Raw genomic sequence first — 288,358 nt, forward strand, 5'->3', positions numbered from 1 at the left:
CAGACAGTGCCAGTTTTGAATACAAAAAAAAAAACAGTCAGGGTCTGTTCAGATAACAGCTCTGACCTTTAGATTGTGCCAAGACCAGTCCTATGCCACTCCCCCCAAAACTTCAAACCTTATCTAGAAGCTCTTTACGATAATCCAGGTGTTCTCAATACTGCAGTATCTTCAGGTACCTTGCAATAAAACAGTCAATTCCCTTGTTGACAGATGCACACTTACCTGGGAGAAAATACCAGGTGGGAAAGAAACGTTAAGTTTTGCCTTCAGTTCCTGGAAGAGACCATCACTGGCAACCAGCACCCCCTGCAACAGGAGTAACGAGTCAGAAGGAAGAGACAGAGTGCCTTCACAGGCATCAAACCACACCCAGCATCTTATCTACTACTTCAGAGTGCTTTTACTTACTTTTCAGTGTCTTTACGAGTGAGGTTGATTGTTCATCATACTCAGAGAAAGCTGAATTTCTACAGCACTAACTAAACAACATCATACAACCTCTTAATTTTAATCCACTTTGCTTAGCAGACATTTATTTCTGTTCTTGTGAAGAAAAAAAAAAGATCCAGGCACTGTCTCTTAGAGCTATTTTAACACATTTAAATTTCTTTCCTATGCATTGAGCTGTTACATGATTCATCTCAATATTAAACAATACAGAACAGGTATCTGGCACTGAGCTGCAAGCAGAGTTCATCTATTCATTGTTGCATTTGCCACTCACAAATAACAACTTCTTGTCAAGTATTTCACTTGCACATACTGTAAGAATTTGTGATGAGGTAAAGTCAGCCTTAATATTTAACTGAACAAGCTGATGTCCACACAGAATGAAGCATTGCATAAAACCATACAACAGATTCTTCCATCTCAGAGCACAGCAGCAGTTATTTATTACCTGCTGAAATGTAAGTGGGGGCTCTTTCACTGTCAGAGGGCGAAGGCGCCCATTTCTTTCCAGGAAACAGCTACTGCCCATAATCATGATGAAGGAACCCCAGCATTTAGGCTGAAATACAACAGAAAATTTGTTTTACGGGATCACATACATCTTTAGCAACTTTCAATGATCAAAATAAGTCTCCTTGATATGCATTCTCTTCCTTCTAGCCCCTCTAACAGAACTCCCAGACATGTCTACACAAATCACAGGTTAATGTTTGATCTGTCATCTTGAGAAACAGCCACTGTGCCTCACCTGTAGAGACGAGGCTTTTTTCCACCCCTTTTAATTCTAAGGAATATGAACAGAAACAACAGACCTGCTGCTGGTGTAACCATTACAGCTCCACTGAAAAGATGACACTAGCACAACTTAATAGAGAAAGTTTCTCCTGAACAGCTGAGCAGTAAGAACATATCGTTCAACATATATATGGCAAATTTTCCTCATCATTCCATCATTGCTATGGCACGCTGCTAAATTCACTGAAACTACAAGAGCTGCATACAAGCAGGATTTGTCATAGTTTCATCAGTAAAGCTCCAGCTGAGTCAATGGATCACTCACAACTCGACACGTTCTGTGAGAGCACAGAAATGCTACCTGAGGAAAACGTTTGCAGACTTATTTCCACCACGTCCCCAAACCAATCCTGCAGTGCACAAAAGCTTCACAGAGGTCTGAACTACTCAGAGGATTCTGGCAGTAAATCCTTTCATTAGATAAGCAACTGGACAAAGCAGGTAAGGTACAAAACCACTGAACAGGCCGTATAAGTAGTTCTAACATGGACTCACATTTCTGTACAGTGACAGATTGCTGTAAAGGAGTTTGAATGCCTGCTTGATCAGAACACCATCTTTCATTGGAGACCCTGCGAGAAGAAAAAAATTAAGACGCATCTTTTATTCCTTGAGTAACCACAGAGTATGAACAGACTCAAAATACTGCTGAAGACATACTTCTACAGAAACCTAAAGGAAAAACAAGCATCTACAGCTATTTTACTATATTTTACAGTAGTTTTTCTGTTCAGAACCTCCATCAACTGTGAAATGCTATTCTGGAAAGCTGTAAAAAGAACTTGAGTACAGTTTAGACAAAACCATCACAGCAGGTGACCCCTAACAAAGTCTTATTATGCAAATCGGACTACAGTATCCCATGCTTCTAAGAACTCTAATAACTGAACATCTCCAAAATCAACCTTTCACTTCAGAGTACATTTGACAAGTAGATCCTGAGGTCGGTGGCCCTGCCTGTGGCAGGGAGTTTGGAACTTGTTGATCCCTTCCAACCCAAGCCATTCTGTGATTCAATATACAGGTATATACAATACAATATATATTCAGAGACCCCTTCCATCTGAAAGCTTTCACTCTCGAGATACAACACATCACAGTGCTGAGCTATGCGCTGCCATTTGTAATGCTATGATATAATAGAGAGCTTTTTGTTTTCTTTTAATGGGCTGTTCTCAGCAAAATAACTTCACAACTGACAAAAGGCAACGTTCCCTGTGCACTGTGCTACACACGCTCAAATATAAAGACACTCTACCTGCTTAATGACCTGCACTGTGCTTTAGTCCAGACAACTTACATTTGGATTCAGAGCCTCCCCCACACATTTCTGAATTTAAAGAGCTGCAATTAAATAAGATCCTAAACATATAAGAGGAAAAAAAAATATAATAATAATAATAATAAAAAAATCACTTGCCAACTGTAACCCAGGGCCCAGGGTCCTGAATATCCTTCCCAGCAGGGACACTGCCTGTTCTGAATATCTTCAGGTAGACCTCAAACTGAAGAGGAGTTAGTCGGCACGCAGTGCAGCACGCAAGGCTATTGATGGGAAACAACAGTGAATGTGTAGCATCAATGAAGTCTCCAGTTTTACACAAATAGAATGGGATTTTATCTCGAAGGTCTCTTAGCCTGGAAAGAAGAAATAAATGAGCACCTGATTTTTGTTCATTCAGAAGCTTTACAACATGTATGCATACACCCAGTTAAGTCTGACAGCTAAAAAGTTACATCCAATAAGGCAGAACCGAGCTGCAGCGCTGTATTACTTTCACTTGGCAAACAGCTTTCAAAATCCTACTGCCTTTCATTCTGTTTTACTAGATGTAGAAAAAGAGACTGGGACACAATTTGAGGGCAATGAAACAAACAAAAGCCATTTACCCTTTGGTGTCACTGCATTTCACAGCTCTCAGGTAGCGAACAACTTCTTTATAGCTGGGGAAAGTGGAAGAGAAAAGAAGTGTTAAGCTGTACACAACAGGTCAATGACTACTCAGTTACTCAGTTACTACAGTTAATGAAGCAAAACAGCAGTTCTTCTCACATAAAAGCACTGTGAAACAGGACAGCACAACTGGCAGAAAGAGACTGCTGAAAGCTTCAAAAGCCACTTCTGAATACAGCAGATATCTAAATTAATCCACAGATTATCTCTGTGCACTAGGAACAAATAAAAGCAGGCTAAGAAAAGACAAGTCTATAAGAGGACTAAAGATCGCTTACTTTTTTATTTTTAAAACTGTCCTCCAAATTGTCAGTGTTTGATGAACTGATTTTGTTTTTAAACATCAAATTCCAAAAGCCACTGAGATTACCGAAACAAAACAATCACCTGATTCTGATTCTAACAGCTTCAAAAAGCACTGGCCTTGCTAATAAGTAATGGCAACGAACAGCTTCAAATATACCCTCTTTTGTATATTTCCCCATAATGCAAAATTCTTACAGAGGTTAGGAAAGCACTGCATGGCAATTAGTAACATGAACAAATACAAAAGTTGGGTTTTGAAAGTGGAAAAAACAAAGCAAGCCCAAACTGATCGTACTTCGTATTTTCGACTAGTTTCTCCACTCGAGCCTCTATGACAGGAAGCACTTCCCACAGAAACGTCTTCCTTCCCTTCTGTGTCCTTTGCCCTGTGGTGTTCTGTCCTTTCAAAACCGTGGTCAGTAACACATGATCCCATGGCACGACATTCAAGCTGGAAGCACAAGAATGAGGAAATGCTGAGGACTCTGGTGGTATGCACAATGTGTTTCAATGAAGTGACACTAAGACTTATTCATAAAACATTCTGAAGTTCACAGTTCAATTTCAGGGGAAGAAAATAGAAGGATTTATACAAACAAGAGCTTAGTCATAACATCAGTTTCTCACTGTGCTAAGGGTGAGATACAAAGCAGAGAACACTGAAGCCTTCCAGTGAACACCTTCAGCAAAATCAGTGAAAGAACCATTTCCTAAGTCAGTTTATAAATTAGCCAAAGGCATAAAACCAGACTCCATAAACAAAGAACATACCTATTTGAGAAGGCAAAACAGTGACATGGAAGCGAGATGGACTGAAAAAAATTAACAAATTTCTCATATAAACTTTTTGGGAAGTCACACAACACCAGCATCTTCTGAAGTCGTGTTGTGATCCTGTGTTTTAAAAAGAAAAGCAAAAGCAAACATAAAAATCTGCTACCTTTAAGTGAAATAACACTCAGATTTTTGAGAAAATCCTGTGCAAAACTGCTCTGCAGAGATTACATACAGATTTCTTTGGTTAAGCTTCAGAGAGTCTGGGTTTATCTTCAAGTTCGTGCTTTAATATTTGTAGCCAATACAGGTATTGACTCTATGTAATTATTTTCATATTTCATTGTCAGTGAAACTGAGCATTCTGTGGTCTCAGGTTTTAAAGAAGATCCCCTCCAAGTATGTGAGAAGCACTGAAGCAACACACTGTGAGCTCAGTAAGGAAGCTGCCTGACCCAAGTCAGCGAAACCATTTTTGTCTTAACTGAAAACTGGAGAGAATACACTAAGGTAAAGAAGAGCTCAATTATTTTGAAAGTGGGGGGGAAGGCAAAAAAATAAATAAGAAATATCCATTACTGTTCTTTTAAAGTAAAAAAATTAATAAATTCAAGAATAGTCGTATAAAATGAAAACTGATACAGGATTTAGGTTATACCTGTCACAGAGGTGAGAACATTAATTGTTTTTGAGTGCTCCTAAAAAAAAAAATTAATTCTTAATTCATTAACCTTCTGTTGCAAGCAAATTTCAGGTTAAAGGTGAAAAGCTAAAACGAGAAATGAAGTAAGCCAAGTGAGCTGGATGTCCTCATTCATTATCCTCTAGGGGAACTTCACTATGTTACATCCCTGACTGCTCCATCCCAGAGGAGGACTGCAAGGCTGCTGTTTTGACTCTGAACAGGTGCTATTTATTGTTAGGCTTACTAACCACAAGTAGCTACCCAACACCATCTTCTGGTCTGGCCTAAAAGAGCACTCCTGGACTCAAAGTACTTCATCATCTTGGCTTTGAGATTTCCCCCCCCATTGTGGGAAGGCTGACTGCTTATGTGGCTGTCAAACAAGGCAGACGTGGCTCTTGTCCTTCACAAAAAGGGAGAAATTCACAACTGAGCTGCTAAACAATCTATTTGTACTATAGCAAACAGCTACAGAATACAATAGTTTGCTGAGGTCTCTGCTCACCAAGCTGACTGGTACACGCTGATGTTTGTAACCCTGTCCATCCTTACCCACCTGCAGCCTACACATGCAGGCAGCTGGCTCTCCCTGCTCTGCTCAAACAGAGCCTAATAGAACACAGCAAGGTCCTGCTGCCTGATGCTACAGAATGAACGGAGTAAATACACTTATTTTAGAGCTCTGCAAGTTCATTTTTGTTTCTTTTAAGAGCTAAAACATTCATTTTTCCTTTATGCCTTTGAATAGAAGCCCTTTTAAGTGTGCTTCAAGTGTAGTCACAAAGTTTGCATCCAGCAACCATCTCTTACCATTATGTAATAAGTCAAGTCTTACCTTTGCAACAAACAAGGGACAGCAAGCTTTAGTGAAGCAGTATGACCAAGGTTCTGCCAGCTTCTGTGGGGGGACAGGAGAAAGAAAAGCAGTTTTATTTCCTTTTGAGAAGAAAATAAAGACTAAGCACTAATTGTGGAACTGGATACTCACATAGCAGGGTCTTTATGAAGGGTTATCTCTCTAGCTGCTCCCAGAAGCATGACAGCAGCAGCTTTAGGACTCTCTCTTTCAGCCTGATTTAAAAATCTTGTTACCAGTGCATAAACTCCAGAATACCTGAGAAAGTTAAGTAGTCCATGAGATAAAGCATCTGCAGTGACATACTCCATGAACAAATGGCAATGATGACCATTCTAGTTTGAAAGCAAACTGATTCACCTTTCCCTGAAAAGAATCTGTGAAACAGGAACATGGCATTTGCACAGGCATTACTTTCAGAATTTTAAGAGCACACACCATCAAGTAAAAGCCAAACTCAATTCTGACAAATCAGTAAAAACACAGGGGTTTGTTTTATGCTTTTCCAAGCTGCTGTAACCAGGAATGCTACCATCTTAGCACAGCACAACAGGTATCTTTTAAGATGTATTTAGGACGATTCTTAAAATACATCCAAGTTAAATTCAGTTCAATTGCTCACTGATCAATTAAGACCCCTCCATTACGCTGCTGTTTCAGGTGCCACGAAACTGCTTATGTTACTTAAGGAAAGAAAACCTGCAGTGACCAACATGCACTGCTAATTCTGTCATCACTTACTTGTATACAATCTCTGTGCTGCGTGATCTGCAGACACCACACTGGCCAGGAGGCAGCTTTGAGACACAAAAGCATTCTTGCTCTGTGGGAGCTGTTCTCACTCCAATTAAATACTTATTATATTCCACAGACAGCTCCTGGATAAAGCTTATTAGAAGGTTTCCTAAGAGGACAGAGAGGTGGAGATGTGAAACTTTCAGTGCAAAAAATTATTTCAAAACCAAAATACAGACATTCATAGGTAAAATATTTGATAAATCACTTGCACCCAATCTTAAGAGCCAGGCATAATTTGCTGCTTCTTCCAAGGGGAAGAAAGCAGGACACAAGTGTGGAACTGCAGATCTGTCTGCTCTGAGTACAGCCCAGACAGAGGACAGCAGAACTGAGCTGCTACCTAAATAACTCACCAAAGCTTTACAAGGACAGTTGTGGTCCAGACAAGCTGTCCTTGTAGATTACAAGTAGAGCCACAGACCGGGTAGCCACAGTGAGCCAAAGGTCTGCCAGGACAGAATGAGAACCCTTGCTTACCGCCATGCCGAAGGTCTGCATCTATGTCTGCGAGCTCCAAATTGAACATGACAAGAACGCCAGCCAAGGCAAAATCACGCCGTTCTTTCCAGAATTTGCTTTTGTTATGGGCATTGCAGTGACAGAGGGAAGAAGTTGTCCAATTCTGGCACTGTTTCATAACAAGGGAAAGACAGAGAAAAGCATTTTATTGTCCCCAGAGTTCAGCAAATCAAAAGTTAGTTCCTCTCTACAAGTGAAGGACTGGAATTCATTTTATGCCTTGCTTCTGTGGTTTTATCTGGCTTTGTAATTTGACAGGTGAGGCAAGAGGACAACGTGGCAATGCCCTTCTACCATAACTTAAAAAGAACAATAATAATAAAAATAAAAGACTTCCTCCTCCCCTCCCCAGTAATTTACTCTAATTCCTGAATTCTTATGGAGACACTTAGGTTGACGTCTTCCTCACAGAATACACTATGAGTAATCAAAGCACTGTTTCTGAACGTTCACCCCAACTTTACTCACAGTTCAAAGTTTTCAGAATTCTAAAAAACAACAACTAAAAAAACCTACAAAAAAAAACCCTCCAATCAAACAACGAAGCAAACAATCTTCCCCTCCTCTCAAAGCAAAACCAAAACCCACCAACCAACACATCCCTCCCCACACCTCATCCCTCCCCTACTTAGGGTTAGGAAAATCTAGAAATTCAATATTTGCCTAGAGCAGTGAGAAACAACCTGATTTAGTAATTACATTCCATGAAGTCCCAGGCAAACCTGATGAACATGTGTTTATATCAAGTGAATATCCTACAATACTGTACTACTGGAAATAAACCTAGATGGTGACCATACTTAACGCTGTGAAGCTGATGGATAGAAACATTTAGAGTAGGCACTATTCAAATAATCAAACTCTACATAGCATTTATTGTTTCAGTGTGCATAAGAGCGATTTCTTTTATAAACTGTTAGAGAATTCAGTTTACTCAAATTTGAGCATTTCTTGATTACAGCTCATCCTTACCTCAGAAGCCAGCTTATCACAAATGTAGCAGTAGCACTGACTACAAAAATCAGCATTTTTTCCAAGGGGTGAGCACGTTTCACATTCCATTCGTCTACAGAATTGAAAAACAGAGCATTATTTACAAAGCAGTTTGTGCACTTACCCAACTCTACTTACACTTTCAGCTGTTAAGAGTTTTAACAAGCCTGCATGACTATATGTGGGAAAGGAAACCTCCATATTAGCCTCCACATCATTGAACGTACTCAAATGAGTGTGATGTACAGTCATATCTTGCATGGGGCATCACATTTGCTTGTTTACAGAAAGTAACCACTAGTTCACACTCCTCATCCACAATCTCTTCACATTTCTTCTCTTCCAGGGCAGTCTTCACTGTATAGAAGAGAAAACAGTCTGACTCAGTATGCAAAGCCTACAACGTCATTACAAAAATCAACCAGCTACTGATACTTATTCTTTAAAACACTTTAAGGCACAAGCTTTCTCATCATTTCATCTGGTGCAAATAAGAAAGATACACTGGCTTGGAACAAAAGATTCCTACACAGTCAAAAGGCGTGTAATAACAAAAAAGGGATCTGGTCACCACTGAAAATGGCTCAGAGAAGTTACTGATATTTTAAAACTACCCAGTAGTACTCTTTAAAACAACCTATGATGGCAAAGACAACAGCAGTTTGTTTGGTTTTTATTTATTTTTGAACTACTTTGATTTCCTCGCAGCCCAAAGCCGCATTTCAAAGGCGTCAGATCTCATATTTTACTTCAGGTTGTTTCAAAAGTTAATTTGCAGCACCTCACAGCTGAGAAGAGCACAGTACTCACCCAAGGGGTCCACTATGAGAACTGAGTTCCCATGTGTGCTGTCGTCTTCATCGTCGCTGATCAGGATCACATCTCGCTCTTTCTCTTCTTCAGAGGGCCCCATAGTCACTGAGCTCCAAAGGAAAGGCCCAGTTCAGCAGAAAACTGCTCAGAGAAAGCAGGAAAGGTAGAAAAGGCCTCTTCCAAAGCCAAGCTCTGCGTACATCACACTATGAATAGCAACGTTCAACACTTCAGTGGAATCAGAAGCTCAAACAACGTTCCACTTTCCATCCACATTTGAGAGAACGCTAAAATAATAACGAAGAGGTGGGAAGAGAATTGAAAAGGAGAAAAAACAAACAAACAAACAAAAAAAAACAAGAAGAAAAGGGTGAGACCTGGCATTCGTCTGCTGGGCCCACCGTATTGAACTGCGGTTATTTCTCCTCGCAGACCCGCAGTAGCACCGCAGCCCCCCCTCCTCTCCCCGCCCCAAACGCTCCCGACCCCCCCCAGCCCCCCAGCCCTCCCTCAACCGCCGCCCCCCAGCTGTACGCTGCGCTCCAAGAGGAGCCCCGCGCCCCCTCATCCCGCTGCCCCTCACCGCCCCGATTCTCGCCCGTTCCCCACGAGGCCCGAGGACCCCCGGCTCACCCTCAGCGCGCAGATCCGTCCTGCCCGCCGCCCCAGCCCGCCACTCTTTGAACGAACAATCACTTCCGAAGCGGCCACCCCCGGAAGGGGTTCGGGCAGCGACGCTACGCGCTCTATTTCCGCCCTGGCAGAGAGCTGGATGGTCGCTGGGGGCCGCCATCTTTGATGAGGGCAGAATGGGGCGGGGCTGTAGGGAACCGCCATCTTTGGTGAAGGCAGGGCGAAGTGGTGTCATAAGGGGGGGCCGCCATCTTTGATAAGGGCAGGACGGGGGGGGTTCTATGCCTACTGGGTTTACGGCTCCTCCTGCTCGTGTAGATAAATGATAGAATCACTGAGGTTGTAAAGATGTGTGAGATCCCCAAGTTCAACCCATCCCACCGTGCCCGCTGACCACATCCCTCATTGCAACACCTCCACAGTTCTTAACACCTCCAGGGATGTTGACTCCCACCTCTCCCTGGACAGCAGTGGCAGTGCCCGACTGCTCTTTCAGAGAATAAATGTTTCCTATTATCCAATGTGAAATGCTTCACCCTTTGCATAAAGGAAGGGAAATTGGCATCAGAGCATGGTGTGCTCCTGCCGGTTCTCTTGGTGTGCTGCAGAAGGGGGTGGGGAGGTCTTGGTGGTCCTTTGGGGACGTGTCCCTCTACTCCCTGTGACCGTGTTTGGGCACGGGTTTTCTGAGGACAACTCTTTTCCGCCTCATTTCCACTGCTTGGTTACTGTTTTGGACTCACACTGCTATTTCAAGGATGTTGCTCTTATTATAGAAGCCTTGTGGTCAGGAAGGATATTTATCATATATAAGCAATACATCTGGAAGTTATAAGCAGAACTATAACTTTGGGCAAGCTCCTTAATTAGGCACAATGGCAAATATTCAAGGATACTGCTCTTACTGTAGCATAGATAAGCAGTACATCTGGAAGTTATAAGCAGAACTGCAACTCTGAGCAAAAATGGCAAACAGTTCTGAGACATCACAGGCGATGATCTGCAATGCAATCCCAGCAATGTGACCCTAAACGCTTCCATTGCAGCCAGGCCCAGCCACTGTGGCCATCACCCAGATGGCAGCTTCTCACAGAGAAAGGGTTTTACTGCATTTGGTTGTCCCTAATCACCAGACTGATCACAACAGGCTTTTCCTAACCCAACCCATCAGGCGATCAGTGAAGAGAGCCCACATCCAGCAGATGTTCAGGATTTCCCAGTAACACTAGATGGTACCAGAGCTCCACACTGAGGCTCGGGCGCGCTTCACCCATTTGGACTGAAAATACTCCAAAAATGGAAATTCTGAAACATGGAAAGCTGAAGATGTAAAGCTGTAATATATTCATAAGCTGTTGGCAAAACAGTCGCCTCTTCTGTGGGAAAGAGTAGACAGGGGAATTATGAGTAAAATAAGGATGCTTTTCTGGTTTTCAGGACAAGTGTAAGACAGTAATTTTGGTTAAAACTTATCAGCAAGGTCAAGGTATTACAGAAGCTGGTAGGAAAGCATTTGAAGGCTAACACTCAAGGAATGGGCATCTTTCATTACTAGTAGCTATTTCACAGTTTGAGGATTATCTAGCAAGTGTTTTAGTTCGAGCAGAAACTGCCACTAAGTCATAAAAATGTGATGTAAATACATTTCTTGTATTGGTAATAATAAAAACTACTGAAACAACACTTGGAATATTGCACTTTTTGTGCAATTGGCTGCACACGCTTTTTGCTACGTGCTGCCTGAAAAATTTGTGTGTTAAAAAAATCCCTTCCTGAGAATGAATATTTATTCTATGAATAATCTTTAATGTCTTCGTAGCTTTCAACACATTTGGGCAAAATGTTTCAAGTTTCTGTACTTACAATGAAAAATTTAAACTTGACACCTAAATAGGTGGCGTGATTTCGGCTGCGTGGAGCACCTTCTGTGGAGACATCATTTCCTTCACGCAGTTGCCTCTGCAGCATGACAGCGTTTTAACAGCCCAGAGCAACTCAACACAGCCATTTAGGTGATGAAATGAAGTATTGAGATAGCAGGGAGAAATAATAAAGGCAGAACTGGCATCCGGCCAGAATAATTTCTTGAAAACTCTACTCTCATGCAGAAGCCTTGTGGGATGATGTGATGGCCAAATATGGTCAGGACTTAGTGCTGCATTTCATCCAAAACACAGCAAAGCTGGTGTTTCCCCTCCTTCCAGATGAAGAGTTAGCATTGTCGGCTTATTTTTAGTGGTGTGGATGTAAAGTATGCTGGTTAAATTTCATATGGCCTGAGCTCAGTCTGCTCTACCATGCCAGGTTTCATGCCCAGAACTAGCAAAGCTCAAGGTCTGACACCACAGGCTCCTTCTTCATAGTCTTCATCCTGTAAGTCAGTGTTAGGAGCCTTGTTCTGCTGCTTGCTGGGGCTTGTGTTTGTCAGGTGCCTGGAATGGGAATAAGGAAGATGAAGGTCTATTTGGGGATATCTGGTAGCCTCAAAATGAAACAGTAATTAGCAGCAGGCCAGGAGGTATGTAATGTGCAATACACATTAATGAGCACATTAAAAATGAATGTGTAACGTTGTGTAGTGGTAAAGTGGACAAGGAGCAGTCTGGAGCAGATTGGGGCATTAACTGAAGATGCAGAAGACTTCAGCTCTGTTGAATGAATTGCAGGGTCCAGAGAAATGGGTTTCCACCACCAGCTCCTGAAGCAGAAGTGCAATTTTTCTCTGACCACAACACTAGAGCTGTAGAGCAAACAGACCATTAAAATGTCCATTAAAATATATATATATATATATATACATATATATATATTCATGTCCTATATATATTTACCACTGCTTCATTCTGTTGAAAGTCAAAGGCCCGCTTCTGTTTGATGAAAGGCTTGGGATAGATCAATTGACTGGAAAAGGCTTAGAGGATTTAAATCTACAATTCCACGTGGACAGGTGCTAATCCACCAGTCTGCTGAGCCTGAGCAAGGTGCTGCAGAGCTGTCCAGGCACTCTGACTCCAGCCTGTTCTTGTTTGGCCCAGAAAAGGTTGCTCAGTGCTGGAACTGTAAAAGAGATTCTCCTAACCGAGCTGCTGGGAAAAGACTTGTGCTTATTTCTAGCTAGCTTTGGCATCTCTGCAGAGTTGTTGCCTCTGTTACAGGCAAGCTTTCCACGGTGACTTTAGTCTTTGAAGTGCTTCCTAGTGCACTGCAATGAGCTGATGAAGTGTTGTCCGCCGTGTGCAAGCAGCTCCGCTCAGGTTTCATAAAGAAGCAAGGTTTGCGTGGTTATAATGTGTGTGTGAGTGAATGAGGGGCCCAGAAGTCATTGAGATGGGAAGAAACTGTCCTTGTTCTCCAAAAGCCAGGGTCTCGCTGTGAATGAGGAAAGGAACAGTAGCAGAGCAAGGAAAAAATGCGTTAGCAGCTCTGTGCCTCTATTCCTCTGTTGGAAACAGAAAAAGCTTTTCCTTGAACCTTGGTTTTGTGAGGAGATGAGATTTATGTGGTGACAGATGATATAGGAGTGCAGCCATTACTGAACTCTGATGGCAATTTCAACCAAGTGGACGGGAGGTAGAAGTCCCAAAAGCAACAAGTCCCTAAAAGTGATAAGAGGTGTGCATGTGAGAGAGGAACATTCTGTGTATGTCTTTCCTGAACAGCCATGATCCAAAATCTTCAGCTCCAGGAAGAGACGGGACAAAGTTTGTCCATCCTTGGTAGCATTCATGATTATGAGCCACCAGAGACTTCATGCAGGAGAAACAAGCTGAAGCTGAGAAGTGGATTTGGCGATGGCCGCTGAGGATTTGCTATGAGTGAGGTGTTCATCAGGCTGCTGTGGTACCTACAAAGTGGGACAGCCCTAGTAAAACTTGGTTTACAAATCCATCAGCCATGAGGCACGAGCCCATTGGAAACCGGGCACCCTTTCTTCCAACACTCACAGGATGATGAGGCTTTGTAATACTTACAGAACCAAAGACTCACAAGAATGGCTTAGGTCAGAAGGGACCTTAAAGATCATCTAGTTCCAACTCCTGTGCACCAAGAAAACATTTTGTTTAGCTCTTTTGCCTCCTGATTTCTTTCCATGAGACCAAGTAAAAGAGAAAAGAGATGCTGTAATAGAGACCGCTCTCAGGGTTGGGCCCCGTAAATCCAGTCTGTTGGCTTTTCAGGGGGACACTGGGACAGGAGCATGGCAAGGATGCTCCCACGCTGACTCTGACGGCCGTGAGCCAGCCCACACCGGGGTGGGAGACAGCAGAGGAGATGCTCCCTGCTGCGGCATGGCGGCAGTCAGCGGCTCGCGATTTAAGAAACAGATGAATATGAACCGCGTTGGAATGCCTTCAAAAATCTGCTAGCACTCTCCTCCCTGCAGAAAGCCGAGTAAATCCCTTTCGCATTTCAGGCTCCTAGCGAGACCCTGAAATATTATCAGTGCTCTTTGACACTCTACCTGCCCCTCATCCCACCTGGCTTTCTACAAAACACATTTCCTCTGCTCTCAGGAAGAAAAAAAGTCAGGTTCATTCAAACTCTGACACTTCACTAACGCCGGGGTGATCGAGTGTCCTCCATTTTACTTTTGGTATTTTAATAGGGTTTCCTTTTAGACCCTTAATGAGTTTTTATTCCCCTTTGTGTATCAGGCGCTTCAGCCTGACCGACAGTTTTACTCACCCCATGTGCAGTAATCTGAACAGCCAGGACAACCTCTTATTCCTGTGGCAAGGCTTCCTCTGCCAACATTCCTTGTTCCTCGCAGCCAGGAGGATATTTTGACCCTTTCCTCGCCACCATCCCATCCATCTCCCAGCCCCGAGAGAGGACCTTCCTGGGATGCAGCAACAGGAACATGCCCAGTGCACAAGTGCGTGCAGCTCTAATCAAGGAAGGGAAAAAATAAATGAGATACACATAATAAATAAGTAAAAGATGTGAATAAATTATTAAGATTGTTTATTATTAATAAATTTTAACAAAACAAAAGCTCAGATAGGCTGGCAGCCATGCTGGGTATGTTGCAGCTTGTGCAATACACATTAATGAGCAAGGTCCAGCTGCAACAGCCCCATTTATATCTGACACATCTCAGAGCTCAGCACAGTGTGAGAACAGAACGGGGATAAAGACATGAGCCCGAGCTGCACGGGAACAAGGCTGTCCCCACTGGAGCTGGCTTTTTTGCTGTCCTTTATCCATGGGCTCGAGGGATGCCACAGTGAGGGCTGCAGGACCCCTGCTGGGATGGGTGCTGAAGATGTGTCCCCTGGGTGCCAACCTCTGAACAGTTTTTTTGCTCGGTTCTGCATTTGGGGACAATCTCAGTGCCCTCTCCCATCTGCAAGGTAAGTGGAGTGGTTTTAGGCATTTTGTGTGCTTCATTACACAGGTCCAGGAGAGTCATATAGTTTAAAAACATATGCCATTAAAGGTTACATATTAAGCATGGCCTTGGTTTTTTGATGTTGCAGAAGGCTTAGCCTCATCTGCTTAGAATTAGGAGGTTATTATTCTGCGGAAGCTAATCCAAATTGCCTGTTATCCATAGGCAGAAAATTAAAGGAATATTTAAGCCCATTCCGCAGATTACAAACTTGGTGGCATAGCTCTGCAACCAGTAGTATTAGTATCTTGCATTTGATAGCTGCCAATAACTTAAGTCAACTGTTTAACATCTGGCATTACTATATAATGTCTGGCTTAAGCTGTAACCTTTTTTTTTTTTTTTCCCCCCTGCTTTTAGAAAAGGTTTTTCTGCTTTGAGAGTCTTTTGATTACTAAAGCCCTTCCTAGGACAGATTTATCCCGTGATTTAACATTTTGTGATGGAATCTCATTTTGAATCCGTTGAGTAATTGGCAGTGACTTCGGTATTAAACTGATTCATGATGTACATCCAGGCCCTGAAATAATTCACCGTTACTGTCTTTATAATCGAAGCTCCTTTTGGCCCATTAAAAACTATTGGAAACAGCCTCCTGATCTGCTTTGATTAAAAGTAAAGCGCAGAGGATTGGTAACGATTACGGATGGCCTGCCTTCCCCGCGGGCTCCTCGCGATCCTCCTGATTCCCGCACAGTGCACATCTTAAATAACAAACAACGAGTCTGCGGGGCAGGAGGCAAACCTGGAGGGCCTCAGCGCAGGTGGTAAATGGGAAACCAGCACTAGCAGCCCTGGCACCCCATGAGCAGAGCCCTGGGATGAGCCGCTGGGAGGGCTCGGCATCCAACCCCGAGCTGTCCGCTTCACACCTCACTCTTCCCCCGGCCCTTGGCAGGGGCTATGATATAACAGGTTTTGCATAGCTGCTAGACATCTTCCTAATAGTATCCCCTGTGAATTCTAAATTTCAGTCACAGCCTCTAAATTTTCATTAAGAGCAGTCACACAGAGAGAATGATGGATTAGATTTTATTGTTGGAAAATCTCCAGATAAAATTAAAGTGCTTCTTTCTTTTCTGAAACCTTTACCTTCCCCCTGTGGTGCCCTATAAATAAGGTATCAAATAATGTTTGTCCTTTTGAATTCTGCCATCTTACATGTTTCACGCTCGCTCCTGACCGCTTTCCTTCAGCGCCGTCACTTGGCAGCTGCAGCCCATGGACACGCTGCCTCGTGGACCTCGCTGTGTAACAAAGCAGCCTGGCATTGTGCTCCAGTAGCATTTCAGGGGCAGAAGGGTTCTCCCAGCCTGAAAGGTTCTGCCTGGCCTTGCTGAGAAGAGGAAGGGTTTCCAAGAGGAACAAAGTCTTGGTGAGACACAACTGCCCTATGGGATAGTGCCAGAGCAAAGACCCCCCGGCTGACTGTCACTGTCTCTGTAACTGTTTCCCTTCTTAAAAAAATCCTCAGAACTCTTCTTGTGCTGGTGGAAAAACCATACCTCAGCCAGGAACCAAACAGAACAGGATCTGAGTCTCATCCTCTCTGTTGCATTGTAATGTCAGCCCAAAGGAAGCAGTGCTGCCTTGGCCACTTGCAGCAAAGGAAAGAATCGTCGCGGAGTTTATTGGCTGCTTTTATTGGTTTGTCTGTGCCACGTTTTGCAGGCAGCTGTGCCAAGAGAACGCTGGGGCTTGCCAGAGACGAGGCCTCAGCAAGGTAGAGGTAAGCCCAAGAGAAGAGTGAAAGGCTGAAAGGAGGAACCTTGTAAATTTGGTACCAGCGAGGATGGAGGGGGGCCAGAGCTGACCAAAATCTGCCATGAAATGAACGAGATTGCAGCCTTCCCTGTGCAGGAGTCACAACACCCACAGCTGGGAGAGCAGCCAGTGTTATTTTTGGGCAAGCTTTATCCGAGCAGAATCCAAGCAGAGTCCCAGTGAAGAGGAAGCAAGGGGGAGAGGTGAAGGCTTCTTTTTAGTTTGGAGAATGTGGAAGTGAGAAGCCATGGAAGCGCGATGCAAAGAGCTGGAGCAGCTCCTGTGGGCCTGAATACCTGTGGGGCATATGGATGAAGCAGATTCCCCACCTGGCTGTGGGACAGCAAGGCCAGCATTCTGCAAATTCTGCTCAGCAGGGCTGGGGGCAGGATTTGGCTGCTTCCCATAAGGTCCTCCAGGAGGCGGGGAGCAAGGGGCATAGGCTAGTGCAGGACCTTTAACTCCATTTCCATTTGGGAAGGAGGTGTTGACATTTTAAATGCCGTGAATGATAGATAATTGGCAGTGTCTTGGATTCATGAAGTCACTGCAAAGCCAAAAAAAACCCTGCTGCTCTAGCCTGTCCCTATCCCATGCCCAAACGATAGGGTGGTGGAGCAGCTGCAGTCCCACATGTTGGGCACAAAACCCCCCCTCTGCCTCCCTGGGCTGCAGTGTTCTGGGTGAGAGCTTTGCACTGTGGGGCTGAGCTCCTCACCTGTGCCAAGCACGCAGAGCCCAGCAAGGATGAGGCAGGAGCAGTTCCCAAATGCAGCGCTGAGCTTTTAGGGCTGCCCCATGCCGTTGCTCAGTGCTGTGAAGGCAGGAAGTGGTCCTGCCACAAGAGATTCACACCCTGTGGATTATGGAGCAATCTGTAAGTTGTTTTGCCAATAGATCCTAATTTTCTCTCTCTCAGGCTAATCTGAATCTGGGTTTCACTTAGATAAGCCTCAGGACGTGACACTGAAAGAAACAGCTCAAAGAAAGCATGGCCTTATCTCCACCCTGCATTCATTAGAATACATCTTTTCCAAAGGTACTTTACATAAATACGTTAAGGACAAACCTTGGCTCACCTATAGGGACTCCATGTTATCAGTCAAGTCAGCAGGAGGCTTTTAGCTGGCCAAGAAGAGCACTGCTGCTGCCCTTAGGAGAATGCACTGAGAGCCAGAATCCTGGGATTCTATTCCAGCAGTACTCCACCACACCAGCCGTCCTGACATTTTCCTGTTCTCCAAACCCAAGTGATTAATGCTGAGTAACCGCAGGGGGATTTCTCAAGCTGCTGTGAAAGACCTGCTGCTTACTGACATGTGGAAGTTCACCTTGGAGAACACCAAGTGAACGCCGTGGTGAGCGTCGTGCTCTAAGGGCGTATTTCAATTCGAATAGAAACTAAATGCTTCACAGCAATAGGGACATTATCTTCAGGAAAACCATCAAACTGAAGTTATGCCCAGGTAATTAGCTGGAGCTGTTGCATTACTGTTTGAATATGGAGATTGGCATGAACCTAGTCCAAAGACCGCCATGTATTGATATATCAAGAAGAAATATCTTTCCTCTGGAATTCCTGATGGACTTTTGGAAAAAAAAAAAAAAAGCAACACAACTCTTTAAGAAAAACCATCCCAAAAATGCACTTCCAATTTTTTTTCCTTCATCCAAAATAAGGTTCTGATTTTTACCAACAACAATAATGCTAAAAAAGACCTGGATTACCTCGAAAGCTATTTCGCTTTCACTCCATTCCTTTTGCCCCTCCACAGGGAAATCCTCAGTGCACTGCTTCCAAACATTAATGAACACCAGTCCTGTCTCTGTACCTTTCAGGCCCCGATTCACGATGATCATCCATAAATATTACTTTAAAAACTTTCCCGAGGAGTTCCCAGGGGCTGTGAGAGCAGCCCATGTCAGGAAATGTCAGATATTTCTCCCTCTCCTCCCTGAGATGCTGGTAGCATGGTTGGAAAAGAACAGATGCGTTAAATGCCGGGAGATTTACAGCCCCCCCACCACACGGGAACCATAAAACGACAATTTGTTCAATTTCAAAAGCAGACCTCTGCCCGTTGCAGGACCTTTCATCACTGTTTATAAAGCTAGGCTTAAAAAGCCCAGGGTCTTTTATGATAAAACGAACCCAAGATTCGTTTTTCAAGCATTGCAGCGCTGGCAGGATGGAGACGTGCAGCTGCAGGAGCATCCTGCCCTGGGCTGGCTCCTCCCTCCCTTGGGCATGGAGTTGTGACTCCCTTGGGCAGATTTTGGGTAGCGGGGCCAAGAGAGGTCAGAAAGCCTGGTGGGGCAGGCTGAACACACACCAAGGTTGCTCCCAAATTCTGTGTGAGCCTTGGGTGACTGAGACTGTCGCACGACAGTTTGAGGAACTGCCCAAACACTTGTAGACTGGAAGAACAGTCCTTCCTCCTGCTCCTGACCCAGGTCCTCCACCACCTCTATGACCACCACCATGCAGCCAGGATGCCATGCAGCTTTCCTGAGCCCTGTACATCCCCGGTCACAAAGCAAAAGGAGATTTTAGTGGCTTACTCACCTAGGTTCCTCACCTTCCCAGAGCCCCGTGGGGTTTAGATTTGGCCCCAGACCAAGCCCTAGATCACCCCATGTCCATACCCGAGGCGTGTGGTCTCTGTAGCATTGATTTGGCTATGAATTTGGGGCTGAGAGTTCTGGCATCTCAGTCAGAACCCAAGCAAGGAGTGAAGCTGGGCTATCCATGTAATGGATGAACAAGAGCAGAGCTCTGCACTTATTGCTTGAGCAGTTTGAAGTGATTGTAATGCAGCCAGGTTTATTTCTAATATACAGTGGTGGGCTTATTAAACTTCCAAAAGAGCTCTTAAAGTTGTCCTCTGGGGTTGAATGGCTGAACACAGCTACCTGCTTCTCCCAGGCTGCCGTGGACCAGCCCTCCTTTCATGCACTTGGTCCTTCCGCTCAGAAAGAGAAGATTCCCCAAAAGCACAAAGGGTTAAACCTATGGCCTGCCTTGTCCAGTCCCCCTCCCTTCTCCTCCAGTTTGCAAATGGTAGAAAGGAAAGGATTAAGGAGGAGAGATTTATGGGGTAGCCCATCATGGAGCCTCAGTTCACACTTTGATGATGGGGGACAGCCCCTCTCCAACAAAGGGGCCGTAAAGCATGCCCACCAGTGAGCTATCTACTGGGGAGAGCCAAATCCCTCCTTGGATTATTAAGGGCTCTGTGAGTCCTTGGAAAGAAAGGCTGCACTTTTTTTTATTGCTGCATTATTAATAAAGAGCTGGTGAAATACTTACTGCTGCTCCGTAAATCTTCCCGGGGCAGCAGTAGGTTGCACAGACATTTGGGCTGGAAGGAAAGGGAGGGGCCACTGGGCTTGACCTACAGCCCCTATCCCAGCTGTGTCCAGTGCCTCAGGACAGCCCAGCTCCACTCCCAGCTGTGCACAAGGAACTGTCCTCAAGGTGTCTTCTCATCCCCGGGGTGCCAGCAAAGGTCTCCACCTCAAGCCTTGCTGGGCTACGGGGTGGCCCCGACCCAAGGGTTCTTGGAGCCAGTCTGGAGGGCTGGGAACAGCAGAGCAGCAGGGACCAGCACTGGGGATGCAAAGCTGGCTACCAAGCCCCAGTCAGTAACAAACACCCAGCTCAGAGCTGGACTGTTGTCTTGCCCTATGCAACTCATGCCCTCAGAATGCCACCAGATGTGGCAGCTCCTTAGGCTCAGTACAGCTCACCCAACAGGGAAGAATAGGATGGCTTTAAAAACAATTTTTCACCCTTATACATACGTGTGATATGTATGCAATTCGTATATATATAATATAAATATTATCTATATATACACACATAAACAATTATATATACAATTATATATTTATATCATATATTTTAGCAAGAGAGAGAGGAATTCATGGGCAAACACAAGCACCACCTTTACAGTGAGAGATGGCAAACACTGAGGTCAGCCTGGCACTACCCAGCAGCTGCTGCTCACTACGGGCTCAAAGCATAGAACCCTAGAATCCTAGAATCATTCAGGTTGCAAAAGACCACTAAGATCACCAAGCCCAAGCCCAAAGCATCCCCACCATGCCCATCAAACCACGTTGCTCAGTGTCACGTCACACCAGGGGGCTTAGACGTGGACCTCTCACTTCTGTACAGATGCTTTGCTCACATCGTGGGACTGACCCAGGCCAGCACCTAGGATCACTTACCCCTGCAATGAAATGCATTTCTGTCCTCTTCTGAAACAGCAATGGAATCTCTGCTTGCAGGAGGGTGACTGATGGAGCATGGCACATGGTGCTGCCCCCACGCCAGCACCTGCTTGGAATGAACACCCCCAAAAAGCTGCCAAAACCTGGAGTTCTGGCTGCCTTTGGGAAACAACAAAAATGAACAGAGACTCGTGACTACCACTGCCATCCAACACATGACAACAACAAAAAAAGTTTCCTTCCTAATTTCAGCTTCTGGTCGTAAAATTTTACTTTCATGTAACAGCATGAAATCTGCACAACAGGAGCAGGGGATTTTAATAAAAGGCAGAGTTGATGTAATACCCAAGCCAAGGTGTTTTTATAAGCCAGAAGAAGAGAGACAGAAACACAGAAGGAAAATAATTTTCTTGAATTCCTTCCAGAAAGGAATTTTATTTAGATTTGCTTTAACCATACTGAAATTCTCCTTTTTCTTATTGCGTAGGTTTGCTCCACTTAAAAGCTGTCCCTCTTAGCCTCTGCATTAATGCCAGCAAATCCCAGCCCCTCATTTCTCTTTGTACCTCAGCCCCAATTAGTTTAAAACGTTTGCAGACTGGGAGCCATTGCCAGTGCATGTGGGGCCATGGCTCTGAATTGCCCCAAATCCCAAACCAGTGTGATGCAAAGAGAGGTGCAAAGATGCAAAGCTGTAAGGAAAGATGCACCCAGCGAGCACAGGACAATGCTGCTGGAGGAGCAGGGAACATTCCACTGGATGTCCCAAAATATGAGGCTGGAGAAGAGAATAATGCCTGCTGAAGGGCCAGGAACAGCTCTCAGCTCGGTGAAAAATGATTTCCCAATGCCCCCTGCTCTGGGGATTTTATGAGGGAAGATGGATCTTCCTATCTGTTTTCCTTTCTTCTTCATTTTTCAACTCTTGACCTACACTGCGAACAGAAACCTCCCGAGTGCAAACCTTCAGCAGAGGAAATGCTTCCTCCAGTTCATTTGTCTTCAGTGCAGCTGAGATGCACGGGGCTGCAGCGATGCACTCCCAGCCCTGCATCATCCCACATCCTCCCTGTTTGGTTTGCAGCACCTCTAACTGGGATGGAAAACAAGAATCAGTGCAGACATCAGACATGGGTTTTAGGTGCCTTAAAACCCATGATTCCCAGTTCAAGGGAACATACTGCCACAAGATGCTTTGCTTCCAGCATCACTCATGGTCCCTGGAAACCAGCACAGCAACAAGAGTGATGGGGACAGCACAGTGTGGAGTGCAGCAGTTGGGGAGTTATCCCAAACTGGATGGTTGGGAACCATGGCTTCTGCAGGAGGAAATTTCTGCCTAGAATTATGTTTCAAGTGGAAATAAGTAACATGAGTGAATCTTGTATAATTCAGATCTATGGTAGGTTCTTTGTTGCATTTTAGGCAGCCCCAAATAGACATTGTCCTGGGTGTACAGAGCAAGGATGGGGCAGGAGGGAAGGGGAAAAAAAAAGGCATGTCCAGCCCCAGCCTTTCTCCTTTCTCCCTGTAGTTTCATCCTGTTTTTCAGCATGGCAGGGCTCAGGCACCGCTGGGTGGCACTTACACAGCATGAATTTCAAGCTGGATGCTTTGCTGTCCATGCAAAGCAAAACTGCTCGAGCTGTGGAAATGGCCACAGCAGCATCCCGGTTGCTGTCCCCCTTTCAGCAAGATATTTCCCTTCGGTTTACAGCAGCCCATGCTCCAGGGGATAAAACAACAACCACCACTGTTATTCTTTATGAAGGCAGCGAGAGGGCTGAATAAGACAGGCTGCATCCAAAGCACAATATGAGATGAAAAAGACATCCAAGCTCCATGGCGCTAGATAAAACAAAGCGCACACAAAAAAAGAATCAAATGCTGAAATATGTATTACTTGTGGGTATGAATAGAACTGTCTATGTTTGCCTTGGAGACAGGGGGAAGGAGGCCAAGCAGTTTCATCTCAGCAGGTATTGCTTTTCAGCACAGAGGCACTGAGTGCTGCAAAGCCCTCCCGCCAGCCCTGCAGCCCCATGTGCCGATGGGGAGAGGTCACGAGTCTGCGCCCACATGGAATATGAGGTGGGTCCTCACCATTCTGGGGCTGGGGGCTTTGGACCTCTGACAGCAATGGGATGACATAAGGTAAGATAGGGTGATTGGTCTTTGGGTGAGCTGGGAAGAGCAAGGAGCTGGAGAGCAGGTAGCTGTGTTAATGCTGGAGCACACAGCGTGCTCAGGAGGGGGCACATCCTTACAGAGGAACTGAGGTGCAAAGCTTTGCACCTTCGTAAATGAACAAACACCAAGAAGAGCTGGGTTTTCACTCGTGGCAAAAGTTGATGTGGAAATGATTAAAAACAAAAACAAAATAACAAACAACAGATATTTCAATGATGAAAATGGAAGAGGCTGGAAATCCAGTGACTCTCAGAAAATGTTCTTTTAAATCAGTTCAGCATCATTTGCAGCCACCTCCCTGGCTCCAGATATGAGCCATCTCCCAGCCTCAGCCACATGCAGAAATCTGGAGTCTGACAGTGATGGATCGTGGAAGCAGCTGATGAATGTTGCTGCCTGTGGGAGGAGTGGGAGATGCTTCCTCGCGAATCCCTTCCTCCTGAACCAGGCACAGGCCACTCCAGGGTCACCTGTCGAGTGGTTTGGGTCCCAACCTTGTGGCTGCTGACCAGTGCTGCAAAGCCAGGTGGTCTGAGGGATGTTCCTCCAGCACCACCACCGTGTGCCTCGTGCACTGGGACTGACAACGTGGCTTTAATGATATGGCCATAAATCATTCTGCCTATGGCAGCTGACATGAGCAGTGGTGCTGGGAATAGCATTGAATTTTCCAGGTGCAGAGAAACCTACAAGGCTGACCCCTTGTTGGCCAGATGCATAGCAGCTCCAGTGCCACCAGCCACATCTCTATCAGCCCACATCTTGTAGCACAGAGGTGGATGTCAATGAGACCCAATTGCAATAGTCACCACTGGATGAAACCCCCAGTCCATGGAAGTTCAGGGATCTCTGGTGCCACAGGAGATGCTCTGGGGGCTGCAGAACACCCAAGGAGAAGCAATTGGGCAGCAATATTATGCAGAAATGGGATACGTCTTGTGACAGATTGGTTGATCAAAATGCATCCTGTTCCCCAGCTCCAATAATTCGGGAAGCTCATTTGCAGCCCTGGGAACAACCAGATAGCAATTTACAGAGCCTGAACACACTTTTCTGCCTGCTGGCCTTCCCCAGCCTCAGGTATCCATCACTCTCTCACCTCTCTGCAAGCAATGCTGCAATAACAGACAGGGTCCTGCACCAGCGTGAGTACTAAGATGCACACAGAGATAGTGCTCCAGCAAGGAACCTGACTGGGATGGATTCTTCTTGCTCCCATGGAGGGGAAATTCACGTTTTGAGCTTGGAGGGCTCTGGGATAGGGAAGGAGCTCCTGCAGCAATGGGCTGGTGGCTGCAAGCCTATTAGAGCATCACCCATCCCTGCTGCCTGTAGCTCGCATTCAGCCTGCTTGCATTCACCTTTTCCACCACCTATTGCATCCAGCAGCAGCAAGACCTAGTAAAAAAAGGGGATAAAAACCAAAAAGACACATGTCAATGCCCCATCATCAGAGCACAAGGCCTGCTGGCTGCAGATCGAAGGCTTTTGATCTTCCCTGACCGTTCCTTTGTCTCTGCAATAGCAGTGACAGGAAAAGCAGCTGGGCAGTGCGGGACTTTGCCTGATAGAGGGGTTTCACCTGATGCTGGAAACAATGCCATCCATAGAAGCCCACATTGTTACCTTGACATTTGGAAGCAATTACCTGCATGTTATGTAAAACTTTTATTAAACGACTGGAGAAATTCGGTAATGTGTTAATCATCGGTTGAATGACATCTGCTTAATACCAGAGATTTTTGAACTGCGGGAGAAGGGTTCAGCAGTTCAGAATGATTACCAAAACATATTGCTCCTTTTTTCGTTCTCCTACGTGTTAATTTTTCAGATTTATTATCTTAGGCTCCCGCGTCTCGTATTTTCACTACATGTCAACATCTGTTATATCTCTGCGTTTCGCAGCTCTTTAGTCCTTGCCCCACGAAGCCTCAGGCACTGGGATGAGAGATGCAGCCAGCCCTAGCCCAGGGCTTATGTAATTTTCCAAACCAATCCTGAGGACAATTAACAGGGAAGTTTGGCTGGAGGAGGCAATTCTGGTGTCTAGAAAGGATTGGTAGACGGACTCCAACTCAAGGAAACCCTTGGGTTTAAAGAAACTGGCTGTCAGGATGAGTCTTGGGAACAGCAAACTGGTTCTTTGAGGAACGTGGTGGGTGGAAATGTGTCATGGAGAGATGCTCACACCTCTCCCACTCCTTTCCTTTCATCCAGCAGACCTGGAGTCACTGCGATTTCAAGGCACACAGCAAATCCCTCCAGGGACGCTCATCTTATGGAGATGCAGTCCAAGGGAAAAGGGGGGCTCTGTGTGAGCCAAGGGTCTGGTGCCGATGTGTCTGTGGAGATCTGGAGCCTACAGCCTGGGTCTGGCAGGGAATGGCTGCCCTGTGCGGATGGGAGACTGTCGCCACTGCCACTTCTGCTGTTGGTTCACCAAAGCCTCCATCCAGTCCTTGGCCTCCTCTGGGCTGTCCTTCTGCCATCACTCCCTACATGGGTGAGCTGTCCTGGCTTAACACCTCTCTAAGGCAATGCTTTACTTTCTGATGACTTTGCAGATTGTGCATTGTCCCAGTGGCACTCGGGTCCAGGCCAGATCCCAGCCAAATGCCTGCTGGCACTGGGATGGCAAGGGGCATTCCTTCTTCAAAGCTGTACATTCTGGCAGTGACACTGCTCCTTCTGGCTGTGATGTTCCTGCACACGTCCAGTGATGGAGGGTCTTGGATCCATCTGCAGTGCTGTTCCATGGCACATTGCATCTTTTCCTGGGTAAATGCCAGTGGCTGCACGAGGCAGTGCATTACCTCATAGCCTAAGGCAATGGGATGGAGACCAATGCCCAGCTTTGCTGGATGGGTGCAAGAACGGGCAGCTGCCCAAAAAACATCCAGATTGTTCGTAGGGAGAAATAGAGTGTCTCACTGGGTTTGTATTGGGCGTAGAAGATGTACTGGCCCTTCACTGTGACTTTTATCCCTTCTCTATGAAATATACGGACATGCTAAAGCACAGCAGCACCACAGGTGCTTGCTGTGGGATGTGGTTCAGCAGTGAGAGGAATCAAAGTGCAGCAACGACAAAGATGGATATCCATCTTTAAAGCTCTTGTAAGGAGAGTCCACTCTAATATGGTTTCATAGAATGCCTTTTTGCAGGTAATTTCCATGCTCTGTGCTGGGTCATGTTCCACAAGATATGTGCATTATATATGAGCAAAAAACTTTCAGCTATCAAGCCACGCTGCTAATTTAAGCTTTTTTTTTATTATTATTTTGTTCCCTCACCCATAATCTGCTCCTTCCCCAGTAAAAATTACGGATTCCATTTATCATTTTTTTCTGAGGGCTCCTACGCATCCCTGCGCCCTGTCTCCACGTAATGCTTCACGTAATGCAACCTTTCCCTCTGCCTTCCTGTGTAGTTTGGGTTATTTTTGTAACCTTATGTATTCTATTTGGATGGGTGGGAAATAATAAAAGGCACATCTTGAAAGGCCAGCCTGTAAAAGACCAGGACCTGAGTACCTGATGGAGCAGTAGGTGTCCCTTTCATTGCTGGGAGTTGGACCAGATGGCCTTTAAAGATCCCTTCCAACTCAAACCATTCTATGATTCTGTGGTTCCCAACTCCCTCCCAGTCCCTGGGAAGACAAAGCAGTTAAAAGAAGTCATAAAACTGCTGGGAGAGCTGTACATCCCCAGGGCCATAGCCCAGGATCCATCTTCAGACAGCAGAAAGGTGCTTTGGAGGGATGTGCAGCTATGAGCTAGGGATGCCATTCCTGCATGCTGCTATTTGTTGCATTTGTTGAAAAAAACAAAAATCCCACTTTTTTAATGTTTTAGAGGGCAGTAAACCAACTGCTCAGAAAGATTTCCCATGAACAGGAGAAGAAGTTTCCTCTAGAGCACTGTGTGCCCCCCAGCTCACAATTCAAGGTCTGACCTCACTTACAGGACCATGGCCCCTCTATCCTGCTGCATCTCCAGGAGGAAGGCACAGAATTCTTCCCAGCACACTCTTTCAAAGCCTGAGAAAGAGTACAAAGAAGGAAGATTAACACCTATGTGAAAACTCAGCCAATGGCAAGAGTTTCTGGGAGACTGCAGTTCAGCCTTTCTTTTTTAAGTCTAGCCCTCAAGGACGCTGCTCCTCACTTAGAAAGGGTTTTAGAGCTCTGAGCTCTGGCAGTAGTTCTCCTAATGCACAAATGTTTGACCTTGGATGACACCGACCTGCCAAAAAAGCATGAAAAAAAAAAGGTGTTGCTGATATTTATTTATTTTATGCTCTGATTCCTCATTCATCATCAGGTAAATTCGCTCTTGGCAGCACCGGCAACTTCCTTAAACGCAGCCAAGGTGACCACTAAAATTAGCATCAAATCCCAGCGACGCTTTACATCACGCTCACGTTATTTTTCACGGGGTGTTTTGCTCTTGTTGCGGCTCCGGGGGGACAGACCTTGATGGGGGCAGTGCCCCTATGGGGACTGAGTGACCGGCACAAGCAGCCCCCAGCATCCCCACAAAATTCCTGTTCCACTGGAGATGTTCTCTCGCCTCTTGCCAAGCTGCGTTATGAAAACGTCTGAAGAAACAGCATCGGCTCAGACCTCAGACAGTAAAACATGATTTTCTTTCTCTCTCATAAATTTTTGCTTAATGAAAAGTCCTTGAGGAGCTCATTTCTCTGTCGGGGCCAAGGAAAATAACCATGTGCGTGGCTGAGCAGCGCCAATAGCCATGAACGTGAGCAACGCTCTGCATGTCCTGGTGTTACTGAACATCTGCATCTGAACTCATCAGGGACCTCCAGAGAGGGGAGCAGAGGGATGCAGAGCACTTCACACTGGCTGTCTCTGATGGTGCTGTCCTTGGAGCACCCAATGCTCCATTGCCATGATTTTCCCATGGGCAGAAAGCACAGACTTCTCAGCAGACTATCATCTTATTTGGTTACGGCAGCAAGCAGCAGGGATATTTGGAGAATACGGCCCAGGTTGGGTGGTGCTGGATGGATGGACACATCCCTCTCAGTTTGAGCTAGAGAAGCCAGGCAGGTGATGCTATTCTGCAGTGTAATTAAATGTCATGGTCTAGGAGTAATCACAGCTCATTGAAACACAGTCCTGGTAATGGTGAGTGCTTTGCAGAGCTTTATGGCATGTGCAGTGCCCCAGAACCTGGCAGCACAGTGCCAGGAGGAGTGGTTTGGGATGTGCCCAACGGCTCTGTAGGCCTCTGTACACTCACAGCCTCACTGCTTTATCCTAGATTGCATATAAAGTGGAAATTGTTCATGCTAAGGGTGGTGAGGAACAACAGAGGGTGCCCAGACCAGTGGTGGTGCCTCATCCCTGCAGGCACCCACAGTCAGGCTGGACAGGGCTCTGAGCACTGATGGAGCTCTGGGTGTCCCTGCTCAGTGCAGGGAATGGGACCAGATGGCCTTTAGAGATCCCTTCCAACTCAATTCTATCATTCCTCATCCTCTGAGGAAGTTGCAAGCACAGATATACTTAAGCTGGGAAACAGAAGAGGGTCTCTAATCATCCCTTGCTGATTCCCCTGGCTACATCTTCCTGCTCAAGGATGTGGTGGGGGTGGGTTAATGGTTGGACTTGATGGTCTTAGTGGTATTTTCCAATCTGAATGATTCTATGATTCATTCTCCCTTGTCCTATCTCTGTCTGCCCATGTAAAAAGTTATTCTTCCTCCTCTTGTTTATAAGCTCCTGAAAGGCTGCAATCAGCTCTCCTTGGAGCCTTCCTTTCCCCAGCTGAATAACTCCAGCTCCCTCAGCCTTTGTAGCAGTGACCCTTATTTTTCCATTAAAAAAAAAAAACAAAAACAGACTAAAAAAACCCAAAACCAACCAAAAGAAAAAAAACAAAAACAAAAACCAAAAACAAGGAAAGAAACCAGAAACATAAAAAAAAACACCAACCCCAGCATTCAGCCAACAGATACAGCCGCACTAGAGGGCAGTGCTGCCCGCCGCAAGCAGCAGTGCAGGGCATCACTCTCCTTCTCAAGCAACAGGCAGAACTACATTGATCATAAAAATAATAGAAGTTCCTTTTGCTAAGCTGCAGCACGACTGCATAAGAAGTGCAACAGCCAAGCCTCTGTCTCAATATTGCAGTCCTGCCTGAGGCTCCTCATGCACAGACAGCTTCCCCCCCTCGCTGCACCACCCTGCAGAACCTCATGCTGGCTCTGCAGCTCCTGTCCCACTGCAGCACCCCAAAACATCCTGAGGATCTGCAGCATCTCCCATCCTGAAAGGTGAGGGCATCTCCCCTTCACGTAGCCTTGTGCTGGGTATGAACACAGCCAGGGCATTTCTTGGGCTGGTGATGCTCTGAGCTTTCCTGTGTACAGCAGGGCTGTGTCTCTCGCTCTGGGTTTCTCTGTTTCAGGTGTGACTTTTCTTCAGTTTCCTTTCACCAACAGATATCTATTAGGAGAAGAAGAGGGAGAATGTTTCACTTCCCTCCCTGAAACCATGACTTCCACCAGGACCTCTGTGACCCTGGTGAGGTCAACGAGGGGTGGGTGTTCATGGGCTCAGAGCACCTCTCCCACGTGGCTCACACCCACCCACCCACGGCAGTGACAGAGGGACAGACCTACTCTGATGTGCACTGTGCAGACACTGCACGTGACTGTGTGCCCCCTGGCAGCCAACTGCCCCATTGCAGATTTGGGACCCAGGACAAACAGCTCCATGATGTTTAACCCCTGCCCTCCTGCTGCACTGCACAGCCCCCACGAACAGATCCTATCTGCTGGAGATTTATTTCCAGTCTTCTTTTCAAGACATGATGTCAGGATTACAATAACCTGACTAAGGCAAACACTGGATGGAATTACTATTGTGTTTATCAATTTCCTACTTCTTTTCTTGTCCTGATTAATCATGGGACGGCGCGATGGAAAAGTCCCGTTAGAGCAACCTGTCCCCCAGCCAAGGCAGGGCTGATCTGTCCATCCACCACCATGTGTTTCATCCAGCCTATTTTTAAACAATCCCCAGCGACAGGACTTCTTGAATCACAGGAGCGAGAAATGGAAAAGACCTATTAGCTCATGCTGTCTGTCTCCTGGCCAGTCAGGCTGTTCCCTGCAGCCCCGTTTGCAGTGTTTCAGCTTCCACCTTTCCTCCCCTTGGGAGAGCACTCTGCTGGCAAGCAGCTCACACACTCAGGTTTGCTTGATGTCATGCTGGAAAGCACAGATCTCCAGCACTGGCCTCAGCTGATCAACTGCACTTTATTCCTGAGTAGGGTAAGAAAGTGTGTGTGCTGCAAATAAAAGTCAAATGCATTGTGCAACAACAGCAGAGTGATGCCACCCCACATCAATGCCCAGTGATGGGCAACACAGGGGCCTCATGGAGGAGCCCTGCTCAGTATGGAAAGGGATGGAAATGTGCAGCCCTGCTTGGGGCAGAGGGGTGCTTGCACAGAGCCTGCATCCCAACAGCCCAGCTTTATATGCACCCAACAGCTCAGCTCTGCAGTGCGATGGAACATCAGCCTCCTTCTCCATTCCTCACCCACCATGAGAATGGATTTTGTGCAAACAGATGACAAAAAATAATTTGGAAGCTTCTCAATTCCTTGCCTGCGCTGACTGCTGCCAGCACTGCTGCACCAACAGGACCTGGCATGGCTTGTGCCAGCTGCCAGGACCTGCCCTGCTCAACCCCCCCACTTCCTAGTGCTGCCTCCATTCTGAGGGGTTGCAAGCAAGACAGACAGCCCAGCCATAGGCAGGCTAAAGAGCCTGCTAATTGGTTTTTAAGCAGGAAGAGCACACACCTGCCTGCAAACTCCACCAGCTTGCCTGTGGTACACGTGTGTGCCCGCTGCATCCTCTGTGCCTGCACCGTTCATGTCTGCAAAGCCCCCTGCAAAACACTCAGACCCACAGTGCTGGGGGCTGACATGGATGCTAGGGGCTCACGTAGGTACTGGGGGCTGTGCCCTGCAGCCGTGGTTCTCGGAGCTGCCTTATCTGCTTTGAGTAATCAAAAATAATTGGTTGCTCTCCAGTGGACTGATCTAATAGCAGTACGAATAAAGTTATTTTGAACAGTTGTTCATGAGTTCATCTCCTGGAAAGCCTCAGCACCAGCTGTTGCTGTGCTTTTGATTAAAAAAATAATATGTATATTAAACTCAAACTGGGGATTATCAGAGCTAAGCACGTCTCAGCCCTCCCTCCTCCCAGTGTCAGGTGCCCAGCCAGGCTATAGACTGCTCTTTGTGTGCAGCTCCTTCACCCCTTTCTCTGTGAGCTGGCAGCGGTGCAGTGCAGATTTGGCTCCTTGCAGTGTGCTGGGCAAGGGATGCTGGCACAGCCCTGGGTTTGCCAGTGCCTGGGGCTGGCATTCATGCTGATGCAGAAGGTTTATCATGCAAATGGTCCCCGAGGCCTCCAGCCAAGTCCATTTGTTAATGGTCAAACTATGGGAAGCTGGTTAGGGAGAAGCAAATTGAATTAAGCACAACTGGGGAAAGGGGAGGGAGAGGGGGGGGGGCGGGGGGGTGAGGAGTGAGGTCTTTGTGGAGGTTGGAGGGTACGTGGGGACAGAAGGAGACCTGCACTGGGCACCCATGCAAGGAGGTGCAAAAGGGCTGCATGAAACAGGGCACATCTCTGGAGATAAACAGGGCATCCTCACGTCCTGGGTCACTCCATCCCTAAGGAGCCCCAGCAGCGAGACAGCAGCCTGGGCTGGGGCAGAACAAAGAGAGTAGACATGGGGGGAAGTTCTTGCTGAGATAATGAGAGAGAACCACAAAATCACAGAGCATCCCGAGTTGGAAGGGACTCATAAGGGTCACTGAGTCCAACTCCTGGCCCCACACAGGACCACTCAAAAATCAGATCATAGAATATGGACAGTGAAGATATAGGCAACAAAGAAGAGTTTCACACTCAGCTTTCCATACCTAATCAGCTATGCAGGATCAGTTATCCCCCACATCCACTCAAGGAGCTCCCTCCCTTTGAATAAAGATAGCTGTAAAAGCAAAACGATGAACACGCACTGATAATTGTGGCAAGGTCAAGAAAGCAGTACTCAGTGACTGAGAGGTGATAAAAGGAGAACTGGCAGAAAAACATCTCAATGGTAACAAACGCTGAATACATTCAAGGCTGAACATCCAGGCTTGCAGCAACGCTGTGCACTCGTATGGAAGGGGATGTGCAGTTGGACCAGCAGTCCTTGCAGTGCCCATTGAGTTAAGATTAAGTCACAGTGTCTCAGTTTTCCCAACTCCTTTCCCTGACTGCAAAAGCCAGGCAGCAGACCCCTTTGAGCAGGTTTCTGGATGCACATTTTGCACTGCATCCCACTCCCTTGGCTTTCTCTCCGTGGCTCTTATTTTCCTTTTCGGCATCAGCATCTAAACATCTGGGTCACGGCGGAGCTTAGAGCTGGAAGCGACACAATATTACGAGAAAGGATGTTTTTGTACTACTTCCAACCTTCCCAGAACAGAGAACTGCAGAACCCCCTCCACAAAGGCTGCTTTCTTCCTCTGCACTACTTTGAAACGATGGGTGAAATCCTCACTTATCGCCTCTACCACTGGGGACGAGACAGAGACGATCAGAAAGGAGGGGGAAGGAACCATGAAGAACACAGCCAAGTGCTTTTCTTTCTTTTCACTCTTCTGTGTGTTTACTTATTTTAGCTTCTTTGGGTTCAAGCCACATATTTGGAGCGATTCCCACCTGCTCTGTACTTGGGGACCATTCTACAAACATCCCCACAGACAACTTTCTTCTGTTTCCCCCCTGCTAAAATGTCGGTATCTTGCTGAAGTGTTGAAAGAGAACAAATCTGAGGGTTGGTAGGGATGTTTTGCTGCCCAGCACCCCACAGGCCAGGCACTGAGCATTGCTGCCCACCCAATGGGCACAGGGATGTGTCCTGACCTGCACTCCTCCACTCCTGCACTCCTCCACTCGAGAGGGTTGGGGCTCATGGCACTGTGCCGACACCAGAACTGATACAGGTCTAATCTGGCCACCTGCTGTCCTTCTCTTGTCCCCTTCTGGGACCAGAGCTCACCCCAAGCCCAAGCAGGACACACTTTGAGCCTTTATGGAGGTGTTGCCAGCTGGAGTGTTGCTGCTTGTAGCAGGAGTGATCTGTGCTGTGCAGCCCACACCAGTGCCTGGCCCAAGCTCAACTATGCTCCATGCATCTGAGTGAAGGCAGCCCTGTGCTCTGCCCCTTCTGCAGACCCCCACAGCTAATCCCCAGCTGCCCAGGGCAGGACTCAAATCAAGGATCTGAATCCTCTCTACCTCTTCCCCCTTCAGCCCATTTTTCCAGCCCTGCAGGGAAAGCCTTCAGGGTGCCCTCATCTCTCTGCATTCACTCTGTGCTGCACCAAGACCTGCATGTCCCCACACCTCGTGCAGCTCCAACTATACTGCTCTGCTCCTGCATAGAATCATAGAACCATTCTGGTTGGAAAAGCTCTCTCAGATCACCAGTCCATCCCCAAGCCATCCCACCATGCCTACTGACCATGCCCCTCAGTGCCACACTTCCACCTCAACACTTCCAGGATGTAGCAATTGGACAGATCAATATGAAAAGGTGTTTTACCAGAGGTGCAACAACAGAAGGATCAGCACCATACAAAGGTGACATTAATAAAGGGAAGAAAATCACTTACTTGTATCAGAAGATTCAAGGTTCACAGGGGAAAGCTTCACCAGGGAGGGATGTCCAGAAAAAGACCCCTCCCCAGTGGCAGTCAGCCCTTAAACGGGGTCTAAGAGAGCTGCAGCCAGATTCCACCCCTTCTGGTCACGCAGCTGAATTGCCTTTGCCTCTGCTCCCAGGGTTGACCAGGTCCTTTCCCCAGGTGCTCAGTCAGTGGTTGATGCTGTGATTCAATAGTTCCCATACACAGGGACATTAACCCCTCCCTCCCACCTGCCTGGGCAGCAGTGCCAGTGCCTGACCGCTCTTGGGGAGAAGCAGCTTGTCCTAATAAGCCTTCTCCCACCTCACTGTCTATCATGGGGTAAAATCCCATGCTAAGAAACTGGAAACACCACATTCTCTTGTCGTACAAAGCTACATCTCATATCTACTGAAATCTGTCATACAATCACATAATGGTTGGGTTGGAAAGGATCTCCCAGCACAACCCCTGCCATGGGCTGGCTGCTCCCCTCCTTCCCCCCCCTCCCCGAGCTCAGGCTGCCCGGAGCCCTTCTAAGGCCTCAGGGACTTCTAGGGATAGGGCACCCACAACCTCCATAAACAGCTACAAGGAGATCTGCACAGCACAAATAAAGCCATGCTAAGCTTTTTGCTGCTTACAGCATCCTCACAGTAGTACCCGCAAGCACAGCATCCCACTGCAGCCCAGCTCCTGCCGTGACCCTGTCAGCAGAGAGGGCAGCACCGTGCATGTCCCTCCCTGTGGTTTCCATCTGTACAACTGGGACCAAATGGGGCAGAAGCCTCAAGCCCAGCCCTGCTCCTGTCCCATCAAACAAAACTGTCCCAGGTATGGGTGAACCATGCAACGTTCCTATTGCAGCACATCCCTTCTGCAAGCAGCCCAAAAGAGAGAGTCAGAAGAACATATTTTATCATATACATAATCTCAAAAAAAAAAAAAAAAAAAATTAAAAAAAAACACAACAAAACAGCCCTCGTCTTCTAGATTCCCAGACAGTACACTCAGCATCCTCATGCTACTGATGTAATCTTGGAGGAAGGTCCTCTGGGCCCACACTCATGGAGCAGGAGCTGTGCTCGGAGCTCAGTGCAGCCCTGCATGGAGGTGGGCACAGCCCCAGCCCCGCACTGGAAAGGTCCCAGTCCACCTCCACAGCTGCTGGTGGTCTGAGTGCTCTTCAGTGCCCCTGGGAACAGGCAGAGTTCAGTGCAGCTCCTCGTGAATGTCTCTATCCTCTGTGCTCAGCTGCAGGGAACGTCGGCCAGGAAGGAAAATGTCATCATCACTAATAGGAATAAAAGCATCCAAGCAGGTAACAGCGCAAGCAGTGCCCACCCTCAGCACTGAGCACTCTGCAGCCAGCTGAAAGCGCCGCAAAGCAAACCTTGAGCTGAGGTACAGCAAGCAAAGCACGAGATAAGGCAGTGGAGTTCTGCCAGAGTGCATATTTGACCCAAATTGTTTCGGCTGCAGCTGGGTGGGTGATTCACTGCGTGCAGCTCCATCAATGGGCTTGGCCTGGCTCTGTGTTTGTGACTTGTCTCCGGAGAGACGGAGGGTTTCTGTGTTTTGTTTGTATGGATGCCTTGGTTATCCTGGGAACCGTGACACGCGCGGTGGGAACGCTGGCGGCCTGCTGCTGTGGATGATGCACGTGTTGGGTCCGGCTCAGACCTGACTGCACTGCCAGCCTGGAGCCCTCCTGCCCACACCTGACCTCAGCAGCTCACAGCTTCACATCACCCGGCCCTGAGCCTCAGCTCATCCAGCAGCAGGAATCACCAGGAGAGATCCTTGTGGTGCGTGGATAGAGAACGCAAGGGCTGTGCTGGATCCTGGGGATCCCTCAGCACGCTCTGTGGGAGGACAGGAGGAGACAGGCATAGATAGGAATGCGTGAAGCTGGACACCCAGCAGTACTTGTTCTGCCTCAAACTCCTCTTGCCCCCGAAGGAAGCAGGATGCAGTAAGTGAGACACCTGGTCTGTCCATGGGCAGATAATGGGACAAAAATGCACCCCAGGACAGACCGGCCCCATAAGGACTCACATGGAGAAGTGCCTGCAGACTCTGTCCATACAAAGCTCAAATATTCCACTCCCAAATATTCCTCTCTCAAGCGGCTCAAGCACGGCCTTTCTGCTCTGGCATTCCAACAGCTCAAACCCCAACATTTTGTTTTCCTGACCAGTAAATTTAGAAGTATCTTCTGCAGCATGGTGAGATGGGGACAGCAGCCACCATGGCTGGGATGCACCCCGTCACTCCCAGCTGCTTTTTGGGGCTCTCACTTTCCCTCCAGCACATCACCACCACCACCTTCCCATTGCTAAGGCAGCAGACGGCAAACAGACATGAAAAAATGCTGAAAATGCAACAAAAATGCCACAGAGTTGCTTGTCCTTTTGGATTCAGTTTTGGTCAACTAAATTGTTATTGAATGAGAAAAGCTTTGTCAAAAATGTACTCTGATGAAGTGCAGCAGGGGCTCTGGCACTGTTTCCTCAGATCCATGAAGGTTTTAATCCCTGGGTTCTCTAAGAAACTGAGTGACACATGCTTTAAAGAGAATATATTTGCTCCTTGGCATTTCATGGATGTCACCTTTTAAAGGCTGCTGCCCGCTTTCAGCCTGAGCTGCTGGTACTGCTTGGGGATGGGGTGGGTCCTTCATTACAGAATCACAGTCGTTCAGGTTGGAAAAGCCCTCTCAGATCCCCAAGCCCTCTCAGATCCCACCATGCCCACCGACCACGTCCCTGAGTGCCACATCCCTGTGGTTCTGGAACACTTCTGAGGATGGTGACCCCACCACATCCTGGTGCAGCAGCGACAGTGCCTGACTGCTCTTTTGGAGCAGAAAGTTTTCCAGTGGGACCGGGGAAACTTGGAGCTGCCCTGGAGAAGGAGGGCAAGCAGGCACAGCTCGCTGCAGTGTGCTGCTCATGGCATTAGGGAAATACACAACTTATTTACTAAAAACTCAGTGCTATGCCCAATTTTATCCATTTGCTGCAAGCAACAGAAGCAGGGCTCCCATATATCCCCTGCTAAAGAGCCTGGAAAAAAAAAAGCCCCAAACCAAAACTGTGGCGGGCATCCTTGTGGCAGCTGCTGTCTCCAGCCTGACTCCGGATGCGGAGGAGGATCCCGGAGGCACGAAGGACAGACGCTGCTCATCAGCCCTTCCTTATCTCCTGCTAAAGTCCTCTCTGTTTGGATAAGCCAGGGCTGGAGAGAGCAATATCTGCAGCGGCGAGGAAAAGCCGCTGGCAGATCTCTTCTGGCCTGGGAGAGCCTCGCTCAGGGAGATATTAAAGGCTTTTGTTTCCAGGAGCTGTCAAAACCCTCACCTTTCACAAGCACTAAAACGACCAGGGGAAAAAATATATGCGAGTGGAATAATAATTTTTAACTCATAAATTTGAGCTCGTAAATCAAGGATTGAAGGAGCAGTCGTTGTAATGTCTCGTGAGTTAACATTCGAGGTTTTCTTTCACCTGAGGAAAAAGAAAAAAACAGCCGGCTCTCTGCCCTTCCACTCCAGAGTCGGCCATAAATCTCGTTAATGTTACAGCCCTGCTCTTAAACAGACCCAACGCATGAGCACGGGGAGCAGATAGCGAGATGGGGCGATTTCAGAAGTATGGCATAGGGAGGAAAGCTTTAAAAAGGCAAAAATCCGACAACCCAGAGCCAGAGTGATCCCTCTCCTCTTGGAATGGCCGAGGGCACATCCTGACCTCCGAGCAGCACTTTGCAGCTCAGGTGGTGATGAACCATATGGGTGAGCTGAGGCACCTCCTGGAGACCCCACATTTTGCTCACGCTAGGGCCAAAAGCAGAAAGGAAGCTCCTCAAGCACTGAATGTTTTGTCAGCTTATCTTCGTTGCAGGTGCCTCCACTGCTCTGTCAGTTTAGACCCTGTGCCATGCATGCAGCTCCAGCAGTGCACTGGGAGGAGGGAGGCTGCAGGAGGAGGAGGAGGAGGAGGAGGAGGAGGAGGAAGGCATTGGCATGCAGAGCACAAGTGTGTGCGGGGCACTCGTCTGCCTAATCCAGAGTGTTCAAAGCGGCGGGCGCAGCTGTGGCCGTCTGAGCTCCAACAGGTGACGGCTCAGCTGTGCTTCCCTCGGGCTCTCCATCAGCCCCCGCGCACGCTGCTGGCTCCAGGGGGGGCTGCTCCCCACGTCTCCGCGGGGCCATTGGCTCCTTCCTGCCCTGCGAACCCTTCCTTCTAAGCCCAAATGAGGGCTGCCTCCTGCCCTGTGCAGAGCAATGGTCCTAAAAAGTGCCGGAAAGAGCTGCTGGAAAAGCAGGAGGGAGCTCCTGGGTCGTGCTTGCGGAGCAGAGGTGGTGAGCAGCATGCTCCTGTGCAGCCGGGGAAAGGGCAGGGGATGGCTGGGGTAAGGGACTGCGCTTCCATGGCCAGCTTCGTGTGAATCCCCGTGGCTGTAATGCAAGGACAAATAGTCAGAGCAAACCCACAGCTCTGCTCAGCCCCTTCAGCTGGGAAGTGCTGTACTCCAGGTCACTGCTGCAAGCTCCCAGTGCACCCAGCAGCAGGAACACAAGAGGCTATTGGAGCAAATGCAGCCATGCAGCATGGCTGGTGCAGCCAGAGGGATTTTTTGCTCTGCTTCCAATTGCCCATTTGCTATCTGTTGCAGCAACAGAAATGAGCATTTGGCAACCAGGATGCTTCCAGGAGCCCCTGGCTTTGCCCAGGGCATCCCAGCCCACACCTATGCCTGCAAGGCCAAGTGGTGGCTGCTGGAATAGGAAAATGTGGGGCCAAATCATATACCTGTGCATGGCTTAGTGGGAGCTGCACACTGATGCCACCCCAAGAGAGACACAAATTTCCCTTATTTATATATGAAAAAGATGAAGCACAGCCTGAAATATGTCTGCCCTTGACACGGCTCAACGCAACCTGCCAGATTGGCGGTCCTGTGAAAATACCACTTAAAAAATAAAACAGCCCCTGAGCCATCCCTTTCCCTGTGGTGGTGGGCAGGCCTGGGGATGCTGCCATCACGGCAGGGTCCACTGCTGACCCCCCCCCCGCCCTTCCAGCCCCATAGCAATGCAAGCAGCCTGCTGACATCCTCCTTAATCCCTCGAGCTGCGACTGTCTGAGCAGCGCTGTTATTCAAGTGGCCTCCAGACCCCTTCCCCACTGCTAATTTCTACTCATCTGCATATTTTATTGAAAATTAAAATCCTTTTGCATTTTTCCCAGGGCTCAGTTGTGAAAAATCTTTTAACGGAGCCCTACTTGACTCCAATTAGTTGGGATAACAAAGCTTCCGCTGTTTGAGGATTATTGACAAATGCACGAGGAAAAGAATGCCGACAGAATAGCCTATTAAAATGACAGCTTTTTAAGCCTGGAAACAAAAAGCCCTGACGATTAACAGTGCTGAGGAGGCACAGGAAATACCGAGCCTCAGTTTTTTGCTGGCATTTCAATTGATTAGCCTGCTCGAGCCATTCCTTTGTGTCCCACTTCTTAGTGGGTTCTTAGTGAGGGCCAACTGGTGCCCATTGATGTGCCCAGAGCCCGGTGCCCATACGTGTGCACAGCTGGGACACAGAGTCCTAGAATCACTGAATCAAAGAATGGTGTGAGTTGGAAGGGACCTCTAAAGGCTGGTCTCACTCCCTGCACTGAGCAGGGACACCCACAGCTCCATCAGTGCTTAGAGCCCTGTCCAGCCTGACTGTAGGAGTATGCAGAGATGGGGCACCGCCACTGGTCTGGGCACCCTGTGCCGTTCCTCACCAGCCGTAGCATTACTTTTTCATTATACACAGTCTTAATCTCCCCTCTTTTACTTTGAAACCATTTCCCCTCATCCCATCACAGCTCCTCATCCTGAATCCACCCAAACCAAAGCTGGCAGCAATCCGGCTGCCCACGGGTGAGCAGTGCCAGGGCACAATGACACCAGCGATGGCTTTACCATAGCAGCGAGGGGAATCTGGGTAAGAAAATGCATCCACAGCAGCGATGCAGCCCCCGCCCTGCTGAGCCCCTGCTGTGAGGCTGCCCCCAGCCGTGGTTCCCATGGGCGCCCGCAAACCTGTGCCGTGCAGCTGCGCCCATGGCACAAAGGGACTGAGGAGCATTGAGAGCGGCACAACTCTTTCGCTGATCACTCCTTAATGGTGTTTCATATTTCCACCCCCCCTCACCCTTCTCTTATTTATTTATTTTTTTAATAAAAGAATAGTGGGGTTAAAAATGAAGCGTACTTGATAAACGGCCGTGAGTGTTATCCCCAAATAAATAAATAAATAAAAAAGCGAACAGAGCTTTTTTTCTTTCCTAGGTGGCTCGGACAGCTGGCTCTTTAAATATTAATCAGGGGCTCATTGATATGCAAATATGCAAAGAGCGAATAATGCAGCCGCAGCTGCACAGCCCCCAGCGGCCCCGGCAGTGCTGGCCTCCTCTCCACCATGAATGGGAATATCTGAGGACACAGGTGCAGGGAGCCGACCGCGTGCTTAATAAGGTAATTTGTGAGCGATGCTCTATAGAGATGAACCGGAGCAATGGAGCAATCTTTTACCACTCGACAGTATCTGACCACCAAACAAGGTGTTAATCTTATAATTGTGCTGTTGACTGTTCCCTAGCACGGCGTTCCTGGCCTTCTGCCCTGACACTTGGCCAGTTAAAATCAACTGAACTGACACGTCGGAAGCGTGCCAACCGATTGGCGATAAATTATTTATTGTTCTATTTCCAAAATAACAAGTAAACAGGAAAGGCAGGGCATCCCACGGAGACAGCCCGCTGCGTCGGAGTTGGGCTTGGCTGCTCTCTGTGCCCTGTCCCCATGCACTCACCTCCTCCTGCTGGGGAGAGACCGTGTCCCATCCCATCTGATATCCACTGCAGGGTCCAGTGGTGCCACCCCGTGTCCACTGCAGCAAGGCGGGCTCTGTTTTGGGCTCACACCTCTTGTGCAGCTCCCAACGCTCACACTTCTCCAATGAGCTGGGGACCAAAACTGCAGAAGCAACACCAGTGCTTGCAGTGGACATTGCAGCAGGTGGCTGCTGGCTCCCTCAAGCACACGGAGCAGGGAGGACAAGAGGGTTGGGGACACGAGCTCCAGCGCAGCACTGTGCTCACTGCCATGCCCTCTCTCCTGTGCAGCTAATGGATGCCCACGGCAGGGTCTCAGGGCTCAGTGCTTTGCAGCACTTCCAGCCCTGTTGGTCCAGGGCACCGTGTGCTTGCAGGGCACAGCAGGCACATTTTGCTCTCTCCTGGAGTTTGCTATAGCAGAGGTGCTGAGAAAGGGACACAGTGCCTGCACTATGGCATCCTACCCAATCTTGACCCCATCCCAATGCAGCCTTTGGGACTGGCCCTTCATTCCCCATTTCCACACTTCTCGCTCTGCACGGGGGAGGGATACACATCCCACTGCCTGGAGCAGTGCTGGCCCCTGGCCTCAATGGAGTCCTCGATGGGGCTGCTCTATCCCATCAACACACGAGAACGCTTCCTGCCCCAGCGGGGAGCTTTGTCACCCATCTATAGCAGCAAAGGGAAACCAGCTCAGGCAGCAGATACAATAACCACAGTCCGCATAGCGCTTTAAAATTTGCCTCCTGTGGTTGCCGTCCTCCTCTTCCCTGCCAAGCTTCCTCACCCGGTGATGAATGACCTCGTCCGGGTACCGCCGGTACCAGGCGAGCGCAGCTGCGGGGCTGCTTTCCAGGGCGGGCGCTGCAGATGGCCGCTCCGCACCGACAGCACAGCTGCACGCTGGGGCTGCCACGCCATGCCACAAAGGGACAGAACACACAATGAATGGGAGCAGGGGAACGGGCAGGGAGGGATGCTGGGGGGTCTCCAGGAGTGGGTCTGTGTGGTGAGGGCTGCACACGCGGCATGGTTGTGCCCAAAGGGCTTCATAGAGATGGGGAGATGCTACTTACAGATAGTGACAGCTTCTCATCCTCCTGGCTTCAGTTCTGGCTTTTCTGGTGCTGGTTCTCAGCCTCTGGTTCCAAGTCAAGAAGCAAGCTTGCATTGCCTATAAGCAGGTCTATGTTGGAAATGCTGCAGACAATGCCCTCCCAACAAGATATTTTTTTTGGAGAAAAACCTGCTTGGACAGTAAACCTCAGAACTTGCCCAATTACTAAGCTAAACTGGGAGCAACTCCCAGTTTCCCATGGGGAAGGAGACACAGAGCTGCCCCCACCTGCAGCCTGGCAGCATTCAGCCCTCCCGTCCGAGCCAGGAGTTCCTGCACTGTGAATCCAGGGCAGAAAATCTGCACCCAGGCAGCACTGGATGGCTGCAACAGAACCAAGGGCGTGATGGGCTGCACCTTGCAAAATCATCTCAGACTGAAGTCATTTATACTCACTGTGCCACCTCAGAATTTAGTGCTTTGCAAAACCGTCTCAGCCTTTTACAGTGACTATTCCAAGAGGTGAGAACACTTACTGATTTGCCTTTTGTTTCCAAAGCCTATCTACCTCCTTCAGTATTTCAGCACTATCATAATTGTTAGCATCTTTCACAGAATCACAGAACCATTCAGCTTGGAAAAGATGTCTGGGATCCTCAAGCCCAACCTCAACCTACCCCACTGAACGTGCCCCCAAATGCCACATCTCCATGGTCCTTGAGCACCTCCAGGGATGGTGACCCCACCACGTCCCTGGGCAGCAGGGCCAGTGCCTGGCACCGTTCTTTCAAAGAAGTTGTTCCTCTTATCCAACCTGAACGTCCCCTATTGGCAGCAACACTGGGTCAAAAGCTGCAGCGTGGAGACCTCACATTCCCACATAGCCCCTTCCCATGACTTCAGCCATGGCTGGCCCAATTCCCACCGCGAGCCACCCACCCAATGTGTTGCCACTGGAAATATTGGGAAGGACATAGCAAGCACATACATCCCTAAACGCTTTTTCAGCTGACTGGATTTTGCTTGGTTAATCCAAGTTTGTGCATGTATGAAGAGCAGATATCGGCCAGACACAGTGCATACAGATCTATTTGCTCCTGTGCATCGCAGGGTGCAGCTGCTGCCAGCAGCCCTCATGCTTGGGCTCCTGAAATCCATCTGCAAATATGTGCCCGGTCTCTCTGCCTCAAGTGGGCAATGCCTGGCTGTGACACTAAATGACAGACTCTGCTCCACCGTCCTTTCAGGGCTAAAATAGCTCTTCTCAAAGCAAGCAGCAAAACATGCACATTCAGCCCTAAAGCGTGGCGTGCCTCTGCATCTGTCAGCCCAGCACCAGGGCTTCCTCCTGCTTCCCCATAAAGCTGAAAAGCACCCGGCCTGGCTGCTCCATGCTCGGTAACGAGCAATTATTTCCTTCTAAAGTAAAATGAAATAGGAACCATTCCCATAATCACCTACTGGATTTTATCAGCATGTTTGGGTTATGCTTTTGCCCCTTCGGCTAATGCCTAATTGATTCTTTAATCTCTACAACGCTTTTATTGACTGATACAAGAGCGATTTGGTCGATTGGCGGCAGGAAAGCAGGCTGCAATCCCGCCGAGACTCACGACATGGTGCTGGGATGACCTCATCCGAAGCGAACGCTTTATTTGATAATCTATCACTTATTTATTATTCTAACTAACCGCTTGCAGGTGGTGTGATTTTAACGTAATTGTCTCAGCAATAGTTAACACACGCGGAAAAGCTCAGCGACATGCAAGCTTATCCCGAGCAGCTACTGCAGAGGAAATTGGGGGAGCGGTGTGTGGGGCAGCACTGCATCCCACAGCTGCTGCACATCCACTGTGGGCATGAGAACACGTCCCGACGGCTGCTCTGCGGGGAGGAAACCGGAGGCTGCAGAGGATGGGGGAGTTGGAGGTCGTTGGTTGAGTGCTTTGCTGCTAAGAGAACAGCCCCGAAATCCCCCCTGCAAAACCAGATGCCTGTCTGCAGTATTGCTGTGGAGAGCACAGGGTCTGCCATCAGGTATAAAGGGAAACTGAGGCACTGCTGGAGCACAGCCTGGCTCCAGCAGCACTGATGCCACACGTCCAGGGCTGCCCCGTGCCAGGTGCCCCCGGAAGGACAAAAGGCACCAGGAGGGGCAGAAACCCCAGTGCTGAGGAGAACATGTGGCTCTGCAGCCAGCTCCCTCCTCCCCATTGCCCTCCTGCAAAAACCTGACCCTGCAGAGCGTTTTTGGCAGTGACACGTGAGGCAATGGGACATGGAGACAGCTGGGTGTCCCCTCACATCCCTACATGTCTCCATGATGGGACTGCCAAGCAGAGCAGCATGAGGGCACAGGGAGACCCGAGGGTTCAGGCTGGCACAACCCATACGAAATCCTGCACAAACAGTGTGGGTTTGGGGGTCATTTCTAGAAGCCACCACGTTGCTTTTTCCCTAAAACTGTGGCATTTTGAGTGGCAAGTCTCCACAACCCTCCCAGCCCCCGACTGACAGAAGGCACAAAGAAACCCTCCCTGCTTCATTTTTAATCTCGTCTGGAAAAGTAAGGGGGGGTGGGGAGGTGGAGAAATAATTTTTTCACTAAAATAAAAATTGATCCATAATGAAAATAGATTTCTAATGGGAAAAGTTTAGTGCAAATGGAAGCTTTTAAAGATCCTTTTGACTGACAATAACCTGAAGACCCTCCAGGAACTCCAGACCCAGAATAATCAGATTAAATGAAAACTAATATACGATCCTGAAATTCATCCCATGCTGCTCTAAACTTATAGCAGCTGGGTAATTTAGCCTACAGGTTTCTGCCTCATGCCCAGCAGTTCACACTGAATTGTTTAGCCAAACTTAATCTACTGGGAAGGAAAAAAGCTCTTTCCTTTAATATGTGTTAAAGCAAAGCCAGCTTCTAAAGGCAGATTGGAGCAGGGGAGGTGTGCCGATAGATTTTCTGTGGGATCTCATAGACTGCAGCTTGGCTGCTTTAAAACAAATAACCACAAGTTATACATGAAGGAGGAACTTGAGCTCTGTTTGGAGCATGGAGCTGTCAGTGCAGGTAGCACAGGGCTGCCCCTGCACAAAGCGCTGGTGCTCAGCGTTACCTTGTGCTGCTAATCTCGGCAGAGAGCTCAGCTGTCCTCCAAAGCGACCCTTCTTATGTTTGGAGACAGAACTTCAAACTATAAATCCATCATTAAAGACTTTCCAGCTGTCTGAAATTCCCGTGGGAGGGCGAGCGCTGCATGTTAACACACGGCACAGGTTTCCATCTCACCTCCAGAAGACAGCTCTCCTGGAGGGCCTGGAGACAGGAGGGAATCTGTAATGATGTGAGAGCTCTTGCAGCTTTGTATTCAACAGAGCCTGAGCCAAAGCTTCATATGGCTATAACACAACCAAAGTGCTCCTTTCCTTTGGGGACCCCAAACAGCCTGATCCATCCTCCCACATCCCCCTCCCTTGGACACCTTCAGCTCATGCTGAAAGCCCCACTGCTGGGTTTTCCCAAATTGCACAGGGAATGATTTATCCACTGGGGCAGCGGGAGCCCCAGAATGCCAGGATGTGACAGGCATGCAGCAGCTGCACCAACGGCTCTGGTGGGACCTCAAGAAGGAACAGGAGGGAGGAATGGGATTAGATGTAACCCCAAATCAGGGAATGGGCCAGAAGAGCACAGCAAAGCCAAAAGAGCTGTGGGGGCAGCCAGGAGCTGCCACGTATTATTGTCCAGATCCTAATCCTGGGGCCATGAGGTTGCAGACCCCTGCCCATCCCCAGCAGCACCCAAAGGACCTGGCAGCAGCGGGCTCAGAATTATCTCTCAAGACGGATTTACGGTGTGCTGATGTGGGAATGCCACAAAGCTTTATGTCCAGCACATAGCTCAAGGAAAGTAAAAACCTCTCCAAGAAAACTTCCAGTCAACAGATAACACAATGTGGTTCCGATTTCCTAACCCCCACAAAATAATTGTTTCTTTTCTTTTTTAAAAAGTTTTGTCCAAGGGAAACGTTTCTAATTTAATCCCCTGCATCCACCTTCCTCGCTGCCTTTGAATGTATATTATCTTCCAGCCAGCACTGCAGCGTGGAGCAAGAATTTTAGATTTAAAAAAAAAAAAAAAGAAAAAAAAAAAAAAGCAACCTTTAAACAGCACAATGCACAGCAAACAGGAATGTAAATGACGGTCTGGGTTCCATTATCCCTGACCCAGAGGTTGGAAACCAAAAGAAATTAATTAAAGCGGGGCGGGGGGCACCCCGCGTGCTGCCGGCGAGTGGCTGCAGTGCAGAGCTGCCGCGTCCCTGCGCCCTCGCACCGTCACTCACCAGGACGGACCGACCCTGCTCGTGCAGCTTGTTTGCATTAGGGCCAGCGTGGAGGGGAAGCAGCCAGCAGGGCTGGGGCAGTAAGGGGCTTTTAGAAAAAAGGAAGCTTTGGGTGGAATGAATGAAGAGGGAGTGCCGATGGCTGCAGCCATGTCAAGGGAATCTCCAATGGCCAGAGATAGGCATAGATCAGGCTTGATGCCAGTGTAGCCATTGTGGGCTCCAGGTGTCCTCACGTCCCCAAAATACTGCCACGAACACAGTGGCCATGGGCTGCCTAAAGCCCCCAAGATAGGATGGGCTCCAGCCATTCCCTGAGCATCCAGCCCCAGTGCTGAAATTAAGCCATGTGAGAGCTAGGAAAACAAAAGGTGAAATGCTTCAAATAACACCTGGCAGGGAGGTAGTGCAGGCAGCTCCTGTACTTGCACAGGACACAGGGATGCTCCACAGGAAGCTCCGATGTGCTGGCAGTCCCCAGGCAAAAAACTCAGTGCTTTCTGGAGGGCCATTAACTACAGCAGGCACTGAGAGATGTGAAACATCCTCGTCACCCTGACCTCAGCAAACACAGTGCACATCACTGCCCTCAGCCCTGTTGCTGTGCTGGGGGGGGGAGAGGGTGTGACACTGAGAGTGACACGGCATCTCAGCACTTACCTGTCTTTCTGCACAGTAATCCAAACAAAACGTTCTCCCTATTGTTTGCAGAGGAATATCAGGCTTGAACTGGGGCAAATATTTAGGAAAACACAACTGAGTCATAAACATTATTTACTGTTTGGAAAGTGCTATCCATGGCTCCAAGCACTGGGCAATGGGCTGTGCACCTCCACAGTCATAACCCTGACCAGTGCCAGCTGCAAGGGACTGCTGGGTGGGGTGGGACCTGCTGCAGTGTTGTGCTCCCCTTGGTGACAAGGGGAGGTGGGAGCATGTGGTGTTCCCACAGCATAAGCTGTCCTTAGCCTCACCATTTCAGTCACTGTTGGTTCTGGGGCTCAGCAAGGCATGTCTGGACACCACAAGATGCTGCTTCAATTTTTAACACTGTTAGGTAAAAAGTAAAGATGAGTGAGGTTCCCTGTGCTGCTTTCTTCAAGCCTTTTTCAGATCTATGTGCTGGGTCGTGCCCGTTCAGTACACGTGGTCCAAAAGCGGGTAGAAAGGCATGATGCAGTGAGCCTGCAGCCACAACCTGTGCAGCCACCCCCCTGCCCTGTCCTGGTATGTGGATCAGGCTTGCCTGCACGTTTCTTTTCTGATGTTTTTCCTTCCAAACTGCACTCGGCCACAATGCTGAGCTTCTTGTGTCAGGAAGGGACAGACTGGTCTGGATCAAATGAGCTCGTGGACAGCGCAGGGACAAAGCCGCCATCAGTCCCCACACGGCCTTCATGTTGGCCACATGAGCGCCGGTCTATTTCAGAGCCACGCTCATCCCTGCGCCCGTGGCTTGTGCTGACCCCAGCCGGGTGGCTGAAAGCCTCTTTGTGTCCTGCCACAACCCCGACCCAAAGGCACAGGCTGTGCAGCTCCAGGCACACAGGCCATGCAGGCCACAGGCTGCTCCCCGAGCACAACACAGCCGGGTCCCGAGCTCCGTCAGCGCCCAGAACGAGAGAAAGGGCCCGTTATGAAGCCCCGGGCTAAGCAAACAGGAAAAGCAGCCCAGCGCGGCCGCGCTGCCAGGCCGGGACCTACTCAAACAAAACCCGTTTGAGCGCGGCCGTGCTGGCGGCAGACTCAGCGACTCCAGCCGCTCCTAAAAGCAGGCCCTGTCTCACAGCCAGCCTGGGCCCGGCCGGGCGCTGCGGGCTGCACAGGGCTGTGCTTGTCCCGGGGCACAGCCGCTGACTCACGGAGCCCACACAGCACGGAGCTATTTCGGGTTCCTCAGCAGACCTGCGGTTTTTCTGCAGGCAATCCCAGGGCTAGAGATTTTATGCGTTGCGCACGTCACTTTGAACTTTTTTTTCCCCCCTTTGAGAAGAAGTGTCTGCAGCAAAATGTGCTAACAAGAAAGCAATTATTGCCACAACCCGTCGCTTCCAGCTGTTCACGCTCTGCTCGTTCCCGTCTTCCCCCCACGTCCCTGGTGTGGGCTCACCGAGTTGCACCCACACGGTCAAACCACTGGGGGTGACGTTAAACACAAAGCAGGAGGAGGGCACGCTCAGGAGCAAAGAATGGGGAACGCGGGATTGCCCCATCTGCCCCATCTGCCCCACACAGGATTCTCCGAGCCCAGGAACGTTTTCCCTCTGTGCTGCAGAATCTGTGGCTCCAGATGCAGATTGCTGCCTTGTGATCAGGGGGTGCTGAGCAGGACCTTCCCAAGGACAGGAATGTCTGGAAGAAAGCAGCTTTAATGGCTCAGTGAATTGCCTGAGGCTGGTGTGAGCTCTGTGCCAACAGCACATATGGAAACTGCAACTGGATGGTTTGAAATGGGATGGGATATGGGAATGAGCATGGATTAAGATGGGAGAGGGAGGGGACAGGGTAGGATGAGGGGGATGTGATGGTGAAGTGCCCTGTGCCAGCCCAGTGCCTCCTCTAAGCGAGGTGCATTGAAAAGGGAACCGTTCCTCTCACAGCTTCACTGTCTACATTCACACTGGAATCGCCATCAGTGCAACAAGTGTCTTAAAATGCACAGATTTACATCTGTATGAGTCTTGAGTGTGGCCCTGAGAGCTTTTTGTAAAGTAGACAGCACTGAGAAAGGGGAGGGAGGCTTTACTTTTACCTAACCTTTCCCCCTAACATACATTTGATAATTTTTGTCCATTTTGGGTCTGTCTGGCAACAAAGTGAAATTCCAGCATCAGCAGAAGTATTAAAATCCACTTCACAAACGCTTGTTGCAAATCTGAAATGTGTCAAATTGGACATATTAACTTGACTTAGTATTTGTTCATCTTTTTCCTGACTCTAGAGCTGATGATTTTCTAATGGAGCAGCCTGACAAAAGAAATCAATCATCAGGCAAGGCCACGAGAAGAAAGACAAACAGAAAGGAAGAGAAAGATGAGAAAAACCAGACCACAGCAGCAGGTGGACAGGTTGTCTGGAAACCTCCTGTAAAATATGTGTAAACAAGGATATGTGAAAAAAAAAAATAACAGAGATAGTGAAGAAGTGTGATTTATAAGGGAGCTGACGGCTCTCCCAGCTGGTCACTCTGGACCTGTCTCACTTCTCTCCATCAGTCCCGCTCTGGGTACAGCCAATTTCTGTCTTCATAAAACTTCCTCAGCCCCTGGAGGTTGACAGGGGGGAAGTAGGGGCCGATCCTCTTCCGAATCCACCATTTGCCCTGTGCAGCATGCGTTCCTCCAGGCTGGCTGAATTTGTACTTGAAATGTTCCCCTCGGATCCACCTGCAGGGAAACAAAGCAGAGGGTGGTAGGAGGGGCTGGGCACCAGTGCTGTGGGTGATGGATTGGATCTGCATTTATGTAACTTCCCTGCCACCACCATCAGTGATGCCAGTGCTGACCCCGCTGGCTCCCTGGAATGCTATTTGAGGATGATGCACTGGAAAGGAAAGCCTTCGCACACCATCACTGTGTGCATAATCCAGCACCACACTATGCTCCACACCCCTCTCTATGGCCAAGTTGAAAGAATAATAATAAAACACCAATACCATTTCTTTTTCTTTCCCGAAAGCACCTATGAAGTATTTCTGCTGGGAAACCTGTGGCACGCACACTCCCCATGTCCCTCTGCCCCAGCGAACGGCTGCTCCCTTTGCTCCACTGCTTATTAGCAGGGCTCTGAGCGCATCTGTTTTCTGGCCGCCCTGGGAGTTGACAGAAAAGGAGATTTTAAAGCAGTGCAGAAAGAAGCATTCATCAGCCTCGCAAAACACGTTCGGAGGCTAACCATGCCGCTTGGTGCAGGAGCTGTGTCCCGCTTGATGTAGGGCATGCTGACAAGGGAAGGAGTAACACCCCAGTCCTTCAGCATCGGGGTCCCTGTTTGCAGAGTGCATCGCCGCATTCACTGGATAAGTTCATAAAATAACCCACAATATAAAAATGTCAAAGTCATGTCAGTGCTCATTTAAACCCGCTTTGCTTCACTACTAAAATACAAACCCTGCTACTGAGCAGGGCACTGCGCTCACGCAGCTGCTCGCTCCCGGGCTGCACCTCGGGACGCCATAAAGTCAGCTCCTACTGCTAAAATAATTAGGGACGACTCCTGTACATTGGCCATTAGCACTCACCTGTGTAACACACTCACATGGGAAGCAGGGGAGATTGCAGACGGCTGATAAAACTACAGACCAATTAAAAGGTCTGCCGTAATCACATCTTGACATCTCAATTTAAACCTTGATTGGCACCCAGATGAGCAATACAGAAATGATTCTGCTAACAAAACACATTAGCATGCAGCTGTTCACCACTTGCTGCTGATGGATCGTCCCCTGGCTGTGCCAAAAGCAGAGCAAACACCTCCAAGTTTCACCCTCCTGCAGGCAAAAAGGAGTGACCCAAAGTAGCCCAGAGCAGAGCATTTGAGCTGCACAGAACAGCCCTCACCCAACAACTGATAGGGGCTGGGTGACAAGGGATGACGGTGGTGAAGGTGTGCCCCATGGCACCCCTGGTTCAGGGATCCTGCAGCTGTCCACTCTGTTACTGCTATGGCTGTTTCTACACCTTTTTTTCTGAGGCTGCTAAAAGTCAAATGGAGGCTGAAGTGTTACTCCCACAGTGTTTGCTTCTCAGGAGCACAAAATTTCCTGTTAATAATTAGAGCAGGAAGGTTTATGCAGGCTCAGTTAGCCTGCAGGCTCCTGTCTGAGACAGATAGGAGGTTTAACAGCTGTGATGCTTGGTTGCTTGCTTGAATTCACGAAACACATCTACCATCCCCAAACCTTCATTCTACCATCACTGGCTGCCTAGAGAGGGGCAAAAGCAGCTGCTCTAATCCTGAGCTATCATCATTCCAGGAAGCAAACCACTCAGACTGCTCCTCTCAGAAACCTGGCAAATAGCACCAAATAGAGGCAACTATGTTCCCTTTTTCTTGCTGGGGATGCAGAGTGTGGAAGACTGAGGGCTTTGTCTGAGCGCCCTGGGCAGGGCTCAGACACCCCAGTACTGCTTGGACCCTAAAGCACCTTCCCCTACACCAAGGTCCACCCAGGACCCTTCTGGAATGAAAATCTCCTTGCCCCTCCTGAATGGGCTTGCCTGCCCAAATTAAGCAATATCTATCATCTGATTTGGTATGATTTTTCCCATATGTTCTCTGTCTATTAAAATGTTTGCTATCAAAGGGATCGGCATGTAAAACTAGAACCGTGTGAGCATTAAAGCAACCACACACAACTGAAGCTGCATTTTTGTGGCAGAAAGTTTGCCTTTCTATCTGAGCATGTTTCCAGCCCTTATGTTCAGAGTCCAAACAAACCTGAGAGGTCCCCGTGAGCCCCAGCCCCAAACCAAACAGCCCATTTGTCCCACCATATCCCACCTGCATCAGGATGCACAGTAAATCCCGAGCTGCTCACAGCCTGTGAAAGCTGAGAAACTGCAGCAGAAAAACCTCTGAGCACAAAACACCAGGACATCAAGGCAGAGCATCCACTGCCCGTCCTCCCTGTGCCTTCCTGGGGTAGGGGAGAAACACAGAAAGCTTGTAACCATCATCAGTCTTGACTCCTGAGGCTCACTGATGTAAAAACTGCGGCATTTAATACTCACTGGAGCCCCTCGTTTCAGGGCTCATAGAGTTTACAAGCTCCCCCACTATTTATAAGCTACCTGGGTGCCTCATTTCCGAAGTTTCAGTTTGCAGTCTCTATGTTCCCTCCTCCCTAATGCAGGGAGCAAGAACACCAGGGACCCAGCAAGCCAGGGCTCGCAGTTTGCAAACATCACCTGGTGACCTGCACAGCTGTAACCCATACAAACCCCATGCACACAGAATGAAGAACTGCTATGGGCTGCAGCTTGCCTTAGAAAAAATGTTTTTTTGCTTTGCTTTTTTTTTCCCCCCCCCGCAACTTTGGGGCTCATGCAAAGACCTTTTGGGGTAGTGGAAGGAATGCAAAGGTCCCTGAGGCTCCTGTGAGTGCAGGACAGTGCCAGCTTGCAGAGCCTTGCTGCTCAAGGGAAACATCTTCAAGAAGTTTATGAGGAAGCTGCTTGATTTCATCTTTGTTAAAAGGAGACTGATGCCCTCTGCTCATACCAGAGGGATGAGCAGTGCTCATGTTTCAGAGGCAGTCAGGAAGGTCAGGGAGGCCATTCCTTGCTGCAAGCACTTTCCCAGGATTTACCAAGTGAACACAACTCGAGCTCTCTCTGACCTGCTGGGAAGCAGTGGCAGCAGCTACATGGAGGAGGCATCCAGCCGAGCCCAGATGAGGTCCAACAGGAGACACCAGAGCAAAATCATCCCATGAAAAGTGTGATACGGTCATAATAAAGCAAACCAGACACTCCTCCTCCAGGAGACTGAAAACCCACTCTGCTATGACAACAGTAGGATGCAAGACAAGGGAAAAGAGCATCCCATTGCCAGCTCCACTGCAGAAGTGAAGCAGCCACACGTGTCCCTGTGCCATTGCCTCCTGGGTGAGCACGTGCCCTCCATTGCTGCCCGCACCAGGCAGGGCTTCAGCCCCGGGAAGGGCAGAGAGGCTAAAAATACTTTGCATTATTTTTTAAATCAATATATTCATCCCAGCAGATGCCTGGTAGCAGCTGCGCTGCAGCACTTTTAAGATTCGATCATATATCAGCCTATTATGACATCTTCCAACTGTACGTGTTAAAAATTAGCAGCAATATTGGAGTTGTTGCGAGGGAGGGCTAAATCTCCCAGACAGCTGTAATTAGTTCCAGAGGGTGCAGCTGTCTCCCTGCAACAGCTGAGGGGTTCGAGGGAAAAAACCAGAGCCGGTGTTTTCTGTTAGAATTAATGGCCTGACAGGGCAAGCCGGGGTGGGAGAGGGAAGAAAGAAACCAAAACACGAGGCGTCCTTTCGATGTGTTGGTTTTTTTTTTATCTCAAGGTTCCCCACTTCACTGTAAATCAGTGAGCAAGTGGCAGTGGAAAGTACAAATTCATTAAAGCAGCAGAGCCTCCATCACTGGCTCTCCTGCTTGTTCTAGCCCCATGAGCAGCAGCGATCATAAATTCAACTCAGCCCACGAACCGCTCGCAGTGTAAGGGCAGTTTTATGGGTTGTTTTTCCATGTCGCTGACTTCTCTTTCTCTGAGGTTCCTGAAAGGTCTGGCCCTTGAGCTGGAGCATCTCATCCTCAAAACTCTTGGGAGAGGGCAAAATGTCTTGTTTTGCCTCCATCTGACAAATTAGAACATGATGTGATAGGGACACGCTCTGGTGGGCACGGTGGGGATGGTTTAATGGTTGGACTTGATCTCAGAGGTCTCTTCCAACCTTAGTGTTTTTATGACTCTGTTCTATGATTCTTAGCAAAGCAAACCTAGTGGGAAAGGAACGTGGGTATCTACCAGGCTTAGGCACTGCCTGGATTCCCCTGGACATGGGGCCAGCACACAGTCTCTGCAGGTGCAGGGATGGAGCAGATTGGTCCCTACCATGGAGGTGGCTCTGTTAACACTGTCCCCATATGTAGGGAGCTGCAATAAAACCCAACGAGACAGCCAAAAGAACATGTTGGGACTCTTTCACCCCTGAGAACTGCATCACTTCCCAGGACAGGTCTCATTGCTGGTAAACAGCTTTTCATGGGAAACGTACAAAAAACATCTTTTCCCTGCAGAAGACACCTACAACACATACTTTCCCTTAATCCTCTGCTTCCTGCCTTCCTTCTGCACCACACTCATTAGTTACAGGATGACTGTTGCCCCTGTTGGGATGGACTTCTGTTTGTTTGTCCTATTTAAAAAAACACACACTTTTTGGTCTTTTACTCTAAAAAAGCACCACGACTTCCATAGTGTTCCTAAAACCAACTCGACCACCCCAGGGCTGAGCCCAGAGCCTTCCTCCTCCCACGCCATCCTCTCCCCAAGGTTTTGGGGAGGTCTCTTTTCCTGCACCCAAGGGAGCAGCTGCTGGTTTGCGTAATTTCTGATTCTCTTCTGTGCTCATCAGGGCTGTAAATAGATATTTTAGGGCACAGCCCTTCCCAGTCAGGTAGCATCAAATTGGAAGCACTGCCACCATAAATAACACCGCTGCGACAAATCCAGGGCTTCGGCTGCACGCTGGGGCTCTTCCAACAGAGCGTGACTATAATTGGAATAAAAGTCCTTAAGTGAACATGATTTAATATCAGAGACAACGAACACTTCAGGTCCAAAATAAAATCGATATTTTTTTTTTCCTCCCCCTGTAGGCAAAGCCCCGTTTTTGTTTTCTCTCGTTGTTGCAGGCTGTTTCCATGACGGTGCGTTAAACACTTATTAATTTCTCAGCCAAAGCCCCACCATTCAGATTTATGACGGCGGGTGTTTTATGAACTATCCGCTGCACAATAATATTTTGTAAATCTACATTCCACAAACATCACTTTGCTTGAAGTAAAGCTTCACACTCAGCTAGGCCGGGTGCTCAACAATGCCCTCATTTTTAATCAGTCACCTGTTTCTCATTTTAAGTTTATCACACTTGAAAAAATACTATAATTTCTAGAGTTGTAAAGAAACCTACAAACTTTGGTCTCAGAAATTTCATTTCGAAGGCATTAACTCATTTTGAAAGTCCCTTGGCTATTTAAGGTGTAGAGTTTCCATTAACAGAATAAACTCCGCGGAGTATGGAGCGTAATGTTCTTATGGAAAACAGTCCCTTCCCCTAATTATTTAGTCTAGCAGGGAATGAAAATAATTAAGTCTCAAAATTCCCCTTAGAGTGGAGGGGGAACTGGGAGGAAAGCAGCTACTGAAGGGAGTGGAGTGGCGATGGCTGGAGGTGGGCATGAGCAGCATTAAGGTTTGCAGTGACAGCCCCACACCACCCAGCGCAGCTTTGGACCCTTCCATAGCCCAAGAGCACTGGAATTCTCTCTTCTTCTCAAGTATTACCATTATGGCTCAAATTTAAGGTCGTTGCTTGCAACTCGAATGAAATTACACCATCAAAAAGGCACTGAGAATCTGCACATCCAGTGCTCAACTCAATGCTGCTAAGGAGTTGAAATTAAAAAATAACTGAATGGCTTGGGCTAGAAAGGTTCTTAAGGATCACACACTGGATGCCTTGCTTATAAAATCACAGAATGGTTTGAGTTGAAGAGGACCTCCGATAATGCTTAATTAATGCTGTCTGGTCCCACTCCCTGCACTGAGCAGGGACACCCACAGCTCCATAGTGCTGAGAGCCCCATCCAGCCTGACTGTGGTGTGTGCAGGGATGGGGCACTGCCACCTCTCTGGGCACCCTGTGCCACTCCACACCACCTGTGGCATAAAGAACTTCTTCCTTATAACCAGTCTAAATCTTCCCTCTTTTACTTTGAGATCATTTCCCCTTGTCCTACCATAACAGACCCTGCTGAAGAGTCTGTCCTGCTCTCCAACTGTTCTCACACCACACTGTTAGCCATTATGGCCAGAGTTCTCTGGGTGGATGGGGGTGCAGGAGGGACTGTGCTTCAGGGAGCTTAAAATCCAGTGAGGAAATGGCATTTCTGAAATGCAGGAAGATAGCCCCAGCAAGGCAGGGAGGGAGCCTGCCTGAGCAGAACGAACGCGGGAGCAGAAGAGATTGCCAGAGCTGCTGGAGTGTGCCAGCCATGAATGCCAGAAGTGTAAACTCAGCAGAATTGGGAAGGGGCATAAAAACTACAAAAAAAAAAAAAAAAAAAAAAAAAAAGCAAAATGATCAGTTTCCATGTGCAGAGGAAGTGCTAGCAGCAAACAGTAATGGAAGAAGCACAAATAACAACCAGGGACTAAGTTACGTCCTCACACCTGGGTGCAATGCAGGGAAGCCAGCGCAGGTATTGGGGTTGGCCCACTGAAATCAGAAACGTGAGCAGCAAACAGGGTGAAGCGGTGCGTTGGACTCCAGGCTGGGCCAAAAGGAACATTGGTAAATTGTTATTTTTATTTTAAGCCACCCAAAAATACACTAGGCCCATGAAAAGCTTTTAAAGCAAAAGTAACGCCAGAGCAAAGGCAGCTGACACATAAAACCAGCACTGGATGCTGATCTTTTCCTACTATAAACTAGCTGCTAAGGAGTGAAAACAGAGTCTGAGCATTGGTTAGAGCAAGGTACTGCATGAATCAAAGCCCTGTTTGCCGAGATATGGAGCACTGTGTGCAGTACACAGCAACACACTGCTCTGCCATCGCTGACCTGCCTGTGCCCCTTGAAAACTCGGCAGTCACTATCCTAAGTGCTAACAAAGATAAAGATTTGCTGTATTTTCATTTTAAATTCCTGAAAATACAATTTCCTCACTTGTCACAGAACACACTAAAAACTTATAAGCTTTTTATATGTTTTTTAACACCACCGCTGCCAGAACACACAGAAGAGGTGCAGCCCTTTGTGGCAAAGCCCTGAAAGATGTGATGCACGTCTCATTTCTGAGCTGCTGTGATGTTTGTAGTTCTGGCCGTGGTGAGAAAAGGGAGCAGCACTGCTGGCACTGGGCAATAAACAGCTCTGGGATTATGGAGAGCTTCTGTCGCCGCCGAGCCCTGCTCACTGCCAGCTGCCACCAGCTGGTACCCACATCTGGCTGCTGGCACCGGGGGACACCCAGCTCCAACTGGGGGCTCTGACACAGGGCCAGCACCAAACAGGCCTCCAACAGCTCCTCCAGCACTTCGTACCCCACCATGATCTCCCAAATGCTCCCCAAAGGAGTCCTGCAGGTCCCAGAGCAGCCCTCTCCCAGCCAAGCAGAGCTAAAATCCCTCATAAACGGTATCAAAGTTGTACCCATCCATGCTAAGGGACATGCTGGTATCTCCCAGCACGCCTTTTGGAACAGTAGTTAACACAGACTCTCCAAGAAATCTCCTGGGCTGCAGTCAGGATGTAATTATTTGTGTGCATAACCTGCTGCCCGTGCAGCCCAAGGAGCCATGGCATAAAAACCTGGACTACACACCCAGATACAGCATACAGGGAGGGCTGCACTGAGAATATGGGCTCTGAAAAGGGAATCCATACAAAATCCCAAATAACTGATCTTACAGCAGTCTCAGCTCCTATCTTTGGAGGAAGAGTGTCACCATCAGCCTGCAGTAATGCTCTGATGGGGCACCAGTGCTGCACGAGATCATTCTGGCTGCTTGGGCATCCTCAGAAATGTGGTTATAAGAAATACTCAAACACAGTGTTGGGACACTCACTGGTGTCCCAAGCTGTGTATCTTGTGGTCTTTTCTGTATACATACATATATACAATCTCAACATATACTGAATCCCATATCCAAAAGAAAGCACTTTGGTAAAAGGTGGAAAGACATTCTTAATGTGTAAGCTAGAAAAGCAGTCTCCCCATAGAGGATTTTGGGGACACAAACTACGTTAGAACTGAAAAGCACAGCTCTGCTTCAAAAGGAAGCTCACTTCACATGGTGCTGGGAACCTTAATCCCTGTTTGTAATGCATCATGAGAACCTCAAATGGAAAACATTAGCAAGAGCATAATATTACTTGAGTTGATCCAAAATTCCCTTAAAATATTTTTTCAGCTAAAAATAACTTCATCAACAAAATAGACACTTTTGTGTAAAATTTCCTTTTGTACAAAACCTTGGGGTTTTCATCTGTGCTTTGCACTTGCTGATGTTTGCTTTGTCACTGAAAATGCAAACAATTCCAAGACAAGTGTCAACAAAAACAATTCCTTCTGCAGGACTGTTTCATCTTTGAAGTATCCCAATAGGCTGCTGGAAATGGTATTTTTGATCTGACCTTGCAAAGAGATCATGGCAAAAAATCTGAGGCTGTGGGGCAGGAAACCACCGTGGTAGGTAGGATCCATGTCCAAGAGAAGCAGTGCTGGGCGCTGGGAAGGGGCCAGCCACGTGTCCCTTGTCCCCATCATGGTACTGAGCACCAGATCTCTAGGGACACAAGTTATTTAAATTGCCCTATTAAATGGCATCAAATACAAAGAGCAATCAACCAACAGGGATGGTGACTCAACCACCTCCTTGGGCAGCCTGTTCCAATGCCCAGCCACTCTTTCGGAGAAGAAATTTCTCCTGATATCCAACCCGAAACACCCCAGCACAAGTTGAGGCTATCATCTCTCATCCTGTGGCTGGTTTCTGGGAGACCGAAACCTTCTTTCCAGTTGGAACACTTATGCTGAATACACAGCCCAGGTGCTTTCTACCAAGAAGCTTGCCCCAAGCACTTACCGTGGGGGATCCCTGTCCGCAAATGGGTTTGTTGCTATCAGAGACAGGGCCTCCTCCTCCTGAGCCAGCAGCTTCCCAGCCAGGTGGATGATCCACTCGTTCTGCTCATATGTCTGCGAGAAAGAGGATGAAATACAGATGTGAGGCACCTTTTAGCTTTAATTAAACAATTAAACACATCTGTGTGATCGCTGGGCAGGGAGTGTAGTTGTTGCAATGGCAAATGAGAGATTTGCTGGTGCTGCACGATCAGACCATGCAGGGTCCAAAACCTCAAGGCTGAGACCCACTGAGAATTCATCCATCATTTCAAAATACGTTGCTTTCCCTGTTGTGTTAGCAGACAAATAATAGAAGAAAGTGAATTCTCTATTCCTGGATTCTCAGCTACCCAGACTACCTCCAACATCTGTGCCATGCCCTTTTTCCTGCTACCACTGAAACCAAATAAATCAGCCCTAGAATGCTGCAGCCCACATAGAGCTGCCAATTTTGACTCCATATTTACCTCCCTCCATGAATGAAAGCTTCTCACCCCCTGCAAGGATTTTTGGTGAGGCTCCATAAAAAGCATTTCCCCTTCTGGTGACTTTCAGTGCCTTATACTCATTTTTTCTCCCTTTTTTAATGTGCACCTAACTGGATTTTTTAATGCAAGCAGTAGGGGACACTGTGGGAAAGCTAAACCCAGCATTTGTACCTGCAAGAGTGTGACTACTGCAGAACACCAATGCAAAGTTACTTTGCAAATCTTTTATAATGGCAGTTTGTTATTTCCGTTGCTAAGGGAAACGGCAGAGAAAGGAGATGCAAAGCCCCAAATTCTGGTGGGAAGCTCCATCAAGCAGCAGTGCTACCTCACAGAGCTTGTGACCTGTGCTCATCACAAGCTAAGAGGAAAGCCTCAGATATTTCAGACTAGAGCTTTGTAGAAAGTTTCCTAGTGGTACTGCCTGATGTGCAAGGAACCTGCGGGTGAGAAGCCAGAGCTGCACAGAAGACCTCAATTCTTCAGAGCCTGCTGCAAACCCACAGGGCTTGGTGATGGCGGAATGGGCTCCTTGGCTTGCCCGGTCTCCAAACCATTAATTAGCGGCTCCATGCGCACGAGAGTTGGACTTCTGGTTTGTAAAGTGTTTTTCTTATAAAATTTACAGCATGTCTGGCCCCAGCAAGGTCTGCGGTGAGAAATTTCCACCCGGCGCAGCCCCCCCTGCTCCCCCGGCACCACGGCCTGGATACGGCGCGATGCTGGGAGCACTGGGAGCAGCGGGGCTGTGCTCACGTCTGTGCTGCTTTACTCATTACCCAGTAAAGTGATACGGTGGTGAAGGGGGAAAGAAAAAGCCCAGGTGATTTGGGCTCCATCCAGGGCAGCATCGTGGAGGTGACAGTTCCTCTCTGTGGCTCCACTGGGAGCAGACTCTGTGCTGAGCTGCTATACCTATCTGTGATATTTAGGATGGGAGGGACTCACCTGGCACTGAGCAAAAACGGAAGAGTCAGAGCTTGAACCACCAAAAACATTAAATACAAGAAGCCAGGAGCTTCTTGTATTTAACGACACTAAGGTGTGCATGGTGGGTCCATCTTTTGGTTTTGGATCTTTGTAAGTGGAAATCCTACAGCATCCCTGGCCATTTCAGGTGGAAAAGCCAAGGGCAAAGCACACCCCCAGGCATTTTCCTGCTGTTGTTGGGACAGGAACACTGGCACCGGGACCAGCATACAACACCAGCATCAACCCAATGAAAAGGCATGAGAAGAGCAGCTCCCTGAACCAGGCTTTAGGCAGAACACATCATTGGGACTGGATTTGCTCCTTGTCCCCATCTGTGTGCATTGCTGCAGCCTCCCCAGTACCATGCAGCAATGCTGCACCCATATTTCTCTGTAACCTTTTCTATTCTCCAGCATCTCCATAATGATTTACATCCACCAGCTTCACCGTTTTCACATTTTACCGGTGTATAAACACAGAATTCTCACCTTGAATGCATTCATTTACATACAGATGTATTTCATAACCCTATAGGACTTTAAGCCCAATCACCACTACTGCAGCAGCAGCAGCAACGAAATTCTGCAGAGATAATGTAAAAGAGAATAAAATAATCACAAAAAATATATTAAAAAAAACCCAACACGCAGCACTACAGGGAACACATTCCCAACTGAAATAATAATAATAAGAACCCTTTTCCTCCAGGTTTAATTGGTCATTTAATGGAAAAGGACTGCGGATTAGTGTGGCATTTTATTGAATCTCAGTCCTGGCACAGGCGCACAGGAGGAGGTAACTCTGAGATGCACATGTGGAAACAGCTGGAAACTTGGCATTGGAGCCCTGCATTATGATTTTGCATGGTTGGGAGCTCTGCATGTTCTCACATTGGGTGGATGGTGGGGGAGTTTGCATTTCCATGCTGTTGTAAGGGGCATTTCTGGCACCACAGCCTACCCATATTGTGGATGCAAAGCAGTAACTCCACCACTGGGGATGTTTTCACCCAACACATATTTCTGCTTACACTGATGTTTAGGAGTGACCTCAGCACTCACTATTTGAAGAAGCTGAGCTATCAGCTAGAGGAATGAACCATATTGCACAGAAGGAACAGCACAACCAACACAAGGCTTTGCTTTCTTAGAACTCCATTTCAGTGTCTGCTGCCATCCTTCTACCCAAGAGGATTAACCAAGGAAGGCTAAAGGCTACACCACGTCCCACCACTTCCCATCACCTCCCAAGGCCACGTTCCATCACTTCCCATCAACTCATCCTCTTCCTAGGAGTTCCCCAAAGAGGCAAACCATTCCTCTGCAGTACTGTTCTCACTGTACCATTTAAGAAGGCAGTTTCCCCAACCCACCAAGAGCCACCCCTTAAGATGCTTTCCCCTCCAGAGAAGCGTCCCCGGAGGAAGACAACCGACCCCAGCCAAACAAAGAAAATATAACTCCTACATTCTGCACATAGACCAAACCACCTGAATGTGGCAATGGAAAATGGAAGTGAATCGAGGTCTGTGTTTTTAGGAGGGGAAGGAAAGGAAATGTAAAAGGCTGTGCCTAGTGCACTGCGCATGAGGTTTAGGTTTTACTGCCCTGCACACACCTCCTTCTGCACGTTGCTGCCATGCAGCGTTTTCCTGTACCTCCTGGCTGGACGACCCAGGTAACAGACGTTGGAATACAGTATTTTATTAAAATATTCATCTCCCTTCTCTCCATATCGGGTTTCTTTTTCTCAGCTCTCCCAGTGCGTGCAGTAAGGTGAAGCCTCCTTTCCCAGCTCCCCTGTCCCGCTGCTCACATTTCTGTTCTCTCTTTGGGATTCAGCTGAGCTGCACCCATAAACTCATCCATCACATCTGGCAAACACACCTTTCTCCTAGGTGCCCCACAATTGCTGTCATTTAGTGGTAGTACATGCCACTTCAGAGGGCTTTTAGGACACGGTGGTGTGCAATCTGAACGGCACACTGGCATCCTGTGCTCTGTACTCAGTTAACACGAGGTAACACAATTCCCAATTCACTTCTTCACAAACACATGAAACAAAGTGATCTGAATTTTAGCTGCACACCTTCTGCACAAAACCATCCCGACACCTGGATACTTTTGGAGTCACTTCAAGGTATAACAGAACACTGAGCTTTAACAAACAGTGCTGAGATGGTGCTGGGGTTGTTATTTTCTGTCTGGTTATGACCTAGTGAGCAGCACAAGCATGTTTCTGCACTGGCCAGACGCAGACCCCACTATGGAAAGCTTACACAGTCTAAACAGAAGAAATACCCTTCATGCCACAGGAAGGAGCGAAGAAACCCTTCCTTTGATTTTTCATTATTCAGAGCACTGAAGGCTTTCCACTGCTGCCCAATGGTGAAGAACACGGCTTGTTCTACAAACAAGGTGCTTCTGCCAAGCCTGAGGCATCCTGCTACCAGGAAAAGTGACCAACTCGAAGCCCCTGAAGTATGAGCAGTATTTTGTTTTCTGGTTGTGACTTCTGACCGATGCTGAACCCACCACAGGCTGCTGCAGATCTGCCCACAGTGCTTTCTGTACCAGTAGCACAGCACGGCTCCATTTGGGGTTGTGGTGATGGGGCCCCTACGAACACCCACCGTAAGTCAGATGATTACAGGAGCGCTGCCATCAGCTGGAGGGCACACAATGCTTGAACAATCTCTTTCCAGCAAAATCGAGATTTCTGCATTAAAACAACCAGTTGCAGATTGTGCCATTGCATTATCTTCCTGTTGGAAACTTTTTTCCTACCGCTTAACCTGAATTTTCCCGAGATTAAATCATATTCTGCCATTTAGCCCATTATTTCCTCCCTTCTCCACAGGGACCCAGAAAACAGATTGTTACTTTCCACTTTGCGGTAGGTTTTCCTACATCCCAAACCTGCTCTGCTGCCTTTCCTCCTGCTCCCAGAGCATGCAGAGTTATTCTCATGGTCGCTGTGGACCCAAGATTCTGTAGGCCCCTCTGTTGCACCCGTGCCAACTGGCTGCATCCTTCCCAAATTAGGATGCTCGGCTCAGGAGGGGGGCTTTTCACTTCTATCTGCTCAGACCCAGACCTGAAGCACCACTGGGGGCTTTTAGACCTCTTCCTCAATTGTAAACGGCATACTGTATTTGAGTAATAAAATTAACATCACAAACATTGCTTCCTGGAAAATAATGCCACGTTACATTACTTATAATCAAGGCACTCTGGTAATTAGCAGCCAACTGATAATTGCAGCACAGAGCAGGGCAGCATTGGCTCTCCCTGGCTCCCCCATAGTGGGCTCACAGCACGTCCTGCAGTTACAGCCAAGGTGGGAGCTGTGCAGGAGGAGGGCGTCGTATGTCAAGTGGTGATGAGGTGCAAAGAGGAACCTGTCAGGAGCAGCACAAAGGGATGGTAAATACCTTCCCCCAAACTCCTTGGACTTTTCTGCAGCCTGTCAGAACGGGATATGGCAGGTCCTTAAGCGGCTGCCTCCAGCACCAACCCCGCGACGGCGGCAAACAGCGGGGTGAAAAAATCCAGAACTTCTAAAAACAAATTAAACCTAATCCAGAGGCTGAAGGAACTTGGTTTTATGGACTCCATAAACTACTGTATGGGCTTTGTGGAACTCACCCGACTGCACAAACTTCTGCTGGGCTTTTGGCTTCTGGTTCCTCATCCTTCCCACTGCCTTACCAGACTCGATCTGAGCAGTGAGAAAAGGGGCAGCCAACAGAGTCCTGGGCTGCATCAGCAAGGGGTGGCAGTGGGGCAGGGAGAGAACTGTCCCCCTACTCTGCTCTGCCCTTGTCCAGCCTTGGGGTCCCTGGCACAGAGAATTGTGGAGCTGACAGAAGGGGTCCAGAGGAGGGCATGAGGACACTCAGAGGCTGGGGCACCTCTCCTATTGAAACAGGTGGGGAGCCAGGGGTGTTCAGCCTGGAGACTCCAGGGACACCTCATGCAGCCTTGAAGTACTTGAGGAGAGCTTATAAACAGGAGGAGAGCGACTTTTTGCATGGGCAGATAGTGACAGGACAAGGGGGTATGGCTTTAAACTAAAAGAGGGGAGATTTAGATTAGATATTAGGGGGAAATTCTTTACCAAGCTGCAGTGGGAGGCCGTGTGAACACCCACATCTTGCTATGGAAAGGATCTGTGGCCTCGTGGCAACCTCACAGCAGGAGGAGACAGCACATCTCCTGTGCACGAGCATCTAATTACTGCTAATCAGCCGGTGCGGACAGACACCTTTGCACGTGCACGCCCCAACAGCCCCCAGGCTGATAGGTGCACTTCAGGGAACCTCCTGGTGCATTAAAAAAATAATCATAAAGATGCAAATGAGGCTGTGTTATTTCCTCTTCCTGCTCGTCCCCAGGCTGCCCCATACATCACTGTCACTCAGCGCACAGCCGCTGCCCGCCGACAGACAGGGTTGGTGCGTGGCAATGTCTCTCAGCACCAGCACAGCAGCACTTGCCATGATGCTGTAGTATCAGTGCCTTGTGCTTATTTGGGCTCCTCAGGCCATGGGCATTCGGATCTGGTGGGGGCATCCAGCCCATGGCACAGGGTGGGGATGGGAGAGCTGGGAGGTCCCTTCCAACCCAAACATGCTGTGATTCCATGCTGGAGCCCTCTTGAAAAGCAGGAAGCTTTAAACCAACAGCTCCAACTTCTGCACCGTCATTTAGTGCTGAGCAACGCTGCTGGCCGGAGCTTTAACCTTTGCTGTCGTTTTGCTGAGGGATAAGCATACCTAATGCAGATTAAATGAAATTCCAGCACACAAAAAAACTAGCGGGGTAAATATAAAACCATAGCCAAAGAGCGATGGTTATGTCATCACTGAGGAATCTAAGAGGCATCTAAATGAAAATACCACGAAGAAAAAACAGTGAAGTTTGGGGCAGGGGGAGAGAAAGAGGAAGAATGCCAGGAAGGAACGTGAAAACAAGGGGAGAAATGGGGCTGCTCACACCACTGCTGTGAGCCCCAACTTTGTAACACTACTCTACATTCTCCTGGCCATGCCATTTTGCAGAAAAGGCTATTGGACGTTAACAAATTAATTTACAATAATTCCCCTCTTCTCTTCCTTAATGGAGACCCATTTACCTGTCTGTGGGTGCCAGGTGAGGATGCCATGTCCTTATGCAGAACAGAGAGCAATGGCTGCCCACTGCGCCATCACGTCAGGGACAGGCACTACCTCCATCTCTTTAACTCTTGTTATTGCTGAGAAACAATTAAAAAGCCTCACAGCAGCAGACATCCTTTAGGAATACAATTTTTTTTAAAAACGTAATTAAGTTAGCTGAGGCTTCAAATATCCACCCCCTGCCCCACGCACATTGTAAATTCACATGGATTGCTTTCCCTGGTCCAGGGGATGCACGTACCTGGAAGGCCGCAAACCACATCAGCCAGTCCAGGCGGTAATGGTAGGGTGAGATGAAGCACGGCCGTCTCCACAGGTCCCCAGGCTTGCACTTGAAATCAAACTCCTGCCAGACAGCAGCGGGGTCATTGGGGTCTGGGCTGGACGTTCCCTGGAGGATGACTTCGGTTCTCTCCTTGGTGATGCTGCAGAACACAACATCAGGTCTGTTATCTGCCTCAAGTCAAGGGTAGATGTAGCACTTAGGGACTTTGTTTAGTTGGCGTGGTGGTGATGGCTTGGGGTTGGACTTGGTGACCTTACAGGTCCTTTCCAGTCCCAATGATCCCGTGATTCTATGACTTCCGTTCTCTTTGTGGGCCAACTTCTCTTTTTGGCATAGAATCATAGAACGGTTTGAGTTGGAAGGGACCAACTTAAGGCCATCTGGTCCCACTCCCTGCACTGGGCAGGGACACCCACATCCGTGCTCAGAGCCCCCTCCAGCCTGATCGTGGGTGTGTGCAGGGATGGGGCATTGCCACCTCTCTGGGCACCCTGTGCCATTCCTCAACTGCCATTAGCATAGAGCTCCTTCCTTATATCCAGTATAAATCTCCCCTCATTTAGTTTTAAACCATTTCCCCTCGTCCTGTCACAACAGATCCTGCTAAAGAGTCTGTCCTCTTCTTTCTTACAGCCCCCTTCAGATACTGGAAGGCTGCTAGCAGGTCTCCCCAGAGCCTTCGCTTCTGCAATGTGCTCAGCAGCTGGCTCTTAGGGCACCACCACCACCAGTCCCTATGCTCCTTCCTGGTCACAAGAGAGGTTTCACAGAGCTATTCCTCAGCAAGAGAAGGAGGTACTGTATGAACTGCTGCAAATCAAGCCAAGGAAAGCAGAAAGGAAAAAAAAACACCCCTGAAACACAGTAGACATTTTGAATCTGCGCTAAAAAGCACTCAACCTTATGGCAGGTCACACGCATTCCCTCTGCTGCTGGGTTTGACTTCCTCTGCACAGCAAGGTGTAGGACAGTGCAGATAGCAAACTGTCCAGGCCACGCTAAGCCCATGTGAAAACACGACTGTTGAGTTTCCAATGAGCTGGCAGTGATGCTCCATCTACGCAGAAGAGCTGATTTTTCTCACAAACACATAACTCTCCCTTATCCAAACCATGCAGCTCCTGACACCCTTTCATTTTTCATTTCTTTGGTCCTTCCTCCTACAGCCCTAAAACTGAAACTCTGGAAACACACAGACACCACCTTCTCCCTTGATGTTTTCCAGTGATTTTCTGTTTTCCAGCCCACAGAATGCTGCGCATCTCAGCTTATAATTGTTACCTCCGTTTAATAGATTTCTGGATTCTCCAGCCAAGTTCCATATTGTACACTGGGCTGAGTTATGAGCTGTGGCCAGCTGCCCAATGGTTAGAAACACACTGTAAATCAGGGACACCAAATTACTAATAAAAGTATGTTCCTACTGTGTGATTCAAAATATGTCAAGTTTCACATAATCGTATATTCATTATAAGCTGCAATCCTCTTTTTATTGGTTTACATAGGCTGGAATTACAAACATATTACAGCAGCATTTCATCACATGCTCTTTAGGTTCTGGTAACTGCTGAAGCAGAAACCATAGACTGAAGAAGAAAACGAACAACAACCCAAAGAAAACAATCTCCCGTAGCTTCACCGCTCCAGCCTTCAAAGAGGCTCAGGGGTTGTTTCTTTCTCTCTGAAAAAATGGAGAAACCTTTTCCATAACCTTTTAGCACTGGTATTTTTAATTATTTTTTTTTTCCCCCCTCTAAGTTTGTTATTTTTCCTATAATGTCTGCAGTTCAAAACATCGCAGACAACAGCCTATCCATGTGATGTCCTGCAGGTGTGCTCTGCACCTCCAGAGCTCACAGGGGGCTCTGCTCCTCCCAACCTGATGCTCTCATAAAAGCCTTATTACTGCTGCTCCTCCTCCAAGACCTGCTCACAGCCCACCAACCCAGAGCAGCCCCTGGGGAAGAGAGGCAGCAGCACAGCCAAACCCAAGATGCGTGCAGAAAGAACTGGCTCTGTTGTCACCTCTGCAGTGGCACATAAGCCACTCTGCTCATTCCACCTTGATGCCCTTTGCCTTGTGTTCCCCAGCTGCAAGCTTTCAGGACAAGGTTGCCTAATTCTGTTGGCTAGTTCTCCATAAGCACGAGGTGTTTCTCAGCATTTTCACAGGTGTTTTGATCAAGGAGAGGCAGTGGGACAGCACTCACCATGGACTGCAGGTTGCCTAAGCTTGCTGGCCTGTGCCCCAAAACCCAGACTCAGGTTCCTAACGCAGGTGGAGGTGCTTCCCCTGTCCAGCCCCATCTCGCAGCCCTCAGTGGGATTTCCTGAGCTGACAGCAGCAGCCAGACTGCTGAGCCTGTCCTCTCCATCTGTCTTGCTCTTTTTTTTTTTTCTTTGAGCCCATTTATACTTTCGTCTCCGCAGTTTCCTGTAGCAATGAATTCCCCAAGTCACTCGTTGGAAAAAGCACTTCCTTTTGTTGGCCTTAAATCTGCTACCCAACAGCTTATGTGAATATTTACATGAGGGACAGCGAACATGCGCACGGGAAGAGAAGTTCACCATAAATAAAGTGGGCTGGTGATGGTGAGGAATATCCACTGGATGAACTCTCTTATGGATATTTTCATCCCGCTATTACATCTGCTCCATCAGTATAATGAGCTCACTAAAAGTAGCTCAAAGAAAACAAATTATAATTCAGTGGGAAAGAAAACTGCTCCTTCTTCTCTTTCTCTCTCATAAACAGATATTCCAAGTCTACGGCTACTGGAAAGATTCCTGTTTGGATTTAAGGTTATTGGACCACACTTCTTGCTGCTGACAGTGGAGAGCAATACGACCCTGCTGGAAGGAAGCTCTATGAGAAGGACATGGGAGTCCGGGTGCCCAACAGGTGACTGTGAGCCAGAAGTGTGCCCTGCTGGCCAAGAAGGCCAATGGGATCCTGGGGGTCACTGCACAGTGAAGGCAGCAGGTGAAGGAGGTTCTTATCCCCTCTGCTTTGCCCTGGGGAGGTCACAGCTGGAGCACTGCACCCAGTGCTGGGATCCCCTGTCCGAAGCAGACAGGGAACTGCTGGAGAGAACCAAGAGGTCTACAGAGATGGTGGGGGCCTGCAGCACCTCCTGAAGGGGAAAGGCTGAGAGAACCAGGGCTGTTTAACCTGGGGAAGAGAGGGATCTCATCAATGCTTAGTAATATGAGGAGTGGCCTTATAAGCAAGGACATGATTGGGCACAGTGCCGATGTGTTGATTGTTGAACTTGGTCTTAGAGACCTTTTCCAATCATTTTATAACGATTCTATTAAATATCTAAAAGGTGGGAGTCAAGTGAATGGGGCCAGGCACTTTTTGGTGGTGCCCAGCTACAGGACAAGCATCACAAATGAACGCAGGAAGCTCTAAGAGAAGTTTCTTTACTGTGAGGGTGACAGAGCCCTGGAACAAGCTACCCAGGAAGGAGGTGGAGTTTCCTTCTCCGCAGATATTCAAAACCCACCTGGACGTGTCCCATTGCAACGTGCTCCAGGGAACTTGCCTTAGGGAGAAGTTGGACTGATGACCCTATGGTTCTGTGATTCTGCAGTGTGCCATTAAAATGCAATACCTTCCAAAAGCTCCGTAGGTGTTGACTATCCTGAGGGGGTTGAAGGACGTATTCATAACCTGTCTGGAGCTGAGCAGGTTGATGACGACAGGCACGCTGAGGTAGGCGATCAGGAGCCCAAAGGAGATGTTCACCACCCTGCGGATGTGGCATCCTGGGGGGACATGAGAGCAGAGGGATGTGAGTGCTGCCCACAGCCAGCTCTGCCCCGCAGCCAGGAGCAAACAGCCGGTGCTGCTGCCAGCCGCTATCGCTGAGCAGATCTGCCTTTCTCTAAATAGTCTGAGAAAGGGCTAAAAAGAAAAATGTCTAAAATGTGAGATTAATCATTGTCTTGGAAGTGGGGAAAGAACACAGCTGGCACCTGCACCTTGCTCAGCATCATCTCCTGGGCTGTATCTGGCTCCCACCACCCAGGCTCGTTTCTGCCTTTCCCTCTCTGTCCTCATCCTCTCCTCCCTATGTAGTTCCCTACCCCTTATCATTAATGCAGGAGCAGTGCTCTGTTGGCTGGGCTGCATTCACGTGGCATTTGGAGTTAGGGAGAAACCTGCTGCAATCAGACAAATAAGCAGCGGTGACCTCTGAAGAGCTCCTATGTTTATGGCCGTTTTTAATTTGTTTAACATTAACAGCCAACGGATCAGATTCAAAGCAATAGCATGCAGCTTTCCCCTTATCTCTGCAGGAGAGGGATGTTTATTTGAACCCCTCTCAGAAGCTATTAATAATTGTTTAGTCTGAGAACATTTCTGGAGCAGCACTGGATTTGGAAAGGATCTCGCCAAGATGCCTCCCCCATCACTCTGCTCCACTGTGGGGTGCTTGGGCAGCATTTTGTCTCTTTAGTGAACTCTGTAGCTGCAAGCAAGGATCAGGCTCAGCCCCAGAGCACTGCACGATCCCTTAACTGTGACCCAGCTCCACGAGTCAGTTTCTGGCCCTACGCACTGCTTGTCCTCCACCTCCTGCAGTTAAAGGACTCACAGGATCCTGCCCTTCTCAGTCCTGATGCTGCAATTGTCACCGTACCTATGGGGTGACAGCAACGTTGTCACAGAAGGAAAAGGGCTTACTACTGGAGAATACAGCGAGGATGGAGCAAGACTTGGGAAAGGCCATGAGCCAACGGGGTCTGGATGAGCAGACGGGAGCCAAGCACTAGTGGTGGGAATTGGAGCTCCCAGTGGGAAATACGCACATGAGGATGCAGTCAGATCCTGTTAAACCAGGTCACAAGTGGGACACCCTCCTGTCTTCTGCTCTTGTGACCCAGGGGTGAGAGTTCCTCTAAGCCTCTTGCCACACAGCCCATCAGTGCCAGCTCAACAGCCTCTGCTTTGTTTGCAGAAAAACATGCAGAAAACCAAATTCACACTGAATATTTATCCATATTACTTTAAAATTCCTCCCCAATTTTTTTTTGTTTGTTTGTTTTAAATTCCAGCACAGGGACACATTTACAATCCAATCCCAACCAAATATGTAATATAGGACACAGAACATTTAATGAAGCTACATCAGCCTTGTGGGAAGCATTGCCTCTGGCCAATAAGCTGCATTTCTTGGTACGGGAGAAAGGACTAGAGACAGATGCTTTGTCTTGTTGACATTTTTCACTCCTCTGACAGATGTTCAGTGTATTTAAAAATGAGCATCTGTGATTGTTGTTGATATTACAGGCAATTTGTCGCTAGTAAGCGGTTTACAAAAACACTACAAATAAAACTGTACATCTGTTACACAGCCCCATGAAAAATACCCCAGTGCTACTTGTGCGCCTCCTGGAGCCAGGCTGTTTGAAAACTCCCTCCAGAGGGAAGCATCACAGCAACATGAATCCCTGTGGGTAAGCTACAAACCCCCTCGTATTTGCTTTCTTGTGTTCCTGGTATGAACAGGAGTTTGCCTCCACCTTACTTCTGGGGAATCTGGGATGCTCTGGGGCAATTCCCTCCCTGTAGGCATAGCCAGGAGCAGCTGCTCCGCTCTCCTTTTCCAAGCAGGATGTTGAGCTCTCTTTTCAGCCCGTGGAAGAACTGCTGGCCTCACAGTAAATCAATAATCAGTTCCGCTCTTCCTGGAAGTCCAGCCCCATCCTCAGTTACTTATGCTCTGATGCCCATGGGCTCCTTGCCCCAAAACTGCACTGGGTGTTTCATCTTTGACTTTAAATAGTCAAAATAAAATAAAACAGATCACAAGTGAAACGGTGCAATTCTACAGTACTTATTTCAAGTTGGAGTCTGATGCTGGCTGGTGAGCACAAAGCCAGAACCCAGCTGCATTCCCTATGCAGGCAGCACTGTACCTGCACTGGGACATGCCCTCTAGTGGCACCGACACAGCACAGATTTACAAACCAGCTGCTGGCTTTGCACACATCCGTCAGGAGTGCAACGTTCAGATAATATTCACATCCCAGAGGGAACCACGTAGGGGGCAGAATTTTCTCCTTGTCCACTCACGTTTGTTCCAGAAAGAGAGGATAGAAAGCCTTTGAGCTGAACACACCTCTTTGCCACTTCCCTCCTCCCCGGAAGAACTCACCTAGCCCGACGGGGGGTTTCTCACTGCTGCCCTGCAGCTGCAGCACACGCTCCTTCACCCCCCCACGCCCAGAGCTGAACAGGAAGGCCAGGCTGCGGTCATCAAAGCAGGCGATGCTGGGCACGATGGTCAGCCAGTTGAGGAAGCTCAGGTTCCCACTGATGATCAGCAGCACCTAACGTGGAAAGAAGGAAGCAGACGGTGCTGTAGAGTTTGGAGGACGCCTCGATAGCTCCCACCTCTTTGAGGATTTGTTGAATGCAACTCCCTTAAAAACAGCTTTAGAAACGCTTGGAGTGGCTCTGGTCCTCAGTCCAGCCTGGTCTGAGCAGCCCTAAACACACAGCAGCACCCAAAGCTCTCCTCTTGGCTGAGCTGGTGCTCTTCTACCAGGGGAACTCAAGTGCAAGTGTACTGCAATGGGAAAGTGGCACAAGACCCCCTGCTCATCACACAGCTTTGGGACAGGTGACCCAGGCAGGTCTCACCATGTCATGCCTCAAGGAGAAGGCAGAACTCCTCCTGCTCCCAACCCCACACAGCAACAAGGGCTCATTCATCATCCCCATGATGTCCACGTATCCATGAAATCAATGTTTCTGAAACCCTTCAAAAGGAAATATTGGACTTTCTAATTAAAGAGCAGCTTTAAATATAGAAGCATGCTTTTTTTTTTTAAGAGGCATTTTTAATTTTAGCTTTTATTGCCCATTTATGAGAACTTTCTTCATGTGTAAGGAATAGAAAGTGGAAAAATGTGTGAGCCTCTGGAGGAGTCTCTGTAAATATTTGTGTACACTGGAAAAAAGACCTTTTGTAGGTACACATTACTTCTTCTTGCTATTACAATGCCTTGAAAAACAGAAGGAGCCTTCTTGCACCCTAGTTCTCCAGCAAGTCCCAATGAGTGCACAGCAGTGGTGTTTGGGCACAGCCCATTTGGCCTTGGCCATGAATCACATCTTCGCAGCATATGGCTTCATTTTGCAGCCTTCCCTCAGCTGCACGATGTCACTTCCTTGCCATTTCCATCCACGTGCTGCAGTGAAGATGCAGCTGCACCTCTGCTCAAGGTACACCCCAAGCTCCACAGAGCCTTTCATTGCAGCCCCATAAACCAAGCACACAGAACAACTGCTGGTTCTCCTCTGTAGCACCCAGTTCCTATTGCAAGCAAACCATGCACACAAGTCTCTGTACGCACAAGCAATTTCCCCAAGCACAGCGCAGAGATTTTTGCTCCTTATCAGAGGGTGTGCTGCCCTACATGTCATGTTCCATTCTATCTGCCCCACTGAGTTCCTACAGCCAGCAACCAGTCCCATGAAGATGCTGAGAGCTGATCCAAAACTCTTTGCCAGCACAACAGCCACCAGTCCAATCCTTTCCTTGCCAGAGCCTGACTGCCTTGCCATCGAGTAGGAATGTGCTGCAAGTAATGCAGGGTGCTGGTGTACAGCAGAGTATGGGAACCCACACATAGAGACAGGAAAAGCAGCTGATGACTGCTCAGGACTATTTCAGTTTTGAGAACTATCTGGATTCCTGTCCCATAAGTCACATTACTTAGAATTTAGCCCTGGCTCTGCTAATTAACTAGCTGCTCTTCAGACATATTAAAACAAAAAGGAAAAAATAAGAAAGAAGAAAGTCCTATCATCTTACCCACAAAAAAAAAAAAAAAAAAAAAAAAAAAAAAAAAGAAGACAAAGCTGACTTCATGCATTACATATTGAAAAATAATGCTCTGATGTAATAAAGCCATTTAGTTTGCAGACTTCAGAGCAACTAATGAGAACCTCCCACCTTCCAGCTGGGCTGAAAGCTGTAACTGATTGGTACCATGATCATTCTATTTAAGGAACACTTCTCCATTACACAGCTGAGCTTTATCCTCCCATGAACCGTTCACTCATGATTTTTAGTGCAGTAGTCAAGGAAGACTTTTCAAGACAGCAGGAACAACGATGCCCCAGCAGTGGGGACCATACTGCTGCCAAATTGGGGTCACCACTGCCTGCCCTCAATCTCCCACCAGTGAAGAAGTGACGGAGCTTTGGGGGAATTCTGAGCACTGTGGACACACGGATACCCCGCAGAGGAGACCCAGTGAGGTGACCCAATGATCTGACCCAAAAACAAGCGGACCCAAATGGGAGTTGGACTGGATGACCTTTAAAGGTCCCTTCCAACTCAAACAATTCTATGATTCTGTGAACTGTAGGCAGCTGGAGACTCAAGGGAAACATCAGATGACTGCTGGTGAGCTGGAGACCATCAGAAACTTCCCATTTCCCCCATGAAGCACTCCTTTGAGTCTGCCTTAACATACACAAAACCCCACGACGAACACCACCAAAAAGCTACAACCCAAGTGGTGGCTCCTTGGCTGGACCCTGGGAGATACCATGAAGGCTGCAATGTGTTTTATGCACATTCCTTCCAACTGCCCTTGGCTCTGAGCGAGGCATCTCCTTCTGAACAGAGCTCTTCTGGGACTCATGGGGAGCAAGGGCTCCGTGGGAGCTCCACAGCCTTTAGGGATTACCCAGGGCTTGTTATCAGGATTCTGTTACACTCACGTAACATGAAGAGGCTCTACTGCAACATGGACCAACATAGTTTGGATTTGCTAGGCCCCATGGTAAGACACAGTTCCTGTTCTGAAGAAATCTAAATCTAAAAGTACAGGGCAAATAAAATTAGAATTTAAAACAGCTGTGTAACAGGCAGTGAAGGGAAGAATTTTAGCACCTAATTTCAACAAGTCTCTCTGGGGACATCACCTTACAGAAACTCAGTCAAGATCACCTAAGGACTCTTGCAGCAGAGCCCAAAATAGGACCAAATCTCCCAATTACAAATGCAATGCCTTAATTACAAGTCACCCCAAAATACCTACATGCCCAAATGCTAATCCCCTACGGTTTATCCTTGAAGGCACTTGCCCAGCGTGCCCAGTCCTCCCCTGAAAGAGGCTCATTTTTGTGTACTTGGTATCCTGTTGGGGGACCTATGCTTGAAAATAAGAGGTGGCCACACAACATACGATTCTACAATCCAAACATCACCAACACGCTCAGTTCTGGCCTGACGACTTTCAGCTTGCATTGTATTAAAAATATGTAAAAAACTAATAAAAATGACAACAAATAAATGTTAAAAACCTTATCATTTATGTCCCTTTGAGATCGGCACTTAAAAAAAACCCAACACAGTGACTTGCAAGTTACAGTTTTCCAAGGCCATGGCAAGAATTTGCAGCAGCAGGTCCACATAATCCTTAAAAAAAAGAAAAAAAAAAGAAAAAAAGAAAAAAAAAAAAGAGATCTGACCAATTGCAGTAACAAAAGCCCTGACCACTATTTAGTAAAAACAAAAATAAATTAACTTATTTATCCTGAGTTGGATAATTATCCAGGACTACGAGGAGGAAGAAAGCATTTAAATCTGAATTACCCACACATGTTGGGTCTTGAACATAACATGTTGTACTCAGAAGAGTAAATAAGCTCTGCGTTCCCCCTGTGACCCGTACGCAGTTTAGCTTTCAGTTCAATGCATGTTAATCAGCCTGCATTCATTAGCACACTTCTCAGTTAGCCACTTTGTTAGCGAGCCCCGATGCTTTATTTCCCATTTGATTTGCCTCGCACAGTCACAGTAATATCACGAAAATCGGTCTCCACTTTGCCACTTCTGCTGAGGATCGCTTTACAGCTTTGCACGGAGCAGCTGGGTGGTCCAGCAGAGGCTTTGCTCAGTAGTGATTCACCTCTTTATTGCTTGGAAGTCAGAAGCAAGATATCTTATTTCCACCAGCCCTCAAAAGCAGGGGATTCAAAAATAATACAGGTTTGGTGATTTCTGGTCCGTGGGTGGAACCACGAACCCGACACATTTTTAGCTGCAGCTCTCCCAGCCATGAGCCAGAAGGCACAGGAACGCTACCCCTGCCTGAGGGGGTACACAGTGACTCCCAGAGCTCTGTGCAAATAAATTCCAATGGCACCCCTGCTCGGAAGCTGATGACCAGGAAAACAGTTATTCACAACAAGGAGGGCTGGCTGTCCCACCAATGTTCCATAGCAGGATGCAGGTGGTGGCTGTGAGATCTGTCCAGCCAACATTAGGGCTGAAGTTCTGCTGAGCAGCCACTGCCTTCTGCAGTACCCCAGGGTCAGCAGATCATCTGTGATTCCAACCAGTGCTTGCTTTGGCTAACAGTACCCACTTACAAAAGTCTTTGCTTTCACCATGAAACGTCCTTAGCCTCTGTGCCCTGCCCTCCTTGCTGCAGCAAAGCAGAGCTGGGTCGGTTCCTGCTTGCTCTCAGGAACGTTGGAGTCTATCTGCAGCACAACTCGTGGTAACATGGTTCAAAGATCTCTAAGAAGGGAAGCAAAAAGCATGCATGCTCAGTGCTGGCCAATTTGAGGCACATCCCCAAGCTTCCCAAGATTTTACTTCCCCACGGACCGAGCACTTGAATCCCTGGCAATCATAGAATCATGAAATGAGTCAAAGGATGGTTGGGTTGAAAGGGATCTTAGAGCCCACCCACTTCCAACACTCCATTGTGTGATGGTTGCCCCCCACCAGCTCAGGCTGCCCAGGGCCCACCCATGGCATCGGGCGCCTCCTGGGATGGGAAACCCACACTTCTCTGCGCAGCACAGCCAGAGCCTTACTGCCTCCGAGGGAAGAATTTCCCTTCAACATCTGACCTAAATCTCTACTCTTTTAGTTTAAAACCATTCCCCCTCATCCTATCACTATCAGATCATATAAGAAGTCACTCTCCAACTTGTTTCTAAGCTCCTTCTGAATACCAAAAGCCCACAGCAAGGTCTCCCCAGGGCCTTCTATTCGCTCCACAGCGGAGGTGCTGCAGCCTCCAAGAATCTTCATGCCTTCCCCTGGATCCATTCCATCGGCTTCAGGAGATGTTCAAGAGCCACGGAGCTGCAGGGCACAGCAGTGTTGCTGCTCCACTGCTGATGCGTGCAGTAACTACAGCCTATATGTACTGTGCATCATGCTCACACCAAGCCAGCTACATTTCTATGGAGAGGTGGGAACGTGGAGGACAGGCTGTGATCTCCCAGTTCTGCTCCGATTCCTGTTTACCAAGTGTCCTTCTCTTGCTGGAAGATATTTAAATGTGCAATTATAACAAACAGATGGTATCAACCCCTGTGGTGATTTTTAAAAATTTTTTATTAAAGCACAGTATTAATCACGGTAATTGGGTAGGAACTTTAAGGTTATAAAACTACAGCATGTCTAATGAGCGAGCTCCTTATAGGAGGAACTGAGGTTTTTAATCTAATAATGTCAGTTTTATGGATTATGACTGGAGTTTTATGAAGTGTGATATGAAATACTGTGGATTCATGGCTCTCACTGGATTAATTTGGAAAAGTAGTTTTCCTGGTTCTAGGCCCAAAAACAATTATTCCTTACATTTCTGTCCCCTGCACTGTTACCAAACCCCTCTGTCAGAAAATGGGCACCTACACCCATAACTTTTTTACAGGTTAGACTTCTTTGTTTGGCTGGTTTTTATTTTTTAAATCACAGATTGTTACAAACACACAGTAGGTATGAGAAGCTCAGATTCTCTGTAGCAGACTGTATGTTGGTACAGAAGGAACAACGGGTTGCACGCCACTAAACATGGTTGAGGGCTGTTAAGTAACGGGCACAGAAGAGCAAGAAGTGAGGTGCCCATAAAGAGTATGATTTTTAACAGAGGAAGCTACCCAGCCTTTTCTGCTATCCCAGGATAGCAATGCAACAGAATGAACCAATCTCTTCCCAGAAGCCCAGCTCACTGATGGATCCAGAACCACAGTACCTTGGTCCCAGCAGGTCCCCAGGGTCACACCTTGTAAAGCTATAATGGGTTGAAAAGTACCACAATAGTAGTGGAGGGACAAAATCTTCAGCTACAGCAAACAAGAATAAGCCCAAATGCAGCAGCCACAGAAATGAAAGAAAAGAGCTGCTTACCTTTTGAAGGCCTCAGGCAGGTAGGGATCTCCAGCAAAATCCCCTCATCTTCCCTGCCAACCCTTAAATGAGGTCTGGGAAGGGGTGGATCCTGGCTGCACCCCTCCCAGTCACTCAGGTGCATTGCATTGCATTGCATGCACCTGAGCTCCCCTGGGTTGGCCCTGCCTTCCCATCAGGTGCTCAATCACTGTTTCAGGTTGTGACTTAGCATTTCTGCTACATAGGTGGACCAGTTCAGCAGGTCAGGATAATGATGACCCCTCTATCTTCTGGACATGCCACTGGACCTCCCAAAAACTAAGACTGCTCTTCAATGAACTTGCACGTCACCAAGAATAACTTAGTTGTTAAAGCTAGGCTGTATGGCTTTATGAAGGATCTGAAGCAAAGATGAACCATGCTCCCTGAACCAGCTGCATTCGCTACAGCAGGACCAGCTGGTCCCCATCCCTATCTCTCATTGAGCACACTGTAGCTCCACAGCTACCTGCTCCTCTTCAACCCACAGCTCCACCAGCAGCCAACCTCCTGCTCATACAACAGCCTGAAATTCAGAGCACTGAAAGCCGGTCCTTCCTGGAAGAGATAGGGAGGACAAGCCTCAAAAGGCAAATTTGGTTTTCATGTGCCTCCAGTTACTTGCGTACCGTGAAAACACAGCCTCCCACAAAGAAAAACAGGCTATCATTTCCCCATCTGGTTCCAGTTTGAAAAATACTTATATATGTAGTTTTTCCCAACAGTTATTGTAGGCATGGGCAAAAAATTCCCAATAAATGACAACAGCAAGAACATTTAATTTTCCCTATTATTAATTTGATCTCTTGTTAACTTCTTAACTCATTATTTGGAGGAGGATTTAATCTCTGCTTTGCAGAGCACAGAAAAAATACACAGGAAATAATTACCTGTCCACTTGCTTTCTTTTACACAGCAGAGAAAACAGTTTTGTGAATCCCAGAGAAATTCAGAAAGCTATCAGGAGGACCAGGATAAAAAGAAGCAAAGGGAGCAGTGCCAGTAAGATCAGACAGAGCAGCGGCTTGCCTTCAGCTTGCTTTTGGACAGGCTGTGCATTAGGTGATCTCAGCCTAATGCACATTACGAAGCACAGCCCACGTGCATTTCTGTTTTTTCTTTAAACACAACCTGCTCCTGCTTTCCCAGCAGAGAAGAGCCAGTGAATCACCCTGAGCAAGGGCACGGCGTGGGCTGCGCTCTCACTGCAAGCACCTCCAACTTCCTCCTCATAGCAATTCTGACAACCAAGATCTATGAGTTCGTGCTTTTTTTTTTTTCCTTCCCAAACACAGGGCTCAAATAGCCTCAATGCACTTCCTAAGCTCCAAACAGACGCTCTCCCTTTCTCCATCCCTTACCTGCTGGGAGCACACCTAACCTCAGGACACTGGGCACCCCTCAGACACCTCTGCCAACAATTCCATCGGCCAAAAAGGGCAGAAACACCTCCTCAGCTCACTGGGAATACTGTGGAGTCAGGAAATAGCCCAAATTTGCTATCCCAAACATGACTTCATAGGCAAAGGCCGTGTGTTTCCTTCCCACAAGATGACAGGAGAGAACCCACATATTATTACCACATTTAATACAGAAATACGACAATAATAAACCTCAAGCCATGCTTTGCACAGTTGCACAAACGCCGTGCACCTCCAGTTGGTGAGCGATCCCTCTGCATTATGCAAATAATTCATTTGGAGCCAGAGCAATTAGCTACAATTCAGTGCAATGTATAACTCATACACACAGAGATTTTAATTTTTCTGAGCAGCCAAGACTGGGCCTTAAACAACTAAATAAAAAAGACCAAGATTTATGCCTAAAAAAGAGGCAAATATTTATAGTGTGTACAACCACTCAACAGTTTGGCTCTCTCCTGAACTTATAAATGTATAATGCAAATATTGATGAATAAACTAAGTACATACACACAAATGGAACCCTGCAGCAATCTCGACTAAAACCTGTCCGGGAGCCGGGGCAGATTTTGATGCATTCCAAATTGTGCTGTAAGGGTTCTGCAGCCCCCACTCAGCACCTGCTCTGAAGTTAGAAACAGAATTGTGCAAAAGCAATTGGGAACCCAAACCTTCCCACTCGTGCGACAGACGTGACATTTGTTCTTCATCTCTGTGCAAGGCAATAGGAATGCTTCAACCCATACGCACTTCAATTTGCAGCCGTTTGAACCACCTACTGCAGTTCCCACCGCTGATGGCATCTGAGGGCAGAGCGTTTCTAGGAAGAAGCACAACTTCCAGACTTTCAGTGGAAAGTATTTTAAAGAGGGGCAAGAGAGCGCAAGAGGAGTGATGGTGTTCTTGCATATGGCCCTCCCCAACAGCCTCGCAGCAGAACGTACCCCGAGCTCAGCACACAGCCCCTCCAAGACTGGGGCACAGGAGGGAAGCCCAGTGCTGAAGGGTTAAGTTAAACAAGCGTATTTTATCAACAGTAAAGCGCGAGGACTTGGACAAGTTTGCTTTTCTGTTCTAGGAAATTTTATACATTTAACTCAATTGCCAAAGAACTGTGTGTGAATTTGGGATCGGTTGCTTGCTTTGGGTCTGAAACACAACCTGCCTCCCATCCTGACCCGCGGAGTTGGGATGCCTCTGAATTTCTGACTTTGACACATTTACTCTGCTCCGCAGCTTTATTATGTAAAATACCTCTCAGCGTTGCTCCATCCATCGCCTCTTTCGCTGCAGGCTACAGAACTCCCTGTTAATACATTACAGGCTAAATCACTGCCGAAGGAGTGTTTATGCAGAGTGTTGGAACAATATAAAATGAAAGAATAATTTTACAGAAGGAGGAAATTTTTTGCTACTCTGCTCTGAATTATCAACATCTTTCCATCCCTGACGGTAAAGTTACTTCCTAAAGGGGGAAGCTGTCAAAGATACCCAATGGCAGAAGCCTGTCAGGACCTCCTCTCACTAAAGGGCAAAGAGCAACAACAAGCAGCAAACCCCAGCCAGCGTTCCAGCAGCATCCTACAGGCAGAGGACCCATCTCAGCTAATTCCTTCCTGATTTTACTCTAATTTGCTCCAGAAAGCTGACTTGACTGGCAGGTTCTGCTGGGAGGAAGGAGGGCTCTCCGAGGGGTGAAGCTGAGTCCTTCAGGTCTCGGACAGAGTTCCTGCATGGAGGAACCCGTTGGTTTGCACCAGCATGAGATCATGATCTGGCCCTGATTCAGTGCTGAGAAAACCGTATGAGCATATAATTATGGGGCCTTGTGCGGACACTGAAACAGGACGCAAACCCGAGTTCCTGATTACTTATGGTCATAAAGGAGACCGTGGAATTTTCTGCAGAGCGGGGTGCAGGAGGTTCAAACCCCAGGGCCCAGCCAGGATGGGGCAGCGAGAGCCCTGCAGCATCCACAGACCCCACAGAGCTCTGCATGGCTCTGGGTCATGCTTTAGGATCCATCCACATGACAACAACAGCGCTGTGCAAAACCAGAGAATTGTTACTGCAGAGCACGCCTGGATTTCTTCACTCAGCGCTCACGCAGCGCTCGCTCCGATTAGCTCATTTCATCAATAAAGTCAAACAGCACGTTAAAAAAGTCCTACGTCTATTAACGGTCCAAGCATTTCACTAACCAGCTCCGTCCTGCTCATTAAAAGTGCTTTTATAGCCCACATCGTGCTGAAGTCCAGCCCCAGCGCTATCTCCAGATGAGCTGTGCTGGATGGGGACAGCGGGCTCTGCTGGTGCAGGATGAGCAGAGTGGGGAGAAACACTTCCAATCAGAATTGATTCCAAATCAGAATTCCCCAGGAAGCCAGGTCTACCCTGCTGCTCCATGGCAGCGTGAGCAGCTCCAGTCTGGTACTCAGCTCCGTCACTGCTGGAGGCACTCCGACACAAGATAAAACAAGGGAAGTAAGCTGGAAGCTGACCCTATAAAATAATAGAATTTTTTTTTTTCCCATTAGCACTGTATGAGGCATTCTTGGAGTGCAGCAACAGAAGCATTTAATGAAGAGCTCCTGCCTGCTGTGGTTACCAACCAGCATCTGGTTTGCACTATGGGAAGCGAGTTTCTTACTAAAAGTGATTGAAGAATGCATCCATGAGAAATTGTTTCATAGCTTCCTTTCAAGCTGGTTTCGGATTTGTGCTCGCCACCTAGTAAAGAGCATGACAGCTTTAAAAAAACAGCACTAAATATAACCACGAATTTTGGATAGCGCCGGGCTGGGCGATACTTGCCTAGTCAAGTTGTTCTGGGAGCATTTTGCTGCAGGTTTTTATTTTTCCTCTCTGCTGAGGTCTGCTACAACCTCGAATATTAAGACATCATAAGAAAAATTCCAACATGGTAATTCATCATTAAGAGTCACAGTTTTCCATAAGGTGCAAATTTAAGGTTATAAAACTGTCAAAAAGGCAAAAAAGTTACATGGGCTGCTTGTTCTGCTGGCTGGATGCACTTCTGGAAATGGATGCAGGCTTTGGAGGATGGAGAGCAGTGCACGGCTTCAGGAGGACCTTTCCATCAGCTGCAGCAGGAAGCTGATGGCCCTGCACCCAGGCACTGCATGGACAGACCTGCACCACGGTGTGCTCTGGGCAGATCACAGGTGTCATTTCATTTGCCATTTCTATTGAAGAGCCAACACGATGTCCTAATGTTAAAATACAGGGAAAAAAGTATTCAGCAAAAGCGCTTTTTGCTCCAGTAGAAACAATCCTTGTTTGGGCTCTGTCTTCATTTTAATAGCAATCTGGAATAGGCTGTCAATAGGCATAAATCCCTAAGTTGTTCACAAATTACATGGTGAAGTCCAAAGTTCCACTGTAATAGGTGCTCGATGATTACTTAATCATCACTGATGAAGTAGGACACTATGAAGACCAGAAAGTGAGTCCTTTTTCCAGAATACTCTCCTCTACTAATTGGGAGATTCTCCATAGAGATGTGTGGCTTCAGAATTCCTTCAGCAAGAAACAATCTGATTTAAACCCTGCTCCCTCAAACCTTGGATCAGTTTGAAGTCACATGGAACTGTTTATATTCCTTGATTGAAGGAATGCTAAAATACTGCTGGCAAAAATACTTCAGTTCCTTTTCCACACACAGTTGCTGCCGGCTGCTTTGAACTTTTTTTCTATGATATTTGGATGAATCTATCCACTGCAGAAATAAGAGTGAACCCCATCAGAGAAGGAGAAAAATCCGTTGTGATAGAGAACTTCGGTACAATAGCTGCCCAGGTCCTGATAAAGTATGGATCAAGTTGGTACTGAAGACAGAGTATGGGGAAAGCAGTGTTCTTTGGAACTAATCTGGATGGATGGGCTGAGTACCTCCAATTTCAGACAGCCCTGGCACACGGGGATGGGAGCTGTGCTACAAATCCCTTTCAAAACGATTCAAATCCAAGGTTTTGGTACCGATGCTGGAGACATAGCAGCCAGCTGCAAAAGCTAGACTGGGGCTCCGCTCCCTAAATTCAGTGTATTTTGGTCCTGACATTGGATCAAACTCATCTCTTCCTTTGAAAGTAAAGAACACGGCCACTTCCTCAAGCATAGGGAAAAATGCAATGAAAAAGTCAAGGAGATGTCACATCTGATCAGCTTGACACTATGGCGGAAAACATTGGTGGCTTCCCTGATTTATATCTTTCTGCAGCTACTTTCTTTACCTCATTAAAGCGCATAATTTCGGTAACTCTAAGCTCTTAGCAACATCTGAAGTAAAATATTTGACTTGGGTTGGCTACTCCGTGTCACCGGGAGCCAAGGCTGGGTGTATTTCAGCACGGGGGGATGACCTGGGTTTTTCCACCAAACCTCTCAGCACGTTCGGAGCTCTCACGCACCGCACCGCGCCGAGCGCTGGGCTGTGGGCTTCTGTGAGCTCAAGAAAATAGGAAACAGTTGTGGTGTGAAAACGCACTGAGAAGAAATAATCCAGTGCCTTGTTTGGGGCTGGTGACCATTTGATTTTAATAAAGGAAACCTGTAAAAGCCTCGGGGATAAAAATAAAATATCGAATGGAAAAGCTTTGGTAGAAATGATATCTTTAATAACATGGAAGAAAAAAAGGAGGAATGCAAGGAAGGTGCAGAGCAGTGCCTTTGCATCTCCATCTGTGAAATGGAGATTGCTGTGTATGAGCCTTTGCACCCAGGCACCGCTGACGCGCAGCAATCCTCCATTCCTACAGCTCTGTGCAAGGGCTCTGATGAGCCACAGCTCGGGTCCTCTGCTCCAGAACAGTCTCAAATTGTCAGCATCCACACTGGCAGCTCCTGGTTGTGCCAGCAGACAATGGGTTGAGAATGGTGACAAACCTATGGTGTAAGCAGGCAGCTCGCTGACACGCTGTACCGCAGACCCAAACCCAAAATGCCCCAGTGCTGAATGCAAAGCCTTTGTTAAATGTTTAGAAGGCAAAGGAAGGAGGAGGAGAAAAAAGGCATTTTGCTCATGTCGCAGATGGTAGCTTAGCATCCACAAGCTGTCAGTGGTAGGGACTTAAGTAAACAGCAAATGAAATGTACAGTGGGCAAAACCAGATACGCTTAAGAAAACACAAAATGTGTTAAATAATGTGTTAAATAACACTTTTTCGTGCTGCCATCTGCAGCAGTTTCTTTTCAGCTTTTGGGTGCCTTGCTTGTAATTTAGGTGAAAATGGGAACGAGGTGTAAATTATGAAATGATCAAAACAGATGAACGTGGAGCACAGGACCACAGCTGGGGATGGTGGGTAGGAGGGAGCAGGAAGGGCTGCAGAGCCCACGAAGCTGCTGGGTGCTCCTATAGCCACGCTTGGATTTTATTTTGCGTGCATCTGTGTGCCTGAAGGAAACTGCCATAAACTTCCCGCAGAGGAACTGTTTGGCACTGGATAGTCATAAAAAACATGTAAAAGAAGCTGCAGCCCTGTATTTTGCCTTGTAGGCACTGAAAAGATAAGGCTGTCAGAAGGAACATACGCAGAAGAATAAAGTTTGCACCATTTAACTGTGAGGTAGCTGCATGCACACATGGCATACTGGGGTTTCAAAAGCTGCCTGAGGAGCCTGTCTCCTACAGGGAGCTTTGAAGATCTCAGCCCTAAGGAGGCTGGGGCAGTGGGTATTTCCTGGTAGTATCACACTACTTTTCCCAGCACAGATTTGGCTGCTGTCAGATGGGATCACATGAAATGCGGATCCCGAAGGATGCTGGAGAGGAAGCAGAAAATGCCACCCACTTTCAAGGTCACAGCTGCAAGGGGATCCTTGCTCACGCTGCTGCACTGATCACTTACATATGAGATGAACCCTGGAAGAGAAATAAAAATATACATCTATTAGAATATTCCAGGAAGAGCTGTCGCAGGACAGCCACGCTGCTGGCAGACTAATGTGGCAATGAGCCTCTGGATTGACAAGAGCCTAATGGCAGCTGCGCTGTTATCAGGGAAGGATGCACTCTTGGAAAAAAAGCTGCTTGAGGTTTTCCAGCTCCAAATAATCTCCAACAGAGGATGAGATACAGCTGCCTGTCCATGAGTAAGTTCCTATGCTCCAAAGTGACTCATTAACAAAAAACGAGTGCAGCCGCGGGGATGATTTTAAAAGGTTACTCATTATTCATCAGCAAATTAGATTTGTCAACAGACAGTGAGAGTAACAACTCGGTATTGCCCGGTCCTGTGATTCAAACAACTTCATCCAAACAAGTGGAATAACATGCTCCTTTGAGCTAGGTGTGGGGGGGAACAAGATAGGGCATGAAAGAAGCCCAGAGCTGATGGAGTCTGAAATTACAGCCATCAGAAGGGTGCACTGCATCAGAAGCAAACAGGATCCAAACACGGCAAGCTGCACGGAGCTGAGAGATGTGTGGAGCTGTGCTGCTCCAGGTTCCTGCACATCAGCACAGCACTCTGCTGGTGTTGGTGCCAGGCTGCAGCAGGGTTGGATGTGTTCAGGAGGAAAAAAAGACACCTGTGTATGCATGGAGGTAAGGAGAGAGCCTGGCCCACAGCCCCAGAGGGCCCCGGGCTGGTGGACACCTACACCCTGACCCTATGGACATCAGTCTGACATCGTCTGGGTGTTTTTAGTGGGACATCATAGCTTAATTTTGACTGACAGTGAGAAGGAACTCTCAGGGTTACTATAAACTGAAATGTTTTCAAGGGAGTGCCAAACACTGAGAGCAGCCTCCTAACAGCCAGCTCCACTGCTGCAAAACCGGGTGGCTGAGCAGAGGACGTGCCACAGGGCACTGATCTCCCAGTGCACAGATAGCCCTGACATCTCTCCATGACATGCACCAAGGAGTGCAAGCACGGTCAAGGGAAGTTTAACGAAGCAGCACATGACAGCTCTGTCCATGCATTTGCTGTGGGCTCCCTGCTGGGTGTCACCGTGCTGCTGTCATCCCATGGTGGCACTGATGCTGTCACTCTGCTGCTGACACCATCACCAGGACACGAGCACTGCCAGCCCAGCACTACAAAGGGATGCAGCATGGCTCCCAGCACGCTGTGAAGCAGCCCCTTGTGGTGTCCTGTTGAGAGCCACACAGCTCCTGGTTTGTCCCTCTGACAACAGGTCTGTCCTCAGCTTGAGATATCTGCGCATATTCATTACCAAGTCATGCAATTGGGATTTCTCCAAAGGTTCCCTTTCAGGATCTCCACATCCCTTCTAGGACAAAACACAGAGAAGAGCATCTCTATACAGAATTATCTTCCCCATCGGTCACTGATACTTTAAATAATGGCACAGATTATTTTGACAACCACTGAATACACAGAGGTTTCCACTCCACTGCACAACGCACCATCCTGCCAGGAGGAGAAGCATCAGAGAGAGAAGAGCACGTCCCAGAGCCACCAAGTAGAACCATTGCAAGGACTCTTATCGGGCTCTGGACATGTGCAGTATTTCATCTGGCACTCACTGGAGCTCTCATAATCTTTTCCTTTATGATTAATATTAAACAAGTCATATTCCTTATGGAATTTCCTAACTGTGTCTGTTTATATGTTTCTCTACATCATACTCAATATTCTGAGATTGTCTCTCTTTTCGTTTTTTCTCACATTCATATGTTTTTTCTCATTTTACAAATTGGGTTTCTTGTTTAGTAGTCATGACAACATCTGACTGTGGTGGTTACATCACAGCTTGGTGTTTTTTTTTCTCCCCAAGCTGGCTTAGAAAAAAATATATTCTTTAAGTAATTAGAAGTATAAAGTAAAAGGTGCAAGTTCAATATTGGCTCCTCCTCCTTTCCCTCCAATGACCCACTTCAACGAGACTTCCCAGCACGGTGGGTGAGGACTCATTTGGCTTTCATCCTGTAAAGTCTTATCCACTTAGTTAACTTCAATGGGAATACTCAGAGCACATCAAGTGAAACACATATGTAAGTCTTTAAGACCTTGAGGCCTGCGCCTGAAAGGCGGAAAGCAAAAAGCTGGAGTTGCATTTTCCTTCTGGGCATTGATCTTTGCATAACTGCTCCAGGGTTGGGATGCCAGGGGGACGAAGGCAGAGATGTCCCCCTCTTCGGGTGAGGATGGGGGATTGCCATGAGATGCTGCATTTCACTGTTATAAGTTGCAACAGGCTAGACTGTGTCACAGCCCACATTTGGGCACTAATGCTGTGATGATGCTCTGTTGTTGGTGATATGACATCCCACAATACTCAGTAGCAGATAGAATCACTGTTGGAAAAGACCTTGAAGACCACGAGAGCAAAAGGGAAGAAAGGAATTCAGACTTTCAAACAAATAGGAACGTGCTAAATTTTAGTCTCCTCTCACAACCACACTGAATGGCGATGGGCAATGGATCTGTGTTCATCAGAGGCAACAGATAACCGAAATTCAATCATACATTTTACACATTGGATATAAAACAACAGTTACAGAGCGGGCCTGCCACACTGAAAGCAACGCTCAACCAAGAAGAGGCAATGAGGAAGGGAAAAGGCCGGGAATGTAACAAAGGCAGATGAACCTTTAATACGGCAGAACCTCTGGGAGCCCTGAGACACTGAGTCCAGATGTTTGGAGGTCGATGTAACCTGACTCCAAGAAGGAAGAGGATGTATTTCTTAAAATTCCCTGTTGTGCTTTAATTTACTGCAGTCTTGCCGAGGACGCATGTGGTGATCACAGGTGGAGTTTCAGATTGACCATAAACATGAAGCTGGGGGCAAAAGACTGGAGCCATTTAGGTTTGGCTGCCAAGACGGTTGAGGTACAGATTTCCATAAAAACATCTCCCTCCCCTTGCGCTGCACTCCAGTCATCAGTAACTGGGGCCAGAGGAAAAGCCCTGCAGGCACCAAAAACCCCCAGCACTGATAGTGACAGGGACCAGAGGCATCCCATAGCCCCAGGGGTCTCCAGCTGCTCACTTCTTACTGTTGGGTGGAGAAGGGGATAGGCAAAGGGATGTAGGATGGATAACAATGTTTTTAAACTGGCGTTCGTATCTACAGTTGTATTTTTTCTAAACAGCCATTGGAAAATGATCTCCGTCCTTCTTTAGGACCTTCTTGCTGTCTCTGAACACTTTGTGGAGACACAAGCCAAATCTTGGCCCTGTAGTATCTCTGGCCCCACCACCTGCCAACCAAATCAACAAACCAGGGCTAATTTGGGTGCACTGGGTCTCACAGTGCTCCCTCCCCCAAATCCTGACCCTTCTACCTTGGCTTTGCTCCCTTCTGAGGTTTCTGGCCCCAGTACTGACCAGCTTTTGATTGAGAACTGGCAGATTTACTGTTGTGACTACACAGGGATTTGAGTGGGGATTAGAACTGGTTTTCAAGTGTTGGTTATGGAATAAATGACATTGTTGATGCAATAAAAGCAATCCCTGCCCCCTTCCCATTGTCCACTCCTGCCATACTAATTCCCAATCCAAACAAACAGTGCAGTACAATTTGTTTTTATGGAAGAAATTTTTAACTTTATGTAGACTGCGCTCTGAATTTGTTACTTCGTTGTTGTCTGCATCCTCACCCTCCTCTCTGCTTCCTTGGCTTGCAAAGTGAAAGAAATCAATCCATGGGACCTAGCAAAACCAACTGCTACGCTACACAGGTCATAGTCTTGTACTGAACATTTCCAAACTGCTCTAAGGAGCTAGAGTTCATTTCGTGTGCACTCCTAATAGACTTTCTCCACAGTTCCATTGCACTACCTTGGGTAGAAGGCTTCTGCAATTCTGTGCTATGCACACATGGCTGTTTCAGTTACCTAGCATCAGCTCAGTGACAACATGTTTCAAAGACAGGAACAAGCTTTTCAAGCTTTAGAGGGCTCAGATCCTTGGATCTTTATTAGCTGAATGAATCAGCCTTTGGGATTTTCTCTTTCATCTCTTATAAGCAAAAGTCACGAGAAGTGCCAATGTGATGAGCAGGGAACATTGTTACAGGCCACTGGCTGTCTGCAAAACTGGCATAACTCTAGGGTTTCTCTGCGCTTGCAAGTTTTTCTAATTAAAGTAGGGTGTAAACTTAAAGTGCCATTGCTCTTTCTGAATAATTCCATATAGAGACACCAATCTCAGAACAAACCTATGTTGCTCCTGTTTTGCTCAGCCCATCTTCAAAGTGGGTTGTATGCATGAAAAACACCTCCTGCAGACAGACAAACCTGTGTGCTACTGGGAGAGACCAAAGTAAACCCCAAGAGTCTCTTGGAGGACAGCAATTGCAGCGTGGTGCCGTGACACAAGCACTGGCTGGGGCGAGGTAATGTGGAGCTTGACATCAGCCACTGACTCAGTTTATGGCAGCAGACAGAACCTGTCCTTTTGCAGAATGCCAACAGCATTGCAGTCAGGGAAAATGAGATTAGGGGCTGCCAAGCCCTGGAATTGCTGCTGACCCCATCGTGCTGGTGGGAAGCTGCCAGCCAGGCCTTGTACACTGGAGCATCTCGCACCAATCGGAGACCGCTCTGACTCACTGGCTCCAAGAAAGCCCTGTTTTCACAGGAAGATGAAAGCACTGAGTGACACAGGTTTCCTGCAATTTCTAGCTGTTGCATCTCCGAAGAGATAATGCCTTTGGAGGTGCCTGGGGAATCAGATAAAACAGCTGTGTAAACTGCGTGTGGGCTAAAGCATCTCAGGGCTGCATCCTCATCCCAACACTTCCAAATCAAAATAAAACCTCTCTGGAGGCAGCATCATTACAGAGAAACATTAAAGCCAGCAACTTGGCCCAGAACAAGCTAATGAGTTATTTTCACTGAAGCAGGTCACCATGAAATTCACCCTCAGCGCTATCCTTAAGCAGCGTGGACAACACGTTTCAGCATTTTGTCCTTAAGCTGGAAGTGCACAGGATTCATTTTAATGGTTTAAGTAAAAGCGTGCACTCTTTGTGCAAGGGATACTGGTAGGACTTGAGTCCCCGATCAGCTGATGTAGGGTGTATATACACAAAACTATCCACATAACCTCAATGCATAAAAAACATCCCAACTTAACCTGGCAGAAAACAACTTACTTTAATTTGCAAATTAAGAACAACAAAAGAATTGACGACCTGGGAACATAGTAGGTATCATGCAGGAACACAGGGTGCTCTCAGTGGACTTGGAGATACACCGGTTTCAGCCAAGCGAGCTGCCTGTAGCTGTTAACTACACTGCAAAATCCTTCTCAAACACAAGAAGATGCACCAAAGGCAACAGCCCACTCCCCACTGCTTCCACTTATCAAATGGCACATTCTGTCTTCACGTGTCTGCATTTGACACTATTAAATGACTCTTCAGAATACATCTATTATAAATTCCCATTAAAAAAAAGTTCATAATCTGCCATCTGTTTCCAGTTAGGCTATACTGATGCCTCCTCTTTTTTTTTTTTTTTTTAGATTTCAATATAAAACATTATTTAAAGGTCTTTGCAGTCTAGATGGTAGGGGGAGAGAAACCAAAACTCCGACGCCACCGCAGTTACATTGCTGAAAAGCAATGTGACAATTAGCAAAGACCTGGTGAGAGCTGAGGGTTGGGAAGATGCAGTGTGAGTCGTTCAAATCAGGAATACAGCACAATGTGATTAAACTTGGAAGAGCTTAAAGCCATTACTCTGAAACTGTAAAAGTCTACAGCTTAAGTAGACATTTGACACATATTAATGGGTGAGTGCTTTGGCTTGTGCAACGTGATGGATCATAATGATTTAGTTAGCATTAGCAGCTACACCTAAACAGAAATAAACAACCATCACTGGAAACGTAACAACAGAACATGTTCAAGATCGTGTCATTGAGCGCAGTAACATCTCTGGTTTACAGCCAGTCTGGCTCTTATTAGACAATGCTTTATACATACCTTACACATACATGCGATCACATGTGCAACACATACTTTATCTCCCCTCCTTGTTTGGACACAAATGCTGCAGCATCGTTCAGAGTGAATCACATCTGGAAAGTGCAGATGTTCTGAACCTATTGCAGCCTTGCCAACTCGTATAGTTACACTGACAACATCACCGTAATTGATTTTTCTCTTCAAGCCCAACCACCTGGAATTCTGCTACAGCACTGCAAACACAAGGATTCTGAATCTCAGAGAAATCTTAAAAATCAAATGCAAAATTAGAACAGGAAAGAAAAACAAAAACCAAGCCTGCCCTAGAGCCCTGTGAGCCTAAATGCTCCACAAGCTCTTCCCTTGGCAAAGGCAGGCCCACATGTGTGGATGTCAGCCATGTCATTTAATACAGCTCTGGAAGGTGTTCATGTAGTGCGAAGAGAACAGCCTACACAGCAAATGGGAACGAGCACCCTGACAGGCTGTGAGGCAGGATGAACACAAAGGGCAACCGCAGTCTGTCGCATTATACTGAAGCAAGCCCTGCAATTTGGGGTTTGACTTGTGATCTCTGAATGCAGGGCAAGGCTCAGCAAGGCACCTGACTGCAAGGGCTACCTCTGCGGTCCCCAGGTGCTTGCAGCCTGGTGTCAGCATGGGTGTAACACTGACAGGACCGGCACCGAGAGTCCGAAACAAAGCTGAAATAGCCATGCTGTGGGGAAGCCAAGTCCTGTGAGCAAATTCACGCTGATGTGAAACACAAGCAGGGCTTTCGGATGGCCAAACTCACTCAAGCTCTTCCTGGCCCCCAAACCAAGAGCCCCAGTCAACAGTGAAAATGAATACGGGCCTTCCTGCTGCGATTTTATAACCATGGCCGCACTTCACATCGCTGGGGCCTCCCATGCAAATCCGATTTCATAGCTGGGTGTAAAAGCTGCCTCTCAGGTTTAATAAGCAAAACCACTATCAGTAGCAAAGGTGAGACAACGGGAGCCTGGGCCGTCCCAATGAGAGCCTCTGAGACAGGCGCAGCCCCGCTCTGCACAGAGCACGTCTCAAGGACAACCGAACACAACCGAAGGCTGACAGCATCCCGAAGAACCACATTTTATTTTCAATTTAAAAAAACAACAACCCACAAACCCAAGGCTGTGGGATCCCTCCAAAGCTCCTCTCCGAGTGCCAGCAGGATGACTGATGGTAAATCACACCAGCTCCAGGGCTCAGTGTCAGACCGCTGCCAGGAGACTCCGCCTTTTGGAGTCACTGACGGTCCCTTTTCCAATTAATCAAGTTCCCATACTGATTAACAGCATGATTCATGTCTCTCGTTAGGCGCATTCTGTAACAAACAAGGCTGTATTTCAAGGCCGCTGGCTTAATGGTTAAAATAAATACCTTCCAAATTTCTATTTTCAAGTAGCTGAACCTTTTCCACCTTTACAACTAATTCAGACTTCCTTCAAATTATTTTTCTAAGTAATATAACAATTTGTTTTTCATTAGAGCTTGTCAAAGCCGGCCTTTGGTTTATTTTGAGAGAAACCAGCGCTCTCCAGAAACTGTTTAGTACAATTTGAATGACGCCCAAAGGGGTTATTGCAGCCACAATCAAAATAGAGTTTACAGCACTGGCTAGGGGTGACACTTTATTTAATGATTTAAAAAAAAAGAAAAAAAAGAAAAGCCCCCAGCCCCCTGAATCAGAAGCTAATTAAATGCACTCCTATGGCTAACAGTAAGTGTTTCTAAGTCACTCCGACTACTGCAAAATGCAAGAGCTAAACTTGTTGCTAACTAATACCAGACACCATTATACGAGCAGTGTTATTTACTGATTTGGGGTGGTAGGCACTGGTATTCTTGTGTCTGGTATGGCAGCCTCGCCTTGTGACAGATATTATTATTTCACATGGATGTGAAATCAAATATAAGAGTGATTAAATGGTTTGGGTTCTGCCTAAGTTGGATCTTTTTTTTTTTTTTTTAAACAGCTTGGTATTTAATTTAAGGGGGTTTAAATGCAATGGAAAATCTGGCCTGCAGCTCCTTTGATTTCCCATGCCTTTTGTTTTGCTGTTGCTCGAGGATGGGGATGGAGGGGATAGGGATGGGCACACAAGGCCAGTCCCAGGGACCTGGGGCTGCAGCAGTGACTGCCATAGTCCCAGCACAGAGCTTCAGGGTTCCCAATAACTTTTTCAAATGCTCTCCCTTCATTCTCCATCTCAGACCCAAATCCAAGCCAGATTTTAAAACAATTGAGCTATAAAACTATTTTCCAGCGGACCATTTCTCCCCTAGCAGCAAACTAATGCTCTATTGTTAATTTTCCTGGGACGTTTTCTGTTTCTTGTTGCTTTCTAAACCACAACAAAATCAACGCAATTTGGACTTTCAGGACTACACATCCACCATCTGCCTGCCCTGCTTGGGACCGCAGCCACCAGCATGGGGACCGCGCTCCCTCACAGCCGACCTCGCTGGAGATGTGCCACCACAGAGCTGCTCTGCTGCAAGTGAAATCAGGAGCAGGCCTGGGGACACCTCATGGAGAAATACTGTCTGCATCTCTTCTGTGGTCTTCAAGCTTGCTCATGATGCTGATCTGCAGAGCAGATGCCCAAGTTTTCTGCCTCTTGCCCACATCATCCAGCAGCCCTGGCGTGGCACACAGGGCAAACAGGGCAGCAGCTTTATTTTCACACACATGGTTCCTACAGACATCATACAGGCACTACTTCATGCCAGTAAATACCAACAACCTCCTGAGCAGTGCAAATACCCTATAGGTGCATAACTAAAGCAGAAATGAGGGTCTGATTCTTCTGACGCAAGCCTGTGGTTTGTGCAACCCTGACAGTCCTCCCAGAGACACATCTGACTTACACCAGCGTAAGAAAAAGAACAAAACCAAGCTCATATCTGACAAGTGAAAACAAACACTGATTCAGACACTTTCTGCAGGAAAGGGGTGGGGGAGCTGTTTAATTTTTGTTCCTTCTATCTGGGCCGCTTCTGTGACCTCTGCTACCTCCTAACTTAGCAACACAATATGTTGCAGCTGTGGCACTGCAGCAGCCTGATTTAATTTGTGTGTGTGTGGCTCGAGGGGCTGTTCATCCCTCTAAGGTCTCACAGCATGGCAGTGGCAGTGGTGGGGGGGCTGGTCCTCCCCAAAAAGAGGGGAAAAACCCCTGCTTCGCTTCCCATGCACAGCTTTGGAGAGGAGATGGGAAAAGGATCACCTGCATCAAAATTACTAGAAGGCTGAGATTTGTCCAAGCTGAAAAAAAAAAAGAAGAATATAGATATTTATTCAACAACTGATTTCTGCTTTAAAATAATAAAAATAAAGACAGGAAAATGATGAAAATGCCTTTCTGTCCCTCTCTGAGTGTCTCCATCTCAGACAGGGCCACATGTCCCAGTGCAGTGCCCAGCAGAGCAGCAAGCAGGGTGCTTTCCCAGTTCTCTGGTGGGGCCCTGGCCCTCCCCCAGCACGTAAAGCAGCTGTTTCCATAATACAGCACTTCAGACCGACCCAAGAGCTGCGCCAGGAGTTTAGTTGGTCAGCTCTCTGAATCAGACTGAGGGTTTTGGCTGCTGAGGGCTTTTATGTTTCCTTTCCACAAGCTTGGAATTCAGCTTTGCTCTTGGCATTGTCATTTCTGCCTTTCACACATGGCTCCTGCTGAAAACACCCTCGGACAGCCCTGAATCACACCCACTGCCAAGCCTTTGTGGGATGAAGACTGGTGGCAGCCCTGAGGCCCCAGCAGGACTTCTGCTTTACTCCAATCCCCTCCCAGAACCGATGCCCCTGACACCTCCTGAGCCCCCAGGCTGCACGAGGATGCTCCATACAGGAGGTGCCAGGAGTTTCCAGGGGCCATGGAAGAGATCAGGCCCCCAGATCTGATTTGAATCCAAAGTGATTTGAGGTCTAAAACCCTGGAAATCCCAAACCATGACTACTACCCAGAACAGCTCCCTAGAAGCAAAGGAATGACCCTGCTTTTCCAACAGTGCTAGCTTTACACTTTCCACTTACTATTTTTTTTTGTGTGTAATAAACTATATATTTATTTATTTTACCGTTGTGATATTGAAGCTCCTTCCCACCTGGCACAGCTGAAACTGCTCCATGGCTGTAGAAAACCTCAGCCCCTCCTGTGCCGGCCCTACAAGCACTCGGATCCAGCACTACCTGCCAGCTCATGGGGGCAAGGTGGCTTTCTCCTCACTTTTTGGCTTCCCTCTAGCTTCCCCTCATCAATTCATTTGCCAAGCAGTGTAATTTTACAGCCTGCCTTAAGGAGCCAAGAAATACGTTTGCTGGTGTAAGCTGTGCGTTAGACATCGTGAAAAACATGCAACTTCAGGGTTTTAGGAGCCAGCGACGCAGAACAGCGAAACAACCGCAAAGCAGCAAGGAGATGGTTTTGCACCCTCTCTGATTTCACTCCTGGACCCTCGTGCTTGATGCTGGCCGTGGGTGGTGAGCAGAGGGATGGACCCATGGGGGTGATGGGTTGGTGGAAGGGTCCTCTACCTGATGGCACCTGGTTTGTGAGCAGGTTGTGAGCCTCCCCCACCCTGCCTTTCCTCTCCTCATTCAACACTTCCATCCTCCTCTCCTTAAAACAATGAGCTCCTTAGGGCTCTGGCTTGATGTCTTACAGAAACTAGAATGACAGTGTTCAAACCTCACCTGTGGCCTCCAGAAAGTCTAGGACCGTTTCTAAGACCTCTTCTTGGATATAAGAAAGATTTTCTTTATGCTAAGGGCAGTGAGGCAGTGACACAGGGTGCCCAGATGTGGCAGTGCCCCATCCCTGCACACACCCACAGTCAGGCTGGATGGGGCTCTGAGCACTGATGGAGCTGTGGGTGTCCCTGTTCAGAGCAGGAAATTGGACCAGACACCCTTTAAAGTCCCTTCCATCTCAAAGGAATCTATGATTCTACAGTTCTTCTATCTCTACATGCTAACAATCACATTTTGGTCGTGATTTGTCATGAATTTTAGGGTGCTTCAAATCTACATGTATATACTGTTGCTCAGGTCCCAACACTGCTACAAAATCAGCCTACTGATATCACAGGACCCTGAACGAAAGAACCATCCGTTGAATTCCACAACTATTTACTGGCAGCTGCTCCAACCTCCTGCAGCATTCCCATGTCCATGACACGCAACAGCCTCTGCTTCCTGCCCACCTTGTACCAACTGTACAGTCAACTTCCAAACATCTGGAGACAACTGGATTTCCCCAACTCTTCCACTTCCAGCCCATGAAGTGACAACACATTCAACAGTCACCATGCAGGCACATGCAGTGAAAACAAGTTCCTCTGTGTGAGTTTAGAGAGGGTGTCTGAAACCCCGAACCGGGTGCTGGAAGATTGAACCTAATAAGGTTATGTTTGAACTCCCAACATGAGCATCTCGATGCACAGTCCTGGCTCAAAATGCGTCCGTGCTCTCCACAAACACCACACTAAAAGGCAGCAAAGAGCTTTCAGAATTTAGTGAACTCTCACAAACTCTGAAGACTGTTGTTATAATGTGAACAAGAGGCCAATTCCAACTTAGGCACACTTGGAGGTTTCTGAGGCTCAAGCTGGACATCTGCTGCAGACCCAAGCAGGGAGGAGATGAGCTGTAACTCTCTTCTCCAGCTTCATTCCTGGCAGAGACAATTTGCAGCAGTGTTGCTCAGCACATCAAATCTGGCTTACAAAGCTGCTTACAATAAATCCCCAACGATACTGAAAAGTTAAATGCTCATATAGCAGGAGCACAGGGGACAAACTGCTGACAGGGCCTGGACATGCTGCATTGAGTGCTTGGATGATGTTTTCTCTCAGCTCACTTTTGATCCTGGCAAATGTGCTCTGGGCACTGTGATTTGAACCAGAACGTCTCTGAGTACAGATGTCCTGTAAAAGCTGCACCCATCACAAAGCTGTCTCTCTCCAGCCCAATGGTTAGCAACAACAAACGATTTTTCAAATGGGAACTGGCCAGCACTCAACATACTCCTTGATTTTGAGATCAAAAAAGCAGCCAAATGGGAAGATTTCTGGAAATTCAAGTTATGGAGGACTCAGATGGGAAGAAGCAGACCCAAACCACACTCCTACTGACAGCACTGAGTTCCCAGCAGCACCAGTGCACGTGGAGCAGCAGCAGGATATGCTGAGCCTGCAGCCTCATGGGCATAACTGCACAGCAATCCCACTGAGCCTTCTACCTTGCAAAGGTGAACTGGGAAAGAACAATAACTTCACACTTGGAATTACAAAAAAAAAAAAAGAAAAATCTTTTTAAAAGCACAACTTCTTCTGGGCTCCTGACAAAGCAATATTCTCCGGGCCAGTTGGAATCTGGAAAAATACACTTACTCAACCTAGCCACCATGACTCCAATAACAATTATAAAATGTCCAATAAAACTTGCATGTAATGTCAATTCAAATCTTGAAAAGCAGAATTAAGTGGTATATCAACATTAAACTTTATTGCTTCCTTTGCAGAGCAGAAGTATTGTCAATAAAAGTCATTCTGAATGAAGAAAAGGGCAGTAAATATTAAATAAACAGGTTTTTGTTGAAATGCTATAAATGCACCAGAGCTGCATTTTACACTGGGACCCTTTTTTACCTTTGCAGACTCCACTCGTGATAGAATAAGTCAGTAATTGCAAACTATCAATAAAGCACCAATTAAAGGGCAGTCAGATGCATGCATTTACAGTATGTCATTATGAGCCTCTATTGGATGCAGTTTGCTCTCTCAGATCCCAGTGGCTTCGCCTGAAGTCCTCAGCACACAATCAGCAGTGCTGCTCATTAGGGTCCCGCAGCACAGGACCAGCCCAGCGCTGAGCAGCCAAGGAAGGCACGAGCGAGCAGCTCAGGCTTTGGGAAAGCAAGTTTCACTGGCAGAGATGTGAAGACAAAGCAGCATCGTCACAGTCCATTAAACTACTATTTTTCTATCAAGGCAGAATTGAGCAGAGCAGAGCAGAACAGCTCTTAGGCTGCACAGCCGTGCCAAAGACTGCAAATCTTTGTTTTCCGAGAGGCCACTCACCGTGCTGCACTCTGGTCCTCTCTGAGTCTGTCTGCCTTGAGAAAGAGCCACTGTCATCCTCTCTACACTTCTTCGTGTGCAGAACTATTCCTACTTGCAATTCCTGTTCACTAATCCAATTTCAGCAGCTATCTCCCCCACCCCCCGTTCCCTTCCGAAGGAGCAGCTGGCAAAGGATGTGTTGCTCTGCCCATGGTGCAGAAGCAGCTGCCCTCACCTTGCCCCAAGCCCCCACTACAGCAAAACCTGGTGCCAAGATCTGTGCCAAGCAATCGAGGTTCCATGCTGTGTGTTTGCTGGTACCCAGCTCAATACTATGAGCTTGGGAAGCAGGGGAGCTGGCGGGCTCCTCTGCGAGTGCACAAATCCCGCAGCTTTTATGTCAGCCCTTTAAAATCTGATCAGCATTTTTGTGGTTTACCAATAGAGTTTATAAGCTGTTCTCCAGTTTAATCATCACACGTATTTACAGGAAGCAGTAACAGCTACAGCATATGAATTTCACGACGCTGGAGTGATACTGAACAAAGGCTGCAGTAAATGGGAGCTGTGCTGCTGCACGTCTGCGCAGCTTCGCTTGGGGCTTTCAGTTATCCTGGAGCTCAGAAGGGAGAAATGAGATGAGGCTTTGGAAAGCACGTGCTCAGGAGCTTCTTTCCTCTAACTTTTGCACATTTATTTATTTCATGTGAAAAAAAAACAAAACAACAACAACCCACAACTGAGACATGAATGCCATTAATTTCTGAAGAAAGGATTTTTGCTATGAATCTAAGCTCAGTAAATCTGATGGTTGTAAAAAACAGGATAAAAACCAAATAACTCAAATTCAGAGGTACAGAACAGCCCTTAACCATTGAATATGAAACAAACAAACAAACAAAGATGTCCATAAATATCAACTTTCAGAGAAAATGCAAGTGTTCAAGCTCCATCTCTGGAAGCGTTCAAGGCCAGGCTGGAAGGGCCCAGGGCAGCCTGACCTGGTGGGTGGCAGCCCTGCTTATGGCAGGAGTTGCAACTGGGTGATCCTTGAGGTCCCCTCCAACCCAAGCCATTCTATGATTCATCCTGACCAACCACAGCCTCCTGGCCGCTGCAGGATCAGCCCCTGCACACTCGTCCTGCGCCAATGTTTCTCTGCTGTTCACATGAATGGGAAATGAAGCAGAGGCCAGGGAGCACCTCTCCAGCAATACACCCAGGGCAGCCCCACCAGCGCGAGTCACCCCAAAGCCAACTGTGAGAGCTCTGAATCATTCTGACTCACTGGAGCCTGAACTCCTGACCCGGCTCTTGCATCAGTTCCTCTGCTCCAGTTTGGAAACATGGGTACAGCAACCACCTCGCTGCCACCCAGCGTTCCACTGCAGGTGGTGGAGTGGTGCAAGGGGTGCAGCTGCAGCTCACATGGAGACCCTGTGGTTTGCTGGGAGGAGATGTGACCTTAGGAAGCAACCGCAGGAACATCTCACCTGGAAAAGGATCTGCAGAACGCCGTGCACCATGCACATCCTTCGTCCCATGAAGATGAAAAAAGGCACCACCAGCTCGATGAAGTGGTTGAAGAGGGTCTCAAACTGATGAAACCAGCCTGGTGAGCGGTGCATGAAGTAGGCGATGGGGTTGGGCACTGGCTGGGTCTGAAAGATGAAAACACAAAGTCAGCCCCAGCTGAAGGGCATCGCTGGGATCCAACAGAACTGTGGGGTCATTTCTTCCCTTCCCTGAGCTTCCTTTCATTTTAGAGGAAATTACTTCATCCAGACCTTTTTCATGCAAAACCCGGGAATTTTTAAGCCAGTACATCTAATAGAAAACAAGAGTTAATCTTCTTCCTTTCTGTCATAACCCAAATCATTTATCTTCAGTTGAACCCCTGTTCCTTTAATACTGCCGTGTGGCACGTAGCTCCACACCAATGGATGTTAAATCATTCTGCAGAAGCACAAGAGATGGGGAGAATAACCGAGCTGATCCAGAAACAGAGAAAAAGATTTTCTTGGGGTCACACAGGAGGTCAAACGGAGACAGGAATGGGAACCAGATTTCAAAACCCTCGGAGATACTCTTTCAAAATGTTTAAATTTGAAATAAATGTGGTGGCAGAGCTGCTTTCCAAAATCATAATTCGGCAGAGGAAAGTCTAATTCCTCTAAACATGCTATATTGGTTTAAGGTATTTACATGCTGGCTGTGTGACAATATTATTCTTCTGAATTTTTTTGATGCAGGGAGATCTTCCATCCAGTACAACAAAGCTGCAAATTTTACAAAGGCAGCAAGCTGTGATATGTTAATAGCAGCAACCCTCAGAAACGCTGCTATCTAAAGCAAAAAGAAAGGAGTTAACAATTTACCTTAGCATGTTTGACAAGCTCAAACTCACCAGGATTGTTTTAAAACTGTCAGAAAAACAGAGAGGATGAAGAGGCAAGTTTTAATTGAAGGAGACACAACACATCTTTAAATTATTTGTAGCTAAATCAAAACTACAAACAAAACAGGGAAAATATTGTACTAGGCATGGCAATCGAGCGTGCTTCCACTGCCAAATCCCACAACTATTGTAATTCCCCATTAGCGAAGCTGGGACTAATAAACGTGTTGCTTTCCACGGGCTGGAGGCTGCTGTAACCCCTTAGGACAGGAGACCGCATCCTTCCTTCCTCGGACAGCGGCAGCGGATGGAGCAGCGGTGGGGTCACGGAGCGCTGCGGGGTCCCGGCCGCTGTGGGGGTGGGGGTCAGAGCCCCCCCAGCCTGGGGGGATGCGGCCCTGCAGCCACCGCAGCCCCGGTTCCGGTTACCCTGTGCCTGCACGATGGCTCTGGGGCTCCCAGAGCTCTGGGGAAACTCACTGAGACACTTCATACCGTCAGCACGAGCTGCTGTGAAATGCGTTCACCCTTCCAGAAAGGCAGGTTGCTTTCTTGGCTGCTTTCACTTCTTTTTTTTTTCTGAAGCGTGATAACCAAAATTGACCTCATTCCTTTATCTTTTTTTCCTAAAGTGCAGTAACCAAAACTGACTTCAGGCAGGCTTCTTTGATTGATTTTTTCTCAAATGTGTTAAGCTAAGCTGACCTTGATAAGAATCCCACAGGTTGCAGTGTTTAGGCCAAGAGGAGCCGCATGAAGGTGGCACTCATGCTCACGCAACCCCATCTCCCTATGTGCTGGGGAGAGCCTGGACACTCCTCTGTGCAAGCAGCACTTGCAGCCTGGGACCAAGAAGAATGGGCTGTGTTACACAAGCAATCACACACGTAGTTACAGATGAGTTAAATCCCAGTGTGATCACACCGAGTTGTTGCACATTTGATCAGGATTTGCTGCTTTATTTCAAAGGCCACTGCCAGCTCTTGATCATGCCACTCAGTGTCCCCAGCTGCATGTGCGCCTGCCCCAGCCTGATGCTGACAAATGGACCAGTGGGGCTGCTCCTTTCCCAGGCCAGCCACAGCCCCTCTGCTGCTGTGGTTTGTCACCCCAGGCATCATCCCCATTAGGGACAGAAAGAGAAGCCTCTTCTCTAGCGGGGACAAAAAGCAGCATAAAATGATCACAGAACGGTTTGAGTTGGAAGGGATCTCTAAAGGCCATCTGGTTCCAATCCCTACACTGAGCAGGGACACCCACAGCTCCATCAGTGTTCAGAGTTCAGCCTGACCGTGGGTGTGTGCAAGGATGGGGCACCACCACCTCTCTGGGCACCCTGTGCCGCTGCTTCACCACTGGCAGTGTAAACAACTTTGTTCTTGCATCCAATCTCGTCTCCATTAGTTTGAAACCATTTCCCCTTGTCCTATCACAAAAGACCACGCTCAAGAGTCTCTCTTCTTTCTTACAGCTCTCCTTTAGGTACTGCACCATTAGCCAGGAACCTTCCTCCCCACTGCAGCAGCTGCTTCTCTACACCTCCAAGGTGAGCAAAAGATGCGGACAGAGGAGCATCTCGGGTGTCCCAGCACTGAGTGGAACAGCTGCAGGGGGAGGGTGCGGGCGGCGAGCAGTGCGTGTGTGTGTTCCTCCCGATGCCTTCCAGATGCTGTGAGCACAGCGTGGGCTTCCCAGGGAGAAAGACGGCTTTGCTCATTGCTGAGGCTGGAACACAGAGCTGGGAAACTGTGTGAAAGCGAGGGCGATGCTGGGAAAGCTTGCTGCTGGCTGCTGGGGTGCTCGGGGGGACCTGCAAAGCAAGTGAGCTGAACGCCTCTTGGTGCAACTGTGTCCTCCAACAAGACTGTCATAGCCTGGGAGGAGGGAAATGCACTCCATCATCTCTTATCCTGCTCCTTTCACAGAGGATTTTTAGCTTTGCACTTTGGTTCACGGCTGCCCCACGAAGAGCAGCAGTCTAGGAAGCAGCCAGCAACTCTGTGCATGGGGAATGGTGAAATCCTGACACAGAAAAACGCAGCACCAGCTCAGATGCAACTGAACAAACAAGGCCAAGGATGGTGCACGGGGACCTGCTCAGCACAGCCTCCAAGCAGCCACGTTTCTGGGTACTCCTGCACAGCAGAAAGCGTTTTTAAATAAAAAAACGATTAGCAAAAACTGGCTTTATGTGTCAACACAAGGTACAATACAATAAACCTGCCTGCCTCACACCTCTGGCAGCCAGAGAAAAACTGCACTGCAAACGAGTACTGAAACAAGATTGGGGAAAATTAATTCCATAATTCACAGGGCAGATTTGTGACGTGCGACTTCGGCGCGATGTTCGGCAGGGGCTGCTGGCCGTGATAAATGCATGCTGGGTCGCCAGCTATGGCATGTTCTCTGGCTTGTCTCTACCAGGTTTTATGAGGGCTGGTAACAGATTCTAAAAATATGCACAATAAACTGTTTTTTCTCCCTAAGGGGTCTATGGTTTAATTATGTTCTTAGTGAGAACCATTAAAGCGCTAAGTACCTGAAGACTCCTAATTTACTAAACTATACGCTACTAAAACCCAACAGAAGGCTATTATATACCAGAGCAAACGCTCTTCTCTGGGACTGTAAATGCACGTGGGCTCTCCTCTCAGCCTCCCCATTGGCACGGCATTACACAAACTCAGAGAGAGCACTGAGGCTGTGTCAGATGCCCCATCTCAGCTGAGGGAGATCTCCAAGCTGCCCTACACACGTGCATGAAAACACCCTGTCCTTGAACAACACGCTGCCAGGCCAGGGCTGAGCATGGCATACTGTACCATGAGTGGCAAAGTGCCCATGAGAGCATCGAGTTGGAAAGAGCAAAGCCTTCACTCTTGAGACAAGACATGAGGGCAGAGATGCACCGCATCAGCTGAGCTCCTGCACGGATGGATGCCTGCTTTCCTTCCCTTCCCAAGCACTGCAGATCATCTTCTGCAACCTCAGAGGGAGCACCGTAATGCTCAAGCTCTCTTTCAAAAAACAGTAGCAAGTTACGAAGGAATTAATTTCAAAAAGGTGAACAAAAATCCATTATTCAGTCTGTTTGTATGAAGTAAAACTGGGTTATCTATTGATTTTGACTTCAAATTAAAACAACTCTAAGGACAGCCTTCCAAACTATCACCCTGGGTGCCTATCATACAAATGTGACTTTGTGAAAACTAAAGCAAGTCATAAATATCCCTATGCACTCTGGACACTATTATTTGTTTGCACTGAAAAGCACTTACTTAACCAAAACTCTCAACTGTGAGTGCATTTATCTGCAGAAAAATCTTGAAAAAGGGAAGGAAACAGAACAAGAGCAAACATGAATAAGTGGTGAGAGCACACAGCTACTCAGCCAAAAGGAGCAGGATGAGCTTGGTGCAGTCTGAGGAGAGGAAGACTTCACTGCAAGCAGAAGGGTGTGAAGAAGAGTGGTACCCTGGAAAACCAGGTGGAGAGGTATGGGTGGATGTTTTCCTGAAGGTCTGTGAAAGGTAGAGACGAACTGCAAAGCACACTTCTTCACCTTCCCAAAGCACTGAGGCATGAAATCATCTTCTCAGCTTCAAAGGAAAGCTCTCAGCTCTCTTGCACTTTGGACCTAAAAAAAAAGAGAAAGGATTCTCCGTGGCAGGGTGTAATTTGATCGACGTGATCCAACAGGCTGTTTCTCTGCCAGTCTGTTCTGCTTCAGATCTTGACCCTTCCTCCTTACGCATCTGCAGATCAAAGCTCCTCTTTCCAAAACCTGTGCAGAGATGGCTTCCCAGCCCCGTGCAGGAGAGCAGAAGGCAGCGAGCAGGAAGGAGATAAACCGGGTCGCTCCCAGCTGCTGCTATGTGTGGGAAGATGTGTGTCTGTATTGAAGCCTGAACGTCTCTTGTGATGCACGGTAACCAGCGGCTTCTGCAAAATGCCCTTCTTCATCACGGGGAGCTCACAGAGAGCTGCTGCTTCCCAGCCTGTAAGGCTTTGTGGTGGGCGCACTACACGTGCAGCAAGCTTGATTGATGAACAACGGTGGTTTTGCACAAAGATACACATGTAGGCAAGGGCTTAGGAAGGAAATTGAGCAGCAAACTGCTCGGCTTCTTGTGCAAATCCCAACTGTAACTCGTGCTGTGCGTATTTTATACATGCATGCATGCACACAAGTCTCCCCATGCATGCTCCTAGCACGCTTGCATACACAATACTGATCAGTTAAAAACAGTCCCTTTCAAAGTTTCCAATTGCTGCTGTATCACCAATCAAAATAAAATCACAAGAAAAAGCTAAAAGCCGTGTCTCTCTTCAAACACAGACATCCAATGTCTGGGTGGGTCACCAGGGGTCGGCTCTTCAACAGCACAACATCAAAATAACAAAGTTTTGGTAGATCTGTTAAAAAAAAGAGTTACCTACACGCTCTCACTGGGCAGCGCTTCCCTTGTTCAGTCAATAGTAATATTCTGTTCATAGAAAAACACACTGGAATCTGCCTGCTTCAAGACAGCAGCGCAAGCCAAGAAGATGTGTGTTTGACTCGGTGCCAGCACGACCATAAAATGTTGGCAATTTAGTAGAGACATAGTGCCGCGCCACTCTCCCAAAGGACCTAAATAAACTTCAGATGTAGAACATATATTTTTACTTTTTATATATATAAATCTGCTGTTTCATTTTTAACTCCTTTCCCCAGCCTTCCCTCCGTCTAAGGTTTTTCAAAGCTCAAACAGGTCCCTAGATCTCCCGACCGAGAGAAGCTTCAGCAATGAAAAGTTAAAAGCATGAAAAATCAGAGAAATGATTCACGTCTGGGTGTTGGGTTTCTTGGGGAACGATGGCTGCACATGCGGCCACAGATGCCGGAGGGGAAAGGGTTTGGGGAGAAAATTCTGCTGTGCAATTTCATGCCTCTGCGTTATAAAACATCCCGAGGAATTTTTTCATGTTCCCAAAGTTATATTTGCAAAGTCACCAGCGTAGGTGAAACCTTCCTGCCACATCTGTGACATTTAGCTACGAAGCCAAGCTTTGCTCATCATGAGTCAGCCCCAGCTTACTGCAGATCGGGCAAGGAGCAGGGCTGGCTCACAGGGCTGTATTTTACCGTGGGTACACCTAAAAGCACAGTCTGAATTCCAGCAAGTTGGGTGGGGGCAGAAGGATCTATAGCAGCACTGTTTGCTTTTCCAGACTGCACCCTACCTCCTGGTCAGAGCTATCCTCCAGTAATACAGACCACATTTCCATGCCCCACAGCATACCTGTTTATTGACACTGTTCCTACATAGCATGCCTCCGAGCTGCTTGCTGTATATAGAGTTAATTGTGGATGTATTACAGATTCACCTATTTATTCTGTACATTCTTGGAGGGATCCAGAGCTAAAATTACACAAGGAACTGCTGAACTGTTCAGGCTATTTATTTGTTCAAAATCCCTTTAAAATAATTAGTGGGGCCAGGAACAGACATCTTGGCTCTGGTGGGGCCAGCAGAAGCTGGTGCTACCAACCTGCCTTCCAACTTTGGGGGAAAATCCTGCTTATAGGCAGCACCACATGGGTCGTGGTAGGCTTAGGATGGACCAGACTGCAGGGCATGCCTGGAAGAAACAGCAGCTGAGGGCAATTAATGCTTATCAAGAAGCTCCCATCTCATCAGGGCTGGGACAAGGGGCTGCTTCTCTCTAGGTCCCACCTCTCACTGGCAGGGATGCCCACCAGCACCCCATTCTCCCCCAGCTTGGGCACAGAGCTGCTATCAAATGGGGTTTTCCTGGTACCTCCTGCCCCAGGACATCTCTTCCAACCTAAGCCATTTTATGATTCCCAACACAGCCCCAGCAACTCTTTCTGACGGAGCTCGTGTTCCCATGGATCACCAGGCAGGTCACTCACCAATATTTTAAATTGCCATTTAAGAGCATATTGCAAATGTGATCCTTTAATTGGTCACTGTTATGGCTCTCTATTAGAGAAGACAAGTTTTTCCACACAAGGTAAGCCCTTGCGAAAGCACTGAAAATGTTTAAAAACAACCCAGTCCTGATATATTTATTATATATTTATCTATATATAAATAATTTCATGAAAAGGAACGTACTGAGTGGAAACTCCATTTAAAATGTGATCCCAGATGGTGGCAAAGCTCTAAAATTGCAAGGCAACATGTAAAGAAAGATTAACGACCTCAAACAGGCACAAATTTATGAGGTGAAAGCCCCTGTAATCCTAGAGAAAAATGATACCAAACGTTAGACTAGACAGCTAGAAAATACCTCTGCTTAGTTCATGTGGCCTCTGCCATTTTACATTTTCTTTTAATATACCTTACTTTGGGGTTCATTTAGTCTTTCCTCCTGTAGGACTGAGGATTGCTTTGGTGCATGAGCATGCCAATGGATTTACCAGCTCCCATCACATACTCTGTTATTAGCAACTGGTAAATCAGACGGGGGGCAGCAGCTATCCTGTGCCACAGCTTCTCAAACAGGCTATGTCCTGCCATGCAATCAGCAGCCAAAAAGAGAACAGGGAGCCACACGTCAAGCTTTGTCATCACTGTGAGACCCAACACTCCACCATCCAGTAGGGAGGAAGACAGTGCTTAATATTTCCAACACTAAGGTTCACACATTTCCTTATTTTCCTGAGAACAAAATGATTCAAAGGAAAGGATGCCGACACTTCATCCCGAGGAGTGTGGGTCACTCTAGAGATCAGTATCTTCCATGCCATTAACTCTAGGTGGGACACTGTGGGTCCCACAGCCCATTTCCATGAGATACCTGGCACCTCAAAGATCTCCAGAATCAATGAGGTACCACTAGCATAGACAAACAGCCCAGTGTACTTCAAGGGTGCAAGAGATACAAAGTCCCACAAGGAGACCTTCAAGCTGGATGAGCTTCCCTTGTCCCATGTCACGCTTCCATCACTGGGCAGCGTATCTAGAGAAGACAATTCTGTCCAGTTCCACCCAGACTTGAGTGATGGTTGACAAAGCTTCACTACAATATTCATCTGTGAGATTTTTCAATGAACTACTATTTTCTGACCTTTCAGTAAAGAGTTCCTGGCACTCCCTCTGTCACAAGACAGCCATGGAATGATATCAAAATTAGCATGGTTTCAAAACACTTTGCAAGTGGTGTCCTGAGGCCAAAAGATAGAGCCTCTGAACTGTCAGGGGGTGAGGAAAGCGTTTAAGATTCAATTTGAGTTTAAGTATTAAGATATAGATCACAGACTGCCTTAAACATCTGAAGGTGAACCTAATCACAGAAGATGGTCAGAAGAGGAGGAAGAGGAAGAAAACCTGTCTGCCACATGAAAATACAATGACAAGCTTGCATTGAATTAGGACAAAGCACAGCACAGATTTCAGCCTGCTCTCCTTGCAGAAGGCTTACAGGCAAATTGTCTTTCAGGTCTCTGCACAAATCTGCTATGCCAAGTACAAGTGCAGTAAGGGGATACAGTGCTAAGGGGCACAATCCCCTGCTCTACCACCCTGCCAACACTGGGATACCTGCAGGCATTGGGGCAGTTGCTCAGTTAAGTTTTGCCTTTCTGCCCTCATCAGAAGCTGCCAGATCCTGCACCTCCTGCAGCCACAAAGCCCAGTGGTCTCGTGCAACTTGCTTTTGGAGGGTTTTCCTGAGATTCCAACTGGGCTGTAAAACCAGCTCTTTGCAGCACCTGTCCCATCAGCTGCAGTCATTGCTGTTGCAGTCCCATCTCTGCCAGCAACGCAGGCTCCAGGCCTGGCTCTCACCTGGCTACAGAGCAGGGACAGCCCCAAAGAAGGATGCACAGCCTCCAGCTAGAACACAAAGAAAGGCAGGATATGCAGAAGGAACCTTTGAGTGGCTCTGCCATGACATCTGATGGTCTCATGGAGGCTCCGTCTACGGACATCAGCGGAGGCTGGAGGCTCCCCAGCCCTCCAAGCCACTGCCTGGGGAGGAAATGCCAGGTTCAACCTCTCTGGAAAGGCAGCTGTTTCTGTGGGTGTCCAGCCTCCAACATGGCCATTTTTCAAGCAGCTCACAGCTATGAGCGATCTGCTTCTCCATATGCGGTGCCCCACACTGCGAACCATTGCCAACCCAGGCAGTGCCCATTTTCCATCCACGCACTGAGACCCACACTGTACAGAGAAGTCCATTCTCTCCCTTTGGGGATGTGCTTTAAAGGACAAATCTGCTGCATTAGAGAGGGTGGAAGAACTTTCCTACGCTATGCCTGCTCACGAGACCCAGGCAATGTGGGGTTTAATCCCCCACTCACTACCCCAATGCACAGTGCTGCTCTGCTGTGCTGAGGCTGCTTTCATGAAGGCCTTCATTACTTCACCTTTTTCCTTTTTATAAGTCCACTGCTAAAACCAGAATCGTATCTCCTTCAGTGGGCTTTTTTTGGGTGCATGCTCATAAATACGATGTTCAGCACCAGGCCAAGGAACACATAGGCAAAATCAGAGGGCGGCAAACACCAGCAAAGCCACGGCTCGTGCCTGTGTTTGGATTAGGCAGTTTGGCAGCCCGGACATTTATAGGGTGTTTTTTTTTCTTTCACGCAAGAGAGTTACAACTAGAGACAAACAGTGGGATCTTTCATGAAATGTGTTCACAAAGGGTAAATTGTGCCATTAGGAACTCGCTACCTGGATGGTCATTTGAATTCTCCGAACTGGAACACCACGTTGCTGCACGCCAAATCAAACTGAAGGGGAAGGAGGGGAAACTCAGAGTCACAGGCTGTCTGGTTTAACTTTCCAACTATGAGAGAGGGAGAGCTGAACATCATCTGCCTCAAATAAGTGTGTTTAAAACAGCCCTCTGGTTTGAGCAGTCACTTTTACAAGTGAAACATCCAAGGAGCAAGAGGGGCTGAGGGTTGTGTGAAAGGGGTCCTGGTACTGGTTGTCTCTGTGAGTCACCCGAGCATTGCTGAGAAGACTTCAATTCACGTCACAAAAAGAGGGAGAAAATCACAGAATTGAACTGCTGCATTAAAACAAAACCAAAAACACTAACTCTCAAGAGATTTCAGATAAAAGTAGACTGGAAATCACCTTAGGGACCTGGGCTGAAGATCTAACTCCTCTGTTGTATAGTGGTGACTGGCAATCACCCTGACCAGATGTTTTTGCAAGGCTGGAAAGGGTGATCAGCTCCCATCTTCATGGATGTATACAAAAAGAACTGCCACTTTCTGCACTTAAAATGGTGCTTCCATTAAAAAAAAAAGAAACTGGCTCTTCACTGCACTAGAGATGTTCAAAAACGGATGGCTACCGCCAAGGAAATGCATGTTTCGCCTAACAGTCCCATCACAAAATCATTAAATAACCTGGGGCAAGTCTGCTGGGGTGGAATTTCTTGCAATTACATCAGTGAAGTCTGTTCTACTTATTGCATAAGTGAACACCCAAAAGGCAAGCAAGAAACCAGATTAATATATTATCTTCTCTTTAGAATCTAGTCATGAAAGACAAGATGAAAATAAAGGAGGCTGAGACTTCAGAAACCCCAGGTACGGAGCCATGGAGAAGGACACCCAAGTACATCCCTGCGCAGAAAGAAGACACCTCTGCTTCTGCAGACCTCACCCCACTGCTTTAGACATAAAAATAGACATTTCTAATACATCTTCCATACATTTGTCATACATTCTTCCATCCCATTTTTCAGCAGTAAAGCCTGACAACTCTGCCACATTGCTTTCCAATGCACTGACAGACCTTGCACGGTTACAGTGAAGATTTCATATATTGTTTTTAACATGCGGTTTATCTTATTTCCATTTTCCTCTAGAAACAGCATTAACATAAACACCAGGATAACTCTGCCCATTTTTGTCCACGGTATTTCAAAAACTTAACTCTTTCTGTGGGGCTGAAGGAGTACAGCTCGTGAATATGCTGTAAACAGGTCAGGGAATAAAAGTAATCCCTCTGCTTCCTGGGGAAAAAAAAAATCTGCCAAAGTCTGTGTCTGGAAAACAGAAAGTGTCACCTTCAGCATTAGCAACTCTTCCCCGTGTTAACAGCAAAACAGGAAAAACAGGTAGCTGTTCCGAGGATGCAGCCAAAAGCTCAGCAAAACCTACCTCTGTTTGAAGACTTCTCCCTAGTAACAAAGGATGTAGGCCGAAAGAATTTAGGACAAACAAAATAATTCACAAGAAAACCCTTTGCCACAAGGAGCTGATGTACAAACTCCTGAAAGATGTGAATGAATCCAGCCGCCAGTTCGGCTCTTTTTGCAATGGACCGTACCTCTGCAGCCATTTAAGTATTGCATCTTCTTCCATGGAAACAACACGTTGGTTGTTTGTTTTTTTTTTCAGAAGGTTAAAGTAGTGACTTCTTGCAAAGGCAAGAAATTGATAGAAAACTTCAATTCTGCTAAAGCCAGGAAAGAGGCTGAAACATCTTCGACCATTTGGACACAAAACTGTGATTGTTCTGTTTGTTAACACACAGCCTGATCAAGGCCTTCCTTGGTTAAAAATAACAACCACACGTGTTTTAGGCACCGTTTAGGAATGGAAAGTTCTACAGCACGTTCTCAACAACTGCAGTGGTTCCCCTTCGGGCACAGAGTGCAGCACCGCTGCCGGAACGGTCGGACCCTTTAGCCTGGAGCTCCGTGAAGCACTGCCCTTGTGCAATCGCCCCGCTTGTTTTGTAAGTGTGCCTTGTTTCTATGCCTTCCTACAAGAAAAGTAAATAAATTCTGCAGACAAATAAATTCCACCCAATAAATGTGTCGTCCGGCCGTCCCCATGGACGTAATAATGCCCTCACACTTGTCCTGCGTTGGAGGGAGTACAAGTCATGGTTATAAATAAGAACACGGTCCTAGGCCAAGTGCCTCATTTCTCATAAAGCCTTTTACCTCCTTTCCTAACGAGCGCAAACCCAGCACGAGCTCAGGGTCTGTGTGACAGCAGGCCAGCAGCGGCACTGCTCCCTGAAGAGCCATGCCCAGGCATGGAGCAGAGCGAGCTGCCGGCTCACCGAGGGCCATTTTTAGGCTGCCCTCTCTCCACGCGTCTCCCAGGCTGTCCCTGGCTGTGGCCGGGCCCTGCTGGCTCTGCAGGGCTGGCTCCACATGCTGGCACACACCCCGAGCCCCCGAGGGCGGCACAGGCTGCACTGAGGCCGAGGGAGCATTTGTCTGCTGAAGTTAGGCTCTCGCCGGGTATTTAATATTCCCCGTCATGCAGGCCTGTTTCTCCTTGAGTCTGCCTGTCAGTTAAGCCCGGGGATGTTTATTTTAACGGCCACTTGTGGTCAAGGCTGGTGCCAGTTGTACGGCATCGGTTACGCAGATTTAACACTGGGGACTCAGCCCCCGGGTCCCAGAGCACGTCAGGCAGCCAGGGCTGCCCCGTCCTAATGTAAAACAACTGAACTCTTCCAGCAGCCCCGGTTGGGCTTTAACCCTTGCAAGGGAAAGCCCTGCTGCCTCCTCAGCGCTGTCCCAGTTGCAGCCCTAGGATTTTGGGCCCCCCACTGACATCTTGCTGGCAGCAAGGAGTCTCATGGGGGGTGACGATCTCAAAGCTGCAAGGAGGAATGGAAAATGCCTTCAGCTGCTGAAGGATGCAGCTTCTACTGGTGGGAAGGGGGAGGGTTCCATTGCTTTTGTGGGTTATCTTTGCCTCAGAGGCACAGAACGACTGGGAGCAGTGCCCGTGGTGAGCACAGGGTGCTCAGTGCTGTGAAACTGACACATCCCCTGCCCCAGCAAACCAGCGGCACAAAGCTATCGCCATTCCCATCCCAAAGACAGGAGCTGGTTGCTACTGCAGGGCAGCATTCCTAAAACCCAGCCCAGCACACACTGCAGCACTGCAGCGCTGGTTCTCCAGTAGCTGAGTGGCTTCTCTGCTTGTGCCTACACACGAGCTGGGAGGATGCTAAAATGTTAAATAAACCGTGGCCTGCAGCAAAATTATGCATCATTTTTGATTGTCTGGACTGTCTCCAAGATGCTAATCAGTCCCAGATTAAGTCATCAACCAAACTGATGAGCAATCACATTCTGTCAGTACAGCTGGACATCATTACTCGGGAGCTGATCTTTCAGCAGAGATGGACGATGGCTTTCTTCCCATTGATCAAACAGCACAAGGGAAGCAAAGGATGGCAGAGGGCCTGAGCTGAGTGGCCGTGGTCCCTCCATGCCAGCAGCTCTCTGCTCAATGTGTGTTCCCAAAATTTGCCTCTTCCCAGCCGGCTGCTGCCCTGTGCTGGCTTGTGCCACCACTTGGGTACACAACCAGCTCCAAACGAGTGGATCTAAAATTAAGCATGTGTTGCAGCGTTTTGCTGAATTACTTACTGCACATGTCAAGAGGCAAATATGGAAGAAAATCAGCACATATGAGTGCTTTAATCTGATGATCACAGATACCATTAATAGCTGCTTGGGACAATAACAAATAGAAACACACTCATGGTGAAGTGCAGTGAAAATCCACCATGTTTCTCAGTATCACAATGTTCAAATCCCACGTTCGTTTGTTGAGAACTTGTTAATGGACAATTTTAATTGTTATGCACAGTGTAATCCCACTGATTTTGCAGAATAGTGAGATTGGAACTAAAACCTGCCTAGACAATAATTTAAAACAAGTAGGGCATTCTAGGTATCTACCGAGGTGCCATGGAGATACGTGTGAAAGAACCAATTCAAAAAACTCATCCTGAACTTCTTGCTCTGCAAATAATGACATATGAAACAATACCTAATGCTGGGAATTCTACAAGAAGGAATTCTTTTAATGTATGCTTCAGTACAGATGAAGAGGAAATAAGTTGATCAGAGTGGCTATCAGGGAACTGATTCTTCTTACAGATCTCAGGAATGGATAACGCAGCTCCACGTCTCCAACCAATTCCTTCCCTGCGGTTTTCTCATCTGCGTCAGTGTTTCCATAACCAATGCGCCGAGTGCTTTATTAGAGATATTGGAGGGCTCTGCCCCTCCCAGGCTGTGCCAGTGCCAGCACACATCTGGCAGCCACACGTGCCGAGAACGCAGCCACCCCGCGCCTGTTCCCCCATTTATAACATTTATATGTTCTAAAAGTGGTGATCTTAATAGAAAGACAAAGAGGTGAGAACATAACTTGCCATGTACAGCTGAGAATCTCCCATGTGTTACAGATGTGCCTGGAATGCGTCAGTGAAACCTTCCTCCAGGAACCTCATACATCTAAGGAGTTTGTCCCCACACTGAGCGAAGTGCCTGCTTGGTGCAAAGCACCTTTCCTTTGCTGATGGAGCTTGGGCCTCCCTCGTGCCCTGTGATCAGCCCACTGCCAATCCCTGCGTTTTCAGACTGCTGACTTTCTGATGCCTCTATCAGCTTCCGAAAGCAGATACTAAATTATATAGGAATACGAGCAAAAAAAAAAAAAAAAAGAAAATAAAGCCCTACAAAATAGACCAGCTACACTCTCCCCCAGCAAAGCCTCCTGCCTTCTCCACACGCTTCCACTTAAACACAAGAAGTGCTGCAATATCCCAACAAATTTATTCCATTCTGCCATTCATCTCATAAGTAAAATGGTCGAAAGCATTTTCCAAAACGCCCAAATTCACACAGAGGTGCAAGGAAGGGGAATGATGCAGTTGAAGGTGCAGTTTGAGCCCTAGAGGACAATGCCAGAGGGTGGGACAACAGCAGGGCTTCTTTTCAATTTGCTCCTCTGAAAAAGAGATGGATGGAAACCATCCGCCTCAGGGCAGGTGAGCAAGGCTTGCTTCAAACTGCAGAACAGAGCTCAAGCATTACAGAGTCACAAGCAGCAAAAAGCTCTGCTGATAAAACAAGAACACAGCTCAGATGCTTCTTAATAACACGCTGGGAACGTGGTGGCAAAGCTGCACTGTGTTAAAATTCAACACTAATTTAAAGTCTTGTTCCTTAGTGCAAAAGCTGGAAACACGCCCAAGTGAACGGCGGAGGGAAAAAATAATAACCAGACCAATTGTATATTTCTCCTAGAAATTCCATGTCATAACGTACCTCACAACTTACACTTGCAGGGTCCAATTTCAATAAATCAACACAGCGTGCAGAGTAACAGTAGCACAAGTCTCTCTCTCTTTCCATAATACACCCAGGTAAAATCACCGTGAAGCGAAGAACAAAATGCCCATTCTTTCTGGTGCTTGGCAAGGGGACAAATTACTTTCTGCACCTCTCTGTGTTGAAGGACTAGTTATTAAATACAGTCTGAGCTGCCTTTCCAGCTGTACTTAAATCAAGGACAAAATAAAGCTAACGCGACTGTCCACAAGAAACCCAGAGCAAAAGAGCACAGCAATACAGGCCACCCCCACACGTCCCTGCCTCCCCACTATGTAAATAACCCCGTTAGCAATGCAGAGCAAAGCCCTGCAGCTCCCTTAACAAAGCCACTCACCACTGCCCAGAGCCGTGCCATGTGCCACAGCTTTCCCAATAACACCGCCTACAATTTAGGGATTATTCCCAACATCACAGCGTGGCCATGAGAATAGCACTGCCAAGAATGAGCAAACAAGAAGGTGAGAGTGAGCTCCCAGCCATCCCCTTTGGTCACACTCAGTGCGTCTGCAGAAGGGAAAGCAGTGGCTGTGTTTGTGCAGCTTTTTGCCTGGGACTCAATGATGCTGAATGCTGTGGAAATGGCCAGGAAGCGACAGATCAGAGCAGAAAGCCCCACGCAGACACAGCATAAGCTTGGAGGGGAATGAGGCCCAAGAAATGACATGCCCAGCACAATCCATTAACCGAGCCATCAGAACAGCAGAGGGGTCCGTGAGCTGCCTGGCCCTCCCCTCTCCACTGCTGCTCCTTTAATGACATTTCATGCCACTTCTGCTATGCATCCCTCTACATTTCCTTGATAATCCCTCCTCTTGGTGAACGCGGGAGCTGAAACCCAAGCTGGCGCTGTTGTAGGATGGGGCTGTGCAGCCATGTGCCCCCCCGGGGCAGCTGCTCCGTGCTCTTCAAGGGGGCAGGTGGCCAAGTCCTCATTTGGGGTCCTGCCAGCTCTGCTCTAGAACAAGGTCAGCAATGCACCAGCACTCACAGCCTGAACTAAACCTCTCCGGGGGCTGAGGAAGTGACTCCATCTGTGGCACATGGAGGGATGCAAGAGCCAGACCCTGCAGCCTGCCCTTTCTTTTCCAGCTCGGTGCCAAAGCTGAGGGCGATGGGAGCAGAAAACAATTCTAATATTTTCTATAAAAGCTTCCAAAACATAAGATTTCCGCTTCTTTTTTTTTCCCCCTCAATTTTTTTTTCTTTGTCTATTGCTACACGTGCAAAATTCCTTACCTACATAAATGTGATACAGTACCATCATAACCAGAACGTGCAAGTGGTAATGAGTTCAATGAGTTCAATACCATGTGCTAGCCCTGGAAATCTCCTGGAAGCTGTGGAAGTGGAAGCAGCAAGAGACACTGCGCAGGCAGTCACCCCACACTCTGCAGTGAAATGCAAAGATTTGAGGATCAGACAGCACCATAAAGACCTATCGCATGGAATAAAGCCATAGGCCCATTGGGGTTTTTTTTGTATTTTTTGGGGGGGGGGAGGGGAGAGGAACAGAAAACAGTGTGCCGTGCAAAGGTAATTCGGATTTTCCATTACATTCTTCAGTATATCTACACATAGGCAAACCTTCCCCGAATAACCGCTCAACTATTTGTTGTTATTAAATTACATCTTTAGCTTGCCACATAAAACACCTCTGAGATTTTGTGCCTTCCATAAAATATTTAAAAAGTAAGCTTCTCGCCCACACAAGCAGCTCAGTGCATTCAAAGTATGCGGCAACGCAAAAAGAAGAGTCCTAACCTACGCATCAGTGATTAGCACGTTTCCAAGTTGATGCAGGAATTAAAATAAAATTTAGATACAAGCTAGGAAATAAAACTCTTTAGATGTTTCACTGGCAAGTACTGCTGAAAGATCTCCGTTCCAGGGAAAGGAAAACAATGTCAGACTTAGAAGGACAAGGCCAAGAGCTTTGAATGTATCTAAATGTGTCCTTAGTCCATGTGATGCGAGACCCCAGCAAGCCACTGACACAGCATGGGCACATCAGTTGTTATAATAATAAAACCCTTCTTCCTTACTGGGAGTGAGGAGGTGTTCAGCAACCTGGGATGCTGCTATCAGGAGGAGGACCGCAGCGACTCATTCAGGAGGAGGCAAAATACATCACTGCAAAGGGAACTCAAAGTCAGTCTGTTTTTAAAATACGCACGGATTTTTTAATGTATATTTGCATGAATTCCTCTTCTCAGCACTTTGATTTCAACATCCAGCAAACACTTGGAAAGGCCGCCATTAAAAAGTCAATGCTGCACACTTTGAAGGGAAAAACAACCAGTTTCCAAATTATTTGGAGACTTGGATGAATTAATACATATAGACAAACAAGCCCAGGAGAGGAGCAGGGGTAAGTCAGCGCTCGAAGGACTTATTTCCCAGGCTCCCCAGATAGGTCACAAAGAAGCTAATAAGAAAGTGAAAATTATGCCGGTGTTGTTATTCTGGTTGCATTTAAAGAGCGCTCCGAATTATTAGGGACCTCTTTGTGCAGAGCGTGCCAATAGGTGTCAGCTTGCAGCACGCAGACCGGGAGCCTGTCGCAGGCGTGCGCCTGAGGCCGTGCAGCTGAATGGGGCAATGTTTTCTGCTCGCCCCAACGCCGTGCCCGCCGCGAGCGGCACGCCGTGTTGTTGGAAGGAACCGGATCCCCGCGCCCCTCCCGCGTGGAACGGCTTTAACGAGTGCGGTTCCCGGTGGATATGGAAAAACTAACATGGGCTGCTGCTGCTCGGCGGAAGACGGACGCCTGCAAGAAAAACGCGAGCGGCTGTAAGGAGGTGCTCTGCAGATAGGAGGGTTTGTATCCAGCCCACGGTGAGGACCCGCATGGACCACCTCCTTCAGTGCCCTTCGTGTGATGGCATACAACCGCATCGCTGCTCTGATAAATGGCCCGTTTGCACCACTGCAATGGAAAAAACTACAAAGTTGGGATGGAGTTGAGAAGCATCTTGTAGTTCCTGGCACTTTCTGAATCAACAATTTCATGTTTGCTTCAGTACAGCCACGGCTATTTGCTGCCCTGCTTGTCAATGTGCCATGCCTAGAGCAGAAAGAAATGGAAATAGAGCAGTCAACAACAACAAAACATGGCTGTGGGGATGGCTGCCCAGAATTATCTCAAATGAATTCTAAATGCATATTTGCTGTGTGCTGGACTCAACCCAGAGGAGACATTTACTTGACTGTCAAGTGTTGGTGGAAGATCACAATCATTGCATCCCTCAGTGTCACATGAATGGAGCTCCTGAGCTCCCAAGAGAGCCCACAGAACCTCCAGGCTGCTGAACATGGGCACCTACCCGGGGGCTTGGCCAGAAAAGGAGGTGTGAAGAAATAGCATTCATCATTTCAAGGCTGTGTGAATGGCAAGAATAAAAGAACCAGAGCAGACTCGTTTTAACCAGCAGGTCTGTTACTGCTCACTGTTCAAAGAGAAGAGGCAGAAGAACTGCCCAGACATGCTGGACCGTGCAGCATTTGCAAGGAGGTGACAGAAACCCAACTGAAAGTGGAGGCAGGCCTTCCTGTGAGGGCGTCCTGAGCCTTCTGCCAGCAGCATTTGGGTGGCCCATTTGCAACAGGAGACATCAGGACGGTTCCCCTCACTAGCACGGAAGCCAGCAGTGTGTGCTGGATGCCAGGAGAGTGCCTGTGGTCCTGGAGGGCTGAGAACAATTCTGCAGGAGGCACCGTGAGAATGTGAAGCACAGCTGGACCCTAAGGGCCTACAGAAACCAGGGGTCTATGGAGACCAAGGGCTCTGTTCTGGCTGGACCACGCAAGAACGGGAAGGGTGATGCTATGCAGGCTAGAGCAGGAGGATGATTCAAAGGCACGGTCCCAGCTGAGGAGCTCCGGCCCAGCAGTAACAGCAGACAGCTATGGACTCTCCTCCATGAAGTGGTGCTGCATTTCAAGTCTGGATGAAGAGACTGTAAGAGACTTGTGTTTGGTCTGGGCAAGGCCTGCACTACGTGGTTGAGCAGGACAGCACATTGGGTCACTGTGAGAGGAGCAGGAGGGGCTGGGAGTGATGGGCAGAGACCCAGGTGAAAGGCAGCAGGATGACTCTGTCCCACTGCTCGGCCAGAGGGGTCAGGATGGGGCTCACAGATGAGTGGACTCACAGAATGGGACTGGGGCTCACACCCAGCGTCAGGAGAAGGAACCAAGGACCAAAAAAGCAGAGGGTTTCCCCAGAGCCAGCTGGCCCGAGATCAGAGCCAACACGGGCTTCAGTGGCTGTCCAGTTTCTCTGGTGCAAATCTCCTACCTCATGGATGCAATCCAGGTCCTGCAGAGCTAACGAAGCAATAACTTTTTCCAAAAACAAGAAATGCTGCGAATGGCAGTGTATGAGGCTGCTGGAGACTGAGGCGAAAGGCGAGGGCTTGGAAGGGAGCACGTCCGCTCCGGCGGCCTTCTGCAAACAGCAGCAGCCACAGGGATCAGCAGCTCCTGCCTACAGTCTGCCCTGTCCTACATGCAACAGTGAAATTGGAATTTCATCCTTCATGGCTCCTTTGTGGAAAAAAAATTACAGTGTCAAAGGCAAATTATGAAAGCCTAAAGGTTTGGGCATAAGCTCCCCCAAAACGCCCATGTCCCCATCACTACTGAAGGCAGGAAGTGATTAAGGAGCCGCTGCACGTTGTTCTGCTCTTCCAAAAGGTTTTCAGCCTTTTCTCAGTGTATGTTTATGCTGTCTATCAGGCAACCCTCAATGCAAGGTCATACATCTGTTAATTAAATGAAAAACGGCAACTGAGCAACAAGAGGAAGAAGTAAATTCAGAATAACTACGATAAAAAAAAATGCATGAAACCAGATGAAATTTCTACAGGCATTCAGAGAGAACAAATTAAGAAAATAATCGGTTGCAACTAAATTTTAAGTACATTCTATTAATGTACCATGCTATTGATACATTATTATTAAAGCAACACAAATTCACTGGCTTCTAATATTCCTAAAGTGTCACAAGAGGAGAACGGCAAGGCTGGTGTACAGCAGTGGAAATGCTCTTCCACAGGGGACAACTTCTGCTCCCACACACAGTGCAGGTGAGCGACCAGAGTCACAGCGCTGCAACTCAGCCTGAGCCCAGCACAAACCGTGGGCACGGCAGGGGAGGGGTGAGGGGTGCCCAGGGCTGTGCGGTCGGTGGGTGAGGATTTCTGTGCATGGCAGTGGAGGCTGCTGGGAGTGCTCCCGCAGAGGGCAGCAGTGGCTGTGTGTGGGGCTGCGCTCCGGAAACATGGGGAGGGGGGATTTGTCACAGTCCGGCAGCAATTCTGCATAAAGGAAGCTTAAAAAAACCCAACAGGGTGAAAAGAAACCTCCATCCAATCCGAAATGCTGAGAAACAACTTCAAAATTGCAACGGCAATCGGCGTATCTCTGATTATCGGGTAGAAATACATGCACAGAATTCATTCAGAGAGGAATTACCCCACTGACAGCAGCGTACAGCTACATGCCGATGGCGTGAGGCATCCGTGTCGCAGGAGGGGCCCTGCTGCATCTCTGACACTTCAGCCAACGTTCAGCCTCCAGCTGAGCTGCTCAGCACCTGGCCATCCCGTGAGGCTGCCATGCCGTGGGCACTGCAGGGGATGCTGTACCATGCAGCATGGGATGTTTTGCTCTACTGCCTTGTATTCCATTAAAAACCATCACACTGCTACTGTACGTGATGTTATACCAAAATACATATCCCTTTGGTACAAAATTGTTAACAGCAACGTATGGATCATGCCAAAGAAAGAAATACAGACCAGTGCAAAGCTAGCAGTAATTCACTTACTGGCAAACTAACAGTTGTCAGGGAAAGGGTTAATTCTAGCAACATTGGAGCTTTATTGTGTGCACAGCCAGAATTAGCTTACACTACAAAATGAAACACCGTGAAACCTGTACTGCATTAACGTTAGTGGAACTACATAATAATTTATGAACTGGACTATGGTTTACACCACAGACAAACAATCACTAAGCAGGAGGTCTTAGGAAGCTGAAGGTTAAAGGTGATTGCATATTACCTGCACTTCCCTTCAATAACTCAACACATGACTATTAGCCTGGTTTATCTGGCTCTATTAAGAAGAGCTGATGAAAACTTTTAATCTAATTCCAAACGGCTCCAGGCACTGGGTAGATATTAGCTCGTTTTGTTGGGAGCACTGAAATAAAACAAGGGATGGAGTGCCCCATCCCCAGCCCCCATTAGCACTCACGCTGTGTGCCATGGCCATGGATGTCCTGCTGGCTGCAATGAGCCCCAAGTGCAGCAGGCAGTGAGTAGGCAGCATGTGGCAATGTGCTGCGTCCTGGTCAGGCAATGCTGACATCTGCCACCAGAAGCCCTTCTGCTCCAGGAGCTTAATTGCACCGTTGGTTTGTTACGTGTAGGAGTGTTATTCCAAATGGTTTCACTCCATACATCACCTGCCCTGGATATCCCTGATTGCACAGCGCATCCCAAAGAGCTGCAGCAGACCTTTCTGCAAGGAAATCCCTGTCAGAAACCACAGCCCACTTGATACAGGAGGCAAACTGCTCCGTAGACTGCAGCTCACACCCTGACACCCTCCTCCTGCACCCGTTTTGCTGGGGCTGGGAGCTGTCCTGGTGCAAGGCCAGGGAAGCCAGCACCTAACGCAGAGCAATTCAGTGCACTTTGCCCCAAAATAGCATGACTTTGGCTGACAATAAATACTGACCTTACGCTCCTGCCAACAAAGTTTCCGAAAATAATCCTTTCATGGGTTTTATGTGATGGCAGCTGTAAGCATTTCAAAGCACGAATGTTAACAGAGGGTTTTCCCCCCCGTTCCTTTTCAGCTTGGCAATGCTACAACTAAACAATAGGTTTTACTTCTTGAATAAGCTCTATTACATGGTTACTGCTTTATTATTTGTCTTACTTGTTTTACCACAGTGTCCATAGGTCTGAAAGAAGACCGGGATGTTGTGGCACATCACTATTTAACAATTAGGACAGAATTAAGCTTGTACCTCACCATGCCCCCCCTGGCCATTCCGTGGGTGCGTATGTGCACATGTATTAAAGGAAAATAAACAGAACTAAAATGGAAATCCTGGAAACAGAGTATTTATTTATTTGCACTGCAAAGTCAGAGGCACCTATTGCCTGAAAGCCTCTCTGAACAACTGTTTAAGAAGAACAAATTTGGGATGTTTAAGTAACTTCTAACAGAAATAAACAGCGAAGGTCCAAAGCGGAGCGAAAATATTGAGTAATCACCACAATCTGTCAAATCAAACGTAACAAACGAAAGGCCTTCACGATAGCGACTGCACATTCTCAGGGTTGCTTGGTCTACGCTGCAGCCCAACGGGTTATTTACCTTTCCAGGCCAATCCATCATCCCCCTGACATGGCCAGCAAATACAAACAAGGAAACTCCGCTTTGTTGCTGAGTTGTGGAGAGCACCAACAAGCAGGCTGCATTCAGAGCAGGGAGCCCCAGCCTGCCCAGCGCTGTGCTGGGGGCTCCAAGATGCGGCACTTCCTGAGCTGCTCAGGAAAATGGGAATCCAGGAACAAGGAGAAGATGCTGTCAGCCTCCGGCCGCAGCTGACACAACACAGCCGCTCCGTGTCCCCGGGACAGTAAACAGTCTTTGATGCAGACAGACACCAGAGTGCCCCAGGCCCTGTGTCTCTGCAAGCCACGGGACTGTGGGCAAACCTGCGGGTTTTGCAACGACCCGGAGACTGTCCTGAATAGGTTGGCACAGGCAGGACAGGAGGAGGAGGAATTGCGTGCACCCTGCTTTGCAAACACATCCCTTCGCCCCATCCCAGACACAAGAGGTGTGGCACCAACATCAGCATCCTGTTCAAGCAGCAGCCACCACCTAAATTTGGATCGAGCCATACTAGTAGCTAGCCTGAGCCTACTCATAGCCCTGTTTGCTTGGTTTGCAGCCAGGATGATGAGCACAAGTGGGTCGGCTGTCTAAACCCCAGGTTACCACCATGGTCCCTGGGGTGCTCAGCCCCCATGGCTTGCAGTGCCCATAGCACCCTGTAATTCCAAGGGCATGGGTCACCAAGCCTGAGAATACAAAGCTTGGCGCTTGAGACAGGCCTAGGCCTCCAGGGCAGGTGTATTTTTAATTTAATAGCTGGTCTCGCAGGTGTAAACAAGATGGAAAAGGTAAGGGAGGTCATCAGCCACATTTCTTGACAAACAGCTTTGGAAGGCTACAGACATCTCCCCCACCCCACACTGTTGACAAAATATTATTTATATTTATTTGACAAAATATTATTTATATTTACATTTATTTGCCTGTGTGCTGGAGCTCAGGGCAGGAGCGGTTCCCAAAGGAGGAAACAGTGAGCAGAGCATCGATATTGGGACTTCCACACAGGGAAGCTCAAACTGCCTTCAAAATGGCTCATTGCTTACCCTGCAGCCCTCCTGTTCCTCTGCACCACTGCATCCCAGCCCCAAAGCACAGCTGTGAGTTTCACCCACGCTGCAGCTCTCCAAAGTGCTGTTCTACTGAGCTGCAACCAAACCTGCACCCCAGTGCCTGCAAGGAGAAGACAACAGGCAAAGAGAGAAACAGCTGCACCTACAGGGTCAGAGCTGCCACAAACAGAGCCAGCAAAGGAGGGAAAATGTTAAGTGTGGGATGGTAAATTGTAAATTGCATTGAAAATGGAATTTTAGGACTTAAGAGGGTACAGGGAAATACACGATTTAACAGTTGGAGGTTTTTTCTTAGTTTTAAAGAGATGTGGTAAAGAAGTGCCAGGAAAAGAAAGAGGCAGAGAAAGGCAGCACAGCACGACGAGGGTGCAGGAGTTAAACCATCTGTGGGCACTGAGCAGCGGCGCCAGGCACGGGGACATCGGCACCAGGGGATGGGGACAGTGGTGACAGGGGAGAAAGGATCCTGTTTTCATGGCAGCACTCCTGAATACAGAAAGAAAACTGCAAGCAAAAGGCTGCAGAGAGTCATTCCCATGTCACTCATTAGTGGCATTACTGCTGTCCAGTGTCCAGTTTTACTGCTGTAGAAACAGATGGGAAAAGCACCGGCTGAAGCGTGTGCACCAAAGAGAGGGGGGAAGGTGCTCACTGAACCCCTGATCCTGGATCCTTTGTGCAGGGACACAAGGGAAAGAAAGGGAAGAAAATGGAATTAGGTGTGACAGCGACTCACAAATAAACGCAACGGATAATCCGGTCCCTTCCACAGACCTCAGGTTGTGCATTTCTGTGCAAGGAGAGGACCACGTCTCTGCTTGATGAGAACACGGCGATGCGTGACTCTGCAAAGCAGAATCCACCGAGGAAATACAAAATAAAGCAAACCTCCACCTGCCAGCACTGCAGACAGAAGCAGGACGTGGGAGCTGAGCTGTGTGCAGGGCTCTGACACGCACCATGCACAGCCTCACCTCACTGCTCTGAAGCTGCGTGTGATCTCCAGTAAGAAAATAACGGGTAAATTAGAGCTACTGTAACGGTGCAATTGTTTAGACATAATTGTCTAAATAAAATAAAGGACTTAATTAGCAGCATCATCAAAATGAAAGGCATATTTGAATAAACATACTGCTGCTTCAGTCAGAAGCAATTAACGTTTTACTTGATAAGAGTGATCCCAGCTGGATGCAGATGTTTTCAATAACGCAAGCATTTTTTTCCTACTTAGAATAATTAAAACCACTTTTTTCTTTTTCAGAACCTTTGCCAAGATGTGCCCAGGGGCTCCCTTCGGCCCAGCCTGCTCCCACAGCTAGGGCTGCCACAGTGCAACCCAGCGCCAGCAGAGCTGCCCCCATCCTGCACCCCACTTTGCTTTCCAAGGCTTATCTCCATCCATCAGCAGTCACATAAACACAGCAGTTAAACTCCAGACTTACACCTCAACAAGAAATTGTCTGTTTTCATACAAGCATTAAGGTCAGAGCAGGTCTCTGATATCCCCAAGTCCAACCTCAACCCATCCCACCGTGACACCAAACTGTGTCTCCAGGTGCCACATCTCCGTGGTTCTGGCACACCTCCCTGGGCAGCAGTGCCAATGCTCGAGCATTCATTATAGGGAATTTTTCTCAATATCCAACCTGATTCTAGTTCTGCCAAGGCACTCTTGTTAAAGCAATTGTTATTTTAAAGCAAAGATCGTTGTTTAGACTGATGTTAACAACAACCGAGTATTTCATATCTTACACCCATCACTGACACGGGTGCCTGGACAGCAATCAGCACTGCCCGCAGACCCACTCCTATCCACACTAAGGACCTCAGGATTCCTGCATTCCCTTCAGCCGTGGGAACGAACCAAGCACTGCCGAGCTGGGGCACACCCAGCATCCCTGAGTGCTTGACACTGAAAACGGAATTTATGCACTTTAAGAATTGGAATTCTGCTCTTTTAACCAGCAACACACGTCAGAACCAAACCCAGCTCCTAGGCAAAAAAAAAAAGCGGTGCACTCTGAGCCAACTCCACATGGACAGCCCAGGGCTGGGATGGAGCCCCGTAGGGCAGACTTACACAGAAACAACAGAAAAGCAAAATAAATAAGAGCTGTGACAGGCATCCTCTTAAATATCAACGCGCCCTGCCGTGATACTATCTGTTTAAATTACAGACCACAAATCACATCGATGTCTGATGAAAATTAAACACGTTTCCCTGAATCGAGGAGCCGGAGCTGTGAAACTGCTTCGTGTCAGATAAAACAGAAGAGGCAAATTAAGTAATTTCTCACCCGTTAATAGACTTAGCCATCAAAAAGTTACAGGAGACAGACTGCGCTGGGCTCCTTATTAAAGCCTGAGAGCCGAAAGCATGATTTCCTGATCCTACATGTTAATGAAAAAATGAGTGGAATTTATGGGTACTTTTGAATTTAATTAAAGCAGGGTCTCCAGCTCTTAATTCCGTCCTTCCCATGGTGGGCTGACGCGACACTGGAGACCGGGGCCCAACCAAAGCCTGCTGCTGCCTCCCACCAGCGTCTGCCCCACTGCTTCTCAGGAGCTGTGGGGTCTGTCTGAAGCATTGGTTGGTATTTCCAAATGGAGACAACCATCAGTAGAGAAGATGCTTAATGAGTGTACGAAGGGAAGCCATGGGTGCCCTTCTGGCTTCAGGAGGGGAGGCACAAGGCACAGCCCAGCCTGGCCCCCTCCTCCACCAGAGAGGGCTGCAAGGAAGGGGCAGGCAGGAGGTCTGTGTAGTGGTCTCTGCAGCACACACAGATCTGAATTCCTGTCCCATCACCAGCAGAGGAGCACAGCAGTATTTCACAAGGCAAATTCGTTTCAAATGTTGCTGACACCTGATTCGATCAGTCCTATGAAATAAAAATGTCTCCTGGCACATGGCTGATTGGTGCAGGTCAGTGGGCTGAGCAGTGCAACCTCAGTGCACGTGCAGTGAGCCCCAGAAATGAGAAGCAAAGCAGCCACTCTGAAAGCAATGGCAAAACGCCCATTTCATGTCAAATGTCAATGCAGAACGCTTGCCGACTCCTCCAGCGGTTTATTATTAGGGATGAAATCCCTCGAGGTCCATCCTGAGCCATTTTTCTGCTACCAGACTCAGTCCAGCAGAAAACAATAGCGATTGTGCTGACCAAAATCCAGCAGAGATGAATAGCAGGAAGGTGTACAGAACGGTGCATGATAGGCTCTGCAAAACAACTCCAATTACACAACCCCCACTCAAAACATCCTCCTTTCAACTAATGTGAAACGACTGTGGAAAACTCTGGTGACCATGAACAAACACAACTGCTGGCCAGGCTGCGGGCGGGCTGGGAGCCCAGAGCATTTTAAGAGATTTAAAAGACAGCGAATAAACCACAGGAGATCATTTCTGAGGAGTGGATCTGTGGGGCAGTCCAACCTGGAGCTCCCCCCAACTTGCATCTGCTGCTCCTGCGCCTCCTCTCACTTCCTCCGTGGAGGGACCAGGGCTCCCAAAGCCAGCTCCTGGTTGCAGGAGGATCCCGGGTTACCGAGACCCACCTCAGTAACACAAAGCAATCTGTTAGCATCAGGGCAGCAGAAACACTATTTCAGATCAAGGATGCCCCTTTGATGCCGTGGCAGAGCACTGTGAATGATTCTCTCCTAACCTGTAATCCTTCCAAACCGTTGCTTGATGTCCTCATCCCTGCACAAACCCACGGTCAGGCTGAATGGGGCTCTGAGCACTGATGGAGCTGTGGGTGCCTCTGCTCAGGGCAGGGAGTGGCACCACACGGCATTCAGAGGTGCCTTTCAACTCAAACCATCCTAATGTTCTATGATCCATTAAGGAAAATGTCACAAGACAGTGTCACCATGCCTCACTGCCAAATATTAACATCTCTACCAGGGATAGAGGCACAGGCCCAACTCACCAGCAGAATCTCCAGACATCCCTGTTCTCACTTTGGAAGCCAAAAATACAAAGGTAGCCAGACAGGCATTGGAATGCATTTCAGGCCATTTAACAGCCCAGAATCTTTCACTGAGTCCTATGACCATCATGTTTGCTTTTGGAAAAAGGGTCGTGCTGCACCGTAGAAACCGTCAACATGGACTGCTTGAATGTTACAAAGCTTTCATTTGAGGTCTGGCTTTTATTTAAACTGCAAAGCTCAGGGGATTCTCCAGGACCACAGAAAATTATTTTGAGAAAGTACATGGAAGTCATGCTGCTGAAAAGCAGGAGCTGGACCCAAAGGGCAAGGAGCCCAGCAGGGCTCTGCAGAACCCGCACCCAGCTCTCTGGGTACTGCCTGCAGCTTAATGGGTAACTCCATTGGGCTGACATGGCTTGCTCTTTTAACGGGGCTCTTTCCAAAGCCATTACTCATTTACAAGGGCTGTAAGGTTTTATATGCGTGTTTCGGTGTGGAGTCCAGCAGAGCTGCTCCTGGCAAGGCTCCTGCTTGCACAAAGCCTGTCCAGGAGGGCTCTGCAACACCCTGAGACTCCTCAGGACCTCCAGGGGTGCTTCCATTGCTCCTTCACCCTCCACATGCTTCCAGAATGTGGTTTTTATTGAGGGCCATTTGCATGCCCATGCAATTAGGTGCCTAGCAAATTCTTTAAGATCAGAGCCCCTCGACAACAGATATTGTTGAAGCTTAAAGAATAAAAAGGCAGTATGGCAAAAATCCAGCTATGGGGCATTTCACCTGAAATAATAATAAATGGAAGCCATTATATTTGATGACATTGGGCTTCAGCCATATCTATTAATACTAATTAATAATCCTATTAATTAATGGGAACTGTAAAAATCAAACGCTATTAGGCACGGATTAAGAAAGAAGTCATGCAGTTGTAGAACAAAAACTATCTCCTGAGATGGGTCTGATGAAGCCTCCAACCTCTGACTGCGTTCTGGGTTCAGTGCCCTGTAAACACCCCAAAATCCACACGTTCCCACCGCTGTGCCAGCTCCCTTCCCTGCAGGCATACACAGAATCACTTACTTCATGCACTCTGGCTGAGCTTTGCTGCTCGTTGGAAAGCAAAAGGAAGAATATAAAGGTAAAAGTACATCAATTACCCCAAAACTTGATGTAGCTCTGACTCTCTGCCCTAGTTCTGGCCAGGGCAGCTTGTATGGGTTCATGAATTGCTCTCACCTGGATCAATCCATCTGCACACACTGCAAACCAGGTCAGTGCTCCCTCCTCTTCCCTTCCCTTCTGCCCCAAATTGCATTTAGAGCACAAATAATAATAATAAAACATCATAAAAATGTCACTAGACAAAGCAAATAAACCATAACTGCAGAACCGCTCGCTGATATTTTGTACAAACTCCTATAAAATTAACTTTTACAACTTTTACTGGCAACTTCAACCTCGGTCGAAATTATTCTCTGATTAGTGTGCCCATATATCTCAGGGCAGGCAGTGACCCTCATCCAATTACGTTAAGAAATTGTTTGCACACATCCAGGCCCCACAATTAAAGCTGGGACAACGCGCGCCCAGCTCCCAGGGCACAAACGTCTCCCCTGTGATTTCTGATGGATGATTTGGAATGCGGTGGAAGAGATTTGCTCTTTTCATCCGCCCCCTAAAATCAATCATGCACAAACTTTTACAGGCAGGGAGGGTGTTGGGACGTTCTTTTTTTTTTTTAAAAAAAAAAGAAGGAAAAAAACAAATAAAAATACTCAGCATGCACATTGCTGGCTTTAATTTCCTTGGGTAAACAGTGACTGCTGCCATGTTGGGGAGGGCTGGGAAGAGGACGCATACCTGAAATTTAGGCTCATTACTGCTCTATGAAATATGTCTCCAATGTCAGCCTTGGTCTGGCTGAACGCAGGACTTACCATGAATTACTCCAGTTACTCCATCAAAAGTGTCAGTGCACAAGCGGCTGTGGAGTTTAATTAGCCTGGCCCGCTTGGAACAACATTGCACTGAACAGTAAAATGAGATTATACTCATGCTGAGCAGATTTAGCTTAAACAGCCCCAAAAGCATTAAAAGGGTGTAGGGTGAGGACTGATTGCGAGTTTGCAACTGGAACGGATTACAGCCAGGTTCCCAGACTGAGGGGGAATGGGTTTCAGTGTGCTCCGTACCTGCGTGTATCACATTGGTGGCTGGAGGGCTCCTGGAGCACAGCGTGGCCAACAGGGCACAACGTGGCACAGGGTGCTCACTGCTGGAAGCTGCTCAGGAATCGGGCTGCAATGCAGGGGGCTTGGAGCCATGCAGGACTGCAGCCAACCTGCACTGTCTGGTCACTGCTCCCTTGTATTGGGGCGATCAGCCGCAGCTGGGGGTTGGATCCCCAAAATCTCCCATTCCCTGTATTTGGGGCCCATGGGTGCATCCTGCACCCAAACCCAAGAAACTTTCAACCCATTGCTATTAATTAAAAGTGTTTTTTTTTTTTTAGGGCTAGCAAATGGAGACTTGAATTTGCTCTGCTGTAAACAGTTCCTCCACAGGCCAAGTTTGTAGAGATTAATAGAAACAAATAGGAAAAATCCCTACACTGCAGAAATGAAGACTTGCTGCTGACAATGCACTTGAAAGCAGTAGCTCAGCCAACATACAAGGAGCGAAACTATGCCCACCATTCCCCAAAAAGGATGGAACTGGCTACAGAAAAAGCAGATCTACAGAAACCAGCGAGATCCAAATGAAAGAGTAAAGGACGAAGAGGCACAAGAGCCCTTCTCTTGGAACATGATTGTAGGCAAACAGCATAGGTGTGCGAGGAGCAGCAACACACCCCACTGAGGCTGGCTGAGCAATGGTCTGGAAATCCATGCCCCGAAGCCCTTCTCTGCAATGCATTTGTTCCTCTTCCACCATCCTTCACTGTTAATGAGCACCAAGTGAAATGAGGACACGAAGCTACAGCTGATTGCAGAGACAGTGAGGGGAAAGCACAGGGGCCAAAGAGGAAGTGATGCTGAAAGGAGATTGTAGGAAATCCTCCTGTCCAAAGAATGTGAAAGGACAAGCAGGGAAACAGGGAGGGAAGTGTGAAAACAAGAAAGGAGAAAAAGGCCCAGCGATGCCCTCAGGTACTCCGTGTGCGGATGCTGCCCAGGCTGCTGTCAGCAGGGATGCACAAAGGAGCCTTCTTCCGAGGAGAGGGAAAGCCATGCAGAACATTCACCGTGGCTAATTCATTTAGGAGCCTCAATTACAAATGGGATCTTGTGACACTGCTTTATTTGTAGCCTTTTTTTTTTTTTTTAATAAACAAAAGCAGATAAGAGGCATGACACCTCTAATGACTTCACAATGGCTCTCCGTGGGGACCTGCCTGAGGGTCCCATTAGAAGAGCACCCCAACCTGCTCTGCTCCAGGTTGCATCCTCCCTGCCTGGGAACATCCCTTACAGAGCCACAGAGCAAATATCCGAGGGCAGACCATCTCCTGTTACTTTTCAAAGCAGGGCTTGCTGCTGAGTAGTTGCATTCAGGCAGTAGATGCCCGGCGTTACTGGACAGAAACCAGAGGAAAAAACAATGCTGTGGGTTTTTTTTTTTGTTTTTTTTTTTAAAGCTGCAAAGGGAAAACGCTGTTGTTTATACACCACAATATGGACAGATTTACACACTAACAGCCACATTAAAATAATACAGGTCTGGCACAAACTCACAAAGAGCCACGCCATCCAGGGCTGCCTGCAAATGTGTCAATGGGGAACCAGGGACCTCCACACCAGAGCCAAACCCACTGAGTGCAATCACTGCAAAACTGTGATTTGGGGGAAGGGGGCAAACCCAAACTGCTCCCCTGAAGCAGAAGGACTCTGTCCACAAAGGCAGTGTGATTAACCTCAGTCTGCATGGGATAATGCCACCATTCTTCCACCTACCTCAGCCCTCCTGCAACAGCCCCGGGCTCTATCCTTCCACAAAATGGCACCATTTCAGTTTAAGAGAACAAAGGGTATTCTTTGAATGAGCAGATTGGAAATCAGCCTTTAATGCCAGGAGTCTTCACCCACAGCGGTAATTCCAAGGGTAATTCTGGAAGCAGCAATTCATGAAGGCCATACCGTGGGACCGGTTCCTGAGCACACGCAGGCAGTTTGGGATCTCAGTCAGGACCCAGGGATTGTGATCCCATCGGCTGTGCCCCGTAATTCGAGGATGGAGGAGGAGACTCTGCTGTCACTGCCTGAGCTCAGGGTCCTGCAGGGACACTGCTCCTCTTGCATAGCAACACGAGCTACTTTTGCAGTAGGCATGGACAGCCCACGAAGAACACAAGAGAAACATGCAGTTTTCAAACAAACTGGAACAAAGGTACCTAACCATGAGCCCTTCCTTTAGCACAATAAAACAAGCCCTTACTTTCTCCAAAATGATGGGTTTGGGATGCCGAGTGCTATGGGAAGCACCACAGGGCACTCCCACAACCTAAACCTTCAGCCCAACACCTGGAGCAGCCCAACCTCTGCATAAGGCCAGGAGATCCTATCCAGTCGTCAACATTTCTTCCAGCACCTGTGGGTTCCTCCCTCTAAACCCTGCTCCCCTCCCAGTCATGTGCCAGATTTCCCTTCCTATCATCTTGTGTTTCAGTCACAATTAACCAGCCCTGAGCTGGGGATGCCTTCATGCATGAAGGTCCGTAATGCTCCTATCTTGCAACATCAGAGCTCTCACACACGGAAGTATTTATTACACCAGAGCCCTGCTGCAGAGCAGATCAGATGCTTACCTACCAACACACAACCAAGGGCTGCACTGGTAGCTTTAAAGCACTTTCTTTCAATAAAGATAAGGCTTGGATCCTCATTGAATGTACAGATTCCTCTGCAGCCCTGACCCAATGGCTTGAACGACACAGCACGTCGGTTGGATCTGACACACTGACCAATATACTGACCAAATACTTTAAATGGGGAATCTTTCCTGTTTTGCAACTAAACATAAAGCACATTCTTCAGCAAACTTTAAAAGTTTCCTACATCCACTAAAGTTGGGCAGATGTACAGTAGTACAGAGGCAACTTGAATTTGGTAAAATATAAGCTGTGCTTGGAACCAAAAATCCATGCTGCACAGCCAAGGAATGCTGGGCCTCAGAGAGATGGTTTGCTCCTCAGAAGATTAGAAAGTATTAAATTTCTGCTAAATCTGAAGCAATAAAATTAAGTTCAAACTCTGAGGGAAGGGAATAAAAATGCAGATGCATAATTGTTTTGTAAAATTTGTGTTTGATTTACTTGAGATGGGCCATTTTATAGCTTATCGAAAACAGCTGGTGTTGTGGACACACATCCATGGTCCCATAACATGGATACAATTTATTCCGTGAAATCTGTAAACGAAACAAGACAAAGCTCTCAATATCTTTTATAATAAATTCTTTCAGCAGGTAGAGCTGAATTCTGAAGCAAGCTTTCAAACAACAGCCAACCAAGCATCAGGCTCTCCCAGAAGCAGGCTGGGCTTGAGGCTACCAGTTGGCAAAGGAGAATCCTCTTGTAGAAATGGGGTCTTATAAGTGGCACATGCATATGTTTAGGACAAGAGGTAATGGCTGTAAGTTGCACTAGAGGAGGGTCAGGTTGGATATCAGGAATTATTCCTTCTCCTAAAGAACGGTCGGACACAGCTGCCCAGGGAATGGAGGGGTCGTCATCCCTGGAAGCATTCAAGAACCATGGAGATGTGGCACTGAGGGACGTGGTCAGCGGGCATGGTGGGATGGGCTGAGTGATCTGAGAGCTCTTTTCCAACCTGAATGATTCTGTATGGCCAGCTCCCTTGGAGACATCCATGAAGGAAGGACCACAACATTGCCCCTAAGCACAAAGGCACTGAGCGCAATGCTCTGCTGGTACCCAAAGCCAGGAGGACACAGAAGGAGGCAGCTCTCATTGCTGGTATCAGGTGCTAAAATCTCCGCACCTTTAGCAATGTAATACATCTGCTTCAGTCACCTTAGGGACCAAAGGCAATGGTTATGTTAACAGCAGGAGAAAAACTTCAAACCGTATCAGCCATGGTTCCAAGGAGAAATTCACTGCTGGTCGTTGCTGACTTTTTTGTGGCTTTCAATTCTATCCTCCAGTAGTGCTGTCTGAGGAGAGATTATACAATTTTACAGCTGCTTTACCTCTAAATACAACTTCTGGAAGAAAAGAGTAACTTGGCCATTCATCCCAAAGGGACCCTAAACCCAGCTCTGGTGCACAGAAATGCAATACCCATAAAACCAGCATGTTGCGGAGCCTCCTTAACCAAACACAAAAACACCTATTAAGGGTCCATGGGGGTTCATTCTGACCGGTGTGAAAAGTCCTGAGGAGAGGTCAGGGCTCGCTACCGTGCAGGCTCTGTTTGCAGCAGGACCCCAGGGGCACACAGCGACCTGCAGCAGCTCCGGGAGGAGCAGACAAGCCTGCAGGAAGAGCACTGCAGGCATGGCTGCACAGGGAGGGGGTCTGATCAGCCCCCATGGGGCACAGCTGTTTGGGGCCACCAACACAGCCCAGGGCCATCAGTGACCCATGCAACCCCGCTGTTCCTCTCAGCAAGAGACCTGTCCCACTGAACCACAAAGGGCTGCAACAATGTCCCTGCAGAAACCAGTGCTGCAAGCACCTGGAGCTCCAACCACCTCCTTTCTTTCAGTGTCTCCACTATCCCAGGAGTTCGGTTTCACTGAACCACTCTCACTGTCCGTGAGCTCCTACAAGTAAATGTGTCCACGAAATGCTGCATCGCATCTTCACCACCTGCAGCATCCCCTCCTGCCTTACAGACATGCCAACTGGAACAGGCAGCCCTTTGTTTCTGCACCAGCAGAGCCTGTAACCTATCCCAACCCAAAGGGAGCCATTTCTTTGGTGTACGCTGTAAACTGAACTCGAGTGCCAGAGAAGCAGTAAGGAATTCCTGAGTGTTCTTCCGCAACCCCCAGCCACAACAACTCCTGTATAGGTGACATATGAGATTTCGTAGAAGAGGAAACGTTAGAAATCTGGAAGTCAGGAACATCTTAACTCGCAAATTAAACTCATACCATACTCAGTGCAGAGGTGACCTCACTAAAACCCCTTATTATTGCCCCCATAAGCACTCTCTGAAGGAGACAGGCTGAAAGTCTTCAAACCCAGCACTAACCCCTCTGAGGTTTGCTGGAGATGAATGGCATGAAATGAAACCAGGGCTCATCCTTATGGGACACACCAGGAGGCAGCACCTGAGCTGCTCAGGTATTTGAAAAGTAAATAAAGCAATCACTCGCCTTCCACAGCCCTGGCAGCAGCTTCTCCTTCTACCTGCAAACAAGAAAACCCATCAACCACCATCTCAGAAGCATACTGTCGCTGGAGAAGCCTTGTATAACCACGAAAGTGATGGGATTGCTCTTAGTCATACTGCTGGGCTTACAGAAGCAATAAAACAACAGAACACAAATCCCCCAGGTGCAAGAAGCTGCAGGGACGTGGCTATTAATTACAGCTGCCTTCTGTATCTCCCGAGGTGACGGGGATCAGTCCTGTGGCTGCAACGGAGCTGCCAAGGGAGGCACTGAATGCTGTTGGTCCTGCTGGTGGGAAGGCTGGGAACAGCAGGCAGACATGCGCAGAGGAATCTTCATGGTCAAACGTTTTGCAGACATTAAATGCTTTAATGTAAAAAAATAATAATTGTTTTGTGATGGCTTATTTCCAGTTTCATAAAAGGGTTCTGGCTGATGACAAATTCACAGACCGTAGCAAAATGCACTGACTTGACAAAGTAAAGGATTTCCCCTCTGAAACAACACGTGCAGGGAAATGAGGGGTTCAGCACTTCCTCCAGCAGGATCCATCCCAGCCACAGCAAGCTGCCTTCCAGCAAAGCCACTACCCGACACTGAGGGCAGGAAGAGCACCTGGCAGTAGAGCAGAGCGTGGGCTGCCTGCCTTTGCAGGGCTGCTCCAGGCACTTTCATAGCATCCCCTGTGCCACTCCAACAGCCCCCGCAGGACCTCCCCAAACAGCCCCAGCACTGGGACCAGAACTGCTGGGAGAAGGTTTCCCCAATGGCAGCATCCAAACCACAGTCAGCACATGTGGCCAACGGTGCAGGAACTCACAGGGGCACCCATCCATCAACTTTAATCTCAGCAAGTTACAAAGGAGAGCTGCTCTCTCTTTAATAAAACCAAGTTTAATTAGTAAAGTCAGGTTTGACTGGCTTTGAGAAAACTCCCCTTTGATAACTACACGCTACATTATCCTTTCACTCCTTTTGGCAGAGAAATGAGGTTACTGCAGTTTGCTTTGGCTCCTGCTCTCTCCTGTCAATCCCCTGGGCACTCAGATAGTTCAGGCTCTATGCTCAATAGGAGGAGAGGCTGTGATGTGTCCCCCAGCTGTGTACCTACAGGAGCAGTGAGCAGGGTGGAGGAGCAGAGGCTGAGCCGGCATCCCATGGGCACAGCCCTCAGGAAGTGGCTGTGCATCTCATGGGGCTCTGCCTGTGTTTGCTGGAAATATTCTTCGTGGTGATTTGCACCAGCTTGATGTGTAGCAGCAATACAAAAAAAATCCAACCCATAATAATTATTATAATTATAATAATTAATGAGGGACATAAGTGAAGAAACATTTCAGCCTGTTCTTCTTCACATTTGGCTCCCATGCCCGTGCTGATGCTCCCAGTCCTCTGGCTTAGAGCAGAGCAGGACAGGGTTACAAGGTATCCGCTATATTTGATATTGAAAGGCTGCTAAAATCCCAATTAATTCTACGAATTAAAATATTTCACTTATTTGCCTGGAGGCCAAGAGTAACGCATTCAAACAGATTTCCATTGGGGGCTGCTCACAAACCATTAATTGCGACCACTGCCTCAAGGACTTACCCGTGGTAACTCATTCCATACAGCGTGGGCCACCCCCCACGTGGGATTCTATTTCTCCTCCTCAGATGGATGACAGGAAGTCCTCTCAAACAAGACGAAGGCTGTCGCGAGGCCCTTGGGCTACCAACAAACTGACATCTTTGCAGAGAATGATACCATTAGAATAGTGGGTATAGCAGCCGACCTGCACTTGGTAGCTCAGCACACGCTCTTTAAGAGCATTACTTGCAGAAGAGGATTTGCAGTTGCTTCTCCAAGGGAACGGGCGGCACTCCTTACCCCCAGCACTGAGCGTGGGGAGCGGTGAGCTTGTGTTACTTCCAATGGATCCAGCACGACAGTTCGAAATTCAATATTGTCTCAGCCTAATTGGATGGGATCCAGCTCGATTCTGTCAAACGCCGTGATTAATGCCAGAGCAATAAAACCCCTTTTAGCCATTGAGATGTTCGGGCTGAAAGGGAAGAGGAAGAATATGATCCTCGGAAAATATAGATAAGTCAGTTCATGAATACGTGTGAGATAAGTGCCGTTCTTAATACAAACATTTCCACAGTGCCTGCAGGAGCAACTACTCGCTATCTGTGCCTTACCAAAGGAACTGCTCAGAGGTAAAAGCTTTTGCTGAGCACCTCGTGCAGTCAGACTGCTCACACTGCAGCATGATGTGACAGCACGGCTATGAGGAAGTTTTATTTCTTTGCCTCCAGTTGTATGGATCCCACCTGAACACTGCATGGCTGAGCCCCAAAGCCATAGAGCAGAGCACTGGGGCACTGCGACAATAACAGTGGAATTCCATGGCTTCAGCCGAATTAAAGCAGAGGAACAGTGGTTTCATTTGGTTTTAAATCAGTGGGAAAAAGATCAACACTGCTTTTCTCTGTGTCCTATTACAGAATTTGCTATTATTGCTCAGAAAGGCAGCGGTGCCCCATCCCTGCACACCCACAGTCAGCACCCACAGGGCTCTGAGCACTGATGGAGCTGTGGGTGTCCCTGCTGAGTGCAGGGAGTGGGACCAGACGGCCTTCAGAGCTCCCTTCCAACTCAAACCATTCTGTGCTTCTGTGATTATTTTCTTGCAGCACAAACGGCCGTAGAAAAGAGGATGGGGCTACTCTACATGTAAAAGAAAAGGGCAGCGACTTGAAATGCTTGAAAACATTGATCTTGTCACGATGTTAACAGAATGAGACACAAAGCAGTGTTTTCAGTGATCTGATGTGCTTTTAAGGTTGAAAGAGCTAATTCACATCGAGTTAGCCTCCCAGCTTTCATGTGTAATACATACCAAAAAGATAAGCAAATTATATTGCATTATATGTAATTACAGAAGCTCCTAATTACACGTCACAGTTTCAGGCAGCCCAACACATGCCATGCTCTCCAGAACGGCAGTTCCCGAAGCAAACAGTAAATCAGCTTTTGCTTGCCACTGACTTGAAACTTTAACCTATAAATTAAATTAATAAGAGACAAAGGCTTCTTTTGTGCATTTGCAAGCCTGTAGGATTTTACAAATAATAGGCCTGGAAAGTGATTTATACTCCAAGATTAAAGGTCAGTTTGGCACACACGACTCGGGAGCAGAATGCCGCGCATCGCTGTGAACTCGTTTGTGCTCCCTGCAGCCATGTGGGATTGCTGGGAGCAACGTGAGAGCTGCGAGTGGGAAGAAATGCAGTGGGCAATTGGGTGGGGGTCTGCCAGCTCTGCAGTATGGAGGGAATTGTGCGTAAGAACTGCATCGGCCACTCAGCCCTCTGCACTGCTGACATCACCTGTGTGCTGTAGTTCCACACAAATTCAATGGGGAAAGATGGAAAACACAGAGCGTTAGATGGAGACAGCATCAATTCAAAGTGAAGAGAAGATATGCAAATAGTGCAAGCCATTCTTTCTGCTGGTATAAGTTCAATTTGTGACATTCTGTCACCAGCTGCTCTTGTTCCTGGCCCAGTTGTTTCTGGGGAAATAAGACTTCAAGTGGAATTTAAAACTGTTGATGTATGCAATAATTAAGATGGTATTAACCTGAGAACTAGAAGAGTTTCTTACGATTATTCTCACAAGAAAAGTAAGAGGCCAAAGGCAGAGAAAGGACTAACATGGGCACCAGTGGGAACACACAGCTTCTTTGGCAGAACTTCTGTGCCTGGTATTTTGCAGGACACAAATTCCATATTTCACTTAATTCCTTAGGAGAGATTTCCTAAGTCACAGAATGGCCTGGGTTGAAAAGGACGATGATTATCCAGTTTCAACCCCCTGCTGTGTGCAGGGTCACCAACCAGCAGACCAGGCTGCCCAGAGCCACATCCAGCCTAGCCTTGAATGCCTGCAGGGATGGGGCATCCACAGCCTCCTTGGGCAACCCGCTCCAGTGCCTCATCACCCTCTGGGTGAAAAACTTCTTCATTCCTTAAAGAACATCACACATCCAATGGTCATAGAAAGAGATGAAACCGTACCACGTGCTCATAATCCCACAAAAACACAAACTGACCTCCAAAGAAAAAAGCACCAGTTTGTAAGCAAACACCCTATTTGTTTAAAGTCTATCGGCAATTAAAAGCATGAACTTATTTTGCTTTCCCTGGAAGGCAGACAGCGGTGATGTGGGCTGTTTTTTAAGATAATTTAGTTGCACACTGGGGCACTACACACACCATTCTGTAGTTGATATCATGTGAAAACACGTGTTCAAATTTTTGGTTTCACTTGGATTCTGGCCCTTAGAAAGTAAACATCAAAGAGAAGAGCTCTGAATTTTGGTCGACACCAACAGTTTGCACCACCCCAGGGGTCTCGGCAGTAGAGGAACCACAGTGGTGGTTGGTCCCATCTGAACACAGGAAGGTGGGGGTGGATGTGAAGCACAACTCCAGTGCAGGAAATGAGGATACACAGCACGTCATGTCCACACGTGCCAGTGAGGATGGTAAAAAAATCCGAATAATTATTGCCATGGCTTTCATCTATTTGAGGATGCAGAGATCGGGACGTGTGCTGAGCAGTTCCGTGCTGACACTGGGGCTGGCACTGTTTGGAAGTGACCAAGGAAGTAATCCTCATTCGTAGAACAAAAGAGAACAGGCACACTACTGGGAAAGGCTGGAAAGCTCCCAAACTGTCTCCTATCTTGTTTCTGCCTTCCAGGTAGCACTGAAATTTGTCATCTTTCTTCTCTTCACAGATTTCTTAAAACACACCATTAACTCACTGATAAATCCACAATGTAAGCAATTATCTGAGCACTTTCTCTGTTACCTGCAGAGCTGATAAACCTTGTTGGCCCCAAACGTTGCATGAGCAGCAACCTGCCCCAGGAGGCAGCGGGAAGCAGTGGGCTCCAGCACTCTTGGGGGAGAAGTTGGCCAATGGGATGGATGCTATGCATAGGGAGAGCTGGTCAGGTGTGTGCAAAGGCCTTTATGGATTCATCTGATCAGGATGGAGAAAGACCAAACAGGTGGAGAGGGGAAGGAAGAAAGAGGGGAAAAAAAAAAAAAAAAAGAGAAGAAAATATTGAAGGCAAGCGATGAGGGTCCTGGGTGGTCTGTAAACGAGACTGAAACAGTGGGAATGTGTAATGAAGAGATGAAATCCAATAGTTGTACAGGAAGCTTTCACCAGGCTTAAAACAAATCCTTAAGAAAAACAGAAAAGAATCCAGGAAGAGGAATTGTATTACTGCTGAAAACAGTATTGGCATATCCCCAATGCATTCACAGTGCGTGACTGACAGCTCCGCACGAGTCCCAGCGGGGCGGGGGGCGATGTCTTCCTATGCCTCAAAACCCTCCAACGGCTCCCAACAGAAATGCCCAGGAGGCATTTCCACTAAACTTTCACTCTTTTCTCCAATTTTGCTTTAATGCTACTGGAAATTGGCTGAAAGCTGTGGCAGCAGTGGGTGACCACAGTGACAGGTGCCACTGACCTGCTTTGCTCACACCAAACCAGAAACCCCGCAAGCTGCTGACTTCATCTTTGGTTGTTTTAGCGCAGTTACTGTTGGTGAAGAAGCATGCACAGAAAAAATAATGTTTTCAAACTGAATGGAAAAGATAAGGAAATGTGCTGTGCTGCCCTCAGTAGAGGGGCTATGCCTGGGGTCACTGCTGCACACTCAGTCCAGCCCTAAAATTTCTGCCATTAGAATCACAGATCAGCTGAAGCTGGAAGGGAGCTCTGAACGCTGTCTGGTCCAATTCCCTGAGCAGGGACACCCACAGCTCCATCAGTGCTCAGAGCCCTGTCCAGCTTGACTGTGGGTGTGTGCAGGGATGGGGCACCACCACCTCTCTGGGCACCCTGTGTCATTCCTCACCATCCTTAGCAGCTTTTTCCTTAAGTCCAGTCTAAATTTCCCCTCTTTCAATTCAAAACCATTTCCCCTTGTCCTATTAGATTCCTCTCAGAGCTCCTCTGAAGGCTTCTCTCTCAGCACCTGCTTACGTCCCATTTCCATCAGCACTGTGTGGTTTCCTGAGCGCAGGCTGAGAGCACAGGGCTGCAGCTCTGCCTTTTGTTTTGACAGCTCACTGAGCAGACACTCATCTGCACCTCTCCTAAACTCACTGTGGGGATCCTGGTCCCGATGAAGAGAAGAGCTGAGCTGACGCTTGGTTTCAGGGGGTTGAGAATCCAGTCGCCATTGGTCTTTTATGTCGGCTGCTGGGGATAACACAAGGCAGAGTGCTGGTGTGGTGCGAGGCTCTGGAAGGCACTCCATGCCTGGAATAAAGCACAGCTTGCAGGTTTCCCCTACCAGCAGGGACAGCACTTTTGTTCTGCATTAACTCCCACACCATCAATTATGTTGGTTCTTCTGCAGCATCCTCAGACTGCAATAAACCTGTACGCCTTTTCACTTTTCAAAGTACAACACAACTGGGAATACGTGTCACTATTTATCAATATGTCCTTTCAATTTGCAGCTTTATGAGGAACGCTTCACTTCTGTAAGCTCATCATTGCTTTGCAGTGTCCCTGAGCATTGCTGCACTTCCAGAAGCGATCATCTGCAGCACAGCCCAGACCCAGTGCTAAAGCTGGACCCCTTCCCAAAGAGCTCAGCTCTACTTTGCAGGCCCTGCACCTCCCACCAGCACCCCTAAGCAATGCAAAGCAAGCAAAACCCATCCTCCCCAGTGCTTCCACCCTGATCCTTGCCCCAACGTTCCACCCTAAAAGCCATCAGTCCCTCTCTTTCCAAGCAACCACTGTGTTTAACTGTTATCAGAACAACAGAGCTCAGCCCAAAGTTGGGGGGAACAAACATTTCCAGCAAACTTCATTCAAACACAACTTACAGAGAGAACACCTGGGATTCATCTGAAAACCTGTCTCAGATAGAGACCTTCCCGCAGAGCCTGATACAAAATCCAGATACACTGTAATAAGCTTTTGATGTCGTGTTGACATTCATCTGCCAATACTATTGCTTCATGCACTTACCTTATGATGGATCTTGTTACTTAATTGATCGCAGGCAAGGTCAAGAATTAGCCCTTCTTCCACTGACATCATGCAAATCACCAAAACCCAGAAGAAAGCACCTAATCCTCAGCTTCAGACCCACGCTAAGTGGCCCTTCAATACGTGTGAAGAAGCACAACTGGTTTTTCAATTATGCCTCAGAAAAGGTCATTTTTCAAAACTTATGACCAAATGGAACAAAAAAAAAAAAAGCTGCACAGAAGTGTGCTTTTCCTTCTGGTATCGGCTGCCTCAGCGCAGAGAACAGTTTGTTTTTGCAACTGGAGATGAACACAACCTGCACCATAATCTGCCCCAGGCAGAACTGCGTGTCCCTCTCTCTGCAAAGACTGAACAGTGGCTTTGGCTTCTACAGGACAACTGCTTTTGCTCCTTAAATCACAGAAACCCACCTGCTGGAGCACAGATTTTACCATTTCAAGTAGTGATGGGCTGTGTGCAGCCCAGGACCCACAGCACACCCACCGGCTCCACGGCTCTTCTCCAGCCCTCCCCTTGTGAACCCTCTGCGTTTGGGCCAATTCTGCAGCAGCTTCTGCAATGAAGTCCATTTTGGATGAGAAAAAGATTAAAGCAAACCAAAAAAAAAGCACTAGAACTTCTGGGTGGGGTGCACAGTCTGAGGGCTGGTGTGGAAAAGAAGAGCCCACGCAGAGACGCAGAGCCGCCTGGCAGCACGCGGTGTGCGTCAGTGCCTTACTGTCAGCACGAGGATTTCGTAAGGCAAAATTCTCTTTACTGAAAGATGAAGAAATCACAACTGGCAGCAGAGAGGTCACGCAGTGCCCGTACTGCTCAGCTCCAGCCTCCAATGTACACACAGCCAGGGTTCCCCACCTGCGTTTGCACCAGTGCTGAACACCGAGATCACTCCTGTTTACACCTCACACCCTCGTACTGCCTTCTGCTTTAAAACCCAGAGTCACACATAATCACTAAACATCCTGAGCTGGAAGGAACCTGTAAGGATCACTGAGTCCAACTCCTGTCCAAATAGCTGCACCTATTTTGTTCTCTGTCAATGCAGCTGATAGCCTGGGCTATTCTGATTACAGACCCATTTAATTTCAAGTTGGTAACTGATAATAAATTTCAGTTCAAAGCAAATATTCATCAATCCAAACTAAAATCGATTTCAAAAAGACTTTGTATTCTTAAGGTACAGAGCATACAGCATTTACTTGCAGCCCTCCAGGCTGTGAAGTGAGGATATGGTGTCAGGGGCATTACTGGACCTGTACTCCTCATGGCATTTCTACTGAGTAAGCTGGGAAATAATTCATATCATAGAACCCACGATTCTATGAGCTTACATCTCTACCAGACTACAATTCTAAGACAGAAACTATTTTCTTGTTGATAGTAATTTGTTGACAGCTTTCCTCTTTGCTTCACAATAGCTAGGAAAAAAAAGCTAGATTAAAGTCTTACAAGATCCAATACACTGAAGAGAATGGAGCAAGGAAATCAGGAGGCGTTTAAAGAGCAGCTCCAGCCTCCTTATTTCTCACCCTTATCAGCACAGCTATCAGTCAGCAGCCCTGTAATTAGGCACAAAAGACACCATGCTCCAGAGAGCTTCTCTAGGAACTGGAGAGCTGCTGGAAGCTGCAGCCGTGACTGACAGCCTCCATTTAAGAAAAACAGTTCCAGAATAATTAGCAATAATTTGTACAAATCAGAAGAAGTGACCTTTATGCGCACAGCATCTTACACAAAGAACAAAGCTCTACTGCAGCAACACTGACAGAGTCAGGAGAACTGAAGTGCACCTTTGGTTGGGATTGAGCAGCTCAACACAGTCCTTGGAAGGATTCTGCATGGGGTTACCCTGAGCACCCCGAGAGTAGGAAGGAAATCCTGGAGCTCACTCCCAGTGCTGGCAAAGACTTCCCTGATTTAGGGGTATTTTAATTATTTTATTTTTTTATTCATCCATCTCACCTTGAGGGCCCTTTCAATCCATACCATCCTATGATCCCTGTCTCAGTGGAAGGTTTGCTTGCTTGTATGACGCTCAGAAACTCTTTGATAAAAGGTGCATCATTCAAAAGTGCACTTAAATTCTTTGCATTAAAAGAAATAAAATACAAGTTGCTCCAGCTGGGCACAGAGAGGTTCCCTACCCGGTGTGTACCAGGGCTGGCACCTGCTCAGAGAGAGTGACCCTGGAACACATGTAAGCACCCCATGGGGTTATGGCACAGAGCAGAAAGGAGGAGGTGATGAAGGCAGCTGCCCAGCGGGACTCCCTGCTCCCTGTGCAGCTGCTCCAGCAGCTGTTCTCACCAGTTGGTGGCTGGGTTTTATGAGATATCTGTCTGTAATTAAAAAGCAACAGTACTTTGGCAGCCACCATAAAACGCATCGCAGGTTGCATCCCGCAGCATGTAGCTCCATGCTGGGTACGGGGAGATGCGATGGATGCAACCACGTAAGACTTCACCGTTTCTAAAGCCCAAAGATTTTCTCCTTAGCCACTCTGCCAAGACCACCACCAGCATCCCAAACCCTGGCTCCATTTGGGTGCAAGTCCAAGTCAGAAACGCTCATCTCCTGCCTTTGCCACTCAAACCTCCCTGTGAAAAGACATGTGGCTGCAAGGTGCTCGGTGCTGTGAGCGTGTTGGGGAGCTGCAGGTCTGGGAGGAGGTCCTAAACGCAGGGCTGGCACTAAGGGTTTTCTCCATTTGGAGTATGTTAAGGCATTGTGCTTGTGCCAGCAAGGCAGCTCACCCAGAATGAGAGCGGGGGAAGGCCACAGAAAGCCTGATGGAGCTGTGAGAGCAGGTCGGCGTTCCCCTTCCTGGTACCTACCTAGGCTGAAAGCTGCTCCAGCCCATGCCCAGGCAATACCCTGCAAGCTGCAGAAGCACCTGCAGCAGCCCAAAGCCTCCTGTAGCTGCAGGCTGCTGCTAGGCTCTTTGCAGAGGGCTCCTCTGCGGTCAGATCTGTGCCATGTGCTCCTGTGGAAGCAGAAATCGAGCTGCATTCTGTAAACCACTGCACATGCATTTGTAAACCATCGTGTACATAGCAGAGAAATGCTTAATGATGACAAACAGACCTACAAACCAGAGGCAGCTTCCCTCTGTGTCAACAGCAGCATGATCAAGTCCCACTGTGCAAAATCTTCTTGCAACCAGGACTTCTTACAGGATAAACAGCCCCCTAACCACAGCCAGCAGTGGAACGGCTGCAAAGCCAAGGAATGAGAAATAGAACCCAACGAATGCCAGAGCCCAGACCCCCACCCAGCACCTCCCAGCCCTGCACACATCTGCAGGTAGCAAGGCAACACCACTTGAATTTCTCTCCATCAGACTCTGTCTCCATGCTGCAGCACACAGACTCCTCAGGGATCCAAGGGGTGTTGCATTGGTAGGAAAATACCTTTCCTATGTAAACCATGCGTTCTGCCATTTCCCTCTCCAAACTCCACAGCGTCACAGATCGTAAGCCCTCAACACAGAGAGGCTTCATTTGGGGAACAGATCTCCATAAAGGTTTGGACTAAGGCCCCGCACATCAGAAAGGAAAAAGGGATGAAAATTACGCTCCGTTTAATTACCCGAGCCGTAACAATTTTTTACTATTTCACACACGACTCCTGACACAAGTGGAAATGTTATTTTCCACAAGCATGGCTGCTGGTCCTACTGCAAATAAATAGTGCGGGGCGCGCTCAGCACGCGGGAGATGGAGGCCATGTGTTCTCATTAATTCTCTTGGCAGAGGAGCACATGTAGGTTTTGGACTGCAATTCCGGGCTGGAACACGAGAGCTGGGGTGGCCAACATACATCACACAGACTCCTTTTGGCCCAGCTCCACTACGGCTGATCCAATACCCAGTTTTATCATCCTAATGACGAGCAGATTTGCAGCTGCCTCCTCCTCTTGCAGAGGTATCTTCAGCCTCACCCTCAACTTTCTCTCATTGACTGGTTGGAATTTGGGGACTTGCACTGTAACCTACCTGGAACAGCTTTCTCCCTGCCATACATCCCTTGTCCTTCTCAACTGGATTCATGTGGCTGCACTTAAGGAGATGGGCAAAGTTCTGGCTATTGCAAGCCACCAGCTACAGCGAAACTTTACCAGGACCAGATTATGTGGACTTCTGAGGACTTCAGTAAGCCCCAAATTACTGGGACTTCCTCCCCCACCTCATACCAAGCCCAGGGTCCCCAAAGTATTTCCACTCTGCACTGTGAGAACAGGGCATGCAGAGGACTCAGCTCAACAGGTGAATCTGTAGCATTGGTAGAAGAATGCTGGCCTCTTTCAATTTCCCTTTATTACAGCTTCTTCGGTGTGGATTAAAATAATTGATATTGATAATGTGATCTGCCCCCTGTTCACAATTACTTCAGTGGGGATCCTGCCTTATGGGTAGGATGGGAATGGTCTTCATTAGCCTTCTGGGTTATAGAACTGATTCTGGTTTTCATTTGAAGTCTTGGGGATTATGCAGGCTGGTTGCTACAGGATGGGGTACTGGTACCTGGTAAAAATGATGGAATTTTTCCTGTTTTGGAAAGAGGAATCCTGATCCTGTAACAGGATTGGTAACTCAGTCCCCAGCACTCACAGGCAGTTCTTATCACACAGTTGTGAAAAGGGAGATGCTGTATGAGCACCCCCAAGGCTGCTGCTCAGTGCCTCCCCTGTAAAAAGCCATCCATAGGCAACACCTTGGAACACGTTCTGCAGGTCAGGGAAGTCAGAATCCATCAGATTTAATTGGAAAGGGAAAATGGTTTCCAGACGTGATGATGGTCTACTGAGGACATCACCCCAAAGGTCCACCCCTAGGGACAAACACAGCACAGAACCCACACCAGAGATCAGGGCTGATCACTGCAGCTCTGTGCACACAGATGTGAAGTGCTCCCTGCTCCTCATATGGGCACAGAGCACAGATCCCCAGCACTGTGACTCAGTGGCTCCAACACTAACTGCAGAAGGGCACTGTCCCTCACAGTACTGCTTATTTCGTAGGGAGCCAGGACTTCCTCAGGAGAGAGTCCCTGTACACAGCAATTTCTTACCTTTTGATCTCTGTTTATACAAAATGCAAATGCAAAACTATAGGTAAAAACAGAGAGGAAGCTGAGCTCCCTCTCCCTAAAATCAAAGAACAGAGCCAGAATACAAACCGCAGTTTATAATCAGAACGTAACGCAATCACTGGAACAGATGTCAGAAAGATAAAGCTGCATAATTCTGAATTGCCAACAACCAGTGCTCAGCATCTTGGATAGCACTGAGATGCTCTATTTCTGCCTGCATATGTCTGAGTTTTGGAATAAAGTGAAATGTTGGCAGAAAGCATGCAGCACAGTGCTACAGGAAAGTCCTTTCTGTTCTTCCCTTTCCCTGCTTTTACAAAGGGAGTTCTCTGTGCAGTTCACATTTATCCCCGAGAGTCCATGGCAGTGGGGGAGGACAGAAATTGCTCTCTGAGGACTGTTGTTGGGAAAAACAGCATCAATGAGCTGGCACATGAATGCTGACAGCATGGCTATAGGCTGAAGGCAACAATAAAAGAAGACCAACATGGAGAACTGCCTAGTAGTAAAGAAAAGGCTACAGAAAAATCCACCAAAACAAAGCAGGCAAGAAAAAACAGTTTTAAAGTGCAAATTGCTCACCTCATAGTGATAATTCATGCAAGTTAAGTCTCTCCAGCAGTGATCCCCTCGAATTTTAATCAATCCCTGGAAAAACAAACACAAAAAAACCAGCATTAGGAATATTTTATTCAATCCTGCATGCCAAATTATTATCTCTAGATGTCGGCAGCTCTGGTTACAGCACAGGGACAGCACTACCAGAACCAGTTGGAAGTGCAAGGCTGGAAGAGGCATCACCCTCATGGCACATCTGTACCCAGAGCCCAGATGTTGTCCCAACAGGAGAGGGCTCTGAGCAAATGCTCTTTAGCTGCCACATGGCTTCTGATGGTACCTGCACAGTAGGAGGGCCACTCGGAGCACAGCTTGCCAGGGAAATGGAAAGCATTCATTTCCAAACGCACCTCTGAGGAGCAGAGCAGGAGGTGCTCAGGACCTCACTGATGGATGACAACAGGGTTGGGCAGTGCGGCTGGAAGAGCACCCCGAGAGCTGGCCTCAGCCCTAAGAGTGCAATGGTGGAGCGGGGAGCCCATTCCCAAACATTTCTGTTACCCATCTTCAGCCACTTGCCTGCTCCAGTGTGAAACATTTAGGATAAGGAAGAACTGTGGCCAGGAAAGGAACCTGCTTTGGCAGGGGGGATGGACTCGATGATCTCTGGAGGTCCCTTCCAACCCCTACAATTCTGTGATTCTGTGAGAACTGGGCTCTGACACTGCTCTGAAACAGAGTGAAAAGTCACCTGCAAACCTACATACGGCAGGTTTTGTGACTTTAAAATCCAGACCCAATTCTCTCCCTCTTTAAAGTACTCCTATAGGAGAGGGACGCTGGCACAGGACCACGCAGCTTCAGCAGCCACCTGAGCCCTGAGCTGGATGCAGAGATGCAATCAAAGTAATTAGAGAAACAAAAGAGGAGAAGGGGAAGGAAGCTGACAGATCTAAACACAGATGAATGTGCTAATGACAGGCCTGCTCTACCTCGGGTTAGAGGTTGGCAGTGAAATTAGCAGGTAGCAGAGGCTGTGCACACTGATATTTCAAGGCAACAGGAGGCTGACATTTCCAAACCAGTGGGTCCATTCCAGGGCTGGCAGCAATATTGGGATTAAATTTCTTTGCCTTGGTGATGAGGACTAAAAAGGAATCAGTCGGCCACGGCAGGAAGGACACCTGGGCAGGGATGAGCAGGAAGCCCTGCAATCAGCCCATGCCAGCCCCAAGCTATGGGGGCTTTGATGTACAGCTAAAGGTTTCTGATTAGGATCACAATATCCCAAATTGAGGAAAGCTTCGCTAGTCAAAAGACTGAACCAGCTCTATCATCTGCATACAATCAAGGGCTATTTGCCTACCTCTGACATTGCCCCTAATTGTAATGTTCCTGCCTTCTTTAGCAGAAAAATCTGCTGAGTTTCTGTAAGGACCCAATCCTACCCTTGTTCCTTTTTCTTTTTTATTCCTTTTCCTGACAGCTCAGAGGAGGAGAAGGTCACAGTGCTGTGGTACAGCCCGGCTGAGCAGATTCATCCAAATTCCATAAAACTCTTCACTCACAGCACTGAACAGTTTAGCAGAGCTCAGCAAAATCCCAAAGTTTAGGGAGCTGAGTACCCCCAGCAACCGCCCAGAGCTCTCAATAAATATCCACAAATACCCCCAAATCCTCAAGTGAGACAGTGAGAACTCTTCTTTAGCTTCTGCAGGCTCTGCCATGAGCAGATCACTTAATGTTTGGCATTCTGTCCCAAACACGTGCCATCAGATGATGTAAATTAGTTGTACCTCAGACTTAACCCAGTGCTGACTTCCTGAGCCAAACACGATGCACAGGAATAGCTACAAGATCATCAGACACAAACTAACAGGAAATCTGTACCTCTCCTGGTCTGAGCCTCACAGCAGATGATGCTTCGACGCATGTCACTGTGAATGAAGTGACCCCACTGCTTTCAGCAGGGCTACTCACAGCCTGAAGTTGTATCTGGTGCTTGGATTGAGCAGATTTTGCCCATCTGCTGCTGCAATCTTTTTTCTTTTTTTTCCTCCATTTCTCCCCTTTTCCAAAAATGAAATATTTTTCACATTAATGTTAATTGCAGAGGACAGTAAACAGGAACCATCATGGACTCCAGCAACTTTTATCATTTTTAATCAGGAATGGACCTGGGGAACCCAGCAGATGCCTCAGCTACAGGCAGCACGTCCCGTGGAACAGGATGGCAGCCCCAAGGCCAACTGCATGCAGGGCAGCCCTGCAAGATCCAGAAAATGCAAGCTAGAGAGCATCATCCCTAAGAGCCCTCACAACAGGGAGGTGGTGGGGTCACCATCTCTGGAAGCGTTTGAAAACCATGGAGATGTGGCACTGAGGGCCATGGCTGGTGGGCTGCCAGTGGGATGGCTTGGACTTATTTGAGAAGTCTTTTCCAACCTTGAAGACTCTGTGAGTCTATGAAACCATCAGTGACAAGAAAAACACCTCCTGAGAGGTAACTGCTGCCAATGCTACAGGGAAAAGCAATGCGTTTGCAACCAGGTAAAAGGAGCAGAGGATATAACAGTGAGTGATGCAGCAATGGGACAGCCCCTCCAGCACCACCACCAAATAGCCAAGCGGAGCTGGTCCAATCATAAAAGAGGGGAGCTGCAGGATGGGAAAACAGGCTGGGGGCTGCCCTGGTAGCGAGGGCTGCATTTCCCCTCATTCCTGCTCCAGGGCAGCACAGGCTCCTGGCAGCAGCAGCTGTCCAGCCCCCCCCGACCTGCTGTGCTCACTCAGCCTCTGGGATTGTTTCTAGAGTTACAGGATGCAGTGATAGCATCGGGCAGGATGCGCTGCAGCCGACAGCGCTGTCAGGGCAGAAAGGACGCAAAGAAAGGCTCTGTGCAGGGACTAAAGGACAGCTATCTCTATGACCTTCCCCCCGCCTTGTGCGAGTTCTTACCGCGCTCTGTTATTCTGCCTAGATAATTAAAGCAAGGATTCAATAGAAAAAGGCTGTAATAAAACTCAAAACCTCTCCTGCAATGAGTCACGAAGGGAATTAATCACGTTTTGTTTACTATAAAGCTATCGAACAGGAAAATCACTTCAAGCTCTTAATATCAAACTGCTTTCAGCACAGAACGTTTCCACGATAATGGGGCGCTTCAGGTCCTTCTCACACCGCTGCTGTTCCCAGATCCCATTCTGGGTTCTCCAGTGGCTGAAAGAACCCGGACCACTGAACAGAGTGCATCACTGATACCCGAGCTCAGACATCTCCACCTTGTGCTCAGGTGGAACCCGTTGGTTCACACCCTGCCCCAATGACATGGATTCTGCTGATTTTTATTTTTTTTTAATGTTTGTTCACATTCTTCTGAAGATACAAACAGCCTAAGAAATGCCATCTTACATCCCTGTAACCAACCTGAGGTTCAGCCTCACATCACACAGAGATGGAACAGAAAGGCTGCGCAGCCCGAGACCTGACTGCAGGGCAGATGGAGTGATGTGAAATAAAGGAAACGGGTCCTTGAAATAGAAAGCATAATGGGGTTTGTCTTCTAATTTAAGTACCAACAAAGCAGGTAGATGTAGAAAACACACAGGAGCTGGAGAGTGGCTGCACTGGGTCAAGGGAAGCTCATGTTTTGCATCCACTGTGCTGGAGAGGATGCTGGCACTGACAGCACTTCAGTCTATGGGGCAGACAGAACACAGACACCAAAAGAACCTCAGGATGGAACCATCTGTTGGCCACAGCCTCTTTCAAAATGCACTAAGAGCTCAAACTGTCTAATTCCTTCTGTGCAAAAGCTGCCAGGATAAGCACACAACATCAAGTGAGGCAATGTCTGCAGGGGTTGGGGGTTACTTATTTATGTAATGCAGCAAGAATAAATAAGTAATCCTGGGGCATGCAGGCAGCACAGAGCCATTGCACACCTATCAGCCCACAAAGCTGCTGTGCCTGCCTGTGTCCTGCAACACACTGGGGCACAGCAAGCAGCGGGGACTGCACACAGCCCAACCACTGCCAACACACCGATAACCGCTTCATCCTCAGACAGCAGCAACCAGAGAAGCATCAGGAGAGAAGTGGAATAAAAGGATGCCTGAGGTCTCTGTGAGCTCAGGTGGCAGAGGAGGAGGGAGAAGGAGATGGGGATCCTCACATCTGCCAGCATCTCCCAGCCGCTGGATTGCTTTCAGCCTGCTAACAATTTTCCCAAGCCACTCTCAAGATTTCTCTGTATGTATGAACCGGCCTAAACTCCACAGCTGCAGCAGATTATGCTGCCATAATACAGATCAAAGTATAGGGAAAAAAACCCGTCCCTCACTCACAGACAGGCAGGGGCTTGTGCATCTCTGACGTACCTGAATTGCCCTGTGTTAGGGCAGGGACCAGGAGGAAAAGGAGCCTGAGGGCACGGGACAGCATCAGGGTGCATCAGCACTGGGAGAACCCCTATCATTTGGATCCAGACTGAAAGCATCACACATGGAGCATCTGGGGCAGACACTAAGCTGAGCTGGGATCCCATTGCAGTCCCCACCCCTTCAGCTGCCACTTGTAAGCAAAAGAAAAGGATAAAGGGAAGTGGCCCTTCCCCAGCTCAGTGCAGCCCAAAGCGTTCAGCTTTTAAGCCTGTGATTGAGATCGAGCCCCACAGATCAGTGGGTGGCAGCTGAATTAGGAACAAGCCCTGTGTCTCAATGCATTAAGGCCACATTGGAGGCAATACCTGTGAGAAAGACCAGGACTTTTACAAAGGGATTCTCCAGCACTTTGAGGCCATTTTTTGAGAGCAGGATCTGACCAATACCCAAAGTACAAGAAAATTTATTTAGACAGCTCTGTAGCCTCAAACCCTCCTTGGCTGTATCTGTCCCATTAACACAAGAGCTATCTCAAACCTTGTTTTTTGTTTGTTTCTTAAATAAAAGGAGGAAAAACTCTTAGGCCGTACCAGTTCCACCAAAGCCAAATTCAGTATCATGTCCCCTTCTATCCTCCCCGCTTTAATTTTCCCCCTGGTGTTCCAGCATCCCCACATACCACATCCTTTTTGATACAGCACAAGCATTGACCCATTAGCTCTGCACTAATTGCTTGTGGCTGGAGCCGTCCATGCTCACAGGCAGGCACTAAGCAGAGTATTTCCTAGCACAGCCTCTGTTAACCCCTGACTAGCCAGTCCTGTGTGTGAGCTGAGTTATTCTGAAATAAATAGAGAAGATTTTCCTTTCAAGCTGCCACATTTAGAAGTTCCCACATTTTGCTAGCAGAGCTTTATCTAAAAACTTGAATTTCTGCACCTATTTTGACAAAAGATGGGAGCCTAGTGGGGAAGAAGTAACGATTTCCAAAACATTGTTGAGTTTTCCCATCAGATCAAATAAAAAGGGGTAGATTGTGCTGGAGGGCAGGGACACAGCGTTCGAAGTTGACTTGCTTTCCCCAGTGCTGGAGGTGCCTGCTCGCAAACAGCCCCAGCACAGGAGGACACCAGCAGAAACACTGCTCTGTTTGCACACAGGGGGTGGGTGCAGGCACTTTCAAAGCCCTCTGTATCAGAAGAGAAAGGTATTCAGTGATACAAATTAAATAGAAGCCAAAGGGAAGGAAACAGGTGGTGAACTGAACCAGCAATTGCCCTTTTGGCCCTGTGGCCTTGCTTTGAATCCAGCTCTAACCAGAATTATTAAATTCATACCAATGGGACGGGGCTGCAGAGCCCCTCTGAGCAGCAGCAAGGCCCAGGAAGGGGGAGCTGAGATCCCGCTGCTGATTTACTGCACAGCCGCAGCACCTGCCCCTACCACAGCCCTGGGTGTGCAATTCAGGTGCAGCACATCTTGAAGGAAAACTACATTTAAGACTTTTTATTATTACTACTTATATTAATAGTATCCAAATGAAATGCCTTTTTTTTTTTTTTTTTTTTTTTTAATAATGGTTTTCATCACCAGAACCACCCTGCTGTCCTGTCCCATCCCTGCACACCCACAGTCAGGCTGAACGGGGCTCTGAGCACTGATGGAGCTGTGGTGTCCCTGCTCAGTGCAGGCAGTGGGACCAGACGGCCTTTAGAGATCCCTTACAACTCACATCACTCTTTGATTCTATAATAATAATAATAATTAAAAAAAATCTTGCCCAACAAATTCTTAGCAGAACCCACGTTGAATAAATCCATGTTCGTGCCTGCCTGATGCAGGACTTGGACTGAGCAGCATGGCATCTACCTGGTTCAGTTCATGGAAGTCAGTAAGCCTCCTATAAACTGTAGCCTCATTATTTCTGACCAATGCACTCTATTTCAGACCCAATACATTCTATAGATCCCATCTGTGTGGATGGTTGAACACATCTGCTAAGTTTGCCAACTGGCAGCCAGGGCACTTTGGGGGTGGAAATCCAAATCAGCCCTTTGCTCCCAACGCATCAATTCCAGTCTCATTTGATTGAGCACTTCACACACCTCTTCTTGTTCCCCATCACTGGCAGAATACACAGTAAGGGGAATTTCTGAGGAAATTAAGCCATAGAGAGGAAGTTTACCAACAGCTTTCCCACCCATTACAAGGCTGCTGCCCACCTTGCAGCAGGCTCTGCTGGTCAGATTGGACAGCTTTCAGAAGGAGCAGAACACGACACAGACACAGGAGTGATCCCATCTGCCCTTCTCGTCCCCCACATGCAGACACAATCGACACAAACTCCACATTACCACCAGCACGGGATGTGCACGCAGCCGTGCAGTGCATCCCTCAGCAGCATGTGGCTCCCTGCTCCCTCCTGCATTCACTCTTACAATCCTCCTCCTAACGAGCCGATCCTAATTAAACGCACCAGGCAATGGGTGCTTTGCACAGCTCCGTGCTGCACGGCTGCCTTTCAGCACCGGGCTCTTTGGCAATGCCAGGTCAGATGGCAGCAACAACAGGCAGCCCCTTCCATCCCACAACCCACAGACAGCCCTGCCCCGCTGCACCCCTCTCCGGCTGCTGCACTTTGGTGATTCAAAATGAAAAAAAAAGCTGCAATAATTAAAATGTCATTCAAGCACTAAGCCGATATGAGTCACTGCTACAAAAAATATTTTAAAAATTCTTTCAGGAGTGGGGGATAATTATATTCCTCCCTATCTATTGATTTTTCTCTACAATGCACATGTCAGATTTTCCACGGTTTTTTTCCTTTTTTTTTTTTTTCCTTTTTTTTTTCCCCCCCTTTTTCCCTGGAGTGAGTGTCAACGAGGAACAAAGCGCTCTTTGAGACTTTTTCAGCCCAAAATTAATTCTGGAGAAAAAAAAATAAAAAAATGGTACAGACAGACCAATAGCACGGCAAGAGAAAGAGCCTGGTGACTGTGGCTATGTCTGCAACCCCTGCATTGATGCGGCGGGGAATGGGGCACCAGAGTTATAAATTTAGAGTCCACCCAAAGACCTCCATCCTGTGACTTCATGATTCAAACGCTGGCTGAAAAAGGAAATATCTCAGAGGATGACCCTCAGTTCTGGTATTTTAGTTTTTCTTGTAATATTGATTGCTGCCAGAGAAAATCCAGTGGAGCACCTCGCATCTCACACAACTGCCCACCAACCCATGCTCCATCGTACCCACAGATAATGTGGCTTTCACTTCTTTGAAATCCAAATCTATACAAACCCATTTTGAAGACAAACCAGCTGTAAGTTAGACCCCAAACTCACTGAAGAAGAGACATTCCAAAGCCAATGCCTCAAAGCAACTCTGCTCCATGGCAGACACGGCTCTCCAACTCGGGATCCGACACGAGAGCACTGCACGCCTGCTGAGATCTTGCTCTGCACACAGAGCCCCTTGGCTTTTAGAAATGCCACACAGTGAGGATGTGACACAGGTATTAGGCTTTTGGGAAACCCTCTTCTACAACTGCCAGCAGCAAGCTAAAGCTCTGAAAAGAGCTGGCAGCTGGTGCTCCTACCAACCTCTCCTTAAATTAGCAGCTGGTCATTCAAATCCCTCCTGTTTCTTCCATGCAAAGAGAGAAACAACGGGCTGGAACAGCACTTCCTTAGCCAGAATGACAAGCACGCGCTCCTCAGGTGGCACTGCTGTTTATAGTTTTGATCTGTCAGCACCACTTGAGGTTCGAGGTGATGGGCTTCCCAACATCAGCAGGCTACAGGACAGGGCTCCACATTTAGAATCACAGAACGGTTAAGGTTGGAAAAACCCTCTCAGATCACCAAGTCCAACCCCAAGCCATCCCACCACGTCCCCGAGTGCCACGTCTCCACGTTCTCAGGGACAGAAACCCCATCACATCCCCGGGCTGCCTGTTCCAATGCCCTGCAGCCAACTGCACAGCCCACCTGTGAGCGAGCACAGGGCCACTGCTATGCACAGGGGGGACACAGAGCCAGTCCCACATGTGGGGCAGCTCCATGCAGACTGGGAGACCAGAAAGCACAACAGTGCTGAGCAGGAACTCAATTCCTGCACAAAGCGAGCAGAGTGCACGTGAGCAAACAGTGCAACAAGATAAATGGATGATGCAATGGGACAAACAGATGATGCTCTGCTTGTGGAGGTTTTGATGCATCGTGAGCCTGTCCCAGCTAAACTGGAGTCACCGTGAAGGCACAGCATCCCAATGGACTGGTGTGTTTCTGGAAGAGAAGTCACCCGCGTGCGCTCCTGCTCTATTTGCTGTTCTTTTTCCCCCTCTGCTATCAGAAAGACCCTTTGAGAAAGCAGCACGGCAGCAGCAGCGTTTGATTGACTTTGAAGACGAGCTGTAAGCAGTGGGTGAAAGGGGTTCTGAAAAGTCCTTGGCATTAACGGCTCCATGCCTTTTAGAGGCACTGAAGGAACAACACGTCTTCCTGCCAAGGGCTATTACTAGACAAATGGAGAGAGATCAGAAGCACAAAGGAGGTTGCTAAGGAGTCAAGTGTGGGATCCCTGCAGAGAGGAGGAGGCTGCAGCTGGGACGGCAAAGGTCAGAACATTGCAGACATCATTTTCCAAAAATTCCCATGAAGCCCCAGCGCCCGAGTCAGGAGTCTGGCCCTTCCTCTGAATAATGAGAAAGCCATAAAAGAAAGCTCCCTTTCTTCCCTCCTACCCACGCTAATGTAATAAAACAAATTAGAATAATTATTCTCAATTTCAGAGCCATAATGCCCAGGATCAGGGCACGCTTGTCACTGAGATGACAACTACATCCGTTTGATTCTTCTTTTTTTTTTTTCTGTATTTACAAAGATCTCCCAAATTCCAACTTTTATTTCATTACATCTAATGCAATTTTACCACAGGCATCCAGATTCTGTTTTCTTCAAAGTCTTCATTACTTCTGCCAGAAAGTTCATCTCCCTTATTAGCTAATCACATCCCCACCCTTTCCAGTAACCTTTAAAATGCCACCCACGTTATGACACTTTTCGAGGAATCCAGGCAAAAACAAGAGAAATGCAAAGAGATCAACACAAACCACTTCGTTTCTGCAAGAAGCTGCTGCAGAGGGTTAAAAAACCCTCGGTCTAACTGTGAAAAATAAAATGAAATGTAAGAGATGCGATAGCGAACGGTGTACTCACTACTCACAATCTGGAGATAAGGGATCCCTTTCCTCTGAAAGCACATCTGAGTGTGAAGGATGGGCAGCACTCAGCAGGAAACAGATGAGAATTTAGAGGAAGAATTTATTGCTCATTATTATAAACCTTTTGGCACCATTTCTTCCCCAAGACTCCGGCCTTAAACGATCTTTCTCCCCTCCTCTACTCATGTCACAGGGAAAATACCTTGTGTGTGCACTTGAAACACGGAAGGATTTACGTTACTTTGCGCCAGGAAATCCTCAGGATGGCTCTGCTCTGCAGCCCAGGGTCTGAGCTGCCCAGGGAGAAGCTGCTCTGATGAGCAGAGAGCAACACTGGACCTTTGTGGTCGTTTTGGTGCACGCTGATTGCACCACAGCACTGGGGAAGGATGTGCATCAATCCAACAGGCAGCAGCAAGAAGGGACAGGGATCCCCCAAATGACAGACTTCTGCCTCGTGCTCACACATCTGTAACGGGGCATGGTGGCAACACCTCCCTGTGAAGGGCTCTCAAATACAAGGTGAGGGAAGAAAAGAAACCCTTCCCTGTGTCACCCCATCCCTGGGCACCTGGGATGCTCCTGGGGATGGTGAAGTGCGGTGCTTTCAGCCAGGAGCATTCCCAGAATGGTGCAAGGGATCCTGAGGAGGGCATCAAGGACATGGGACACAGCAGCTTCAGTGACAAAAGGATGGGACTTTGCTGGGTTGTGCACTCACTGTACATTCAAGTCCTGGGGCAAAGCTGAGACTTCTCCTCCAACTGCCCCAAGGGTTCTGCCCCACTCTGGGGGGCTGAGCCTGCACAGCCCCGACCCATCTGCACACAGACCCCAGCTCCAACACCTGCGTGCACCAGTGATGGATTGGCAGCTTTAAATCTGAATTTCCTTGCTTTGGGCACTTTTAAATTAAAGTGGTAATGTGCTTTAAATCCTGTTTCCCTGCTTTTCCACTACACTCTTCAATCCCTTCCTCCAGAAACTAATCAAGATGTCTCAGACTCACTTATGCTCTGCTCCAGCCACCTTCCCCAGTAACTTATTCCATATGTCTGTGATCCCTTGCAAGACGCAGCTCCACCTTAATTCCCCATTTACTCTCAGCTTCCCAACATGCCGTTACACCTCACCACATTTCCAGTGCTGATAATCATTCGCACAGAACATCACCAAGCTCTGCAAACAGCACCCAATTAGGCCTAACGTGAGCATCTCGGCAGCACTGTGTGCCCTGTGATGCTGATGGAAAATAAAATGCATATTAGAAAGCTCTGTGAAAGGGCCATTAGCAGTGCAATGAGGCTGCTGCACGTGCATGGGCTCACCTTGCTTTGTGCCTATGAAGGGTCGCTGCTCACGGAGTGCCCACATCTCCTGACTGCAGCAATGGGAAAACAGCCCCAAGATCACACCCAGCTCTGCTCTGCAGCTGCCCAAGGACTGGGATCAGACAGCAGACCCAAGTCCAGTGCAATCTGTTGGGGTTGGTGTTGTCACGGAACAGCAGCAAGAAGCAGTGAGGACCTTGGGGCACTGGGCACTGTTCTGCCATATCCATACTGACTCTTGCTCAGTGCACACATCTGGATGGGATCGGCGCTGCAGCACAGCAGTCGCAAGCTTGGCTGTATGTAACACAGGGAACTGCATGCTCCATGTCAGCATCCCACAAAGAAAAAGGCTGGGAGGGAAGAGGTGCAGGAGTCACTTTAGTTGGAGATGATGAAAATCCACCTAAATTCAGGCACGCTGCCTCTGATGGCAGCAAACCTCTGCTGTGAGGCTTGACAAGTGATGTGCAATGAACAGAGACAACTCTTGGGAATAACCAGAGTAAACATCACCGAAGCCACAGGTTGCATCGAAGGCATCAGCCTCCACTACAGATCCGTGGGCTCATGGTCCATCACCTCCATCCCTCCGCACACGTTTCTGCAGTTACCAGCATGTATCAGTGTTACTACAGCTACACACGCAGGTGCTGCTGAAAATTGAGTCCTTACATATCTGAGCAAGCGTGCACACATGCAGCCTTTCCCTGACACTCCAACTAACGAAGAAACAATTTTACAGCTTACAGATTAAATCCCTGATGGCTTTCCTGGCTCGAGGAGCTGCACGACGTCCCAGCAGCATGCTGTGCTGGTGGGCATGCATCAACTCAGGGCTGTGCAGGTCCACCAGCAATTCTGCTGCCTGCAAGAGAGAAAAAACAAAAACCTCGCTCATCAAAAAGCCCACAGCCTCACACGGTGCCTTGGCCTTGAAATGCTGGGGAATGAGGACAGAGGCAATGCTGCCCTGCTCTGCTTGCTTGCCTCAAGCCATCAGAGCACAGCCACACCAAGACAAGGATCTTGAGTCACACAGCACTTCTGAGACAAATTAGCAGCACGAATCTGTTTGCACCACTTATTTCCTACCATGCTGCTTGCTCGCACAAAGGGACTGCTATTCTTTTGCCTCTGCACGTTCCTAAGAAGCATCCGTCTTTACATCCTGCACTAATGGATTATTAGGAAAATCAAACATATAGATTGAATCACATAATTATGCCTTTTAAAAAGCCAGCAATATTTGAGATCAGCCCAGCGCTTGCTGCCAATCAAACTCCAGCAGCAGAGCCTGAACCCACTCCTTGCACAGGAAGGCAGAAGGGATGATTTTACCTCTCACACGCAGCATCTCTCTTAATGAAGCCCAGCTGGAAGTCAGGTATGGTGCAGCAAGACCTGCTCCAAAGGCTTCTCCAGAAAGCTCAGGGCTGCTTCTACCCTGGGTTGCTTTAAGGCAACAGAACAGCTCCACAAGGCTCCCACCAGCTCTGTGGGTTTCTGTGGTCAGAAGTATAAAGGCAGATTTCTGCTGCAGTGGTTCTCAACTAGCAGGTTGTAAACAAGGGTGTTGGGGTGGTAGGATATGGGAAGCTTTCAAGGGGATGATGGATGTTCCCTGGGGGCAACTATGACAACAGTCATACCAATTTGGATTGGGTGAAAGTCCTTCAGATCCAGCCTGTGCCCTTACACTTAGATTTGGCATCCAGCAGCTATTGGGCTTGGTCTGTTCCTTTGCATAAGTGTAGGCACACTGGCATTTACTCTGGTAGAAATCCCAAGTGTTTTAATGCGCTGGTTGCTAGAATTCTGAATGGAAAGAGTTCCTAAATGTGATGCATTGAATGGGGAAAGAAAAGAAAAAAAGAAAGGGGGTGAAATGGGGCTGAAACGTGAAATCCACACTCCTCTCCTGGTCCTGATACAGGAGCTGACTTCAGAAAAAAAGAGAGCGATGGGATGGGAAACTGAAGCCCTTCCCTGGGGTCCATCACAGTGTCAAAGCCAGACAGGCCAGAACGTTTCAGACGAGCTTCAGAACTGCACACAGCATTGCTCACCCACCCACCAGCACAGGGAGGGAGGAACAAAACCAGCCCAAGGGAGGGCTGTGAGCTGGAAGATGGCATTTTGCAGGGAAATCCATGCCCAGCCTGCTCAGCAGCCCCTGGGGAGCCGTGCAGGGAAAGCCAAACTTCCCGCATGAGACATAATCCCCATCAATCCCACCCCTGGGAACTCTCCCTTCAGGCTGCATTTGTGCACATGTTTCAACCCCTGCCCAGATTAGTGAAGAAATCAAAGATTGCCTTGGAGCAGGTGCACCTGCACCGCAGGAGGATGCTTGGGTTTCACGCATTAAACTCTCGTCCCAGTGCCTGCAAGCATCATTACACCATCTGAGAAGGAAACGTACACGTGTTTGGGCCCCGAAACATTAAAGATACCATCAATCACTGATTTCCACTTGCTTGCATAGATCCCCCTTTAATGACCTTTCCATGTTTTCCTCTCCCGTGCCTGTTAGTGCCATACCAGCAACCAGCACACACAAAGGACTTGAGGGGCAGCACTGACTGCAGAGTGCCCTCTCCAAAATAACTGCAGATTTATGACTGGGGAGCAGCACAGAGACAACGACAACACAAACTTCATGAGCTCAATTTTCCATTACAACAAGCCTTTCTCATAGTTCAGAATATATATTACAACTGGAAAGAGCAAAGCACAGAGTCTCATTTTATAAGGAAAGCAGGATACAAACTTGGTAGTAACACAACATAATTCAGCTGCAGTTCCTTTTGCTCAGAGCCTCGGTTCTTTCTGTAATCAGTGCCACAGCTGAGGAGCACTGAGGCCACAGGAGCCAAACATCCTCTGCCTGAGATGGAAACTTCTGCAACCCTGTTATTTTCACCGAACATCACTGCTGATCAACAGACCAAATATTACACCCACAAGTGAAGTTCTTGTAGGAAAAAATAATCTGCATTCATGTAACTTACACTCAGACTTTGTCATTTCAGAGGAGTATCAGGTCACCTTAAGGGATCTAACCCTGCAGGATGGGCACCCCTCAGCCCCACTCAAACCACTGCAGAGGGTCCTTCAGGGTAGGGCCTCTCCACTCCCCCAGTGTGAGTCCCCAGGATCAGCACTAAGGGCAGCCATCCTGTTGGTGCACTTTGGGTCTGCAATAACAACTGCAACAACTTTCGTGCCCTCAAAAACACAATGAAGATACCGCAGCACCAAAAGTGGGCTACCAAAAGTGCCCATCATTTTCTGCACAAAAGAGAGGACCAGAAATTTCAGTTATGAAACACGGATGCACGTGCTGCTTGCAGACCATACACTGTGCTTCCTTTGGTTATCACTGTTCCCTTCAAACATCCATTGTTCTTATTAGTAAGAAGAGAGGGATAATTAAGAGCTTATTGAGTTTGACTATAGATTCAAGCACTTCAAGAGCTTGGTGTGACAGAAGGGCTTTAGAGAAAAGAGACCCGGGGATGCCCTACTGCCTGCAACACTTCTACAATGATCCTAAATGACAATCTGGGGATGTTTTGAAGCCTTCACCACTCAGCTCCAGATCATGAGGTAATGCTCAGCCACACCTCCAGTTTAACAACGATGTGTCAGTTCCTGATGGATTCTTTTACAAGTGACTTAGGAATTTCCACTGGCACTTGGACAGTAACGAAGCAATTGTTCTCTTTGAAATCAAGGAGCAAAGAATGACATTTCAGTAGAGCACACACAAAGAAAAAAGAAATAACTCAGCAAAAAGCTCCCGGGAATTACCCGCTGCATTCCCAAGCATCTTATCAAAGAGCCACAATGGCCTTCAGCTTCACTTCCTTTGAAAGTGCCAATCCCAAGAGCAGCACCAACACATGCACAGGAGCAAGCACACGTTTGTCTTCCTTTAAATAAGCACTAACAATAACGACTCTGCAAAACAGAGCAAGAAGCATTTCCTACTCCAAGCTCCTTCCTTCTCACTAGAAAAGTCCTGAACTGGAGGACTGCGGTGCTCTGCCCCAGGGACAGCTTCTTGCTGGGATCAGATGTTCCCACTGCTGCCATCTCAGCAAAAAAACAAACAACAACAAAACAACCCAAAGACAAAACCCAAAAGCCCAACCATAGAGCCCCACTCACCGCTCCCAGCATGATCCTGAAGATCAGCCAGCGGAAGCCCCAGATGACGATGCTGGATGGAGGTGTGGAACGGGGCAGCCGGGACAGGGTCCAGAGTGGGCAGAGGAACATCCCCAGGAACCCAGTCTCCAGGAGCTGTGACTCCCATCCTGCAGAGAAATGAAAAGGAGAATATTTGCTGTAGAAGTCCTGTAAGTTATCCTGCCACCAATCTTTAATTCACAAGTGCGAAAAAACCCTTCTGAAACACAACCCAAGGGAAGGTGGCTTCCAGCTCTGCCCTCGTGTGCACATCACACACTGACCTACCTACATGAAATCAGGGTGCTTTACACAAGAATGTGAGCTTCAGAAAAATACACCCCTGTACCTGCATTTCCCAGCAGTTCTCTCTCTAGTACCTAACACTGTTACCTTTGCATGTTGCTGTGGGTTCCGCTGCATATGCCAACACTTGTGTTATTTACAAGGTTACTTCACCCAGCACAAAGCAAATGCATGGGCTGTTATGAAGCAGAGAACAATGCAGTGTGCAAAGTGACCCAGAAAATGACATGCTTTTGTCACGCAAGCAAAACTATGTTGAGCTTACTTTAAAATATCAGAATCAGCAGTAGCGGAATCTTATTTAATATACACAAAGTTTCTTTTTAATTACATTTTGATTTAAGGAAACACCATTCTTCCTCCATCCATCCTGCACTTCCTCAAACAGACCCTCCAAGTGCCAAAGCCAGCAGTGCTGGGAGGAGAAGCGACGTGCATTGTTAAAAGCAGCTGCACCAGGAAAGCAATGGCTGACACATGACTGAAAGGTTAATTGTTACCCAGCCCGGCTGCAGACAGCAGTTGTGGGTCGAACTGGCACCACAGCTCTGCACTTCTGCCCATACAAGAACCCACTGTTGGCTGTGCTTTCATATGTTAATACTGTACTCCTAGCAGACACCAGTGTGTGTGCAGGACATCGAGGATGGCATCTCCAGCAGCCTCTGACCTGCAAGTAAATGCAGTTTTCTCAGTTTGATTTTTCATCACAACTCCCAAGAAGGTGCTTGCAGGCATGGAGAAGCGCACCAAAGGACAGAGCAGCACACAATGTAGGTCATACCCTAAATTCAGGATTCGTGCTTGCAAAGCAAAGCCACAGCCACAGCGGCCTCCAGGCACCATGGAGTTCAGCCTACCCTGTGCTTTGTGCCCCAAAGCAATGAGCTCCTGGGCCTGGCACTGCCACACGGCACAATGCAGCACCATGGGCACAGTGCTGTGATGCCAGCAGGGAGGTGAGCACTGTGGGCCCGCAGCGCGCCAGGCTCCAGCTGCTGGTGGGGGCTGCAGACCGTTCTGCTGGCAATGCAGGCTGGCAGCAGGCACAGCTGAGCTGGCACCAAGCAGGATTTTGCTGCTTTGCCAAAGGCAAAGCACGGTCACAGCACCAGTGCTGCAGACACCTCCATCTAAACCTCCTCCGCTTGCAGCTAAATCCCATTTGTCTTCAGCTTCTCTGTGCCCATCAACAGCAATGGGCAGATTTGCTTCTGCAGATGGAGCTTTAGCATTGTGCTATGCTTTACTCTGCTGTTGACTGCCATATCAGATTCCACCAAGCTCCTGCTAAAAAAAAAGACTAGGACGCAGATAGGCACGAAGAGCCTCTGATTTATTAACAATCCTCTTCCTGATGCACTCACATCCACTGCTGGCCATGTGGTCACAGGGATTGATTTCCCATGCTAGCACACATAGCAGCCACATGCCTGCCCTGGCTCTTCCACAGCCTCCATCCCTCCCCTCCCAGCCTGCAGCCCCTTGCCCACACTTCTCCAGCTTTACAGCCGCCCATTCACTGCTGCTGCTCGCCCCTTTTGCAGCTTCCCCACTTCTGTCACTGCCTCTCGATATTACATTTTCCCTTCCTGCTTTGCTTTGCACATTGAGACCAAGCTGGCCCTCATCTCTCCCCTGTACGCATCCTCAATCCTGGCTGCATCCTCCTGCACAGCACCGTTTCTTTCTCTGAAGTCCCTCTCCTACTTCTGTTGTGTTTTAGCTTAGAATCACCAATTGCTCTCTAAGCCTTCAGCTCAGACAAGGGAAAACATTCAACAAATGTGAGCTGTTTTTAGCAGAGACTCAGGAGTGGCTGCAGCTTGTTATTCTTACAGCCATAATCATGTGCAAATAAAATAGCGTTTGATGCCATTCCACGAGCAATACACCTCCTTGTGATGGTAGGATTATCCCAGCAGCTATGAGCACTTGGTTCTCCACCAAACTTACAGTTAAGTCATGAAGACCTCCAAGGGCAACCAAGCACGCTGCTCACCATCACTGCATGCACAGCTGCTGCTGAGTGCTGCTGCAGTTTGCACATTGCCACCTTTGAACTCCACTGCTGAGGCCCAATCACAGCAGAGCCTACAAGGAATCTCCAAGTCTTCACAGGGAAGTCCTCAGGAGAAGTCCAACCCCACCCCATCCCACCATGCTCACTGACCACGTCCCTCAGTGCCACCTCTCCACTTGAGGACCTGCAGGGACAGTGACCTCCCACCTCCCTGGGCAGGGATTCTTTTTTCCTAATGTCCAATCTCTCTTAACACAACTTGAGACCGTCACCCTTCATTCTACAAAAAATTCATTTCTGTAACCTGTGAAGACCTAAACGGTGAAAAAATCATCATCATTATGAAATCCAAATAATGCCATGCTTTGGGGAGCAGAGGGCACACACTGGGCACTTAAATGGAGCAGCATAAACCAGACACTGGCACAGCATGGGATCCAGGCACCAGCACTGGAGAGACACCAAGGCACCACGCACAGTGCTGAGCAGAGTAAAACCCATTTTACCAACAGCAGCAAAGCCCAGAGCGCTTGCAGTCACTAAAGTCATCTCAGAAAGGCAACAAGGCAGCTCGCACCCAAAGCCCAAACCAACGCTCCACTGATGCGGGGCTGAAATCAGGGCTCACCTTGGCCCCGTCCCTCTGGCCCTGGCGCACACTGATACTGCTGGGAACGAAGGGGTCACGTTGTTGACCCACCTGCTCCTGTTTTCTTCAGTTGGATCTAGTCAAATTTCAGCAGCTGCAGCGCGGCACAATGCGCCATTGTTATCTCCAGCACAGCAGGAGAGGGAGCCAATTTTTTTTTTCTTTAGGAAAAAAAAGAAACAAACTAAACTGCCAATGGTGGCTGCATTTGCCTCACACGCGTTTCGAATGTTTGTTCCATGCTCTTAACTTGATGCAGCAAAAAAATCCATCCTCTGGCATTTTCGGAAGGCTGCGCTGGGGAAGGGAGATGGGGACAGGAGGATGGCAGGGAGGAAGAGGAACCACAGGAGGAGCCTCACCGCGTTCCCCAGGACGGCAAACACTCTGTCAGGAGCACGTCATGCCCTGTAGAAAACATTATTGGTACTTAACATGTAAAAATAAAAGGCAATTTGGTATGAATGGGCACCAGGAAAATCCAAAGCAGCACCGTTATCTCCCTATAAAGAGTATTATTTCTAATGGAACACAGATTATATAGCACTATATCATTAGGGTTTCCAATTGTCATCTTTATTATTTACCATCAAACGCATGATGACAAAAAACACCCGTAACAGCAAACTGCTTCTCTTTGTGTGTACATAACTGCACACAATTTATAGAGGCCGTGCCTGCACAGCACAGCCAAATGCTCCTGCCATGTACACACATTTTATGGCTCTCTTTGCAGCCAGCACACAGCAGAGCCGGGCAGCGCACAGCGCAGCTGTCCCCAATGAATATTGGGTGTCACACTCACTGGCAGTCAAAGCAAGGAAGATACCCAATACCGACTTAGGCTGGAATTAGATTAACTGCTCCTGAGTCTCTCCTCCCTACCTCCCTGAAATTTAGTATGATATAATTTACGCTGCAGCATTAAAACACCTGTTGAACACGGCATGGGTTTGGCTGACGGCTTCAGGATATTCTGATTAAGGACGGCACGTGCAACAACCACGAGCAGCTCAACCAACAGGGGCAGAGCTGTGCCCAGCACTGAGCAGTGCACCCCACGGGCTGCTCCTACACCGCTCATCCCCAGAATCCTCCCTGCTGGTGTTCCTCCTGCCCCCCATCCACTCCCGACCTCCCGCTTGCAGGAGCACAGAGCCAAGGAAGGAATGCAAAAAACCAGGCTGACAAATATTAGCTAACTTTGAAGAGCTGCATCGTTTTGAATTGCTTCACCAATAGGCCCTCTAACAAGTTAAAGTGCTAATTACAAACGTCAGCCAAATACAAATGCCATTTTAACCTTCATCGTGCAATACCATCCACACTAAAACTCATCACACCATTATCACCAGTTCCAGCTGGGTTTGGCTGTCACACAGGTCTGCCTCCCCATGGCTTGACTCCCACCTGCTGAACATGCCCTTCTCACGACACAGTGAAGAACACCACCAACAAAGCCCTGGAGAGGATAAGCAGAAAACCACAGGAGCAGCACTATCTAAGGCAGAGCACGCACAGTTCAGTGCCAGGAGCTTGGGCTGCAAGAAGGAAGATGCAGCAAATGTTCAGAGAATCGCTCTGACTTTCTGTGCTGAAGTCCCACCACCGTTGTTCATGCTGTGCATGGCGCTGCGAGCTGCTGTCCTCCAATCTGCCTTCTCTGTGGTCATTTCTCTTTCTCCAGGACTACAAACAGACCAAAGGAGCACAGACTCAGTCCCCTTGCTCTCTGGCTTTCCAAACAGCACTGAAAAACTGAGCAACAAACAGTGCACAGAAGAAATGTTCAAGTTTTGTCAGGCTTAAAAGGTTTCCCAGGGCTCCCTATGAAAAAGTTCACTGGCAATGCCTAATAGATACACCACATCTCTCCACAGTTACAAAGCCACTCTACAAACATGGAAAACCTGCTGGTAATGCCACAGAGCAGCCCTGGATCTCCTCCATCAGCAGCAGAGCATACACACAAGGCTCAGCTTTAACTTAATTTAGGTCTTCCAGCCACCCAAGAAAAGCCACATTCAGGGCACCAAAACTGCGTGCAACATTCATACACAGGCATTTTCCAAAATCACAGCTTGCAACTCAGAGCTCTGAAAAGTCAGCTCATTACCACCACCTGTATTTTCCTTTAAAATTCTCTGAAATCCCATGCACATGGATGTGTCAAAGGCAGTGAAACTCCAGCCCCAGGCAGCCATAGCACCCTGCATCCCCTTTGCTACAGGGCAACAAAGCAGAGCAAAAAGAACCCCTTCATTCTGTAGGGTTCTCCTGCCCCAAAAAAATCCCAAGTGCAAAAGATGCTGACCTCAGAAGCCCATCTTAACCAGGACGGAGAAAGGAGGAATGATTAAAAAAGGAAGAAATCAGTCCACCACAGTTCTGCAAAAAAAGACAATGAGGAAAGAAAGTGATTCATTGCTTCTCAGTCTGGTGGTGCCTTCACTTAAAGCCCTCGGAACAAAGAATGAGCTCTGCCAGCCACCCGTCCCTTGGGGTCTCTTTTCAGAGCTGTGACAGCCCAGGCTCAGGGGGCTGCAGGACAATCCTTGGGCATCTCATCCTGGGTGAGGGCACACAGCCCTGCTCCTGCCCCAGGACACGCTGCAAACACCCCAATCCCAAGATACGCACCAGCATCCCACAGCCAAACTCTGCCCCATTCATTTCTCAGAACATCACCACAGGTACAAAGTGTTTCAGAAGTGTTGCTTGCCACAGATCACAGACTAGAGATGCTTCACGTTTCTGCAGGTAACAAAATAGTTTTCAGTGTCGCTGGAAGATTTGGAAAAATGTTATCAATAACTTTTGTTCTTAAAAGTATAAACCACATGGAAAAAAAAAAATTTAGCATAAAAACTTTTAAAAGCTTCCAAGTGCTCTCCAGGGTAGTCATTAGAAACTACTTAGGTAACAGGAGGGTGATAACAGTGAGTTAATGCAGCGTTAAATTAGCCCTCCTTCCATGCAGAACTTTAAGTGACAGAGGAATCAGTTGGGAAGATTTTTATTTTATTTTTTAAATAATGAAGTTAATGGATTTCCTGTTTTTAGCTCTGTGGGCGGCTGTCATTTTGAGGGATCTGTACATACTGTATTTAATTACTCTGCCTTAAAGTAACAAAAATACTTTCATGTGTTCCTATGAACCCACCAGCACCTCCCAGGCACGGCCACCTAGGCGAGGAGAACAGCCAGCACTGCCCAACAGTGAGGGTGGACTTCTCTCCTGCTCTTGGCCTTCCCAGCATCAAACCACCCTTCAAATCCCTCCCGCAGCCAGCTGCCACAAGGCTGGGCCACACAGTCTCATAAACTGAGGGCAATGAGCATCAGGAGGGGCTCACAGAGACTTCTCAGGGCTTCTCACCATCCTGCTGCAGGCACGACGGAGGTTGGTGCTGGGTCACCCAACAGCAGCTTTGCCAGCTCCCCAGGACTCACCTCCTGCAGCAGGGAATTCTCCCCGTTGCCCCCTAACACACTACTTATTACAAACAGGGGCAATGATGGGCAGCAGTAAATCTGAGCAAAGATCACAGTGACTTGAGAAGGAAAGCTGAGCATCCTGCAACGGTCCACAAAGCACGAGCCACACAGAGAACTTTGTAAATGAAATGGTGAAGGGACTGAGAGTGAGAGGAGATGACGAAGAACAGAGCAGGAACAGCAGCAGAACAAAAGTGGAGGCCAGGAGCAGTCAGTAGTTGCCATACATTCCAGTTCTGCGACTGGAAATGCCTGAAATCCATCATGCAGTGGATACTGAAACCCAGGAAACAAGTGCTCATCTCCTTTAGAGCAAGCTCCCTCTTACTGTGCTTTTCCTTCTTGATTTGCATCAAGAAAGCCTTAATATGAATAGAAAGCCAGCAATTTCCACTCTTGAGCAACCTGTTGAAGACATTTTATTTGTTCCTTATACAGACAGGACCCCTGCAGTACCGTGCCATGTGCCTGCAGAGCTGAGCCGCTAAAAACAGGTGTCTGTTGGGTGTTAAATCTATCTTCAGGCTGCTCTGGCAGCTTAAGAAACCATTAGCAGCTGTTAACATGGTTAGCATGGCAACACAGGAGCCTAACAGCTCAACCAGCCTGCTTTCTTCACCATTTCAAAACTATCATTTCCCGCTTGTACACTTCAAGCTAGAGCAAATTAAAACCAACACCATGAAAGCACCTAGCAACCACTTCTGCTAGCAGACATAAAGCAAGTCTTGAGATAAAAGTGTAGCAGACAAACTTTTCCTGTTGTATCATGTGAGATTCCTGCTGACCTTAAAAGCTCACATCTTAGCCTTGTGTGAGCACATGTTCTAACATCAGCATTCGCAGGAGATGACAAATACCCACTAAGGGACGACTGCTCTCATCCAGCTTCCCTGTCAGCTTGAATTAGATCTCTCATTTAAGACTTCTAGCGAGCGTAACGCCTTTAAAATACCAAGGAGGAAAATAACCTCAGCATCGAGCCCACTAACCTCAAACCAGAGCCACTCACTTCAACGTACGTCTTCTCAACAGAGAGAATAAGACCATGGTAGGTCACAGCCAGCTTTCAAGTAGAACATGAAATGCAATCCTGGAAAGCCAGGCCCTGCTGGTAAGGGAGAGCCACAGAGGAAAGCAGAACACAGTGGCACTGCACACTGGTTTCCTACACGCTGCTCTTACTGCTGCACAGGCCAGAGACAACTGCCATGATCGAGGCGCCCCCACTGGGAAATCAATGCTTTCCCATCCAACCCACCACCAGATGCCTACAGACCTCAAGGTTTGCTGCTCACACAGCCCTCCTCCTACTGACAATGAGCATCTAACCCAGCAGAGACCGTGCTTGAGCCACCAGGAGGGGAAGGACCGAAGGGCTCATCCCCTTTGGCAGCAATAAAGTCCAGGCACTACTGAAACCCCTATGTGGGGCTTTGTTACATTCTTTCCGCATCTTTTACACTCGTGACCTTTAAAGGCCAAACAAAAAAAACCAAAAAACAGCATTGGACAATATTTATACAAGACAGCACGACAAAAATCACTGCAATATCTCTAATATGAATTTTCTGATTCTCAAAGGGGATATGCTTTGCCCAGAGCTAAGCCTATTTTGAGGGATTACAGTCAGATAAGAAAACTGACACTGCTGCATCCTTTAAGACATCCCCTCAGCCCCAGCAAAAGAAATGGGACTCTCCATTCAGCAACATCACTCTGAAGTAACTCAACTAATGAAACCCCAGTGATGTAACACGGCTGTAATTCAGGAATGGTTTGATCCAGGCATTTTTCAACATGAAGAGCTCAGAAACAGCTAAAATGACTAATGGGACCTCAACACCCACAGCTTTAACCTCGAAGAACAAAGGAAGAAAGAGGGAGCAGGAGGAAGGAAGACCAAACGCGGACCTCAGGAAATCAAAAAGCTGCTTTCAAAACCCATCTGACTTTAAAAAGATCTGATGGATACGTAGGAGGAAGCAGCAGTTTTTTTTTTTCTTGCAATTATGGGACAAGTGCCAAAGAGTCAACGGTGTTAGGAAGTTGTTCTCTCCCTGCACAGTACAAAGGGATGAGCAAATACATAAACAAAGAGAAATGCTGATGTCCAGAGGCCTGAACTACGCGCCAAGCCTTCAGAGTGCCGAAATCCCACTGCTGACACAAAGAAAGGGATGAACTACATCAGCAATCACTGAACCCAGTGCTGGAACAACTAAGCTGACATGCAGGACATTGAAAATTATAAACAATAAAAGAAATCAGAAATGCTTCAACATAATTCTTTCCAGCCACAGCGATGCTTGCACTGCGGGTCTGTAAGGGGCCAAGTGGAGCTGCCTCAAAGCCGCCATTTTCAGCTTCAGCAGAGAAAAGCAAATCAAAACACTACAGGTCTGCAGCCAAGATTTCACACGATGACCTCTCCTCCATCCCGCAGAAAGAGTTACAGGAATTCTCTGCCTCAGTCATAAGGCCCATCACTCTGCATCAGGACACACTGTAGGAAAATAAATAACTGCAAGAGACTGAGGATCTCGGGTCATTTCTTCAGGCTCTTTTTTCAGCCTGTCAATATCCAACTATGGCCCTGTGGGTGCACAGCATCCACCCAGAGACGCTTCCATGGGTGCCAAAATTGGCATGAAGAAGTTTGGCTCGCTACTAACAAAATAACAGGAATCGGTGCCCAATTATAATGTGAATTTAAAACACAGGTTCTGACATCAGCTGATAAAAATGGTAAATGTAAGTCAGGTTTCTGTTGATTAGCAACCAGATGCAGCATTCATTAAGGGTTGCTCTTAATAACAAGCCATTACGTTTCCTTGCAACACGTACCGACATTGTTAAGCTTGGAGATCTCAGATGCTGGAAAGAGCTGGGACAGACGGCCTCATTAACAGAGCCAGCAGCTGCTACCATCGCTGCGGATTCCATTTTTAGGAATAAGCAACTTTCAGCACCATAAGAAAACAAAAAGACAAAGCAACACAGAGCACGGTTATTTATTTTGACAGCTGTGGTTTCGCTGTTTTAACTGTTTAGGATGGTTTTAAAGGAAACCCCAAAATGTATTTTGTAAAAGTAACGAAGCCTCGCTGAGCACAGCCCAGCTCTGAGCAGGGGCTGGGAGGCCCCAGGCACAGGTTGTGGGGCTGGGGACAGAGTGTGACCCCTGGGGCCAGTGGGAAGGTGACATAGAGCCCCTGGGGGGGTCAGCACTGGGTAACCCTGGCAACAGGCATCCCACTGCCACCACACAGGTGCCACCAGCCTGGTTGGAGCAATGCAGCACAACAATGGCTTCATCATTTTTTTTGTGTTTTGTTTAACTAAATACAAGATTCTATGATAAGGGCTCCCTGCATGCTCAGGAGGGAGGCAGAGCCTGCAGGGGTCCACCATGATACCGTACTATCACCACCAGGGAAGGGAGCAGGGGGGCAAAGGCAGAGCATGGAGGAACCCAGGGAGAGAAGGGGAAGAGAGAAGCTTTCAAAAGTGTAGGCTGCCCCAGGCCCCCGCAGCTCTGCCAGCCTTCCCTCACGTGCCCCTCCAAGCAGTTGGTGAGCCCACATTCACCTGAGACTGCAGCAGGTGCACTCAAGACCTGAGCTGTCACGCTCAACTGTCAGGAGAACAATTTGATGGAAGTGTCAAGGGAGCGATCAAGGAAACCTTGGAAAGGAAATTAAAACATACATGTTCTCACAATTACAATCCACTTCAAACTTGTGCTAACTGAAATCTGTATTTACCCAATGCAAAGTAACTGCATAATTGCACCCCTCAGAAATGTCTACAAGACTAAACATGTGCTACACGCACTGCGGGAACAGCTGGTCCTCCACTGCTGCTTCAGGACGTCCACTGCCTCAGCTCACTGCCCCTCCTCTGTCCTCTCCTAAGCACTGTGCGTGGCACTGTAATTCTCCTTACTGGAAAAGGCAATTAGAATCAGCTTACCTGGACCCTTCCAGCTTTCCATTATGACAAGTGAGAACCCAGTCCTTCGGCTGGCACAGCTGGCTGTGATCCCAGCACACAGCCTTGGGCCTGAAGGACCACACCTGAGCCCACTTTTCCCACTGCCACAGACTTTCCCTCAGCTGCAGCAGCATCTCAGCAGTTGTCACCATCCCAGCAATGCCTGAAATCCAGCCAAGGTGACTAAGTCCTCTCCAATGCAATGCCCACAGCTCCATGCAACAAATCCGCACTGAGAATGCCTCTGCACAGCTTTACTGAGATGACCAAGGGGCACAGAGAGTGCACATCTGAGTTCAAAAGGAAGAAGAGCAATTATCTGCAAAGTCTTAACTACCTTCCAGAAGTACAGCAATAGCTTTTCCTTGCCCTCTATCTCCCACAAGACACAGGAGGTAAAGCTAACTAACTACTCACAGGTGCAGTGCGTGTTATGTTAGCAATCAGATGTGCCAGCCACTGCTGGAATACTGCAGCAGCAAAGCCTCATCACCTGCCCACAAGTCACAAACAGTGGCAGCACCAGCAGGTTCAGAACTGCAGGGCTCTTGGTTCCCTGTTTTCTGCCCCATCCATCAAATCAATTTCCCTTGGCAGGGAATTAAGCACACTAATTATTTCTGTCCCTGGGTATTCCACCCCCTCCAGCTACAGCGTCCAGACAACTGTTGCCACTACATCTGCAGAGCAGGAGAGAGCTATGGAGGAATCCTGAAACTCCTGATACAGTAACATGATGAAGCAACAGCTAATGCTTTAAGCTTTACAGTTCTATTTTTAAATCACATTTACATCCCATAGTCAGTAACAAAACAGCAATAAAAGACAAGCCTAAACTCAGCCCCATCTCCCCTAGCCAAAAGATCATAAAAAAAGCCCACAACAAAAACAAACAGAAACCAACCACCATCACCACACTCACAGGATGCAATCTTACATTTCAAACTTTCTAACAATTCAGCTGGCAAGGCTTCCCACCCACCCAGCCCCCCTGCCCAGGAATGCATTTTTCAAGGCATTAGTCCCTTCCCCACTTCATACAGCTCTCAACAATCACTTACTCCTCATGGCCTCTGCTACAAACACGATCAATTGCACAGTAAATTTCTGAAGGCTTTCAGACCACAGATTTTGCTCCATTTGTAATCGCAAACTAAAACTGTAGGAGCATGAAGGCAGCTCACCCAAACTGACAGCTATGGTTTAACCACCACTCGTTTGGTGCGAAAACCAAGCAGTGCTACGAGGAAGGGGTTTGCATGGACAGTGCATCGACAAAGACGTCCCAGTGCCCACACAGCTTCTGGTCACGGTTATCCCAGCAAAACAACATCCTTGCTCCTCTAACACCTTATGCTGCAGTGCTCCTTAGCCACGTAACGAAGCACATGGGGCTGGGCATTCCTGCACACATCCACCTACTGCCAACCGTAGACCAAGGCCCTACTCTGGCCAAGCCGCGTGCATCACAAAGCCTTCCTGTTAAAGGAGAGGAGAACAGTAACATGTTTTGCTGCAAATATTACCATTCGTCAAGTTCTGCTGAGAAGCTGCCAGCTGGAAGGATTCCGATTACGATAACGTAACGCCGTGTGCAGCAACATTTTCCTTTCTCCCCCTGCCACCCCAGCACAGCGAGCTGTGATGGTGCTGCCTGCAGCCTGGGTGGTGAATTTCCCATGCGGGTGACATCAGATTCACTCATGAGGATATTCTGTAGCATGTAATTAGAATTTTTGCTTCTAATATGAAAAAAACAAAAACAACAAAACTTTTTTTCCTTTTAATTTTTATACAAACCACTGAAATCAACCACATTAAAAAAAATCACACAGGATAGTGACAACTGATATTAAACAGCTATTCACATATGTCCCAATACCACAAGACTCATACACCCGCTCAGCTCTCCCCACTGTAGGAAATCCAAATGACTTCAGTGCATAAAATGAAACATATGAATTAATCACTGCTTTTTCTGCCCTCAATCCACAACGTTATTAATTCAGGCTGAAAATACATGTGCTTCAGAACAAAGAGTTACCCAACAAGGGACTGTGCAGCTCGTAAGCATTCAGCAATGCAAAGCCAACCTGGAAATGCAGAATCGCAGGTCCTGCTTGGAGGGTTATCACTGAAATGGTTATCAGTGCTTCAGCAAAGCTGGGCAAAACATCCTGCTTAAATCCTGCTGACATTGCAAGCAAATGGAAACACCTCTCAAAGAGATGCTCGAAGGAAGCATTTCCTTTATGAACAGAAGTCATTACCCACTCTTCGATGCGAACCTTCAATAATTAAGGAGGGACTCGTCAGTAAAGCTGAGGGCTGGAGCTTCCTAAGTGGAAACATGTGGGAAGGTAGCCCAAACACAGGGAAGGCTTACTGCAGTGATTTATCACACACCTGAGGCTCTGGTGTGCTCACACCAATAAGTCCCTGGGTGTAAGGGAGGGGGAAAAAAAAAAATAGTTTTATGTAAAAATCATTTCAAACACAGTAAGTGGACCAAGAGCAATTCTAAGGCATCTGCATTATTTGTCAAAATAATGACGCTATAAAATAGCCAACGCTACATGTGGTAGTGTTTAAGAAAAGATGGTTTACACACACAGTTATTTTGCTCTAATAGATGCAGCACTGCTCACCAGACTGGAGAGCCCTTTAAAGAGATCGATAGCTTTTTAGCATGACAGGGTGCATCACTGCAAATAACTACCAGAGAGGATAAGTAGAGTAAAGATGAAACTTCTGAAAACCTCTGCAAGTGGGGAAATCAGTCCTGCAGCTCTTCGATATGCATTTATACCTATGGAAAGTGAAATATTTTGCATTCAGCATGATACAGTGAGTTATTTCTATAGTGTAAAAAAAAAAAAAAAAAAAAAAAAAACCACCAGCAAACCAATAAAATCCAATCTCCTGTGATTTGTTGCATGGCTTCCATTCCTGGGCTTTGGCTGCTTCCCTGGATGAGTGCTCCCACTTGGCACAGAGCTCAGATGGGCACTGCACTGCTTTGCAGGACGGATGCAGGCAGCAATGGGAGCACCTGCGGCTGATGTCAGGAGGGGCTGAGCACAGCAAGCACCAGCTCCAGGTCTGTGCTACAGCTTTCTGGAGTTCAAGGGACTGCAAAGCCCTCCTGCAGCACCAACCAGACTCTCCTCTAACAGATGCATGCTCAAAGCATGGATTTTTTTTATCCTTTGTTGGTGGGGTCACCTCCGAAGCAGGGCATAACAGAACAGTGCCAGTGCACACAGCTCCCATGGGCAGCAGCAGCCCAAGAGGTGCTGCCATATTCCAGCAGCTTTACAGCTGCTGCTGCTGCCCTGGGGCCCCAGCAGCATGCTGATTATTCTGGCTTCCTTGTGCGCACCGCCAAGGACACAAAACTGAAAACCCCACGATTTCCAAGCACAGCTCCAGCTATAAAAGAAGCTGCTGGTAACCAGGATTTAGAAGTGAAATAAAACACTCAAGAAAGATATCCGTGTACAGGCTAATTTTCAAACCAGAAAGTGCTGACCCTTAAAGAGTGACATGTGTCGTGAGTCTAGTTTCATTTGACTTTAAAGTCACAAAGGAGAAGTTCAAAACACTGTTTGTAGCCATAAGTTAGAGTTAAAAGCTATTTAAAAAAATAAAATACACACACTGATTTCTTCTGGATATAAATCCAAAAGGTAAGATTGCGCAACATCAGTACTCCATATTTAATAATAACAAACAGATGGGAAAATATCATAATAAATTACTATAACCGTCCAAGCTGTGTGCCAGAACGTCTTGGCCAAATTCCCCTGCTTAACTATCTATATACCATGCACAGATCTCAGAGGACTCCATATTCCCGCAGATTGAAATATATGCATCAAGCCACTTTCTTTAAAACAACAATAATAAAATCACCTCGAGCTCCACTACAGGGCTGACAACACAGCAAAACACAAGCAAGGATTTACAGAGCGGTGCCACATGACAGCACGCAGGCAGCTGCAGCACAGATCACAAGCCCAGCACCCTGTGAGAAACACCCAGAAACGTGGATTTATCTCTGCTCCGAGGTTTGGTTCACTCCTATGACAGGGGACTGTCTTAAAGCCCAAATGATGCTTCAGATGGGACCTCATCCGCTGTGCGGTACAGACACAGGCAAGACAGCTCTTCATGTTAAAAACACTCCAACCTCCTTCCCAAGGGCTCAACAACCACCACAGCTGTGAATCCTAGAGCCTCCTAGGACAAAGAGCTCTGTGACATGTCTGCAGATAGGCACCAGTGTGAAAATCACTGTGGAAAAATGCTGGGCAGCCCTGGGCAGAACTGAGCATCACAGACACACAGAGACGCAGAACTCCTGACATTCCTATCCTGCATCAAGATTGCACACTGCTTATTATTGCACAAATTATCTTTCACCCCCTCTTTTGGAAATTCCAACTCCTCCCTGAGAAACATCTGTAGTAAACTGTAAATCAAGAAGTAACCTCAAACCTCTGCACCTCAGCTACCTGCCCCTCTGTAACCCAGAGCTGTTTAGTCCACTTTTAATGGTGGTTATATCACCCAAAAGCCCCAAAGCACAGAAATCCAAACCCCAGAACTGAAACATTATTCTAGGCACCATACCTTACCCAAAAACAGCAATCACTCGCTCTTCAGCAGCAGCTTTACATGTGGATCTGGAGGCACCTTGGGGAAAGCCTTGTCCCCATTTTATGTAAAGACGAGGTCAGCACACAATGCAGAGCACACACCTGGTGCACTGGCAGCGGGGTGCTAAAGCACAGCATCCCCATCCACTGCCCTTCTCAGCACCCAGCAGCATGCCTGCAGCTCCAGGGCCAGCACCTACCTAGGTTTTGCTACCAGTTTCCCCAAAATGTGAGGTCTTTCATTGACAGATTATGACTCAGAGAACTTTGGCGTGCATGCAGGAACTTCACCACAAATGGAGATGAAAATACAAGAAAGCTGCAATAGAAAGGCCAGCTGTTCCGAGCCAAGGTGCAAGAGCCAAGGTACTGCCAACACTGCAGAGCTGGAAGCTGTGAGGTGGAGCTGACTTTGAAATCCTGACACTTATCTCTTTTGACTAACATAAAATATGTACCTTGGCTTGTGCTCGCTTCCTATATACAACTGGGAAGAGGGTGGCTTCACACTGCGGTTTCACCCAGTTTAGAAACGGAAGAGAAACCCATGAGAAAATCATTTCCCTAGACTAAAAATAAATAAATCTTTTTTTCTTTTCCTCTTTTAAAGGGTTTAAAGGAACATGGTGGATGTGATCAGGAGGCGGCCAAACGCATTCAGCTAGGTGGCATTCTACTTAAAGAAAAAGTTTAGTCCCATAAATTGTACAAAGATTTAAGTTCATAACAATGCACGGTCATTATTATGTTTTCTTCCCACAGATCAGTTTGCTCAACAAGGGACAAGGTAAGAAAATGCAATTGCTAACAAGCGTAGGGATAAGATCTCAACTTCATTTTGAGATGCTGCAGTTCCACCTTTTCTTGTATGCACAAGCACACGTTTTGCCCTAGGTGGAACTGACTTCTACATTTCTACACACTGTCACTCTGCACTACAAAACTTTGCTTTTTAATTAAAAGACAAAAATATTAACTTCATTTTCCTGATCCAGAAATCTCTCCAAACCACCGCGTTCCCACAAAAAATTTCCATCTCAAGCATTCTCAGACAAAGGAGCCTTAACAAGAAATCCCTGGGCAGCTCCTTTCATGTGGTTACTTACTTTTGCATCAGTTTCTGCAAAGACAGTGAGGAGTGACAGCCTGTTCCTGCCACGGGGAGATGAAGGGCTCCAGCACTTCAGGAGGAGATCAAACTTGACCTCTGTCTCTCATTTCATTACCCAATGCCAGCACTTCCAATAGTCTTTATACGTGGAGGGAACACAAGAAATGCAATAAACATCAAAACAGTCATGCAAAGAAACACGAAGCATAGATACGTTGCCTCATTAACACGCAGTATCATTGAGCAGCCAAACAAATACTCCTAGAAGAAATAAAGAACATAATTTTCCTCTTCCTCCCAGTAAGAAAAAGGGAGACAAAAGGAACAGCCCAGAGCACACAAGGACACGTGTCCTGAAACCGGCCCTTTGTTCTATTGGTCAGGTCACTGGATTTAACTGGGTTTTAATGCTTGGCCAAAAACAGTTCCTGCCAGCTACAAATGCACAGGAATACTAAAAGGCTCTTCTCCCTTCAGGAACAGCATTTCCATTTCAGTGCTGTTAACGGTCCTTCTACATCTGTGGCTGCACACTTGAGATCTTGCAGAGACACGCAGAAGATGTTGCAGTTTTGCTGATGATCCTCAAGAGTGGGGTTTTTTAGAGCCTATGCCAATTAAAAAAAAGACAAAATATCTACATTGCTTAATCCAACCGCAACTACAGTGCATTTGTGGCCAAATATTCCTGGAAGAAAGCAACCGAAATCTGTGGAATTCCAAAAAAAAAAAAAAAAAAAAAGAAAAGCACCAAACTCCAGCATCAAATCCAGCATAAAGGATCAAGAAGAACCCAATAGAGTTGGTCTCCTTACAGAGGGTCCAAGAGTCAGGGCCCTGCTCTCACTGACCCTTCTCACAGGTCCTCACACAGCCTCATTCCCAGCTCTGAGACACCAAGTCCCAAGGCCTCAGTCCTTCCGTTTGCAGTTCTGCCATATACCTGGGGAACAGCCGCCCAGGGCCAAACCATCCCCAGTGAGAACAGAGCTCAAAAACTTTCATTCAGAGCTATAATCATCCTCTATAAATTACTGCCATAAAACTTTCAGGTGGTGTAGATCAGGTCAGAGAAAGGGCATTTGAATGGTTAACCAGACAGAGATAAATCAGGTGTATGTTAGAAATGACAGAGTGATTAATGAAAAAATAAAAACGCCAGCAGTCCCTTGGATGTCCTTTAGTTTATTATTATTATTATTGCTCAGGGATTATTCTGAACATCAAGGTTTATTTAACTTCAGAAAAAGATAGAAAAATAAAAACAAAGCTCATCCTGCCCTGCCAGGCTCAGACTTCTGATGAAGGCACGCCTTGAAGGCAGCTCTGCCCATCTCCCATTCTCCTGCCATCAAAAGCTTGGCAATACTGCAATGAGTTTAAGTAGCCCCTTGCTGAGAGGTGTCAGCTGCTGAAGCCAATAGTGGAGCTAAGCCATTGTTTTCCCTGGATTCTTCCCAGCTTGTCCTTCTTGCTAAAAACTTCACCATCTCCCACGTTTCAGGTGCATAATAACTTAAGGTGGCCATTTGGCTTGCAGCACAATCACAGCAGAGCTGATTTTTTTCTAACGAGCAAAACCAAGTAGATGGAGAATGCTTGGGGCTATCCCAGCTCTTAGCACATGTGACAACTGGTAAATATTGCAGGGAGAACAAGACTGCCATTTGTCCAGGTTGGCAGCAGGGAACAAAGCGGCTTGGACACGGTAACGCAGTGAGCACTACAGGCAGAAGGAAGGCACCGCTCAGGAGCAGAAGAAACATCAGTAACCCATAATGAGGCAAAGACAAAAAACTGAGGTGCTCTGCAGTCACCTAAGCTCTTAAAGAAACCTCATTTCAAACAGCTGTCAGAGTTTTGTTATTTTAAAAACAGAGCTAAAGGAAAAATAATCCCATAGCAGAGTATTTACAAGAACAATTTTTGTGGCTGCGGTGTGAGGTTAGCCTTGCCGGAATACTTTGCTCCAGTTTTGCAGAGGGAAAATTCACAATTCTGTTCAATTAAATAGAAGCAACCAAAAGAGATAGGAGGCCTCCCAGCAGTGGGTGCAACTGCTGCAGCCTTTCACTACCCCACAGCTTGAGCAAAGTCAGGGTGCTCCCTCCTGCCCCGTTACCTTTCCCAAACCCATCTGCAGCCCTGGACCACACGTCCCCGTTGCTCCTTGGTGCTGGGTCAGTCCTGAAGGTAAGCAGAGCAGTACAGCAGCCAGGCTGGGCAAGTGGAACTCTGCTGAGCCATGTGCAGAGCTGAGGAGCTGAGCGCTGAGGTCGTTAGCATTCCCAGGGGCTTTTCCAAGGGAGTAGGGAATTAATCACACTTGCCCGGCCACACTTCAACTGGGTAATTACATTTGACCTCCTTAAGCCCCCCAAACAAGTGGATATTGTGTTCAGGTTGCCCTGTTTAACGCGCTGCCCACGTGCATTATGAGGCCATGCTAACCCTCACCCGAGCGGTGGGAGGCTGTCAGCGGTGGGCAGCACTTCCCTCACCTGTTGTGAGCTTGGAACAGGCATGGGATCCTTTGGCAAAGGAAATGCCTTCCTATTAGACAAACAAGCAGCAATCAGTCCAAGCTGGAATGTTTGGACATCAGTCAAATCCTCCTCAAAAACGCTGAGCAGGATCAGAGCCAGAGCTATTGTTCAGTTGCACCTCTCTGAACAGGATACTAAAAATAGGTGTACCTATATATAAAGAATTGGCATATCCCAACCTTGGTTTTGCTTCTGCATAGAGAGCTCTAGCTGAAAAAACTGCACCAAGTCACAGGTTAACAGAAAGGCTGATGATGGAGATGCTGCCACGAGATAAGGAGAACCATCAGCTTCATAACACACACCAAGTCAGCTCCAGTACTGAGCTCAGGTGTGTGTTTGAGGAGATGCATTCTTAAATACAGGGAACCAAACTGCACTGTCTTTCTCCTATCACTAAGATGCCCAGATTTAAAATAAAGACACAGACATTTTCTTCAGCCAGCCTTGTTAGAAGGATTAAGAACTAAGGAGACATCAATGCCATGGCAATAAGCACACTAAATCCCTCACATGGGAAAAAAGCTCCCAGAATGGAAGAATGTATTTCAGAAGAAAAGGCAGAGGTTATGACGCCTTGAACATGATACACTGGCTACTTGCACACTCAAAAGCAGATGCTGTGCTTATAATTGCCAATCACTAAACCTGCTCCAGCCAAGCCAGGCACTGCCATGAACCCAAGACAGATCTGTGCATGGGTCATGGCTGCTGTCACTGGACTCTCATCGGCTAAAAGGCACATTTAAGCTAAACATGAGCAGCACAGACTCCAAAGTAGGATGCAGGTCCCTCAGCTACACCACAACACAGTCGTTAAGTACAGACAGTGTTTTCCCAAACCGTGGTGGACAAGGATCCGACTTCTCTGCTTTAAAACTATACAGGAGAAACTTTGATTTAGCTCAACCTCAGCAATGCTCTAAGGCAAGAGCCTGACTTGAGGAGAGCCCCACTCCTGCTCGGCACCCAAATCCAGCTTCACTTTTACTAAGGAAAACCTCTGCCTGCAGAAAGCATTTTTGTTTGTTTCCTTTTCATTAAAGCTGGGACAAAAGTCAGCCACAAGAGCTGCGGAGAAACAATCTGCTTAGGGAAAGGGCTTCCCAGCTTCTGCAAGACCAGCGTTCCCATTCCACCCACTTACATTCCTGGATCAAGAGAAAATAAAATCACATCCGTGGGCCGGCACTGCTTACACAGGTCAGCATCCAGACAACATGGCAAACCACTGGGAGAGAATTACTTGTGCAGGGAAATGGTGCTTGGAGAAGTCACACACTCCTTCCAGCATCGCCATTTCCATCAGTCCTTGTTAAGGAGTGTTTTATCCCTTAAAATCATTTGCATAATTGCCGCAATCAAAGGCAGTACTTTACAGTAATGACTTTAATGGCAGATTTTTCCTTAAACATTCTTTTAAAGAGGTGCCTCCCCAGGCTGATGCACCCGCATGTGGAGAAGTAAAGGCAGGAGGTGATGCTCAGGAAACGGAGGAGGGCTGAGCTGCTTTTTGGTTTGTGCTTTGTTTACAGATCGCTTTTTGATGCTCAAAACGTATCTCACACCAAAATCATTTAAACAGCAATCTAGTGCATATATGGAAAACACCCCCATTTTTTTTTTGTTGTTCATTTTGACAACATGTAATCATGTTATGGGGGAATCTGGCTCCCTTCCAGGCTAAAAGACTAAAATAAGGTCTTCTAAGTGTGTCCATGTCTCACCCTCTATGCTTTCCCTGATTATACGTTAACAATAAAGTTACAGAAATATAAAGCCTGTCAAGCTACATTCAGTGCATATAGCTGTGGCTCGTGGGCACTGGGATGTGCCATGAACACCAGCACAGCCACTGCAGCAATCAGGCAACACAAACCCAGCAGTAAAACATTAAGTGCAGATTACAAATTGTGCACTATTTCATGCTGTTGGATCAGCAGCTGCTGACATCCACAAACAGACAAGATACCCCACCAAAAAGACATCTATGAAAAGAATTGGAGGTCTTTTCTCCAAGACACCATGTTTTTTGGGGGGAGGCACTGCATGAACCCGGCTGAATAGGGCAGCACAGGAGTGCAGAGGAACGTGCACAAAGGTGACAGCTGCTCTGCATTTCTACAGCATAGGACTTGCTGCAGCAACTTTAATGAGCTGCTTCAGCTGAAGTCCTGCCTGATATTCCCTCAGCTGCACATCCACCCAAGAATACTCAGACAATAGCTGCAGAGCTTCAGTAGCATTGTAAATGTATATTTAAACAGGCAAGCACCACTGGCCCAGCTCAGAAAATGAAGCCAGACTTGGAGCTTATGTGATGGCTCCAAGGGGAAACCAGCAGCAGAAGCCAGCAGGATTCCACTCTTGCTCCCACGTGCCATCCAGAGGTGTGCACCTTCTGCATTACCCACTGCAATCCCCAGCATCACCAGAGGATGCTCCGCACATGAAGCTCTCCCAGGGTCTCAGAGCATCTCCCAGCTCCAACCCTCATGCACAGACCTGGGAGGAGGATTCCTGCTTAATTGAGGTTCCCAAACAAGAGAGGCCCGGATGAAGGCACGCTGCCCTTTAATGCAGGTCTAATTACATTAAAACAAAACGCTCTCGCGAACATGGAGAGAGGCTGGGGAGAGAATCAGACAAGCTATAAATTAAAGCAGAGGATATGAATACCATGCAGGCTGCAGTGTTAGGGTTAACGTGGGTCTGGAAACAGTTTAGGGAAAACCTGGTGTGACTAGGGGCCAGCTCCGAGTTTAGTTGCTTTGGGCTAATCGTTTCCTTCAGGCAGGCTACTCCAGCACACTAATAGGTTTTAATAAAAACTTCCAATTGGGCCAGTAAACCCCTCATTAAGCTGTTTTTAAAGCATGAATTTAAGAGCGGCGAGGGTAAAAGGTCACGAGGAGTATTTAATTCACAACGGCTGGCAAAAGGTGCTGTTGTGATTGAAAACACCAGAGTTCAAGTGTCCAGGGCCACATAAACATCCGACTCTGTCACTAGACCTGGTTAAGTGACAGCTTGAAAAATAGATTTAATAAGACAGAGAGAAAAGTTTCCCACTCTTACACGAGAAATAGGAACAGCAGATCACGGTAATGGCCAGGAACAGGAACAGTCACTAAGCCAGCCCAGCCCTCACCTCGCAGCAGGGAAGGACGAGGAGCAGCACTGCAGCTATCTGGGTGCCCAACCCATTGCTGCTCCCCAGCTCTCAGTGAGGCCTCGTGCTGCCATCAAGCCAAATTCTCTAAGAATGCCACAAGACCAGGGAGCGTTCTGCATCCCTGTGAATTTGCTCACCGTGACGCCTGGGTCATCTCAGCCCCACCAGCAGGCACTGCAGATGGGTCTGCAGGCATGAGCGGCTTCGCTTAGGGCACAGCTCAGCCCACGCTTAGCCATCTTCATGCCCTGCAAGTTAAGTTTCAGCCCTGCACAAGCGAGGTTTGCCCCAAGTGCTCCCAACTCTCGTTTTCCTCTGCAGCCACTTCTCTGCTCACGATGCAGTGCAACTCACAGGAAAACTTCACCCCTGCCTTGGAAACGCACACTCACAAAGGAGAACATCTCAATCTCACGCTGCGAGAGCCAGAACCCCAGCTGTGCACTCTAACATTTCATTTTATGTCAATGCACATCTAAAATTCAAGATCCCTGAAGACCTTTTAAAAGAAAATTCTCTTCGGAACAATTTGCATTGAAGTACAGAGTGAGGATTTAACAAGTAATGGAGAATTACATACACTCCGCTCTCAACTTTTTATTCTACCTCTAATCAAAACACACTTCAGCTTAAATTTTGAGATAATAGATGCCACGTAAAATTTGGGAGCAGGCGGAGATAGGGACTAAACTATTTGCTTATTCCATGTTTAGAGATTACAGAGAAAAACTGGAGTTTAACTCCACGTTCAGAGAACCTCTAATTGTCTTCTCTCCACACCAAGATTAACAAGATATTTCACTGCAAGAGGAAAAAAGCACTTTTGCTTAAAAAGTCTTCAATTCTAGCCATACAGTTGGCCTGCACAGAGTGTAGAAGTGAGGCTCTCTGGAACCATCCCCAAGGAAACATTTGCTTTGGCTCCAAATAGGACACTTTTGTGCATCAAGAGTCAAATAAGATCAGCTGTTTCCCAATCCTTTCTATTTAATGAGCCCATTGATAGCCCAAAGGTAAACAGGCACATTTCTGATTTTTTTTTTCCATGTTCCTTACTGGGAATTCAGACTGCTGCTCTGAGAGGTATCTGATGACCGCAGACACAGCAACGTGGAATCAGAACCTCCCCAAATGGTTGCATCACTTTCCCACACCACACCTGCATTGCTGCTCTACTGGGAGACATGGCAGCCTGCAACAAACTGAGATCCTCGCAGCCCTTCTGCAGCTCTGCTCAACTCTCTTCTTGTATCCCACAGCACTGCTGCAGCACTTCAGACCATGCATTGCACTGCCAAGCTGTCTTCTGAATATCTGGAGTTACTTAAGGTAATAAGAGGCAGAACAAAAGAAAGACGGCAAGAAACCCCGTACAGGAGCATCACCTTCTTCAAAGCCTCTGTGAGAGCAGAGGTAATAAATCACTGCACAAACCAGGCCTGCATGTTGAAAAACCTCAGGATATCTCAGACGGAAGCACCACCAGGAACTCTTGCTCCAGAATAAACACATCCTTGCTCAGAAAAGGCCAGAAGTAGCCATGTTGTCAGCACCACAGATTGGCTGAAGCAGCTTTAGTCTTATTCTACACCAGAAGAAAAGATGCCCTTAATTTTAAGGAGAAGAACAAAGACTTTAAGAATAACAAGCTGGCCTTGCTGGTTGTAACATGATGGAAAACACAGCAATGGCAGCAAAGCAGCAAGGTCCTAAGCTGCAGCAAGTGAGAATTTACTCAAATGCAATGGCCACGGACACAGAAATAAAAGAAAAAAAAAGCTGCTTACCTCTGCAAGGCCTCAGATAAACAGGAATCTCCAGCAAGATACCCTTGCCTCCACTGCCAATCCTTAAATGAGGTCTGAAAAGGAGTGGATCCTGTCTCTACCCCATCTAGTCACTCAAATGCTTTGTACACACCTGAGCTCCTCTAGGTTGGCCCTGACTCCCCATCAGGTGCTCAATCACTATTCTAGGCTGTGACTTACAAATTCCGCTATGCTGGTTCTCTAGCAGATCTCTAGGTTCTGCAGCTAACAGCCAGAACCAAACCTGGCTCTGAGGATGAGATTTATGCTGAAAACAGTGCTGCCATAGGAGCCCAGCTCTCCTGAAGCAGCCTGCAGGTGTGCTATGCTGGGGGCAGGCAGCACCTCCATCCATCCTCAAGGCTCCAGCAGCCCCATCTCAGGAAGGAGGAAGGACCAAAGCATCTCCAAGCACTGCAGCCAGCACGTAGTCCATGCTCAACCTCCAGAGCACTGCATTGCAGAGAACAGTATGAGAAGGGGCCATTCCTACCTCCTGGCCAGGAGCATCACACACCTGAGCAGCACAGCCCCGTTGGGACGGACCCAGCATGTGCTCATGAAACACACTGTGCTGCACCTAAGGTCAAATGTAGAACAACAACAAATAAAGCCAAGCAATTCCTGCAGCTCAGCTAATTTCAGACCAGCTCTATCCGTCAGGCTGGAGCCTACTCCAGGTTCCCAGCACAGAGTACCTCTCAGAAGCAAACAGCCCAACATGGCTGGTGCTCTGCACTGCAGAACCTCCAGCACGGCGCCCTGCAGCCCATTCCCCATACGAGGTGTGTTTTTAATAACTGTTACCTGACAGCAGTAAGAGCAAAGAGCAGAACCTGTGGCAATACCAGTTGATCCCATTTGGCCTAACAGCTTGTTGTTATTTCCAGACTCCGGAGTTCTTTAAAATTCATAGGGACAGCCTGCAGTTTTAATAGAGGCTACCAAAATCTATCCTAAGATGTATCAAAAAAAAGCACGCTTCCTGGAGGGGAACAGGAAACAGTCAGCATTTACAAAGATCTCTCCAGGAATTTTTATTTATTTATTTATTTATTTTAAGATCCTGCTTTGAAGTAGATGCTACCAAAGAAGAAGGCTTCCAGAGCTCAGCAATATTTAATGTACTTCTACAGCAATGGATGGCAGTGTTGTTGTTTCAGCTATATTATAACAAAAATATTGTGGTTTTCCTGTATTCTAACAAAAGTAGCTCGAGATTTACATCTCATTCATCTCACTCAGAAATAGTCCCTAAGCCAAAAACAAGGAAGGGAGAAACCCTACTGCGTACAAAGGGCTTCAGAAACCCTCATAGGGTGGCTCTCCAGTCAGGACACAAAGAAAGGACAAAAACACAGAATGCCACTCGGGAAAGGCAGCTTTTGTAAAACCACTGGTGAAAGCAGGAAGCATACAGAAGATAAATAACTTGGGTTAAAATTACAATGGGTGCACTCGCCAACACAATAGAAGTATGGATTCATATGGCAAAGTCCAGCTAGTTAAAATATCCACACCAATTTGGAGTGATTAGCATAAATACACAGACAGGAGAGCAGTTCTCCATACTCCTCTGCTTCTCCGTTTGGTGAAGCATCACCTCACTGGTACACACACGGTAAGTGCACCTGAAACTTGTTAACATGACCATTCAGAACAAGGAGAAGATGAAAATCCCTGAAGAGGAAACAAGGAGGAAAAAAATAAAAGGCAGAGAGTAAAAACAATGTTAAACGTAAACATTTGACAGAGGGAGAAAGATTAAGTAAAAACTACATACCCACAAATGCACCAATAAATTATTACTGCGGATTTTTTTCTTGTTTTTATTCACTTACCAAAGGAATACCTGCAAAACAAAACGGAGAAAAAAAGCAAAAATAATTAAAAACTCAGTTAATTGCTCATAGGGACTTACGCCTCAAATTACTTTGAGTGCAAACTTCACACAGCTTTTGGATTTCAAACCATCTGCCAAGGAGGATGGCTGTATGCCTACCCCACGTAACGCACAGCCCGGGGCACCGTGTGGCCAACTGCTGCTCTGGCTGCCCTGTGGCCTGAAACACCAGAGCAAATTCAACTCCTTTTATGGGGGGGAGGGAAATTAAGCCTCACCTTTGCTTTGGCGTGATGAACTGCTCAGTGTGCTACAAGGCTGCATGCTGCACGGCCCAGGGCACTGCATGCTGCACGGCCCAGGGCACTGCATGCTGCACGGCCCAGGGCACACCAGGTGCTTCCCAGCAGGAGGCAACCCAGCTGCACCCACACCGTGAACACCACAAAGCTCAATGCGTCGCTGTTTGCAGAAAAATCTTACTGCAAACGTTTTATCCAGGTGTGCAAACTTTATACCTACATATGCCTACTTTGAACAGTCCCAAAATTCATGAAGCAGCTCGCTACGTGTTTCACAACGGTTCCCACGTGGGTCTACCAGCATCTACAAAGCCGTAACTTTAAAATGCACAGCAAGTTTTCACTTCGTTAATAAACACAGCTCTTTATAAAGCTATCTGTCATGAAGGGCAACCCAGCATCACTGCTCTCCACCACAGTTGTGGTGCACCGAAACAAACTCGCACGAACCATTCTTATTTCTTGGCAGAAGGAAGGAACCCCCCGAGGCTCATTTAAAACACACGCAGACACACACCAAATGAGGAATTAATAAAATACTGTATTCTTCCGAACCACATTCAGTTTTCTGACGTGTGTCTGTTGCTGATTACATCAATCCAGGCTCCGGGACTTGTCATGTGATGACAGGCAAACACTTGTGAATTTACTTCTCTGAAGATGTTTGTGATGTAAACGCCAGCGAGCCCAAACCAAACGGCCAACTCTGAACATTAACAGCAGCAGTGCTTCTTGCAGGGCTTTTTTACAGGTATAAGCAAACAGGTACCTAAATCCCCTAAACTTCAGATTGTGGCTTGGAACTGAATGACTGTTTTTCCTTCTCTTCCTTGCTTACACAAACAGAAGTGTTTCTTACAAAGCATATCCGTCTATCTCATTACCTTGTGCTCTGATGTCTGAAACATCACCTAGAGATAAGAACAAGTGAAAATATGGATTTGACAGAGAGTTTGGGATGGTGTCCATGCAGTGACTTTTGATCTGCAGATTGTTAGTGCCCAAAGTTTTGCAAGTTCAAAGCATGTTCCGTTCATATTTTCTAAATCAAAGAAAGGTGTGAAGCCATTCCTGTTCATTGGTGAGAGAAGCACTGTTAATGAGCCACAATTCGTCATTACAGACAAATCTCATGTCATGCTTGGAAAGGCTATAAATATCAGCTGGGAATCATAAACACTATCAAATACTTAGGGTAAGCTGTTTTCATCACATTGTCACACTGATTAATTCTAGCTCTAGTGTAAATCCGTAGTGTATTCCTGGAAAGCAAAACCTCACAGCAAAGTGTGGTTTGAACTACAGGAAGCTGCATCCCTCCCCACCAACACATCCTCCTGCACGGAGCCTCTTAATAAATAGTCTTAAAACAGATAGAAAATCCACATTTCTCAATGCTTGCTAGGAAAATGCATCCGTGTTTACAACCAAAAAGTCATTCTACCCACCACTCATATCCTGGCACTGCCCAGCCCCACAGGGCCCTTCCAACCAAAGGGATTTCCACAGGCAGGATAATTCACGGCTGCATCCCCAGCCTGCAGCTGGTGTTAACAGCTTCTCTCACTGCTCTCCACAGAGAACATCCTCTGCAGAAAGTGAACCCAGATGTCAACTTTCATCTCTATTATGAATCTCTTATTCTCCGGACTGCACAGCTTAGGATGGGGGAGAAGAGTTCTTGGTTAGTGCAGAGGCAGCTTCTATTTTCCTCCAGGATACAGCTCCAAAACCTGCAGGCATGATGCTGCCACAGCAGCCCCTCTACACAAGAGAAGCCAGGTAGAGCCTGCAGATGTAGTGCTGCTTCCCTGTGAGGGATGGAAGGTGACACTGCTGTCCCCACGTCCCCAGCATTGTCCAGGCATAGGTGGTGGCAGCAGGGACAACACCGCTCTGACAGAGCTCAGAGCTTCCTTCCAAAGTTTCAGCAAAAGGGAACATTGGAGAAGCTTCTGTCACAAGTCCATACACTGCAATAGAGGAGAAAAAAGGGCAAAGTTATAGAACTCACTGCTGCTATCCCACATGTGGCACTCCTAAAAGCGAGGAGCTTATGTGCCCGAAAGTGCATTAGGTAACTGCAACACACCTGGCAAAATGAAGCCATAAACACTTCAGGACAAAATCCATATTTTCTCTATATGTTTATACACACACACACAGTGCCTCGCACTTGGGAATCCACTTCTCCAGGGCACTGCCTCCAAACAAAGCCAGTTGGCACACATCACTTCCAAGAGACCAACTGTCCATCAAAACGAGATGACGGAATTAACCCAGTGCACCATTAATTTCAGAACATCATTAACTTAAAAGTGTGGGGGTAGGAACCCTTATTGACAGCTGGTTTCAGTTGCTGCCAAGTCTTCAGCATTGCACAGCGGTTGTGGGGGGAGGAAATAAGCTAGAATGGCAGTAAATGAAACCACTCGTCTGGTTTCTGGATTCACTTTATTGTGGTCGCGGATCTCTAAAAACTGGGATCCTGTGCTCTGTAATTACAACATCCACATCTAAATGGAAGGAACGGGGATAACATTATAAAAGGGGGCTCGAAGGGGAGGATTACGCCTGGGTGTGCGCCTGGAGCTGGGAAAGGTGCCCGAGCAGAGCTGGGGAGGAGCAGTGGATGAGAAACCAAGGGTGCCATGATCTGTCCCTCAAGAGGCAGGGAGTGAGGCTGGTGAGCCTGGTTACACGACCACACACACATTAGCCAAGCCCCGGCCTTTGCCAAGTTCGCAGCCTGTGCTCATTTCCAAAGTTAAAGCCATTATGCATCCGTGCCTTGCATGACAGAACTGGCCAAACTAAAGCAGTGTTTGCTTTGGTTAAATCCTTCCAGTGCCAAAAACAGATGCTGAAGCAGCAGCTTCAAGAAGCCCATTCTGAGCCGCTCCTTCCACCAGGATCAAAACGGAAAACACAAGAACAGGAGCAGGAAGCAGCACTGCACCCACCCACAGCACACCCTGAGCAGAGCCAGCTCAAAGAACAGCACGTGCAGAGCCAACACACACAGGCATTGATGGAAAATAGGAGCATCAGCTTGGTGCATTCACATCCTGTAATGCCAGGCAGCTGTGCTGCAGCATGCTGATGCACAGGAGGTGCAATACAAAGCTGCAGGCCTGCTTTCTGGGATGTTGCAGCAGAAAGGTTTTGTGTTTCAGCTCGCAGACATTGACAGGTAAAATCTGAAAACTGCACTTCAGTAACTCCATTCCTTGAGGAAATAAATCATTTCATTGCATTAATCTCTGAAGGTTGCCCCCCCAAAGCCCTCTCACCAGCCATTCTGCAAGGTAAGATTCCCCATTAAAAGCAGTCTGCAGTAAGGTTATGGGTTTCAGTGGAAGCATGGTACCAAGCTCATAAAGACATGAGTTATTTCAGTTCAAGTTTCCATCTCCTTTATACCACAGCATCTTCTCCCAGGAGAGCTTTGTTTTTGCAGCCACTTCCCTCCCATTCCCCAGGACAGCACCACTGTTTATCCAGACAGATCTGGAAGCTCCCTCCAGCAGCAGAGCTCAGCCCTGCATCTCTCTGGTGCTTCGGGTAACCCCAGCCCAGCAAAGAGCCTGCACTACTGACAGCTACTGACAGTAAGCATTCTCAAAAGTAAATGTCCGGGTGAAGACCCTCAGGGAAGTCAGCAAACAGCTTCCACCAGGCCTGGACCCCTCCCTAACCCTTGGTCTCTTTTCAGCTGCACCAACCTCTATATTCACATTCTTTCCAACCACAGCTGTTGGGGAACTTAGATGAGTGAAGCAACACAAACGTGTGCTGGACCAGGCTGGGTGCATGAAGCTATTTGGCAAGTTACAGCTTTAAAAAAAAATCATGAAAAAACATTATTCATTCTTTTCCTAAATCTTTCAGCTGTGGAATCAATACCCAAGTCTGCATACTGGATACAGCTGGCAACTGGATGTGCCAGATAATAAGCAATTAAAAAAATATTTGTCTCAGTCTCTGGCAAAGCCCCACGGTACATCCGACACCACACAGCCATGCCACCAACCACAGCATGATGATAATTCTGGACTCTTGTTTTCTCATCAACTGTGATTTGCAGAAGAGATTGCAAGCTAGAGACAGTTCTTGCAAAGGAAACAGAGCGATGTCATTAACTGCCCATACGCAAGGCTCCCTGCACAGCTGCCCTGTTCCATATCCCATTCTGATCACTCCTGAAGTTTTACATTTCTTCTCATGAAATCAAGTTTAGGGCACATTCAGACAGAAGCAGTGCGACTCACCGAGGAGGCTGAAGGTCACAGCCAGACACTGAGGCTGCTGAACACGGAGCGCTGTGCACAGGGACGCAGCACTGTGGCTGCACACAGGCCTGCATGGGACCCTCAGCACAACACCCGAGTGCACAGTGAGCTAACAGTGCTGTAAGGTTTATTCACTAAAAATAAAATAATAAATCATCCAAGGTGCTCTTATTGAGTAAAAATGAACCAGTAATTGCAGCAAGTCAAAACACTGTATGCTACCGATTTCAAGGATTTACATTCCTCTTCCATTTTCTTGTTTTTAAATTTCTTTGAATTCCTACAAGCATTCACATTGTTTAAATAAGACTCACTGCAGAGACTCCGCTTGCTATAGAAACGCACAGCCTCTATTGATGCTGCATTGTCCCACGCTGCAGTTGCTCAAGAAACCCTGGCATGCCATTCCACCAAAACCACTTCTCTTGTTTTCCAGTGTATCCCAACGGCAAGCTGCACTTGCCATGGCTCAGTTCTCCTCCAAGAATCTATCCATGGAAGCAGACAGCGAGCAGAGCTGGTGCAGCCCAAGACTGCACTGAAGCATCTCATGACAGCCCATGAGGCATTTGGCAGTGCTGCTCACAAAGAGCTCCTCACTCCTGGTCCACTCATTGCTGGACCCGTGTTCTCTATCTCTGCCTGCCTTTGCAGTCCTTTCTCACAGACCAACATACATCTCTGGGAGAAGATAAGGACAGGGATGCTCTCAAGCCTCCTGGGACATCCTGCAGCACCTGCGCTCCTTACTACAACCCATGCACCCACCCCATGGCAACTAATCCAACCACTCCAAGCGAGGCAAGCAGCAGCTTCACCCCGGAACACACATTTATGGTCTCACAGATGGAGGAAGGAGAACAGCAAGTGCCAGGTGATGGAGCCGGCCCCTCGGGTGGCTGCTGAGCAAACGCCAGCCCAGGGCAGGGAGGGGAGACCTTAACGCGCTGGGGGGGATGCTAAATGATTCATTCCTGACATCAGCCATGATTAAATTTTAATCTCTCAAACAAAAATATGGTTCTCATTAGCCTCATTAGTTCCCAGTTGTACTGCAAGGCAACAGTGTCACATGGTATTAATCTTTGTTTTCATTAATATGTCATATCAACTGCCCGCGTCTGCTCACAGCATTCTTTGAAACTGATCCGCTCCCTCTCTTCTCTAGGAGTAGGAAGTGCCAAAAAGCAGCTTCCTCGACAGGAAGGATGACCCCCTGAGATCCTTCAGCTTCGGGTTTACGTTTCTAGAGATAATCTTTTCTTTCTGGGGAAAGAGGGAGGGAAGTTTGGAATGAAGGGATGCTAGGCTGTGAGCCACAATAACAAAGAAATTCCTGAGGTTTACGGCCAAGGCAAGGGCCAGATAAAGGAATGAGATATTCCACATTTACTTGTTGTTGTTGTTGTCATTGGGATGCTTGGGAAAGCTAGAAAAATAAAGCCAGGTTGCAGACAGGGTTACTTGCAAAGCCTTAAATGAAGCCCAAACAGCTCCAACTTGGCGTACACATCAAGGTGATATTTGTTCATGTGACCTGTCTGAAAACTTCAATGCCTTTTTAAATACACAAAATGGCACACTGCATTCAGGCACAATATTAATTTTTTGCCTGCGTTTCCAATTTTAAAATCTGAAAAGCTGATGTTAATTAAGCCTTAGACCCTCAGTACAAGCCTTGTATTACTTCCAGACAGGCAGATAAAGCAGGAGAGAGACCAAGGTCACACAGCTAAGTACATCCCAGCACGTCCATCGCTGCCTATAGGAGAGGCCTCAGCAAACTCCCCAGCTGAACCAGGCACATCAGTGAAACCCAGGACACACAAGTCCCAGTCCCTGCTGGCACATCTTGTGATCCTTCAGCATTTGCTTGCTCAGGAGTAGCCAAGAAAGCGCTAGTGAACTACTCATGCTGCTGAATATGCATCAGCCCAAATGCATCAAGGCTGTGCCCGTACCTCCATTCACACATGAGGTGGCTCTGGTTTGCTGGACACTCAGTGGATGATTCTCCATCTGAATTCTGCAGAACTGGTCTCTTCTTGTCATAAAACAACCATCCCTGCAAGCACTGTGCCCTCATCACGAGGCTCACAAACCAGCACACTTAAAAAGGCAAACAAAGTTTGCTAAATCCAGTCCATAATTCACACAATGGTTGATTGACACGCTGGAATAAGAAGTCTAACTTACACTGGATAGGATGTTGCTAGACAAAAACAAAAGTGCTTCAGATTATTAAAAAAATAAGCTACAGAATACAAGAGGAAAGAAAAGGAGAAGTCCATCTGATGGTACCAAAGCCCTCCTGGAGAGGGAACACCACAGCCATGAGCATCTCATCAGCCCCCCAGCATTTAATGGAGTTCAACCTGAACCATTCACCAGTTCATCTGCTTGCAGACAGAAGACTGTGATTAAAGTCCTGCATAGGTCAAGTGGTTTTTAATGAGACCTATAAAACACAAAACCTCCACGACGTACAAGTCTTTCTTCTTCCTCTATTGTGAATGAAGTTCTGAGGATGGTAATTTAATTGCAATTAAATTACATGCCTCACAGACACGCTTTCCTGACCTGCAGTATACCTGTCCCTTCATTAAGTATTTAACATTAGAAGACAAAGGCTATTAATATTATGCTCAGTCAGCTAAACATGAAGAAAAACAGGCATCTGGGGCCAGAAAGACAGGTGCCTGTCCTCTCCTCTGTGCTCCAGGAAAGCAGGGAAGCATCTGCAACTTCTTGGAACCCACCATGGCACACAGGCTTCAAAGGGCACCTGCACACAGCTCAGCTGACCTGCCACCATGCTCTAGCTTTGTGCAGTGGTGAAGCACTGCTCAGATTCATTTTCACTGCAGGAAAAAAAAAAAAAAAGCTTGTATAGCATTAATTTATCCTAGATATCTGTTAGCAGTAGCTCAACCAAGGTATTCCACAAGGGAAGAAGGCACTGAAAAGAACACTGTAGCCACCTCAAGCTACAACATGTTATTTATTGGCTTGTTTAACATATTCCCTCGAGCTCCTGTAGCTCTACCAGAATCTCAGTTACGAAGGGAAAAAAAGGTAATAGGATTTAAAACCCCACAATTCCAGCTTTTGTATCACATCTTACACACCGTACCGCCAAACGCTCTCTAACAGTGGACAAGGTTTTGTACAGTGAAGCAAGGCAATGGCAAAGGAAAGGGTTTTCAAACCACATCTGAATGTCAGTTGGGGGAGTGGTTTGCAGAGGAAAGAACAGAAGAAGGAACAGGAGATCAGTGGCAGAGTAGTTTAAGAGTTTGTTTATATAAGAAAATGTAATAGCTCTCTGGAGACACCTTACTGTGGGATAAAAGTGATTTTATTCCAGAATTATGAATTCACTTTGGAAGTGCATTAGTTATTCTGGTAGAAAAATGATTCAACTTCTGCTAGAACACCTCTCCCCAAGAGCCCATCCTGACAAAGGACCTGTTCTGCACAGCCCATCCCTGCAGACAGCGGCTGCAGCAGAAGCCATGGGGAAGAAAACCACAAATGGAGGTTTTGTGAGGTCACCTGCAACACACACTTGCACTTTTAAGAAGGGACAGCTTTTCCCATTCCTGTTGAAATCTACTACAATCCATTACATTCATGTTAAGGAGGGAGGAAACGGAGAAAAGCAAAGACATTCAGAGCGAACCTGCAGAGCTCTATCATTCTTCCAGGGACTCAACCCAGACAAGCAGGACTAGCAGACAACAAAACACAAGCATGAGAGGCTCCCATAAAAACATTTACAGGCACCTCTAGATTCATTGAATAGTTTCTATTATTGCTGAATAGGGACCACTTTTTGTTGTTGCTGTTTTACTGAAGTTAGGAATAGCCTGCAACGCCTGCAAGAAAACCAATGCAGTGATCAAGCATTTCATCCAACCTGTGGGTCAGACTTCAAATGTTCTTTTGTGCTATTTCAGTGTTTAGAAATCCCGATGACCCCTTCCTAGCTCAAAAGCAAAAGTTCAGAATGGCAGAGGGGGAAATAAATCCAGGATCTTAAAACAGACATACTGAGCTTGTGATACACACTTTGTACCATTACACAGCCAGAGAATACATCCAGATTTAGTCTGAGAAGACTCTGAATATCACAGCTGGCGTGGGAACAGTGTGCTCAGAATTACAAAAGGTTCCCTGTGCACTTCACTTTAAGATTTGGCAATCTTGGTCCTGCATTTCACAGGTACCAAAATTAACATGATTTTCTCCAAACGTTGGCCTAGCTTTGAGCACAAAGTACATCTTAATTCATACAATTCACCTGTGCTTTGGTGGATACAACTGTGAACTGGACAAGTTTACCAGGACAAAGCCTTGGCTCCAGTTCTCAGCGTTTTTAGGCTCCCAAAGTAATCCTTATCACGGGAAATCTATCACAAACATCTCATGCCAACCTGTTGCAAGAACAGCTTCCTTCCCTGCATACACAAGCTTCTAAAATCCATCCTGCACTGAAAGAACCAGGCACCATCCAGAGAGGCAGCTCCATTCCCCAGCAATTGGACCTGACCCTGCCATTGCCTCCAAGGATGTGACCCCCAGTGCTGGGACACAAGGAACCACATTCTCCCCCCCAGACACCTCATTTCCCACAGTCAACAACTAACCTCCTTCACCATCTAGGTAGGCATCTTTCTTCTCCTGGACCTTAAATCCTGATTTTTTGTCTTTTCTTTTTGGTTGGTTGGCTTTTTTTGTCTGTTTTTTAAATCAGTAGGTGTTATAACACACCCAAAGGCCCAAGCTGGTCCCTTACAGCGCAGTTGCAGCAGGCTCTGCTCCCCCCCAGCTCAGAGGCAGCAGCACCAGGAGGCAGGCGACGTGCCCGGCCTTCCAAAGGGGACGGTTTGCTCTTCTAAAGCTTCCTCTGACTCTGAGCCCAAGCCAGCTGGGCAGCAGTTGAAAGACTTGATCCTTCAGCAGCGCCCGGCATCTGGAGCCTCCAGCCCAAAACAAATAGAAACATTTAAAATTAAAACAGAAAAAAAAAAATGCGATAAAAAGAATAAACTGTTCCTCGCTGGCCTAAAGAGAACTCTTCCTCCCTGTCCTCCTGTATATCCTTGAACTGCTTTCCCAGTGTTGGCTGGACAGGAGCAGCCCGCAGCCTGTGCCCAGCAGTGCCGGCTTGCAGCACTCACACCTGCAGAGCAGCTCTACAACCAACCATGCAATAATGGGGCCATGAGAGGAGCTGCTTCTTTATTTCAGACACCTTCACTGAGCTGTCTCATAATTGCTATCAGGAAATTCTGGCAATGCTATCCCTTCCCCTTCTTTATGAAGCTGCTGTGGTCTTCAATAGACCACAGAATCACTGAGGCTGGAAAAGATCTCTAAGCTCCCAACTCCAGCCTCACCCCCATGCCACCATACCCACTGACCACGTCCCTCAGTGTCACATCTCCATGGCTCTGGAACACCTTTAGGGATGGTGACTCCACCACTCTTCTGGCAAAGCAATTTTCCCACATGATTCAGGGAAGAATCACACCTCATCAAAACCTCTCAACCTGCCCAGACCTGTAAGACAAAGTTAGCAGGCCACGTAATACCATCAAAACCACACAGAGAGTTTCAAGGCTACTCCAATACCAAGCTTAGCACTGTTACCCACAACCCCAAAGTCTGTAGGACTTCAGGCACTGCCAGCCTGCACCAGGTGCCATCAAACCCTCTGCAGGGTGCCAAGGACAGACTTAACCCACCCCTTTCCCTCTCCCCACCTTCACTTGCACTGGAAGCACCCAGCCGCCAGCACCCCTTCTCCAGGGAACTGAATGTCACACTACATGCACAACAATAATGTGGTTTACATCACCCAGTGACCCACTTCAGAGGATCTAATGAAAAACTGTAACCACAAAAGAATGGACTGTACCGCTGGGTTGCTTTGATTCCTTTCTCCCACCCCTTTACATGAACCTAATTTCCTGTCTAATACATTCAATGCCACAACTAAGAGAAATTGGGGCAGCACTTCCCCCCCACCCTTTTCCCTCTCAGCCCTTCCCCCAGAAGAACCCAGCCCCTTCCCACACTGCGTTATTGCTGGATACCAGGAGTAACCCCCTCATGTCATTGTCACTTTTAAATTCCAAATCTGAAGTATGAATGAGGCAAACAAAGAAAAATAATAAAAAAGCCTTATCTCAAAAATCAACGGACAATTCCTTTCGACCACAACATCTATAGAATGCAAACTCTGGCCTCTCTTGCATTCCTGTTGGTCAACCCATTGTCTTCAGAGCTGCAACAAGACCTAAAGCTGGGTGGTGAGCTTTAAAACCCCCCAGGAAGAGGCATTTGGACACGGTCTGCTGGTTACTGGTGGTTCAGCTCCCCATGAAAGAGGCTCCCCTCATCCCCCTGCTCTTCCCTGTGCAGGCTTGGAAGACAACAGAGTGGTCACTTAAACAGGCATAACTGGATTGCTTTTAGCCAAACCTTGGGAGTTCTGCAGCACTGCCATCCCTCCAGCTCCTGAAGAGAGGAGGTCCACATCTCTGCTGCAAGCATGGAAAGCCACAGGGAGCAGAGGGGCAGTGCAGAACATGCCTGCCCAACAGGAAGCTGAGATCACACCCCAATCAGGGTGCTTTTTTGTTTGAAAACTGTAATGAAGTTACACCACTGTACAGCCATGACACCAGAACACTGAGTGCTCCAGAGTGCCTTAAGAGCACTAAGAAAGCTAAGTTCTTAGCTAGCCTGCTCCTGAAGGGCAAGATCAAACCTTCAGCCTGCTACAGCTCTGCAGGTCCACCATCCATACCTTGCAACTTGAATAACGTTGGCAATAGACAGGTATTTGTCCCACCCAGAATCCTGTATCTGTGGAAATGAGCAGGGTGATGCTTGAATCCTCACCCTGTAGAGAATCTAGAAAAATAGGCAAGCAATCTTGGAGTAACTTGGAAACGGGCAACAGAAAACTGTCTCCAAACTATTTTTCAAATTGTGGCTTTCTTTCGCAGTCTGAAGTTCATGCTGAGTTAAGAGCTCAGAAAACAGAGCTTTTCAGAAAACTGAAGCTGTTATCGTTCACCCACTTACATACCACTGGGAGTAGGATAGGAATGAATGGGATGGGACAAGACGCCGGGCTGCTCAACCACATACAAATCCCTAAAATTAAATTCATTGATCCCTTCTATAATGAGGGTGTCCAGTCACATGCTGTGGAGCCAGAACATCGCAGTGACACAGCTGGATCACATCCAACAGTACAGGCACTCTTCTTGGCAGGGCCCTCCAGCTACTCCAAGTTTGCCTATTGCTTCTGCTCTAGCAGAGGTGCGGGTACTTAAAGAGGTGAATTAATGAAGTTTGGTTTCCCAAGACCTCATTATTTTAGCCAGCAATTAAGGCCTTAAAAAAAGCATGAAGACCAGCTGAAACGCCTCCTCTGGCTGGAGCATGCTTTTCTTTAAACCAAAATCTGCTCCATAGACCTTCTCTGCAGCTAGGCAATGTGCACTCCTTCTTCTTCTTTCCTTTTTCTTTCCCACAGGTTCTGCATATTTATTTTGAGTGCTCCAGCTCTCTGGATAAAACTGAAAATTGATAAACCATCTCAAGAGAATTCCCTTGCAAAAGACAACGTGCAGCACGGTATTTTGTGCAGCCAGTTCTCTCACAGAGAACATTGGCAATCAGGACTGATTTTCTGAGCGAAAGAGAGCAGGAACATGCCTGTAATTCATTTCTGCTCAATGTCTTCCTTCTCTCACATGCATCGTTCCTGATCAGATGACTAACCTCAAATGCTAATAGAAAGTCAATGGGGACAATAAACTGCAAGGAATTACAGAGAAAAGCAAAGCAGAGAGATTGTTAACCTACCAGATCTGTCCAACATTGACCAATGAGAGGTAGAGGATCCACAGGACAGCCATGAGGACCATGTTTGCACATCCAGTTATCAATATAAAGGCTGAAATCACCAGACCAAGCATGGAGATGTAGTCCAAGATGCTGTCCATATCTGACCAGTCCAGAAACCAGATGATTGTCGGGGCATAGCTGAGGGCATCTAGGTTTATCTTCCCTTTGAAATACTTTTTGACATTCTGCAGGTATAGCTTACATGGGAGCAGGCCTTTCTCTCCTATCAGCTGCTTGTTTTGATGGTACGCCACCAGGAAGGCCACAACTAGAGAGAAAACGAGGAGAAAAAAAAATATTAGAAATCAGATCTACAGAAGTATATTCATGTCCTGGGAAGGAATTTGTTACACGTCCTCCTCTCCACTACAACACAACACAGCCATTTCTATTTAGCATGATGTAAAAGGCAGAGGAATTCCATCTACGCTTTACACCAGGAAATGGCACAGCATCTGTTTTGAGATAATTCTCTCCCCAACTGCTGCAAGGGATGTGCCATTTGCCACAGGCAAACTCAGTAACACACTTTGGGAAAAGCTGCCTGCAGCCAAGGGACCTGACCCACCAACAAACAGGAGGCTCAGCCCAACTGCTGGACTCAGCGTGACCCCCGGTTACTCACATACGCTATTCATCTCCCAGTGCAGATGAGGAAAACAGCTTAATTGCATTGCAGATGCAGAGTGAAAGTAATGCATTAATTTCAAGACCTTCAGAGGGAATTAGCTTCCCACAAAACAATGCTTGTGTGGGATACACCAGGAAGCCCTCAGCACAGATACTGGGGAGCACAGTTTAAGCAGCCAGATGGATGCACACAGTTCCTATGCAGCAGCAGAGACAGCTGCACCTTCTGACCCTTTTTATTTCAGTTTCACCAAATACGTTGCAGTGTCACAGCTCCACCATGGATGCTGGCTCTGCTGATTTACTCTACATGCCCTGTCCAGTACACACAGCCCACGGCAGAAGCAGATTTTATCTGCAGTGTTTTGATTTCAGTGGACAGCCTACTTCCCATTTTTATAAAGCATTATCTGCGCACCTATCAAGCAGTGGAATTTGTCCTCATGCTGAATACACTTAATATTTCACAATACTGCTAATGAGACCAAAACACGCCATCATTCATCCAGCAGCGCCACGGTTAAGCACTGCAACTGCAGAAGATGGCAGTTATGATATGGGTTGACCTTCTGGATCTGGTAGGCTGGAAATACAGAGGCTTAATATTTTCCCATCCTCTAAACTGCTACTATTTTTACAAGTTGCTGCAGCTCTCCCATGTTTCATATCTACACTCTCACACTGGACAATCTTAGAACAGCCAGATGCTTTTTTTTAACAGCACACAAGCAATTTAATTACAGATTGTAGACCTAGAATTTGATGTTCTACAGAGAAAGTTGGTCAGCTTCAAGGGATTATCTCATATTTTAGGAATCTCCTCCAGTTACCAATTTGCAGTTCACAAATGCAGTAATCTCCATTTCTCAGAAAAAAAAAAAAAAATAAATATGAAGGCCAACATTTCCTGATTAAGCTCCATGCGTTTTGCTCCCAGCAGCTCACTCACCCTTGTCACAAACACAAACCAAACAGCAGCCATGTCACACGCAGCAATAGCTGAGGTCTTGCAAAATGCCAGTTGGTTCCCCCCCCCCCCCGCTCCCCTTTTGTTAATGATCAAATCCATTTCCTTCCTTATCTGCACGCTGGCATTCGGCACACAAGGATTTGGGTGCTCATCTGGTTGCTCTCTCTGGGAACGCCGGCAGAAACGTTGTGTGAAACTGAATCCCAAGTTCAGGCCTGAATCCCCATTTCCCAAAGTCAGACCTGCAACCTCAGGGAGCAAAAACAAACGTCCCACTGCCCCCAGACACACAGCACAGTCTCCAGTTCAGTTAATCCATCTGCTTGCTCCATCTCTTTGCACACGCCGTGTATTTTGTCCTCGTTTTAAAGCCACCAAGACACAACCCAGCATCCCTGAGGTCCCTGGGAAGGTTCCCACTGATGCCAACGGGTCCTGAATCCAAGTGTGAACGCAATCATGTCGGGGTGTCAGTGGTTGTGCCTTCTGCCCATCTTTTAGAAGGACCTCACAAGTGGATAAAGACTCACAGAATATTTTATTCTGTTACTGACAAGAAAAAAAAAAAAAAAGCCTGCATTAAAGAATCAGTTTAGAACAACAAAGCACATATTTTATATGTTAGAGAACTCGTTTTTTCTACCAATACTTCTTTCTGATTTCTGCATAATCAGAGAGCCTATCACACCAAGCCAGTGGGAACATAATGCTTTTGATCCTCAAACAACTTTATCTTCCATGTGGAGTTAAAAAATAAGTAAATAAAAAAATTAAGACCAACTACATCACAAACTCCACACCACTGAACGCTCCAGAACTGCTGCCCCAACCCAGAACTGCTAAGCAGTTTAAAAAGAAAAATCTAAATTAGACCCCTGTGCAGCATGCAAGATAAACAAGGAAAGGGTAATTTAGGAAAAACAAACTATAGCATTCAAAGTACACATTGTATGTACAAAATACTGCAGTCTGAAAGCAGACAAGACTGCATTATAGGTTGGCACAAACTGCACATCTAAAGGCTGCACCAGACTGGGCTCCGAAGTGGCTTCCCCTCAGAACACCAATTATTTGCTGCACTGATGACATTTTGCATCTAATGACTTCATAGCTAAATCCCATTAGCACCAGCCCTTTGATTCTGGCTTACTCAGACAAAAAGTCCCTTTTGCCCCCAGAGCCTGTGCTTTTGTTCCTCTTCCTTAGCCCCTATTCTGAAGCCTCTCCCCTTTGGCCTTGTGTTTGGGGGTTTTCCACTCCCCATCCTCCTACTCCCTCCAGGTAAACATGGTCAAGGGAGTTTATTTCCACCTGGGGCTCCTGCTGGCACACCTGCTGCACGGCCGGGGCACGGGGGCAAGGTTAACTGCTGCCCTGACACAGCCATCCTTCCCCACACCACTGCTGGGAACGACACAAGGTTTTGGGAGGGCTCCCAAGGCAGGGCTTTCTCCTGCAGGCTCCGAGCACAGCTGAACACATCCCACATTCTCCGAATTCAGAATAAAGCTCCATCATCTTTCCCATCAACGTTGCTGCTCACTGCACGGACTTATTTTTTTTCCCTCCTTACCAACACTGCCTCGATTTGGGCATCTTCATCCCATGCCCGTCTCTTCTTTCTCCCAAAGCACCCTGCCTGACTTCTTTGCAGATTGGAGAACCCTCTGCTTCACAGACTCCCATGCTCCCTCCCACTCAGGAGCCTCTGACAGCTCACATGGGAACACGCTCCTCTACCTGCTGCCAGCTGATCTTCACATAAGTAATGCATGTAAATTGTCACCAGCTGCTAATAGACCTTCACTACTTATCCTCACCTCAGAAGGTGCCTGACTGTACTTTTCCATTAGCTCCCCCTCCACCTTCTCCTTCTGTGCTCCTCTCTCCCCCACATGAAGGCGTTCCTTGTTCAAACCCACATGCTACCGATAAACACAACTGGAGCATGCAGCGCAGGAATCACCCATCTGAAAGGATTTGGTCTGTCCACATTGCCCTGTCACCTCAGTTCCTTTCCCCCGGTCCAGGCTCAGCCTGTCATGGTAGGAGAATGAGAGAATCCCATTCTTCATGCTCTGTGAAGATTTAAAGATGTGAAACCTAAGACTTTCCGGTCATATGGCTTTCTCTCCCCCTCATTAAAAGAAGTCTCAACTTTTACTTCAAGCCCAAACCACAAGAAGAAATGAACCAAAAGCACTGAGCTTTGCATGAAAACCAAACTACCTTACGCACACAAGAAAAACCTGCCTGGAGCTATGTATCAGTTGCACCTTTGACCCAACCGGGCATTCAAAAAAAGCCCTATGCTGGCAAATGGAAGTTGTACTGCTGACAAGAAAAAGGAGCAGAATGTTCACGGTTTCCTAATTACCATTAGTTTTCAATTGACAAATTCCCTGGCAAAACTCTGTAATACAAAAGCAAGAACCTCTAGCAATAAGCAAAAAGCCATAATGAAGTTGAGCAGCCCCTTTTCATCCCACAGCCCTACAGCCACAGTAAACACAACCAGCCCCTTCTCAGCATTGTTTTGTTCCACTGTCATTGGCCGCAAAGCAAAGGACTTTGGGGTGGCTGTGCATGGGGACTTTTTAAGTGCCTATCTCTCCATTGTCTCATTGAAATAGCGTGAAAGCAAATACAAAAGGCTGTGGCACTGCTATGAACTTCTCTCACCTGACCCTCGCTCAATGCCATGCAGGCAGCAGTGTGGCCTCCAGCTCTGAGAAGATGCGTCTGCTCCAGAGCAGCTCATCTCTGCTGTTCCTGGGAGGCAAGCTCACTCCTTCCCACTTCTTGCTATCATTTCCCTCAAATTAACACTGCTTTCTGTCCATTCACTTTCCTACAGTGCAAACTTGGTCCTGTGCAGAGTTAAACAAGAGGCACAGAGCTCACTAGTAGACACAGCACTAACACACTGCCTCTGCTGTGCAGCCTTGCTAACAAGCACCACACCAAAATAAAACCTTTCGGGGAAAAAAGGCATCAGAAGATGTACCACAATAGTGAGAAGGTTGTTGGAAAGCTACTGGGAGCCTTTTAAAATAACTGAGGGAAGAGCAGGGGAAAGCAAAGGAGATGGCAGAGAGAGGGGAGGAAGGACACCGGGGAGAGCCAGGAGCCCACAGGAAGCCCAACTCCCCCAGGAAGGCTTTGGATTTCAGAGCTGGGAAGAAGCAGCACAAATCTCCCGTAGCCTGGCTCTGGGGAAAGAAAATGCTACTATTAAACAATACATGAGGAGAAGGAAGATAAACTGTATTTACATACTAGCTTTTATTTCAAAGCGCTCCACAAAGCAAAGCTGAAATTGGGAAGGGTGGTATCTAATTACTGAAAACTTCTACATCTGCAATCTGATGACGGTAATCATCCAAAAAAAGGGCACTTAAAATGATTTAGAAAGAGGGCAAAGGGAGAAATAACACACATTTGTTGTCAGAAGCTTTGGGACCAGCTCTTTACTTGTAACAGCACTTCCACCAGCACCTCAAAGGCTTTGTGTACTTATCCCTGCGATAGGGAACATACACGAAGCACAAGACCACAATGAAAAGGCTTCAGAAGTCAAAACTGCGCTTCTCCAAGCCTCTGTCCCATGAATTACAGACTGTAATTAGCCATGGAAGATAGGTGTTAATAGTGGAAGTCAGAGAGAGCAGCACCAGCGCCATATAAAGATGCCTCTACAGAATCAAGGAGAGGGATCTGGGCAGCATGGCACAGCACAGGACCTACAGAATAGTTCTCCCCAATGTCCCAGGCTGGAGCCTGCTTTACTTCCCACTCCTCCTCCAGAAGTGTTTTGCCACCGAGTCTGCCTATATTTACTTGAAGTGGAGAAAGAGCTCCCAGCTATCAACACACCTGTGAGGGCTGTCAGCTGTAAGAGCTTACATCACCCAAATTACAAATACACCCTTGAAGTTACTATTCAAAACAGAACTGCATGGACAGGTGCTTTATTTACCTTACTGCTCAGCTTGGAGAACCCCAATGGCCTACCCTAATGCCAAGAGCAAGCCTTTAAGCACATTCAGCTCAGAGCCATCTTGCCCTTACTTCCCATCCCTGAGCAGCAGGTGGGTTTGCTCACCAGCCTCCACGAATCAGATCCTTTCCACCTTCCCACCTCCAACCTGCCTCCCAAGCAGACTCCTTGCCAGGGACTTCCCAGGCCCTGGATGCTTCTGGAAACCCCCTTCAAATTAAAAAAAAAAATGAAGAGGAGAGCTGTTATAACCAAAGGGAGTACACACAGGACACTTCATACCTGCCTAGCTCTGCCTGTCCTCCTTCCAGAGATGAAGATCCAAAGAGAAGGCGTCTGACTTGCAGCAGGCAACTCAGCAGGCTCAGGAGTGCCCTTGTACAGCCAAAAGGAGGGAGGGCAGAAGCACCAAGGATGATATGGAGACCTGTCACCTCCACATCACTGTGCACATCAAATCATGCTTCTCTCTACTAATCCTCAGGGTCCTTCACTCTCTCACCCTTCCCTTTGCACTCACCAGGCATAATGAGCTCCCAGCTCCACTAATTAACAGGAGCTGCAATCGACAGGGGTGACCACTTTCCCCAATAGTTTACTGCAAAACTCTCCCTTCTTCCCTGAAGGTTTTGTTCCTGAACGCAGCAGGAATGAAAGGGTTACATCTAAAAAGGTGAAATGAAAGAAGGGGAAAAACATCCCACAAGTGAGGAATGTCAAACTGTCACAACGCCATCAGCCGTTTCCTCAGCAAGTCTGAGTCTCGGTGTGCACAGGATTGCCATGTCTGAGAAAAAATAATCTGTCAGAGTAAATGGTTCCATCTTCAAAAGAGAGACTTGAAGAGGTGCTTGGCACAGGGGCTTAAAATTGTTTTCTGCTGTTTCTAAAGCCAAGCTCACAGGAAAGATCAAAAGGCAACCCACCTTCCCTCGAGAGCATCCCACCACAGCCATGCCACAGCTCTGCAGCCTCTGACAGAGGAATCTGCCTGATGGCAAGTTCTCTCTCAGACATAGCAATCAGTTTCCTCCCCACAAACGTTTCAGCACAGCATCTCCCCCACACTGAGATCAGAGCTGGTGTCCCAGCAATGCTGGGGACAACCAGAGCTGGAATCAGACCTGTCTCAAACCTGCTCACACACCTGACTTTGGGTCAGCTGGCTGTTATTCAACCTGGACAAACAGCAAAACTTAATGTTACCTGACTGCAAACAAACAGAAGTTTCATAACTTGCAGGTAACTTCTCTTTTCCCATCACAAAGGACATCACTCCTCTCCCATCACAAAGGACAGACTCCTACCCTGTTCCTGCCAGCCTCCACTTCTGGCACCTGAAATTCTTCTTCTGACAGCACCTCTCTAAAGGATCTCAACACTCTGCGTTGTGGAAGCACTAGGGGATCATGTCTCACCACCCCAGGCATTCCCACTTTTCTCCTCCAGAAAAAAGAAACCCAGTTCCTCTGCCTCTATTTGCTCGCTGTGCTTTCAGTCAGTAGCCTTCCATCTCAGCTTCATTTTCTCACTTTCATTTTTCCCCTCTCCTTTTTTCCACGCTGTAGCTCCTATCACCCTAAAACCAATGCTTGCTCTCCACCTCTCAGCACTTCAGTTGTCCCAGGTGAGGTCTCCCATTCACCTGAACACTCCATTCCTCTAACATGCTCCTTGCCATCTCCTGGCTCTTCACCCCCTGCCTGCTCCCTTCCCATCCAACACACCACCAGCCTACAGGGCAGCATTTGTTCCAGGATGTGATGTATTTATAACCCCAAATCCACGATCTGAAAGCAGCAGCCCCTGCAGAACACACAGCAGAGAACGCTGATCAGTTTTTCATAAGAACTGCAAACTGAGCTATGGGAAACTCAGCAGTCTGGATTTACACACGGGAATATCAGAATCGCTTTCATTTTGACTGAAAGAGTCATAACCCCGCATTTCACCGAGAGCTGAAACCAAACTAGAAACAGAGCACGTGTCAAAACCATACAAAACTACAACTTCTGCATGGTTTTGATGCAAAATAATCTAAGCAGGCTGGCAGCCTACAAATCCTAACGATTTTGTGGACAAATCTGGGGCAAGTTTAGAATTTGTAACATAGTGTGTTACATGTCAGTTTAGGTTTCACTGCGAATATTTTTTCAGCAGAGCGGTAGCAGGCTCTGAGCTCTTGGTATAACTTGCCAAAACAAGAGCCAAATGTGTACAGCTGAGTCGGAAACTAGTTTCACCATTTCAAGTTACTGGCAATTCTTGGATCGGAGGGGACATCACAGAATCACTGCAGTTGGAAGGGATCTCTGGGGACCATGTAGCCCAATCCTCTGCTAAAGCAGGTGCCCTACAGTAGGTTGCACAGGGCCCAGATGTGGTCTTTTTCTGATCCTACATGCAGAAGCTCCTTTGCTTCAAGTTCTTCTGATGAGCTGAGGAGCTCCTCTTGCACCACTGCCTCACAATACGTGTTGAGGATGGCCAGACCCAGCTGTGAGGACAGGTGTTGGCTTTGGGGCACCCCTTCCTCAGTGAGACAGGAGCCCCCAAACCACCCCGAGCCCACCCAGCCACCAGTGCTGCTCACTGGGCATCAGGGCCTCGTCCCACATTTGGGCACAAGAAGCGGAACTGAAAACAAGCAGCTCTCCCATAACCCCCATGGAATCACACCACGGTTGGGTTGGAAGGGTCCTCACAGCCCCACTGCGGCCACAGGCTGGCTGCCCACCGGCTCAGGCTGCCCAGGGCCCATCTGCAGCCTCGAGCACCTCCAAGGATGGGGCACCCATCGCCTTCTGAGCGAAGGATTTCCCCCCAGCATCCTACACGCTTCACTCACCCCTCGGGCTTCGAACACAAACCCGCACCCCGACGCCCCGTGAACAACCGGCGCTGAGGTGGGGCTGAGCGCTGCCCGCCCCGCGCTCTGCTCGGGCTGAGTGCGAGTTCCGCACCGCACGGCCCCGTTCCGCACCCACCCAGCGGACTGCGATGGGTCCCGCAGACCTTCACAGCGCCCCACCCGACCCCCGGCAGCTCTCAGAACCACGAGAAGCCCCAAACCCTCAGGAATTCCCGCGGTTCTGCTGGCAGCGAGCCGGGCCGCCCGCAGCGCCGGGCCGTCCCCCACCCGCTCCCGGGAGAGAGAACGCGGCGCGGCGGCAGCGCCCGGACACTCACGGTACAGCAGCGCGACGGCGCGCAGCAGCACGATGCGGGTGAGCCAGAAGGTACCCGGCGACAGCGGCGGCCCGACCCCGCCGCCCGCCGACTCCGGGCCCGCCGCCCGCCCCGGAGTCTCGGGGGCGCCGCTGCCGCCCGCCGCCGCCGCCCGCCGCTGCCTCAGCGCCGCGCTGGGCGCCGCCATGTCGGGACCCGCAGCGAGCATGCGTGCGGCCGCCCCCCGCGGGCCGGGCAGGGCGGCGGGCGGGAAGCAGCCCCTCGGCGCGGCCGCTGCCGTTCGGGTTTGGCTGCGGGTCTCCGGGGAGCCGGGAATCGCTCGTAGAACCATTGCAGTAAGAAAAGCCCTCTCTGATCCCCGAGTCCAACCCATCCCACTGTGCCCAGTCCTCAAGAGCCACATCTCCACACCGATTTTATGACTATAGCCATCAAACGCTTGACCCCGTGTTCAGCCGTGGATATTGTTTTTAACCAAACCACGTTTCAGTACAGTGTCCCCGGCCGCCGATTAGAAGGTTTCAGAAGCGCATCCCATCCAAATAAACAGCGCATTGCTGAGCCGTGTGCTCTGAGAAAGTATCTGTTATCAGGTGTGACGCTATGCAGTGCTTCTCAGACTGTGCACCCATCCCTTATAAATGCCTCTTTTGTTTTTCCAGTTTCCCATCACCGCTGCTTGCATTGTTCTGTCAGAAGGAAAAAAAAAATAGAAAAAAACACAAGCACGACATAATGGTGCATTGTATAGGCAAAGAAAAATAAGTTATTTGTTAAGGGCTGCGGGTGGACTGCAGTTTTGCTCTCCCTTTGGATTAGCCATGAGGTTTGGCTAGATAGATGTGAGGAGATGGAAGCGAATGGTTTCCTTTGTGGGGTCTGTATGAAACTTTTACAGCAAATTCCACGTTAAGTGGCAATGTCTGTAAAACAAACTGGATAATTGAGGAAATTGCTGAGGAAAAGTGGAAGGCTTAGGCTACAGATTTAGCAAAAAGAGAATAATTGGAGCTGGGGACGCGGAACTTGATCGGTTTTCATGGCGAGGGATTGCCCTGAGCTCTGCAGCCCAGGCTGAGACAGCAGCGTGCCAATGGTGCCTTGCAACGATACGAGCTGCAAGGTTTTAAGTATATTAAATTGCATTAATGTGTTGTTACTCTAAGGGACCGATCCAGCACTCATAAAAGGCCGTAGGAGCCTTCCTTTAGCCCTACTGGAAGATGGATCAAGCTGTAAAGGAAAACGTGCCATAAAATGGTGGATTAGAATGCTGAATTACCTTCCCTCTGTTCCACAGTTCATGTTGGTGCCCAGCTTTGTGTGCGGTGTTGTCTTGTGTTTGGTTTTCTGCTCACTTTTTTTGTTGTCAGCTTTCATTTTCATGTTGTAATTTTTGTTGGCTTTCCCTCTTCTCGAACAAAAGTATCAGAAAAGAAAACAATGTAAGAACCCAGCAAGTAACACAAACGAGATATTTAAGAGCCAGGCTCTGCGTCTCAAAGGGAAAGCGATTCATAAATGTCAGGCCCGCAGGCAGCGCAGAGGCATCATTGATGCTGATCTTCATTCAACAAAATGCGAGCCGCCACGTCCCCCCGCCCGACCCTATTTTGCTGTGTTCCAAACAGCTGCAAAAGTGTCAGAGAAACAAGCATTTACTGTCACAGCACCCAGCAGCTGTCCCCATCAGCACCTCAGCCCTGCTGTCCCTGGCACCCTAAATTACTCTGTGTTCATTCAGGTCCAGACTTTCTCCCCCTCTGGCTGCCAGGAATTGGGTTTAAATAAAACAGAGCGAGTGAATGTGTGCAGAAATAACTATTTTGTAAAGAAGCATTAACATTTGGGGACTCCTCTAAAGAAAACATACATTCACTTATGTATAATACAGTAATAGGCAATCCCACAGAGCGTTCAGCTGCATCTGCTGAATGGGAGGTGGGATCTCACGAAGAATTTGGGAGCTTCCTTCTACTAGTTAACATTTTTCCAGATGTAATATTTTTTCCATTAAATCTCTGATCTTTCCCTGTGGAAATCCAATCCTTAACTCCAGGGTTAGCAGGATTAGGACTGAAAAGGATTTTTGGAGGAAGAATTACTCTTTTCTTATGGTATTTGTATGGCGTCTATAACAAGGGGAGGGGGGAGGTGTTGATTCAGAAGTGGGATTCCAAAGCGGTACCATAGGACAAACAATTAATAATCACAGTAATTATATGTAATAAAACTGTCATTCTCCATTATTCTGAGGAAATAAAATAAAAATGCCATCCAGTCTGCGTCGTGCAACGGGAAAAAACAAACCTCTTGCCACTGCATCACCTGGCCTTTACAATCTGATTGTGGTGTCATTCATCGCTCTACAGCAAATTTTGCTATGCTAATGGTATCTTTTAAAATTTGGATAGAAATAATACCTTGACATATATTTTGCTTTCCCCCAGTTTTAGACCCTACACACATTTTCTGAGACCGAAAGAGAAACTTGTTCAGGTTTGTAATTGCCCTCAGCTCCGGGTCCTTGGCTGCCAGGACTGTGGCTGCAAGCGCTGCAAGGCAAAAACTCCATGTGAGCCACGAGTTCACATCTTCCACTGGGATATTAAAAATTAATAATCAAAAAGGCATTTGTCAGCGAGGGCTTTTTGATTTTCTTTTAGCAGAAATTCCTCTCCAGGCCAAACGCGGCATGTGAAGATTTTCACAGAGCGCTCTTTGAAATGAAACCTTCCTAAGAAGAGGTTCATTTCTTTACTGATATCTCCTGCCATGATGAAATCTAGAAAAGGACTTGGGATTCCCATGCACTCCTCTCCATGTGCCTTTTCAGCAAGGGAAAGTCAGTGCAGCCCTGCCTGGCACAGGTGTGCTGAGTTTCTTCATCTCACCAGGTAAATGTTCATGGGTTGGAAAGGAGCTGCCAGGAGACACATTCCTGCATTACGTTTATCCTGCAGCTGTCCAGAAAAAGAAGGGATGCATGAGCTCAGAGCCCCATTAACGCAATAAAAACTAATATTAAACTAATATTTAAGCCCCTCTTTCTTCACCCTGCTCTCAGCAAGCTGCAGCAGCTGTGCAATGAGTGCAGGTTTGCTTCCAATCATTGTGATGCAAGCCCCGAGCCCCAGCTCTTCGCAGTCCGTGGAAACGTCTCTAATAATGGGCTCTGGATGAGGCTGTAACAATACAGACTTGTTCTTGCTGCAGTGGGAGCACCGTGTCTGGAACGCAGGAACTCTGATGGGAGCACACGGTTGTTTTCCACTCCTGCTGTGCAGGTGACACTGAGAATTTTGAGAGCAAAGCTAAGTCTGGTGGTGGGAGCTGTAGAAATAAATGCTGGGGACTGAATACTCCAAGCGTTAAGTAAAATTTGCAAAAAACTTCTGTCCATTTTCATCCTCCAAATGGAGCCAACTCCTTAGGTTTCCAAACTGTCCAAAGCAGCATGGCTCACTCATGTGCATGGATGACAGATTTCAGACCACAACTGATCAAGCAAGCAGCTGAGCGATGTAAATCCAGTGTTAGATTTGTATGAGCAGACAGCGGTCTGTGCTGGAGCCTTTGCAAGCACTGTAGGATTGGACCCAATACTGTGGTTCATTCTGAGAGCAAATCTTTTCCTCTCTTCTGCTGCTGTTTTAATTGAAATTAACTGAAAGCTACAGCCCATCTTCTCCTCCCTGTTAGAAATCAGTAGCTGTACTGAAAATGACTGAATTTTGTTTTGCAGAAATCCCTGAGCTGCCTCTGAAATGCCGTATCCTCTGGGCAGAGCATTAATCCTGCAGATGTCAGAGGCTTATTTTAACACGATGCATAGGTTACTCTTATCTGATTAGGGATTGTTTTTTCTTCTCCCTGTAATGTTCTTTTTATTTGCTCTTCGAAATTCCCATGTAAAATCTGCTCGCAGTTCAAAGGTAGCCAATTTTTGAAAAGTGATAACCTCACCACTCGATCAGATTAAGCCACAGAGCCCACTTTTGGCTGCAACCCCCCAGCGAGGGAATGAGTGCTGCAGAGCATTTCCCATTGTGTGTTCTTGTACGCTCTGAAAACGCCTATGAAAATGATTCTCCTCTTTGATGCTGAGATGAAATGCCCCTTCCCCAGTGTTCACGGGGCACTGACAGCCCTGCAGCCAGGACACTGCCATGCAGGACCAGGAGATGTGCTGCAGAGGAACCAGGACTGGGGTCAGAGTTCCTCCACCCCACAGTGACTCTGAGAGTTCCCAGAGACAAGTGACAGTGTGATGGAGCCAGACACACAGATGTGGGATTTACTACTTGATCCCGAGCAACATTGGTGTGAGCTGGCCAGGAACTTTATCAGTGTCAGACTTCTCAAAAAATGAAGAAACACTGCCAATATTGGCAGGTGCCTGACGGAGTCCTGCTGTAGCCACCCTGTCAATAAAAGCTTATTTATCCCTCCCAAATCATCCCTAAACCTGCCCTGTTCAGCACACTGTTTAAGCCCCCACTGGATTACGTGAACCTCAGTGCTCCCCAAAGCAGACTGTGCAGTCTGTTTCTCCTTTGGCATCTGAGGCTTGGTTTAATAGGCATGGTTGAGGAAGTAACCCCTTTCTTCTGATAAAGGCCAAAGGGTATCAACCAGGATATGGCATGAACCAAGCAAACAAAATCACCAAGGAAGAAACACGTTCTTCTACAGAAGTGGAACTGCAGCGTGACTGTACCTGCCCCTTGTCTCAGCCCCTGGTGCCCTTCCCTTTCAGATGTCTGTGCTCCTCCCAGCCAGCTGATAGCCCAGATAAAACAACACATGGTGTGGAATCACCGCAGGACCCATCCTGCAGCTCCATCCTTTGCCCATCCCTGGGCAAACATCCTCAACTCTTCGTCACACCAAATATGGACCTGCAAGATCCCCAAAGCAGGTGTGAGGAAACAGGCCCTGCCCATCCCTGGCTCTCCCCTTCTCCTACCCATCTCCAGAATAAGAGGCAGCGGTTCCTGATGTTCTCCTCCTATCTGCTTTTGCATGCGGGCCAGGAGGTGCATCTCACTGCCCCAGGCAGCACTGGGGAGCCAGGCAGGACAGCAGGATGTGAATGAGGAGAAAAGCAGCATCACTGATCTCACATTCCTCAGGGCTGCAGGATGACCTGGGCCCGAGGGCAGCAATGAGGGGAGCACAGCTCTAGTTGCCATTCCTCACCCCACAGAGCCCTCCCAACCCTACAATGACAATGGGATCTTCCCAGGGAGGCACTGCCAGGAGAGGCTGACTGCAATCAGGGACTGAAAGCAGTGATTATTTCTTTGGCTCAGCTGCCATTCATTCAAAGAATGAAATACAATTTACCTGACTCACAGAAACACCATGCAACAAATTTAGTAGGGAGCTACAAGACCCCACAGTGACCGGCATCATTTCTCAGCTGACATAAAGAGCTCTGCTGAGTGTCCTACAGCACTGCTAAACCCACAGCCCCAAGAGCTTTGGAGTAGGAAGAGACTTTCCCTCACCCCTCGCTCACACGGTTACCCTACAGATGGTGTTGGGAGGCTTTAAAGCAGCATTATTTTAAGTGATGTTTTGTGAATTTACGTTTAAAAAAGAAAATCTTTGCCCAAAGGTAATTCATTTTGCAGCTCTGGAAACGGAAAGCTGAAATCTTGAGAAATGACATTAATAAGGAAATGAGGGAGTTTTTAAATAATACAAATTCCCGCTTTGCACTTCATTGAAATGTACCCACTTTCCCATAGGACAGACGCGCACACCATGGCACACGCACACAAGTGAAAGCACTTTGAATTCAGAGCGCACGCTTTATTTCAAGGTGAGAAAACATTGCAGGAAACAAACAATGCTCACAGCCACATATTGCTGCTACTGCCCATTGTTGGAGCACAAGTGTTATTATTCCCTGTAAATCTTATACTTGATCCTATTTTTCCAGAGGGAAAGAGAAGCTGAGGAAGGAATAAAGGCGGAATTCGAAGCACTGCTTTCTTCCAGCCCCAATTACAGGGCTGGATTCCGCGGCTAATTAGAATCAAATGCTCCCAATGAGTTCTGGGGAAGCAGCGCTCGCACTGAACTCGGCCCAGAGGCTGCGGGAGGAGCGGGACGGCAGGGCGGCACCGGGCGGCTCGGGACGCACGGAGCACCGCGTTCCTCTCCTGGTAACCACCGACCGAACAGCTACAAAACAGGGCAGGGAGCAAAAATTCAGTGCACCCCAACCGCACCGAGACCCCGTTACCCCCAGAATAAAAGGACCTTTGCGCACAGCCGGGGCTTAATCACAGCCCCGCCGCCGGGAATCCCCATCAGCCCCAGCGGTACCGCACAGCGGAGCGTCCACGGCGCCTTACAGCCGCGCAGCGCAGAGAACGGAGCGGCGAACCGAACCGCTCCGAGCGGCAGCGGAGACTCCGGGCGGGAACGCGGCGCGAGAGCCGCGCTGCCCCGCACCGCACGCACCGCCCCGTATGGAAATGAGCCCCGCCCTCTCCGCCAATCGGGAGCGGCGCTGGGGGCGGAGCCTCACTCCCGCGCCTTAAAGGCGCCCGTTGCCGGGGGCCGCGTTTTGCACTGGATGTGGAGCGCGGCAGCGGACGAAGGGAGCGGTGCGGGGCGCCGGGACTGCGGAGCGAGAGTTTGAGTGCTTTTTTTTTTCTTTTTTTTTTTTTCTTTTGGGCTGATTTTGCTGCCTTTGTGCCTTTTTCCTTTTCTTGAAATCATATTCTGCTCAGTTTTTGTATTTTTATTTGTGTTTTGGTTTTTTTCCTCGCCTTCTGGGAGCCTGCGGAGGGCTGCACGGCACCGCTGCTCTTCTCGGGGCGGCTCAGCCCCGCGCCCCCTTTTCGCCTCCCCCGTCCTCTTCCCCATCCCGCCCCGCTCGCGGCCACCAAATGCTCAACATGACCGAGGAGCACGACAAGGCGCTGGAGGCTCCGTGCAGCCCCGCGGGCACCACCAGCTCCATGTCCCACGTGGACTCGGACTCCGACTCCCCGCTGTCCCCCGCCGGCTCCGAGGGCCTGGGCTGCGCGCCCGCGCCCGCCCCGCGCCCCCCCGGTGCCGCCCCGCTGGGCGCTAAGGTGGATGCGGCCGAGGTGGACGAGCGCTTCCCCGCCTGCATCCGCGACGCCGTCTCGCAGGTGCTGAAGGGCTACGACTGGAGCTTGGTGCCTATGCCCGTGCGCGGCAACGGGTCGCTCAAGGCGAAGCCGCACGTCAAGCGGCCCATGAACGCCTTCATGGTGTGGGCGCAGGCCGCCCGCAGGAAGCTGGCCGACCAATACCCGCACCTGCACAACGCCGAGCTCAGCAAGACGCTGGGCAAGCTCTGGCGGTGAGTCCGCACCGCGCATCTCCGCGCCGCCGGGGACGTTCCGGGGGCTTCGCTGCCGTTCGCGCAGCTTCGCATCTCTCTCACCGCTTCTTTCATGCTGTTTTTTCTCTTTCTCTTTAACATTTTCCCTTTCTTTAACTTCTTTTTCCCTGTCCGTCTTTGCCCGTGGAGCGGTTCTCAGAGCGCTTCGGACTCTTCAGCCCTTGCTCGTTCCTGTTCTTTCCAGTGCTTCCTACACCCCCGAGAAATGCTGCTTATTTTCTTACTGCTTCTTTTACAATGTCTTTTTTTCATGTACTTTTTTTTTTTTGCTGGCTGGCTCGCTTGCTGCCTAACAATCTGTAAAACTAGACAAGCCGATTTTTAGCTATAATTTCGCTCTGCTTTCTTACTTCCCTCGCTATGAGCACCATTACCACAACTGATGCAAACTTTTCTTGCTGGGCCGTGTGCTGCAGCTGCACCAAACCCGCACTGCCGCTGCCTGTTTGGGCTCCTCGGCAGTGTACAAAGCAAGGTTGGGGCCGGGGGAAGATTTAAGAGAAAGGATCCCATTGCTTTGCCTTTGGGAGCTCTTTGTGAGCCCCACACAAAGCTGGACGTGGGCAGCACTGCGGGTCGTGGTGGTGGGGTGGCATTTGTAGGGTGACTGTGGGAATTATATTTGGCAAAGGGATGAAAAGTGGCATTTTTAAATGGGATGGGGGGGTATTTTGTCTGATTTTCAATATCAGTAAGGATGTGCTTTTTTCTGCCTTTATAACTGATATTTTAACAGATTTTTGCAGTAGGGTTTTGTTTTTTTGCTGCTACGGCAAATTTGTATTGAACTCTTTGGTCATTGCAGTGTGGATGTGAGTCAGAAAATAAACTGAAAACTTATAAGGAAAAGACATTAATTTTGGATTTTTCTTTTTCCTCCTTATTTAAAAAAAAAAAAAAAAAAAAATCAATCCCAAACCAGTTTGTTAAGTGAAAATGAGAAACGTCCCTTTGTGGAAGAAGCTGAGCGGCTCAGGGTCCAGCACAAAAAGGATCACCCGGATTATAAATACCAGCCCCGGAGGAGGAAAAGCGTGAAAGCTGGGCAGAGCGACTCTGACTCCGGGGCTGAGCTCAGCCACCACGCCGGCACCCAGATCTACAAGGCTGACAGCGGGCTGGGGGGCATGGCTGATGGCCACCACCATGGCGAGCACACAGGTAAAGGGTCCTGGGGGGCTGAGAACTGCTCGTTGTGGGGGTGTTGCTTTGTGACTTGAACCTGCCAGTGGGCACAAGCCCGTCTGCATGCTCAGAGCCTGTGCAGTGTGGGACTGAGGGGCGTCCAGAAGCAGAGCCGTTGCTCTAAGAGCTGTGGTTTTTGTATCAGGTTGTGAGTGTGGCCATGCATTTAGTTACTAAATGCAACTGGAAATGCATGAAGTGCAAAAAATGACTCAGATTTTGTGTCTAGAGAGGGGAATTAATTGTGACAGTACGGGTTAATAATGCATTGGTCACCTGAAGGGTGCCTGGGGGAGCGGTGCCCCCTGAAGCTCCCCATTTCTCGCAGTGCTGTGAATTGGCACAGGGTACGTGTTGACAGATTCCAGGAGGATTGCGAACGTCCTGCGGCTGCAGGCGTGTCTGCGCTCTTGCCCAGCCTGGCTGGGACCCGGCCCCTTCCCTCATGGCTGGAACAGCATCTCTGCTCTGGGGGAGCCACGCTGGCCTCAGGCCATCTGTGTAGAGGGGTCCTTCTGCTGTGAGGGTGACCCTGCAGGGATGCAGCACTCATTGGGTTGTGCTTCTTGCTATGAACTGTTGGCTCTGTGAGCACTGTATCCCAAATTGAGGAAATAATGGGGAGTGAGGGGAAACATCAGCCACCTCCAACACGGGGCTCTATTTTAAAGTTGCCCCTTCTCCTTTTGCATTATGGACGGGGAGAAACATGTGGTTCTCGGCTTCCTTGAGAGATGTTTTGTGGTTTCTCTCCTTAAAACTTTCCTGTCCCTTCATCCCCAGGCCAGCCCCATGGGCCACCCACACCACCCACAACCCCTAAAACCGACCTGCACCACGGCAGCAAGCAAGAGCTGAAGCACGAGGGCCGCCGCCTCGTGGAAAGCGGCCGCCAGAACATTGACTTCAGCAATGTGGACATCTCAGAGCTGAGCAGCGAGGTCATCAACAACATGGAGACCTTCGATGTGCACGAGTTTGACCAGTACCTGCCGCTCAATGGCCATACCGCCATGCCAGCTGACCACGGCCCCAGTGCTGGCTCCTACAGCACGTCCTACTCCCACTCGGCAGCAGGCGCCGGCGGGGCTGGCCAGGTGTGGACTCACAAGAGCCCGGCCTCGGCATCGCCGTCGTCGGCTGATTCAGGCCAGCAAAGGCCGCACATCAAAACGGAGCAGCTGAGCCCCAGTCACTACAGCGACCAGTCCCACGGCTCCCCTGCACATTCCGACTACGGTTCCTACAGCACCCAGGCCTGTGCCACCACCGCCTCCACCGCCACAGCTGCCGCCTCCTTCTCCAGCTCCCAGTGCGACTACACGGACCTGCAGAGCTCCAACTACTACAACCCCTATCCCGGTTACCCCTCCAGCATCTATCAGTACCCCTACTTCCACTCCTCACGGCGTCCCTACGCGACACCCATCCTCAACGGCTTGTCCATCCCGCCGGCCCACAGCCCCACCGCTAACTGGGACCAGCCGGTCTACACAACCCTGACAAGGCCTTAAAAAGGATGCGTGGAGCCCCCCCAGGGCTTCCCCGACGTATGCACTAATGAAGGAACGAAGAGGAAGAACGTGGAGTGCCGCGATTGTTTCCCAAGTGCCTCCTGAGCCGCTGGGAACTCTGCTCGTTGCGACTGGGTGTCCCCTTGCTTTGAAACTCTCCAAAAGGACAGAGCTCTATTTTTCTTTAATTAATAAAATTAAAAATAAAATAAAAAAAAAAAAAAAAAGAAGAGTTAAAAAGAAATACTGAAAAGGACTGGTGATTCCTTTTGAATAAATGAAGGACAAAACCATTCGACTCCTCTGTGAGGACTGAACTTGCTCATTGTGGAAGCTGACAAGTGCAAAATGGGGTGGGTGGGGGGGTGGGGGGGGAAAGGAAGAGACGTTGGAGACTTTCAGGGTCTATTGCAATGTGGGAGATGGACCAACCTTGAGGGCAAGAACTCACCCGGACCAAGGCGTATGGAAAGCAAAACCCCAGCGATTCTGCGTAACAATCTTGTGGGAACAAGCGAGTGTGGTGGGACCAACCAATTACATGTCTGAAGTGTTTGTTTTGTAGTCGAGAGTTCTTCTAAGCAAGGTTTGGCTGTAATTAACATTTTGTTTTGGTTTTTTTTTTTTTTTTTTTTTTTTTTTTTTTTTTTTTTTGAAGCTTAAAGTGTTTTGTGTTTTTTTTTTTAATCTGTTAAATATGTATTTATGTTCTGTATTATTTTGTCTTTTAATTAATGAAGTAATTTTGTGCAGAAAAAAAAAAAGTAGAATTTTAAAAGATTTTTAAAGATGGGGTGGGGAGGGAGCATCAAAATAGTGGAGATGATACAATAAAATGGTGTTATGAGTCTATAGATACTCTTTGGTTTTCGGGTTCTTTTTGTTTTGAACTGCTCGAGGGAGGCTGAAGGCTGCAGCCTCGCACAGACCTGGTCATGAGCAGGGAGCTCCACTGGGAGCTGCAGCACGGGCAGCGCAGCGCTCAGGGGTGCTGCAGAAGCTGCTCCCTAAATTCGGAGGCTCACACGACCGGCCGGCAGCAGACAGCGCCGTGTTTTCCTGCCTACCTGCTTTCAGGCTCTAACATTGGATTGAAGGCATTGCAAATAGTTGTACGCTTTCAGAACCAGGACTACTTTATAGGAAGATGTAATTTAATGAGGAATTATCAACTTCTGCTTTGATTTTTTTTTTTTTTTTTTTTTTTTAAATTTTTTTGGCTTCTAGGGACCAGGTATCATCCATCAAGCTGTGAAACTAAAATCTTCTCCACTAAAAAAATGTTTAGGTACTTAGTTTTAGACTAATATTTCATTGATATATTTCTACTTCTTCCATTGTATGCTGAGCATATAATAACCATCTATTTTATGATAACTTGTGCCTTTAAAAACTTTGTAAATCTAAAAACATGTTTCAGACGTTATCATCTTTTTACCTTTTCTACGTTTCCTACTCTTTTTCTAAAAATATTTTTTGCATATTTCCTTTTGGGAACGTGGGGGTGGGGGAAAAATACAGAAAACTCGTTTTTATGCAATCTATTTTTCTGTATAAAGTTTGAAAGACTTTGGCTGTTACTTATCTGTTCTCTTCACTAGCTTCTGACTAAGCAATGCTAACTTTTGTACAGATCAATTTGATAAAATTAAAAGTGGCTTTTTATCAAGTCTGTGTTATGTTTTCTTTCTCCTTGAGCCCATTGCTGTGGAACTTGGAATATTTCTGAAAGAGGCTATTCAGAATAAAACGTTGACCGAGGCTTTCTGTTCCGCTGTTTCCTTTTTATCTTGTTTTGTTTTCTCCTTGTTGCTCCCTTTCCCTGTGTTTAAACTGTGCCTTACTGCAAGATTGCCTTTATTTTTTTATACTTCCTCAAGGAGTGTATTTCCATGCAAGTAATCCCAAGGATTTCATAGGATTTTGTTGAGACTGCTCACGTGAGAAAGGCTTTGCAAGGTCAGACTGCATGGTTTGAGCCCGAGTTCATTCTGTTCTGCGCAGCACGTAGGAATTTTACAGTAACAGATTCTGTTTTCTGGTTAGTGAACCCGTGTAAATACCTCTTACTTACGATAGCAACAAAATTATATATCACACATGGTGGGTTTTTTTTTTTAATCCAGCCATTAGAATAGTTACATCTGTGACTTTTTTTGGTTATATAGATGACGTTGCAGTTTGTTTTCTGCGGTTCAGACAAACGGGTGCGAAGTTCCCAGGCTGGGCCCAAACTGGGAGGAAGGGGCTGAGATTAGAAGTGCAGAGAAGCACGCACCGGGCCTGGTTGTGCTGCAGTGCTGTGGAAAATGTTTGAGCATGAGGATAATAAATGTGATGACAATTAATGAAGCTTAAGAACATTGACGAAGTCTGAACAACAGAGTCCCACAGCAAATCTGCTTGCAGCCTCGCCAAGACCTATCGTGCCAGAGTGTCTGTAACTGGACACCATTTTCTCTGTGCTCGTTTACAAAACTTCTGGCAAAATGACTTTATTACACCGTAAGCCAAAGCTGCAGAGTAACTTTCAGAGCAGACTTTCTTTTCTCCTTTATCCTCCCTCCAGTTGCAATGTAAGCTTCAAGTCTCAGTCTAGTTCGTGTGAGAAAAATTGATGCCTTTTGGCTTTGCCTGCTCTGTGCGTTGTTGCGGGACTTCCATTCCAAAATGCCATGCTTGGGGAAGGAAAAAAGAGAGAGATGGGAACATAAGTGCTTATCTTTACAGTCCCCTTGATGTTTAATAGCAGAGCTCACAGTGACTTCACTGATGTCTGCATAACTCTGAGGCAGAGTCAAAATGTCTGCGTTGGGTAGCAGTGCACATCACTCAAAATACCAACGCTGAAAATTGTTGGCTGACACCCACTGCAAACCTATGGAGTAAAACTCAAGACGTTACCAGATGGACGCTCACAGAGGTGACGGGCAGGGAAAGCTCCTTGCCCTGAGCAGTCTCAGTGACTCTGACTTCAGAGCGTGCTGGAAATCTCCCGATGTTTGTTTCCCATGCTTAGTTTTGCACTCACATCTCCAAGAACGCTGATCTGTGGTACAAGTTATATACGGAGAAGAGCATTTTGCTATGGAATCCTTGCTGTTTGTACAAATGCGTTCTCATGCATTGTTCCTTCTTCCCGTGTGCTGTGTGGATGAAGCCCGCAGAACGAGACGTGATTTTCCCCGAGCTGAATTCCCGATGTGAATGGCTGCATTGTGTGCTCCCAGCCTGGGCTGGTGGCTCTGTGCTGGCGCGGATCTGGAATGTCTCTGCACAAGTCAATGAGATCAGGTGAAACCAAGGCCGGCTTTTGACCCCCGGCTGTCAACAAAAAAGGGTTCTCAAGATAATTACAGGAATATACAAGTGATAATAGTTCCTCTTCTATTTTGATGCAGGGAGTTATAATTGTTGCTATTCATCTGGATGAATAAACCTCGGAAGGTGCTGTTTAGTAAGGAAGAGGAAATTAATTTTATAGCCCATATCCACACTGCTTCTATATGGAGGAAAAAGTCCCTTCCCATCCTCCTTCCTGGAGTTTTATACATTTTTGTTACACTTTTTTTTACAGTTAGTTATTCAATTTATGGCAAAGAAATTCTTACATGGTGTCCCCCTGGCAGTGCTCAGCTTTAATAAACCTCATGTGAGGCCATCGCACTTCTTGCACTCCCTGGCTGCAGCCTACAGCTCTTGCAAGAGCAAGAGGAGCTCTCAGGGGTTTGTTTTTCCCCTTTTTTTTTTCCGTGGGGAGGGCTGAGCCCAGCTGCAGTGAAAAGCTGGGGAGATTTTGGAAGCAGGAAAGGGATGAAAGAGCCGAGGATGAGGATGAATCAGTTCCTGAGGGATGCTCCAGCATTTCCCTGCTTTCAGCCTTTGAGAGGCTCAGTTCAGCTCCAATTGATATCAGGTTCTTTTAAGCCTGCAGGCCGATCCGTAAGCAGGAACTCAGCAGCAGAAAGGCTCCAAGCTCCCGTTCCCGTGGAGTCCTGTGGAAGCAGGGACTTTTCCCACATAACTCCTGGCTCCGCTCTTCCTTGGAGGCTCTGCAGAGGCTCCACGAGGTTTTTCCGGGTTCCCCACATGGCACACTAAAGAACGTGACTGGACGATGCTTATAGTGCTGTGTGAGCTGAGGAGAACCAAGTGGCTCCTGGGTCCTTCTGCTGCACCACTGCCAGCCGAGCTGGACTGCCATCACCTTGAGAAGCCCTCGTGCCCCTTAGAGGCAGGAATTAGGGACAGCACCAAGCAGCCAAGCACAAGGCTCTGTGAGGGAAAGACATTTCTCAGATGAGTCAGCAGAAGCTGAAAATAATCCCCCAGAGCCCAAACCACAGCAAGCAGTGCTGATGACAGCTTGCTTCATCCTCCTGCCGCCCTGCAGCCGGGTTCCCATCCGCTCTGGGTTCCCATCGTGGGGCTGAGGAGTGAAGGGTGAGCACAGGTCACATCAGTGGGACTGTAGCCAGAGCTATGGTCTGAGTGGAAAGTAAATTCATTTTGTTTCAGAGCTGTGCTGCATGAGGATTGAAATGGAAGGCGATGCTTTCCAACAAAACCATGCAACCTACTGAAAAAAAGGAGTTTTAGCAGAGCTCGAGGAACCCGCATCTTCTGCAGCCTGGGGGCGCTGGGTCCTGCCCAGGAAGGATTTGGTGCTCAGGTGGCTGCAACCAGGGCTTGGAAGAGTGTCTGGGCGCTGCTGGTGACCCATCAAGAGGTTCCCATATGGCTGCGGGCACAAGCAGACACGCTGTGTCACTGGCTTAACTGGAGTGTTGGTTTTGACCTGATTTAGTGAAGCCCGTGCAAAAAGCCCGTTGGACACACTTATTGAGGTCTAAAAGCCGCCTTCTTTCAGTTTATCTTAAACCAATTAGGAATGAAAAAACAAGCCGCTCCTAATCCAAACTCTGAGTGCCCCTCCTGCCTCCCACCACCCGCTGCCGGGGCCGTGTTGGTTTAGGGAAAGCGATGCAAAGCGCGGGTGGCTGCCCGGGCTGCAGCACAGGTTGGGGAGCGCCTGCTCTGCGTCTCCCGGCCGCGCTGGCACCGGTTCCTTCCCCGTATTTGTTTGTAGATGTGAACGCAGGCAATATTGTGACTGTCAGAGACGTGATATTAAAACATTTACCCAAAATACCTCCGCCTGCCTTTCTCCTCCCCTCGCTCTTCTCCCTCCTCCTCCTCCTCCTCCTCCTCCTTTTTTTTTTGTGCGTCTGAATTCGCGACGTAGTGATGGAGTCCTTCACCCAGGAAAGGGTTAAGCGTTTTGAAAGGTCTTGTTTGAGGTAGAGTGAATTTTAACCACCACACACATAACGAATGCGAAACAGCCTGAATTGCTGGTGAGGAGCCAAGAGCACAAGAGAGGAGCTGCTGAATTTTAATGATTCATTATTGCATGGAAGGCCTTTGTCTTCCTTTATCCGGTGCACAATAAAAGAATTAATTGGACAGAAAATGGCAGGGCAAAGAACTGACAAGTCATTAAGGGGCTCTGAATGGCTGATTAGGTGCACATTGGGGGTGGAATTTCAACTGCACTGTTTCAGCAAGGGCTCCAGAATAATAATGGCATGGCACAGTTTATATTTTGTATGCAGTACCAGAAAGGCCTTTATGTCGGCATTGTGGTGCTATTTATTATGCTGTCTATTTAGCCATTGTTGGCATTGTGTTTGCAATAAGAATGCACAAACAAAGTTGAGATTTTTTTTTTTTCATTTAACTTCGCAAAGGCAAAATAATTGGGAATCAAAATCTCGCTCCGCGGATAGTTTTATTAATTTTTGTGTGTGTGTGTGTCCAGAAACGGCAGTAAATATTTAGACTTGAGAGAAGCAGCTCCCTTTGCAGAAAAGAGAGGAAGGAATGGGCTCCTCCTGCTCCTGCCGGCCGGGGCAGCCTCGTGCAGCTGCAGCACTGGGTGCCCATCGCTGCCTGGGAAGGACACAGAGAACCATCCCACATACGGCTCCTTCGAGCCGGCTTCTGCCAAGGTTTCCTTCTTGTTGTTGATGTTAAGCAGTTGCCTGTGAGTTGTAATAAAAGCCACACACACAGAAGGGAGGGAAAGAATAAAAAAATCTTTCCAGGCACACCGGGTAGGTGTGATTTTGATGAGGAATGCGCTGGTTTTTTTAAGAAGAGGTTAGCAAATATTCAGCAGTTGAGGGTCAGCTGTGTTCACAGCTGGCTGAAAGTTTCATGGAGGAAAGGAACTTCACCAAAGATACGACACTGCTTTTCCTGAAAGTGAATTCATGGCAGCCTGATGAAAATTGAAAGCCGTCAGCTTCATGTAACCTCGACATTTTTACACGTTGAAGATTACTCTTTTAATCTCTCTCAGAAGCTCACAGAGGATAACTCCACTTCTGGCAAGGTCCTTCCTGTCCTCAGGATCTGTCCCGCATTGGCGATGCTTTGATAAAGAGATGCACACCCACCCTGCATCCTGCTCTCAGGCAGCGAGTGCCTCTCATGCTTGCAATGGGTTGGCACGGATAAACCACTGCTTCCCAAGCACAGAGGAGCAGAATGTGCCTCATCCAGCTCAGGGCCTGGCCCCTTCTCATGCTTTTTTCTCCTGGGTACAATGGGTTAATAATGGGTTAACTATATATATATATATATATTTGAAAAAGTGAGAGAGGATTTGGGTGTCAGGGAGATGGATGAGCTGCAATCTGAAACTTTTTAGGTAAGAATAAGTGAAAAGGAAAATGGGGTTATTACAAAAAATGCCATTCTCAGTAGAATACAGCCCTTCTGCAATAATATTTTAAGAGGTAGTTAGCAGCAATCTTCATTTGGGAAAGTAAAGGTGTACATGTCAAACAAAACTAATATTTAAAAAAAAAAAAATGAGGTGGGAAGGTAGCCTGTTCCACTGGAAATTGTAATGTTCCTCCTGAGGTTTCTGCTTTTTAATACTGTGAAAGTGGAGGAACGATCTCTGCCATTTGCACTGTGGCTGGGAGGGAGGCAGAGGGGAAAGCTGCTCTCTGCTGATAGGGGCAGCTCTGCTGGTCACCAGATGGAGACGGGGATAGAGCTGAGCAAACCTGATGAGCAAACCCACATGGACAAGGTTTGGGCCGGAATCCAGATATCCTCAACATTTGGGAGAAATCAGATCTGCGGAGGAGGAGCTTGGAGCGACGTCTATCAGAATGAAGTCAGGTGAGGGTTTCAGAGCCAGATCCCGAACATCCCCAAAGATCCATGTGTTCGAGCCCTGGGATAGTTGGCTGAACTCCACGTCTGGTTATGGGATACAGAGAACTTAAAAATGTATCTAAAACACTTAACAAAATTCCCAGATGGAAGCAAGTTTGTTTTTTTGTAATGAAAATAACTTAACAAAACATCCGAGTAGTAGATGTTTGTGCTCTATTTCTGGAAATGCAGAGAATATGAACACCCCACCAAAAAATGCTAAAACAATCAGCCCTAAGTAAACATAGATGTTCGGATTTGCTTTAGAGTAGGAAGGAAGATGGAGATGTCTGCACTGGAGGAGAGCAAAGGTCTGTCTAAAAGTGCATCCTCTAAAGACACACGCAGGTTTGCAAGGCAGAAGAGAACAAAACCCCCCTCAGAACACAGAAAGCTGTTACACTGCAGCCCTTCCTCTCTGCCAGCTTCCAGCCATCAATAGAGGATGAGGCACTTTTGCTGCAGGAATGTTATGGCCAGAAGTGTAATTATCTGCACCTGAAGACCTCTCTCTGGAATGAAAGGAGTCTGTTAAAAGCAGGGAGTATAGTTGAGTTCCCAATCCAAAATGTCCTCGGTGGGCACAATTTTGTCCTGATTTCATGATGGGGCCCTGTGTGCTCCTGGCGCTGATTTTGGTGACATTTATCTCATCCCAGTGTGAAAAATGGACTATAAACATGCTTTAAAAGTCAGGGTTTCCTGGTTTCTGAGCAATAAATCCTGCTGTTTGGGCTGTGCTTTCCAAGTGATAAATTTCTAGATCTCTGGGAAAATACACTCTGGAGAAAGCAGACAATGCAGAAAAGCCCGCAGCATTGCCCAAAATGACATTTACATCTTGGATGGCAAAGCATCCCAGCCAGGACTGTTGTACAAATGCCTGTGGGGAGGAAGGATCGATGGCGTGGCGCAGATCAGACTTCCCTGGGAAAACCAGGCAGAGATGGGGGCTGGGGCCACTGCATCCCAAACCTGGTGATGGTTCCTATTCCTGTCCAGGCTCAGGGCACCCCAGTGTCTGGGAACTGCCATTTCCCAAGGCCACCCCAGGATGCAGGTTTTGAGCCCTAAATGGCTCACATGGCATCTTTTGGATTTTCCCTTTTGCCTAATTACAGGGATTTATTTTTATTACCACTATAGGCTTGTTCCAAAATCCAGTCGGCTCAGCGGAAGCCTTTCATGGGCTTTTGGATCAGACCTATGCACTTGGTGTAGTTTTTGCTATGACAAATTATCAATTATTTGCTGGTTCACATTTAATTATTAACAGAAGCTGCAGATTTGGAGATCCCTGTTGCCCTGAAATCAAAGACAGGGCTCCAGATTTCATTCCAGCTCCTGATGCAGTGGTGAATTCACAAAATGAGAGAAGTGAAACCAGGTTGTGATGCTACACGTCCAGCCCTCTGTGTCTGGAGCTGAATAATCACAACATCAGACGTGCCGAGATGGATTTGGGCCAAAATTTCTGCAGTCCATCTCCAACTGAGAGCTTAGTGCACCTCTGTGTCCGACATCTGCTCTACCTGCACAGGAACGGTGCTCACTGTGCCTCTAATCACTTCAAACATCGCTGCTAAACACAGGGATTAGGAAGGATTTGAGGCATCTGTTCCCTTGTGGGCTGAGATTCATCTCTCTCAGGGTGTTTGACGAGGGTAAGAAATGAATGCTTTCAGCTTGGTTGAAATCCTTGAATGTTCTTGAGAAGTGCAGAAAATGAAGATGCTGCTTATCCTGTTATTCTGGTGGGGTTTTTCTTGACTGGGATGTGTCCCATGCAGCAGCTCAGGGGGAGCATGGGAGCACCCCGCAGGGGAGGGATGCTGAGCAGGCTGCAGGATGCTCTTTAGGGAGCAGAAACATTTTTATTCCTCTCACATGGATGAGTTATGCTGTGGACTTCATTGGAGTCTGCATTGCCTCTGGAAAGGGGTTTTGCTTTTCCTTTAAGCAGGCAAGAAGTTATTCTTAGGACATATCATCCTATCTGTACATCACATCATGAGCTCACCCCAGCCCAGAAATGCTCTTTTTGCCCAAACCCTGGAGCAGGGCACATAGGGACAATTTCCTCATAGCTTCTTCTTTTACAGTAGAGCACACAGAGAGAAAAATTCCTACAGCATTGCCCTCATTGTGGGCTGCTGTCTGTTCTCAGGTAGGCTCAGGTCTGATTTAGTCTCAATGGAGCATGAGGAGGGACATGAGGAGGGACACAGAGTGCTGTGCTGCTGTGAGGCTGATGGTCATTGAGCACACCGTGCTTTCTCACGCTGACAATAAGCCATTGAGAAGTGAAGCACTAACTCGCTCTCTGAATGGAATGCCTGAGTATTCTCCTGAGCAGGAAATGCTCGTATACAGGGATTTCAGAAGAGACCAAGTTCTGGAATAAAATCTTCACCCTCGGGACACCTGTCCCTCCCTCAGAAATGTAATTCAGTGCCATTTCTGTAGGTGTAAAGCTCCATAGCGGCAGTTAATATATGCATACTTCTGGGTTCCCTCATTACCATTTCAGTTGGCTCGTTTACATAATAACACAGAACAGAAGATCATTTGCATAAAATTAAAAAAAAATCAAATAACTGAATGTTGCTTTTATTTTGAAAGGCGCAGAGAATGAGCCTGTGAAGTTATTTATATCCCCGAAAGTACCAAGCAGGCTAATCGGCAGGGAACCGTGCTTTCTGCACAAAATGGGACTTGACCACTTCAATTTATTCATGAAATATTAGCTCACTTAGTGGAGGAGTATTTTTAAGCAGCTGGGTTGGAGCTGACGGGAAATCCCCTCCCAGCTGCAGCGGGATCAGCGCGACGCAGAGCCAGACAAAAGTGAACTCCCCCAGCTCGGGTCCCTCACCGCACCTGAAGGGACTGGGGAATGAAGGCTCTCTCCTTGGTTACGGATGGCAGAGCAGAAATATGCCTTTCTCTTCTGCACTTCTGCTTCATGGCCATTTACCTAAGCTGCGAGTTTCCACCCATCCCCTCCCCATTCTGTGATGCTCAAGCACCTTCAACCAGGAGATGGAGCAAAGCTCCTTATTGACTTCCCAGGCTCTGCGTTGCATCTTCATTTCTTCTCCTTCTCTTAGCTCAAGGGCTGAATGGGAGCATCTGTCCCGTCTGATGGGCTGCTACTGCAAGTGGTGCAGCAACAGCAACCCGATTTCACAGCAAGCATTCCCCACCCAGGCAGGGGAAGCCGCGTGCCCGGCCAACAATAAGGCTGTGGGTTACATGCGGGAGGTGTGAGCCTGCTCGAGCAGCATAGCGTGTGCCAATTTGGTATTCAAGGCGTGTGCAAAATGGGCATATTTGCATGAGAAAGGATTGTTGGGAGAAATCTTTGGCCAAATCCTATTTTCATTTATGAGTCTCCAAACATGCAGTATCTCTAGCGACACCAGGAATGTTACTTAAGTTTTGTACAAGCATGATGAGAGTGGATCCTGGCTGAGTCGATGCTCTCCTGGACACTTAGCACCCAAAGCTCAGTAAGCACTGAGCTCTTTAGTACAGTACTCCTGGAGAAACCATCACCAAAATCAAACTATAACATCCTGTAGTACGCCAGCCCCTACATTTTTAACAATGGTGCAAATCCTTCTGTAGGTTATTGGGGTGAGCAGTGCGGAGCTTGGCAAGTTCCCAGAGCGCAGATGGCCTCAGGGCTGGAAAAACAACCCCAAAGCACCTCCTCTATCTGCTCTTTGGAGACCAGCTCTGGGCTGTGGGAGTACTGGGGCAGAGGGACAATGGGACAATGTTTGTGTTGGGATGTCCCCATTCCACAGCATGATGTCCTGAAACAAAGCACTAGCACAGGCATGTGAGTGGCTGCCCTCTGCCCCCTGGTATGCCAAAAAGAATATGCATTGTTGGGTATGGGTGTGGTGGGTTTCAGCGCACTGAGACTGCCAGACTTGGACTTCTGCCCAAAATATTCACATAGCCTTAATAATTGAGTTCCCCTTTTCTCATACTTTTCCACATACTCACCAAGGCTGAGGTGGTCCCTCCGTGTTGCTGGCAGTGCAGGCTTGTCCTGGGGCCTCATGGAGCCCTGTGGTAGATCACAACCATGGGTGACACTTTGAAATTCTGCTCTAAGAAGACTGTAAGAGCTTGCACTGGGAAGGTAACACACAGCTTTGAGATGGGCACTCCTCTGATGTCCCATCCAAATTTGGCAGCCTGAGCACAATGTCTGTGGTATGTCTGCTCTCTCTTCCAGGTATCTACTCCTCCCATGGGAGAGCAGAAGACTGCAGAGGTCTCCAAACCAGGGGTAATTGGAGGAAACAGTAAACTCACTCTTCCTGGGAAAAGCCACATGTGGAGCAGTGCCCAGCAGTGGGATGCTGGAAATTGGGGTACTTGAGGAAAAGAGAGGTATTGCTCCAGAGAGTCCCACAAACATCCTTATTGCAGAGTCAGTAAAGTCCAGTTATTTATGATGTTTGTGTCCTGTATTGAATAATCAGAAAGAAAAAGATGTGGGATTTTTTTTTTTTCCATATATTGCACAGGGAACTTTGCGAGAGGCTCCTGTCAGCACCCAGCAAGGATGCCCCTGTGCAGGTTTGTGCTGGATTGGCCTTTTCCAGGTGATGCATCTCAGACACAAATTGTGCTGGGGGAAATCCATAACAGAATTTCACAGCCCACTGTTTTAATAAATGTATGGAAAACACAGAATGAAATTGAATAGGAGCTTTCCAATACACTAATATTTTGGAACATATAGATCATGCATGTGGGAATGGTCCTGGCCCAGAAACAATGGGTATGACCCAAATAGCTCCAAGAGACAACTCTCTGAACACTGCTTGGAAGCTGCATTCAGTAACAGGCGATCCCTCGGAGCTGAGGAAGTGGGACATCCAGCCTGCTGAGACTCTGTTCTTGCTGTGCAGACTTTCAGGGTCATTGGCAAGTGCTTCTCTGTGACACAGGGCAGATGCTCTGTCCACTAATGATGAGAAAAATAGCTATGAACACTGTTAATTGCCAGAATACAAGCTCACTTCTGCGTCTTCCAACTCCCTCTTCAGCAGAGGCTGTGGATGACACTGACTGGTTTTCTTTTCTTTATACACTCAGCACAGCCATAGAGATGTCTGTGAGGCACCCAACACAACCTGGGGTGATGGGAGGATGTGCCCAACCTAGGGCCAGTGTTTTCGTGCAAAAAGCTGAGAGTGTGGCACAACCCCTTGTGCTGCCCAGGCCCTGCATTGAAGGCAATGCCCAGCCTCAGAGAGACATAGCTGAGCATTTGAGCAATGCCTGTGCTGCTGCTATTGGGAATGTACAGCTGAATTTGCAAGGGAAATCGTGTGTAAATAATCCTCATTACTGAAGAAGGCTGTCCCCTTACAGATCAAGTTCACTTGTTATTCTGATCAGTTGATAAGCCTCATTTGCATAATTTTTACTTTCTTCCACACTTCAGCTTTGCTATTACAGTTAGAGTGGGGTTTTATTACTCTTATTAATGTCATTACTGTGTGCAATCATCCTGGCTGGAGGTTCGCTGAATGTGCTCATGCCTGCTGATGGCTGTGGGTGACCACGTGTGGGCTCTTGGCTCTGGATGTAGGGCAAAACTCTTCCTCCTCTTGGTGCTGCCTGCAGCCCTTGGCACTCAGTTTGCAGGTCTGTAGTTCTGGAGGTGCCATGTTCCTTTACTAGTGCAACAAGAGCTGTGCAGCTGGTTCTGTGGAAGCCCTTGGAGCCTTTCCTCGTTGCCTGGCTGCTCTTTAATGCGAAGGGGCTTTTTCTCCACTGTGATCATCTGCTTATTCTTTCCTCTGAGAAGGAATGATAGAGATAGCATTCAGTCATGAGCATGGGTGAGATGAAGTGATTGCTGCCTCCCTTCCAGCTCTAGTCAGACTCAGGGATCTTCTGAAATCAGTTTTTCTCATAGTTTTCATTTACTTCTTCAAGGTTAACAAAGCTAACTTGTGTCAATTCCTACAGAGGAGACAAGGAAGGAAAATACAGGCTGATGTTGCTGGCTCTGGTGCTGGATCATTCCTTGGATGAGGAGGCACAAATGCCACATCCTTACCCATGTTACTGTCCTCATTCTCTCCCACTTTCTTGCCCCCACCATCCCCAACTCAGCTGAGCAGTGCTCCCTATTTGCACTGGCTGTGTCCTCATGGCTGAAGTGTGGGCACAGTACAGGAGGAGGCATGTGGATGAGAAGTAAAAGTGAGGGGCATGGATTTGCATCATTCGCTCCATATAGAAGCTGCTTGGAGCTGTACCAAGGCAGGAGGGAATGGTTTCACAGCTCTCTCGGTGGATATAAACGCTTGCTATTGGGCCCACAAAGGGATATCTGTGTGTAAAGTTTGGAGGATGAGGCCCTTAAAGCTCTGCCTTTTCAACCTTTTAAAATCCCGTTCCTCCTTGTGCAAATGCAGCAGCATCTGCTGCAAGCTAGATGGCTACTTTTTATCTATTAATTACTATTAATTACACACACAGCCTCTATGAAACTACCTGTACTTCTGCTCTTTCCTCTCACTGCAGCACCCTGGGTCCCTCCACTCTGGGTTGGGCTGAGGCTGTGGTAGAGCACATGAGGCCTGTGGGTGCCTAAAGGCTGCGGCTGCCTGAGGCCCACTGCCACCCTTAGGCCACGGCCACTCGAGGCCTGCTGCTGTCTGAGACTTGTGGCCGTGCCACCAGAGGCCTGCAGTAGCTGGAGGCTGGGCTGTGGAGCCCAAAGGCTGTGGTTGCCTTGCAGGTATCTCTGTGGCTCCTCCTGAAGGAGAGCCCCGTGCAGCCGTGGTGTGAAAGTGTTGCTGCTGTGTGTGTGCATGCGGCCGCCAGGCAGGTCTCTGGGCAGGAGGCAGGGCTGGGCTCCCACCTGCGGGACGCAGAACCTCATTTACCCTCCTGCCCAGGCGTGCTGCCTCTGCCCGACTCCCAGACCAAGGCAGTGTGGCCATGGTAACATATGTATCCCTCTGCTTCCTGCTCAGCACTGCGGCCTGGGCACAGAGCCGGCTCTAAGGGTGCTGCCTGAGAGGTGACTGTTCTCTGCCAAGGCACAGTCCTTTCATCTGGGACAAATATTTCATATTTTGTTCTGTTTTTCTGTGGGGCAGGCAGCTGTAACTAGAAGAAAAAGGGATTCAGCTCAGGGACAGAGCAGCTCCCAGAAGGCCAAAGGCCCCAGACCCGCTCTCAACTGGGGCTGAAGGTTGGGACATCAGCCGGCAGTGGCACCAGGGCCGTGGTGTCCATTCACCCATGGGAGAAGCTTGCTGTGCATTTAGGTGTCCACCACAGAGCTTTAAGTGTGACAGATTTCCTCCACTTCCTGGGGACAGACATGACAGACACTTACTGTTTGCATCTGTTTCTCCAAGTGAATCACATCCTTGGGCTCCAAAATAGCTGTGGAAATTTCTCCCTAGGGACTAAGTCACCCCAGAGAGGAGACAGGAAAACAACAAGCTAAATATTAAGTGTATGCTTTAGCCCAAAGGCAGTACTCAGGGTAACACATTTCCCCCATATACCCACCTATCATGGAATGAATGAAGTTATTTCCAGACATCCTCAGCAAACACAAGCCTACTCAGTAGTTAATTTTTCCCCCTAAACTTGTTAAGTCTTCTCAGTCGAAGGAGATGTTATGTAGGTATAATAGGTATGTAGACTGGTTTAAAGGACTGCATTTCCCTTAATGAAGTGAATTTAAATAGTGAATTATTATTAGGTATGTTACTGATTACTTCAGGGCACCATGTATCCTGACTTACCAGCCACATACCTACAGTACCTTTCCCCCTGAGCACCCCAGAGCTCACTGCCCACTGTGAATCCAGCTCAACAGGTCTGAAGATCAGCAGAACTCCTCTCCATCTCATGAATGCCGGAATGTATGAATTCCAGCTTCCTCCAAGATGCTTCTTGAGTCTTTGTTGGGAAAGGGTTGAACCCAATCCCTACCAAGCAGCAGGGACTCCACACGGGAGGAAATACGAAGAAGGCACTGGTCGGAACACCAACCTCATCATATTCCAGTGACGTCAGGTGCTAAATCTTTTCTCGTAAAAACAATTTTGTGACATTCAGAAAATTTGAGGCAGCTTCCCCCAGTATCTGCATCCGTGGCTGGACAAACTCACAGCTAGGCTAACACATCATCCCTGCCACCACCCCCCGTACAAGTCTCTCTGTCCCTCTTGCCATGCAACATTTAGCACAGTGGATTCCCCTGTGCCAGTGTATCTGGAGGGGACATGGCCTCTCCCAGCCCCTTGGCTGCCCCCAGCACACTGCAGGGCTGCACACTGGTGTGCGAGCTCACTCTGAGCTCTGTTTTGGGAATACCTACATTTTATTCACACTGATCCCAGAAACCATCAGTTTGCTACAGACTTTCCCCAGGAGAGCATCGGCTTCAAGTCCCTGTTTCTCACTGAGAGCATACGGGGCCATCAGAGTTTTCCTGAATTCTTTCTTTCTGGACGCCCTTTTTCTCTTAGGTGACATTAATGGAGCACTTTGTCACTCCACCCCACTTTAATTATTTCCTCTGGAACATTTTGTGTTCAATAAACTAGTGTGCTCCCAATGTGAGGTGAATCTCCTGCAAAGAGAGTGAAAAAAAGCCAATCCTGTCCTCAGCAGACTGCGCGCTTGTCGCCAGCGCCTGCCACCCTAATTACACTGTGGAAGAATGCGCACATGGCAGAGGTCCCTGAACATTTCAGGCAGGATATTGCCTTCTCCTGGATGCAGCCTCTTTCTCTGCTGCAATAACATTTGCTATAATAAGCCGTGACTCCATTTCGGGGAAGGCGTGAGCGCAGCATAGACATTTTGGCCAGGCTGTTTTCTTGCATGCTGCGGGGCTGTAGACCTATCTCCTTGATGACACTGACCTGGAGTATTTATGGGGTTCTCCATAGGAACAGCTCTGTAATAGGGTGGTGTTTTGGGGGAAACATGGCCCCGAGGTTTCTATGGAAGGTGTTGTTCTCCTGCCTCCACCCATGGGGCTGGACAGCCAAGATGGCTCCAGGCAGCTGCTGGGGCTGCAAACCATCCCTTTGTCTCTAGCAGCCGTGCCAGAGCTTGGGCAGATGCCTCGTCCTCTGCCAGACACCAGCCCAGCCTCCTCCTCCAGCATTCTCCTCCTGCCTGTTCTGTCCCACTTTGGCATCTGAGTTGGCTCTGCAGGACTGCAATTCTCCTTCCTTTGCACAGTTGCTCCTCTCCCTGCAAAGCTGTCCAGAGCCTTCTGGCTGTCATCCTTGTCCCCACAGCTCCAGTCAAGTCATGGGCGCTAGAGGAGAGCAGCTGTCTGGAAGGCTTGGGAGCTGGAGCGCTGGCATGGTTTGCATGGATAGGTTTAGTCTATATGGGGGAAAGTTCATTGGGTTTGTAGAGCTAAAGTGTGGAATTAAGTTGGGTCACCTTTGGGGCCATGAGATAACTTGGATTTTTTATGTACTGGACCCAAAAGTGAGTGCTGTGTCCATCTGGAGAGGATGAGTCCATCAGTATTTCATGGGGTGTTAAAAAGCAACAAACATTTCTTGCTAGTATCTATTCCCAGTCTGTTCTTTATACAATTTCAGTTTCTGGACTTTGGTCATTCCATGCTGGACCCTGATTAGTTTTGTAGGCTGATCCTGCTCCCACCCTGCATTTTGGTTGTGGGGGTACATTTTTGCCCAACATTCTCAGACCCCTTCGTTGTCCTTTGGTTACTTTACCTGAATTTACTGGGATAGCTGTCAGCTCCCAGCTGATCTGGGGTAGATGGGTTGCTACTATTCCAGCTTCAGGGAGCAGAGCACGATTTCAGGAGGAAATATAGCGTGTGCTGCCATCCCATCACTGTCCAAACTTCTCCAGAGCGAGAGCGCTGCTGTCCCTGCACTCTTCCTGCCCCAGTGCTTCTTCTTCATCAAACAAAAAGCTTTCATAGGCAGATGAGGTCCAGATGCTGTCTGGGAACAGTGTAAGAAGCTCTTTAAGCACTCTTGATTTACACAAAAAATCAGGTGAGCAAAAGCTGTTCCAAAGGGGACTCAGTACCAAACTGCAGGAAAGGCTCCTGTGGACCCCTGCGAGCCTTGGGTCAGGCTCTGTTTTCGGGACCCATAAATAGAAGCCGAGTCACTCAAATAATCGGGACCTGTAAGAGCCATTCATAGCTGCAAATTAACAGCTACCACCAGGCCCATCTGTGCACGCCCAAGCCCGGGTCGGATTCCTGCTCCCTCTGTTTAACCTGATGACCATAATTACACACTCATTTATACACCCAGCGGCACCTGAATGCTTTACAAGACAAACACCTAATCCCGCGTGGAAATTATAGCCACATAATATCTCTTTTCATTATTTGCTGAGGTGTTGAGTCTGATTACAGCACACACTGTTTGCTTTGTACCAGGGCAAAGCCCCTGTAATTTCTCTGCAAGTCAACATCATTCCAGCAAGGAGGCTGAAAATCTACAGGCTACTGTGCAAACGAGCTAGCAAATATTAATCCACAGTAAATGATCTGGGAGGTGGAGGCAGGGAAGGGGCAAGCAAGGTTATTTATGTCACCCCAGAGATTAATAATACCAAATTAAAAAAAAAAAAAAAAAAAGAAGATGAGGAGGACAAGGGGTGTGAAGCATTTCTGATGCTGTCCCTGCTCCCTGGAGTAGGTTCTGCAGGCACGGTGCTTTCCTGGGGACTGCTAGAGGGGAGAGACCTTGTCCTGATGTGTCTTGGAGAAGGTTACTTAAGATCTTTTTGACTCACTTTCCCCATCTTTAAATCTGGAATGTCAATGCTTTTTACTTCCTCAGGGCAGTGGGTGAGAGGAATGGATCCTCAGTGCCACAGCTACAAGAGGCACAAGGTGTATTTAGACCAAGGAGGAACATCTTTTTAAAGTGCTGTTTTCACAATGAAAGGGGTGGGAGGACCATGACATGTGGGAGAGCATGGACCCTTTCCTCTTTATCAGGGCAGCAACAATCACTGTGGTGAGCTCCCTTTGCTGCACTTTTGCTCATATGAGGTGATAGGGAAACCTCATGGCTCTCTGTAACCCCCCCAAAAAAATCCACTTTCCCATCTCTGCATGGTGCAGCTTCCACCTCCCCAGTGCCCTGCTCAGGATCTGCACTGCAGACAGTCCTCAACAAGCCTGAACCCCTCCTTCCCCAGCCTTGCACCCCCAGAACTGGGGAGATGGACTCCCTCATGTCTGCAGTTCCCTTCCAGCATTGCCCCTTGGCTCAGCACAGCGTCCTTGGTCTCCCCCCAGAAAAAACACCACCTCGGGCTGAGGTGCAACAGGAGTGACGTTGTCTGGAAAGAAAGAAGGATTTGCTTTAACCTGTGGTTCGTGGCTTCGCAACCAAAGCATACAGGAGGCCTTTGGGCCAGACCATACCCTGGCCCCCTGCCAGGCGATGGGCCGAGCACTGCTCTGCATCTCAGCCATGAAAGCTCCTGCTCTGCAGCTCCCTGTGGGTTTGTGAAGCTGAGGTCAGGCTGCTGCCCTCTGCCCTGGGGCCAGCACAGAGCAGGAGGGGGCTTGCTGTGAAACCCAGCGATACCCGGCACCCAGTGCGGCTCCGCCGGTGGCACGAGCAAGGGGTGACGTTATTGAAATCCATGTCAGCCGGGTGTTAATGAAGGAAAACCAGGCCTGCATATTGCATCCCCCTTAAATCTTTGGGAAAACGTGTTTGCGTGCTGAAGGGAGGAGGGGAGTTTTTGTTCCCAGAGGCAGATGGGGAAATGGGGAGCAGCGGGGCCCTGAGGACCACAGGACCCACACTATCTCCAGCACTGCCTCCAGAGAGATGTTACTTAAATTACAAAAAGCAAACGGATGCAGCTTGCAGCAGGGTGATCTGAGCCATGCTGGCTTCATGCAGCAGCCCCACTCGTGCTCACACAGTGCCACGTGTGCTCCTGGTGCCCGCATGGGGACGGGGCTCGGTGCCCGGCTGAGGCTCAGCCTCCCCGAGACAGAGAGGCAGGAGCTGTGTCTCCAGTGCTCAAGTTTTTCTTACAGACTCCTAGCTGCCTTGCCAAGTGTTATAAAAATATATCAGTGTGAGCCAAAACATTTAGCACTCCACTTATTACTTTAAGGTTATAGGTTAAACAAATTCCTTCTCAGAATTTACTGTGTTCATTTTAGCTTCACAACACAGCCCTGCTAGCGGTAGATATATTTCACACTGTAATACCTCCCTTATGTATTGGAGGGGGGGAAAGGAGAAGAGGAAAGTAGCTTTCTAAATTTTTATGTGAACAAAAGCTACTATATAAACTAGCTACAAACAAGTCCTTTGCAAGAGATAGTTTGTAAAACTTATTTTCCAGTAACTAATAAACCAAGAACGAAAGGTAAAATTTGTTTTTACCTTACCTAATAATCTTTGCCTCTATTTTTGAGTTTTCTGCATAATCAAGTCTAAAAAAAACCCAAAGAGGCCAGTTCATGCCTTGGGCCAGCAGGTGCAATTATTGTGGTGAGTGTGCACCTCTCTGAGCCAGGCTTAAAGCTCTCCATGGTCATGCACTGTCAGGGGATGTCTGCCTGCTGCAGTGCTTCCATCCAGTTGTAGGCTGGGCAAAGAGATGGCCCGAGAGTGAAGACTTGTGGTTTCCAATGGGCAAGAAGTGGCTTTGCAGCTGGGGTCCATCCAATCCAATGCAAAATTTTCTCATCTGCTTCTCTGATTTATATAGATAACCACATGTCTGCAGTGTGTCCTTACTGTTCCTACCTCCTGTCACCTCTGGGCAAGTTACCTGCTCACCATCCTGCTCTGGAGTGGAGCCAATGCTTTCCTCCAGGGCTGGAGGGGTTAAAGTGCAGCTGGAGACCCTTCAATGGAGGAAGGATGCAAAGAGCACAGATACCAAAACTACAAAGTTTGAGGCTGTAGGGAAAGAAAACTGAGGTTCTGGAGCTGCTCTGGTCTCGTTTATCCCACAGCCCTGCTCCAGGGAGCTTATCCTGCCCATACAGCCCCATGCACATTACTTGCAGAGTGAATGGGCTCCAAGCTGCTGGCCTTGTTTCTATGGAACAGCCCTTAACAAAAGGGAAAAACAAAGTATTAAGTCCAGTTCATGTTTGGGGTTTGGATTTCATCTGGGAGGGGAGGGGAGCGGGAAATCAGACATTGAGGTGTCATGTATGCGAGCTCATAAAACTGGGCCAGCAGATTGAAGATGGAGGAGCTGGGGGACTGTTTAGAGGTATCCGTCACATAAATGAGGAGGTGGAGGAAGTCTGGATGATAGTAACCCCATATTAAAAAATTCTGCCCTGTCAACAAGCGAGGAACTACATGGTGGAAATACGCCTGTGCTTGTTGAACTGTGAAACCAGATGTCTTAGAGCAATAACGATCACGCAGGAGGAGGGGAGGAGGAGGAGGGCCGAGTGGAACACGTTTGCGTATGATTCAGAAAAAAAATACATGCTGCTACAGCCGTGGTTTCAATTAAAATGGCTCAAACCAAATATTGTTCCTATTAATGGGATGTCCAGCTGTGACACCACCATGCAGTATCCTTGCATATTCAGAGCAGGCAACATCTGCGGTGCGATCCCAGCATCCGTGCTGTGGAGCTGCAGAGCTGAGAAGTAGCTCACAATTCTCCTGGTGGCTCAGCCTCAGTGAGAAGGCTCTTGTAGGAAAAGGGGGATACAGAGGCACAGGAGGGGCAACCTGAGCCTACTTCCTAAGCCTACTTCCTATCTTTGGGTGTAACAGGGAGTACAGCATAAGGTAAAATTTTGGACCCAGTGAAAATGAATCATAGTTACTGCAATAGGAAGAAAGCACCGTGGGTTCTCCCAAAGAAGCACTTTGATTCCTAGCAGCATTTTGGAGTTTCACTGCAACCTGTGTTTGAATGACCTCCGAGCTCCAGTGCTGGGATGGGAGATGATGAGTTGAGTTTTGCAGGATAGGAGCTGCTGCCACCCCTGTAGAAGCGTGTTGCCTTGTACCCTGGAAACGCATTACCCAACAAAGGGGACAGACAAACAGTGAGCTGTGTATGGGATGTGGGAAGAAGATGTCTGCATGGCACATGTCAGCCCTACATGAGGGGCCAGCAGGGCTTGCTGCAAGCATTTCACCCTACTAATGGCCCCATGCAGCTCCGGAGCTTCTTGTTCTCTGCTGCAGAAATGGGCAGCAAGCAGACCAAATGCAGCCAGGGCTGGGGCTGGCCAACAGGACCCAGGGAAATAAAGGTGTCCCTGAATGAGGACAGCCATGCTAACAAGGAGGCAAAGCACTGTTAAGGAGGTGCCAGTCCTGCCAAATGCAACTAGCTTGGCTTGACTCATGTGAATTGTCATCTTTCATATGATTTGTGTTTTGAAAATGAGACTCAGATGTATTTTTGAATGGCTGCGCTTTGGTGAAAATGTCTTAAATGAGAATTACAAGCAAATGTTAGAATTATATAAAACAGGATTGGCATGCTGAGTTTGCAAGCTGGTTCTTTCTGAAATCCCTCTCATGGAGTTCTGTTCTTCAGAGATTACTACAAAATGTAAGCCATGCTTTGGTGGCAAAATCAGAGATAAAACCACAGCAAGACTTGGGAGACACATGGAAAAAAAGCTGCCAAGTTCCTCATGCTGCCAACATCCTGCCCAGCACTGCTCCCCTCCTGCGTTCACGTCTACATGCTTACATTTGATAAATGTCAGAGTGGGAAAATAAAATAGAAATGCATGTTAATACTTCTGGATAAATGCAGCTCTCTCAATCCATTCCCAGAGGCAGGACCATCCCTCTCTAACTCTCATGAGGCAAAACATATCTCCTGCAGGGGACAACAGTGGTGAAAAACAGCAGGGTTAGTGGATCTAAACAGGAGGGTTGGTGGTGTGTGAGTGGAGGGTGGCTGAGATTTGTGTCCATCCAGGGGAACCTGAAATCATGGACTGCTTGTGTGAGAAAGGCAAGTATCATAGTGTGCTGCAGATGGATCCTGCTTGGGAAGGTGAAAGGATACATGGGGAAGGAAAACTGAAAGCAGAGACAAGGGAAGGCAGAGGAGAGTAGGTGCAATTGGATACTGATATGAAACCTGTAAGAAGACAAACTATGTCATGGGGAAAAAGGGAAGGGTTGACTTTCAAGAGATTAAACATGAAGAAGTAGCTTGGAAAGCATTGCACTCTGTGTTCCTGGAAAAGCAGCGATTCTGGGGAGAAAAAGAAGAGAGTGTGCAGGCATGTGAGGAGGCTCAGGCATGGGCTTTGAACTCTGGTTCCTCTCTCTGAGAGTGAAGGAAGCAGCAGAGGTGATGGAGGAGCAGTAATGGGATGGAAGTATGCATGAAAATTGCCCTTCAGCTGACAGCTCCTCAGATTTGTAACCCACAAATGTGAAACACTTGCAAAATGCAGTGAAACACAATAAATCACAGACTTTGTGATCCGCTGAGTCACAAATCTGAATTCTGAAGTCACAGCCTCCCGACGCTGCCAAGTGGCAACCCTGTGAAGCTGTCGATGTGTGACTGCGGGTTTTGCAGAGTACTGCTGTGGCTTCTGTTGACCTCTAGAGACCCGTAGATCCTGCAGCATTGCTGGAGCCTTCTCAGAGCTCCATGCGTCCTTTGCAAGAACTGTCCCAGACCTTTCCTGCAGCCTTTCCAGAGGAGGCAAACCAAACCCTCCCAAAACAATTCAGAGTTCTAGAGGCATCCAGGAGCTCTGCAGAGCTTCTCAGCACCATCCCAATAGCAGGAGTACAAAGTCTCCCAGAACTCTTTTTGAGAGCCCTTCCTAGAATTCTTGGAGTTTTCCAGACCCACACTAAACCCCGGCAGACCTCATCCCAGAGGCAGGTGGGAGCATCTCTGGACATACTCCGGAGCCATCTCAGACAGCCTCGCTCCCAATGAGACGTGTTAATGCTTTTCCAGAGCCGTCACAGAGCTTCCCTGGAGCCTTTCCAGCGCCTCTTGGACGATGAGAGTCGGTGCAATTCAAAGTCACAGCTTGGCAATTTCCTAAACTTGCAAGTCGGCAGTTTTGGAAGTCACCAAATAAAGGAAACAGCTGTAAGTGACACGCAGTGAAGCTGTGTTACATTAGGAGACTTACAGAGACATGTTAACTCATGTCAAATTAGGTGTAAAATTGATCTTCACAATTTCCCTGTTGCTGTATGTGTCATCAACAGAGAGCAGAGTACCCCAGGGCTGCCATCACATGTGTTTGTCTGCACACGGGATATGATACCAGATCTAAACAGCTGCTTTTTTATCACTATAGCATGCACTGGGAGAGGATTCGAGCCTGGAGCATAGAAAGCCCGATGGTGCAGATAATGCAGAGTGCGCAGATGTTAGCAGTGAGAGCCTGGATCGTTCTACACATCCATCAGCACGTCAGTAATGCTTTGGGTTTGCTGGGACAGCTCTTCCCAAAGTCAATGTACGGACCTGTTCCTTCAGTGTGGGAAAGAATCAGCAACGGGGCCCAAATCCTCCTTTAAACCTAACTGGGTCACTCCTTTTTCTGCCTTAACTTCCACTTTTAGACTCCTTTGAACCTGCTTGTATCCTCAGATGAAAGTTGTTCCCTTATTTTGTAGCAGGGACCTCATCTCCCCAGCAGTGAGGAAGGGGGAGATCAGGCTTCTCTGAAATAATGCATTTCAAGAGGAGGATTTTTTATGGAGCTAATGATGGGATTTTAAAAGGCAAAATCTTAGCCACAAACTGGAGGCGCGAATGCAGAATTGACTCTTCTGATTGCTTGTTGCAATTAAGGTTTTCCTAACACTTGAGCAGTGCGGCAGGTCACCTGGTGGGGCTTCCTAAAGGAGATATGATTTCCTCAGCTAAGAGGCTGTTGGAAATGTCTCAGTTCATCCCTCACCTTTCTGTAGCACAGAGATCTGTTTGTTGCTTCCCCCAGTGCTATTCACACTGGGCACCTATGGGTGCTGATGTGTCAGTTCTGTGTTCACCAACTTATCCTCCACACAGGTCTTATGTCCAATTGGATTTATCCAGTTTAAGTTCCTCTTCCAGTGGCAAAGCACAAAAATCTGCAACCTTTTTCATTTAGCACCTGAGCCCTTGTCTCCCCAGGCACCTCTCTGCCTCCTGGAAACACCACTGCTTTGTCTCACAGCAGCACTGCTTTCGCGTTCCTGGTGGAGGGGTGTTTCTGCAGGCATGGCTTGGATGACGTTTTTTCAGCAGGACAAGGAGCACAGTAATGTCTGTCTGCTTTTCCTGCTTGTCTAGTTCTTAGAAACCACATGTTCCTCCTTCACCAGCAACTTCGTATTTATTAATCCGCAAAACAAGGCTGTACACTTTTTGCAGCAGCAGTGGCGAGTTGGCCGGCATCCAGGGAGACCCTTAGTCACTTCATTTACGCAGGCTGCAATAAGAGGAGGGGGAACCCGTTGGGGAGCAATTCAAACGTTCAGACGCCTGCATCGAACTCTCATTTCTACCTCATTAACTTTACAGTTTGACAACTTCACAAGCCAGGGACTTCTGTCGTGATTGCTGCTGTACGGCCAAGTTGCAGACACCTTCTTTCCTTGTGCAGACTTACTTCACCTATGGTTGCAATGGATTTTCCTGCCCGTGCAGGGAGTAACTCCCAACTCCTGGCTGGTAGGGTCTTCCTGTGGGTCACAGCTCTGTTTGCAGTGCAATTGCCTGCATACTCTTGTCACAGCCTCTGCTGCTCCAGGTGTATGCCTGGCAATGGTGTTATACACCATGAATATGTCCATTCTTGCTGTTGTCTAGACAAAGGAAAAGTAAGACTTCTGTCAAAGGTAGTTAAAATGAATTAACTAAGCTTGACTTCTTTTCTCTCTGGAGATGCTTCTTCAGCTCAATGTGATTGAAAGGATGTAGAGTGTGGAATACAGAGTGAATAACACGAGCTGGTTTGACAAAGATGCATTAGCACTGGATCAGCCAGTAGATCTGGGATCAAGCTTGGCTAATTTATGTACATGTAAGTGCAAGGTTCTCCTGCAGATAAATCTGTGAGCAAGGCATGGAGGCCACTGTCCTCATGGGCTCTGGGATTTCATCTTCTTTCCACTGTTGGCTAAGGGCTGTCCCAGGTGCTGCTCACCCACCCACCCAGTCCTGCAGGGAGCACCAAGCCCTGGGTGTTATGACCATAAGTAGTTCCTCCACTGTGTCCTTGAGATGTCTGCTCTCTGCTTCTTTACCGTAAGGCTGCAGCTCAGCATTAGTGCCAGGCACCAATTTCAGTGCATCTGGAAACTTATAGCCTGTCCCCACTGTCAAAGTCTTCTAGAGGCATGCCCATGTGTAGGCACGAAGTGGGAGAGAGCCCAGTGCTCTCTTCCTAAAACAGAGCCAATCTCAGAACACAATGTCCGAACTAAAAGCTATGGGGTTTTTTTGTTTTTTTTTTCCCCTACCTTGTTTTTCTTTTCTTCTTGTCTTTCAATAAAGAGCATGGCTTAAAGGCACCCAGGCAGAGGCCATCCTGGTGGAGGATTGGAAATACAACTTTTGTGGATTTTTGTGGATTCTGTTTATAGGGATGATTTAACACTTAAGAGCTTCCAAGAGCTTGCTGCACAGCTGCTGGTGGGCTCACCAGTGCCTTGTGGCATAGCAGGTGATCCTGAGCTACAGGGGAATGAAGCTGGAACAGTGCTTTGTTTTACATCTTCATGCTTCAGTGCTCTGCAAAGCTCTAATTAATGGGGGTAGGGACAAAACTTCCCTTTTGGGCACGGTGGCCCCTGGCACTTTCTTCTTGAGCAGTTGTCCTGAGTCTACTGAAGACGAGGGAGACCCGACCCGATTAAATTCCTCACTCAGACTCAGCATGGGGATTCCTGCAGCTTCAAGGCAAGCTGCGCATCCGTTGCAGCCTGGGCTTCAGCTCCAGCTCTGCTTGGTGGAGACAGAAAGTGATCAGCTTCAGATGATAGCTCAGAGCCCTGCCAAGGCAGCTCGGCTTTGTCCTTGGTGAGATGGATATCACCAAGGCGGCAATCCAACGGTGCAATCACTGCACATTGACCTAGTTTGAGTTTTCAGACCCTTTCAATAGCTCAGACTGATCATGCACACACACAGAAATGTATAAAAACCAGGAGTATAACTGGAAAAATGTCTTTTGTATGACATTCCCTGGCCCACTCAACAATGGAGGCATAAGAGTATCTTTCCAGAAACCTTTCCAGGTCTTGTTCAACCCAAGTACCATCTCCCGGAGCAATTACATTGGCAAAATGGAAAGGAAATTCGTTTGGCTGCAGTAGGACTGCTCCTTGGGATGAAACTGGCTTATCTGAGGGATCATGGGGAGGTCACAAGAGGGGACTAAAGGGGAAGGTGAGAAGGAGAACGTGGCTGAATGTCATACAGTGAAGCCTTTGTTTGGTGATAAGGGCTGAGAAGATGTGTCTTCCTGGTAACATAAGCAAATGACAGGATAAGGTCCTACCTTAACCTGAGAGCTGTGAACCTGGGCCAGGTCCACCTAGTGGAATCTGCATAGCAGAATCTGTCTTGCACTCTACACCACTAAGAGCTGCAAGGCATCCTGCAGGTGCGGAGTTAATTGCTGCCTTTCCTAAAACATGTTTGCAACGTGTAGGTGGCTTCTCTTCTCATAGCAGATAACCCAACGGAGATCTGTTCTGCAAGTTCAAGTCAGAGAGGTGATCCCTCAGCCTCGTACTGAGGGTCAGCGCGAGGCAGAGTCGCCAGTGGGAGCCTGTAACCAGGAAGAATCACAAGGGCAGCACGTTTGCACTTTGAAAGATTAAGAGACAGAAGAAGATAAAACACATGGCATAACCCCCTCTAGTTATAAAGTGCATCTATTTTCCCTTTCCTCTAATAGAAGATCAAAGAGGCCTTTGATGAAATTAAAGCTTTGGGCCAGCTCTTTTGATGGCATTAATTGACTTCAGTCCAACTTACTGCAGGTGAGAATCTGAGTTTATCTGTTTAAATAAAACTTGCTGTACAATAGGTTATAAACTTGTGGAACTTACTGATGCAAGATTATTGTTACAGCAAATAGCTTAACAGATGCCAAAATGCTTGGGCTTGTGTATATGAATTAGAACAGAAAAGGTCACGGCTGTAACAAAAACTAGAATATCAAGCTGGATTAGTTTACCAGAAAATGAACAAAGAGAAGGTGCACTTGAAACAATCCACAGAACCCCTCCAACACTTTGAAAGCAGCCCTTATTGCAGCCACAGTTTACTGTGTGGCATTGGTTGGGCAGAGGGGTTGGGCATAAAATACCCACCAGGTGAATTTAATGGAAATTCTTGATCTTCCCTGAACATGAGCAGATTGGTCTCCTGATTGAAGCTCGTTACTCCTTTGTTATTATTTACTGGGGGCCCAGCTGGGAGCTGAATACAGCATTCCTGACTTTCAGTTCACCTTCTGTAGACTCCTGACTTCACCCCAAAGGGCTGCTCCCAACTCAGTGCAGCTGAGTTCATCTGATGAAAAGAGTGGGCACAATTCATCACAGTTGCCTTGTTAGCAGAAAGTAGTGCTTTCTGATGAATTAATGCTCCACGCGGCCTCTCTTGGCTGACAGCAGGCATGGCTTGGGGCATGTGGCTGTGCTAAAGTGGGCAGCAGGGTGCTCACTGGGTGCCCCTTTGCTCCCAGCAATGGGGAAAGGACCTCAGCAAGAGCCTCCATTTTGATGGCTCGGTGCCATGCTCTTGCCTAGGGCGCTGCCCCTGTCCCACGTTAAATCATCACACAGGCGGTATCCACTCATGCAGCAAATTAAACCTGGAGAAAGATGTTTCCAGTTGTTCCAAATTAATTGGGTCACACGAGCTGAATCCTGAACGGCCTCCCCGTTCCCGATTGTGACGGCACGGCGGTGTGCTTGGGACAGCCCCAGCCCTGCTGTTGCACCCCAGCACTGCTCTGCCAGGTGCCCCGGTGGTTATGGGAGTGCCAAACATCCGGACACTTGTTGCAAAGCACAGGAATGGGATGAGTTTTTTGTTAGCAGCAGAGGGAGGAGCAGTTCATTACACAGTGGTGGCACATCACTGTGTTTGTTCATCGCTGTCTCCATTATGCTGCAGCAAAGCAGAGTCTGGAATAAGGAGCACGTTTACAGAAAGAGCATTTCACCTTAAAAACATGTCCAGTAACAACAGTTTCAGCTCCATTCATTCATCAACATCTATCTTCTGTGCTCCAAGCAGGTGTTGTTAACCTGCAAGAGATTGGAGGAGATCTCCCTTTGTTTCTCTCACTGAGCTCTCCGCAGTGCAGTGGCAGCCATCCCTGTGCCCGATGCAATGTGGGGCTCTGACTGCTGCCTGCACTCAGCCTCTGGCTCAGCACTCACCTGCTCCCATCCCACTGCCTTGCCAACTTCAGACAGCAGGTAGCTGGGAGCCAGAGTGCAGGTTGTGCACAGACAGCCTGTCCTGTTATTTATTTTGCATGCTCCACCAAGAGTTAAAGGAGAAGAAAACATTTGGCTTTTAGTGGTTTACAAAGCCTCATTACAGCTGAAATAGAGTAACCACTAAATCTTGTGTGGTTATAGAGGTCAGTGGAGTCCTGGCATGGCGGTGCCAGTCCCGAGGCAGGAATTCCTCCTTCCTCCAAGGAGCAACGTGTGGAGGTGATGGGATGGCAGGAGGCTCCATGCTGCTCGTCCCATGGCAACGGATGGCATGAGGGCTTTGAAGCTTCCCTGGCTGTTCTGTCACATAAGCAGGTATTGCTTGGCTGTGTGCAAGGATGGAGGGGAACCAGGAAAAGGGCAAGGCTCCTAATGATATTTTTCAAGATGTTCCATGCCGGGGTGTGTTTGGATATGTGAGTGCTGGGTGGGCATCACCCACCTCACACCTGGAGGCACTGGGTGATGCCTGTCTGTGATGTGGGTGACAAGCTGATGGCAGGGGTGATGGATGCCACTGTGCTCAGAGATCTGTGGTCTTCCCAGCAGCTGCCACTTGTAGGAGAAGTCCCTAGCTTCTCTGCATGCATAGCTCTGCACTGGATCTCCCATCACAATGAACTGAAATACTGCATTTTCACAGCAGTCAGCACTGGGAGGGCAGTGCCATGGAGGCCATTCTCCACCCAGGGCATGGCAGATGGTGCATCCCATTGGGCTAGTGGCTTCCAGCACTGCACTGAGATGCTCAGGGGAAACACTGGTAGAAAATTAACCCTCAGGAAGGGCTGGTGCTCACATTCATTCAGATTTAAAATGGCCTTAATTCAATTTCTTGCAACACGCGGCCAGTGAATCAAGCTGAGCTGAATCAACGGCGCTTGAATTCTGAATGAAATGCTCTGCTAGGAGTTTTAGGGTGGCTGAACTGATCTGCTCTAAATTCACATCTTTAATTAACTGGAATTAATTTTCTTGAGTGCTGCTGCAAGCAAACAGAGCATTCGTTGACTTAAAAAGAAAATTCCAGACCCTTCTCTCCTATTCACTTCTGTTCAGCATGCCACCAGCATAGCAAATTCAATAAAGCTGATTTATTTAATAAGTGTACAATAACAAATTAAATCAAACACATTTAACACAAACAGATGATGCACCTCATTTAAATGTTAGATTCTTAATCAAAGCTCACTGGATTGTGTTTTGTCCTTTTATTGGCTTCCCAGTGCAGCACGGTTGTAAAGTTGTTTGACACGTGTTCAATTACTACTCCCAGTTTATATGGATTGCCACTTTTTCTCCTCCACATAGGCTCACAATGAAGTGGACTCCCCACACTGCCAGCCTGCTGCAAGGCAACTGCTGCTTTGGGTTCTTCAATAGCAGCTCTTATTGCTGATCCAAACAGTGCAAATCCAGGTGTTGAAGAGCAGCGGAGATGGGGCACTTAGGGACGTGGATTGGTGGGCATAATGGGGATGGGTTAGGGTTGGACTTGGAGTTCTTTTCCTTAATGAGTCTGTGATTCTATGATTTATTGGGGCAGCAGCAGCAGCAGGAGCAGCTTGGAGAGCTCGATGTGAGCAGCCCCTGGAAGCGGTGCTCCAGCAGGTGCAGCACCTTGCTCTGTGGGACAAAACTCCCCAATGCTGTAGATAATGCAGTTTTGCTATTAGCAACTGCTCTGCTCCTGTGCTTGCTTCCTGAGCCATGCATCAGTCAAAAAGGCGAATGAAAGGAGGAGATTGTTGAAAGGAAACCTCGCATGAGGAGCAGTGGTATTCCTTCATGCTGCTGACACGCTGTTGACACAGCCCCTGATTTACAGCCTTGGGAGTCCCATGCAAACTGCTTCAAGGACAGGGGACCAGCTAAGCCCCAGGAAGCCGGGCAGAGGCAGAGGACCGTGCCAGGGTTCAGGCCAAGTACTGCCCACCCCCAAGATGCTTTGTTGTGAAAATAACCATCCGACTTTAATTGCCAATCTCATTTTTTTTCATTATTCGGAAGACATAACGCTCTGTTCTCTTTGCTGTTTGCACTGGCAGTGCTCCATATAACGCAAGGTTCAAGAAAGGAATATAATTTCTTGCCCTTCCGTCTCTCATTTGTTTGGGCATCATTTCTTACTAATCCCCAGTTAATTACTTGAAGATGATGGCTCCCAGGAATGAAAGAGCACTTTTGTGCCGGCCGTGTTTTAGCACTTGCATGTCTTCGTTTCTCCTGCTAGCAGATGAAGTATAGCAAGCAGCTCTGGCCTTGCCTTCCCCTGGGAGATGCTCTACCACCAAGTAAGCCACTGACCTGTGGTGTAGTTGGGTCATTTTGGGTCTTTCTCTTCTTTGTGGGTTTGTTTATTTATTTATTTCCTCAAATAGTTTCCAAAAACATTGGTGGGGATTAAAAGGACTTACGAAACCTTGAGATTCTTCATGATGAAGGAACACAATTTTTTTGGCTGGTCCCACGCAGAATATGTCAGCTCTGCAAACTGAACCTCTGTTTAAGCTGCAGGGGTAATGCTATTAAGAAACAGCAACAGTATGTTCTTATTTTCTTTAAGAACCTGACACTTGGGAATGGCACAACGATTCATAGTACTCTTCCACTTGTTTCTCTCTCCGTGCATTGTGGTAAGCAAATCCTAAATCCTGCCCAACAGCACCCATGTGCTAATTGCTGAGAAACTGAAAGAGGAATGATTTACTGAGGCTAAAAGGAGCACCACACAGCGTAAATAATAGAAATGAAGTGATGGAAATGAAGTTAATTTTTAAAAAGCTTTCATTTTCAATTTGTTTACTTGAATTACCATAATGCTATGGGGAAATGGTTCATTTGAGCTTGCAAACATGCTTCCATAGATACCTGGGACACTGCAGTTGCTCACCCTGAGTGTCTGTCACTGTTAGAGCTAGCTACAGGACACTCATGGGTTACATAAAAAAGTCCTTTCTTGGCATGACAACCTTTCTTTTTTAATATCTCACTTGTAATTTTGACCTTTTTCTTTTGGCAAAAGCTTAGAGCAATTATTTCAGAGCAATTTGAAGTTGTGCGTGCTCATAAATATCGCCTAACTGCTGCTGCAAGGGTACTCAGGTCAAGTTACTGGTGATTGCCTAATATCCACAATGATATTTTGCTGCTCTAAATACCAGAAGGAAAACACACTCTGCAAAATGCATGCAAAATCCTCTGATGAAGGTTTAACCTGTGCATTAAAGATGATTAAGAAAGAAGACAAGCAAATATTTCCCCAAATGGCAAAAGAACCACGCTTCAGGGATGTCTGAGCATTGCAGCAACAAAACTGAACACTGCAGAACTGCATCTTCTCTCGAATCTTTTTAACCATGCAGATTTTTGCATTAGTAGTAATGTTTTCTGTAACTGGATTTTAACCTCTGCTTCAGAGCATGGGCCAGCATGAATGGTTTAATCCTGTATGAAAGCAACCTCCTTGCTTTATTATACACTGTGTTTATTTTCTTGTCTGACACAGAAAAAGCAAACTTTCTCTGTTGGCTGGATGTCAGTAACCCTGTGTGACTCTCACTGATGCCACTGAGTGGATCATTCCACTTCCTGGGAGAATCCATTTTTGAGTTTACTGGAGGACTCCAAGTATCCTCTGCATACATTTTACTGAACCCTGGGGAGGAAATTTTCCCTCTGCATCGTCCTGGCAAAAAAGCTGGCCACACTGCCCTTGACATTTCCTCCTAGAGCTCTGTACTGTCCTCCCTCCAATGAGGGCAATTAGCTCTGAAATACAGCAGCACTGAGAAATGCCTGGGCCAGACCGGTTGCTGGGTGTGCACAGATACAGAGACACAAACACCTCATTTCTTTTTCACTGGCTTATTGCTCTAATGGTTATTAATTTTCCCTTTCTGAACCAGAGAGCTCACAGAGCAATGCTTTTCCTTCTGAAGGCATGGAGAACCCTCAATGTGCCTAAGCACGTGGTACTCTCCTGGATCCCAACCTGTACATAGAAAAAGATAAAAAAGAAGGATGTGAGAATGCTCAGAGGATGAAATAATTACAAACAAAACTAAGAATATCCATTATGGGCATTAGATGCCTGAGAAATTGGATAAAATTATTATTATGGGGTTTAGTAGGAAATCTTTAAATCTTCTGGATACTTGTGAGTCTCAGTGAGTTCAACCCTATGGCATCCCTGTAGAGAGCAAACTCAGCATCGAGGTGAGGATGGCATACAGCAGAACCTGGCCTCACGAAATGTGAGATGCATGTGACCACACAACCATCCTTCCTCCCCTTGGGAGACCCATTGGCAAAGTTGGACAGAAGGAGTAATTAATGCTGGAAATGGAAGGCAAATGAAATATTTCTGAGTAGGTGAAGGAAAAGGGAGAGATGGCCTGGAGGTGCTGACTTGTTTCTTTGCCCCAGGAGATCAGCGCTCCTCCTCAGGCACAACCATCTCATAATGAGCAAATGGGCACACGAAGACTGACCAAGGAAAGGGCTGCAATGATGAAATACTAATGGCACAAAGGAGCAAGGAGTTAGGATTTTTGTATGCAGCTCCCACTCTGTCTTTCAGCTCTCCTGGAGGAGAGCAGCCATGAGGTGCCGTTAATGGCAAGGAAGGATTTCTCTATTATTCCTTCAGACCACAGGGCTGGGAAGAGCACATGGAGTAATTAATTTTGACTTACAGAAGCTGTATTAAATTGGATAGAAATGGGTGAAAATAGGATTAGGAATGGAGTTTAGCCAAGAGCAAACAGAATTAAAACTCTCTAAGAGCAGGTCAACACAGCTGATATCATTGATGCAATGAAAGCAGACAGCTTGGGACATTTTTGAGTGGTAGTGTAATGTCAGAAATGGTAACCTGCCTACTGCCCTGCTAGATCAGGAGAAGTAGAAAACAAAAAGTGATTTTATTTATGTATTTTTTTGATTCAGTTTCTGGCTTCTCTATCTGGTTTGAGCTTACTGGCTTCCAAGGATTAATTTTGAAACAATTGTGCAGAACAAGCAAGAGCCTCCATAAACCCCAACCGATCTAAATGTGCAGTGTGCTTTCAACACATGCACCAAAATCTAATTAGTATGGGATTATGCTTGTCACAAATCATCAGAAATGGAAGAATTCTTAACATGAAAACCAGATCCTTGCCCTGAAAGCTTTCTCCCAAAGCCCAAAGACAAACCATGTCCAGAACCTTTTCTTCTACCAGCTGGGGCCACGTCCTCAGTGGTAGAGATTTATATGTCTCTGCTGGCAGTGATCTCGATCTATTGCTGGATATAGAGAAATATTTGGGCTGGAGGGCTGGGATTAATCCAGAGTTGTTGTGAGGGAGTAAGCACCCACTGCTCTGGCAGGATTCAGGCTGGAAGCTTTCATTACCTCCCTGATGCCTTGGGCAAAGGTCTTGGGTGCATTTTCCATCACTGCTTTATTCTAGTGTATAGAATCATAGAATCACAAAGATTGGAAAAGCCCTCTCAGATCCTGAGTCCAACCCCAACCCACCCCTCCATGCCCACTGACCACATCTCTCAGTGCATATCTCCATGGTTCTCGAGCACCCCCAGGGACAGTGATTCCACCACCTCCCTGGGCAGCCAGTTCCAAAATGCTACAGGCTAAGCTAGACCAGATCCTGCTCCCATGTCATTTCACAGGGCCAATCCTTGTGTAACCCAGAGCTGCTGCCACCTGAATTTGCTGAGTAATCTCTTCAAAGATGGATTCTTTGCTTCGGCTTCAAGCCCCAAGTCCTTTGCCAGCATTAACCAATGGACACAAAGCTTCATGTTCCCCCTGTCTCCTGGCGTCCAGGAGCAGGGGCCAAGCAGGTGGCAGTGGGATGGGCTCTCTGCCCACTCGGTGGCTGCTGTGGGGCTGCTTTCATGTGGGAATCCAATTTCTGCAGCTACCGGGAGCCACGCATAAACATGAATTTCAGTTGTTTTCTCTGGGGTTTCCATGGTTTCTGGCACTCATTTTTGTCCTTGTTCTAAAGTGGATGCTCTCCTAATGTGTTTTCTTTGGTCTGAGGTAGTACATAGCATTGCTAGGAAACCTCAGATGCTGGCCAGAGGAGCTAGCTGTGCCGGGGGCTGCGTGGGCACAGTCATGGGTCTGCCCCTTCCTCCCCTTTGCCCACTGTGGGAAGGGCAAGCAACAGAGCAGAGCCAAGGCGATGGGTTGTGCCTTGAAAAACAAACAAAACCACTTTAAACATCCTTCTGCCAACCGACTGCACAACCCAGAGCCATGCAGCGTGCTGTGCCGAGCCGGGGCGGTCAGACAGGTTCCACCCTCTGCTTTTGGTGCCTTTTCTTTGCCAGAAGCTTTCTTTTCTCTTGTTACTGTATAATTCTGCAGGTGTTACATCACATCCCAGGCTGGGAAGATCAAAGAATAGCGCTGGCAAGCAGGACCCATTCGGTGCAGCCATGCATGCGGTGTGCCGGGGCATGGCATGGGCTCTGCAGGAAAAAAACTCTTAACAAAAAGACCTTCAAAGCTGCTGGGTTGGAAGGAGCCAGGGAGCTCTGGCTTGGCTGTCTTTGGCAGGGTGGTGCTCACTGGTGATGGTTTATGTCCATAGGATGTTTGCCAGGTCGTGTTTGCTTAAGTGCAGAGCCCTGAAGTCTGCCTGCAATTGCTGGCTGCAAGTGAGAGGCAAGATTGTCCCAAAACTGTGCAGAGAGCAGACCCATTTTGTGTGGGTGCTTCCAAATCTCTCAGCCTGGTGCTCTCCATGAGTCCCTTGCACATGTTGATGTGGGCACAGTGTTGCACAAGGTATTGTGGAACACATGGCTGAACAGTGCCAGGGGATGCACTGGGAGGACCACGAGCTCTCCAGTGCCCAAAACAATTTGCAGCCCCTCAATTTAACCGGGGCTCAAGCACTGCAGCGCACTGTCGAGGATTCCCCATGCTGCAGAGGCTTCTTGTGCTGTGCTGTGCAGGTGGGGATGGGTCAGGGACTATCCTCATTTTCCAGCATCTCAGGAGCAAACTTGTGTCCTCCCCCAGCAAAAGGTGCCAGAATCTGGCCCCTGCTTTTGCTGCAGCAGCAGGGAGGGAGGCAATGTGATTTTTCATCTTGACAGCATCTTGTTACTGTTAGTCAATCTAGATCTCTGTCAGCTTGCTTTTCCTTCCTCTGTGCTGCATTTCGCCTCCTCCCCCTTCCTCCTCCGAAGGTAACTGTGTCTCCTACTTAGGCATGCATTCCTTTATAATAAGGTATTATGCCTCTATTTATATGCATCTTAGGTGCAGTCTGAGGCAGCTGCTGCTCTCCAGGGCCCTGGGTGAAGAGCAGAAAATTGAATTCAGCCTGGAATGTGCGGGTGCAGTTGGCCATCTGTACCCAGCGAGGGGCAACCCTTCCCCTCTGTGCAGATTTAGCAGCCAAGAGCCTGCTTGGAGTCCTACCAGACCCAGAGCCTGGCATATCCCCGGGACTGGGAGGGTGCTGACAGAAAGCTGTCTCACTGGGCACGAACCTGGCTGCAAGGGATGCATAGGCTGAGGAGTGTAAGCACAGCGAGGTCGAGGCTGCCCAAGTGTTTGTCTGTGAGATGGATTTGGGATTTTGGCTGCTCCCAAATGACTGTGCATGGTCTGCATGGCAGATGTCTGGAAGCCTGGGCTCTGCCCCCTCTCCCTGTGTCCCTGCCTTGCTCTGCCATCCAATACCACCATGACGAATGCAGCACAAGGACCCAGCTGGACGGAGCTGAAATGGTGCATTTCAGCAGCCCTTTTTGGATTAAGCTATTATGGGCTGGACTGCTTGACCACGCCAGCTCTCAGTAATGATTTCCAAAGCAGTAAAACCTTTTCCATTGAGGGGACCTTCGTCTGTCCTTAGCAGCAAGGAGCATTTGTGTGATGCTAATGTAGCTCTGTACGGGCAATGGGAAGTGCTTTGCTGTTTGGCTTCTCTCCAGGCTCAAAGCCCAACCTCGGTGAAGCCAGTGTGGTTACTGCCATGGAACACTGTGCTTCAGGTTCTGCAGAGACTGTTTCACTTGAAAGATGACTTAGTTCATCAAAGAGCTAATTAATGGTCATGCTGCTGTGTGGGAAGCAGGCAGGGTGAGCAGGGCTCTGACATCAGCCCTTCTGCCCTGATTAGCTCTCACTCAGCTTACACTAATAAGCCTGAACTTTGAACCCCTCAGGAGAGGGGCATTTGCCTCTCTTGGGCCTGATATCGGGGGAATCTGCCTGGGAACAGCAGCTGAGTTATCTACTGGCCTGACAGCCCTTCTTCTGCTTTCTTGCCATATTTATTTGCAGTCAGGATCATAACATGGCCCAGCTGGCAAAGGGGGGGAGAGTGGCTGCTCTGATTACTGGGTCAGAGGAGCAGATGCTCCAGCCTCTGCCAGGAACCAGCAGATAGCCCCCAGCACCCTCCTGGCACCCAGTGCTGCTTTGCAATGCTGCATGGGAGGAGATAAGCTGCAGTGGGATGCGTTTTGTTGAGGTGTATGGGACGCTGCCCTGACCTGCAGCTGGTATTTGGGCTCTGCAGGTTCAGAGGGGCTGGTTGGACAGACTGGCACCAGAAGAGCCACAGTGGTGCTTCTGACATGGAGAATGGCCCCATGTTGTTCTGGCTCTTCCAAAACCATGGAGTTTTTTTGCACGCTGAAATTTAGGAGCGTGCTCTTTTTTCTAAGGGATTAATTTGCAAACAGCTCAGTAGGCTGTTTTTGCGTGATCAGTGATATGTGGCTTAGCAATGAGCCCAATCTTCTCATCTTTCCAGGAACGGAGGCTGCCTCTGTGCTATTCAACTGATTTAAACATTCCTGATGTGCAGGAGCGAAGGTCGATTCCTGCCTTTTTGTCCTTGCCCTCTGCAGGAATCCCAAGCTGCAGATCCCAGTAGGAGTGAGCAGGGAATTATGGAGTTGTGCTGCAGATTCCCCATCACATGAAGCCTTTAACCCCAGGTGTTTTCCGACAAGCTCTGCTCTGGCTCACAGAGGAGCTATAAGCTCAGTGTAGAAAGGAATGTCCTGTATTATGTGTGAAGTCAGACTTGACGATCATAATGGCCCTGTCTGGCTGCAGGAGAACAATGTCCCATGTGGGTTTTCCTCCTCTTTCATGTAGAACTATTCTGGAGGAAGGCTCGCAGTGGAGGTGAAATAGCAGATCAACACCGAGACAGCAAGCTGAGGCTGCAGGGAAAGGCTCAGGGGGGAAATCAAAGGGAAGATGTCTTTGTTACCAACCCAGCTGCAACTTCCTGCTCCAGCCAGAAAATACCCGAGGAGGTGACTTGTCAGCGGACTGCATGCCTTTGCCTCGCCTCTCTTCCCCATAATAAATGAATAATGAACTTGTGGGGCAAACACTGAAGGGCAAGGGGAAGGTGGAATTCCCAGAAATTATTGTCCCTTGGTTAGCACAAAGAGAGCCTCTGTCCTTTACTACTCTGCTTCTTATAAATAGAGCTTTACTGTGAAGGAGAGGGCTTCCCTCCACTGAGCACGAGTGATAAACCAGCATTTCTCATCCAGTGGCACTCCTCTCAGTTTGGAGCAATACCTTTGAATTCAAAGCATGACCCACACCCCACCCAGGCTCAGTGAATTGGTCTCCATCAAGGCTGTTCTTCGTGGTTCCCCTTTCTGCTTCACCTGACTTTTGTCCTTCTGCTGCCCTGAGCCCTCTCCCCACAGGGTTTTGTCATACACAATGTGCACCTCGTGTCTTCTGCTGTGCTGGAGAGTTTGTATTGTGGATCACTAGTGAGGAAGGCTGGTCACTGTGCCTTAGACCAAATGGAATGTTTTTCTGGCTATTTCTCCTTTATACACAAACTCTGCAACCAGAGTTTATTTCACACCGTCACCAAAGTGCAAAGCAGCTGGGCAGGCTGTGCTCCTTTAGAGAAGAGTCCACTGGGCCACCAGCTGAGCATGAATCACAGCCTGATGGAGAAAGGGTGAGGAGACGTGGTTTGGCCTCAGGAAAAGAAAACTGGAAAAGCAGACAAGAGCAATCTTCAAAAACTGCTGCAAAAGAGAAAGGGAATGATCAGTTCTCCACACGCACAGAAGAGAGGGCTTAAATTTCAGCAGAGAGAGGTTCAGCCTGAATTCTGCTGAAAGCTGTGATGAGGAGAGGATGGCAGGGCAGAGCACAGCTCTGCTGTCAGGTTTGCCTACTGAAAGTCTCTGGCTGGGGATGCATCCTGCAGCAATGCATGGGGCAGCTTTGTTTCCATGGGGCTGCTGATTACACCCAAAGGGTGTAGCGGGAAGCCCAGCTCCTTTCCTCTGGGCTGGAAATCATTTATTCTTGCACCCAGGTATGTGTTGATTACCTTCCAGCAGGCTACACAGCCTCGCTCCGCACTGTGATTCTGTTTCTCCTCAACCTGAGGAAAGAGGATATGTGCTAACAAGTCAGAGTGGAGGAAGGCTTACATTTCAGCTTGCTGTGTGCTAATCCACATCCTCTGCCCCTAAATCCTCTTAACCTCCACGTATTTCCAATCACAAGCATTTGCACCAAACGCTACTGGAGCAGCAGAAGACACCATAACTTGAACCCCACAAGCTAACTAACCTGCTAAAACATTTACAAACAGACTAAATGGTGATAATTTGATCTCCAAGTATCTAGGTGCTGCTCTCTTTCTTGCCCCACCTATTGTTTGATTGTGCATTGTAATTCCAGGCTGTGCTCGGTGTACTCATCTTTTGAGAAGGCTGTGACCAAGTAATCGAGGCTGTCATCACGCAGAACCTGGCTCAGGAGGCAGAAATCTCCCCACTGTTCTTTTTCCATTTCCTGGCTCGACATCAGGGGAAGAGATTATGTGATCTGATAGGTAAAATTATCCCATCAGAGGTGAATGTCCTAATAAAAGGCTTTTGCAGGCCTGGTTGTATGATATCCCTGAGAAGGCTACATTCATTTGGAGTCCTTTATTGAAGGGAATGCTCAGTCCCTATGGAAACCCCGCAGGACAAAAGGTGATTCTAGCTGCTAAAACACCACAGCTACATACACACAGGTCAAGGATGCAAAACTGTTGCTTTTGCCTGATTGGGAAAACAATAACAAAAAAGGAACAGCAACAAAACACTCTGATGTTGGCTGCTTGGCTCGAAACCGAGAACTGTATTTTCCCAGCTGGTGAAAATCTGGGGCGACCAGCATGGCTCAGCCTGTTTGTCCAAAAGGAGAGGAAAAATTCTGGAAATCTGTGTTGTTTTTTTGAACCTGATCAAGTAGGAGACTTGATCAGGTTCAGTGAATCTGGAGAAAGAAAAATAAAAGTCTTTCTGGGCATCCTCCTTCAAGACCCCCGCCTCTCTCTTGCTGTTTGTTCACCTGTTTCCTTTTGTTGGTGGGATATGAAAGGGGCTCTGGAAAAAAAGAAGCTAACGAAAGGCTTTTTGAGATTTACTGTGCATGGTTGGTGGGTGGCTGGGGACTCCCTCCCTCAGCATGGGGGACTGGTGGGTGGGAGGAAATGAGGAGAAGCAGCTTGGTGCTTGCACTGGAGGAGACATGGGTGATGGGTGGAGCACTGCCTTTCCCTTTGTCATCTCGAATCCCCCAACTTCAAACCAAGCAAAGCCCTCTGCAAAAGTCTGGGTTTGTTCCTGCATCTTGGGGAGACAGGAGGAGATAAAGGCGAGCACATTGCATGGCTGAGAAGTGTGTTTTCAATTAAAAGAAGATAAAGCTCTAAAATGCACAGTGGGTTAAGCATTACAGTAAAAAAAGCATTCAAGCTGCTCTTCCATTGAGATGTAACCAACAGTTTATGTGTGTGATTGCAGGCAGGTGGTTCCTGTTCATATTAAAAATGTGTAATCCAAGATCTCAGAGGATTTCTTCAGAGACAATCTGGACAGACCTGGAAGCCCAACATGCCTTTTAAGCCCTAAGTGTTTTCCCTTCACATCCCAGCACTCTCCTTTCCAAGCACTTGGCTGCCAGGGCAGGATCATCCCACCGCATTCAGGGAGGGGAAAACCTGATATCATAAATCCAGAGCCCTCCATGTTCTTGAAGCCTTCAGGGAAGCCCAAACTGACCCCCAGGGTGGTGGTCCTGCCTGCTGCTGTCTGCATGCGGCCCTCTCATGGCTTTCTTGGTAATGGGAGTTCGCTCCCATGCCATCCCATCTCATGTCATGCCATCCCATCTCACGCCATGCCTTGCCATTCCCAGTGCCCATCCCTGAGTCACACAAGGGGATTGCTTAGGACTGAGCGTGGGTTTGGATGGAGCTGTTCTGCAGGTGCTCTCCATTGCCCTGCCCAGCTCCAGACATACCCGACCCCCTCTGCCTCTCCCCTCTGCTCTTGGGTTTGTTGTTTTCAGCTTCTCACCACCACAGCGCCAACCCCTCTCCCTGTCACACAAAGGAGAAGAAAAACACAATAATATTTCAGAAGAAGGCCTGAAGGCTCTATTGCAGTTGAACTTGATCACCCAGGGGAATAAAAGAATACCACATGCGGAGATCTTTTACTTAACATTGCGATGTTTAATCTTGCCCAGTCAGCAGTTTTTGAACATATTCCAGGAAAGCTTTTAAGCCTGATAAAGCCGGGGCTTTTGCATTTTCAAGTGATACTTTAGCTACAGATGACATGCTCTACTTGTCATTTGGCTTTAAAGGAAGGTAATTAAAATCTTCCTAAGAGTACAGTTACACCAGGGAAAGAAATAACGTAAACTAAAATAAAAGGAGAGAGAGAAGCCCACAAAAATGCAATTTAGCAGATGAAAAATGTAAAGGAAAACTGTTAAAAGATAAAAGTATCAAATGCACAATAGCAATTTGCTGAAAGAGGACTGATGATATGGGAGGTACTGAGACCTGCACAGGGCAAGACTAGGGAATTTCCAGCATATTTTATTTGCAGTCTTTGGGCCACTGGAAGCCACAAGACAGACACAGAGAAGACTGAAAGCTCTGCAGCAGTTCTGGCTGCAATAAACACGCGCGGTTCTGGAAGGTATGAAGAGAAGATAAAAGGCAGATCCAGATGTGATCTGGACCCACTAATGTGTGGGCGCAAGCAGAGCTTTTCAACGACTCTGAGGGCAGTGACTCCTACAATGGCTGCCTGCAATGAGTCAGGTTGTGTTGGAAGACACTGTCTCCTCTACATTTTGAAACTGAGAGGTGATGGCTCTCAAATGAAGCCAAGCAGGCTGGTGAATCCATGAGGTCATTCCCCCGATGGAGGAAAAGATGCATCTCTGCAGAGGGGCTCCCGACATCCACTGCCAACACTTAGCGTATTTCTCCCCAGAAGGATCACAGCAAAACCTTCTTCCATTCTCCTTCCAGAAGGCCAGTGCTGTGCTATCACTGCTGGTTTAGACCTGTGGGGAGGAAAAGGAGCATGGCTGGGGTGTATCATTCCCGAAGACCCCCCACTCCCAAACAGCTGGAATAGTTCAGAGACCTTCCAGTGTAAAAATGGGGAAATGAAATTTTCTCCTAGGATCACATCAAGCCTGAATTGTTCAACAGCTTCTGGCATGCTCTGCTGTCAGGAGAGGCCTGCTGATGAGTTCAGCAAACAGTATCCATCTCTGCGGGATCAAATGTAAAACAAGAATCCTGTTTGTTCGGGTCGTGCTCTGATACCAGAGCAAACAGAGCAGCTGGTGGTTTGGAACCTATAACTTCCCTCATGACACCAGGTTCCCCCGAGCCCATGCATTTATTGGTATCATTTGCTGCTATAAAATTGACAATCTTTCTGCATGTTTGCCACATGTAGTAGTTTTCCTCTGTTAGTGATTATTATTCCCTGTTGTCTGTGTGTTCCTCCTGCAAATGCCAGCTGGGAAGAGAGGCAAACTTTGTCCTTGGACAGAAGAACAAAAGAAAGAGTATTGTGACTAGCCCAACTGTGATATACTCAGTTTTTATGGCGATGAGTCTCATGTCTGTGCCTATAATAGACCCTTTTCTGTGCTAATAGAACACAGTAGGTGCCATACCGACGGACATCACTCGAATCTGTTATCCAAAAGCCACGCTTCATTTATTCTCACATTTAATGTGGAATTATAACACTACAAGGGAAAAAGTAGGAATAGAAAGTCTTCCTTCATGGCTGATCATGCACAGGGCATGTGAAGTTTCCATTCGTGGTCCATCTATAAAACCCGCCCTATCTTTTTTGGGAAACAGGACCTGTCCAACAACAGGCAAGTTTATCTGGTGGGGGAGTGATGGTGCTGGGATGCTCTGGACTGAAGCCAACCCACGTAGCATGGGGACAACCTGCCTCCTTGGGGTAGAAATGCCACCATCAAAGACATTTCAGCCTGATTTTTCCCTTCCTCCACCAAACACCCACCTCTGGCTCCAGATGGAGTCATCTCCAGGGTTACATCTAACAAAAATTCCTCCCTGACCTAGAAATATTCAGAGAACTTGAAAGCTTTCATATCCCAACAGGCTCAATTTAGCACCTCGAAGCCTCTGCTGGCGAGTCCCAGCAGCAGGTGCAAAATGAAGAAAACCCAAACCCAGAAGCCGACATACCGTACTGCTCCCAAGGAGACTGAAGGAATGGGAGGAAAGCTGCGTGCAGTAGCTGAGATGAAAGATGCTGCAGTGACTTTTTGCTGACATGTACAAATGTGATCCTGACTATTAACTTTAATGACCTGCCATTATGTGAGGGAAAAAGAAGGAGGGACCTAATCTTTTTGTAGTTACTTTAATTGCCACCCTGTGGTCTTGTTTCGTGCTGCTGGTTTTGCAGTCAGGTGGGAAAAAAAACCAACAAACTCCTCTCTGGTACCTCAGATTTGGGTTTTCTCCTGTCGCAGCTGTGCAAAATTCAGTCATCCATGGAACCTAGAAAACACTTCTGCATGCTTAAATGCAACACATAAATGAGAGCTTCCTTCTTTAGTATGGATATAAAATGACCAGACCGATGCTACAGATGAGCCTTGGTAGTTTAAATATAATTGAGACCTTAAACAAACTGAGACTTTGCTAAACTTGAGTTGTTGGAACTGTCAGAGGCCCTAACCAGTGGAATGGATCACATTTCCTTGTGTGTGAGGAAGACATGACTGTGTGAGGGCTGTTTACTCCAGTTGAGTGCTCTATTAAAATTAATGAGACTAATTTGCTCCATGGAGTGGCTTACAAGGGTCAGAGCTGCAGGACTGGGCTGAAGGAGGACTTGTGGGGCATGGCATCTGCTCTTGTCTCTCCTTTGGACTGGATGCTTCAGGAGAATGATTTGTTTTCTTTTCCTGAATCTCTATCTTTTTTTTTCGTGAAAAAATGCAAATTCCTTCACTCTGAAATGTGTAATGAATTTCTGATCATTTTGCCCAATGATTAGCTTTCGAAAAAAAAAAGAGATAATTCTGCAAAAGCACTCAAAGGTCTTGTTTTGACATTTTTCAAAAAGCGCCATTTCATTTCTTGTTTCAAGCTTCCCTTTAATTGCATAAGTGGTTCCAAGACATTTTCAAGAAATCAGTGAAAGGAATGGTTTCAATTTGATTGAAATGCAACTTTTTACATGACCCATTCCACCTTCTCTTTCAGTTTGTGATTTGCCAAAAGATTGGAAAACAAAACAAAAAACAAGCCTGGTTTTGATTCAGCCCCAAATGATTTTTCCCTTAGTTTTTCAAATGGGCAAGCAAAACCTCTAAACCCCTCTTTGCTCACAAAATCCTAACGCTCCCCTCAGTGCCCCCTATATGTAAAATATGGTTAATGTTCCCTGTCTAGTGGAAGGACCGAGAGAACCTTGGAGATCCCCAGCTGGAAGAACCCAATGTGTCAACGGAGAGCCTCATCCTTCTGACCAGCTTTGAGAGAGGCAGAGGAAGAGCAGGGCTCCTGCTGCATGGACATGCTGTGCATTGTGATGGCTGCACACTGCCCTCAGACAGGTGCCTGTGGGGCTCGGTGGGTTTTATCCTGGCAATAGGCACAACCTGTACACAGGCTGCACGCTGCTGAGCGGCATTCAGGCTGCACGCCTGGGCTGTGAGCTGTTTTGAAGTCTCAGCAAGCTTAGCTTTTGATTCAAGGCTGAGCTTTTATTGCCACCAGTTGGGGGAGGCCTTGGATGGAGGGGAACGCGCGGCGGGTGCTAATCTTCAGCCTTTGACTTGTGCCCTGTGGGGTGGGAAGCGTAGAGAATTGAGAAGTCAAGACCTATTGTTACGTGCACCTTTCTCCCCACTGGTGCAACCTCTCTTTCCTCACTGTTTTACTTGAGTACTTGAAGCTACTGAAACAAAGTCAAAGAGAAAATGGATAGTATCTTCAGGACTCCATAGAAACAGTGCAGCTCCTCTGGGAGAAAGATCACATAGTTTGGAGGATTATGCTGGAAAGTGTTTAAAAGAAACTCCATTAGAAGTAGGAGGTACCAGAGATGACAACTCCCCCTTCTCACTTGCTATTTTCCTGCTCCGTTTTGCAGAACCTTGTGATGTTTTACAGTGATCTTTGAATGAGAAAACAGGCATTGGGCTTAACCAAATCCAAGCAAGCAGGTGTACTGATCCCTCTTGCCCAGGGAGGTGATGAGGTCACTGTCCCTGGACATGTTCAAGAATGTGGAGACTTGGCACTTGGGGAGATGGTCAGTGGGCATGGTGAAATGGGCTGGGGGTTGGATTTGGTGATCTGAGAGGTCTTTTCCAACCTTGATGGTTCTCTAATGCTATTCTGTGATTCTGTTGTTTCTCTGCATTCCCAGGAGAGATGCCTGGATGCCTGCCCTTGCCCGCATAGAAGAGCAGCTCTGTCCTACTTTGTTCGTGTGACCCCAAACCCCAGAGAAAAGCAATTCTCCACCTGCAGACACAAGCTGTGAGCCCCCACCCAAATCTGACCTCCAGTTTCAGGTCTATAAGCCCACTTACAGAAAAGTACAGAACTAGCTTTGGTCTGAAATGCAAGGCTGTGGCCAAACAGATCCAGCACTGAAACCCTGTGGAAGATTGCAGGTCATGTTGTCTGTTTCAGATGAACCAAATGAAAAATAGATGTGAATAATCCAAATGTACCAAAACAAGACCTTCTGTCAAGAAAGAATCCATATGCTAGACAATTCCTTAGCTGTGCTGCAACAGGGTATCACTAGGAGGCCCTCTACCACATCTTGTCTGTGCTCTTTGCAGGACAGTCTGAACATGGGGTGGTGATCTGGGCAGCACACGCCTCTCCAAAGTGTCTTCCCTTCTCTGTCATGGCAGACAACATCAGCAGGGCTGTGAAGAGGGGGAAGGGGTGAATGAAAAACCTGGAGCTCTTGACATGAAAGTGTCCAAATGTCTCCAGGATCATCAGCTCCCTTGCTGCTAACTGGTTGACCCAACAAAAAAAAACAAAAAGGGCATAAGTCCTAAAAGCTGAGCACTTCTGCTCAGGGTTGAAGCACACTGATAGGGAGTCCTTCCATTTAATCAGCATTCAATATTTTTGAAAGCACTATTGTACTGATTGCTGTAATTGAGTAAACCCAGCAGAAGGGGAGTTTTGTCTTGCTTTTAGTCCAAACTGCAGGCCAATCGAAAAAAAACTCAGCTAGAAGAAGAATAAAAAGAGCTAAAGAAAGGTGCTGCATGTGTAATTTATCCAAATGCCATTGGACACTTGGGAAGGGCAGCATAGAAACCAACATTCCTGTCTCCAGTGAGCATTCCATGGAAAGTCACTGAGAAGAGAAAAAAAAAAAACGGCCAATACACAAAATACGTCAAAAGGTTTCTGAAGGCTGAAATTTGCTCTTCAGAAAGGCAGTGTTCTCCCCCAACCTTCTTCCATATCATTACTTGGAGACGCCAAGTGACATCTGCAGCTGAAGGTGGGAAGGTAACACTGGGAAAGGTCCGGTGTCTCAAGCTATTGATTGAACAGAAAGTCACTGTCACAGATGTCACCTGTAGCAGTAGTAGGCAGTCTGCTGTTCCATGGGTCCTTCTCCCTTTCCCAAATGCTGTCAGCACAGCAGCAGCAGCGCTGGAGAATTGCAGTGACAGATCACCACAGTGTGTTACCCTGCTGACGTCAGGAAGGCTTGACCTCCAGCCCCTTGTGAAGTAAATCCTGGCGGTCAGCAGGTGACTCACTGACAGCGACTTCAAAGGAAATTTGATTCCTGAGAACTGGGTTTTTGTTTTTTTTTCCTTAATCAAGGTACTTTCCATTTCTATTTATTAATCAATTACCAACCAGGGCTATTGTGATAGCCAGCCTAATGACTTTCCTTCTATTCTCATTCTTGTTTGCTCTAGTATGAAAAACTAATTTAGAAAGAAAACTTCAATGAGATTGTGTTACAGTGTCACAAGGCAAGGAAAGAAGGTTGGAAACCGGCCCCTGTACTGATGGGTGCAGCAAGGACAGGGAATTGAACCCGGAATGCATGGAGCCCATGCTGGGATCTGCAGAACCCAAGCTTGGTGAAAAGGATATTATTTGACCAGTTTTGAGTTTACTTAGCTCAGGCAGTGAAACTTGTCCAGCCAGATTGTTTCTGTCTGCCCATCGTGTAGAGGTTTGTACACTTTCAAATTGAAAGACTCAGCTTAGAGGAGCGCTGCTTCAGCAGAGCAGAGACATTCCCTCAACCAGGAGAACTGGGTCTCTAATTTCTGTGTGCTTCACTATAGATCTGCATTTTCCAGGGATTCTCCATGAAAGATGTGCCTCTGAAAATTGGACTCTGTTAAGGTGTTTTGGTGGCTGAAGCTGGCAGCGCTCCCACTGGTTTTGAACTCCGCGGTTCAGCAGAGCAGCAGCTGTCTGGTCTGCTCCTTTTTATGGATTTTGTGGCTGGCCCAGTTCTGACCTCCTCAGCTAATGCTGGACCTGGATCAGGGATGATATTTTGGCTGCACTCACTTGCACCTTTGTAGAGGATGTTGCATGGTGTGATAAACACCTGTGGGCTCTATGGGGGCACAGAGAGTGTTGGCAGAACTCAGGCCGCTTCTAAGCAAAGATTGCTGCTATGTTTTCTGTTGCAGAGTACCCCGAAACAAATAAATACAGTGTTGTCTGTGAGATGGGGCACCAGCTGAGCTGCAGTGCAGCTGCAGGAGGATGTGCAGGCACCAGAGCCCCAGGTCAGAGCTAAATGAGATACTGGGTGAGAAACTGAAGGGAAGCACCTGTGTGTTAGCAGGACCTGGAATGCTGTCTGCAGGAAAGTACACCAAATCTTTCTCTGTGGCAGAGTGACAAAGGCTGAGCATCAGCTGAGGAAGCCACATCTGTCCTCCCCAGAGCCCGTTCTGCTTCTCCTGCTCCCTGCCATAGCCCCATGGGAAGGAGAGCTGGCAGCTGGCCGGACCACCTGTGAGGGCAGCCCCTATCACCCATCACTCCCTCCTTGGGGACAGCATCCAGTTGTGGAGCAGGGCAGCGGGTGCTGGCGTGGGTCCGAGCGGCGGGGTCAGCCGGGGAGGCAAGGGGCCGCCCGGCCCCCAACACTGCGCCTGTTGTGGAGGGGGATTACCGCGGGAATTAGTGCCGGTGGGGAGAGACAAGCTCTCGGGCAACAACTGTGGGTGTCCTTTCCCCCATCCCTTCCCAGGGAATCTGCCAGCCCTGCCTGGCGGGAACGCAACCCCTGTGTGTCGGATCAGCACAGCTGTATGCGCGCCACTGCTAATCCGTCTGCACAACACGCCGCGCGCCAGCTGCCCGCCGTGGGGCTGGGGGCCAGGAAGGTGCCAGGGTGCACTGTAGGGCCACCTAGCCACATCTACAGCCCTTCTCCCATGGGGAAACCTGGCCATAAGTGGCATTTTTGGGTGCTGGGAGGTACGGGAGCCTTCAGTACTTGTTGCTCACCATCTTCCTCACTTTTTCCTTTGGACATTCTTGGCACATCTTGCAGTGCAGCCTGGCCCTCTAAGAGTTGCAGCCTCACACTTGCAAACAGGAGGCAGTGACAATTTGACATTCTCCACTGTCACCTGGCTGCTTCCCATTGGTTTGCAGCAGCACGCACTGCTCCAGGATGGGCACCAGGGGATCAACACTGAAATCACTGATCCGCCTCCCAGGGCACTCTCAAGAAAACACTGTAAGAGCAGTTTGAGATGTTTTCTTTCTTCCCATTTCAGAGGTAATTAGTCCCTGTGAGTTAATTTCGCAGCCATTGGGGTCGCAGATGGATTGCAGATCCACACTGCTTGCACCGGATGAAGATCTGCTCACAGTGCCGCGCTCTCGGCTCCAGAACACGCAGCCTGTTTGCCTCTGATTAGGGCTGCTCTTGCTTTCCAGCTTTCTGTCACCACGCAATTGTTTTATAACTTGATACCTAATTTATTTTAATGACAACAAATAATTTGGCAAGTGTTCTCCATCCTTGTTCTGGCAAAACTGTGCTCTAAGATTGATCAAGCTGTTAATTTGGAAGACTGGTTTTGCCTTATAGTATTGGTTTGGGGTTGGCTTTTTGCTGGTAGAAACCTAAGAACATCAAGGAAGTCTTTGAAAGCTTCCCATTGACACCCCTGCCTTTCTTTGAGAGCTGCCAGAGGAGCTGCCCTGCCAACAGATTCTATTGGCCAAGGGGTGGGTGATGAGCACAGTGCTGGACTGTGGCTCTCCCTGCCTCGATGGGAAACAAAGTGTGGGGAAATCATAGAATTCTAGAGATGTCTGTGTTGAAAGGGACCATTACAGGTCATCTGGTGCAACTCTGCAGGCAGCAGAACCCATAGGGTCTGCATGGATCAGAAAAGTGAAAAGCCCTGAAGGGGGCAGGAATAGTATTTATATTATTTATAAGAGGTTTTCTCCCTTTGCTACAGGCTTTGACCATCTCCTGGCTGTGCTCTGGGCTGTAATGGTTTGCTCAACCTGCAGATAGGCTGATGGTCCACAGAGATTCCCTCTCCTGGAAAAATACACTCCTTATTTCTTCGGGGGTCCTGGGGAAGCACAAGCTTTATTTCACCTTCTGATAAGTGAAAAAAAAGAACTAAAGTGGAGCAAAACCAGATGCGTTAACTAAACAAACACAAACAGTGTGGCCCCTGCACGTCCCCAGTGTGGAGTTGGCTCTGATTTATCAAGGCACATTTGACTTGCAAAGAATGAGGCCAAGTTCCTCAGCATTTCCAGCATTGGCTTTGCTGTGCTGCCTCGTGGGCAGGGGCAGAAACTCCAGCCATACAATTTCCCCTTGTCCTTGCTGGTATGTGAGCCCACGGACTGTGACCTGAGTGGGACACAGTGGTGACACCACTGCTGAGCAGAAACCAGCTTCTTCATGAAGCATGACGCCTTCACAGTGTTTCTTTTCTGTAGATCTAAAAATAAAGCCACAAACAAACGTGGACGGGACCTGGGAATGGAGGATGGCGGTCCGGAGGTTTGGCTCTGCCTGCTCCTTCAGCTTCTTACAATTGGAAAATAGCCCTGGGGGACACTTGAAGGGGATGAGCACTAAAGACAGCATAGATCCCCGGCCAATGATAATAGTCATTATTAAGCTGATCCCCTGCTAAAGCCACAACAAGTTCACTCCTTTGTATTACTAAATCTGCCAGTGTTTAAGAGATTGCTGCAAGGAGAAGCAGCTCTTCCCTCCACACCCACTGGAGAGAGGTGGAAATGATGGGTTAAACCACAGTTAGTAGTGCGTTATAAGTCAGAATTCTGGCTGGAAGGGGCTAAGCACTGGGAGAAATGGAGTCGTGGTGGTGGGAGTTCACTGACACAGGTTGGACACAGAGCTACCAAGGGCTGTTTTGGGGCTGCTGCTCCTGCCCGATGGGTGGGGGGAGGTGATGAGCTCTTCAGGTCCCCCTGGCATTTTTTCTCCATCTTTCGATGGCAACAGCAAATGTTCCATAGTGTGGAGCTGGTTACACATCATCCAGCCTGTGTGCCTGTCTTTGCTGTTACCAGGAGTACAGAAATCGCCATCAGTGGACTCTGGAGTGTGGTTTCCTTCCCCCAGAGCCAACCCTTGCTTCAACCATACCTCACAGCAGAGCAGACATGTTCTGCTCCCGTCCAGAAACAGCTGCAGTGCCTTAGACTAAAAGCCTAAATAGTGCCTGATGTGTAAGCCAGTAATACAATATTCAGGGACAGTTATCCAAGTCTGGGATTTGTCATGCAACTGCTAGAAGGTGCAGTGGAGCATTTGGCCAAGACCAAAACACCTCCATCAAGCTGGAAAGATGCAGGTTTGCATCAGCAGCACCCAACGTACAGGATATTCTGCTGTGACCAATAGGAGTAGATCATAGGATGTGTTAACTTAGGCTATGGCCATTACTCACCAAATTCAGCTGCATGACATTGGTGGAAGTATCTGCTCAGAAATGGCCTCATTCAGGGCATTACCCTAACACAGCTGCTGCTGAATTTGTAGTTAAGGTGGTAGCTCATATTTAAATATATTCTGATATTTGGGAGGGCTCAGATCATTATGTACATCTTGCACTAGAACTTCAGTGATTCCTAAGGCCGTGTGCTCTCTGAAGTGCGCCATACTTGTGGTTTATTCACAGGCAGAGCTAATAATTGCAGTTTCATATGGAAGGGAAGGCATCAGAATCCAATAATGAGTATTTAATGGAGAGAGAATACCAGTAAGACAGAGGTCATAAAAATACCATGCACAAACCCAGCTGTTTAGCCATTTCCTCCGTTGCTCATCATTGCAATGTCTGCTGGCTGAATTATTTCCTTTCTGTTCAGAGGCAGAGCAATGAGCAGGCAAACCAGAAGAAATGGAGCCCTATGGTGAATGAAAAAGGCTCTCAGCTGGGAGAACAGCTTTACTTTCCAGTACAGCTCTGAGATGAGTTGTGTAGACAGATTGCGCGGGGAAAGAGTGAAAAAAAATCATCCACATCTAATTGCAATGTGTGGCCTGCTTAGGCTTAGAGCAAATTGAGATGTTTTCATGCAGAATAATCCGTTGCCCTGATAAAGCAAGTCACAATTAGCTGAGGGTTTCTTCAATCAACTCCGAATGTGACCACACCTCTGGGTGGTTAATGGGGTCCTTCCCAGAGGAAGGACTGAACGTGCCTGCAGCCCCTTGACCTGCTCTGTGGCCAGGAATTTCCACACTCCTCCTCAGGCAGGGGTGATCCAGAGCCCCTGAACGCTTCTCAGGAAGGAAAACAATAATGATCCGAAGTGAAAATAGTTACAAGTGGGGAGCCGTCATGCCGAGACATAACTCACTTCAGTCTGCCTGTCGTGCAGCTATTTGCCAATTCCTTCAGCATGTAATCTTCCCATTTCCTACAGGCGAACTCTTTTTTGCACACTTATAATTAGGTGAGTTTTTTTCTCCTCTGTCTTGCTAACCTCAGGCTCCAGGCTTACGGCTTCCTAAAGTAGCTCATGTCCCATTAAAAAAAAAAAAAACCAAAAAACGGTACACCGCCATATATACAAATTATTACCCTGTTCTTTGGAAGGAGATAACTTAGGGTTGGGAGGGAAACATTTCAGCCATGGTGTCCTGGAGTGGTTTGGGAAGGAGATGGGAGCTGTGACAGAGGGTTGGGGCCAGGCTGGGTGCATCCAGGAGTGGGAGTGGGTGTCTGGGGGCTGCTGGGGGTCTTCTGTGGGAACGGCTTCATGGCACAGAAACCTCGAGCAGAGGTGGTTTCCCCTTTATTGCTTTGGGGATTTGACATGATTACATACATTAACTTGTGGTTTTTCTCTTGCAATTGCTGGTTACATCCTATAAATGTGTATGCATGGATATATGCACACACTCATATACATATATGGATATACATATACATCTGTCTCCATATACGTGAATATGCAAGTAGAGACAATGCTGTCAGATTCCATCACATCTTAGGGTAAATCCCATTGGACACCACCATGGGGACTCAGAAGTAGCCTGGATGTCCAGGGCAATGAAACTCTATTTGTATGCCTATCCCATTGCCCACCTCTGAGCTCCATGCCTGCAGGGAAAGCTGAAGGTGCACTTACTAGCTGCTTGTTCAAATTTGTTTGCACTGCTTTTATGTAATATGCATCCTATTCTCCAGGGATTCCCCTACTCATCCACAGGGGTAAGGGTTTATTTCTGACCCTTTTAGCAGGATTTAGCTTCTGGTTTTGAGATTTTTTACTTAATTTTCTGTTTCCTCTGAAACCGTGGAAATTGGCCTCTGCTAGAAACAGGATGTGGAGCAGAACACTTATGCTCTGAGTGGTACTAAAACCTCTTGGACGCCTGGTGGATAGATCACTCCCCAAGCTCCAGGTTAAACAAGCGGTCAGATTCAGGGTGCAAAAATCAGTTCCCTCAGAAAGCTAAAGACCGTTGGGTTCCTTTGGAGCATGGGGATGGGTTACTGCACAGGGTCACTGGGGACATCCCCCAGTAAATTCCATTGTACTGCAGGAGCCCTGAGCATCAGTGATCTGCCCACCTCGCCCACGACTGTGGTTTCTGCATGTGAGAAGGTGCTGGGAGGTTTTTGCCACAGTGATGAATGGGAGATATGGGGACTGGGTGCCCTGTGACCCTTCTTAGACCTGCAGCCAAAGATTTTGCAATATAATGTGCGATAAAGAAACTTATCAGCTAATTACAGCTGGGCTCAGAGCCTCTCAAAGAGCTGGCAGCACTTCCCTCCCCCTCTACTCTTAGGGGAAAAAAAAAAAACCTAAACAGTAAAAGGGACAATTCAGGCTAGAGTTGAATGAAAACTCACAGATCTCCTGATTTAATCTGTGTCACAGGATCTCTTGTTCTCTGCACAGCAACAGAGCCTTCGGGGAGCGACTGAGGCTCGTACCACGGCACGGCTTGGCTCCGTGAGGTTTGCCAGGCTCTGAGGATTAGCCAGCAGAGTTTGCCTTGGGGAGCTATTGCCACAGAGTGGAGCACAGCATATCCTTCTGCTCGCTGTCTCCTCGCAAGGAAAGCAGTGCTGGCTGGTTGCAACCCTCGTGCCAAGGTACAGCTGGGAGGAAGCTGCTTCACAGCTGGAGGGAGCTGTGTGATGACCTGTAAAACAAAAGCCTTTGCAACGCAAGTCCCCGTGCTTCTGGTTGGAGTTCTGCATGTGATTGGGGTCACAGTGGCTTTGGGTCACCCAGAGAAAACGCATCTCTGTGTGCTCTAGGAGCTTGGAAAAGCCTTCATATGAAAACTGATGGCAGCAGCCAGTGAGGTAGAGGATTACACAGCTGCCAAAATGTTGTTGTTGTTCAAAACCTCTTAAACCTTACTAGAGGAGATGCAGATTTCACAGCTGTATCTGCTCAGTGCCATGTAACTGCAGGCCTTCATTCGGGTGGTCCCTTCCTATGGTATCTCATCATCTCATGCCGTCACTGCTTTGCCCCACTGAGCCACAGCAGAACCCCAGAATTCTGCGTCTCCTTTCCCTAACAGTGCAGGGCCTGTTTTGGTATCATTTGTTTATGTACCCTATCAATACCAGCACTGGCACGGGCACAATCCCTTCTTCTAGGAAACTCAGCTCAAAATCAGAGCCCATTTCCCAAGTAGTTTCTCCGCCCTGGGAATCAATGCTTATCACAGCTTTTGCAGCCCACAGCCTTTGCAATGCTCACCGTGCTGCTGCCCAATAACCTCCACTCAGCTGCACAGGAATGGTTCTTTCCTCATGCTGAGACCAACATTGCCACCTGATAGCCTGACAAGCTAGCAGCCCTTAAAGAAAACACAGCCAAAGGTATTTTAATGTCATTCTGTTGGATGAACTACGCTTAGGAACCATATTACATTTCAGTTGCTGCGTCTCTGCAAAAGACGGAGGGATTTTGGAGGGGGCCAACGATGAATGGTAGAAAGGGCTGAAGATGTGAAAAGCCTTAGAATTTTTTTTTTTGAATCATGGAATATCCCAAGTTGGAAGGGACCCATACAGATCAGAGTCCAAGAGAGAAGAAAAGCAAGAGCTGCTTTGAAAAGTGTGAACGAAACATGGAAAATGAGAGCTTGGGAGCACTGTATTCAACGTAGGTCTTTGGTGCCAAGGAGAAGAATGCACCTGGTGGGCAGCTTCCCACAATCCAGAGCACACTCAGCTCTGGACCCACTCATAGTGGGGTGAAATCTATCCTCCCCACTTGGCTGGGATGGCATGGACAGACTGTGGTCTCCAGTTTATGCAAACAGCACACAGCAGCTTCCAGCATCAAATCCCCTCATTCCTACAGGCTGAAATGGATACCGTAATTATTAATGGACAATAAACTTCCAGACTGGAAAGGCAAAATTCATCCAACCATGGACAGTCCAGCATTTACAGATATGTCAGCCCAGAGGAAAAATTCTGCTGAAATAGTATTACTCCTTTTGTGTTTCATTTTTGAAGTAAATGCTCTGGAATTGATTTAAAGAAAAGTCCAATCTACTTACAGTAGGGAAGTTCCATAGTTCTGGGTACCAAGAGGTCAACAAATTTGATTTTATTTGCTGCTTCTTTGTAACACTTGATATATACTCACTGAAACACTGCTCTGAGAAAACTTAGGAATTCACTGACAGAGCAATTTTCAAGTTAAAGTTGTGATTTTCCCAATTTCCCAACTCGTTTCCCAATGAATAAATGAATCGGGATTTTTATTGGTAGACATTAGTATTTCTGTAGCAATGCTCCTAAACACATCTACTTAGAAGCTTTAACACCATTTATTCTGTTGTCCCCATTTTTTTCTTATAGTAGTATTAAAAAACCCTCAGAAATACCAATATTCCCATTTTTGAACCATGTGGGCTGATAACTGCGTGCCTCCCCCAGCAGACAGGTGGGCTTTGGGCAGGGCTGGCTGGGAGCTGTTCAAGCAAATTAGAGGCCATCAGCAAATCGCTTGGTCGATGCTTTCATGACTTTGTTCCAAGGTTTCTGATCTCTACCATTGTGGATGTTTCAAGGTCAGGTAAGTGCCTGGCTTGTGTTTAATTGCTGCAATGCCTTCTTTGCAGCTGACCCATTTCAGGCCATCACCACATGCCAAGGAGGTGTCCCCACACCAGCTGTTACACAGGGATTTGAGAAGGAACGTTTACCACTGCCTTCCTAGAAAGGAGGGAGATCTGTGTATGAATGCCAGAGAGGATTCTGTCCTGCAGTTCTCATCTCCAGGATGGCCAATGACCGAGCCTGACCCATGCTGCTCTTTGCTGACAGATTCTTATGGGCAGAGAAGAGGGCAGATGGCTGAGAAGGGAAACTTTAAACTGTCCTCCAGCCAGCTGGCTGCTTGTGCGTACTTTATTCAGACAACTTTGAAATGTAGGATAATTTATGTGTTCAATGGACCAGAACTAACTCTAGGAGCCTTGAGGGTCTTCCATCATCCTGGGAATGAAATAGCTAATGCAGACATAAAAATATATATATAATAAAAATAATTTTAAAAAAATCAATTTCTCCAGAAACCTCCACTGTCAGTTCACACTGCATCTGAACAACCCTTGGGTCCAATTTTCCTCTCTATTCCTGACACAGCCACCAAAATCCTCTGCAGAATTCTGCTTATCTGGATGTTTACCCAAACACTTGCAGTGTTACTCCCAGGAGGGCTCTTCTTGTGCTCCTCTTGCTTGCTTACAGCAGACAACCCAAGTCAGAATTTTCCTAAGAAAACCAATTGCTGTGAGTCCTGCAAATGATGAGCCAACCTGGTGAAAGTTATCACTTCTGTGGAGTATTTTTAAAAACCATGTCATGTTCTTCCATTGCAGCAGTACCTCAGAGGAGCCCGTGTGCTGTAGGACTGTTTTACACCAAGCATTTAAAATTCAGCTCCAACATACAGCTCGACATGAAGAACTCAGCCCACGTAGGAGCCAGAGCAACCTCCTGGGGGGGTGTTACAAGAGCTTTCCAGCTTTGCCAACCCACAGAGGTCACGAGTTGTTGCAGTCAGCAGCTGCAGAGCCTGCGTTCTTTGGTTCAAGCTGTTACAGCTTTTAACTGAGCAGTGGATTTACTGGGGATGAGAAAAATGAGCTTTAACTCTGCCATTAGCTATATCCTCTCGCTCCCTTGGCAACTTGCAGACTCAGCTGCTGCCCACTGGTCCCAGTGGTGAGGAGCTGCAGTGCCAGGACTGTGGTTTTTCTGCACCTATGAGCCCCACTGCATGGGATGGTGTCCGAAGGAGCCGTCCATGTGCAGTTACCCCATTAAACACAGCAGCTTCCAAGCCCTGATGCTGACACTCCCATGAATGAGGTGGCTCATGACGATGAGGAGATATCTCAGCCAGTGGGGAAAGCTGAGACTGGCTGGGTGCTTCCCTCCTGTCCTGGCAGAGCTGGGTGCCAATGCCTCTGACAGAGCCCAGATCCCAGACCTGTTGCTCCTGCATACCTTAGAGGTTCTGAAAATGGGAGAGAAGCCAATCCTAATTCTGAGCTTTGGCTGACTTCAGCCACGGCCACACAAGACCTTTTTCATGTGAAGTTGCAGTAGCTCCAATCCAGCTCCCATCACTGCTGACAGCAAACGTTTGTTGGCTTTGGTAGGCTCCAACTGGGCACTTTTTGATGCACATGGCTGTTTTTGATACCATGCGTTTTGAATTGCTGCATTCTTCATGGAGGCTTCTGTCTGCTTCAACCTCCACCCTTCCAACATACAAGAAAGATAAAACAGAAACAGCACTGACTCTTTGAGTCCATCCCTTTGGCTATTTCTCTTAGCAAAGCGCTGATGCTGCTGCCCTTCTGCCATTCTTCCTCCAGTAACTCAGTTGTTGCCAAGGCAGTTATTGTTATCAAGACACAGGTTTGGCCCAGGTACATTCTCCTCCTGCTGTATGTACCTTAACACAACGACCCACAAATGACAAACCCAGAATGAACTTGTTTTTTCCAATAACCCTTTTCTGGGTGTCTCTGTGCTCTCACTGGCTCTGCCCACTTTCCCATCACTTGGAGCATCCTTGGGATGCAATGAGAGCCAGGCCCCCTCCAGCCCATCTTACATCAGGATGAAGCAATAGTACTTCACATCCATTGGCATTTCAAGCGTTAATCCAGCCCACAAAACCGAGATGATTTTTTTTTTTCAGAATTGCTTGGCCTTTTTTTTTCCTTTTTTTTTTTTTTTTTTTGCACTGTTAACTGACATCTGAATGGGAGATATGAATATAGAAATTATTCTTTGCTGAAAGCTGCAGAAAAGCCACAACCCTCAGATCAAACAAGTTTTTTGTGCCACAGCAAAATTAAATCCTTGTGATTTCCATATTCTTCAGTCAACAGGCTGGCGCCCAGCTCGTTGCTATAGCTACATGAGCATGGGCTGTCAGGAGCAGGGAGCCGCGCTGTCCGAGGGTTAAGTAGCTGCTTAATTATTCAGCCCGATATCTGGCAAGCACTCCACACTGACAAAGGGGGGTCTCCTGTGATCTCTGTCGGGATGGATCACTTTAACCATTTCTCCTTCCTCCAACCCCAGAAAGGGCAGCAGCTCCCTGATGAAAGGACAAATGGCATTGCTTAGCTTTGTGTTTATTCCCACCTGTTTGGCTGATTTTCCTCTGTCAAACTTGCTGGATGCTCCGTGGGACTCTGTAAGTGTGCACTGAGCACCACGGAGCAGGACAGCACACCTGTGCCTCAGTTTCCCCAGCTGCAGCGGGAAGCAATGCCATCTGGCAGCAGCCTTTGCTGCAGGGACCCCACTGGGACACATTGCCCTGTTCTGGGCTGCTCCATTTCTGCACAGGAACGTGCCCCAGTGGCATTAATCCTCCTGCAGCTCTCGTGTGGGCTTGGCACCAAGGCTGCTGGAGAAGTGCAAAGTGCAGCTGCAGAGCACCGTTGCGCAAGGCAGGCTGAGCAGAAGGGGGTGATGTGAGCTGAGTCGAGAACCTCCCCGCCATGGTTTTCCTCAGCTCTGCATGTACGGTGTATTGGGAACGTAGGCTGCTTTCCTCTCCAATGGAACAAAACAATGAAAATACTTGGAAGAAGAACAACTATGCTGGTCAAGACTCTCTCATTAAGGAGGGCTGTGTTTTCAGATGACTCTCTCTCTTTTCAGCTCTCCCTTGTTATTTAACTCTGGAGAAACCTGGGCTCTTTCTTGCTCATACAAACTTGAGGGCTTTTTCTTTCTGGAAATCATATTAAAAGCGTAGCCTGACTGAGGTCCTTTGCCAAACTGATTATTGTGCTGTCCTGCAATCTGAAAACACTGGGGGTAAGGTAAGGTAACAGTGCAAAATCCACCACTTAGTCATTGCTGGACGCAAACCACCACATTGGTTATCACAGAAATATGCTGAAAGTGGATGCTGAGAGCCCCTGGGGGTCTGAGTACCTGGCCGGTGCCAACAAAAAGAGACAGATTAATGAGCTCTATGGCCAGTTGCTTCTGTACTCTTTTCTTAACCTTTATTTTCCAGAGGACTTCCAGACAGATAAAGGACAGCGCCTGGTTAATCATTTATCCATCTGCATATCCAGCTTCTCTTTTCTTTCTCTTCCCTGGCCTCAGAGGAAAAATTAACGTATTTCTTTTCTGGTTTCTCCCCTACAATCCTACGGAAGCAATTTTGGTCACAATAGGAAGTCATGTCCCATCCAATTCAGCTTAAAAAAAACATAGAAAAAAGGAAAAAAGGAAGCACGCTAGAGTGATTGGAAAGGTCTGCAGGGGAGAGGGTGCTCCAGCAGCCCTGGCCTGCCTTGAAGTGATTTCTGCTCCAGCGTATTTTTAGCTACTGTCACAGGGTGATTTCCTTGCTGGTCTGCTCGAGGTTCATGTTGCATTGCTGAAAAGCTCACTTGCTCCAGTGCAGACCTCCAAGCTAGAGAGCTTTTGACCGCGGATTTTCATCTGGATGGTTTGCTATTGTCATGGGCCAAATAGTGGAGCTTTTCCTCCGCCTTTATGCAGAGTGGAATCCCATTGGATTGGCTGCCTGACTCATCTCTGGGCATTTTCTCCCAAGCCTTTTGCTCTGTCAGCCTCCCACCACCACCCCTGCCTTGCCAGGGGGTGCTTTGTCCTGGCCACGCACTTCCTCCAGGCTTGCCTGCAGCCTCAAGTCCTCACTCTGCAATGATGAAGGAATTGCACTGGGAGAGTGGAGGCAACTTCTCATCTATCCTGTGCCAACATGTGGGAACCCTGCTGTGCCTCAGCTTCCCCATCTTCACCCTACAGAAGCTGTCTTTCCTTTCTATTATCAGTTCATGTAATTATATTTAGTAAATAGTCTTCATTCAACAGCGTAAGGCACTGCAACATTCCCCATACAACATATCCTTTCTCTCTGTGTTTTCTTGAAAAGCCATGTCCCAGAATGACCATGAAACATTCCAAGAAGAAATGCCAATGATTTCCTAGTAAATGTCTTGGTTTTTTGTTTTTTGTTTTTTGTTTTTTTCCCTGTAAGTTATGAAAATGAGCCACCATTTACAATCTTTCTTGAGTCTACAAAGCTGAGTTGGATTTCAGTGCCTTCTGTTTTCTTGGGAAGCCTGACAAAGCTCTGCCTAATTTCAACCCAGAAACCACCTTGGGATTGTCTACTGTGAAGTTAAAGAGAGCAGATACTCATGCAGTGACATCTAATTCACCTGATAGCCGTGGTGGGCATCAGAATCCTTAGAAATTACCCAGCAGTCGAGGGATATTTATGTAATAATGGGGAACTTTGATTCAAAGAGCAGAAGTGGTACAGGTCACCTGCAAACCTGACTAAGAGTCTTCCCATAGCTACCTGTACACTGCTTCACTTTGCTTTTGTTGGTGGCTTCTCTTTGGAACTTGGTGACACGGGTGTTTTCAGGGTGATTTACTGGGCTTCAGCTGAGCTCTGTCAGCTGTGCTTCATTTGGTCTTGCTGAGGACTTGAATACAATATTTCCATTCTGGATTTTGGTGGCAGGAAAGGTGATGAGACTGTGGTGACCCTGGTGAATCCATGTGCTTCTTGTGCATCAGCAAAGGTGGAACCAGGCAGTTACTTTGTTCCGTGTTTCCCATTTTTAAAATGACTCTGGCTTTTGGGTACTTCAGTTTATTGCTCAGAGTCATGAGAAGCCTCAATTGCAGAGGTTGGGCAAAAGCACTGCCTGCCAGAAATTGGGTTCTTTCTGAGGTTTTTACTGAGCATTGGATTTGCTGATAGCACCAATTCCTGCATTTTCTCCAATCTCAACCCCAGTGCCCATGTAATTTTCTATGCCAGAAGCACAACGAGCCCTTTGGCAGCATTTAAACCTTTTCTAAGGTGAATGGATGTCTCCTGGTGGCACAACAAGAGCTTGCAAAGTGATCAACACCACCTTGGCATCTCCACATCAGCTGCTGGGACCACCACGAAGGACAAGATCTCACATCCAAATCTCTGTCATTTGTCCCTCGTCTGCCAGCGCAGGCTTTTTCCTATGGCACCTCAGGGTGAGAAGGTGCCTCAGCCAACAGCTCACAGAATGTTTGAGTTCACAGTTTGGTTGGAAAAAACAGCATCACTTAAATCAAGGAGGGAGGCAAAAGCTCTCCTCCTTCAAGAGGGGAAGCCAGACGAACAGGCCCACGAGCACTGCAGCATGCGGCTGTGTTGAGATTAATTTGCTTAATTGTTGCACGCTGTTAGCAACAGTTACCATGTTTACCGGTTGAGTCAGTAATGCTTGTTAAAACTCCAAAGGACCTCATATAATAAAAAACAGCCTTAGAATGGTCTTTCACATTAGCTACTGTTGCTTTGCTACAGCAAACATACATAACTCAGCCTTCTCCACCAAGCCCTCTCCGGCTCTGAGACACATCCACCCTCGACAGACAAGGTATTTCAAATTCCATGTTTTGAGAAGTGTGACATTTTCTCCCCCCCAGGTGTTATCTCTGCAGGTTGTTTTCCTGCCCACTGCCATGACAATGAAGGCAGCCATACAGCATCACTGAGTTATCCCTGCTAAGGATTAATTCGGCTCCAGGGAAATGCAGTTTGAACTTTAACATCACCTTGATTCTACCTGGCTTTTCAGAAGGATCTCCACGGTTGTGGGGAATAGCAATAACAGATAACCAGTTCTACATTACTCCCCAAAAAAGGCAATGGTCACAATCCAGCTAAAGAAAAAAAAAAAGAAAGATTTATTCCTCTGTCCCAAGAATCAGGGCTCGCCAAATACTCCCAGAGAAGGGCTCTCCAGCTAAAGATCCTTCCTTACAGGCAGCCAGTGCTTACATAAAGCTTAGGGAGGGGTGAAAGCTGGTTTCCACCCCTTCCAGACATGCAGGTGAATTGCTGTATGGGAATTGTTGAGTCACAGCCTGAACCACTCATTGAGCACCTAGGGAAAGGACCAACTCAACCCTGGGAGCACAGGTGAAGGCAATTCAGCTGTGTGACTGAAGGGGTGGAGCCTGGCTGCGGACAACCTGAAACAACAGGGATAAGATTGGCAATTTCTCTGGTGGTTAGAAATGGCTCAGAGCAAAGGCAATGCCCCAGGACCTGCAGCATCCTTCCCATGCAGCACTCAGAGCACAGTGGGCCGCTGGTCAGGTGTGTACACTTTTCTGTCTGAATGACACTTGTTTCTGTGGGATCTTAGGAATATTTTTCAGATGGAAAAAGTTCTTGTATTGGATTGTCAGGGAGTCAGGAACTACATTAATAACCCCCCACAGACCTCATAAAATCAGAGGGATGCTGCCAAAGGAAAAAGACTGAGTGGAGTTTACAGTTGCAAGAAGCATGGAGGACAAATCAAAGCTTATGATGCAATTTTGTGTGAATAAGGTCAGAACATTTTGTTTTGGCTGTATGAGTGGGACTTTCACAATGAGATGCAATGTTGAAATATTTTGACCATATTTTGGTGAAGGAGGTAAATCTCAGTATCTAATTTCTCCATGACTTCCTGCTGATCCAGAGGGTGACTGAAACATTCTATTCCTAAGAGGTATGGGTGGAGTTGCACTGTCACTCCCAGCTCTACCTGAGGAGTAATATTGATTCTGAATCCATTCTGTTCTCAGAGAAAACTGGGCGCTCCTTCAGCTCTGTCACTGATGGTTGCTCCATTGCTGTGTGCCACTAGTGCTTCCTAAAGGCATTATTTAATCCATGTTCATGACTGGGATAATGCATTCTGGATGGGATGGTGAAAGTGATGTCCTCAGGAGAGGAGGGGAAGGTCAATTCATAGGAAGCTCTTAGCAGAAAGACTCTCCATAGGAAGCTGTTTGTGCAGAAGAGAAAATCCCTGCTTCTCGATGGAGGGAAGAGGAGGAGGAACTGTTATCATGTCTCTGGTGTCTTATCAAGAGGGATTAAAGAATAGCTGGGCATTCACAGAGAATCCAGGCTTCCAGTTCACATAGCCAGGTTGTTGTTTTTTTTGTTTTTGTTTTTTTTTGGGGGGGGGGTCCTTTCACAAGCAATGACCAACATATACATTAATGTGTCTGAAAGTCCTGCTCTGCCTTCCACACAGAGCAGACATACCCCTCTGAAGGAGATGAAGACATAGCCCTAGGGCAGGCAAATGCTGAACATGGAGCTGCTCAGCCATGCACCACAGTGGGGAACTGATGGAAGAAATGAATGCACTTTTTTGCTCAACAGTATGACTTATAATTCAAGGGGGAAAAAATGAGCTCATGAGGACAGCCTGTTTCACCTTCTCTCCCACTCCTCATGGGTATAGAGATGGGTAGGAGAGTCAAAAGCTGGCAAAAGCATCGGCCAGAGGAAAACTGACAGGCTAGCAGCTCATTATTACTCATCCTGGTGGCTGTTCCGCAGGCAGTGATTTAATGTTGCACTTTTCACTAAGTGCTCTGATAAACATGCTCTAATGCCTTCAGTGCCTCTTGCAGCTTGAGTTTGAAGTAGTGGGATGACAGGAAGATTGAGGCTTTGCAGAAGGGCATTTGGGTCGGAGCCTCGGCCAGTGCAAGTCATCCTGGCTGTGGGATTTCTGCATCCTTTTTCAGACCCAAAGCTAGTAAGTGTCTTTTGAAGTGTAGATGTCTTGGAAAAGCAGTGATACACAACTCTATTTAAATGATAGTAATAAAAGGAAAACAAATTTAGGAAATACATGTAAACCATCCCTAATCGCAACCAGGAAATCAACTTTGCTAGAGTGAGGCTGAGCATGTGTCTAATCTGGGCTCGGGCGAGGAACAGAAGAAATGTAAAGGAATCAATTTTTACTATGTTATGCCGAGCCTCTCACTGACTGACACAAGCCAGCTGTCAGCCTCAGAACTTAAAGCATAACTTGACCAAACTGCCCTCAACTTTGGGACCGAGATCAACTGGGGCACATGCATGGCTCCAGGAAGCTTCATCCTCTTGGAATCAAGAAGCGAATGAGGGTGGCATTAATGGCATGGTGCGTGTAAGCAAATGGATGTCCTCAATATGAATGTGCTTCAGACATGGCTGTTGGAAATATTTCAGAAGAGCCTTCTGATTCTTATCCCTTTGGTACCACCTTGTGCAATGGCAAGATCGAGCTCTGGATATTCCAGCCTGACAACCTCAGGTCAGCTTCTTCATCCTTTCATACAACAGCAGCCCCAGTGAATGCAGGATGCTCGTGCTTTCTCATCGACTCTTCTCTTGCTTGTTCCTCTTCATCTCAAGCCTTTCCAATCTTCAGAAAGAGAAGAATGGAAAGAGAGACCGTACACTGTGGTCGCTAATAGGGTCTTCAGAAAGTGCCAGAGCACCGCATTTGAGATATTGCTGTGATAGTTCAGAGACATGACAGCAAACTGGCAGAATCCAAAACAATCAGAGTGTGGTAAACCTGAAGCATTTAACATATACCATGGTTTGGAAAAAAGATTTGGTTAAAAAGTCTTCAAATTACTGTATGGTGTCAGAGCAACAGAAAGAGCAAGAAGCTTGTTCTGAGAGCGGGGATCTAGTTCAGATATATTCTACATGGCTATAGGCACTCACGCATATATAAATGTTGAGATCAGCACCGGATGGTGTTTTTTATTTAGTTTCACGCTTTGTTAACTTCTCTAAATTATGTGGAACGCTTTTTTCTTTTTTTTCTTTTTTTTTTTTTTTTTTTTAAATACCCAAACTTTTGCCTGTTCCCAATTACCAAAAGAAGGAGGGGGAAAAAAAAAAAGGAAAAAAGAGCTGAGTCTGTGGAGCAAGTTGGCACCACTATGAAGCAGCTTCCAACTACACAATGCATCCTTCTTGCAGGAACCATCAGAGGCAAGTTGGGGGATGGAGAGATGGAGGAGTTAAGGCACATTGTGGTAGGCTGCAGGGAAGGCACTGACAGATTGAAAGAGGTCTTGAGCATTTCTAAAGCCCTGAAGGAAGTGTCAGAGATATTTTGATGATACTCATCCCTGCCTTCTGGTTTGGGTGCTTGGAGGATTTATATTAACTCAAAAATGCAGAAAGAAAATCTGCAGTGCTCCTTTTGAGTAGTCTGCTAAATCTTAATAGATGCAAACCAAAGCCTGGGACTCTATCAGAGGCTCGCCTTTAACAGGACAACTGCAGCTAACCAGAACCTGGGATGACTCTGGACATGCAGTTTGTTCTCCTATTGGGTCTTTATCCAGTGTTCAAGGTTGCTTTTTGATATGACAATTGAAGATAGTTTTTATTCAATTATTGCATTAGTGGGAGTCTGAAGCAGGCTCATGATCGCCAGGGTTATTGCTGTATGAGTTAATGTTCACACCCCTTTTGGGTGTCCCAGAGGAGTGCTGCAGGCTTATGGCCAAATTTTATTTTGACTTGGATCCCAGTGTGCAAGCCAACTGTTTCTGCATTTCATTTCTGTCATATCCTGTACATTAAAACACCATTAATTCAAACCTTTTGTTTCTAAGAACAACTGTGCTGTAAAACAGCAATAAAAAGCTGCCAAAGTTCTCTTAAACCAGTGTAATATGTTCATTCATGCAAACTGGGACATAAAAATAAAAAAAAAAAAAAATACAAACACACTTTTGTCAAAAGCATACTACAAACAGTATTTCTTTCCCCCTCAGCTTTGTGAGAAGATGAGGGGATAAGTCCAAGAGCAGGTTTCTCCCCATGGCCATGGGCTTTCCTAGCACCTTTCTCCCATTTTTACCATAAAGTAAAGAACAAATTGATCCCGTTACTTTTATCTGACACTGTGCTTGTCCTTAGGTTTTAATTAGCTCATGCTTGCAAGGCGGAAAAGGCAGCAAGGGATGCTTTCTGAAAACCTGTGAGCTGAGCAGGGATTTGTACCAGGCTTACTCCCCTTTTCCTTGCAGCTCTCCTAAATGCCTGTGGCACAGCCTCATGCAGCACCTGCTGCTTCTTCTGGGCATGAGGCCATGTGTGCAGCCAGTGCTGGGCAGGGAGCAGAGCATTGCTGGTCCTTGAGTTCCTAGGGATGGAGGGGACAGCCACCATGGCCACATCCTTGTCCCAAATGCAATAGCTGAGATGAGAAGTGTGCACAGCTGTTGTATCCAGTGTCATGTAGGAGTGTTGCCAGCTTGTGCATGGCATTTGTTATTCTTCCTCTGGACTTGATAACTTTCTCTTGACTTTCTCCTGAAGAAGTCTCAACTTCTGTGTTTTTTACCAAACTCAGAGTTTTAATCAACAGGATATGCTTGCCTCTTGCACCCAAGCAGGATCTATTCCATAGCCTCTCTCCTTGTTCACATTGTTCACTTGGGATAATGAAGATGATAACCAAGGGTCAGGATACCACCAAACACACTTCTCTGAGACACAAGGGCCATAGCTGAGCAACAGGTTGCCCCACAGGAGTCCTTCATCTCTCCAGCAATGTTGTTTTCCCATCACAGATAAAAGATTCTTGGGGTTTTTCAGGTGCTGCCATCACCTTTGATTTATGGCAAGTTTTTCTTGTACTTCCCTTCTTTCTCCCAAACTGGGGCCTTTTAGTGTGCTGAACTGAATACTTATGAGGAAAGAAGAAGGTAGAATCTGGAAGGAGGAACTGGGAAACATTCCTGTAATGGCACTGGGATGGCATCTCTGGGAGCCATGGAGGCCACAGGCAGAGCATCAAGCCTCCCTCAGGTCTGGCTTTAGAGGTGCATTGAAGAAAGTTTAGAAGCTTTAAGAAAAAAGTAGACAGCAAAGCATCGAGAGTGCATGACTCAGTCTGTGCCCTGAGTTCAACCTGCCGTTACCAACTAGGAGCAAACAGGTTGGGCTCCTTCATCACACACTCTGTCTTTTGTTTTGGGGCTGGCCAGGGAATATTTCCAGGGGAACTAAAACCGCTGTAAATCCAAGCCCCATGTTGCTCAAAGTCAGCTCAGAAAGAAAGAAAGAGGAAAAAAAAAAAATAAATCCAATACCACCAGGAGACAGGGAGAGATCTTTTCCCAGGACACAAATTCAAAATATACCAGATGAATTTATGAACTGGTGGTTAAACCGATGCTCATGGAGTCCAAGATACGCCATGAAACAAGCTGCAATGCATAAATGAGCTATGTTTTGGGGAGGATATTTTGCCCCCATTTGCTTTAGCATTGTTTCTAAAATTTCCCAAATCACATCCTGATCATTCTCTCTCCTCCCCTGGCTTAAAAGCCTTGTTTTGGCTCTTGCTGCAAGGAATAATATAACGAAGAAGAGGAGGGAAAAAGAATCTCGGTCAGCTGCTAAACATATAAACCTGCAGATTTATTTAGTAGTGATAATCCCTGAAGGAGAGACTTATTCAGTACTTCATCATTGGCGAAACTGCCCACATCTGTTCAGAGACAGCAACAGGCGGTCAGTAGCGTGTGCCAGCAGCAGCACAGAGGGAACCAACCTGTTGTATTGCCCTCCTCCTGTTTGAGCCCTCTGTGCTCACCTGGATTCTCAGATTTATGGTGGTTTTTCTCCTTTGTGGAAATGCTGGTGTCCTCTTTCCAGGTTCAGTCAGTGAGCTCGCCTTTGGAAAGTACCCCAGGACAGAGCCAGGAGCTCTGGCAGAAGCCCTCTCCATGCCATGTGCCCTACTCAGGGGTTTGTTGCATCGTGCCATGCATTTTGGGATCCATGCAGGATGGGTTGCAGCTTGCTGGACTCCTGGCTGTCTTCATTACAAAAGTCTTCCATTACTGTTTGCACTTGGGCAGTGATGTGGGGGTGCTGGGGAGGCAGAGCCCTTGACTCCTCCCAGTTTGGAAGGAAGTGACCTTTTCTTGGGCATGAGCCACTTCCAGATTTCAATAAGGGAGATGAATGAAACTGGATGAATGCAACTGGTGCAAGTACATAGAATGGGCTGTGGGTCATGGCTGCTGGGAGTGGGATGGGGGCTGCTGGCCTCTGGGGTTAGTGTTAATGAGAGGTCTGGATTACTCAGGAGAAATTAAGGAATGATCAGACAGGAGAGAGCATAGTTTGCAGAGCTGGACCTTCAATCTCTTGTCTCCACCTCTAAGAGCTGCAGAAGGAGACAGAGGTACCGAAGATGATGCACTGTCCCATGCAGGATGCACTGCCCTGAGCCACCCCAGGATTTGGCGTGCTCCAGCTCTTCCCAACACATATCACTTCTTCCAAGCTGTCCATTGTGGTGCAGGAAGCAGTCCTTCAGAGACGGCAGAAATACAAGATATGGTACTGAAAGTTGGTACAGGGAGAGCTCAACAGGGTGAGAGGAGGAAGGACATGGCTTTGGATTGGGATGAAGCACTCACACATTTACATGTTCTTCACTCAGGGCTCGGATCAGACCTAGGAGCCACAGAAGGGCTGGAGATGCTGGTTGTCCTGCAGCCACCAGTGCATTCCCTGGCACCAGAAAAAGGCCAAGTTCAGCCTATAAGCTGTAGAAAACCAATTCTGGAGCTTGGGAGCTGCTGCTTCACCTCTGCAGTTCAAGAGTGTTGTTCCCATCTTCTGAGCAGATGGAGCCAAATCACGCCTGGTTTGTCCTTCAGTTTCCAAAGCTGTGGCTGTCACAGCCTTCTATGCTGTTGCAGTGTTATCTAAAACAAGGGCCATGTCCAAATGATACGTGTTATCCTGCAGAGCTGAGTTAGGCTATTTCCAGTGCGTCATTCATGGTGATTTTGTTTCCTCTTAACTTTTAATTTCTTCATCAACACATGCAGAGAAATAGTTTAAAATTGCTCTAATCCCAATAGCATTCAAGCTGAGTTCCTTTTGGCTTGCAAACTAATTTTGTTTTCATTGGAAAAATGGATCCTGTTTATTTAATTTTCCTCACTGAAAACAAAATATGTGGGTGGAGGAAATGGGAC

The 288,358-nt window shown here is 47.7% G+C and overlaps 2 protein-coding genes across 2 annotated transcripts; one reads left to right on the top strand and one right to left on the bottom strand.

The window, feature by feature from the left end:
- Window positions 1-49,357: 49,357 nt before the first annotated feature.
- On the bottom strand, window positions 49,358-209,483 carry LMF1 (lipase maturation factor 1; the record flags this gene model as incomplete). Its single annotated transcript, XM_079542668.1, has 10 exons — window positions 49,358-49,591; window positions 58,566-58,678; window positions 65,487-65,670; window positions 69,149-69,302; window positions 71,699-71,873; window positions 99,651-99,818; window positions 147,239-147,304; window positions 162,327-162,504; window positions 200,445-200,754; window positions 209,276-209,483. 10 exons carry the CDS (start codon window positions 209,481-209,483, stop codon window positions 49,417-49,419), a joined length of 1,731 nt encoding a protein of 576 aa, XP_079398794.1. The 3' UTR covers window positions 49,358-49,416.
- A 6,700-nt stretch (window positions 209,484-216,183) lies between these two features.
- SOX8 (SRY-box transcription factor 8) lies at window positions 216,184-219,367 on the top strand (the record flags this gene model as incomplete). Its single annotated transcript, XM_079542799.1, has 3 exons — window positions 216,184-216,626; window positions 217,591-217,829; window positions 218,637-219,367. 3 exons carry the CDS (start codon window positions 216,184-216,186, stop codon window positions 219,365-219,367), a joined length of 1,413 nt encoding a protein of 470 aa, XP_079398925.1.
- Between the last annotated feature and the right edge of the window lie 68,991 nt (window positions 219,368-288,358).

The sequence above is a fragment of the Tetrao urogallus genome (genome assembly GCF_951394365.1).
Source record: "Tetrao urogallus genome assembly, chromosome: 15".
NCBI lineage: Eukaryota > Metazoa > Chordata > Aves > Galliformes > Phasianidae > Tetrao > Tetrao urogallus.